The sequence below is a fragment of the Anopheles stephensi genome, chromosome X (assembly GCF_013141755.1).
Source record: "Anopheles stephensi strain Indian chromosome X, UCI_ANSTEP_V1.0, whole genome shotgun sequence".
Taxonomy (NCBI): Eukaryota; Metazoa; Arthropoda; class Insecta; order Diptera; family Culicidae; genus Anopheles; species Anopheles stephensi.
Genome location: NC_050201.1, coordinates 4,286,201 through 4,513,375, shown reverse-complemented (window position 1 = coordinate 4,513,375; position 227,175 = coordinate 4,286,201). Strand labels below are relative to the sequence as shown.

General features: G+C 48.1%; 18 protein-coding genes and 1 long non-coding RNA gene across 56 annotated transcripts; 11 read left to right on the top strand and 8 right to left on the bottom strand.

Annotated features, from left to right (window-relative positions):
* Positions 1-4,014: 4,014 nt before the first annotated feature.
* Positions 4,015-33,339, bottom strand: LOC118505432. 6 transcript variants are annotated; one of them, XM_036041233.1, is made up of 6 exons: positions 32,993-33,339; positions 20,221-21,519; positions 15,165-15,379; positions 14,431-15,081; positions 7,652-7,790; positions 4,015-7,076 (listed from the first exon to the last, which is right to left on the bottom strand). In XM_036041233.1, the coding sequence occupies exons 2-6, from the start codon at positions 20,276-20,278 to the stop codon at positions 6,814-6,816; spliced, it is 1,326 nt and encodes a 441-aa protein (XP_035897126.1). In that variant the 5' UTR covers positions 20,279-21,519; positions 32,993-33,339; the 3' UTR covers positions 4,015-6,813. The 6 variants fall into 6 exon arrangements, with proteins under 6 accessions (XP_035897126.1, XP_035897106.1, XP_035897116.1 ...); XM_036041213.1 differs by having other exon boundaries at positions 33,014-33,339; XM_036041223.1 differs by having other exon boundaries at positions 33,039-33,339.
* Positions 33,340-43,671: 10,332 nt separating this feature from the next.
* Positions 43,672-44,982, top strand: LOC118505405 (tubulin-folding cofactor B). 2 transcript variants are annotated; one of them, XR_004905421.1, is made up of 3 exons: positions 43,698-43,978; positions 44,087-44,762; positions 44,844-44,982. XR_004905421.1 is itself a non-coding variant. In XM_036041156.1 (2 exons), exons 1-2 carry the CDS (start codon positions 43,856-43,858, stop codon positions 44,687-44,689), a joined length of 726 nt encoding a protein of 241 aa, XP_035897049.1. In that variant the 5' UTR covers positions 43,672-43,855; the 3' UTR covers positions 44,690-44,982. The 2 variants fall into 2 exon arrangements, 1 of the variants encoding a protein (XP_035897049.1); XM_036041156.1 differs by having other exon boundaries at positions 43,672-43,978; positions 44,087-44,982.
* Positions 44,983-45,425: 443 nt separating this feature from the next.
* On the top strand, positions 45,426-47,557 carry LOC118505402 (Golgi to ER traffic protein 4 homolog). The gene is made up of 3 exons (XM_036041142.1): positions 45,426-45,576; positions 45,707-46,072; positions 46,142-47,557. The coding sequence occupies exons 1-3, from the start codon at positions 45,571-45,573 to the stop codon at positions 46,745-46,747; spliced, it is 978 nt and encodes a 325-aa protein (XP_035897035.1). The 5' UTR covers positions 45,426-45,570; the 3' UTR covers positions 46,748-47,557.
* A 349-nt stretch (positions 47,558-47,906) lies between these two features.
* On the top strand, positions 47,907-49,119 carry LOC118505416 (5-demethoxyubiquinone hydroxylase, mitochondrial). Of its 4 annotated transcripts, none has more exons than XM_036041190.1 (3): positions 47,907-48,134; positions 48,202-48,370; positions 48,491-49,119. In XM_036041190.1, the coding sequence occupies exons 2-3, from the start codon at positions 48,226-48,228 to the stop codon at positions 48,919-48,921; spliced, it is 576 nt and encodes a 191-aa protein (XP_035897083.1). In that variant the 5' UTR covers positions 47,907-48,134; positions 48,202-48,225; the 3' UTR covers positions 48,922-49,119. The 4 variants fall into 4 exon arrangements, with proteins under 4 accessions (XP_035897083.1, XP_035897093.1, XP_035897073.1 ...); XM_036041200.1 differs by having other exon boundaries at positions 48,188-48,370; XM_036041180.1 differs by having other exon boundaries at positions 47,908-48,129; positions 48,218-48,370.
* Positions 49,120-49,873: 754 nt separating this feature from the next.
* LOC118505395 (protein shifted) lies at positions 49,874-57,438 on the bottom strand. Of its 2 annotated transcripts, none has more exons than XM_036041129.1 (7): positions 56,177-57,438; positions 53,988-54,637; positions 53,738-53,881; positions 50,722-50,922; positions 50,561-50,656; positions 50,280-50,483; positions 49,874-50,202 (listed from the first exon to the last, which is right to left on the bottom strand). In XM_036041129.1, the coding sequence occupies exons 2-7, from the start codon at positions 54,403-54,405 to the stop codon at positions 50,132-50,134; spliced, it is 1,134 nt and encodes a 377-aa protein (XP_035897022.1). In that variant the 5' UTR covers positions 54,406-54,637; positions 56,177-57,438; the 3' UTR covers positions 49,874-50,131. The 2 variants fall into 2 exon arrangements, with proteins under 2 accessions (XP_035897022.1, XP_035897012.1); XM_036041119.1 differs by having other exon boundaries at positions 53,696-53,881; positions 56,177-57,437.
* A 1,397-nt stretch (positions 57,439-58,835) lies between these two features.
* LOC118505390 (rab11 family-interacting protein 5) lies at positions 58,836-66,282 on the top strand. Its single transcript, XM_036041104.1, has 4 exons — positions 58,836-59,830; positions 63,488-63,632; positions 63,725-65,284; positions 65,366-66,282. Exons 1-4 carry the CDS (start codon positions 59,800-59,802, stop codon positions 65,370-65,372), a joined length of 1,743 nt encoding a protein of 580 aa, XP_035896997.1. The 5' UTR covers positions 58,836-59,799; the 3' UTR covers positions 65,373-66,282.
* A 30,161-nt stretch (positions 66,283-96,443) lies between these two features.
* Positions 96,444-128,495, top strand: LOC118505219 (transcriptional regulator ovo). 6 transcript variants are annotated; one of them, XM_036040777.1, is made up of 5 exons: positions 96,444-96,533; positions 97,933-98,734; positions 118,628-121,833; positions 122,750-123,517; positions 123,616-128,495. In XM_036040777.1, exons 2-5 carry the CDS (start codon positions 98,530-98,532, stop codon positions 123,799-123,801), a joined length of 4,365 nt encoding a protein of 1,454 aa, XP_035896670.1. In that variant the 5' UTR covers positions 96,444-96,533; positions 97,933-98,529; the 3' UTR covers positions 123,802-128,495. The 6 variants fall into 6 exon arrangements, with proteins under 6 accessions (XP_035896670.1, XP_035896652.1, XP_035896681.1 ...); XM_036040759.1 differs by lacking the exon at positions 96,444-96,533 and adding an exon at positions 96,541-96,644; XM_036040788.1 differs by lacking the exon at positions 96,444-96,533 and adding an exon at positions 96,541-96,720 and having other exon boundaries at positions 122,753-123,517.
* LOC118505301 (RYamide receptor-like) lies at positions 112,845-115,525 on the bottom strand. Its single transcript, XM_036040922.1, has one exon. It carries the CDS (start codon positions 114,911-114,913, stop codon positions 113,729-113,731), a length of 1,185 nt encoding a protein of 394 aa, XP_035896815.1. The 5' UTR covers positions 114,914-115,525; the 3' UTR covers positions 112,845-113,728.
* Positions 128,496-129,946: 1,451 nt separating the features above from the next.
* On the bottom strand, positions 129,947-164,980 carry LOC118505287 (glutamine-dependent NAD(+) synthetase). Of its 2 annotated transcripts, none has more exons than XM_036040872.1 (3): positions 134,612-134,845; positions 134,271-134,437; positions 129,947-134,195 (listed from the first exon to the last, which is right to left on the bottom strand). In XM_036040872.1, the coding sequence occupies exons 1-3, from the start codon at positions 134,675-134,677 to the stop codon at positions 131,873-131,875; spliced, it is 2,556 nt and encodes an 851-aa protein (XP_035896765.1). In that variant the 5' UTR covers positions 134,678-134,845; the 3' UTR covers positions 129,947-131,872. The 2 variants fall into 2 exon arrangements, with proteins under 2 accessions (XP_035896765.1, XP_035896774.1); XM_036040881.1 differs by lacking the exon at positions 134,612-134,845 and adding an exon at positions 164,853-164,980 and having other exon boundaries at positions 130,432-134,195.
* On the top strand, positions 136,438-165,733 carry LOC118505244 (cytosolic carboxypeptidase Nna1-like). 6 transcript variants are annotated; one of them, XM_036040827.1, is made up of 17 exons: positions 146,310-146,451; positions 146,560-146,810; positions 149,203-149,384; positions 154,245-154,397; positions 155,757-155,989; positions 158,011-158,160; positions 158,270-158,576; positions 158,652-158,756; positions 158,825-159,000; positions 159,090-159,252; positions 159,328-159,486; positions 159,764-159,832; positions 162,772-163,005; positions 163,245-163,663; positions 164,131-164,319; positions 164,385-164,699; positions 164,807-165,733. In XM_036040827.1, exons 5-17 carry the CDS (start codon positions 155,919-155,921, stop codon positions 165,330-165,332), a joined length of 2,883 nt encoding a protein of 960 aa, XP_035896720.1. In that variant the 5' UTR covers positions 146,310-146,451; positions 146,560-146,810; positions 149,203-149,384; positions 154,245-154,397; positions 155,757-155,918; the 3' UTR covers positions 165,333-165,733. The 6 variants fall into 6 exon arrangements, with proteins under 6 accessions (XP_035896702.1, XP_035896693.1, XP_035896710.1 ...); XM_036040809.1 differs by lacking the exons at positions 146,310-146,451; positions 146,560-146,810 and adding an exon at positions 136,438-136,761; XM_036040800.1 differs by lacking the exons at positions 146,310-146,451; positions 146,560-146,810 and adding an exon at positions 141,484-141,893.
* A 779-nt stretch (positions 165,734-166,512) lies between these two features.
* Positions 166,513-169,196, top strand: LOC118505293 (digestive organ expansion factor homolog). Its single transcript, XM_036040893.1, has one exon. The coding sequence runs from the start codon at positions 166,644-166,646 to the stop codon at positions 169,089-169,091; it is 2,448 nt and encodes an 815-aa protein (XP_035896786.1). The 5' UTR covers positions 166,513-166,643; the 3' UTR covers positions 169,092-169,196.
* LOC118505360 (39S ribosomal protein L40, mitochondrial) lies at positions 169,179-170,199 on the bottom strand. The gene is made up of 3 exons (XM_036041044.1): positions 170,049-170,199; positions 169,728-169,979; positions 169,179-169,662 (listed from the first exon to the last, which is right to left on the bottom strand). Exons 1-3 carry the CDS (start codon positions 170,072-170,074, stop codon positions 169,350-169,352), a joined length of 591 nt encoding a protein of 196 aa, XP_035896937.1. The 5' UTR covers positions 170,075-170,199; the 3' UTR covers positions 169,179-169,349.
* A 285-nt stretch (positions 170,200-170,484) lies between these two features.
* LOC118505368 (cytochrome c oxidase subunit 7A, mitochondrial-like) lies at positions 170,485-171,631 on the top strand. The gene is made up of 3 exons (XM_036041073.1): positions 170,485-170,645; positions 170,800-170,916; positions 170,995-171,631. The coding sequence occupies exons 1-3, from the start codon at positions 170,634-170,636 to the stop codon at positions 171,136-171,138; spliced, it is 273 nt and encodes a 90-aa protein (XP_035896966.1). The 5' UTR covers positions 170,485-170,633; the 3' UTR covers positions 171,139-171,631.
* Positions 171,632-172,217: 586 nt separating this feature from the next.
* LOC118505378 lies at positions 172,218-192,114 on the bottom strand. 4 transcript variants are annotated; one of them, XR_004905418.1, is made up of 3 exons: positions 191,881-192,112; positions 177,476-187,754; positions 172,218-172,228 (listed from the first exon to the last, which is right to left on the bottom strand). It is a non-coding gene; the product is annotated as an uncharacterized LOC118505378 (long non-coding RNA). The 4 variants fall into 4 exon arrangements; XR_004905417.1 differs by lacking the exon at positions 172,218-172,228 and having other exon boundaries at positions 175,867-180,986; positions 181,130-187,754; positions 191,881-192,110; XR_004905415.1 differs by lacking the exon at positions 172,218-172,228 and having other exon boundaries at positions 175,891-187,754; positions 191,881-192,114.
* On the top strand, positions 172,479-173,638 carry LOC118505363. The gene is made up of 3 exons (XM_036041060.1): positions 172,479-172,838; positions 172,918-173,026; positions 173,112-173,638. Exons 1-3 carry the CDS (start codon positions 172,768-172,770, stop codon positions 173,337-173,339), a joined length of 408 nt encoding a protein of 135 aa, XP_035896953.1. The 5' UTR covers positions 172,479-172,767; the 3' UTR covers positions 173,340-173,638.
* A 1,141-nt stretch (positions 192,115-193,255) lies between the features above and the next one.
* Positions 193,256-201,855, bottom strand: LOC118505296 (ubiquinone biosynthesis monooxygenase COQ6, mitochondrial). The gene is made up of 6 exons (XM_036040907.1): positions 201,588-201,855; positions 201,078-201,508; positions 194,136-194,417; positions 193,873-194,066; positions 193,524-193,806; positions 193,256-193,453 (listed from the first exon to the last, which is right to left on the bottom strand). Exons 1-6 carry the CDS (start codon positions 201,787-201,789, stop codon positions 193,424-193,426), a joined length of 1,422 nt encoding a protein of 473 aa, XP_035896800.1. The 5' UTR covers positions 201,790-201,855; the 3' UTR covers positions 193,256-193,423.
* Positions 195,723-201,054, top strand: LOC118505276 (transient receptor potential channel pyrexia). Of its 2 annotated transcripts, none has more exons than XM_036040858.1 (7): positions 195,723-195,964; positions 197,838-197,935; positions 198,031-198,575; positions 198,641-199,847; positions 199,918-200,062; positions 200,146-200,639; positions 200,703-201,054. In XM_036040858.1, the coding sequence occupies exons 2-7, from the start codon at positions 197,927-197,929 to the stop codon at positions 201,045-201,047; spliced, it is 2,745 nt and encodes a 914-aa protein (XP_035896751.1). In that variant the 5' UTR covers positions 195,723-195,964; positions 197,838-197,926; the 3' UTR covers positions 201,048-201,054. The 2 variants fall into 2 exon arrangements, with proteins under 2 accessions (XP_035896751.1, XP_035896742.1); XM_036040849.1 differs by having other exon boundaries at positions 197,838-197,953.
* A 1,250-nt stretch (positions 201,856-203,105) lies between the features above and the next one.
* Positions 203,106-208,635, top strand: LOC118505305. Of its 12 annotated transcripts, none has more exons than XM_036041002.1 (3): positions 203,106-203,224; positions 207,332-207,584; positions 207,698-208,635. In XM_036041002.1, the coding sequence occupies exons 2-3, from the start codon at positions 207,371-207,373 to the stop codon at positions 208,138-208,140; spliced, it is 657 nt and encodes a 218-aa protein (XP_035896895.1). In that variant the 5' UTR covers positions 203,106-203,224; positions 207,332-207,370; the 3' UTR covers positions 208,141-208,635. The 12 variants fall into 12 exon arrangements, with proteins under 12 accessions (XP_035896895.1, XP_035896923.1, XP_035896869.1 ...); XM_036041030.1 differs by lacking the exon at positions 203,106-203,224 and adding an exon at positions 204,400-204,703; XM_036040976.1 differs by lacking the exon at positions 203,106-203,224 and adding an exon at positions 204,819-204,985.
* Positions 208,636-210,186: 1,551 nt separating this feature from the next.
* On the bottom strand, positions 210,187-213,854 carry LOC118505208 (probable Dol-P-Man:Man(7)GlcNAc(2)-PP-Dol alpha-1,6-mannosyltransferase). Of its 2 annotated transcripts, none has more exons than XM_036040719.1 (8): positions 213,649-213,854; positions 213,327-213,548; positions 212,771-213,082; positions 212,573-212,705; positions 211,716-212,415; positions 211,490-211,630; positions 211,310-211,414; positions 210,187-211,251 (listed from the first exon to the last, which is right to left on the bottom strand). In XM_036040719.1, the coding sequence occupies exons 3-8, from the start codon at positions 212,894-212,896 to the stop codon at positions 210,312-210,314; spliced, it is 2,145 nt and encodes a 714-aa protein (XP_035896612.1). In that variant the 5' UTR covers positions 212,897-213,082; positions 213,327-213,548; positions 213,649-213,854; the 3' UTR covers positions 210,187-210,311. The 2 variants fall into 2 exon arrangements, with proteins under 2 accessions (XP_035896612.1, XP_035896621.1); XM_036040728.1 differs by having other exon boundaries at positions 212,771-213,077; positions 213,649-213,842.
* Positions 213,855-227,175: the final 13,321 nt, after the last annotated feature.

Sequence of the window (227,175 nt, the reverse complement as noted above, 5' to 3'; positions counted from 1 at the left end):
GGAGTTTCCCGTCCGAGCGGAGGTGGTTTGAAAAAAAAGAAGAGAGGACGAAAGGTGGAAAAATCCTACCTTTCATTACCCGTGCGCAGCAAAACAAAGCGAAATATAATTCACCCTGTCTGGTGGCTACTCGGGCTCCAATAAAGCGGAACGTACTAAATAAATGAATTCTAGCCTTGCCATCTGTTTCCATCATCCTGGGCAGGATCTGGCGGGAGGCGAACGCAGGAAGCGCCACAATGATTGATGGACACGAGCGGCCGGATCGGTCGAGGGTGGACGGCATCACCGCGGAGCCCTCACTGATTAATTTCCAATCAGACTAATCTCTTCGGCAAAACGTAAGGAGCCGTTCCAGGCTCCAGGCGAAGTAAAAAGCTAGAACTACAGGCCCGAGGGCGTCCTCACGACAGCTAACCAAATTAATCTTTCCTTCACTTCACACGCCTGCTGCTTGGGGTGTAATTGTGCTACGGGCAAAGCACGAGTTGAGTGAAACCGCGCGATAATAGCTTGCCCGCCTCGCCCGCCCACTCGACTCGACCTCGATAATATACGCACCCCGTATTTAGAGTTTGTTTTTTTGCTTCTCGGGATGGTTAGCTATTTCTGGAGAATTAGTTTGTGGTGCTGCCAACTCTTACGAGGTGACGGAGCCCTACCACCATCTGCCATTAATCTGCCGTGTACTTCATCAAGACCAGTGGAAGAATTCGCATAACGCTAATGCGGGTTGCTGGCACTGCTCCGAAGCCATCGGCAACGTCTGGCGGGTCTATCCAACGAGGCAGATAGATTGTCCAGGATTAGTGAGATTATTGACTCTCTCTGCTAGGGAAGTCTGTGCGTTACGGTACAGTGAGCAGCATTGATTTTTAGCAGACGTTCAGACACGATAAAGGAAGCCAGGTAACGCATAGGAAGGTCTGCATACATTACCGGGCGCTTCAAACTCATCCCCGCCTAAAGTTATGCAACAGTCGTTACAAAGCGTCACTGTTTATTTGGACGAGCACCATTTATTTGAAGCGTTTTTGTTTGCTTTTGTCCCAAAAACAAAAACGTTTATTTACCCCCGCTTGTGGGTGTGAACGTGTGGCCTGGGGCTGGTAAATCCCAACGTTTTGGCATCGCAGCACAGGCACAGCTGCAGCTGCCAGCTTCCGGCCACAAGACCGCAATGAATTATATCCTGCCAAACCTGCTGCTGTTGACACACTGCTGACATGGTGTGCTCTCGTCAGCCGGCGTACCGCCATGATGATGATGATGATGCAGTTGCATCCAGCCAAGCTGCAATCACTGGTTTTGCTGTTGCCAGCCTGACAGCGCCATCTGGTGGCAGTTACTGGTTTTGCTGGTGATGTTGTTACTTTAAGGTTTTGCCGTAACCGTAATACCCATACCGTTCCTGCCCGATTAGCACCCAATCGATCTGAGCCGGATGTTTGCGAGCGTGTGTGTGTGTGTGCAGTGGACTGGAACCATCGATATGGCCTCGCCTGATTTCCGAGCCTTTCCGAGGCTAAATGGTGCGCAGCGAAACGAACCTCAAAAACTTCCTTCCAGCGGTAAGGTCCAAGAAAGCAGCCCAGGTATGTAGGTCCTGGGGATGATGATGAATATTCCAAAGACTTGGAGGGTTTTTTTTCACTGTCTATTCTTCACAACCAGCTTAGGCGTATGAGCTTGAGAAGGGTCGGCGCCAAGTCATTGTTCGGCTACTCGTCCACTATCCGTTAGGCCGTACGAGAGGATGAGCTACAGCTTTTCAGGAAAGGTGCCTGATGCTTTGCAGGGTACCGGGAGCATCTCAACACTAATCGACTTCACTCCAGAGTGCCTGCGGCTCCTATTTCCACATCCACATTCACCGTTGCCCCAAACTTCCGAGCCCCTCCAACAGCGGGTTTACGAATTGAGAAGTTGTTTCCTTTTTATACTTATCTCTTCGGGGGTTTTTTTTTTCTTCGCTGTCTTGCTTTGTTTTGTACCAGGAGAATGGAACGCTTCTTTCTTGCACTGCCGTTCGCCCGTGGTGAGACATCAGCAAAAGAACCTTTCCCATTCCGGAATGGTCCGATGGTAGATCTTCTGCTGGAAACCAATTTCGAGGATTAGTATCAGCATGCTCTGAATTGGAAATTTATCTGCCGAAAAAGGGATTCACGCCCTTCGCCGGCTCCCTGGGCGGACACATTCACACACCGGAGCTACCCTTTGGAACTCGACATTTCGGCACAAGATTGGGTTACCCTGCCCAACTTCAACCATCAACCCTAGTCTTTGCATATATATTCCCAATTTTCACTGAGCTTCACACATATCACCCGAAGCCGCTCAGGAACGTTGGCTAACATTCCGGGACCAAGCCTCCCTCGCCCGCTCTTGGACACTTGGGCGAACTGTCCCAAACTTTTCCCACCCGGCGCACGCAACGATACCAGGCAAACATCAAACTAGGTGGCGTTGATATGCCGTTTTTTAAAATGTCACCCCGTAAATTTGATTTAGAAAGTTTTCTGTTCACCCCAACTACCTACGGGGGCGGTACGAGTCGGGCGTGTCAGTTACTTCTCGGAATATCTCCGAATGACAATGGGACTGTTTTTTTTTTTTCGGGGAAAAGTTAAAAGGCAGCGTGCAACAGGCCACCATGGTCACCCTTGACCCGAAAAATAGAGTAACAAAAAAAAAGGCGACGACTCGAACTTGTGGACTTGTGGGCTACGGGATACGTAAGTTTCGAAACACCCTCGATCGCCACCAAACTTTAACTGCACGCCCCATCCCTGGCATGCTCATGCGCCTCTTCTTGGACTTCGTCTTGAACAGCTCTCTGTTGTTTGTTTGTCTAGCTATCGACGAGGTTCGACAGCAAGTTTGAGCAACATGCTGCATACGCTTCATCACGATTGCTTCGATGCAAAAAGATAAGAAAAAAAAACCCCGCAAAAGATGACATTTTGTGGCTTGACTGAGTGAAGTCGTTGCGGGCATGCCGGATCCCGCATCGGTCACGGTCACGGGATTCGGTAGCCAAGACTATGACATTTGGAGAATATGGAATAAATTTACGCTCGCCTGCCCGTTAATTCACCGCCCAAATCACGCCCGCGTGACGTCGGGTGTTGGTGACACGCTTCCGAGCAGCCTGAAGAAGCTGGACCCTTACATAAATTTGCTCACCAAAACCGATACATCTTCCAATCGAGCTCGAGAAGCAAAAAAAGAAAGGCATCCGAGGCACATCCTTCATCAATGTTGGGGTTTCGTCCAGTTGACGCCTTCGGTATGGTTCTTGTAGCGATTGTACGGTTGAGTAAATACGGCCCCCACACACACACATAGACACACTTCTGGGAACACTCTTTTACTGAAGAAGCGAAAAAATACACACACACACACACACGCAGGTTGTGAGAGCCCCGAAGGCGATTGGTGCAGATATTTTATTTCCAAAGACCTTCCGTACCCGATCGAAAGAAGCTGCTAAAACGAAGCATTGGACGGCAATACGGACAGTGCCATCCCATTCCCCCCCAACCAAGCTCGAAGTCAAGCTCAACCAGGCGGCAACAAACAGAAGAAAAACGGATTCGAACTTGAGCACATGGGTGGGAATTTCATTGATTTCGATATTGCCGGATGTCCATTTGCTGTCATCGGAATTCGTTTCCGTCCGAGCGACCGCGGTACGTACGAGACGTCCTGCAACCACCCGGCACGATTGGGCGAGATTTCATTCTCCAACTCACTCGGGCGCCGGCTTTCTCGATGTCGCTTGCTCGTCAGATGTTGCTCCAGCCGTTAAAATGCGCTTTTAATGTGCTCTGCTGGCGCGCCGAGATATTCCTGGACGTTGTCGTCGTCGAATTCACTTCAAAACTACATGCAAACAAGCTAGAAATGGAGCGATGCTATAGACTTACCCATCTCTTTCTTCGGCCACTGCCAGCTTCGATTTCATTTCGTTCCTTCCGCTCGAATAAATGCTCAACTTGGGTTGCTTTGTTTTTTAAAAAACATAATAGCCTTATCATGGCTTCGATTTTTATTTGTAGTTGTTTCTGGTTTCTCTTCGGATAACACTACCCGTCCCACACACACACACATAAACAATACACACACTCAAACGCGCGCTCACGTCCGTCTCGTAGACGTCGGATGACGGGGGAAGGAGCGGTGGTAAAGGAGTAGTGGCAGGATCTAATTCTTCTTAATGGATACGTGGGTGCTTTGTATGTGTGTGTGTGTGTGTGTGTGTGTGTGCGTTTTTAGGGTTTTTATTTTTACATGTAAATTTGTTTACCTTAATTTGCTTCTTCCATTTCTATATCTTTTCGTACCTTGCTCACTCCTACCTACTTGCTTACCGAATCCTTTGGATTGGGCCGATTGCTCTCTCTCTCTCTCTCTCTCTCACGCACACACACACTCTTGAAATAGACTATCTGCCGTCTACACCTCACTCACCGTTACTGTCGTTATTCTGTGTTGTTTTGGTTTTATTTTAAATTTAATCTTAACTTACTACCACCACTACCAACAGCGTGTGACACATACCCCAACCCGAATGCTTCAGCTTTTTTTGTTCTTTCTCTCACTCACGCGCGCTTTGGAAAAGCAAAAAAAAATTGCTTTGCAATATTTTTTTACTAAAGGAAAACGTCACCAAACTACGCCCAAAACAAGGTGTTTAACACAATTACAGCCTGAACGTATGCAATGCGCAACACATAATCTTCTGGAAGGTTTCGCTCTCTTCTCACTCGTCGGGGCTATCTTTGCTCATAAAAGACCTCTGAGCAGCTATATTGCATACTTTTAGGCGCACCGAAAGCATTGGATTGTTTTTGGTAAGCCTAAAGGTATGCAATTCACAAAACGCTTCCACCTTATTTAAGCTCTTTCGGCAAATGCAGTTTCCAACAGGGGCTATCTGTGGTGGGTATTTACCACATCTACAGGGTTTCCATCCATATAATGGAGTCGTTGAGTAACGAATCGGGAATGTTTCAGATGGATAGTGGAATTAGGGCTAGTCCCCCTGGTACGGGTATCTAATCCCATCCGAATCATCTCCCATGAAGTCAAGAAAGCTAGATATGGCAAAGAAGGAGCTCTCGAGGGTTTTATATCCAAAGAAGATTTGCAGCTCGGCTATGGAACTTTGGAATCAGTTTTTGGACAAATCCTGTCAAAACTGTCAAACCTACGAAATGTAATTCAATCATTTGTTTACATCACCACATAACATCATTGAAATTTTAAAGGGATGAACGCCAAAGTTAGTTTTCTTTCGCTTCCTTAAAGCAAAACTGATTGCCAAGCTCCACAGCAGTGTTGCAAATTTCTCCTTACGGTTTGCAAGATTCCATTATATGATTGCAAAGTTCTCCCTCAAAAAGTCTGCTCATCAATCCCATCATATAGATCGAAACCAAATATTTGTGATGAAGGAAAATGCAACAAAACCCAACCCCAAACTAACAAAACAGAACAGTTGGCTTAACGGATTGAAAGCTGGGTCGTTTTCCTCTTTATCTGTCACACACCGTACCTGGTTCTACAGCTCGCCCGATCTTCGTTGCTCATTTTACTTCGAGTTATTTGCTATATTTGGGGAGTGGGGGGGGCATGAGGGGGATGGAATTAGTGGGGGAAATAATGGTAGGAAAATCCGCTTTATACAATGCATCACCAAACCCTCCCACAGATTCGGTGAGAGAGTGAGAAGGGAGCGATTTAGTTGCATTTGCTAACGTTATTTAAATTACAACATGACCCAAACACGGGCACTCCATCTACTAACATGGGCACGTGCGTACCCTACCCACACACACACACACATATACAAATACACTCTCTGAATCACACAGCCACACAGTCACACATTTCCCAAGCACAACAAATCCAACCTACTCCGGCTCAGTCGTATTCGGGGAGAGAAGTTTGATGAGGAGGGGGGGGAGAGGAAGTTGAAAGGGGAAGGGGGCGGGCAATGTATGAATTTAATTTATTCGCTTCTTCGTGCTCGTGCCTTTTTCCTCCCACTATTGGGAAAGCGTCGGGGAAAGCTTTAGCTTTTGCCAGTTTTATCGCTCCATTTAATATTTTACCTTTTGGCGAACGTTTCACCGTGTTTCACGCTGGAAGGTGGAGTGACGTCGAGGTGGTGGGGGGGGAGGAAGGGGACTCGTGCTGAGGAGCTTTAGACGAAAAATCATCCCCGGTACCGGAACTAATTGCTTCGAGCGCGCATGAACGTCGAACACGGAACCACACAACCCTTAGCCGTCCGATAACGAGCAGTACACACTACAACAGACGTGTGCGAGCGTCTTTCCCGGGTTGAAGGTGCAGTGAGCGACGACTCACTTTCATCGTGCCACGGTGGGTGTCACATGGTGACATTGGGAATTGGTAACTATTTAACTAGCCGGGAGTTTGAGAATCACTTTACCCGTTTCGCTGCTCGGCTTGGTTTTGGTCATTTCTCCCGTCACTGGATAAGGGGGGCTGAGGGTGAATGAGGGTTTGGCAGACGGAGGAGAGTGCAGCCAAGGAGCTGTGTGGCACATCCTACTAGCTACACCTAGCAATTATACACTGTTGCACAACCAAGCGTTGGGTGCGAATAAATTCGTTTCAGCAAATTTCGTTGGCAAACTTTGGAATGATTCTGATGTGTACAGAGGAGATAAGGGGGCGGGGGGGGGAATGTGGGGTTATGGAGGAAGGGGTAAGCATAAACGTCTACACGGAGCGCGTACGGACGAGCCTGCTAACGTCCAAGGTGATGTCCAAGCCTTAAAAGAACCACCCAGTCAGCTGTGTCAGGCAACGGCCAACGGTGGCCGAAGTATAGCGCGCCACAATCGCACCAATTTTATCAGCACCGGTCGTCTGTCCAGTGTCCACAATCGCTATCGAATCTCCATCTCGGTCCACCTTCTCCAGATAGCGTGGAACGGTCGCAAACAACCAGCCACCGGCAGCATCGAACAGACGCACCAACGTCCCTGGATACAGGACTGCCAACACCGAACTGGACGCAGAGGCCGAAGATGACGCTGTCACGGGAGTGAGAAAGAGAGAGAGAGAGAGAGAGAGAGAGAGAAAACGGAAAGAGACCGTACCGGCCAGATATACAAAAATATTAGACATTAGAGTAGATATATTGATCCAACTTGGCAGCAGCAGCAGCAGCAGAACCACTTTCAATGCTAATGAGATAAACGGTGGACATTGATGAGCCGCCAACCGGCCAACCATCCTTCAGCCAAGGATGGCGGTTATTCTACACTGCACCTGATGCCGGACGAACCGGACCGGACCTCGGGTCCTCAACTTCCAGAAATTCCAGCACTCATCCACCCCAAAATCCCCATCCCAGCACCATCCATTGGTCTGCGCTATTTGGTAGCTTCCTTCCAGAATCCGGTGGGAATTTGTCAGCTGAGCAACACGACCCCGGTTGAGCTTCACCCCAAAAACCAATCGAATCGTGTGGCACAAGCCTCCAAAAAGCCTCTATGCCACTTATGCACACACAACCACACACACGGTGGCATGTTGTTACAGAGCGGTAAAGGATAATAATAACAAACCTCGATGATGGATGATGGGTACCCTCGCATCGGCTTACCTTCGTCCTTGTCGCTCATGAAGGAAAAGTGTACACCATTATCGCTGTTGGAGAGCACGCGCACCTGGGGATAGTTCTCGTCTGCCACAGCTACCGTCGAGTGCCGGTACAGGTCGAAGATGTGGGCAGCACACTCCACCTAGAATTATAGACAGGACCACACAAAGAGGGAGAGAAAGAGTGTGTTAGAGAGAAACAAAGGCATGTTAAGCTGAAGGGTGATATACACTTTAAACAACATCTTGAGGATGAGGCCGTCCCAGCCCGTTGCTCCAGGAACGCAAGGAAGGATACCATTTGGGCTCATGGTCGCTCGGGCAGCTTAGTTTGCGGGTTTTGCTGTAAGTACCTTCAATTATCGATACATCGATGGGCATATTGTTCTCCTGTGTGCACTTACACCCGGTGTACGGTCGGTGTTAGTGCACCGGCAGGCGTGATTAGCAATCGATCAAATCAATAATGTACACCCGGTAGACACACGCATCCGCACGCAGGGCCTGGCAATGCTGAAGGTGTTATAAACGTGTTGTAATGGTAGCAGAGTTGCTTCATCTAACCAGGGTAAGATAGCTGACTGTTTAGGATGGTTTGCTATAGTTTCAATATTTTTGCGCCTAAATGTATGCTGTAAGCGGATCAAATATACCTTGATAATTATTGGCCCTCATTTATACTTATTAGCATTTTGTACCTCTTTAGCTCTATAAAAATGGGAGTCATGGGTTTGCGATTTCTGATCTCTTAAATTAAACTTTCTCAATAGCTGGATAGTCACGCGGAACGAGATTCGATATCCGGTCTTGTATATTTAGGATCTTGCTTTTCCCCAACAACTCTTTGCCATTTTTTGCAGACTGATTTAGTTAGGTTTAAACTAAGCAAATTTAAAAGTAAAGTAAGGCTCCCCTTGATTTGAAGCATCCGGAACGCTAGAAATTTTATCATAGCCTAAAGTTATGCAACTAGCCATACATTCGATGATCTTTTGCCTCTCCATATCGGCTTTTATGGTAAAATTAGATATTAAATCATCCAGAAATTGTAATAGGAAAACGGTAGGATTTCTCCCGTACGATGCTGAAATCACGGTACCATACAAATCTCCTAAATGTAGGCAGTACGGATATGCATGGAGGCGTTGATATGCAATTTTACTAAGCCTAAATATAGACAAACGGTAACACAAAAGTATTTCCATTGTCTTTTAGTTAAATCCCAACGACTGAAATCAACCCAACCCCCACTTAGCGCCTAAATATATGCAATTCATAAAACAAAATGTATAGCATATGCTTACTTACTCACTATCTAAGCAGCTTTTGTAAACAGCATTTATTTACTATCAATTGCATATGCAGCGGTACCCTATAATCGCTTACCAGCAACGAATAGAACCCCTGCCAATGCGAGAACGTGTCCACCTGTTTCTACCACCAGCCATATGGCTGTAATAAATTGTGTCAGAATTTTGTTCCGTTTTTTTTTCCTTTTCGACAGAAAATCGAAACACTCAACCTTTCATCGACAGTGATGTGTTCGAAAATGGTTTGCCAAAACCGTTTTACATTTTCCCACCCTCTCATGCTCTCCTCCGTATTCGCCCGCTGCATCCTTGTAGTCGGAAGTGACTGGAAGAGCAAACCCGAGTGACGAGATGGTCCAACAGTCAGCACAAAGTAAGGCTGTGTGTGCGCTCAGGGTACCACCGGTGGCACGGGTTGGCTACCGGGAGTGTAAATGAAAGTCGCCGCAACTTCGCGTCCTCTGTCTGTGATACACAATTGACAGTAATTTCCGGTCGATGCTGGAAGGGTTCGTTTATGTTTTTTTGTAGCGATCCGCACTCCGCATCAACTACAAGCTTCGAAAAATTCAAATCTCTCACACCGCTCGTATCTCACTTTCGTCGCGGTGAAATTGAGAAACGACAAGGGTTTTCAGGGTTTTTTTCTTTTTTTTGGGTGATCGGTCGCTGTATCAATCTTCAACCCGTACCGTAAAACGGAAGCTTCCGTCCGGCGGGCATTATTATCAAAACGTCACTTGTGTGACGTTTCGCCCGCGATTCGTTCACCGGTGCTCGATTTTTTAGCGTCTCTCTCTCTCTCTCTCTCGTTCTTCGCTAGTGCACTTTTGTACTGCGGTGAACCTTCTTCCGTCCGTCCGTTTTGCTATGAGCGATTGCGGTGTGCATACATGCAGGCGGAAATGGGCAAAAAAAGCTTTTCCGTGTTCCCGACACCAACGTCCACGGTTTCCAATAACAAAAACCCACCGCGAATTGCGATGTGCCAGTGTGCCGGTGTGTGTGTGTGTGTTTGTATAGAAAAACGAATCGATCAAAATGTGTGACCTACAGCCCGTGCCACGTACATACACCCTTTAGCGCCTGCATCTCTGCAATGGCACCAGCGGGCAGGCTTCCGTTGTCGAGCACGGACTTGTTGATGGAAGCACTGTACTTGCTCAGCTCGACCCATCACATTCCACCTCCCTTCTTCTCCCCCCCTCCCCCCTCTCCTTCCCCTTGGGACGAAACGATGCAGCTATGCTTCGACATGCTTGTTTTTTGTCCGAAACCTCATTCTTCTTGTCCCGCGTGTACTTCATCCAGCGTGGAGAAGGAAAAAAATGTACGTGCACCTGCATAAAACCAGATCCCGTCGACAGCACACGATTCCCTGGTGTCCCCCGCACCACCCACCCTCCACGTCCTTCATTTATTGTTATTTTTGCCCTTTTGTTTGCCCTCCAGAGGTCTCGCCGTTCACCGCGCCCATCTGCCCTGTTTACTACTGCACAATTCCGGCGCTTCCCAAACAGCCGGGCTTAGGCCGAAGGCGAAAATCCCCAACCACCAAGCCAACCGTGGAACACCGGACGGAAACCAGGGCAAATCGGAACACTTTTATTCCGTACTTCACCAATCGTTGGGCGAAATCGAAAACTCGAAACAATTCTGATTGATCGATCCTGCCATTGCGATCGACCGTTCCGTTTCAATAGTATGCGCACGCGGATGAATCGGAAAGGAAGGAAAGATAAAAGGAGAAGGAAACAACAGCAGAAAAAACAACAACAACAACAACCTTTCCCAAACGCATTTTGCTGAATGATTTTCAAATAAAATTCCAATAATTCATTTCCTGTTGATCAACCACACGGCATAGGGGGGGGGGGGGGAGGGAGAGGAGGAGGAGGCAGGCAGGTGGAGTGTTTGGTGGAAATAGGGGAGATTCTTTCCATTGCCTTCCTTTTCTCCTGCCCGTGAATGGTGGGTTTTTGTTTCTTCCATCGACTTTCCCGTTTAAGCTTCCTTTTTTACAGTGATGGGCGATAGAATAAGATCACCGAAAATGGAATAAAATTTTAAAGTAAAGATAATAATAGATGCTATCACTGGAATTTATCCAAAGATGTAATCTGTTACGTCTAACCGTTACAGGATAATTATATAATTTTGACAGCTGTCAGGCAATTAGTCAGTAATGTCTGTAATGTAATGTGACAGCAATTAGCAAAAATTTCTGTCAATCGAGTATCCCAGCCTTTCTGGTCGGACGCATCAAACTCGATCCTCCCCAGATCAATCCTTGATCCGGCCTTTTACAGTGTCTCCGGTCGTCCGGTTGCCAGTTCTCATAACATGATCATCCCGTATGAGGAGCCTCGCGAGCCTTATGCATGATGGTGAGATTACTGTGAAGTTCTCTGAGCTTATCATTGAAGCAGCCTTTCCATTATCTTTTCTTATATTCGGGCCTCAAAAATCATTCCATGTGTCTTTCTCTCGAAATCGGATAAGAGGACATTCGTCAGCTTCGAATCGAGTCTATATCTCAGGGCGTAGCTTGTCCTGTTGGCAGCTAATACCTTGGCGCGTATTTCTGCATCACTTTGGTTTTCGCCTCCATCTTCTGCAACATAGGAGAAGCTTCAAATCAATAGCTTCTATGTTATCAGTGAATATGCCACTAGCCGATCCTTTAGTTGCCAGCTCTGAATCTTAGATGGTCCTCTCTAGGATACAGACAAGACCCAAGACTTAGAGCCTTGGTAGTACCTAAGCGATTTTTATTTACCTTCATCTGAAATATGAGGTCATGGTCAACTTTCTTCAAGGTTTTTAATTCTTCCAAAGTTTTTTTTTTTTTTTTATTCTAACAGTTCCACCAATTATAAATATCGGTAGTTGCAGATTCCCAAAAAAAAACACACCCGTAACTGAACGTGATCCTACTGTTACGTCCACCACTGTATCGTCTGCATCAGGTCAGTATCGGTTTGGCGGCCGCAGGATAAAACGGGCAAAACAGTAGAAACAGTTTTGCGAAAATGTTTGCAGCTCGGTTCGCTGCACATTTATAGAAATAAATTTTTCCCGTCTCTCGCTTTTCCTCCCTCGCCCTCCTCTTCCCAGGGAAAGGGGGAAAAAAAGCCTCCGGGAACAAGCGCGCGAAGAATGGAACAGAGAAGCAAAAAAAAGGGCAGCATTAACAACAGGAGAGTTAAAAAAAAAGACCCCCAACAACATGGGGGCGACCACGGGAAAACTAGCCACCAGAAAGCTTAGCTCAGGTGCTTTGCTACTGGAAGGAATTGTGTATGTGTGTGTGTGTGTGAAAAGTTCCTCCGCCGTTTTCCCCATCCTCCTCGCTTACCCCGGGCGGTCCATTTCACGCACACGGTTCTAACTTTATTCGCCCTTGTGTATGTTTGTGTGTGTGTGTGTGTGTGTGTGTGTGTGTGTGTGTGTGTGTGTTTGTGCACCGTGTATTTCCCCCTCCCATCTTCTAGTTCAAAAATTTCATTTCTACTTCCACCCCATGTTTTCTGCCTGGTTTTCCAATCAAAGAAAACATACTCTACCCAATCTCTCTCTCTCTCTCTCGCTCTGCCCCTGAAGTTAGGCAGGAAGGTGGCGCTTTCGGCTCATAAATCATTCATGCGTCCGATGTTGCTTGAGTGCGCTTATTCTTCTTCGCAATTCGCTATCGCCGGTAGCGAAATTTTCTTCCCGGTTCCGGGGTTTGTATGTGTGTGTGTGTATGTTTTTTTTCTAGCGGAACAAAGTATTATATTTTGTTCCCACCATTTTTCTTTATTTTGTGATTTAATTTACTTTAGGAGCAAAGCGGGACCGCCATTTTTTTTCACTCCCGCCAGCACACAATCACACAGTTTTAGAAACGTCACCCATGTGAGAGCCGGGTAAAAAATTTAAAAACAATACCGATTGACAGCATCCCGAATAAAGTAATTTTGTCAGCCGAATTGCATAACTACCGGCGCGATGTTCCCGTCGATCAGCGTTTCGCCTAGTTTTAAGTTTTTTGCTTAGGACGCAAAAACTTCATCAAACATACACATATGCCTAAAGTTATACAAATTGCGCTCGGTTCCGTCGCGGAAAAAAGTAAAAGAACGCACAACAGAACCGGCGCCACATTTTTTTGTGTGTTGCTTTATAACAGCTTGTCAACAGCTTGTTTATCACTGGTGTGCCCAGGTTTGCTGCCCACGTGCGCTGGAAACGTGCGCCCGGCATTAGCGCACCGCTGTCAGCTGGCCGTGGCCCGACACCGCGAAATCACGAACGTGCTAGACATGATAATTTTTTCCCCCGACGCAAACGGTGTCCCAAATCCGGCTTGACTTGACGCACCGGCGGCAGGTTACGGCGGGGCGGCGAAAAGTTAGTGATGAAATTAATGCATTTAATTTCGGGATAACAAGACATCAATCAGCCAGCGCCAGCAGGAGCAGCATCTCGTTGGCTGCTGATCAGCCGGCCAGCCCTAATCGTGGCCACGGATGGCCGGATCGCCTCGCGCCATGACGGGTAGGCAGTAAATAAGGCATTCGCTTTAATCAACGCGAAACACGCGAAGAAATGTTTAGTTTTTCGATGAAAAATATCCAATTAGTCGGATGCGAACAACATCCAATTAGAGCGAGCGAGAGATCAATCGAACGCCCCAACTTTACAAGAGGCCCATTTACAGATAGCATACATTCAGGCGCACAAGATGAACGGTGTTGCTTGAATGTTGTGTGCGTGTTTTTGTTATTCTTTCTTTTCTGCTACTTTACTGATTTCCCGATGGAAAGTTTTGCTCGTTCGCAACACTAATTCAAATTCAACAACGGCAACAACTACGCCAACGATCTCCTCTCGCTCCCCCAAAATGTCACCCGGAACCGAAGTTGTTGCCCAAGCTTGTTTATATTTTGTAAGCAGCTGTCTTTGCATTGCTGATGAGCAGCCACTCGAGGATGTGCTCGTGCCACAAAACAGTGAAAGAATATTTAAAACGCAAAAGGTGCCCACTTGTCTTTGAAATGGAAACGCCCCGGCTAACTTTACCTCGGCGGCCGAGGGTGTATCAATTACTTTCGGAAGCCTACTGCCTTTGCTGAAAACTATCTCGCTCGTCGCGACGCAAATTCTTGACCGATTCGCTTCGCTTGGTAGCTTACTTTAAGGCAACTCCTAAATCTTGTGTTCCGCTTGTACACAAGCATCCGCTTCCGTGCGAGCAACTCAGCAAGGCCAGAGACACGCTGGCCCGTGGGCGTGACAGAGAGAGAGCGCGCGCGCTCGCGCGAGTAAATAATGACGAACCCGCATTAAAGAGAAGGCGAAGGCAACGGAAGTCGCTTGGAAAAACTCTGCCATCCTGTCAGCACTGCCGCAGGCGCACGAAGGAAGAAAAAAACAAGCACAGAAAGAAAATGGTTTCCACTTCCGGGCGTGCCGGGACGCTTCCGCCTACCTTTAGCTTGCCGTTGTGGAAGTGTCCGTGCTCGAGCAGCAGCTTCAGTCGGGACACGGAAAGCTCGTACCGTCCGGCACCTTTCCGTTGCTCGCCGGATGTGCCGTTGCCGGTGGTTGGCGGTGGGTCCTGGGTCGTGGTGCTGCCGGCGACCCCGGCCAGTGGCCTGCCGGTGGTCGATGACGGGCCGCCACGGGCGGTGCCGTCCTCGAGATCGTTTTCGCGCGACTCCAGCTCACCGGTGGACGGCACCGTTGATGGCTGGTGCAAGGAAGACTTGGCTGATTGTTTTTTCCTACTACCGCTACTGCTAGGTTTGCTACTGCTGGTCGGCTGGGTCGCGAACTCCAACCGGGAAGGTGCTTGCAGCGGTTGCCGCACCGGCAGATCGTTCACGAACCACTCGAGCTTCGGTGCGGGCAACGATGGGCCGGCACGGCACTCAACCTCCAGGAATTCTTCCGCACCGTAGTAGGACTTCATGTCCACGATCTGCGGCTCGCCGGTGGGCAGATCGACCACGTTCATCGTGCGCGTGGCAATCTTCGTGTGGAACGAGGGTGCTGCCTCGGTGATTTCGCAGCTATACTTGCCACTGCTCTGTGGTTCCACGTTCACCAGCACCAGGTGGCTCGCGTTCGATAGGTTTACCTGCGTTGGGGGGGGGGAGGGTTTTTGGCGATATTGGAGATAAGTTGTCTAGCAGCTGGAAGTCGCTGAACGATGCTACTTACATTCACACTGATGCCCGCCTTGGGGAAGATTTTAATCGACGGTATCTCTTTGGAGGTGTAGCGAAAAAACTCGTGCTTGCCCTTGTACCACTTGACCGAGTAGAGATCCTCGTCCGGTAGGTCACACTCGCAGACCAGCGTCGCACTCGTACCGACCAGTACCGCTACCGGCACCTGTATGTGGACACTCTCCAGCCCGAGCACGCTGTGGGACACTGTGTGGAAGAGAGCGAGAGAGAGAGAGAGAGAGTGAGAGATTTAGTGAGCAAATTGATACGATTAGTATCCAAAAAAGCCTGCTCCTTGCCGGTACGCTGTCAAGCAGTTCGATTACGCTTTAACTGGGTTTTATCGGGCTTAAGCAAGGACTTTATTTGATTAGCATAAACAATGCGGTCCTCGTCCGCAGCCGGTTGGGGCAAAAATCCTCCAACACACACACTCGCCAAATCCCCGAGAACGAGAGTGCTGCGACTGGCTTCGAAATATTTGATCTCTGCCGTGTGCTCGGTGCCCGATGCCACAGTCCGACAAACATATCTTCCCAGCCTAGTCGCAAGCTAAGCGTAGCCTTCGTATGTCTTCATTGTTAAATATTAACCAGTGTCCCACACCAAAGTTGGGAACCTAGAATGACAAAGCGCTAGTGTCAGTGCGAGCGAGCAACCGAGAGTGTGTGTTTGCCAACCCTCCGAAAACCACTTCTGATAATCTAATTCTCCTAGGTCACCCCTGAAACACACACACGGTGGGTTGGAGGCCATTTTTAATCAATAACGAAACAGCTACCGTACGTTATCGCCAATGAGTTGCAATTTTCTGCCAACCCGGGCACTCGACCCGTCCGCTGATGTGCCCGGTTTAGGGGGGTGTGCTGGAAAGTGTTGGAGCCATCAGGCACACATTCCTGAGCCCTGATGACATTAAAACTTCATTAATGGTTTCATTAGTTCTGGCTGCCAGTTTGATATCCCTTTGTTTGTGACAGGTTCGACAACGTTTTGGTGCGAGGGACGAAACGTGTCGTCACTTATTGAATATATTTTAAAAGTTTGACCCTGTTATTGTGTGAGGACCTGTGAGAGGCTGTGTGTATCTGGTGATTTTTCGGGTCTAAGTAGAGGATTGTTGGACTTAAACTCCCGAATGACAACGAGACAAAAAGAAAATAGCTTACCCAACGCCTAAGCGCGGGGATATCCTGAACTTCAAGAAATTGTAACTACAACTCCGTGAATCATTAAAAGAATGATCGCCTTCCATACATACTTTCCAACAAACCCTCTATCACTCTGCACCAGCTCAACTAGCAGACACCATTTGACAGACGGCCCGAAGCGTAGCAAACCACCGCAAAAACGCACCGTGACTGGAAAGATTTCCCACCACGCCCGAAACACTGAAACAGAGGCCTCGGCCCAGCGACTGCAGCAAGGTATTCATTATCCCTCCACCGGCCGGAGCTGGGGCCGCCTAACCAAACACCTGAAGCGCCACGGGATGAAATGAGAAATAATTCTGACAAAATCAATCATTCCCACACCCAACGCTCCCCCGGAAAAGCCTCTAAACAACATGGAGGGCGGCTACGGACACGGACCGACGGACGGACGGATTCTGGGGTTCATTAAAACAAGTGTGCCCGGATCCGGTGAGCGTGTTGCGGTGTTGCAAAACTGTTACATCATCACGCGCACGTTGATTGTTAATTACGTTACAATTAATTTTAATATAAGCCTCCGGACACTCCGGGAATGGCGTTGGGCGTCGCGGGAATAGCCTAGCCTGTGGACCGTGCAGCCGATGTTGAAGACTTTCGGACGCAAGGTTCAACGCGCTCGCCGGGAAAAACGGACGGTGATGTTCCAGGACACTGGAGCCAGACATCGCCGCACACCTTCGGGGACCCGAATTGCCCTAATAAGCCTCATTAGCGTTCCACTCGCTCGCTCGGTGTGGTTTGCGGTGCACTTGCGAGGTAAATCGAGTACGGGTTCAAGTGCGCTAGTGCATGCTGCGGTGAAGTAGACCCCAGGAACTGTCCAGAATGTCGTGGAAGTTTCCGCCATTTTTTTTTTTGCTGCCACTGCACATTCGCCCATTGGAGGACCCTCTCCAAATGTGAAGATGCTCACATCAAGACTCAGAAAGCCACATCAGAAAGCCCCCGGGGTGAAAGCCCCTTCACAGTCGCAGTCGATGTACGACTTCCAGGAATCTGGTTCTGGTCGAAAAACCCATGGGCGTGCAGGCGAACCGGGGAACCGGGAGGACATTGCCGCTAACGACGTCGGTACGATGATGGGCATGTAACATTAACACCTCGCAGGGTGTAAAATGCGCGCGCGAACGTGTGCCGGTGTATACTGGGAAACGCTTCTTCTATACCGTGCGCTACCGGCGAACCACAACAACCCGCGACGCTCCACGTCAACTCTGCGACGTGGAGTCGGTGGGAAAATAATACTCTCAATGACAGCTTCTTGCCGGAAGCCACAAAGGCGCGCACGGATAACGAGCCTTCGTCCGACGTTGTTCCACGCGTCCAATCGTGCCGCGAACCGAGCGCGTTCGGTGCGGTGTTGTCTTTATCGGTGGGAGGAATCCTCGCACGGTACGGCTCAGAAATGTGGGAGGCATGCGAGAAACGTAGCATGTTAATTTGGTATATTATTACAATATTTTGCCTCCCGTTGCGTGCCAGTTTTGCCAGTACCAGTTCGTTCTTTTTTTCTTCTCCAGCTCAGCTGTATTTGTATACGCACACCCACACATCCACACCCACAGAGAAAGTCATATAGGTTCGTCTGTTCTGTCTGCATCACACTCGCCATACTCCGGACGCGGCTACAAGTCAGCAAACTGTCGAAATGGTATGAGCAAACGCAAACAAACACGGCCATACTCATTTATCCTACGCTTTTCCTCGCGCACTTCCACACCCGCACCAACTCTTCAACTTACGCCGAAGCACTCTTACAGCGAAGGTCGGCGAAGACTCTGCGCACAACTTTACCAGCCAGCCAGCGCTCAGCAGGCGGGATCCATTCTATCATCACTCTGCCGGCTCTGTTTGTGAAGCAAATACGATGGAAAACATGCTCCAGCAGCCAGCAATAACAGCAGTAGCAAGAGCCAAAACAAAGCAAAAAATCCCCTGCCTCACACACACACACACACGCGAGGATGTAGAACACGTACGGATGCCGGGTTACTGTGCCTACTGTGGCATGGTAGCGCGCGACGGTAAAGTGGGCGTCACGAGTCAAACTTTTTGTGTCCTCGTTTTTTTGCCCTCGGTGTGTTACATTACTATTAAAGGGTTGGGAAGGGTTGGCGATGTTATTCAGTTACGATCTAATTACAGCGTTTTTTAGGAGCATTCCCTACTGTGCGCTGCTACTGTGTGAAAGGAATCGAGGGGGAGGCTCGTTTAATGGCAACTGGATTACTTCTCCGTACTCAAAAATTGAAAAATTTTCTGGTACGGGAAGTTGCTTCCTTCAAGAAACTCTTACTCTTGAGACATTCTGATTTTCCGGTAATACTATTAAACAATCTACCAAGAATTTTAGACAGCTTTCACGGAGCGACTTGCTAACAACTCTTATTGACAGCTGTATATCTCAGGACAGGGGTGGTCCTGTGGCTGAGCTGACTGCGGAGTCGGTCTTCACACGGCAGGACCGGGGCTCAAATCCCATCCAGACCACCTCTCCCGTATACAGGGCTGACTATTTTGTTTCAGGTTTCCGGTAAATTCAAGTGACAGAAAGTCAGAAATGGCAGGCAGAGACCTTTCAAGGGTGTAGGGCCAAGGAAGAAGAAGGAAGATACCTCAGGACATGCCGTCTACTAAAAACCTCAGATGAGATTTCGTTCAGGTCTGTGTTGAGTTTAATCTGCAAGAGTTTGCTCTATATTCTAGGTTGAAATCCCCAAGCAATCCTAATATTTGCTCTCATTCCTCACAAACTAGTTCCCGAAGTGTCTAGACCAAGTATATCTATCTTCGTACATAGCAGCCTACACTCACCTACAGCTCAGTCAAGTCATCAGGAAACGCAAGAACATGGCAAAGCTCAACATCAATTATATCCAGAGCAATGCTCTCAACTTTGCTCTAAAACTTGAAGCATCTTCTAGTTCTGGAGATCTCTCTTGAGATATTCTAAGTGGTGCGTAACAATGTTAATCAATCTACCAAGAATTTTGGACAGCTCCCAGCGAGCTTTATTGTAACTTCTTAAAAACTTCTGCCTCTCCGCATTTTGTTTTTTTTCCCTTTAAGGTCCTGAGATAAGATTAAGTTATCTTTTATGAGGACTTTTCCCCCATTCGCTTCATGATGTTTTCATTCCAGGTATAGGGGAATATATTAATTTGTAGGATAAAATCTCCACGGATTCTCAGTATTGTCTTCCTTTCGTCACGAAACAGTTTTGAGTGTTCTGACTACATCCAGATCAAGTTTCTGTACATCCGTATGGATCAGGCGGTTAGACAATTCCAAAACTCAATCAACTCACCAGACAGATAAAACACGATACGAAAGCCCAAAATCAATCATATCCACCGTAATGAATATCCATTCCGGGGTGTATCATCCCAATAGGTGAGTGGATTGGTTCAGAACTTCCCAGTACTTTGTCCAACACTGAACATCGTATCATCCGTACATCCGGTAATGTACTCAAAGACATCTCGTTACCTTCACCGAAAGTCCTATGCGCCCTGTCCGACCTGAAGTGGAGACATTTAAATTCCGACAACTTCCCAACTCCCGCGCAACTTCCGACGAAGGAATCTGCATGCATTCGAAATCGAGAAGTGACACTACCGTGGACAGCCGAACGGTGGATGCTGTCGGTACAAAATCGGCACGGAAAACGATGGCTTAATAAATCGAAAACGATGTGCAATGTGCAATTGGGGGAATACATGGGGGGGGGGGAAGCTCTCATACACAGTCCGTCCGTCCGTCCTTCATATCCGTGAGGACCCAAGGACCGAAAACCTGGACCAACAGAAAAAAAAACCCGCCCGAGGTACCTACCTTTCATTGCCAGCAGCTGTATAAGGCAAAGGACGATTTTAAACTGAGCACATAACATTTTCACTTCTGCTCACGTCGCTGCTCCGTGTGTCCGTGTAATGTAGGGACCCCCCTTTTTTCCCGAAACCAACGGAAGAATGGTTCCCGGAGTTGGGGCGTTGGAAGCGGGATAGATGCCGTGGACGGGGGGGTATGGGGTGGGAAGTTCCCGTTCTGGTTTTTCTTTTTTTGCTTGTTCGTTTTCGTTTGCCCCGTTCGGAACGTTCGGTTGCTGCTCCAGCGTCCACGTGCCTTAGTTTCAATCACTTGCACACCAGAGTCCACCGACGGATACTACGAGACTCTAGAACCGTAACAGAGTCACAGCAGCACACCACTTAATGCATGTTCACTAATGCTGTGGGGTTGGGCCAGGGTGTTAGTTTTGCTTTTTGACTGTCCGTTGCGCTGCTTCGTGATCGACACTCTGACCCTTGCCGAGTCGCACTGGCCGGGCATGGTGAACGGGTGAGCTTGGCGGAGAGAGGTGGGGGCTGCAGAGAGGGAAGGGTGTTTCACTCATCCAGGGTGTAGAACGTACGTGCCGGTGCTGGAAAGCACGACCGTTTCGCAAACTGTTTCCGCTTTTGGTGCGAGATCCGGTGTGAACAGAACGCCCAAATTGCTGCAACCCGGCTCAGAACGTTTTCCAGGGTCTCTCGCTCTCTCACTCGCTCTCACAGTCTTCACGAGACACACACACACACACTAAAGCGCTCGAGGTCGCTGGCGAAGGGTAAATATTTGTTCTTGTCCTCTAGATGATAGAAACACTTTCACCAACCATCACCAACACCTTCACCGATGGTCCACACCGTCCGCACTCTTTCGGACGGGCCAACACTCCGTGCCGCGTGGAGTCGCTCATTGCCTCATCCGGTTGCACACATCTACACAGAGCACATCTACTCCGGGCTGGACACTGCTGGGCACCACGAGCAGCAACAAAATGGAGCCCCCTTCCTCCGGCAGCACCTGCTACAGAAACCAAGGCACAAGGCCTCAACGACTCAACAGTTTACCACCAATTTTCCGAACCCGAACATTTCGACCCTACACTGTACACATGTTTCGACGGTGGCAGAGAGTCTTGCTTTTCGTTTTTTTTTTTTTTTTTTTTGTTTCAACACTTCAGTTTGTCGTCCAATTTTCGAGCTGGCAAAAGGATCACTGCTGAGCCAGGACTCGCACGATCGGAGGTCATGACTGACGGCAAACCTTCCGCCAACGGGCTTAACTGCACCACCCTACGCTTTGATCCTGCAAAGAAGAAAGGGCAGAACACCGTACAGTGGTGTGAGAGGGTAAGTAACGTAGCTGTGGCACTCATCATGCACCGACACCTTCAAACACTGGTCTCTGGTTATGAATAAAATCAAAGGCTTTATAAATAATGAATCCCATGAATCACTCGCCGTATGCCTGCTCCGCCTTCGTGCAATACCACCTATACACACACTCACACACAAACACGACTTGAACACTTCCAGGGATTGTACATTGATGTGATTGTGAATATTGCGCCCTAAAACATATGGGCACCAGGAAACCCCCATCTTTTCCTGGTGAGTTCCTACTGCGGGGGAAAAATTAAAAGTTCGCTTCTAACATTACGTACACCAAGAATCCCTGGACTACTCATAATAAACTTCTTCCTCTCGGGCCTCTCTCCCTCCTGCCGCATCGCTGGTACCTACCACCGCCGGTAGGATCGGTGACCCGGATTTTAAGGCCATGCGTTAGCCCGGGGGTGGAAGATGGCCTCCTGCCGGTGCTTAACTTCGCACCGGACGAAAAAGAACGACGCCAGTGGCCAGTGTGTTTTGCAAGCAGTTGGCATGAATAATGAATTGCACATGAGTGGGCGAGAACAAAAACCAACTACACAAACACGCAGACACACTCGTATCCACACGATCCGGAGCAAACTGTAGAATCAAATGAAACTCTTGATAATTAATTTGATCTTAATTGAACTACGCTCGGTGGATGGATGGATGGATGCTGCACGAGGTCCCCGGGTCCCGGCACCGTATGCTGCCTTTTTTATTGGATTGAAGCCAACTGTCGGGGTTTTTGGCTTGGGCGGGTGCTGCCTGGTTCGGCAGCGATGGTAAATATTAATGTAATGTGAGTAAGTGGAGAATAAACATGTGCCCGGCAACAACCGAAAAGGAAAAAAAAAACGAATAATTGGCTAGCTGTTGAACAAAACAGCCCGATTTATTGTCCGTGTTCAGCCGTCACTCTGCTCGCTACTATCGCTAGTACTATGCACGCTGACGTTGATGGTTTGTGGTTTGATCTGATTTAAATTGAAGCTGATAGGCTGTTAATTTAAGAACCTCTCTTTTTGCTCTTTTATATCCGATATCCAAAACGGGTCGTTACAAGATTTAATTTCAATATTTTAATTACTATGAAACTCTCTGGGATGTCTGGCAATAGCTCCAGCAAGAGCGAGAGAGAGAGAACCAACAATACGCGTTGTTTCGGGATATCGCATTCCGTTGACAGTCGGCAGATAAAATTATCCCGAAGTTGACAGATGTCATTAATGTTCACCTCAGCAAGGTGAGATATTTCAAGTTGCTCTCGAACTTCACAGTCCAATACTGGACAATGCTCAGATGTGAACAGATGTCATTAATGCTCACCTCAGCATTAAGTTGAGATTTTCAGAATCTATTTACCGACTAGTCTAGTTGCTCTTGAACTTCACATTCCAATACTGGACCGCAGATAAAATTATCCCAAAGTTGTCAGATGTCATTAATCCTCATCTCAGCAGCTTGAGATTTTCAGAATCTTTACACAAGGCAAAGTTAAATAATTCAAGTTGCTCTCGAACTTCACATTACAATACTCGACCGTGGGTAAAATTATCCAAAAATTGACAGCTGTCATTTTTGTTCTGCACTGCAAGTTCTAGAGTTGCTCCAGAACTTTAAATTCCGACTATAGACCACGAATAGTAATATCCAGATCTCATTGTTGTCCTGTGCTCTGTGTTGTGAGTTTCAAAATCCTTTACTGTAGAGATCCAATAGCTCTAGTTGCTCTAGTACAACCAACCATTCCACTGATGGATTCCACAGTTGAAGATATGCAACAAATGACTGATGTCACTACTGTTGATTGACGTGTAACACGCACAGTAACTTTGGTACACAAGATAGCACTTTAGAAGTGCTCAATTGGTCTCTCTCTCTCTCCTTCTTTTAGCTCAGTGTAAACAGCACTTCATATGTTTGACAGATACACTAGACACCTCCCAGGAAGACAGAATTAGCTGGACGCCACCAGATTATTAGCCGCCCAAACTTTCCACCTGACGTGCCACACGTGCGCTGTTGCTAGACACGTAAACGCTCGGAACTCTTAAACTCGGAGCCAAACATCACAACAAATCACATTTCCCAGCAATTGCTTTATTGCTGCACAAGAGTGATACAAAACAAAGGGGGTAATAATAGCCAAGACGGCTTGTCGTTGTTCTTCAGCTCGCTGAGCTGTGCTGCATTTGGACCAAAGCTCCTTTTCCGCTGGTCCCACGGGGGAATAGAAAAAAGCAAAACAAGAAGAGTGTGCCGGAGCATGCACACCGGCAGCCGGACATCGCCTACGGTGGAAGGCGACACACGTGTGATGTGCTTTGTGCTGGGCGTACAGCAGCGATACGCCGATCTACGCCGACGAGAGGACACCGACGACGGCGGGAGAAATTACTCAGAATCCCTATTAGTGACCATCGTTAGGGTGGCCATCGCTACGGCACTGTCTTACGTGGCCATAAGCTATGCACACATTGAAGCGCTTCCGAGAAACATTTGTGTCGCATTCATTCGCTGTCCGTGTCCGCACCCGTGGCTCGCCCGAACCGCTGCTCGCCTGTGATGGCCCCCGGGAGTGATCCAATTAAGAGCTGCAAAGTCCCGCACAGCTTTCCATTAGCTCTAATTTAACAATTTGAGCAGTTTATGCGCTCGCTTAAGCGCAGGTTAAGTGGTGACCGAGTTCCGGTTCGCCGTCTACCGCTTTCGGGCGAACGATGGCGAATTATTTTTCTCTCTCTCTCTCTCTCTCTCTCTCTCTCTCTGCACTTCTTTTTGACGTCTCAATTTCGGCGGTTGAGTTTTTTCGGCGCGTCTCGGTGGTTGAAATTTAATTTGCCCTGCAGAACCGGGCCGAAGAACCAATTTTGGCCGGATACGAATGGTTGGATTTGTCTTTATTTTTATTCTAATGTCACCAAACTGGCAGTGGAGGTGATTTGCAATCGAATGACTTCGGGAAAAAACCGCCCCCGAATGCATACAGATGCGGTAGGTTCTCGGGTGTACCATACCCCGTCATGCATATGCGAGGCGGTCCGGAAGTGGGAAACAAAAATTACTTTTCGCTTTATTTACGCGACCGGGTATCCTTGGTGGGTGTGCCTGTCAGGGGGGTTTTGCGAATCGCTTCTCAATATATACGCTATTTGCATTACAACACCAAACCAACGGCGTCGTTACTCCACATCCTTCTCATCACTACTCCAGAAACAAACACAAAAAACCCATCCTCAACAGGGCAATATGACGCTTCATGCGGGAAAACAAAGTCCTCGCCGTCAGGAGCCGTGCGAGAAAGCTCGGCAAGCAAACACTCGGACTCCCGGCGAGACGCCCTGAGGGAGTAGACAACAGCAGTACCGCAGATGAATTTCCATCGGAATCGGTAACAGTGCATGCATACATCAGCAGTCCCAGTAGTAGCAGCAGCAGCAGGCAGGCAGGCATCTTCACGTCTAGGTAATCCGGGGGCGTGTGCTCGGGTTTCGGGTTTCGCTGTGCTCTTGTTCACCCCTCCGTCGCCTGGTTCTGCATATACTTCCCTGCGAGAACGCAGCGCAAAACTCGAAGCATCCGTAACGGTCGCAGACGTCGTCGTCCATTGAAACGGATGAATAAATAAAGGCGTGCAGGAGACAAAGCCGCCCCCGGACTGACAGAGGCAGCGATACAATTTGCCCCTAAGTGAATTATTGATGTGCCCGTACCCATCTGAAGTTCGTAAACATGTCGACAAGGGGTTCGGGCGTACCGTCTTACCGGGTAGGACTCGGGATTCTGCATACATCGGCCCGGGCTGCCGCCAGTGGTCGATTGTCCGAAGAAACGGAACACCGAAAAAACCGGCCATCCATCAAATGGACTCGTTTGACAGTTATTGAAATCATTTTGCACAAATCAACATCCCCGCTGGCTCAGTGACTTTCCCCGGCCCTTCCTCACAATCAACGGGCACGGGTACAAATAGAAAACTGGGGTCGCAGTGTTTTTGCCTTACTGCCATTTTCGATTTTGCTCGTTCGGCTTCATTTGACAAATGTAGGGCGATGGTTGGCCCACCAGCAGGGAGCAGACCCTTACGATCCTCCACCTGCAGGATGGGGCCGAAGGTTTTTACGACCAGTCTGGCCTACAAATCAATCATCCACAGACCATAGACTTTACTGGATAAGAGCCGTGTGTGGGTGAGCAGGTGAAAGAGATGCCAAAACTCGACCAGCGCAGCTCTTAATAGGCAAATCAATCAATGTTGCTGCCCTGAAACGGAAAGCAATCACGGGCGTGAAGTGAGATACGGGTACGCACCCCGGATGTTGGAACCTCGAATCGAATCTAACTCGATAGATAATCCGCTAACTAGCAGACATTTTTTTTTTTTTTTTGGTTGTTCCTTTCGGTCTGTTTGCTCACGTTTACTGACAGATCATTTTGTTTTGTGTCAGACACCTTGTCAAGGTGTACTTAATATCTGTTGCATGGACAACGGGGAGTTGCCTTTTTTTTGCTGTTAATCCCAGTAACGCGTAGCTTTAAGGTTAAGGTGTTGCATAACTTTAGGCGTTAGTGAAGTTGCTGACAGACACTGCAACAAAGACTGCATTTTGACGTCTTATGACGTTTTGATACATAGTGGACTGTGTGTCTCTGTCTTATTTTTCTTCTCTAGAGGTGACACTACAACCTCCTGCGGTTTTGTACCTGCTTATTCTAGCCTCCTTGACCTCATAAAACTCTGGACGCTGGATTGTGAGTCTTCGGTAGAAGGGGGAAGATCTGGATGAGATTACCCACCTCGTCTCTTTGTATACTCGCTATCAAATCCTTCAATTAAAGAATATTGCTTCTCCTTGAAGTGTGATTGGTATCTCAATAGTGTAACAGACCTGGAGATGTCATCTACACAAATCGATTTTCCACCATTTTCTTCTTCTTGGCTTAACGACATTCAAAGTCTTGCTGGAACATACCTATCAGACTTATTGATATCAAGTAGTTCGATGTCACTACGAGGTCCTGCCATGTGAAGAACGGCATCACTATCACTTCGGCCACCGGACCTCATCCAACTGATCTCCAATAATCCATCATATCCGGACTTCCAAAGCTTCCAAAAATTTGCATCCAGACATCAATTTCGACTCGACTCAAATCCTTCAACCGATTCTTGCTCTAACATTCAATTAACGCAAACATGTTCAACCCAGAGCATTGTGGAGTTCAGAGAGTTATTTAAATTCTACCTCTAACCAGACAGTCTCCAAATATCACACAAAAGTCGTCTAAGAGCCACTAAGCTACTGTGAAACATTTGCCTTTGCTCTCCCCCTCCGGGCTGGACACGTGTGCAAGGGCTAGTTAGGCCACGGATTGATGCTCCATTCCAACAACTTCAACCCCTTCCCTTTGCCCACTATCATCGATTTTCACCGCAAACCATCTCAAGGGACCAAGCAGAGTGCTCCTCTACTAAAACCCCATCTTCAGGCCCATCCTCGAAGTTACCTTTCCGTAGAGTTTCGACAGGTTAACCGACCCGGTATGTTGTCCTCACCGTTTCTTTTTGACAACGGTACAAGGCTACAAGGGTACAAGGGTAGTTCCCATAATTGGCGACGGGCTTGGTTTGGATGCCTTTTTTTGTGTGTGTGTGTGTGTGCCGGTCACAGTGTTTTTACGACCGTGTGTAATCGATAAATCGATCCACTGAGTAGCTTAGTAACATCTCCGAGATTGTCAGGGCCGAGGGTCGTCCGGACTGCGCCATAAACAGCCGGTTACATTCTCTTTCCCACAGTGTGTGTGTGTGTGTGTTTTTTTTCCTCCCTGTCCAGCTGGAATATCTGAACCGTTCCCGACCACTTGTTTGCCATTATCGCCGGTGAGCCCGCTCCCGGCCAAAAAATCGAGCCGCCCCAATAAAGCACATCCGGGACAATTAGGAACGTCGTCGTCGTCCTTCGGGCCAGGCTGGATCGAATATCCGGCCGTACTTTTACCTTTCTGCCCAATTGCTTTCGCGTTTTCGTTTTGCTTTTTGGTGTTTAGTTTCTTGCCGATTTTTTTTTGTTGCTTTCAGTTTAACGTCACGCCCGCTGGAGCGATTAGATCATGCCCTTCCATCTTCAAGATTTTATCGCTCTATCGAACTCTTGCTCTCTCTCTCTCTCTCTCTCTCTCTCTCTCTCTCTCTCTCTCTCTCTCTCTCTCTGTATGACTCTGGTACGTACGTGCTTTCATTCATTTGTATCGTTCTTCACTGCTACTGCTTGTATTTCACCAAGGGCCGTGGGGATTTCCCGAATTGCCCCGTCATTTCCCGACATTTTGACTTCCGGTTGGTGCCGCGTGCCACATCCGCGGGACACGCAATAAAACAGAAACGAAGCAGCGGAAGAACACACCGGGCAACAGCAACAAAAAAATCGCCTCCACCCGAAAAACCGATGCAATAAAGCAGCTCAGCCGAAGCTTACGGACGGATGGAGCGGATTTGGCTAAGCCGCCGTTGCGTCGCAAAGGTTATAGCTGCCCTTGCTACTGCGAAGCATTTAAAAAGGCCCAACCTCACCAAACCAATCCCGGCGGCGTTAGGATTCCGCTCACGCCGGTTTTTGCAGCTTTTCTCCTTGTTTGCACCGCCACAACCAACACCTGGATTGCGGTTTTGCTATTTGGCGGCGTTACTTCAAACGTACGCACAACGGCGAAATCTGCTCGCAATACTGCTGCTAATGGCCTGGCATTATTAATCCCATTTCTTTCCAGACATTAATCATTATCAATTCCGATTGGATCACGCTGAGCGGGAACAGCTGGTGGGGGGGGAGGAGTTGGAGGCTGGCATTTAATGCCTGTTGTTGCTGGTTTTTTGGCACGATTTGCACCTTTTTTTAAAGGTATTGGAAGGATATGGGAGGGTTGTAGATGGGCTGTAGTTGGGCTGTAAGAGGGTTGGAAGTGATGGGAAGGTATCTGAAATAGATTATCAAACGAAATCTCCGAGGTTGTGGTATTGTTTCATGATAAACTTGACGATCACCATGGAAGATAGACATAAACGTGGAAAGGCAAATTGCATACTTGTAGGGGTTTATTTAAACTGTCTGGCTTGCCGATTGCCTACATTTAGGCGTGGCAAGTCTCAAGACCAGCAAATCAGTCTCAGTCTCAGCGGTTTTTTAAATAGTTTAAAAAACTTTACTGTTTTATCCATCAAATGTAGTGTAATTTGTTAGCAAAACCAGTCAAAAAGCAAAACGGTTTCCGCCCACAAGCATCAGCATCCCACCGATCAGTAATCGCATTCATAGATTTGCCAAAAACCTCAACTCAACCATCTTCCACTTCCTTCGAAAGCTCGAATGCCTCCATTTTGTTTTTTTTTTCCCCTGTTTGTCTGCTCGTTTTTGTTTTTGAAAGACTTCGATTTTGTAGCTCGTAAAAAGAAAAACCACGACGAGAAGCAAAACCTCCGTTGATGATGATTAGTTTCCATTTGAATAAAAATTTAGGAGACTATAAAAGCATCAAAATGGAAGATTGATGACTGCCGCTCCGCTTGGGGTTTGTTCTTGCATCCTTGTGGGTGTGTATGTGTGGGGTTTTTCCCCATCAGACCGCTCTTGGGGGGGCTCGCCAATCGGGCAATCGAACATTTATGACGCTTTGGCGTGACGTTTTTGGGGTGCGTTCGGCAATCCCGTGCGCCCTGATTGCTGCAACGAGCAAATCAAATCAAGCCATCGTGCGGTTCGCTGGGAGGCCAGTTTTACTGATATGGTTCGACGCTTTGCCTCTTTTTTTACGGCATTTCACACAGTAAAACAAAACAAAGCAAGGGCCAACCATGTTTTCCGAAGGTTTCTGGTTTTGGGTTGGGTTTTTTTTCTGTTGCATTTGCACTGCCATAATCTAACAGTTCCATTGGTATAAAATATGTTTGGCGAGACTTACGACACCTTTTTTGTTCGCCCGTCATCCATCAAATCGACAAATTTCTGCCTGTTAACATGTATGATCCGTACCGGAATGGTGATTCGGTTTTGCATGCTGGTTTGGGGTGATAATTTGATGAAAATGATTTGCTATTACACAGTGGGAGATTTATAAAGGAACTTAAAAGAGTGTGAGAGAGATAGAAGGTTATTTGACAATCAATTTGTGGGAAATAAGTTTCTTTTAATGATTTGCCGCCTTCATCAATCGCAACGCTTTAGAAAAACAATTACAATATCGAACCACCATGTTTATAGCACTTTTCACTACCAATAAAGCAGGATACTTTTATAGCTCAATTCCGATGATTGAGAAGCGCACACACACACACAGCGATCATTACGGAACGTTATTTTGCTCATTAAAACACTGTCCCAGTTTTGCATTTTTATCTATCCGTCCGACCGTACGTTACAATCGACTACGGCCCGTCACGATGTGCTCGATCGATTATAGCACCCAACCGTGTGGGAAACGTATCGAAGTGGATCATTTTGCCTACCGGTGTGCAATTGCACAGCATTGCATATTAATATAATACTTCTAATAGTATGCAATTTGCGAGCCCATCATTATTTATCTCTATTTCCAGGGTCATGGCACACGCTAACTTGGGTGGGGGAGGGCAGCCATTTTTTTTTTTGCCTGTGCCATAAAAATGGGACGATTCCACTTTTAAATTGATTGATAGTAAAAAAAACACACAAACCGAACATGTGTTGCATGATGTGATGGGCCACATTTGTTGTGTCCTTCCTAAGCTGATGTGCGATGATGAATGTGCCGGAGGCCTTACCATATGCTCTGACGAAAGCTATTAGCATGAACCTTTCTCTCTCTCTCTCTCTCTCTCTCTCTCTCTCTATGTGTGTTTTACGTAGCACAAAAACGGGTTCTTAATTATGCAAACAATTCATAACAAAATTCTTCAAATTATACGCTACGATAAACGAGAGCTAGTTAAAAAGTTTCTCTTTTTGTTTACTTTTCTCCTGAGCTGCATTTTAACTTCCAAACGCCTAAATGTAGGCAACTATTCATTTTTAAGGAGCATTTCTGGTACTGGAAGACACTTTTTGACACTTCCAGGATTAGTTTAGAAATTGTCAATAAAACGTGTTATGACAGGCAATAATATTTAAAATATTATTTTTGCATACCTTTAGGCGCTGCGCACTATGGGTGAACTGTCCAAATTCAATGTATACATGTGGGAAAGATGTAATTATGAGAAAGCTTTTATAATTTCCAGGAAGAGCTTACACGCTTCGCCTGTTAGATCGAATTTGTTACGCGGATAGTATACTTTAGGGCGCATTTTTTAGGGCGCGGTACGTGTTTAGAATGTTTGACGGTTGAAATTCTGCTAGCTCTACATTCCAAAATTTGCAACCAAAATTGTATTATTAAAAGTTTATAGCAACTCCTGCATGTATGCAATGCTTCCAATAATATCGCTACCTTTTTAGCTTTCTTCGGGAAGAGCTTACCTGTTCTGGTTTAACTTCTCTACCGATTGCTAGAATTTAATATGAACCCTGCCTAATATATTTCAAATATTCTAGCTCATCAAAGACCCCTCACGTCTGTATCCTTTCATCAAAATTTTTCAAGTTAAAATATGCTTTTCATGATATGTTGCTCTAATAAAACCAGTTTTAGCTATCAAAGCATCATCCAACCATCATTACAGTCCCGTTCCCGTTTATATTCCAAGACCACGCAATCTACTGCCTCCGATACACCATCAGTGGTTCTCTCTGCCCTCTGCCAGCAAAATTGTTGCCCAAATGTAGCCTGTACGCTCATCATTCCCTTAACATAACCTCGTTTAGATTCGGCAATCCAGGACGGGGAAAAAAAACAACGACCACCCGCTCTGAGGGCTTCCCTTGGGAATCTTCGGCGCTTCTTGGCGTAACCTCTTTCTCTCTCTCTCTCTCTCTCTCTCTCTCTCTCTCGCCTAACCGCGAACATTCGGTTTGCTACGTTTTTGATTCATAATTAAAGTTGTCTGTGAAATTTCTGGCATTACGCCGTGAGGAACTCGTTCGTTCAATTAGTATGGCACGGCGGGAAGCGTCTGAGGTTAAATGTATGTGCATTAATATGAGTTGGAGAATGAAATGGAGATGTGGTGTATGTGTGTGTGTGTGTGTGTGGTACGGATATACTTCAAAACTCTCGAATGTAAACGGACGTGTGGGAAGCAGCGGATGGCTTAATTATGAATGAAGTTAAAACATGCTATAAAAATGTATTCTACGCCATAGATATGTCCGCCACTCGGAATGTCAAGTTATCCGAATGTCAGAATTTGGAAGAAGGCCTAGACATACTCGGTACGGTAAGTAAATATCGCAATAACTAATAATCGCTTATGGGGAATCCTTGGCGATTAAAGATTTACTGAGCTACCGGAGAAGGACCCCAGACCTTCGTGCAGTCCAACCCGTCCAGCTTGTGTTTGATGGTTAGAGCGGGCAAGTTGATACTCAGTATTAATCAGCCAGCTTACATCCGCCCCGTGTACACGATAACCTGCTCACAAGACGCAACCCTGTTACACGACCCCGAAGGCATCTTGGGTGCTGCACCAACCAACCAAGCCAACCGTTACGGTCCATTTGAAAGCGTCGTACGTGTGCGTGTGTCTGCTTTTTGGAAAACGCTTCGAAAGCGAAGGCGATGCAATCAAACTGGGTGCTGCCGAGAAGAGCTAAAAACTTCTTTTTTACACGCTACGGTACGGCGGACCGCGGGTAAAAAGGGGATTCACAGTTTACCACGGTTGATTGCAGGCTTGATTTGATTGATTGCGGAGCCGTGTAAGTCGTGTCCCGAACCGAACAATCCCTGTTTTCGACTAGCGCTTCGGATAGTGCGGTGCGTAGGATTCTACCGTTTGATGCTCCTGATTCTCCTGGAGACTGAGGAACGCTAGAGTGGAATGAAGGGCACGGGGGGTGGGCGAATGGCAAATATTCAATCAGATCCAGCTGGTGAGATATACATATAGTTCCTCGGTATGGCAGCACTATTGGGAGGATTTGCTAGACCAAGAAGTAATAGTTATCTTCCTGGTAGCTTAGAGTTGAAGTACTTTTCGTTTTTGTTACAGCACTTCTGTTGAACGGAGCGATCCGTTTTTTTGCTGGCAAGTAACTGTAGAACTTAGGCACACAAGAGCACACATCACCAGAATGGTTTCGTTTGGACGAGATGTCGATAAAACTATTGATTGTTGTAATACATCTCGCAAGACGACGTTCACAACGCTGTAGGATCTTTGGAAGCGTATCTTGAGGACGCCAAAGAGCGTGATCGACGTTTCGAAACTGTATATCACAGATCACCCCCTGAGATCATGATCTCAGCTTCACACTACACAGGATATTCACCCGCAACAGCATCACTCTTACGTTCTGAAGCACACGAAACACACACCTCCAACTGGAGACGAAGTCTCCAAGGACCCGCAGCCAGAAACACGAAGATGGTGAAGAGAACTCGACTGACGGTGGAAAACAAACACGCCACACGAACTCACACGCCACACGACGAACCAACCAAAACTGAACTTCAACCGCAGCTGTACCGTCGTTCGCAACCGTCCGCAATCGACTGACGACAGAAACCGCGTGAGCTTCGTGCCGTTACGCGCTTTTTTTCTTCAGTTGCTATTTCGTCTTCTAAATCGCTCGAGCGCTCTTCGCTAATCGGCAAACCGTACTGTTCGAGCAGTCGGAGAGCACTATTGCCTGGCTGGTGCAATAGACGCCGTACACTCCGGCATGCATTCGCCGGTGACGGTGGCGCATGCGCCCGGCAACGGTCCCGAACCAGCCAGCAGGGTCCATCCAAGAGGCAGCGCCGTGTTGCCGACAACGTTACGGCTTTTGGGCGGGAGAAACGCTCGAGACAGCATCCAACGTTGGCGCTCTGGAAGCCCCTTTCCGGTGTGTTGTTCTGTCGAGTGCAACTGTCTGGGGATGTCTGGCGAGTAGAGGGAATCGGTGGGGATATGCAGAAGATCTTGAGATATTCCCGATTCCTGACCTTGCCGCGTCGGAATCGGAAACTTGCTTTTTTTGTTACTCATCCACCAGATAAACGTGCGTTGCGATATGTTCTTTGAAGGATAAAGTATATTGAGATGCATCTCGCTTCACGTGCTATCAGTGCAGGCGTTCAAGCGTGCACTCGTGCCGGGTGACTCGAGATACTGTTCTGTCTGTGTGAAGTAAGCGGGGTAGCATCGAATCTAAATCATCCCAACTTTCTCCCGACGCCATTTGTTGCTCCAACATTTCGGAGACACTTGTAGAAAAGGCCTGCTAAATGGTGTTGTTGTGATTTATGAGTTAAAAGTTGTCTAAGAAGTCTAAAGGGTTCATGATTGGCTCAGTCACGCGAGTTATCATCCCAAGGAATGGGAAACAATATCCTGGCAAATCTGAGGACCCGTTCACCAAGAGTCCCAATTGTTTCATCAATCAAAGCTCATAACGCTTCTTAAAAAACTGTGGTGACTAGCTCGCATATAAACGTCAAACTAGCTCACGTCGTCCAGAAACACACACAGATCCTTGCAGGCAAGACAATTATACTTAGCATACCAATTCATGTTTGGTCAATCAAATCGACCAAGCTCCAAAGCACCCCGCCAACACTCCAACGCTAGGTCCGCCGTCGATATTTGCCGTGTGCAGTTATCCGAGCTGTAACTCCCGTTGCAGCACTGCTTTTTTTGTCATGTTCAAATCAATTTGATTTTACCTACTCCGTTGCTCTCCACTATCGCTCACAGTGGGGACTCGGGCTGAGCGTGCCAGAAACGCACGGCATGCTCCGGCTCACGCTCGTACAAGAAACGAGCAAAAAGGACAAACCAATTGCTTGGCCAACAACTAGTGTCCCGCTGTGTAGCCACTGGTCCGGCACCGAAATGGCCATCCTCAAGGAAGCATGGTAAGTGTATGGTGGAGTCTGGTGTGAGCTAGGGCGGGAAAATTGATTCCCGTCCCGTGTGTCCTGACGGCCGACTCGCCTTTCTAGCTTCACGCTGTTCACTGTAAAACCACACCACGGCATCCCCAAAACATGGTGCAAGCGTCTCCAATTGCAAGCGGAGCGTTGTTCTTTCATTTGCTTGTGTCCGTTCCTGCTTTCGCCCTTCCACGCTCCACGCTGTCAATTTGCCAATGATTCCCGCTGCACACCCCATTCTGTGAGCGGTGATGGTCCTGACCGTCACTAGCCGCTACTACTGCTACTGAAAGCTTGCATCAAAAGCCGAAGAACGCTTTTGCGGTCCCAATGTTCCAGACGCTGGTCGACACCGGCCCACCCGGGAGGATTATTGCCCCTCCAATACCCGGTGCTCCCGCATCTACCCCAAACCCGTCGAGAAGAAACCGATATCGAACCATTCCAGATTTGCTGATCCACAAATTTCGTCCGGCGTACGGTCGGCTGGGTCACCATTGTTTCGGGCACATGGCAGCTGGCCGGAATGGTGGGAATCGGGCTGTATGGTTAAACGACTTTGCTACACCCCACCCTCATTCCCAGCCGGTGCTCCAAGCACGATAAAAACCGGCAATAAAGGTTCTTGTGTGTCCATTTTGTCCCTTTTTTTTTGTTGGTTCATTAATGGTCCGAGCTTTGGGTGGGGAGGAGGGTTAGGGGGCTGCGGGCAGGACTTGTGGTTCCTGGCGAGCCCACCCAGGAGAATCCGAGCACTCCGGAAGTTGGAACACTCCAGCAAAACCTTTTGGGGGAACTGAAGCTGAGGATTAAAACCCGGTATCGCATGTACTTGCCTGGGTGAGAGTCAAGAATGCATTGATCTGCAAACTTCTGTCCCTCTGGGGGGGGCGTAGTCACGGGCGTAAGAGCACCAAGAGGCCGACTCCCTCCTGTCCCGAGTGTTACCAGCAAAGCATCAGGTTCGGGTCGTCCAGCTTATCTTACACCATCCACGTATGGTTACCATTTGCCCGGCGTACACTGCTGGACCAAGGATTAACAATTAAATCTGTGGAGAGACTGCGTGTGTGTGTGTGTCTGGGCGCGTCCCAAGGCATCACCGACCAAGCAGTGGTTTTCGATTCGGATTTATATTGTAGCAACCCCACAGCCAGCTGGCTGGAAATGGGAAGGAATTGGTTTCGTCGTAGAAAAATCGCAAGCGTAGCGCATTCCGTCCTCGGAAACTGTTTAATACACCGCATGTGTGCTAACAACAGGTCAGCTATATGGGGCAGACGCGCTCACAACAGAAGCAAGTGCAACCGGTGATGCTAACGAGTAACGAGCCACTAGCACGTCACGTATCGCCAGCACTCGAGAATAGAACGAGCGAGAGAAGCAAAAGGTGAACCCAACACACACACACAACGAACATAATAATAAGGCGTACGAACGAAGGTAGAGAAAGCGATAGCACTGACCTTAGCGCTTATCGGTGGCACTATCTCGGCAAGTGTGATGGTAACTACCTGTGTTAACAGTTATCGTCTTTTTCACCAATGTTCGGCAGTAACCAGGAGGACACACTCCACCAGAACATTTCGGTATGGCGGATGTAAAGCACCGAGTTTGACATTCGTGTCCAGGGCGATAACTTTGTCACGCTTTGTCAGGTTTTATCTCGCTCTATTACTCGCGACGATGTGGTGCGGTAGACTAGTCTCGGTGTAGGTAGAAACAGATGTCCAGAATGTCGGAATCGCGCTTCTTAAATCTCGCCCCGTGGCTGACCCAGTTCCTGCTGTAGTTCCTGATTCGGACATAACGATTCGCGGTACCGGACCGGACGGTGGGTCCTAGAAAGGGTACCGCTCACCATATCGATAACACCAGTATCGACAGTTTTGTTAGTTCTGGTTAGTCAGAACACTGGTATGCAATGTACCCGTGGGGAGAGGGGGGGGCATAAACTTAATAACGCACACACACACATACGCGCAGCAAAAAAACGGATCTCCCACACTCACGAGAATCACACAAATCCGCAAACGTCATCCGAGAGGCTTCAACCGCCATTACCAACACCCTGCTCGTACCTCCATCTTTATTTTACTTCCCGATTCGTTTTTTTTCCCTCTTCTCGTCTGTTTGAATACCTCTACACATGTGTGTGTGTGTGTGTGTTTAACCGACATTTGCCACCAAACAAGCCTCCGAACCGCCGGCGGGCGTAAATGGAACGTGAAAGTTTTTCAATTTCCCTTGATAGGAAAATAATATCCACACATAACCCACCGAAGAACGCCCGCCCGCCATTTTCGCCCATCCGCCATCATGCTGTCATGGTGGGGTTTTTTTTTTTTTTTTTTTTTTTTGGTGGCCCGGTTCTGTCGATATGTTTTTGCAATCGGTTCGATTGATGACCATACCTTGCGCCCGGCATCACCCCACCAAAATCCCAAACACCGCTCCCGTGACTTTCATTTCAAAGGCGGCCCGAAACGGCCAAAAATTGCCTCTACCGTGCGGCCGTTGCCCGCAGAAAAAAAAAACCAGCCCGGAACACCGGAAAGGGATCGAACTTTTCGTCCGTCCAACTGAACCGACAGCAACAACAACAAAAAATACGCCCTCGCGCCACCTTCCCGAGCGTCCCAGACGCTATTCGCACATTTCTGGTCAACAATATGGCCAACCATCTCCGCCATCTTTGCCCGAGAACCTGGCTACTATGTAGTGTGCTCGATGCTCGTATTTCAAACAAAAATGGCAATGGATTCTATCGCACTCCAATAAAAGTACTATTTTGGTGAGTGTGTGTGTGTGTGTGCGTTTTCTTTCGCTTCTTATTTTCATCTTTCGAAACGTGCGAACAATAAACTGCCTGCGGGAATTCCCAACATCTTCTCCAGTTCTTGTTGTTGGTTGGTGGACCTCAGCGCTTCAGAACTCTTTCCGTAGTTCTAATCATCAGCTGCAGACTGAAGCGGAAGCACGTCGAAGGAAGCAGTGTCAAAAATAGCCACACAAACATCATCGGCTGATGGCTGCGACTTCACCGGGGTAAGAAAAGGCGGATCCCAGCCCTCGGAGGTTCCAATTTCTGGCCAGCGGGGTTTGGTTCGTGTCCAACCAAGCCGGAATTGTGAGCATCGGCCGGCTGGCAATGGCCGGTGGTTTTGTTTGCTCTCTCTCACTCTCTTTCACTCTTTCTCCGTCGGGATAATATGATACGAGGTCAAACTCGAAGCAGTAGGGAGCCGGTAGACGTCACGGAAAAATCAAACATGCGGTTGGCAACAAAACCCTTTCCCCCCCCCCCCTCCCCCGTCTGATGCCCCGATTGGCATGGGAGGGATCGAACAACCTACGAAAACCGCAGCCAATTCCGTTGCTTGAGTGTAATTTCAAAAGTTAGTCTTGTACGGACGATGATCGAAAAACACCCGTGCCGTGTGTGTGGGCATGGATTTCGGTGTTGGCGAATTCTAAAGCGATCCCCCTTGTGTACCATACCGGTGCGAGCCATATTGATTGGTCGGAGTTCTCTAGCTACCTTCGCTCAATGATGCGTTCCGAGCGAATAAAACTAATAAGCGCCAGGGCTAAAATTTAACAGCTTGCAACGAGCTGCACAACCTATTGCGCTTTGATTTGGTAACGTTAGTTGGCGAAGAATTCCATTATTCCAGGACGAATTTGGAGCATCTCGTACGCGGCGGTGCATTACGGCGAAACTTGCCCGATTAGATACTTAATCAACTACTTAGCAACCACCACACACGGGTACATAGTATCGCCCGGAACTATCGGGAAGCTCAGACACGGATAATATTGATTTCGGACCAACGGCAATTAGTTGGCGTACATCTACGATGCCGGTTCGATACACCGCTACAGTTGCCCGTGCATCATTTCAAATTTTAACTCAATTCTGGAGTCTGGGCGGCTACACTAGATTCGAGTTTCGCTGCTGATTAAACACTGCAGCGGGCTAGATGCGTTGGAGTGTAATTGAAGTTGGATAAAACTCTCGTCTTACACGACGCAACACATCCTCCGAGGTTAGGATCTTGTATAAAGAGAGAAAGAGAGAGATAGCGAGGGAAAGCACGCGGAAGAAATACTTCCTGTTGCGTCCATTGCCATCAATGTTCATCCCAGTTCCATTTACTTCCATTAGCGGGAACTGACATCCTCGATGCCTCCCCGATGTGTGGTCCAAATCCGATATCCCTCGCTTTTCCTAATTAGTGTCCGGTCCAGGACGCCTCCTGCCAGATTCCACTAGCTGCGGGTGTCCGATGACGGAGACAGCAGCGTTCAGCTCAGTGTAATGGTACACTCGGGCGGTAGGTGACGCTGGTTGGCGTTGTTTTGTTCCACGTTCCTCCTCCATTCAACCAAGCTAATCTTACGAGCTACAAAATTAGCGGTAGAATCTGAGACTATGATATTTGGGACGGTTATTGTTTCCAGGTGATTGCGTCGAGAGGCTCTTGGGGACCGTCAATTGAGTTTACTCTTCAGGAAACCGGACGCTATGTAATTCCTTTTTGGCTGGAGCTCGTCTGAGCTTTCCCTGAACCCTCTGATCACCTCAGAGATGCCTCAGATATCCCTTTATTAGTAATGGAAGACATCTCAAATAAAAAAACAAACTACTTTACAACTGTTGGGCTAAGCAAATCTGAGATCTCCTCCAAACTCTTGGAATGGACCAGCTGTACTTGTGTCCTAGCAATTCGTGGTAGACCGAGGACGCCAAGAAGTTTAATGATTTTCGAGTATTGAAAAATTAACTCTTCAAGATATGATTGTGACTTCGCTAGGGTCAACCACTCTATTTATTCTCCTCTTTACGGGGACCTAATCCTCGCGAGAACACCTGCATGTGTGACACTTCGGGGGCTGGCTGAGGCAATTTTTCTCCCAGAGAGCTCTCACTCACGCAGTGCTTTAATCCAAACACTTAACAGGCTCCAGGCCGACCGCTGCTCATGAAGATGAGTTTCCAGAGATTGTAGATCTTAAGATCTGGTGCTTAGAATTCCGGAGTGGGGGAAGTCTGGCGATTTGGTTTCTGCACATCACGTGGTGTTTTTGCAGGGTAAGCGAGGCCCGCTACATCGTACGGCATTAAAAAGTTTGCCCAATCCTCGTTAAGCTGATTAAGATTCTTCACTTTGGGGGAAAGCTTTTTGCCTTATCCTAACCATTGACACATACAGAGAGAACGAGAGAGAAGGGGAGAGAGAGAGAGAGAGCGCGATACCTAATAACGTACGGATACGCAACGAGCTACTGTAGCTCCGGACGGCCATTAAGATCTCGGTGGTAGCGTGTGCAGAATTGACGAATCATTTCATCGGGTGTCGGGGATATGCATCAAACGAAAATGGGGCGTCAACGAGATCTTACGAAAGTGAGCACGTGGGTGGCGAGTGGTGACATTTTTTAGCGAAGTTAATTTATTTGATTTCTCTCGCAGTTTTTTTTTTGTTGTTGTTGTCGGTCTAGGAGCAAACACACGGCTAGCCATGTCCGAACGATGTCCGTTCCGATGGATGCCAAAAGCACATCGTATCCTGAGAGTGCTTTCATTTGAGTCACAGGGACGTGTGATCTAGCATTTTTTTCGTCCTCCGTCCGAAGTCCTCGTCCTTGGACGCCTTGAAACGTGACCAATGGATTTACCATTCTGTCTTTTGCAACCGGGGCCATAAAAATTGTAGACCTCGAGCACTTGAGCCCGACGGGACCGAGGAGTACCGAGTCCGGTGCGTGACGTCTGGGGCAGGAAGATGAAAGTCATTAACTGGCCACTGTGTGTGTGTGCCGGACGGAAACGTACCCGGGCGCTGAGATTCTTTTCTTGTTGAAGGACAATTCTAACGCCACTATGCAAACATACAAGGGCAGTAAAAGGCCACTCTTGCGCAGACCTTCAGATACAGGGTTTACACAGCCAATCAGTCATCGTAAAGCGGTTGAATGTTTTCACTACATTTCACATTGCCAGCGTGAAACTTTTATTATGGCTTCCTGAAGCTCAAATTGGCATAGCGAAGATTGAATCGTTCAAACAAAATAATTTGTCTAGCAGGTTTTTTTATAACTAGAAATGAGGACAAATGAGATAGAGAGAGAGTGAGAGAGAGAGAAAGAATATCGTAACAGAATCGAGAGGAAAATAAGAGAAAATTGAGAGAAAAAGGAGAAACAAATAGGAGTGAGTTTAGACAGAAATGAAACAAAAAATCAAGAGAAAAGTGAGAGAGTATCGAGAGAAAATCAAGGGAGAAATGTGAGAGAATCAAGAGATAATCGAGAGATAATCAAGAAAGAAATTAGAGAGAAATGGGAGAGAATTGAGAGAGAATCGAAAAAGAAATGAGAAAGAATCGAGAGAGAAATCAGATAAATGAGATTCTTTCCCAATTCTCTCATTTCTCTCTCGATTCTGTCTCATTTCTCTTTCGATTCTCTTTCAATTCTCTCACAATTCTCCCTCGTTTCTATCTAATTTATCTCTCATTTCTTTCTTATTTTTCTCTCGATTTACTCTCATTTCTCTTTCAATTCTCAATCTTCGTTATGCCAATTTGAGATTCAGGAAGCCATAAAAAAGGTTCACGCTGGAAATGTGAAATTTCGTGCAAACATTTAGGCGCTTTACCAGGACTGACTGGCTGTGTAAACCCTGTACTGATCAGCGAGAACACGTGAGTACGAGTTTAATATAGTAGTCGATATAGAACAAAATGGACGATCGGTGCACCTATCTCTCCATTGCTCAATAAAAACCATCCATACGCTAAAGTGAGCTTTTTCACTGATGAAATATTTTCAGAATTTATTGCACTCCATCTACCACCAGTACAGCGGAACCACCGTGTGCAAGGCAATTGATTGGAAATTAATGCTCGCTCCATGACTAGTTTGTTTGACGCGTTCAAGAACACTTCCCATGAGATTTTTTTTCCTGCTACTTCCAATTTCCCCCGTCACTTCGCACCAAATCGAACAGATAAAAGTTAGGCCAAAAGCTGACGGGCATGATTCGGCTCGGTCCTGGAATAGTAGTAACAATAAATACTTGTACGAAGCAGCAGAAGAAGACAAAAAGACAACCAACAAACCCAGCATATGGTTAGTCAAAGTTCGTTTGGCAGTTGGTGTGCCATGCAGGCCCGCAATAAATTTGCCGAGAAAAGTGAAGTGGAAAAACTTTAAAAAGCGGACAAGTGTTTTGCTGGTTAAATTTTCGCTTGGAGTGCCTCCGAGAAATGATGTGCCTCGTCATGGTTTCTGCCATGTTTGTACCTCTCCACTTCTTCGGTTTGCTCTATTCTAGGTAGCTGGTATTGCGGAACAGTAGATTAAATCAGAAACATATTGTGGATGTATACGCAACGCTTAGCAGCTTACAGCAGAGCGTTGCTGGTGGGTGTTCTGACAGTGAGCTTGCAAAAATTCTACCAAAATACGTGGAAAATCTTTCAATTTACATATTTAATCTAGGCAAACAAGGAACAGATAGATGGTGGTGTAATTGCAAACTACAGCATCCAGTGCGATAAGCATCGTTCGCTTAGCGTTGAACTTTTGAAGACTATCAGGCCTTGTTACCTGGCGAGGTATATTGTCGTGAGTGACTCAACACTCTCTAGAAGATATTAGGAATTCAATTTTTTGATGCCAACTGATGCCAGACTAAATTTATTATACTACCGCCTGAGGGAGTTTCTACCCTCAAAAGCTGTAGCTCTAGCTGGAGCGAGAGATATAGTTGGGACTGTATAGACAGTGGCATATCAAACGGAGTAAGCCGTTGCCCAGGTTCCTGACGGTTATCTCATATAAGTGGCCTTGTAGAAAGGGATATCAGCTTGAGGGCCTAATATCAGCATGCCTTCCGGTGATCACACGTTGAAAACACTCTATCGGGCCTCGGTGCTTACTAGGGCCCTTCACATCGCTGGTCCTCCCAATCACAGGATACAGCACTAGTCCTCTGAAAGTTCTCTACCCCGTGCATTCTCGAAATTCGAACTGAAAGGGGCCCCAAACTTCCTTTTCGCCTAAGCTCTCCAAGGAACTTGATCCGCCATTTTAAATAGAACGTTTATAGTGTTAAATCACTCCTAAAACGTGGACTCTGTTCTACACCTTCGAATTTCCCTTTTGGATATGTGGGAGGACAAAGATGAAGCCACTATAACTACGAGTTCTCTGCGCTATACGATGATGTCTTCATTAGGCCATCAGGGTCACGTCATGAGACTGCCACCAGAAGAACCAGCCCCCTGTAAAGTCCCTGTCCCCATAGAAAGAGAGGCGGATGGGGGAGGCTCTGTATTGGATTTGATTCCCGGTTCTGCCTCTGCCCCAGGACTCTACTCTAGTTTTCTTTTTATTATTTCTAGTTTCTTGGCTTAACTTCTCCTTCAAGGGTGGTCTGGTGGCGAGGCGACAACGGCGCCAGTCTTCATACGGCAGGACCGGGGTTCTAATCCCATCCGGACCGTTCTCCCGTAGTGAGGACTTACTATCCAACTACGTTGTATGATTAAGTCTAGTAAGCCAGAAATGGCAGGCATGAACCAAGAGGTCGTTAGGCCAAAGAAGAAGAAGAAGATGATAGTCAAGTTCTGCGTAACGACTACACATTCCTAATGATTCAACAACTTGCTGAAAGTTCGATTCTGATCCTACCGTGTGAAGACCGACAACGCTATCGCCTCGGACTGCGGACCCCGTAACACAGCTCTGCTTCCTATGAATAACACTATGGACTTGTGTCGCTTGACTCAACAAATGCTCACACAATTCCTGAACGGGACAACATGAAATCAAAATCTTCAACGCCATATTGACGATTGTTTAAGCATATTTTAGCGTCGTTTTAATTCAATTTTTTTGCAAAAAAATCAAAATTTAAAATATTTATCACCTTTTCCAGTCATAACTAACGAAAGTCCTCCAACACAAATACTAAAAAGTGGTGCACTTTTAGTGATGCCATTTTGACGCTAGTGAACATGTTGAGAGACCACTGTGCACCAATTGCGCACGAGCGGGCAAGTTGTAGGCGCTTTGTTTCGGTGTGTATTGCCCAGCGTTTGACAGCTGTCAAACGCGTTCGCTTGCAACAACAACAAAAACTGTGCATAGCTGTTCTGTGCGATCTAGTTCACCGTGTACTGCTGCTAGCATAATTCAGTTTTGCCGACTCGCGTCACACCAGATCTTACCGGGCAGGCCAACAACGAACAGCAGCACAAACCATGGCACCGACGAGCAGTTTCGAGCTTTCCGACATTGTCACAATCAACATTTCCAACTCACAGAACGATACCGTCTCGTTCGAGCGAAAATACAGCCGTGCGCTAAAGATTTTCGAGTTTAAGGTGAGTCATCGCATCTTCTCGCGTCTTCCCTTCTTCTTGTCTTCTCCTTCCGTTCGCTAAACACACCATCTGCTTACAAAACGGGTCGAAAATTGGTATTTATCACAGGCAAAGCTGGAACCCATCACCGGTGGAAATGCAGGCACGATGCGGCTAGAGCTGTACAGCGGCGACAAGCTGTTGGCGAAGCTGGACGATGACGGCCAACCGCTCGGCAGCTACCCGATCGAGGACGGTATGCGGGTGCACGTTGTCGATCAGTTCCAGTGCATACAGGAGAACGTGCCGAAGTTCGAGCTGTCGCAGGAAGAGTACGACAAGAAGGCGGACAGCCTGCGCAGTTTTCTGAAGAAGAACAAACTGGGCAAATACAACGCGGAGGAGATGGCCAAGCAGGAGGAGGACCGAAAGCGCCAGGAGGAGGAAGATCGCTGCAAGCTGGAAGCTACCACGATTGGGGCACGGTGCCGCGTCACGGCGAAGAACAATCCCGTCCGGCTCGGAACGGTCATGTACAAGGGTCCGGTCGATGGGAAGCCGGGCGTATTCATTGGCGTCAAGTTTGATGAACCGCTCGGTGTGAACGATGGCAGTGCGAACGGAAAGCGCTACTTCGACTGTGGACCGAAGTACGGTAGCTTCGTGACGCCGAAAGCGGTCGAAGTGGGTGATTTTCCACCGGAAGAGTTTTCCCTCGACGATGAGCTGTAAAGCTGATCGGGCGGTCCGGCTATTCTTTCTGGGCATTCCAATGGAGTATGCGTGCATCTGTGTGTGAGTGTGTGTGAGTCTGCTTATGCTATAGTAAAATTATGAGTAAACACAATAACCTTAGTAAAAGCAAAAAAACATTTTCCACCAACAGGGAAAATTGCGTTTCTCTTTGTAGCTAACCCATTATAGCAACAGTCGTATTCGATCTGGTAAGAAAACCCTCTTTCTCTCTCAACAATTTCGTTATGTAAAGCTAATGAGTTTTTCGAATAAAAGATTAACTAACTTAATGCTAGGAGAACGATTTTTCTTAAAGCAAACCGAAAGTTTTCCAACACCGTCCAGGGTTCGCTATTCATCTCTTGGTTTGTTTACATTCTAGTAACGGACGCCATATGTTGATAAAATACTCTCTTAACAAATTTATTTAGCGCTAAGATAGGTTTATAATAGTTATACCAGATCAGGAATATATAAAAATACAAGTTAAAGGTATTGAGAGAGAAATTTTGTGCTTTTTAGTTTTATTTTACTTGTGCGAATCGGCTGTAGTGTGTGTGGCCGACGACCGTACATCAACTGTGGTAATTTTTGCTTTTCCAATTTGGCATCCATTTGATGGTATTGGAAGCCCAAAAATGTTTGAAAATTATATTGAATATTTTGTGAAAAGTTTTGCGGCAGTAATTTACGTAAAAATTATTTTTTTACCGTAATTGTTACATCCGTGCTCGCTCCAGTTGACAGTTGTCAAACGAGCTGTCACCGTGCTGTCATGAACCAACCAGACCGCTGCCAAGTATTCTACGTGATTGTTGCCGCTTGTGGCTGCAGGATTCCCTTTTTTTCGTTGAAGCAATTTTTAGAGTGTAAATAAGATGGAGGTAATATTTGCTTGCCGCTTTTGCTGGTCCTTTTTCACGATGCGCTACTAATTCCCACGCTTTATTTACGCCCTTCCCCGATCCGATGTAAACATCACGCTCACAATCAAACCAACCACCACCTGTGCAGGTATCACAAGAATCATCGACCACGGCCAAACCGGGTTCGGCCCGGGGTGTGCAGCGGGTATTGGATAAACTGCGCACCTCGGTCGAATCGAAAAACTTCTACGAGGCACATCAGATGTACCGGACGCTGTACTTTCGCTACGTTGCCCAGAGAAAGTACGATGACGTGCTGGCACTGCTGTACGACGGTGCGCTGACGATGCTCGAGCACGAACAGTACAGCTCCGGTGCGGATCTCGGTCTGCTGATCATACAGACGCTCGATAAAGCGGGCGACGTGATCGAATGTCCGGAGCAGTGGATCAAGCGGCTAACAGAGCTGATCGGCAAAATTAAACCTACCGTCGTCGATCGGGAAACGCTGCTCGTGAGTGCCGGCTGGGTCGCTTACTAACGCCCGCTTGCTAATCATCCTACCTTGCGTCCCCAATTACAGGAAAAGGCAATGAAATGGAGCGGTTCGCTGGTGTCCTCCCCGACCGGTCATCCCCAGATGCACAAGCTGTACGCGCAGATACTGTACCGGGAGGGTAATCTGACGCATGCCCGCCAACACTTTGCCCAGGCAAAGGACGGGACGAGCTGTGGCTTTCTGCTGATCGAGATCAGCCGCACGAAGGGTTTCGCCAGCGAGATCGATCTGTTCGTTGCGCATACTGTGCTGCAGCAGCTGGCGATGAAGGAACCGGTGACTGCGGCGGATACGTTTACGACGTACTGCAAATTTCACGCCGGCATCGCCTGCACCGATCCGCCGTTCGCCTTCCCGCTGCTGAACTTTCTCTACTTTCTGCTGCAGCTGGTCGAGCAGCACAATCGCAAGTACGCCACGTTTAAGGCGCTGTGCGAGCTGTACAAACCGTCGCTCGATCGGGACCCGTCGTACGGGAAGTATCTGCAGCGGATTGGCGTAAAGTTTTTCGACGGCGGACGGTACGAGCAACGGAACATTATCTTCAGTGATTTGCTGCAGCAATTTTTTATCGACCTAGAGGAGGACGAACTGGACGAGGGTACGAGCGTGCACGGCGAGGTTGATTAATTGTGATCGGGTGGAGGGAGTAGGGGGTGAAGAGGGGGGGTGTGGAAGTTTAAGTTAATTAATTTGCTTTGTTTTTCAAGAAGGGAGCAGGTATGTAACGGCATAATCAGCGGAGTCAGAAATAGGACAGAACAGACAGCTGTTTTGCAATCGTACGTGTGTCGTCCACCGTACCGCCGGACGAGAAGGAGCTAATATAGGATCGATTATAATAGAATCAATTGAGAGGACGAACCATTATTCAGCACGTCCCGTTTCAGGTATTGCAATGAGGATTTTGCGAGCTATATGTATAGCTCCGAGCAATACGAACGACTCGAAAGGAAGCTATAGGATAATATCAGTTTGATCGAAAAACAACAAAATTAGCTATATACGTAAAAAAAACTGCGTACTCTGGTATCTACTATGGAATGGAAACTACAAAATTCTATCCTTTTGATTGCACATAAAAAACATATTAAAACATACGTTTTAGGGCTGACGCAATACAGGCGCACGGAACGATATAGCAAAACGGAAAACCATTTTAAGCAATGAACAACCACTCTCGTGACCAATTCTACACATTCTTCCCTAAATGACTCAACAACAACAAAAAAACGAAAGTGTGTTGAAACCCCCCCAAAGGGGAAGTAGATGGAAGGATATATAGTATTGTTTGTGATATAGCTATTATTTATTTGCGACCGTTCCAATGCCTGTACGATCACATATAAAGCTGACACATACATACATACACTCACAAAACACACTTTCGGATCAAATGATTGCAATAAAGTACGGTCGTGTAACGGTTTTGCTAAGGAATGGATTTGTTGGCTGGATTATGTTTATGCGGCGAAACCTTCCGATATATCTGAAAAAATTTGTTAATTTAATCATAAAAATATTTTTTAGATAATAAAACATTTGTTCCTAGTAGTTCGTTAGCACAGTGGCGGAAAAGTTAGGTTAAGAATAGTAATTTGCATACTTTCAGGCGTTGTGAACACAAGACACGCGAGGCAAGTTCACAACACATCATGGTGTCGGAAGGAAAAGGAAAAAACTTTCCAGAACGCTGCCTTGTATCGCATTTTATGGCAATTACACCAGCAGGTAGGAAAAACAGCTGACAATGCACACATGACAGCTGGTTTGACAGCCGATGACTATTTGTTGTTGTTATGAAATTCCGGTCGAAAACAGACTCTCAGCTAACCAGCGCGCTTCTACCGTGTTCCGGTGTGAGAAAAGCTTTTTTGTGCTCTTAAAAGCATTAAAATTATTCTTTAGCTTACTTCACCGCTTTAAAGGGCGATATATAGCGTGAAGCAAGCAAAGATTTGCTACCGATCCAGATCAGGCAGAGGCTGTACTTGAAAAGAACTCCTCAAAAGGTGAGGTGAGTGAACTTCCAGCTTTTGCACGATTTTTTTGTAATAATATATCAAACAGACGGGCTTACGTAGTAGTTTTTCGCTTTAGCTTCAGATATGCTACAATTCGCGAGAGGCGTACACACTGGGCGTGAGCTGATGGCCCAGCGCTGCTCGAAGCTGATCGACAGTGTTATCCGGGTGGACCATGCCGGGGAACTGGGCGCGAATCAAATCTACCGTGGACAGATGGCAGTTCTTGGTAAGGACCTTCGTTTTTACTTGAAAGCATTTAAAGCATAAGGCTTCCAACCGGCGCGAGTAGCCCAAATTCCGACCCAGAATGGGACACTACAATTTCGTTCTAACCTTCCGCCCTTAGGACATACCAAGGCCGGTAAAACCATCCAACACATGTGGGAGCAGGAAAAAGCGCACAAGGAAGAGTTCGACCGGCTGATCAACAAGTACCGGGTACGTCCGACCGCGCTGCTACCGTTCTGGAATGTGGCCGGTTTTGCACTCGGTGCCGGTACCGCGCTGCTAGGTGAAAAAGCAGCGATGGCATGCACGGTTGCGGTCGAATCGGTCATCGTCGAGCATTACAACGACCAGCTGCGGAAGCTGATGGATGATCCGTCCTTTACGGACAAGGAGCTGCTCGATACGATTCAGCGGTTCCGTGACGAGGAGCAGGAACATCACGACACGGGCATCGAGCATGGGGCGGAACAGGCCCCGTTCTATCGGGCGCTCACGGACGTCATCAAGTTCGGTTGCCGTACGGCGATCAAGATAGCGGAAAAGGTTTGAAAACGTGTGCGTGTGTTCCTGGAGATCCCTTAACCTAGCTTGTCGTGATAGTTTGATGCATTATTCACATCGCCATTTTCTGTCTTTTTTTTAATAAGCTTTTTGTTTGTAGTAAGAAAAAAAATCTATTGATAAAGACGAGGCTGGAAGTCCGACAACAGTTGCAATGTAGGATATTCCGGCAAATGTGAACCAACATGTAGTCGATCTTTATAATGTAGCTTATAATATTTATAACTTTACCGAAATTTCACCAAAATAATAGCAAATGAATATTCTTCTTCCTCGAAAGGTTACGGCCTACAATTTCCTGCTTGGCTGGGTCTTGGTTTTACCCGTAGCTGGATAGTCTAGAAGAGTCGGCCTGGATGGGGTTTGAACATCGGTCCTATCGTGTGAAGACTGGTGCCGCTATCGCCTATGCCATCGACCCGCAGGCTAACATTATACCTCCTAACTACCGGTCGAGCTTTCCAGGCTTGTACGAATGACAATTAGCACCCTCAAGGCTGTTTTGCTACGACCAAGGACCTACGCAAGGCAGATGGCCATGCCTGTCTTCTCTTCGATTTGGCGTTAGAGAGGGTCATCTGAAACACGGAGGTGGAATCTTCGGAGACTATCTCCTTCAAGTCAAAACCTCAAAATCTGGCATAATCTCGAAACAAAATACCTTTCGCGAGGGACGAAGCTGTATACAGCATTAAAGTCCCAGAGCTCTACATACGCCTCAAAGAAACGGGCTCTATCCAAAACTGACGAAACCCTCTTAGTCGCGTTCGGGAGGAACCTGTTCAGAAGGATTTTTAGCTACGTATGCGTGGAAGGACAATTGAGCAGCTCTACGAGCAGTACGGTGATCTCACCATTATGCAGCAAACTAGACTAGCAAGGCTCCGGTATGCTGCTCATGTCACAAGAATGACACCAGACGACGCAACAAAACACAGCGTTAATACTTCACCGAGATGCTCGATCCTCGGCACACATATACGACATGTGAAAAGACATTACTTTATTATATCACCGGGTGTTTTCTTTCTCTTTATCGACTTTATAACCTCCTAACACACTCACGCTTAATAATTCGCACGGTTGGCAAGATAATGGCGGGCAAGCGAGCGCTCGTTCGCTCGTTGGCTCATGGCATTGTTACTTTTTAACCGTTCCTCGTAACATCCAAAGGGTTAGCCTGGGCTCGCTGCCGTAGTTACGCCGATTTATTTGGAAGTCTCGCTGTCCCACCACCGTCTCCGCTGGTGTTGCGGCGCTTCTTCTCGCCTGTCAGGGGGGAGAAAAAAAACCAGGGGAATGGATGAGTGAACCCTTCTACCTTGCGGTGTTGCGGAAGTACGTACGCTGATTGCATAGCCGCCCGTACCATCCACTGTCGCACGCGCAGGTATGGTTCAGTTGGCAGACGCCATGTTTGCACGGTCTCTTGCAGGTCGACCGTTGCCGACGCCCGATCTGACAGTGATCACCGCTCAGTCCCGGCTTGCAGCGACACTTGTTCACGCCTCGACACTTGCCATCGTGCAGGCACGGTATAACACATTTCGCTGCAAAATACCCGAGCCCGATTAGATTGGTTAGAAAATGTGATCTGGATATATGACGAGGAGGAGTATGCTCTTACAGTACTCGCAGCGCAGTCCATAGTATCCCTTGGTACATTCGCACTTATCCTTCTGGATGCATTTGCCACCATTCAGGCACTTGTTCGCACAGATTCCTGCAACGATAGATGGAAAGGTTAAGTACCGCATTCCCGATGTCCAGGATACCGTTCCACATTACCTCCCTCGCAATGGCGTCCCTGGTAACCGTGCGGACAGGAACAGGTGCCCGGTGCGGTACAGTTCCCACCGTTCATGCACTGCGGATAGCAGAGTGCCGTCTGACAGTACTGTCCCATATAACCCTCCGGACACTGGCAGATCTTGTCCTCGTTGCAGACACCCTTGTTGGCACACTTCTTGTCACATTCCGGGTCGGGTCCTTTAGTAGTTCAGCGGATTGTTGTTGCAAGATGGCGGAACCGTTTCGTTTTCGGCAGTTGATGGAGTTTTTGATCGTTCGTTCGTTTTTTTTTTTTTTTCGTTGTTGTGATTTTTGTTTTTTCGTATCGAAGGAAGGGGACGTTTTTTGTGTGTGTATCGGTTTCATTTGAATATGGTTTAAAATTTTTGTTTTTTTGATTTCAGTGCAGTTTGGGTGTGGGAAGGATGTGTACCCGAAACGTGGGTGGACAAGGCATAAAGGGAATTAACGGGAGGACCAAAGGATGAGACGGTTGGTTGGTTCGTGGCAATTGAACACACGTACAATAGGTACACACACACACGCACACACACACATGCAATATACAAATAGCCAAAGTTCATAAAGTGACAGATATGGACGGTAGTTGCGAAACCGGAAACAATCCAGACAAATTGTGGCACATGGACCAGACAAAAAACAAAATGGCGAAAACGGTTTCGAAAAAGGTGGTGATTCCGAAAAAGAAGTGAAAAGAAATTAAGAAAGTATTTTTCAAGACCGTGCATGAAACAAAAGAACAAACATGAAAAACACATAAAACGTAACAAAAAACCAAACTATTTTAAAACAAAATGGCTGTTGATGTTATACGACTTGTTGAAGCGGAGGTTGGTGGCACAACCTCTCTCGATATCTCTCTGTCTCTCTCTCACTCCTACCCTTAACCACCATAAAACGTGCAACAGTAAGGAACGAAGGCAAAAGCGGTTCTTGCAACACTAGGAAAAGCGTTCCCTTCTCGAACTTTCCACAGACTGCTTTGTCTAATCAAATCTTGCTGTAAGTGTGTGGTGCAGTTGGTAAGCTAATCAATTTTGCGCCTCCCAGATCCGTTTGCCAAAAACAAAAGACTGAATCAATTTTTTTCCCCCCTCACTGACATATGGAAAGTCCGATCGGCCAAGATCTTCCAAACCGGATGCGATCAATGGGACAGAATGGGGCTCCCGATTTTGCAGCATTTCCACTCAGACACGCGTGCTGAGGGACATGATGGAGAGGAGCGGAGGAAGGGCGAGAAGACAGATTTTTTGTTGTTGCACATTCCAAATTTTGCACTCCGAAATAGCCTACAGACTCTGTGAAAGCCAAAAGAAAAACGAATCGAATTTGGTTTTGTTTTTTTGGGTGCGTTGGGCTCAGAAATGCTGCAAAGTCGCGAATGGAAGAAATGGCTGCTGGTAGATGCAAAGTGAAGTAGGGGAAGTAGAGAAGTAGATAGGGTGGCTAACATCAAGGGATGTTAGGGTAATTGGGTCAACAACAGCAAAATCAAACAGCGACTCAGCGCAATGCATGACGACGATGACGTCTGACGCCCTATTACTGACGAGCGTCACTAGCACTTAGGAATACAAAGTGATTATTGAGAGTGCCGCTCAAAACAAGGAGACTCTTGATGGCAAGATAGCTACATCATATCATATTTGGCGCTACAAGAACACATCCAACATCTAAGTTCAAGCCTGTACGTCTAAGGTCTCAACAAGAGTTTGAGTAGTTGGACAGTCCGGTAAGAATATCCAGACGTGATCTAGATCATCAACAAGTCTCAATATGTATTATTTAGAATGATCTCCAGATAAGCCAGATAATCTAATGTATTGTTGGATCTCGTCTAACTTTTGTGTTCTCCCGAAACACCGGAAACGGCTATCAAAACCAAAAACGGGCGGTAACCACTTTGTATTCATGAAGTGATGTTCACGCGATAAGTTGATGACTCAACATGAAGTTCGCAAGCGGAAGAAGTGACAAGCAGCAAGGGTGTGCTAAAGCGGTGTATCATGTCATGCACTAAGGTTCAAGGTAGAAGCGATTCAATTTACAACTATAACAAAGCAAAAGCAGCTTAGCAAAACACTTAGCGAAGGAGGATGGACCGGTACGGAAGAAGCAGGAGCGGGTATGTATTTTTTGGAGAGGGGGGGTAGGTTTTCACCGACACTGGTGTGATTGTGAGATGGACTCAATACAAAACTATCAATTTTTCAAACTCATATCTTCGAAACAAAAAATTTGGCCGAAGACCTCAAAGCCAGCTCGAGCTCTGATGTATGCAAAATGCTTAGATCTCAATTATCTATTGGTATAGAACGTCAGTAGTCAATATCCCAACAGATCCTACAGGTATCTTCAGAATTCTCCAGTCTCCGGAGATCTAGAATATTATGGACTCTCGTGTACAAAAAAAGCTGGCTTTAACTTCACACTGGGCTTAGTGTGATGTCATTATGCATGCATCAGCAACCATAAAACTCGCTTTACGATCGCGCGGAAGACATAAAACCATGGTTTATTCTTCTTTGCAAATCGTTTCCCGAGCAGCGACCAGATGGGTTTGCTCAGTCATAAAATGTTACGACTTTAACCACATGAACCGGGCAGTTTTAAGCGTGTCACTGTGGCACAGACCAACCAGAACCCAAGGCAGGTAGGATTTAGCGCGGGAATTTTCATGGGTCGGAGGTACGAAGCGTGGAAAGTGGGCAGGAAGCGCTTGCATAGTGTTAGAGCGGCGAAAAAAGGGAAACCAGGGAAAAAGGGTTAAATCGTAACAACATGTTAACAGGGGAGAGTAACAACAGCGGAAAACATACAAGCACAGAGGAGTGGGTCGGTATCCGGGGTAGGTGGGTGGAAGGGGTAATTGGAATCAGGTGGGAAACAAACATAACAGAATACATAATAGAAGTATAGGCAAATACAACAAAAAGGCATACGCTACCTTGCGAAGAAGATGTTAGAGTAGAAGATCTTTCATACACACCTCTATGTGCACATTCCTTACGCAGTTTGATGCGGAGAGGCGTCCCGGGGACCGGTTTGCCTTTCCGCGTTTGGATCAGGAGTCCAATGCTGAACATTGCAATGCCCGATACATTACCGGAGCATGGCAGGATCACACTGAACTCTGTGGGTGAGAGTGAACAACAGTAGAGGACGCGTTAGTGTAGATTCTGCACAGGACCGGATCGAGATGTCGGGATGATGTATGGCTGTGGCTAACTCCTACCTACCCTTGGCGTTCTTCGGTACGCGGCCGGACGTTTTGATCGAGATCGTCGGTGGCTTTAGGATGTTTTCGTCCACCGACATGAGCCGGTCGAAGTTGTAGTAGTACTTCTTCGAGCCCGCCTTCCACGTGAAGTTGACGCTGCTCACCTCGGACGGTATCACCGGCAGGTACTGGCTAAAGTTCGGATCCCGGATGTGGGGCGATACGCGCCCGTTGTCGATGGCGTAGATCTTCATCGCGACGCCACTAAAGATCTTTACCTGCTGCTCATTGATCCAGAGCGACAGGTCGTCGTCGTACGGGTCCTGGTAGGTGTAATAGTACTCCTGGCGCGACTGCACTACCGGCGGCAGTAGTGTGCAGGCGAGCGTTACCACCAACACCAGTGCCTGCAGCTGTCCGGTGGTCGTTTCAGTCATGCTTTTCTTTTTACTTTATTAACACAGCCACAAGTTTGTGATGCTCTCTTTCCCGCTGAGTCGCAATTTTTGTCTCGTTCGGTATAAGGTGCCACAACAGATCGATCAGTTTATCTTCTTTGATCGTTCATTAGCTCTTACCTTATCAGCATAGTTCTCTATCTTACTCGTCGTTTGGCACCTTCATCGTATACAAGGGATTATACAGATACAGAGCAGTAATGCATCCTTTCTACATATATCAAACGATGGCGGAGTGTATGACGTGTGAAGAAGTAAAAGAGGAGAGAGATAAAATATCATCAATAATTGAACTGGAATGTCAAACTGTATGTAAGTCGCACTACATCAAGCAATGAAGCAGATAGGATTAGATCCCCTAACTCCCTCTCTGATATCTCTTATCTATACCGGAGAGTCTCTTGAAGACCCTGTGTGGCGTTTCCTGAGTGATTTACAGTCGAGCACTTCAACGCTACTGTACAGCACCGATATCAAACGATCCTCTCTGTTGTGACCATTCATTATCGAGTAGTTGCGTTATTACCTCTGATATCTTCATTTGCATCCCGAGAGCATTCTTACGCATGGCGCGTGACGTTTATTGAGTGATTTTAATGTCTCTTTAATGGCGTTTTTAAAGATGCACATAAACACCCTCCCCAGTGCGCCTCGCAATTCCAAAACAACGACCAGCTTGTCTGAAACGGACCAGGCCAGGCCGGTTCCAAGTAATCGCACAAAACTGCACCAGTGCTAATCGCCCTGAATAGCTGATTCCGGTTGAGGTTGCAAACTGTTTCCAACCAAGAATAAGGAACTTGCCCCGCATTTTGTGGGTTTGTGGTGTGCGCCCGTTCGCCCATATACAACCGCATCCGTCGCATCCAGATGCCGGGTTTTTCGGACCGATCGTCCGATGGTCAACCACTTTTTATTGCCCCGTTTTTTTTTTGTTTCTTTGCAAACAGCTTTCGCCTTCAGTGTGTGCACAGTTCTACCGATCGTCGGGCTGCATTCGCTTGGCAGCGCACCAAGCGCATCGCTAGAGAGTGAATTTATTGCCTGCGAACCGCACTGGGATACTGGGTTTATTGTGATGAGGAACTGCATGCTGGGTGGTGCGCAGGGAGGTACGGTATGGGCCATTTGCTGCGGATGCCATTTGCAAACACCGGACACACCAGTGTCTCCGGACGTTTGGAGGTGCTGTTTGCCTATCGAATTCTCATGTACGGCGTCATGGCGAGTAGCAACGACGCTTTATTATCTTTACGACCGATAATAACTACGGTCGGTTACGATATATTATGCAAGGCGTCACGTCCTCCGTTATACAATGTTGCGGTATTTGTCGCTTAAAAAACCGTTGCCAATGGCGTTCGACAAATGCGGAGCAATGATGCAAGCGACGAACCCAGCAAAACTTTAACAGAGTATTGCTTCGTTAGAATCGCATCAGCGTGGTGGGACATCACTTGGAGATTATCAAAACTTCAAGAATTCTTGAAAAGATAATAACTTTAAGCATATCTGCGACAGAACTCTGGATCTCAAAAACAAAAAAAAAAGGTAAGGCAAAAGTGTGCCAGGTACCGATGAGGAACATAAAGAGCAGGAAGGCGTACGAAAGATGTACACCCGGGAGAAGGTAGGAAGATGACGATGGAAGGAGGCACAGAGGGGCACACAGAGAGCAGTGATGTGAAGAACCTAACCAATAAAGATAAAAACCCCGAAAATGGGCGGCGGCGCACTTCGGGATACTTACTGCTGCTGCTGCTGTTGCTGCTGCTGCAGGAGTTGCGAGGCCCCGTTTCAGGTATGCAGTGGGAGCCTTCGGTGAATTGGAGTTTTTGCAAAAACCTCCGGTTGTTAACTTCTCTCGTTTCGTTTATGTTGATTTTATTGCCCAGTTGGGTCCGTAAAATCACCACTGCCGAAGAAGCTGGACGTCGCCCGGACGTGGGTTCCGGGGTACCCGTAAAAGAAGGTGATCAGGGCACGGAAAAGCCAGCCAGCAGAAGGCAATAAAAAAGATCAACAAATCCGAATAAAGCCCACCAAAATCGGACACACATACACGCGCACACACACACTTATACACCTGGGGGCAGACGATCTCTTGTCGGTCCCCTTATACGGAACTTCTTTTTTTTTGCGCGTTCGCCAAGGTGTGATTTCCGTATCTCCCGGGATTTCTGGTGTCCGCACGAACTTCGGAATCCGCACAGGTTTCACGCTGCAGTTTGAGTTGCTGCACAACCACCAAACCTTCCACCGAGACCGATAGTCCCTATTCGCACACGAAATGATGTCGCTTTAGAGGGGTTAAGGGCAGGATGCTGTGGACTCCAGACCAACAAGAAACAAAACACACACGAAACACCTTTAAATTAGTTCCGCATCCTGGTTCGGTTGGTAGGTGAGTGAGTGAGTGAATGTTGCAGATCGGCAGGTAGGTGATCTGTTAACTTCATGCGCTCAGAGCACTAGCGCAAACGGGCGTTGGGCGGTTGGGCGACGGAGAAGATGCATTGCATTTTGTTGTCACTGCTCCAATTTATCTTGTCTACTTCGGACGATCCAAAAACACACACACATATTAAGAGACGCACACACAAATATCTACACATATAGGCACATGAACAACAACAACAACAACAAAAAGGCAGGGTATATATGTACAACGCACGATATGTGACAGAGTGGTCTGATATGAGGCTGAGCAGCGTGTGATGATGCGGATGTTGGATCGATCACGAACGCAGGCTATTGAAGATCGAAAATTGGGTGTGCGTGTATAGGTGTGTGCGGGTCGCGAGACCTGCAACTCTCGGTCTTGGGGCGCGTTCGTTGTAAAACTGACAAGAATGATGTCCGCTGGTTGAGTATTTATTCTCAATGGGCGCAACGCTGTCTTCTTTGCCCGTTTGCGGGGTTTTCTTGGTTCGTCCCGAGGGTTTCTGCAGGCGGCGATCTCACCTTCTGGAAGCCACCACCTTCTCTCGACGTTCGGCAGCAGGGACGCATCGGCGGAAAATGGGACCGGACCGAGGTCCCGGAGGCAGGTCCCAGACCATTGGCGAACGAGCGTGCACGATAGAGAGGGCGATTAAAAGAAAGAGAGAGAGAGAGCGAGAGAGTTGAAGAGACAGAGCGAGAGATAAATTCGTGTGGTTCGATTTGTCAAAAGAGGGACAAGAAGAAGGTTGACTTTGGACAGTGCGTTCATCAATTTGTGCGGCACCATTTTACGATACGCTAATGGCGGGTCCTGACCTTGCACCGGGGTGCGTTGCTTTGCGTTTCAAGCCCTGAGAGAGAAGCTTTTAAGAAATTGTGGCGTACAGCAAACAAAATGTCTTTAATTTCGTTTAACCAAATGACCCTAAAATAATGAAGTATTTAAGTTGATTACGAAACTTTGAATTTATAGTCGGAACAGGAAGCTTCTGTACACGTGGAGCGAGAGAGAGAGAGAGAGAGAGAGCGTCTTGAGAAGTATTAATACAGACAAAGAAAAGCATCAACAGGTTGCAGTCCCGACTACAGTAAGCGAAAGCTTCCCACTGCAGTGCTGCAATAATAGGCCCTTTGGAAAGCTTTTGGTTGGGCTTCTAGCCAGTGCAAAGGAGAGTTACTTAAGGAGCTAGTAAGGGAGTTATACACCAGTATGGTGTTTTGTTAGGTGTCCCGGTGAGCTAATTGGTAGCAGTGCCAACCTTGCTGTTATCCATCGAATCCCATTCGGACCGACTCTCTAGAATTGGATAGATTAAAGTCAAGGAAGTCCCAGGACTAGAAGTACTGGAGGTCTAGAGGTCGAAGAGCCAAAAGAAGAAATTAACTTTGTTCTCCATACCTTCAATACCCATTTTTATAATCCTGATCGGAGCTTCAACTGCCTGTAAATTTCCATACATATCACAAACCACAATTGAAAGTGTAAGCTTTTGAGCAGGAAACTTTTCGGTTGCTAATCCTATTTCGAAGCAAAAGCTCTCAGAAGGACGTAATCTTAACCTAAAACCGTTTACTTCGTATAGAGAATGTTGTAAAATAGGTTAAAACCCAATCCTTCATACCATAGTTTAGATTTTTGCTGAACAAGTTTTTTTTAAACAGTATCCAGACCCCTTTAAACCGTCTCGACATCCGTGTTTGAATTTGAATCTTATTTGAAGCCAGCTTGACAAAGCTCATTTACCATCAAAGCTAGTAAGTAATTAACAAAGGTAAGGATATCTGCGTTATTTATAAATTTCAAATTCAATTATATAAATTTACAATAAAAAACCCCCATCCCGCTGTCCTTTTGCTAGATAGAACGACGCCTTTATGTCCGCTTGTGGTCGAAACATCGCAGAACTGAATCTGCCCCTCATAAACGACCCCCATACGTGTGTTCCGGGGGCATTCGATTAACCGGGTCCCGTTTTGGATGATCCCGGATGAGCGAATGGTGCGACTGTGCTAGATATTTCCTGGAGTGCCTTTTTGTCTTACTTACGTAGAGAGAAATATTATTGTGCCTTTGCAACTAAAACCAGCGAACGTTTCGTGCCGTGTAGTGTGTAGTCCCGTGAAACGTGCGCCAAACTCGTGGCTCGTTGTTTGTTGTGTTTGTTCTGCGTATGTGCGTTTGTTTGTGTGTGATACCGTTGACTCATTTGTTTTGTTGATCAAAGGAGTCGTCGTCATCATCGTACGGTAGCGGATACGGCCAGTGTACCAGCGCGAACCAGGGAAAGAAGTAACGGACGGACGATCATCTGTGTAGCCCAGTGTGGTGGCGCCGTTAAGGGGACAGACGACAATCACCATCACCCAGCATATCAGCGCACCCACCCGCACACGGGGACACGCATACGTGCGCCTAATATACACACTGTGATAATAAGCGGTACATCGGGCAGGAAAAAGGCGAACGAAAGCAACAATCCTCTTTGTGCTACTGTTGAATGCGTACGAACCACACATATTTGCCTAGCTAGACACACACACACACCAGCACGGCTGAATGCTGTAGACGGGACGGATCGGGGGACGGGGCACCGGAGCCGGAGAGACGGAACGTGTGCGAAGCGAAGGGAAAGAAAGTGACCGTCTTCTTCGTCGTCGCCGTGGATCTTCATCTTTCGAGGCCGCATCGCACCGAGTAGTGGTCTTCAATTTGCGTGCCTCCTTTTCGCGGCTACGGCTTCCGCGTCCTCCGTGTGGACGGGCGAAATCCGAAAGCTCCGAAACAACATCACCCACCCACTCACCACCAATCAGCTGTTCCACGATCAGCATACAAACGCTTTTTTGTTTTTTGGCAAACGGTGTGCTAAAGACGCACGACGGTCAGTGAGTGATTTCGAACGCAAACCATTAATTCCGTGAACAAAAATGTGGAGTCCAACGCACATTCAAGTGACAGGTAAGTGAAGCGTAACGGGTTGCGGTGGTAAGGGAGGGAAGGGATGAACAAATAGAAGCGAAAACTACATTAATAAATGCAATAGTTTTGTAGCGAAGCGAAGGCGCGAGGTGTGTGCGCCGGATCAAATACCGGATTCGGCTGTTTGGAATGCGAAATAATGGGAATGGCAAATGAGGCAAGGGCAAGGCAGGCAGAGCGGGGGGAGGAAGAGGTGTGGGAGTACACAGCACAGCACACGCGTCGCAGCAAGCAGTTCTGTGTTGTGTCAGCTGGTGGAAAATAATGCTCTTTGCCTTGCGCCACGTGAAGCGCTCGGATGGTATGGGATGGGTTGGGTTGATGAATCATCCTTAACCGATGCGCTACAACACCACTCACAAGCACGTACGAACGCACGCACGAACAGCAGGTGCAAGGAGGCGGGTTTTGGGGTGTAACTGAATCATCTTTACTTACCCCTTTTACTAAAAGCCTCCCTTATCTTTTGGCAACCCCCATCGATGGTGCTTTATCGCTCGTCCATCGGCTTATTCAGAAATCGAGAAGAAAGAAAAAATAAATATGGGGGTGGCCAGGAATGTTCTGCTGTACTGCCCTACAAGCTCGCTGCGCTACAGGTGGTAGCTGAACACATCCAGGAGCCAGGTATCGAATCCCAACCTGACCGATCCTCCGTTGCGAGGACTGACTATCCAACTACGTGGTATCAATAAGTCTAGTAAGCCATTCAATGCCTCACATGCAACCTGGCAGATCGTTAAGCCAAAACAAGAGAGAACTCTTGATTAGAATATTTAGATTTGTTTTGCTATGATAGCTAAAAACAACAATTTCTTATCTTTTTTCGGTCTGCCTAGTTAGGTTGATTTTATCTTGCCTTGCTAGCTAATTATGATACAATCGTACGAATGAGGGTGACTTTGTGATAGGGCTTGGCGCAAAACAGTTAGATTGTACGAGACTGTTCTGTCCATTCAAATCATCCAACTGCTCCTCCAGGTTAGCGATCGTACAGAGTCAGTGATGACTTCATTCGCTGAGAGTAAAATTATACTCCCGTTTTTCTTGTGTAATTTATTACAAGCAATTAGCGACCCCTTCGGTAACCCACGAAGAAAAAGGGGGAAAAATGATTTTTAACTAAGTAAATTAGTCAAAGCGAAAATATTTTATCAGTGTCGGAAGAACTCGCTTAAAGCGTAAAGAAATAGTTACAGATTCGAAGAGAAAGATAGAGCGAGGGAGAGAGAGAGAAAAATCAAGTTCCGGGGTTGTTATACTCCGTGCTACAATTTTGCTTGCTCTGTAACAAGGTTTTCCATGCTCAGCTTGTATGTAAAGCAGGCTGGCAGGCAGTCAGGCAGGCAGGCAGGCGATCATGGGTTGATGATGGTTGATGTATCTTTCTCCTAGCCACGTTTTGCTTTATTTCTTTTCCACACTTTTACACATTCTAGTTGTTTGCTGTTTCTTCCCCATTTCAGTTACGTTTATTTGTAGCGCGGAGCGCGGAAAAGAAGATCAACGGAGAAGGGAAAGGAAGAGAGTAGGTGGAAGGCGATTACTAATTAATTTGGGTTATGATTTCCCGGCGCACACAAGCGACGAAACTGCTCGATTCGGAGGGAAATCTCTCACGAGCGGCATGCCGGAATTTGGTTCATTCCGTTTTTTTTTCCTGCAGCGAATTAAGTTAATCTGACAATGCGTATTGTGTTTGTAATTAAGATGGTTTAATCAAATTTTACCATTTTTGTGAGAACTTCATCACACACCTTTTTGCTCGGTAGAGAGGGGAAAAGCAGTTTGTAAACCATCGTAGAAAGAGTATAAAAATTCTATACCAGCCGTCACTTTTCTGTGCACCTAATAGCTCATTTTGTGGCTCGAAGCACACGAGTTCGTTCCACCGGTTCCCCGCTTTATGTTCGATCTGTGTTGCACGTTTCCGCCCGTGTGTTATCTGAGCCGGCAAAAATGGTTCAACACATTCAAATGTCGGGTTTCTTTGCCTTCGCTCCTATTTCCCTTTGCCAGCAAACCTGGTGGGACTGCCATTTTTGGCTTCCTAGGTGGAATGATGCTCGCTGCTGGATAGTCAGTCATGCGTACGGTGGAGCGAGATTTGATAGCCAGTCCTGCCGTGTGAAAGATCCGCTTGGCTATCGCTATACCACCTATCCATGATGTCACATAATAAACGACGGAAGTTGCGCAGACATAGCGAATAACGACACCTTCTGAATATGAACCAACAACGCCACTTCCTATTGTAGTCGGTCGTGTGTATCTGGATTTATTTCTAGAAGATAGTTCCCGAAGGATCCATCGCCGAGACGTGGATGGACCTCTCTAACACGCGAAGACTCTTGGTGATAGTTAAAGGCCCTGAGAGATCTCTACCCTCCTTCACCCGACATGTGATGTTGGTCTACATCATTCTTGAAAGCCAAGTCGCGGAGCAGAGGCGATAACGACGGTGGTTCAATTCCCATCAACAGTATTGCTTCTTTGCTACGGGTAAAATCAAGTCACAGAAAGCTAGAAATGGCAGGCCGAGACCTCTCGAGGTTGTAGTACCATGGAAGAAGAAGAGGAAGCCCAGTAGGAGTTGTCTTGATACCAAAAGAGCTCGTTTAGTCGGCTTTAGCTTCAATGAAGAGCATTCTCGACGAAGTCTCAGATAACCTCTCCAACGCTTTGTTGGACTTAATTCAATGAAGAGATCTTCCTCCTCTACATGGTGGAGATCCAAACTGAGTGCATGACATCTCGCTTCAGATTCCTCCTCCAAGCCTCGGATAACCCTAGCCAACATCTGGTAAAAGGGGAGAAATCCTAGCCCATCTTCCTGTTCAGGAAAACCCCTGAGATCCTCCTTCACCTAATATGTGATACCGGTCTTATGTGGCTTTCACATCCAAGAAGCGATAATCGAAGTGATGAAGTTTACCCTTCCATACCCTCCACGATTTGCCTCGTGGTGAACATCTGGGTTCGGAACACCTCTCCAATAGATCCTCACCATCTCCTCAACAAATGGAACATGTCGATCTTGCATTATCAGAGATAAAATCTTGTCGACAGTGTGCAACTCTTGCTTATCTCTCTTGTGACATAAAGGGGGGTAGATTGCAAGGCTCCAATAGCGATGAGAGGGATCGGTGTAAGTAAATATGATTTGATTATGTCCATGATAAAGAGCTAGCTTTCAAATCTGCTCGACTTGTACTCTGATTCAATCAATACAGGGAAAATTGTTGATTTCGATTTCAATCTAGAGATTTATGTGCAAAATCTGCGGTTTTAGACATGCCTTGACTTGGTAAACCATGCAAAAATCACGACCGCAGCTTTATTTCCCCTTTTTGAGATATTTATTTATTTTTCTTTCCCTTTTTTTCCTGCGTAAAGCTCATTAGCGATTCGTTTTTTACCTCCAAAGCCAACAGAGCTCGTGGTGATCGTTTTTCCCATAGCGAGATAGTCTCGCGCACGCGTACAACAATGGCAAATATAAATAATCCTATCCGAAAGGAGGGGGGAAAATCGCAAAAGAGGCTTAAAAAGATAATTTTTTTTGGGAGGTTTCGTTTTTTCTTCGCTAAACAGTTTCATGTTAATGTTTACCTTTTTTTTGTTGTTTCTTTGCAGTGCAACGCGCCAAAGGCCTGCTTATCAAGGGTAAGGGCGGCACAAACAACTGCTTCGTCATCATCGCGCTTGGCAAGGAGAAGTACCAAACGTCCATCAAACAGAAGGCCCCCGACTCGGTCATGTGGAATGAGGAATGTGAGCTGTAAGTGTATTCCCGGCCAACTGTCTCGTGTTTGATCAACCTTTCATTTGACTCTCGCTCGTCTCTTTCTCCTCTTGCTCGCACTAACACAGCCAAATCCCGACGCAAGGTAACCAGGCCCAGCTGGTGCTGACCGCGCTCCACCACAACAGCGTTGGGATGGACGAGTTTCTGGGGCGCGTCGTGCTGCCGCTGAACGAGATGGAGGTGTACGAACGGCCCCGCGCCCGCTGGTACAAGCTCGAGAGCAAGGATCGCGAAAAGAAGAAGGAGAAGGATCGGGGCGAGCTGGAGGTGCGCATCTCGTTCACGGTGAAGGCCGGCTCGCTGACCGATCTGAGCAAGAAGGAGAAAAGCAAAAGCTCGATCAGCAACCTTGCGTCGAGCGTGGGCGGATCGCTGCTCTCCATCGGGGCGATCGAAAAGCGCAAAGGGCTGAAAAAGATTGCGAAATCGATCGGTTCGAAGATGCACATATCCGGTATGGGCAAGAAGGAGCGTAAGGAGCGGGACGGTGCGGACGATTCGTCCATGTACAGTGGGAGCTACTCGAGCCTGGCCGGGACTGGTGGTGGAGGAAGTGCCACCCCGTCCACCGCCTCGCTGCACCCATCGTCCGGCGGGCGGCAGTCGAAGCAAACGTTTGGCGATGCGGACCCGGGCGTCATCAGCGAGGACGAGGACGAGTTCGTGCTGGACAATCTGTCGCACAAAAGCTCGAACGGTTCGCTTCACTTGCGTGCGGCGCAAACGAACGTTTCAGCGCCGCCGGTGGCCTCCACACCGCATGCCGCCACACCGATCGAGTGGACGGGCCGGGATAGCGTCACACCGGTCGCCGGCGAAAAGGTGGACGAATGGGAACAGAAGCTGTACGGGAAGCATCTCGACATTGGCAATACCGATTCGCTGAAGCGTCGCAGCTGGGAAAGTTCGCGCGTCATGCTGTCGGCACGGCGAGACGAAACGGAGCAGGAAGCGGAAGCGGGCGAACGGCAGGAGCAGGAGCGGGGCCGTTCCGTGACGGCACCTACCTCGCCCGAGCTGGAAGGTAAGGCGAACCACCACCCAAACACCGCCAAAGCACCGGCCCCGACCCCGAAACCATTGCCCCGTGCCGGTTCCCAGGACATCGCCACCGTTGGCCGCCAGTCACCGACCGTACCGGTACTGCCGGACGTCAAGCCGGAAAAGGAAAGCTTCACCAAGAAGCTGAAACACTTCGTGAAGGAGCACCGGGGCAGTGGCCATCGGGCCGATTCGCTCGAGAATCTTTCCTCGTCCACGGTGGGGGTGGCCGGTATGATGGCCGGCCACAAGAAGCACGGCACGAAGCAGCTCGGCACCGCCGACCAGCGCATCATCATTGGGGGTGAGAATGGGGAGCAGATAGCGGCGGCGGCCGCTGCAGCCGCTGCCTCCCAGCGCCAGTCCAAGCTGGCCCAGGTGTCGCCGGAAACGCTCGCCAAGTACGAGGGCAAGTCGCGCGAGGAGGTGATCAAGATAGCGAGCACGCTCGAGAACGAGGTGCACTACCAGAAGCAGAAGGTAAAGGAGCTGGAGGACTACCTCGACAGTCTGCTGCTCAAGGTGATGGAGTGTCATCCGAAGATACTGCAAAACCCTTACCAGAAGGCTGCGCCGACGAAAAGGTAAGGTTTGGTGGTCCAGTGCCCTCAGTGAGGGTCCCTCACACACGCTCCAATAACGCTTTTATGCTTCTATCCTTACAGTGGATGATTGATGTATACCCCGGCCGGAGGTAGTAATTTTTATAGAAACATATTTGTTTTTGAAAACGTTGATCAAAATTACGCAAATTACATCGTGATACCCCGGACGAGCGGAACGTACGGGAGCGATACACATAGATTAGATAGCACTGGGGGAACACCGATAGAGCAGCTAATAGGGGAAAACACAATTACTCATTAATGGTAAACAAACACACACACACACACCTCTCGATGAAACAATCATTTTTATATGTGTGTGTGTGCGTGCAAAAAAGGCAAAGATGCAACCAAACTGAGCAACACCGATGTGCGGGCAGCGAACAATTTATAAGTATAAGGACTCACATTTACAAAACCGTTCAATCAGTGAAAAACCAGCGCTAGCCGTCGACGTACATTGACTTCCTTCAATAGAGCGTGTAGGTGTGTGCGTGTGTATGAGAAGGCGAGGAAAAGCTGGTGAAAGGAAATCGCAATTACTCGCAGCATCTTTAGTGGGTTAGGTGAGGGGGTGCGTTGTGAAGGGGGAAGAGATTTTAGGTAGGCGAAAGGACATATTATACAAGTATGGGTGTGTGTGGGTGTGTGAGAGCGAACGTACTTTTTTAATCTTCCGGGACGAGATCCATCCATTCCAATTTTACAACAAAATTTATATGTGCATTTTTTGCGGCGTCGATAACAAAAAGAAAAAAAAAAACAAAACGTGTCCCGTCTGTTTTGCCTGTCACACACCACCCGGTCTCTTCACCACAACCCACCAATCACCACCAGCTGCGTGCATTTTCTTAGCGTGGCGTCGTGGCAATGTGACGTCGGCAGCATAATCACAGTTAATGATCTATTATATTATCTATTTGTTATTAATAATATTATTTTTTTTACTATTAAAGAACCAACGTGTAATACAGCTAGCTGCTGGTGCGTTTGGCCATCTGTATTAGTTCGGAAAGAAAGGCGCCATAGCTGGCTCCATTTTGACTGGATGCATCCATGCTCTTACTTCATCCCAAATTGGTCGGACAAAGCCTCCCCGGTCCGACAAAGCGAGGACGAACAGAGGATCCTACAAAGTCTAACTTCATCTGACTTTGGGCCCTACTAAGCCTATCCTCTGTCCAGGTGAACGATTCAAAAAGATTCCTCGCGATTTGGGCCTACCACGCTTACTCCTCTGTCCAAGTGGATGGCCTTACAGCACTGTATTGGGTCTGATCATCTGATGTCATGATATGACCTGCCCATCGGAGCTTGACGACTCTTATGTGCTGCACACTGGTGTAGTGATTGTCATTGTACAAGTCAGCTTGTGGAACTCGCCATCACGGCTCCAACAGCGTTCTTGGTCCCAGGAAAATCTAGCTGGTCTTGTGAATTACTTGTAGAACCTGGCCTCTGGAGCCAGGTTTATACTGACCCAAGAAAGATGATATTTTGGACGATTTAAAAGGTGCGTCTAGAGGACTTCACACGGTAGGACCGGATATCGATCACCATCATCAGCTCCGAAGCCTGGAGTAATGCTCTAGCTCCGGATAAACTCACGTCACAGAAGCCAGTAATGGCAGCCTAAAGAACTCTAGAAGTTCAAGAATAGATTAAATTTATTAAAGTTCTATTTGGATTTATTTTTTATATTTCTACGTTAAGCAATATTGTTCATATAGTGGGACAGGAAACCTTCCCAGTTATTCCCTCAATAGTACCGCTCTCTGGTGTCAAGTACCATAAGCTCCCGGTACAGCGCCATCTAGCGGTGACTAGCGAAGCTACTTCCACTGGAAAAAAAGGAATTTCTTCAAAACATTCTTAAACAACAATTTGCCTACAATGGAGGAAAAAAAACTTGTTCTTCCGCTTTTCTTTCTCTCTCTCTCTCTCTCTCTCTCTCTCTCTCTCTTTACCCAATACATGAAAGTTGCATCAACTTTGCTTCTACTTCCCTCTCTGTAGGGTGATTTGTCTCTTTTCAGAAGACGAACCGGACCCAAACCGGCGACACTCGTACGTGCGTGCCAGCTCGTAGCAAAATAAGGGCCCTCCAGTAAATATTCCCTCCCAACCCCACTTCCACCTCAGAGCCCCCCCCCCCCCCCTTCCTTCAACCACTAGCATCAAGTGCTACCGGCCAAACAACAACGTATTAAAACGCGCTAACGACCAATAACAACAATGTTTTGCCTGGACATTCATCCCGCCAACCCGAGCTGTTCGCTTTAGTATGCGTCAACAGCGGTAACGTAACGGTACATTGGCAACACGACCATCAGCAGCAACATCAATCCGTGCAAAATCTTCTGAGGGGGGGGGGGGTTTGTTGGCCTGGTTGGCTGTGGTGGTGCAGGTTGAGGGTTCTGTTGATCGTCTCGCACCACGCCAACCGTCGCCAGAGTGTATCGGTGGCTGAGGTCACTCATACACGCGAGTCCCGCGTCCAGGCAGTGGCGATGTGACATCAGAACCTCGGCAGATATTTGCGAGCAGTTGAGGTGGCGGTGCGCAAAACGGAACCGGAGATCCGAGTGTGATCCAATCGGCGTGAGCTCATATCGTGTGGAATTTCATAACTTTCTTCATGACACATGGCGTTGCAGGCGGCGTTGTAATGTGCGTCGTAACTGTAACGTGGACCGGACCACGTTGACGTATCTTAAGCACCGATCTAACGAGCCACAATTAATGTTGGTTGGTAGGGGAACTGATAGCTAGACAACCGAAGACTAAGTAGAGCTAGGTAGCTAGTCCTCAGAATTCCTTTCCAACGAAAAGTGAGGTTAGGACTTGCTGGTGCGTACCTTATCGTAACTTCCACATTGCGGTAAACGACCGGGTACTTTTTCCAGGGTTTAACCAGTGAACCTTACGAAATTAAGCAACACATGACGCCCATGACGCAATACCACCGTATTCCCTCCAGGGAATCCAGAAACCCTAGCATTCAGCAGTTGATTGACTTCGATCGAATCGAACAAAATCTACCCCAAAAATTGGGGTTGGATACCACCCAGCCCCCCACCTCCCCAATAACGTCTCGGCCACTCGGCCACCATTCAATCGCAGGTCATCGAACCTCGCCGTGGTGCTGTTTGCGTTCTCGTGTTCTTCAGTGCCGCGAGGTCCGGCACGGTTCGGTTGGTGCGATGTGGAAGTGTTATTTTTTGGCCTTAGACCGAGCTTCCCGCTCCGACCAATCTCTTCCCACCATCCCCGGATAGAGATGGACCAAAGAAAGTGTAATGCGCAAAACGCACTCTCGTCGATGGTCTCGGTACACCTTGGGAACTGCCGGTGGTAAAGAACAGTTAGCAGGCTCGAGAGTTCATGTTTTTTGAAGTTGGCTAGAAGAGCGTATTGCTTTGTTGATACAACAAACTGGAACATTGTAGGCAGTAACAGGTTTGTGTTGCTCCTCTTCAACGTCAGGAACACTGCGTTGGAACCTGTCCACATGTCAGCAGTTCCAGCAGTTGCTCTCCGGTAATATCTCGTGGAAACGTCCAATCCTGCCAGTCTCAGGATATCTCGTCATCACAACAACCAACCCCGGTTGCGAAGGTCGCATCCCGTACAATGGCGTCCTCTGCGTCCCACATACCCGGGACGCAATAACAGTGACGTTTGTAAAGGCGCTGGGCAGAAGAAATGGGCCAACCCAACGATGAGGAGCGCGAACCACGCGGCGAACATAGAAGACCGAAAAAGTAATCAAAATATAAAAACGCACACACACGCACGCGTTCTCAGATCTCAGTCAAAAATAACAAAACCCTCTTGTAAACCCACCTACCCCCTTGCGACTCTTGGGAGTGGGTTGCTCCAAACTCCCGATGCCTACCCAATCCCTTGGCGGGTTCTTTCGTAAGCAAATTATAAAGCTCACACCACACCTCCCTTCGCTCGCCCGGTGTCCGCCATGCCACCGCTTCCTCTGCTCGACGTAATGTAAACAAAAGCTGTAAAAAAAAAGAAAAGAGAACAGCAAGTAAGCAAAAGCATTTAAGAAACAGTGAGACAAAACGTGAAAATAGTAAACAACACTAAAGAAACGAAAGAAGAAGAAAAAAACACAACAACCTCCAATAACTGGTTAGCGAAGGAAGCGAAGAGAAAGGAAGAAGTGGAGACTAATTAAGGAAAGGAAAGTCAGAGGCAACGAAGAAAGCAGCGGCATTCGTTCTCTTCTGGGGGAGTTGTTTTTTTCGGGGGAAGAAAGAAGGAATATAACACAGTAACCGAACAGAACGGAAGTGTTTCCAGCTGTGTGGCAGGCAGAAGAATGAGGAAATGGTTGGCAAGCGAGCAAGTAAAGAGAGATAGAAAAAGCGAATGGAAAACTGGAAATAAAAACCAGAATCCAGCCAAAGCGAATGCCCCAATGCTTGTTGGAGGAGATCGTAAAACCTGGGGAGAAATGTACTCAACCTGAGCTCCACAATACGTGTCCCTATACACGCGGGTGTGTGTGTGTGTGTTAGAACATTCAAGAAATCGGCAGACGGGCAGAAAACTTGAGCTTCACAGCAACAAAAAACCCCGCTGAGGACACCGTAACCACGGCACAATAAAACTGGGTGGTAAATAAATAATTAATTTGATGCAAAAGCACCCGTACTCGGTGGAGGATGTCCACGGCAGGAGGACGCAGAACCATTAAAAGATGGAGCAGCAACAAAATGGCAGAGCACGGAGCTGTTGTTGTAGCGTTCTCTGCTTCAGTCGCTTGTGGGCGAAGGGGTAGGGAGGTGCAAGAGGGACCCTCGGGGAGGCGAAGAATCTTGATTGACAAGTTGGAGCTGCTCTTCGATTGTAACGGTATATGATTTCATTTTCAAACGAGAACGTCTGGTGGAGAGACTGGTTGGAAGAATGGTCGACAAACGCACACATCGATCGGTTGTGAAGCGTGTGTGTGTGTGTGATGCGAGCGCCAGATGGAGCGTGGAAGAAATGGTACAAAGTGTGTTCTTCCATTCTCGCCAGGTCCCTCTCGCTCTCTCTCTCTGTTATTCTCGTTCAAAAATTTAGGTTTCTTAACGGAGAGCTACTATTGTTTTGCTGTTTTGTTAATATGAGGTGAGTGATCTGTATGGAAGCTGAGACCGGAAAGTGGCACAACGTTTTGAGATGTTTGTGGCGTTGCTATCGTAAAAGTATGATTTATAGTTTTAATCTCGTTTAGGGTGCAGGTGATACAGGTCGGAGCGGTTGTCTGACTGGTCCAACTTACGAAGATGGCTACTGATGTGTGCGGCATACGTCGAGTGAGATAAATCCTGGAAAAAACAATGTAATAGAGGTATGATTATCTTACTATAAGCGCTAGATACAATCAAGACTAAACTAGACACAGAATTCCAGAATTCTCTTCATGTACATGCTCCCCAAAAGTTGTCTACGAGATGAGTTTTTATTTTGCTCGAAGATACAGAGTTACAGAGATGAACTAGTAACGTTCCAGATATTTCTAGAACTCTGCCCAAGCACTAGACACTAACGCAACTTTCCTGACGTTTCTCCGGGTTAAGTCCAAACAATCCGCGGAGCTCCAAACTTCGAGCTGACAGAGTTTCTGAGGCTGAGGCTAGTGATGAATCAACTATATCAAGGACTCTGCTCAAGAACTTCATGTATCTTAAGAGCATGTCCAGATAATCCCCAAAACTCTTCTTCAGAAAGACTTTTTGATCTGTTCAAAGATGGAGAGATTCTTGGGCGAGCCTAGTAATATTCCTGGACTCTGCTCCAGACTGATGCGAGAATTACCAGGACTCTTCAAAAGATGTCTCAGTTTCTCGACGTACCTTAAGATGTAGTCCAGACGTTATACTGATAGAATTAGACAGATATAGAACTTAGCTCTCTCTGTAAAGCTCTTCTCCGAAATGTATATTAATTTTGCTTGACAATACCCAGTTTCTGAGGCGAACCAGTAATGTTCCAGCTATTTTCAGAACTCTGCTTAAGATGATGCCGATAACTTGATAAACTACTGAACTAGTCTTAAGATGGCTCAAGATGTCTCAAGTAGAAGTCTAGACCACCCACAGGTAGAACTGGACATAAATATTTTAGTCCTGTCATTGGAGTGGTCCAGGGTTTTATTAAGTACGCAGGACAGAAGTTCACGAAACTAGAAATGATAGACCTAGAGATCTGGAGGTTGCTATTCCTCAGTAGATGAAATACCGTGAGCAGAGTCCTATCCAATGGCAAGAACCTTACTAGTTCCACAATTTCTTAAACCCTCCAACCTGATACAGATAACTGATGTTACCGACGATAGTCCAAATTTGAGGCCAAAAGATGAACCAACTAATTGAACGCATTCGTGGCAAAAAACCACTCCAAAACCACGCATCAGGCTTTAGTGGTTTTGGTCACATTTAGTAATACCCGGTCGCTCAGCAGAGAAGAACGCACGCATACCTTTACACCCGAACGCAACTTCCCCATGTCATGTTTGTGATGGCTTCGGAGGAACGCACACGCGAGCACACACACACACACACACTCAATTACAGGTTCTAGGCAGGTTCTGGAGATGATCCAGTGTGTTCGTGTGACGCACAGGAAGAAAATGAAGCAGCAAAAGAAGCAGCCGTTTGTCCGTACTGTGCTCCAACCGGGTTGTGGAGGTTCTCCCTTCCTCCCCCCCCCCCCCCCCCTTCCTTCCTCCCTCTCGCATGTGCTGTTACTGTATAACTGTAGTCTCGCTGCCTCTTCGGCACGTTCTTAGCCTTCCGTACCGTGCTCGTTCTCGCCGATACCTTGAGCAAGATTCCATTTTCGTTCCTTCCGCCCCAGGTTCTAGCTGGCACGGAGCACACCGAGGGCCGTACACAGTTGGAAAAGTCGTGTAGCTTCCCTACACCCCGCTACGTCGCGTTTCCAGCCTTTCACCCTCTTCTTTTTCCTCCCATCCGATTATCATCATCGCCATCATCATTGTGAGGAATCATTTTCTTTCCGTTTCCACACGTAAGCAAAGCACTTGTGCGTCGAGAAAACTCTACAGAAATAGCACCAGAAGTTGAAGATGGGAATGTGCTTGAGGTGTGTTGGTGTGGAAATCTGTGGGAGAGCGTACGCTTAGCGTAAAGGTAGAGAAGTAGAATCTAACCCCGTGGCGGTAGCAAACTTACCAATGCGAGACGAGAGTCTGGTAAATTCTTGGTCCTCCGCCCGGTTTCAGACACACCGCCAACACCAAACGTCACGCCCCGTCACACAGCATCATGGAGTGGGAGCAGGCACAAGAAGAGGGAGATTCCAACCAGTGACGCGCCAGTGTCCTGTGCCTCTAATTTCCTGTTTAGATTCTCTCAATCTGTTCAAGTCTCTTGAAGATATCTTCCCATTTCGTAGTCAAGTTCCAAAAATAAATGCCAAGAAACTTTGAGGAGATTGACCAAACACAGAAACAGAACCGTATTTTCTACTTTGATAATGCAGATTCTAAGCAATCATGCTATAAACCAACTTGAGCGACACCTTTCGCGTACCCTCGTAACAATTCGTAAGGGTTCGTCGCTTGTACCACCGTTCGAATTATTTGAATTACTCGGTCGAGCGTCATGCCGCCCTTCTCGGCCCAGAATGGGACTCTGCAAAGTGCCGAAAGAACAAGGGAAAGGCAATCGACCGCTTCTGGATAAGAAATTAGAAAGTTGACCACGTATTAGAGTTGGTCCATTCGACTGCCCGCTATAAAAGAAAGGATTAAAATGCGCCGCAAATAAAGTGGAAAGACATGACAGAGAGAGAGAGAGAGAGAGAGAGAGAATAAACGGCAGAAGAATACACATTCTCTACCCTCTTCTTTAATACATTCTCTACCCTGTTCTTTGAACGCTCCAGAATATCTCTTCCGCTCCTGCCAGAATACCTTTGACAGCGCTGATACACCACACACCGTGTCAGGAGGTTCGTCGCTGCCGTACGCATTCAAGCTTTTCGTTCACTCTGGAGCGATTCAGCAATGCGCAGCGCCGGTCAGCGTTGTCCCACTTTTTTCACCCACCCGGGCTTTCAAATAAGGGTGCGCGTGGATGGGTGGGAAAAGAGGAGGGGGGGGGGTGGATAGAAGGAACGTAGCGAGGGTGTTGATTAAAATTCTAAAAATAACGTCCGGCGGCACAGATCGGCCGGCCAGAACCAACGGGGACCGCGGACTCTAGCTGCCAGAAAGAAGGTTACGGCGTTCGTTTTCGCCCGAGGTAGAATGTGGCGACAGTGAAGCGCACCGTTCTGGGTTCTTGGATGGTTCGGACCACCGAAAACGAACGTAGAAGCGAACGAATGGCTTCACCGATTCGGTAACGCTGCCGTACCGGTAACCTGGTACACTAACTGTCCGTACGGCCGTACGTTTGACGATTCTACGCACGTCGCGTTCCATCTCGGCCCCGAAATGGGATTCCCCATATCCTACCCTTCACTCTCTCTCTCTCTCTCGCTCTTTCACACACACACACGGGGCCAAGAGTCCCTGTTTTTTCGGGGTGGGACCATGCGCATGTATTGCGCAACTACCGGTGTGGAAATCGCAGAAGCGACCGCACGCGGAACCACGGTCTTCCACAGTCATACGCATCATCATTATCATCATCAAAGTCGACGTGGCGTCGACGAAGCCGAACAGCATAATTACCACAAGAATGAAGGGATGGGGAATGGGGAGCAACGACATGTCCCTCCCATGGGAAGGCGAATCGCTGGATATTAACGATAGAGTGCCTCGGCAGGTTTGACAAATCGTGCGCCATCTCATCCAGAAAATTTGTGGGCAGTTACAGTTCAGAGACTTGGACTTTTTCTTGTAAGATCTCTCTGCCAGTCATCATAGCACACTTCAAACTATCAGCAACAGTATCTAGTTCCTATTCATTTTATTTTTTGATCACTTGTCAGAGGTCAGAGTGAAGTTCCTGAGGAATTGAGTCAAACCCCGCGATCTGAATAGCGTGGATGACGCTTCTGAATCTCCCCTTAGTCTGATTGGAGTCTTATGAACCTCTTGTAGGAGTCTACAGGATCTCTTTTGGGAATCTTGTAAGAATTTGCAGAGTCCCTTGTAGACGAGATTTCCTTGTTGGATCAGTCTCCCAATTCAATCCTGACAATTTAGCGTCTGATAATGTCTAGATCATACATGAAGTCACAGACGTGGTACATTTGCTAGATCAATTATTGATTTGCAGTCCTAGGATCTTAAGCTAGACTTTCAAACAACAGTCACCAGATTTTCTTGTGACCCAAGAGAAGCCTCTTGGCGAAGGCCCAACTTCAGGGAATTCACCCGAATGTTACGGACATCCATGAAGCTTGTCTTCAGGAGTATAAACCTCGACGTCAAACGATAACTACTTGGTTTGGGTATTCTTACGTTTTAGCTTCACGAGTCATCTCTTATTACTGTTGGAGAGTCTATGAGACTCCTCTATCCATTCAGAGGTGAACTATTGCCTGAGTTTCCGCTTACGAGACAATTCTGTCGCCTGTTGTGGGTAGTCTTGAGAACTCATCCCAGCAGTAACTTCCACAAAAATCTGGTCCATTCTTGGGCAAGGTCTCCTAATCATCTTCAAGAATCCTTGGAGAGTTCCTCGAGTTCCTAATCCAGTCCATCTTGATTGATTGTCCATTTCAAGTTTGATGTTTTATTCCTCAGATAGCCTTCTATTTTAGTGTCTACCTTACCTCCTTCTTCTAAGGCTGCCATGTCTAACTTCCTTAACTGAAGGTACCCGTAGCTGGCTGTACAATCCTAAGCTTCCAATTCTAACCTCGAAGAAATTGTGTGAGCATCCAATAGAATTGTAGAAGTTTTTTAAGCAAGTCCCCACAATAAATTCCCAACAAGCAAGCATAATTACGTTCTTCATTAATAATGAACCTTTAAAAAAACACCCCCCTGCTGCATAAAAAAGGGATAACCCGCTTCCCGAGAAAGCATCCCAATGTCCCATCGGGTAACCCGTTGTTGTTTTTTATAGATATATTTTTGCAAACCTACCTTCAACAATTCGCACACGAAATTGTACCCCGAAACAAGATTTTACCGAACGGCATTCCCCCTTTTAACCCTCGCCCAAACACATTCACAACATGTGCCGGGTGCTTTATGGCTCGGGTAAGGAATGTCGTGTTGCAAAAACAAATCGAAAATTCCACTGCCTGCCATTAATGCACCGAAAGGGATAACAGAAGGAAGGGACAACCCGACTGATTATCACCGTAATTCCCTCGCCCGAAAGGGGGTAAGTTTTCCCGCCGGTGGGTGTTTTGTTTTTCAATCTTTTTTTAGCAAGCTAAACACCGCCGCTGGATGGGTTTTTGGGTGATGGATTGTTTTATGGCCCGGCTCGCTTACCTCGAAACACTTTGAGCAGGCTTTGTGTGTGTTTCTTAATGGATGCTGCAAGCGCTTACAGGTAGCAGGTACCGGGGTGTTAACGGTGAAGGATAACGGAGACCTGTAAAAAGCGGTGCCTCGACATCTCAATGGTCTGAAAGACGTAGGATCTCTCGCCCGTAAAAAACAACTCGTTGGGGTACCAAAGGCAAAGGACTCCCTGAGCAGTCGGGCGGAATCCGTTTCCGAAGGGGCGGTTTGTTTTGAGCCGAGTAGCGAGCATGGGCGGTGTCCCCGTTATCGATTTACAACCTTACCGTTCGCTCACCGGGGAAACTATTTTTCTTTTTAAATGTTGTTCCTTCTTCAGGTTCCCTTCGGCAAGCTCGAAGCAGTTGTGTGAGATCCTTACGGAACCGGATGCGAAATTGAACCGGGTGGGGGGATGAAAACAAAAAACCCCTACCCAACCGGAAGCGCGCAATGTTTCGCTCAAGTTGCCACACATCCGGTGCGTTCCTCTTCCTCCAACAGTCAATTACTTCACCGCCCCCCCACCTCTGTTTCATCCCCCTTCCGCTCTTCTGTTCTACCCAAAGAAGCTCCCAGATGGTCTCTGTGTGTGTTTGCGTAGCGAATCTTTCCGTTCTGGAGCGTGATCTCTCTCTCTCTCTCTCTCTCTCTCGCTTCTCATCGATTCTGCGGTCTCATCATCGTCACGTTTCTTCATCCACATAGGAAGGGAGGAAGGGATGGGAGAGGGTGGGCTCCGAGAGGAAGAAAGAAAAATCAATCAAATCTTCCGTGGCTTTTTTTGCGTTTTCCGTTTTCCTTCCCCCTCGTAACGCAAGACAAAAATCGGGATGATAGCAAGTTTTTAGGGTGTTAGCCTTCTCCTTCTTCTTTTTATCCCGGGATAATTTTCCTCCCTTCCATTTTTTTGCCCTCCCATCCTTTTCTTTTCTCAATCATTTTGTTCCCAGCGAGTCGTGATCGGTTGCTAGAAGCTGCTACGTCACACCGGTTGAATCAAAAAGGTGCAAATTAATTTTATCCTCAAGAACCGAGACGCACACACATGCTACATGGGGAAAGCATCCCGCCACCCATCACACCCCATCGTTGGGTGGTTTGTGCAGAAGAAGGGGAAGAACCCACCAAAGAGGAGGTTGGGAATGGTTCATTTAAGCGTAAGGTTAGCTAATTGTTGCACAATGTTTATCATATTTTCCCACCATGTGCTTTTCACCCTCTATCAACCCTTTCACCACCCTCCCCTCCCCCCTCTCCATTCGTTTAGTACGAAAACAGATTCTTCCCCCAGTCACAAACACAAACTCGCCCCCCCCCCTGTTTAGCTTTAGAATCGAGTAGATGAAAAGGGGGTACAAAGGGGAAGAGGGAAGGGGGGTATGGGGTATGGCAAAAGAAAATTCTTAGCCCCCTTTTCTCACCAAGGGAGCTACAGCTTTCGTTCTACCTGACCGAGCTCGTTCTACGATGAGAGAGCGAGCGAGAGAGAGAGCACGGGCCACGAATTTCACACAACAACAGGATGGGTGGTAATAAAAGCGCGACGGTACCGTTAGGAAAAGCAACAGCAGTTCATTCCAAAGTCATCCGACGGCTCGAAGGAAAGTCTCGTTGGGGGGGGGGGGGGGAGAGCTGGAGAAGAAGCTGGGTGAAGAAAAAAGATGACGAGATGGTGTTTTGCTGTGTTTTGCTTCTGAAGCAACAAACTCAGCAATAAGCAGTCGAAGGAAAATTGAAGGAAAACGATTCGATTGAATGAAACTAAGATCTGGCAGCTGCTGTTTTCCACATTTTATTTTGATTTTAGATAAAAGATTTTTTTTTCTTGTTTTTAACTTCGATTTCAGTGTTGTTTACTAATGTCAAACGTCAAATTACATCTGTCAAAAATGGACAATCTACTGCAAAGCTTTATTGCTAGCTGTGCTATTACGCAGCAAAATGGCGTATTACAAAATGGTCGCGCTGCCCTCATCCTCTCACGCCCCGTATCCTCCCGAAAGGTGAAGCGTTTCCATTTGGTTGAAGACGCGATTTTTGGCGACGGTTATGAGCTGACGTGCAGTGCAGTACATTCGCTGCTTGACTTCCCTTTCCCAAGTAGAACGTTTCTCCATCCCCCCTTCGCATGTGGAAACGCGTGTGCAAAAGTTTGTTGCTCTGGATTTCCGCTATTTTCTCGCGCGACCGCGACAAATGGCTGACCGGCTGGGTGGCTGGCTGGCTGGCGGAACAGTAATGGCGCACGCATCCATTAAACCTCCTTAGTTCCCCCCCCCCCCCCCCGGTTCCCAAAAACCCCTTCTGTATCTCATTTCGTTTACCATCTTTCAGCCTCTTCACCATTGAGCATTTTCCATTAGGCAGTTGGGCAGGCCTGGCAGGGGAATATTGCAAAAAGGGGAGGGGGGGGGGGTTTATTCGGCGGAGTTTTTTTGTTGTTGCTGTTTATTTGTTTGCTTTGCCACCCCCCTTCCCCCTGAAATGAACCCGAAATTGGCCGCGCGCGAATGAAAAGTTCAACAAACTAAAGCACTGCACTGTGGTGTATAGTGCTAACGGATGTGAAGGGAAGAAGAACAAGAAGAAGAATCAGCATATAAATACAAACACACACGCGCTTTGATTGCTTCTTTTGTGTGCGTGTGTATATGTGTGCCGGGAGTTTTTTTTTGTGCGGTTGTTGAGCTTCCAAATTTTGTGGCTCCTTTTGTTTAATTTTCTGCGAACATCAGTGCCTGGACGAATTAATTTTATTGGCAGTAATCAGCAGGCTGCCACAGGTTTGCCGGTTCGCCGTAAAGTTCTTCGGCCCTGCGTGAACCGTACAGCGTACGGAGGGGAAAACAATAGAGTACGTAATAGGGCATGCAGCGCCGGGAAGAGATATGATTTTTGTAAGCACAGGCATTGCTTTAAATTCTAAGACGATGACGTTTAGATTTTGGAAACGAATTTTCGGTCTGAAGCTATTTAAATTTAAGTTTGACTTTTACTAATCCGTTACATATTAATCGGCTTGATTTTGCCCGCCCGTAACGCACTTACTTCGGTGGATTTAAACGAAAGACTTGTATGAGCGTCGTTAAGCTACGAACCCTAATTTGATTCTCTTGCCGGATAAATGTCGATCGAAAGGATGTCTCTTCGAAGAAAACCGAGAAAATTTCTTTTCGATTAAATTACTACACAAAGAGAGAAAAAAAGGCCAAGAAGAGTAAAAAAAAAATATTTTGTACAGAAAACATTGCTTGTCCCTGTCATGAATTTTAAGATGAGCGTAAAGACTTGCAAAAAATGGCGTTCGAAGCTATTTGAATCTTAATTCGATTATTATTAGTTCATTACAAATCAAGCCGCTTGATTCTGTTCCAAAATCCTACTTATTTAAGCTATTTTAAACGAAAGACTTTCTTGAGAGTCTTCAAGCGACGAACCCCAAATTTTGCTCTTTCGTAGGAAAAATTTCGATAGAAAGTTCCTATCGGTTGAAAAAGCAGAATTAAATTTTCAAACCAAACGATACACTGTAACGAATCTTAAAGAGCATATTGTTACAAAGTAATTGATTTAATAAGCGGTGAAATATGGTTTCATGGTAGCGTTGAAATTGGAATTTCTACCGTGTATGCATTCCGATAGAATCATAAATATTTAGTGAGGAAAGTATGTTTTCCACCACTAGCACCATTTAACCGTTTCTGGCCGGCTCCCGATCGGCACACTTGACTTGACGAGCCCGGAAGGAAAATAGGGGCTGCCCTTTAAAGTGGCTTTTCCACAAGTTTTTCATCCTCGCTACCAGCGCAGGCCAGTACCAGCTGGGCAGCCGCTGGCTTTCCGCTTCATTTCATCTCGCGGTCAAGCGCGCGCGCACATTCTTAGCCGAGTGCACGCTCGCGTTCGCAGGAAGTCCAGTGCCGGAGCCGCGTATTAGCAATGCCAGCTGACCGTACCCCGTGTGACGTGGCGTGAGACGTCGATTTCCTTTCGACTGTTGACTGCGTTGCACACAGCACAAACGAGAAAATAAATTGATACAAAAACACACACATACAGCACAGAAAGAACGTAACTAAAAGCAACAACAGCAAAAACACACATCCAACAATCGTTACAATCCAAGCTAGTGGAATCGAAACGGAACGCACGGAACGGAACCGTTTGTTGTTTTGGGGTGGTGGAATGGAAGAATGTGAAGAAAATGATAAAGGCGAGAATGGGGAGGAGGTATAAGAACCTTATGGAAGTGAGTCAACGAACTCGGAACGTACAGCGCTTGCCAGCGTTCGGCCCAATTTGCCCGCGGGAGAATGGCCGCGGATGCCCGCGAGGCCGGAACCACTTCGCCACGCCACGCCTGATGCGCAACAGATGTGCGGTACGGGCGGACCATCCTTTCGGTTGTCTTTAAGGCGCATCAGCCCCACTGCCACAGGTGGTGTGTCTTGGGAACGGTTCGAGGGAATTCTTTCCGGTGTAGCGCTGTTTTTTTTTGCGACTCTACATCCTTTCAAGGCTTTTTTGTAACAAAAATAATCCTTTACAATTAAACCAGCATCAAAATTACACTTTAAAACTCCATTTTTCGATTTTTTTTTAAATTTTGAATGTTTTGAAACAAAAGACTTCAACGACCACTTTTTCCCGTTTTGCCCTTATTACATACATCCTAGAATCAAGCAAGCACCGATAAGGGGTAAAAAGCGTTGCTAGAATTTCCATAAACGATTTCCCAATACTTTAGTCCACTTTCAACAAAGATTTTCCATCAGAAAAGCGAATGCATCCGAACACCTTAATATAAGCGACGAACCCTCGCAAAACAAAACTTTCGTATCCATCGCATTGCAAAAACAGTTTTTATTGCTGTTCATCGGTCCCGCTTATGGAACGTTTTGCACACTTTAACAATAAAACCAGAACCTGCACACCGATACAACCCATCATAAAAAAAAAAGCGAGACAGTACACCGGCCGGTCGAAACAGCTTTATGACACCGCTCGGATGACACCATATGCAAAAGACTCCATAGACCACCGGACAAATCTGCAACAACAACAAGAAAAAATGGTCGCTGTGCAGAGAGATAGAGAGAGACACACACACCGAAAAAAAAAGACACGGTTAACCCCTACCCTTGCTAACCCTTGCCCTCTTCTCCGATGGTGCCAGGCAATCAACCCAAACCCGACCTTCCATCCCGGTCGTATAAGAATGTTCGCTGCTATCGCTCTCGCCATAAGAGAATCACTGCACATGTGCGGCTGTGTGTGTGTGTGTGTGTGTGTGTGTGTGTGTGTGTGTGTGTGTTAATATTTTATTATAATTGCACTATGAAAATCCTTTTTCTCTGCCGCACGTTAACCTTTTCCCTTTACGACGGGCACTGCAATATGCAGTAACATCGGGGAAATTTTTGCAACAACAAAAATCGTACTGGATGTTCTACCCCCGCCGTTGGTGATGGGCCCTACTTGTTTTTTTTTTATTCGCGGCAAAAAAAAACGTGCATCGTAAAAAGGGTAAATGGGGGGTGCGGACTTGAGAGAGCTATTCGGTTTCAGCTAGGAGCAGCCTTTCCATTTTCTTTCCCTGTTTGGACCGTTATCGAGCCGTAAGAGCGCCGTGTAAAGCTGCTGCCGCGTTGTCCTGTTTGGCAAAGGATCACGTTACGGGGCTGGACAGCAGCCAATTTAGCAGCTGGCTAGCGTTTTCGGTGACAATATGGTTTGGGGATGAGCTGGAGTTTTTTTTCTCTAAATGCAACCTTGAGTCAGGTTCTTATGTTTGCACCACAGTCGAAGCAAGAAACGGGAGAGAAAACCAAGCAAACACAACCGACCATAGTAATCACAGTCGATGAAGGAAAGTTTTTCTTTTCCATCGTCTCAACACACAAATCGATAATGATAATCTAAGCAGAAATGGTGGATGGATTTGGGGAAAGGCAAGGTGAGAGACCCGATCGAAGAAGCGGTCAATGATTGCCACAACCGGGTGCTTCAAGCAATCACTGCGGCTTCTCAGTAGCCAGCAGCAGTAGTAGTTTTTCCACGTTCGTCATTTCCATCTGGTCTGGAGAGAGGAAAAGAAAAAAAAGGTTGAAAACCACCCAAAACGAAGCAAGCGATTGCAAAATAAAGCAAGCGAAAGAAAAGCGAAGCCAGAATACGTACAAGCTAGGTTCACGGGTTTTTCACGGCTCAGGTGCCTCCACGGTACAGTAAATTATTTTATTACGACTGCTTTTTCTCTCCTTCTGGCTCTACGGTCTCCCTCTCTTTTGGAGAGAAGCAATAAGCAAAAAAAAACAAGAACGGACGCGCCACAGAAGGCAAGATAATGATCTTGAGCGAACGAACTATTAGAACAACCAGCCCACCAAAGGTGGGTGGGTCTAGGAATGGGGCGAACAAAACCTAGCGGAAACGTTCTGATGTTGCCGAGTTGCGCACAATTGTTCTTCTGCTGCGGCCAACCGTCAGCGCCAGGAAGCAGGGTGAGAGAGTGGAAAACATTCTGCCAACAGAACCATGCTAACGGCGGCACCACCATCACCGGGTGAAACTTTCCACCGGATCGGCATGAAATTAACCGACCGCAGCCGCACAGTTAACCAGTTGCTTCTGTGACGGGGTTTGATGAGGTTTCGACCCGACTTTGGCAGGGAAATCCTATCGAACGCGTTTGACGGTGTCGCTGGTGGTTCATCCGTTCGGTTTCTTGAACTTTTGAACTGCGCTTTAGCAGTCGGCGAATGCATATTAGGTTAGTGGAGCTTTTCTCAAAAGCATTTTACACATTTTCTAGCTGCTCTTTCTTGGCCCAATGGCCTCTAAGGTTATGCCTGCCATTTCTGGCTTACAAGACTGATTTGTTACCGTATAGTTGGATGGTCAGCCCTCACTCTGGGGGGTACGGTCGAGATGGGATTTGACCTCCGGTCCTGCCGAGTGAAGACCGTGAAGATCATAATAATAATGTCAACTTCAATAAATCAATTAAATGCCTCTTTAATGCTATCAACACTTGTTATCCGAATGTTGAAGTTGGAGATATGTCCAGTCTAGTCGAATCTAGAAGTTGGGATGGCCTAATGGAAGGGATGGGAGGACCGGATATTCAATTCCGTCTAGTCCTATCTCGCTGTACTCTGGACTGATCAAATCGAGCTGCGGGCAAACTCAAGCCAAGAAGGCCAAAAATGGTGATTCAAGATTCCTTGAGCTTTTCCAAGTCTCCATGTCTTAAAATTATTCTAGTTTCTGTTGACTCTAACAGGGAGACACCAGATGAAACAAAACTTCTCTCACAACTATCATGGACTAAGCTAAAGATATTATGAGCATCCATGGAAGTATCCAGTCGACCGGCTACGACAATGTCTGGGGACCTAAGATGGCGACCAGGATAGGCTGGATAGTATGGACAAATGTCCCTCCAAAGTGAGCTTTCGTTGAATACCAGCGTGCTCAAGGACATTAAGGAACAAAACAGAGCCGCGAAGTTCCTTAGTTATCCGAAGTATTAAACTCAACATTTGGTTTACGCTAACACTTACTAATGTGGGACTTGAACTAAGACGGCTATTGAGTTGAATACCCAGTCTTCTGAAGTCGTCTATTTTCTAGGCGAGTTCGCAAGAGAATCTCAGAGGTGAAAGAGATACTGCAAGACAGGTTGTTATTTAACTTTAGTAGAGTCCCAACTAGCCAAGTTTCTCCGGGAGTCAAGTCTTCAGAAATTCAGAACTCTGTTGCTAGCACGAAGGAATCGGTATCAATCCCATCCAGAATACGGATATGGTGAATGCAAGGAAGCCAAAAATTTTATACCACGAACTCTCAAGTTTTTTAGATCTGAAGGCCTTCCCCTCCTCTAGCTCTGTAACCTTGAGAGTCCTTGGCATACTATTGCCGGCTATATCCTTCCGTCAGAATTGAACCAGTATTCTGGAATCAAATTCACAATCTTTTAGAATTCCTCTACTCTGGCTTCGGTCACTGAGATGCGTCTTACGGAATGAAGCGCCTGTAATTATGCAATAACTATATTTTCAAATGATTCCATGATTCAGTAGATTCATTTTGACATTTCTCAGTACTCTACTAATCCATCTAATAATCCTTCCAAAACGCACAAAACTCAGATATTATTTTATGAATAGAGTGCTGCCATAATTTTATAGCAATAATAAAAGCTCTAGAATGTTTGCAGAAGCAAGCAACTTTTCACACACTTTTGCTTGGTGCGTGTTTTGCTCACGTTCCTCGCCCGGCATCGCACGCATCAAGCAGCGTAAGTGATTTTATATTCTTTCTTAAGTTTTCCTACACACACACACGCATACATAACCGAGCTGGAAAAACACTCTCCATCCAGCGCTACGCTAGAGCGAAAAGGGCAACGGCAAGTCAACACTTAATTAGAAGCGTAATTAAAGCGAGTCCAAATAGCGACTGTTCGCCACCGGTGCGACCAGAGCCTTTTTCCAAACCGAGAGATTCGCGTAAAACACGCACACACACACACACACTAACGGCGCTTCTGTTGCCCCTCGAAAGCACGGCTCCGGAAGAACCGTGCGCTGGGTGGTTGGGAGCGAAGTCTAGAACGCGGCATGACGCTTCACGCTCCGCCTGACAGCCGCCATCATATTCATCATCGGCACCGCGAATCATCGGCCGGCACTGATGATTAAGCTGGCGGCCGTGTGGTCGCCGTGGTAATGAACTGTGCGCCAAACCACTATACCCAGACGCGAGCGAGACCAACCGGATCCGGACGCTTCCCTACAAAACTCCCTGCCGACTCCCAAGAGCCAACACTCGGTGGTGGAAGAGGGCGGAAGAGATGATAGAGGGATGGGCGAGGGGTTGCGCAATAGTGCACCCCGGCGAACCAGCTCCCAGAGGAAGCCCCAGCAAAGGAAGGTAACGGGATTTAATTGTTTTGTGCAGCCCCAGCAAGACGAGAACGGCTCCGCGAAACAGCTCCAGAACACCAGAAGCTCACTCCACTCGGTGTGTTTGTGTGTGTGTGTGTGTCTGGAGGCAATGTTTCTAGATGCTTCTTGCTAGGCTTTCGCGGTTAATCTTTCAGCTGGAACGGGCCATCTTGGCGAGGCTCAGCTACATTGCAGCACATCCCAAGTCGAAGCTGGGCGCTAAGAGGCGCTCAAGTCCGGGGCGAGGGTTTGAATTGAAGAAGTTCCTTCACCGCATCACGTTATCCTTTATCGGTGCTTCCTGCCCAGGTAGGCCGACTGTAGGGATTTTTGCGACTGAGACTCTCCCACGCAAAGCAAAACATACATTGACAAGGGTCAACGGATGTCAGGCTTCGGAGAATGGGATACCGAAAGAAAAAAAAGGAAGATGTAGGAAGGATCGCGCCAGGATAACGCACACAACCCAACAACAAAGATCCAGGATTCTAGAATTATTCGTGCCGTTCCTTTTTTTTCCCCTCTATCGAATATCCTAACTTGCCACTCCCGAGGTTCGTTTGCTCCGGAGGTACAGCTACCGAAGGTACGAGATATCTGTGCGTGGTGAGCTCAGCAAACCGAAACAGACGATCGCAGTCAGAGATCGGCAGACGAAGCAAACAAAAAAGCCAGCAAATCCCTTTTTTGTTGCCTGTTGTTGTTGTTCGCACCAAAGGAACGGTCGCGAGCATCAGGACCCAAGGACCACACCTGTTTCCAAGTTCCCACGCCGAACGAGGCACCGAAAGAGGAACCGGCGCAAAAACGGGGGCGCATCCTACGGTGGGATGGGTGAGAAATAGAAGATCGACCGGTCGGTCTGGCAGCGGCTGACAGACGGCTGGCGAAACCTGATGTCCTGGTAAGAATAACAACAGCATCCAAGGTTGGCGACGTCCCCGAGAAGGATATCGCGTGAGCAAATTTTGTCCTGTTGGGTCCTCCCGATGCGAAGTTGGTTTAGGACATTACTCCAAGGATTCGTTTGCTTTTTGAAGCTAGCAGAGCGGTTTCAAGTTGCACATTTGTTTACCTAGCCATTTCTTCACCAGCGTTTGAGAACTCCCGGGAACCTAGTGTCCCACTATGCTCCGAGCGTTGCAACGAGCGTTGTTGGAAGTTGGTTTTCTTGAAGTTGGGAAGACTTAAGATAATTCTACCTCACCGTGATGCGTGAGCACCATACGGTCAAGCGCAACTTGAGCGCGCAATTAAGCCGAAGCCTCGCGGGGCGAACCAAGTACCGTTTGCCGGGTTTCTTCGGGAATCGATCAAATGGCTGGTGAGGCGTACTGGGGAGGAGGGAGCCATGCTCCCCAACGCACATCGCCATCACCAACAGAGGTTCAATTGTTTAGCCGGCCGTTTGGGAGCGTTGAGAATTTGGCAGGCTCTGTTGCAAGTACCGATCAAATACCACCTCGCAGCCGAAGGTCATCGATGCGGTACGGTGTTGAGCTCCCAGCCGGTCGGGTTCACATCATGGCTCTAATGGTGTTGCCAATGCAAAATAAAAAAATGGCCAGAAAATAATAATGAACCTAAGCTGGGGAGCGAAATAGCGCAAATAAAACACACCATCCACCAGAGGTAAAATAATAACACAAGAGGAGACCTCGAGCTGGAGCTTCTGGAGCTATGATGCTACTCCTATTCCTCATCCTCCTAAGCTACATCGCCCGTTCTGTTCTCTATGTTTCTTCGGGGGGGGGGGGGGGGGAGTTTTGTTTTTTTCGGTGTTTCGTTACTTGTTTTCTTTTTTTTTTGCGCGATCTTCGGTCGAATTTCCCGTTTTTTTTTCGGGTTTTTGTTCTTTCACCTATCCTTCCTTGCAGAGGCTTCTTCGGCTGCCAAACCTCGCCAAGCAAAACTCTCCACGATCCGCGAGAACAAAGGAAGAAAAAGGGTTTTTGTTTTGCGTTGCGCTTCCTTCACCTTTTTTTTTTACTGCGCATCGTGCCACAGCAAAAGTGCCGCGACGACGGGACCACTTCTGAAGCAGCAGCAGCCCGATAGAGCGTACGGCATCAGCAAAGCGGCCTAGTGTGCAACCTAAAACAACTTAAGAAAAAAAAATAAAAAAAGTAAAGCAATATGAAACATAACAAAAAAAACTCTTTAATACCGCCACACACATAAGTGGAAAGTGAGAAGAAAAGAAGAAGAAGAAGAAGGAAGGAAGGAAAAAGTTCCACAACACACAAGTGAAAAAAGAAAGAAAGAACATGAAAGGAACACGAAAAGCATAAAAAAAAACATCTGCTCAAGCATGGAGCATGATGATGATCATAACATAATATCATCTCTTGAAAATCGCTACTCTTCTTCTCCAACCCCCTATTCCTACCCCTCCCCCGACCGCTCTTTTCCTCGCTGTTTTTGCTACTTCTTACTGTTGGCCTCTCCAATTTCGAACAACAATAATCCTTCCCGGCCATTTCGGGGGAGCGAAAAGAATAAAAAAAATATGGCGATTAGAGATGGGCATCCCGATGGGTAAGATGGGGCTATTACCTATCTTTCGCCCCATTAGGTGCCCAGGGAAACCCAAGGAGAGGCAAACAGGGTTGTTAGAGGCGCCCGAAAATAAGGAAGAGCGTACCAAAAAAAAAAACCTACCCCCGCCGGGCCTTTTCAATTCCGAAAATGGCGCAACAACAAAACATGAACACGTAGTAGAAAAGTACACACACACCGGCACACACGCACAAGTACCGTAAGTATTTTCATTACTCGAATTATCATCGCGCTGCTGGCGTTTCGGGCCAGAATCGATGGGTTGAGGCAGTATGTGGTGGGGAGGTGGTTTGGGCGAAAGGTGAACGACAGAGGACTGGAAGAACTTCCAGTGTGTGAAGTGAAACGGCTCGCAAGGAGTTCCCGCGGGACGGCCGCGCAAGGGTTTTGAAAGGTTTGACTAATGATGGATCGAAAGAAGAGGCCACCAGCGTGGGGAGGGGTGAGCGGGGAGGGAGATGGGGAGGTAGAACAGAAGAATAGAAAGAGCACGGCGGCGAACAGGGGGTAACATATGGCCGATAGCCAAATGTTGTGCCTTCTATTATCGAGACGGCGCAACTGGTAGACTGAAAGATGCTGCTGCTGCTGCTGCTGGAAGATGGTGGAAAACATATATTTTTCTCGCACTGCTTGCTCCCAGCTCTTCCCCGGGGTTGTAAGCCAGCGCCGTGGATCACAAGGTTCGCCGAGGTTCCGCAAGAAGCCGAACGACCAGGGAAAGGGAGAGGGTGTGTGGGAGACGTGGATTCTGAAAAAGGCTTAACGTGTGCTGGGCAGTGGGGTTTGCCTGTTAGTGTCAGTAAACCAACGACCTCTACTAATCTTTCAAGCTCATAAACTTATTTATGACGCGTACGCGAGCCATTAGGAATTATGTGCGGTGATTACAAATGTGATTTGCGGTATCGGCGCGGTGGGATATGAAAAGCGCGGTTAGCGTTTGCTAACGAAGATAAGATTTTTGTTAAATCGAGCAGTTTTGAGCAGCTTTCGAGCACTTTCGAGTAGTTTTTTATTACTAATTTAAGGTACTTATCAAAGCTAGATAACAATTCTATAGGACGATTTGCACTTAACAAGACAGAAAGCATTAAAAAACTGCTCGAAAAGCGTTTGGCAAGGCGGCAGAACCAGTGGACCTTCGAGAAAGACCAACTCGCATCACCGAACTGTCGCAGACACGATGTTTCTCTGAATTCCGAAGGCCACCGTCTGCCACAGGACCAATTATCTCTCTCTCTCCTCTGTGCGTGTGCTGCCCGAGAAGATCCAGAGCAGCAAAAAGGATCGTCCCCCGGGATGGCTTGACCGTAAAATGGTGGGTCGTTGCGTCGTCGTTCGTTATCTAATCACCGTCCGCAAACGCAAACGAAATATTGCCCATAATTCTATGCCCGTCCATCACCTACCCGCGGGGACGAGGGGGAGAGGGGATGCACCCTAGGGGAAGCGGAAGGCGTCCCTAATAACTCTCATTCAACCCTCCGCTGCAGAACGCTGTCGGGCTGTTGCACAACAGTGCTCGAAATTCAAACCATCGTCGGACCATCGTACGCTACGGAGCTAATTATGATAATGAAGCACGCTCTTTGGGGCCCGCCGGCCAACACAAGACTCCGGGACTTTGCCCGTCGACGTCGTCGTCGGGTCCTTGAACTTCTAGCGAGCGGTGTGCAAAGGGAAGTGTCGTTCTCGGTCGGGCCGGGACGTGGATCACCAACACTAACGAACCGGGCAGCTTGGACGCTGTTCTCCCGGAACGGTAAGGCACTTGTCGTGCGGTTCTTGCTGATTTAATCCAAACCCCCCTTAGGGCCTGAGGGATTCGGCAAGATGAAATCTTCGGCAATACTATGATGGTGTTAGAGGTATACCTATAAAATAAAATTCTTCAACTACTCCGGGAGAGTCCAGCAGGCACACAAAGACACGCCAGAGATGATGTTGTGATCAATTTTCTAAACATCATCATTACCAGAGCAAACTGCAGTGAAGATGATCCAGGTACGGTAGGAAAACACAAAACGGGAGATAATGAAAAACTTGTTCCTAACACAACGTGGAACAAACCCCGAAGCGTCTGGCCGAATGGTGGTAATGGTGGACTCCCGGATGGCTCTGGCCGATCATTTCGATGTTGTTTCCCCACGGCTGCTAATCGATCTTACATCGTTACAGCCACCGCCATCAGCGGCCATCGGTACCGGCTCCGCGTGTATGAGGTAATTTTCATCGAAATCGAAATGTACCGTTTACCCGGTAGGTTGCTGCTTCCCGTTCTTTGTCCGCCTATGCGTATTTCGCCATCTTCTGTACTGACCGTACACCCGTGGCACCGTGGACGCTGTCGGAGTGGAGCCGAAAAATCAACCGACCGGTTCCTTCCCAAAAACCGGTCCTCCACTAGGTACCAGTTCGGTCAGAATGCAACGGCCGGTTTGGTTTTGGGCGGACGAACACTGACGGAACGTGGACGAGTTGAAGGGGGCCTGTGCGCCACAATTTAGCCATGTTATTTATGCACCTTAATTAACTCGGGTCTCTTCCAACCTAAGGCTCTAATCACCACGATCCAATGGTTGCTGCTGCCATCTTCGACTACACACACACACCTCCACATGTGAGGCTAGAATTGAGGGAACATTGGAGATAAAGTTGAGGGGCAGTTGACCGAGCAAGCGATAGTGTAGGCCGGTAGGAAGAATTCGGCGAACCAGAACTAATTGTACCGAAGACCGGCTAAATCTCGGTCTCGGTCACTTTCTCAAGTTCGCCACGGTACGACGGTTGGGCGAATGACCTATTGCGCGATATCACACACGTTGCACCATCGGAACGGGTGTTCTACAAGAACTTCGTCCGCTAGTTGCTTCGGACCACTCGGTGTACTCGTCCTGTGTGGCTGTCCGCAAAGAAAGCTGCCACAACGACGCCTCCACAACATTAAACCGTGGCAGGTCAATCTGGACGCCATTCGCTCCTCCGTATCGCGTTGCTCGTTTCATTTTTTATTACATCTTGCCCGTCTCTTGCCCACATCAGGACAGACGAGAGCCTGTTCTTGGAGCCTGTTTGTACGCGGGGCAGTAAATTATATCCCAACCGACAAAAGCGATATCAGGGAAGGGAACTCGTTTGACAACCGTCGATGGGTGTCATCTCTTTCGCTCCGGGCGTAACCCTTATGCCTCCACATGACAGCAAACACTTAACCCTCCCCCCCTCGAGTCAGCGTTGGCACACGCGGTAAAGTTTAACATCCCACCCGTTTGGTTGGTAGAATGCATCTTCTGCCTTCCAACAGTTCGCAGCCTCAGCGTACCTGTGAGTCGGGGAATGGATTCACCAGGAAACGGGACTGCCACCCGAAACCGGAACTGCACAGCGCAGAACTTTATCGGCCGATCGGATTTCGTTTCCCAGGACTCGGGTGCGACGAGATGCGACGTGAGCATTGTGTTTCTTCCAGTGTTCTACCAGATCCCAGATTCTAGGCGGAAATGCGAATATAAGAGCAAATATTAATACAGCGCGAAGAGTAGGAGAGCAAAAATGGATGGAAGCAGGAATTCTTCCCACCCATGCTCCTTGCACGCACGCACGTACACCCAGCATTAATCGCATTGAACAGCAAAGTGAGGTTAAACAAGATAATCCACCAGAAGTTCAGAAGCAAACGCAGGTAGGCGCAGACAAACATTGACCTTTTTTTTTTTTTTGGTTGGTCTAATTTCCTCAATGCACTATTCTAGGTGGATAGGAAATCGGAAGATTTTTGGGACCCAGAACCCGTATCCCAGAAAGGCCGATCGAATCGATTCCACGCGGACGGTGCTGCGGTTGGTGAGAACATTAACGCATCCCTACACCTCTACCAACTCCGTACGCGGTCTGCCATCTTTTCGCCCTCAACCTTCTCGATCGTAAACGAAGGATCAAAGTCTGGTTTTGGGTCCATTAGGCTTTGCACAACACAACGGAACGGAAGCGAGCGAACGTACCGTTGTTGGTAGCTGGGTCCAATCCTAGAGGCATCGTAAAAGGATGAACTCAAAGCAGAATCAGGGGTTCTAGGAGACGTCGTTAAATCTTAGTGCTGCTCTATCTTGCCTACTTTTGGGCGTTTAGTTGGTCGCCCTGAGCTCTCATCGGTCCATCTAATATATACTTTAGCTCTAGTGATCTTGATGTGATCTGCTTCTAAATCTATACTCATAGGTCTCTTAAACAAATTTTCGTCTAACTAACCAAGACCCCTCGCTCTCCGTACATTTTAACTGTCAGTTGAAGTCCTCAATTTAAGCATTTCTTTATGTTGAGTCAAGTAACTAAAAAACCGGTTTACCGATGGCAGGTGCACCAGTTTATTTGCTTTCCACTGTTTCGCGTACCGCATCCTTGCGAAACTTCCTCACGCTCAAACTACCCGCTTTAAATGGCATATAATGGGACGCGAACGGTTGGACAGGAAACGAAACATCCTGGATCCTTTGATCTGCTTGTTCGTCGGGTCGCTTCTTCGTCATCCTCAGTTTCTTATTCCGGGTGCCGAAAGCATGCGCGCGATGAGCTTGCAGTTCAAGGATCTATGGGGATAGTCGATAGTGTCCCGCCCGTGACATTTCTTCTCCGCTCAGGAATATCCCTTCCAGGGATTCTCGAATGACAGGAGAAATTTAAGGACTCCTTCGAGAGCAAAGGATGGGATGGGAAGAAGCGGAAGAGTTATTGGGTTTTTTTTTCGGTTGCGGTACAAATTAAGGTACCGTGGAACTAGATACATGCCCGATATAGCCCAGCTGTGATCTGATTGCCACGCCTGTTATTAGACATCAATGTTCCAATAAAAAAAAGCACTGTCCTACTGGGAACAATAATGCGTTTAATGAATTATGCTCAGATTTTTAGGGCTCCCGAGTCCTCTGGGCTGGGAAACGATAGGCGGATCGGAACTTCTACCGATCTGGAAGGGCTAGGCGATTCCCACACCTGAAACATGAATTCGCCGTACGGTGGATGCACGCGCACAGCCACCAAATGACGGCCTTTTGCTCATTAGAACCGAACAGTTACGGCAGTTCGGTGCTTACTTTTACGACCATTTTGTCTCCTATTGATGCCGCCGTTCGGTGCTTTTACGGTGCCATTCCACCACGGACTCGCACCGTCGTCGTGTTGATTAAAATGGCGGCGAAAGCAAACAACAAGTGCGCCCGAGGCGCCAATGCAAATGGGCGCCCAATAGTGAACCCATGTCTCCTTGGTCGGCAACGATCGGGAATATGGCTCTTCCGATTGAATAAAAATCAATCAAACGCTCGTAAACGAATAATCATAAACCGGGCAAATTGCACCAGCCGTTTACACTTCCCCCGTCCCGGGAGGCTAATATAATGCTGATTCGATTTAATTAAAGCCTAACAATAATGCGCTACAAATTAGGAACGCAATAGCTAGCTGTGGTGTGTGACTTTTTTTTTTGGGACGAGGAGACCCTCGCTGTGTGCTTTTAATTATGATTAAATCTAGCTCACTCCAGGCCATCTTCCTTCCGATCTGTTGGTTCCTTGGTGCCTAACGGGTTTTGTGTCCCATCCAGTGCAGTAGAGTCCAGCAAACCGGGTCTCGATGTACCGGTCCTCGGCCATTGCCAGCGTCACATTAATTCAGCCTTGAATAGCAGCTCGTTAAATCCTTACCGATCCGGTAGGGAGGTGACAGATGGTTTCATTTACGGGACAGGACCGGGGCGTTAATGGTGGCCTGAGACGATGTAAACAAGCCGTAGTTCCGAAAGTTGAGAGAGATTTTAATTGAGCTAGACTCAAACTCGGTGAGCTGGTTTCTGTGCTAAGCACCACGGAGATCGGCTAGCAGTTTATCTAGCTTAGTTGGTGCAACCGATGTGAGTGCCATCACTTAGCAATGGTCTTTGGTGTGTTGGATCGCGCTCTAACCATCACCCGGTAGACGTGCGATGCAGATTAGTTTTTGCCACTCCACTTCAAGGATAGCATCTCCCCAGAGGCAGCCTTGACAGTGTGGTACGTCTTCGCGTGGTGGACACTAGAGCTGATTACCTTCTTCCTCTGCCTATATACTTAAGCTGTGCTTGTCATGGTGATGTGGTCAGATCCGCAGCTGGTAGCAATTCCCCGTGGGATGACTTGATGCGTTCTCCGGTTTTGTTCTACAGCGAGACTTCCCCGTGCCGATTACAGCAACATTGCATGATAACGGTGATGGATCTGTACAGTCGGTAAATTCTTGCTCCCTCTTGTACCTGCAGGTGCAGTTCAACTCTTTCCTCCGGGAAGGTTGGGAAGGATGGATGGAACTCATCAGGGCAGAATTTGTTGCCAAGGATACTTGTCTGCATCTGCTGTTGGGGAATGTTCGACTGGAAGACGGGAAGAAAAGTCTTGCTGCAGTTTATCTCGCTTTTTGCACTCCTGCAGATGTGCGTTGTCTTGCTAAGGTCTCGTGCCATCACCTGGCATAACATGGAGTCGTTTTTTTCGAGGGAGGTTTGCTCCAAAATTGTTTGACAGTAGTCGAAGTGTTCGCAATACCACGTGCAGACAGCGTACCGGCGTACGGCACCCGGTATAAGCCGATGCGGTGGGGTACGAGCCTCCAACGTGATTTGATCCACCGTTTGCCTTGTCTGCCACGGACGAAGGTTAGGCTGTGTAAGTGCGCGTGACACTGAAAAATCTGCACACCCGCGCGCTCACACACTCACGACGGTGAAGAGTAGGCAAGCCAGGCATACGGGGCCTGCCCCCAATGTCAACCGGTGGCATCGTGACGCTGGTGCAGAAACATAAAACCTGTTCCGCCTGTTCACAATGCACGCGCACACATACCCCCACACACAAAGCACACGACAGCGTCCAGCTAGGCGAGGCACAAACTGTACGCAATGGCAAGCAACACCGTGCCGCGTATATACGAGGCCCCACTTAGCCTTAGCCTTCAAACCTGCAAAAGGCCACCATCGTGGACTGCGCTCTTGGTGTACTAGCGAAGCGTGCTGTGTGTGTGCGTAGAGACCGTATATGTCTCTACCACCAGCATACACTGTGCCTGCTCACGCTGCACAACGGGAAAGGAATCGATCGCGAGCGCACGGACAGGAGGGAGACTGGGGATCCGTGTGTGGTGCGAAGCGCGACGATCAACAAAACGGTTCGGTCATACGAGAGTGGACATTGAAATGGGCAGCACACACATATCTGTAGTTGCACGAGAGAATGGAGAACACCGCTTGCTGTACGCTCTGGATGAAAACGTCAGCTTTTGCGTACACCTGTACACGCGTACGGGTTCTGTCGGTCTCGCTCTCCTACTCGCCAGTCTCCCCTCCAAGGAAACCTTCGGCTCATGCCCCCAGCTCGCAGTAGCCAGGCATTAACCGAAGTCGTGAACCAAACTCCCCACGTATGCAAGCGACTCGGGAACCTGTAACCGGAACGATGTCCATGCCCTTGTGTCCTGTGACTACGTCCGAAAACTGGGTTCCATTGGGCCTCAAACTGCCCAATCTCTGCCCCGGATAATCATGTTCGATGGAACCTCACAAGAAAAAAGACACATTCCGACAGTCGGTATCCTGGCAGGTACAGGCGGTAGGTATCGAATGGGTCCACTCCTAAACCTGAACCTGAATGAGCATCGGTTCATCTAATAATTAGGGGTTTTTCTTGCATTTTGTTTTCAGCTGCATCAACCAAAACCATTAAAAAACGCCCAGGTACAATATCACAGACCGAGAGAGAGAAAGAGAGAGAGATGTATCTTGTACCCGGCCAGCACCGGGACCTAACCCAGCGGCAAGAACGCAAGAATGCATTAGTTATGCTGAATGGATATGCGCTGTTTATGATGCGCGAACTGCCTACATAAAAGGGTGGGAAGTAAAACAAAAACAAAAGGGTGTTGAAGAAGAGTGGCACCGCAACTGTCATGGCGCACTGGGTAGCAGCACACTGCGTTTGTTGTGCCTATTTTGCTGAATTGAACATTTTCGTCTTCTTCGTCGTTACCGTCGTCCACGTGTGCTGGGTACCTTTGCTCAGGAGATACAGCGCAAAGCAATGTTCTAAAATTTCACACCTCACTGGCACCTCTTGCATCAACTTCCCGCCGCGAAGGTGTTCCGTCCGAGCAAATAGGAAACGGGAATATGATATCGGGATATAGAAATGACCCAAGTGTTCTTTTTGAGGCCTTGATCTTGAATCTCTTGACGTTTTGGAGACATCAAACTTTGTGAGGATGCTATTGTCCGCCACCAAGTTGTGGATTTTAAAGTAACGGTTCGACGGGCAGAGTATTTGGACGGTTGGCTATTGTCTCAAAACCCCCCCACCGCTAATTTAAACGTCCCGATATTCCGCTAGGATCTTCCTGGTACGGTGCATCGCAGAACAATGCAAAACAGGAACGATGTACAAGAAAGAAAGGCTACCACGTCCGAACGTCATTCATCCACAAAAAAGCGCTTGATTCTTGGTGGGCGCTTAATGGTGGACGATCCCGAGAGGTGTGTGAAGGAGGCTAGGTGAAGATCGTCAGCGAGTGTGAGGAAAACAGGAAACGGGCATGATATGGTCGGGAAGACCACGTAAAGGGATTCCTCCAGAATATTGGACACGTCCGCGTGTGTGTGTGGTTTCTTACAAGAATTGCTTGGGAAGATGTGCGTCGCAGGTTGGTCAGAAAAGTAGTAGAATAGAAGTAAAATAAAAATCCACACACACACACACACATCCCGATGGATGGACTCGCGGTGCGTTTAATACGGAAAGCCACTCATGCGTGTATCGCTCTATACACGGTACGCGGGCGATCAAAAAGGCGGTAAGAACGAGTGAGAAAGAGAGAACGAGTGAGCTAAAACGAGTGCGAGAATGTGCGAGCCCGTTCTAGGAGGGGCGTGAGTGAGACACCTGAACCATCCGTTCGTCCAGTGCACAGGAATGTGTCGTCGTGCATGTAGCGCGAGCGAGAGAGAGCGAGGGCGCGCTCACGAGTGAGCGAACTCGCCAGAAGGAGAAGGAGAGCAAAACGGGGCAAAAAAACCTGTATGGTGAAGCGGCGCGCAAGCTCACCGGGCTTAGCGTGGCCTCAGGTTCAGATGTGCGAGAGTGAGCAAGCGTCAACCTGCTGCCGGTACTGCTCCGGCACGGTACCAGCAGCGCGTCCGACCCGGGGCTAGGCTTGGCGAGTGTAGCGTTCGTTCGGTGTGCTTCAGTTGAAGGTAGAACGTTGTAAAGAATTAACGCATCACTCATCCTCTCCTGTCCGGTGCGGGAGCCGTTGCGGTGGCGGACAGAAACGAAGGGGGGAGAAAAGAAAAACGCGTTCATATGTATGTTTGTGTGTATGTGGCTTTGTGAGTGCGCGCACCAGTTTTCCTTATCCTCGGGATCCATACCGGGCAGCAGGTACATATGGAGCAAAAGCATTCCTGTGGATTGATTGTATGCGGCGAAACACACTACCAACATACTCTCATCAAGCAACAAACGTTCATCAGCAACCCGGTGCCCTCGCTGTGTGTGCGTGCGTGAGTGTGTGTGTACGCACTTGACACGGTGCACGGGCCGTCGTGTCACACTAAGCCGCGCTTGTTGTTCTAGCGATCACTCCCGAAGTGACGTTTGTGCGGGCTTGTGCATTGTTTTGATGTGCTGCTAGTGGTGTGCAATTGTGTGCAACAACCCACACACAGATGTAAGAGTGCGTGCGTGAAGCAACACCGAAAGGACTCATTTGGACCAGCCAATGTGTAGGAAGCTTTTCAGCAGGAAAAGTGAAGGTGTGGGAAAACATTTTCCGCCGCGTGTTTTTCATACACACACACACGGCCCCGTGCAGTTGTGTTGTGTCGTAATCGTGTGGATAGCATGATGTGTGATATTGTGCTGTGCCGTACTAGCGCAAAACCAAACAGAACAAAACACAACAAAACGTAACAAAAAATATGACCTGGAAACAGCAAAAAGTAAACACAAAATAAAGTTTTCCAATGAAAAGAAAAAAACCCCGACGATCGCTTGTGTGTGCGTGCGCGTGTTTTTGTTGAAAAGTAACAGCAACCGTGTGTGTGTGTGATTTTTCTTAGTAAAAAAAGAAAAGTTTAGTAATTTTCCCCCACTCCCAGAGAAGGACCAGTAAGGGAGAGTGGAAAGGGGGGGTGGAAAAACACACACGAACTCACACACACACACTTCCGGAAATCGAATCCTTTTTTTTGAGTGTCTGTGTGTGTGTGTGTGTGTGTGAAATTGTCCGATTATAAAACTTCACCACAATCAACCTACACCGTATAAAAGAGGAGCCGGGTTTGGAGTGAAATTTTCCAACCCATTTTCATCATCATTACCCCACAATCAACATCCAGTGGACACAGGACAACCGTTGTTCGATTTCCGGTTCCGGATTGTGTGCGATTTTCCTTCTCCAAAAACCTCCCACCCTCCCCATCCCAGTTTTCCCAACCCCCAACGTTTTGGCAATGCTGGCAATCCTCTATTTTCATCATCATCTATCAACCCGAACAAGCACGCGCGCGCGCACCCTCGTGTTTTAGTGACTTAGTGAGCCGCCATATTAAGTTTCTCCTTCCGTTCTTCTTCTTCTTCTTCCTCGTTTAGCGCCAGGTCCAGTTAAGAAAAGTGATAAAAAAAGAGAAGGCAAAGGGTTTTTGTTCTTGTGGACCGAATGTGAGTTAGTAGTGCATGCGTGTTCGTATGTGTGTATGTGTATGTGAAAATTGCTTCTAATCACCATCCAACCCCGGGGAAAAGTTCATCAAAAAAAAAAGAAAGATAATAATTGTTTGTGTAACAAAAGAAAAAGTGCTCGCCTAAAGGGTATGTGTTAATGTGCGGCACGCAACAGGTGCTTGCGTGTGTGTGTGTGTAGGAATGCATGTATATATGCGAGTTTGCGAGACGGCAAGTTAATACTGGCAGGACACCAGTTTTTTTTTTTTTCCTTTCTGCCCGGGATTCTAAAGAAGATACAATTTGTTCCAACGCATCGACGCGTCCCCGTCTTATTAGCTCTCGTGCGAGCGATTGAGCTGTGTGTGTGTGTGTGCGCACCCGCAACACAAAGGACGAGCTCTGGCGCGACGACGGGTTGTGTGTGTCGCGTACCCAAGTGGTGGTGCCCTAGCACACACACGTACCGTAGTGGAGTAGTAGCGGGTTAGCCAAGCGAGGCGAAAGCGAAGAAGCAGCAGCAGCATGCCGAAGATCTTCCTGATCAAGAACCGGCTCCATCAGCAGCAGCTGCGGTTGGTGGAGGAGGCCCAGAAAAATAGCCACGTCGGACCGGGCGGTGGCGGTGGTAGCAGTGTGGTCGACGATGGGGTCGGCAGCGCCAGTGAGGTGGGAAGCAATGAGCCACTGTCCCTCGTGTCCCGCAAGCGCGAGCATGATGATTCGTCCGGTAAGTGTTTGGTTGTTTCATTTTTACCCAAATGCCTTCACTCACTAGACTAAGAATGAATGATGGGAAGAGTTCGACGAAAGTAACGGTGATACCTCAACGTTGACCAAGACAATCACACACCTTCACTGGTTCACTGTTCTGCGTTCTTAGAATTTTAAATCCCGTTACCGATCCTACTAGAATTGCTACGGGATATCTCTTGGTGGTTGGCCAACACCGGTAACGATTACGTCATAGGCGCTTATCAAATTTACTTTGGTGGTGTTCGTAGCCAAAAAAAAAGGGCGTTAATCAGATCGGCGCAAATATGGGTGAGAAGTTTCCAGACGTTGGTGTTGGTGTTGGTTCTTGGATCAGCTCCACGATAGAGTGTGGACATATTACGCGATGAGGAGAAATCTGCTCCTCGTCTCCTGGAGGATCTTTATATGGATGTAAAAACTTGAAGTCTCCTTGTTGATCCTTGAGATTCTCTGAAGATTGCAAGGCATATTTGAGCATCCATTATGCTTGGACCTAGTGGGCATAGTGGTCCTCAGACCTCATCTAAAGATTGTTCCTCTGCACACAGGCTAATTAAGTCACAACATGGCGGAAATGTCACATCAAGACTTCCTGAAGTTGTAATGGCCGAGACACTCTAATTAACTGATACATGTAAAAGAATGGGTAATATTTCCATGCAAACAACCTGTTGTCTTTGTTGACCTGGATATCTCGGAATCATGTGAGTCCTGCGTGAATCATCCCAGTCTCCGACTGCATGGCTGAGTATCTGCGGGTAATTGAAGTCAATGCATGCCAGAAATGGTAGGACCTCTCGAAGTTGTGTAGCATTTCATCAACATTATTGGAACGGCTGCGAAAGGAAACCCCCCGGTTGAAGTTCTAGATCTTCTACTGCCGCTACCGTTTCTTCCGACCTCAATCGGTACCTGTGGTGTGCTCCGGGTTGCAACTGTTTTGTCGATCGTTTTTTTTTTTTTGTCGTTGTTTTCGCTCGTTGGCATTAGTATTCATCATACAGCTTCAACTCCTTCTCGCGCTTTGCTCCTCTTTATTTTGCGTACATCCTAAAGAGCCACAACACCACCGGCAGCCACATCAACAACACATGCAGGGCGAGGGTAGCAGGAGCTCTGTCCTCCCAGGTTCTCAACCTCCTGAACTGAACCACAAAAGCACCGTTCGTTCGCGATGAATTCGTTTTCAAACTGCGCACACAACCAGCCCAACCTCTGGGTGGCGGGCGTCCCTTCGCGTACTGTTGCGCGCGCGGTCTGTCGTCTCTGCCGGTGTTATGAAATTGTGCCCCGAGGAACTAGATAGATGGATCCGGGATAAACAGGACCCAATCATGGTGAGGAGGTGGTGGCTGGTGCTCTAGAATTTTATGTAGTCGCTTGCCCCATTCCTCGCTCCAGCCCCGCGCTATGTTCGAGAAGAATTGATCCGTCCACTGTAGAGTGTGGAGCATTAAAATGCAATGAAGGCGCCGAACGCTTTAAGTTTTTTTGGTGGTAAGGAACGAGAAAGTGGAAATCGCGCACACCCAGGGATGGAACGCGAGGGAAACGGGTGAAAGAGTACGCTCGAGAGGGGCGGGCATGCATTTAGCATAATCTGAATACACGTGGTTCAGTGTCCTCGAGCACTTCTCGAGCTTCTCGAATGCCGGACGAGAGAGTGCCTGCCGAGATTGCGATGTGCGCCACCGCGCCCTGCCCGACGACTTTTGCTCTCGTTGCGCTTAATTTCAGCGGAGGAAGGAAGAGAACGTGTGTGTGTGTGTGTGTGGATAGTAACCGTGGTCGTTACGGAGATGCTGCTTTAGCATATTTTTTGTTGTTGTATTTTTGCACACTCGTTTCCTTTTCAGGTCGCATCATGTAACCACTGCCGGTGCTGTTGTAACGATGTCTCGGTGCAGTGATTCGATTTCGGTCCACTCGTGCACTTCTGAAGAAGATCTTGAAGAGCTAAGCCGCTTCGGAACTATATCGAAGAACTTTTGAGGTTAGAAGTACCCAACAAGACTCTAGCTGGACATCAAGTTTTATAGCTGTTTACGTCCTCTTTTCCCTTTATGTCCCACCTCGGTGTTATGTCTTGATTAAAATGATGCTAGAAAACATCCCTTCCTGTGTCCTGTCGGTCGATGTTGGGATATTCAAGTTGCGACTTGCTGATAGGTTAGAAAACAGGTGGAAAATTGTGGATAAAGAGCTCCGACAAATTTTTGCTACCAGTGACCCCCCTCACACCCCTCCCCGCTAGAGACCCAGAACATCCCGCTAAGATCCCACCTGCCCACGGTGACTCCTTGTGTGTGTCCTCTATTCTGGACTCATTCGCAATGCACTTTAGCACTCGGATACACACACCAACTGTGGAGTAGCATATGCACATGCACCCAGCTTGGTTCATTGTGCGATTGCACAATCCGTTTCGTCCCTGCTCGTTCTTCCGCTATCGAAACGAAGTCTGCATATACCCTCTGTCACAGATATATGCCAATCATCTCGTCGTTCGTGTTTTATGCAATTTAGCTTGTGTGTTTTCCTACTCACTCTTCAAAGGGTATGGGGTTGGGAATATTTGTTTGCTCGCAACGAAAAATTTCCATTTCAAATCGATTTCGGTGCTCCGTTTTGCCTTCCTTACAACACCAACCATGTGAAATAGGTGCATCTTCCTTATCCGCTTCGCTACCTCGCCGTCGGGCTAATGGGATGCACTCACATGGAATGCACTTTTCCCTGCCTGCTGTGCCGCCCAACACCGGCACCCGGGACGAGAGCTTCAAGCGGGAGCAAAAGTAAAAAAAAAAACGAAACCGAGGAGAAGACCCCGTTACAAAAGCGCCGCCGCGCACAACCTCCGGGGGATGAATGCAAAATTGATTTGACTGCGTTTGGTCGCGTTAGATAATCCGTTTCGCCGCGACAGTTTCAATCAATTCGGTGCTCTCATGTTAAAGTTGGCTGGGGGACCGGAGTGGAAGACATTGATATGCAGGCGAAGCAGGAGCCGCAAAAAAAAAACAGCAGCCAAGAGTCTCGATATCTAGCGAGATATATCCGTTTCAATTGAAAACAGTGTGTGCTGCAATCATCGTGTGAGTCCTCAAGTTCCAGTGCAAACCTCCCCGGAGAACTCCCGCAAGAGCCCAGGGTGTATTTATTTAATTTTCCTTCAATTAAAACAAAGTCATCGTTACGAAAGCAAAGGCTAAACGAGACTGAAGGTGTGGAGGACACTCACACACACACGCAAACGATAAGAAGAACAACAAGAGCGTGAAGGAGGGGGGGGGGGGGGGGGGGTTAGCAGTGTGACGACATCCTGGTGGATTTTAAGGTTTGCTATTCAAACAAATGGTTTCCATTTTCGTCGCCAATTGTTTCAAATTTCCATTGCTGTGTGCGAGCGCGGGAGCGAAGGAGAGAGAGTGCGCGCACGCGTGTGTGTGTGTGTAGGCAAAATTTCACCAAACGCCAGCAAATAATTGCACACGACGGTGCATCTTCCGCGCCTGCCACCGTACTGCTCCACCCCGCTCGTTCCACCGTCCGAAGAACAACCAAAGAAGTTTTTTCTTCCATTTAGGCAAGAACACCTCACCTCACATGCGCACGCGTTTCAAATTCGTCGCCAACTTGTCGTTGATGGGTTATTTGATTTTTATTTTCCACCTGCCCCATTTTTAACACCCTTCCCCCCGGGCCTTATGCCAAACGCGATGGTTCCTTTAATGATTTTAGGGCCTCGCTAGCGGCCCTATAGCCGTTGTTGTTGGTGCTGTTTGATGTGTCAGCGGAAAAATTGGCGGCTTTTTGACGACAGTGCTAGATAGAATTTATTGTGGTGCTGTTGCTCCCGTTTTTGGGCTCTTTTTTTTTTGGACTTCTTTGGTGCGTTGGAGAAGGGTCGTCATACGCATGTCAGAGGGAGGAACGAAGCTCCAAAAACGCTATCCACATACATACCCGCTGATCGGGTTTGAAGTTGAACTGAGTTGAGTTAGCCAAACTTGAAGAGGAACAGGTTCATCAGGTATGAGTTCAAGTTGGTTCGAAAGCTCTCGAAGTCTTCCACGTTCTAGCACCTTCGTCTGCCAACGTCCGGAATATCTCGGCTTCGATGATGAACTTCGTTGAGTTATTAACTTGTTGTGGATCAATAGGTCCATCAGGAAAGTGTACTTTTTTTAGTGTATTTAGTTAGTTTTTATATGTCATGGCTAGCTGAAGAATTCCTGGATGGTACCCAAGGTCTAGCGCCGTAGTCTGGTTATCCATTACCTCAGATATTCTGGAGGATCAATTTTGATGTTGACTTTAGCTGAGTTGTGACCTACGGCAGAATATTTCAATATCGCTTGAAGCCTATAACCGTCGTCTAATACTTTAATACACAGACCATCCTTGAGGACCCATCAACACCATCATTTCAATTTAGGACTCCTCTGTTCGGTGCCCAGTTCTCAGGACACATTACTAGCCCACCGGAGCCGGACCGAGTCTAGCTCTATTTCTCTTCTTACAAAAACAAGAGGTAGATAATGCCATCTAATTGAGCCTAATCTCATCAGAACCCGCAGCTCCAATTATATTTCTGCTTTGGGTGAGCCTCCTTAAACCTGTTAGAATATTGTTCTGATCTACTTTCTCACCCACATGATACCAACACACTCCTTGTAATGCATAATGGCGGCGGCGGGCAAAGAGACTAGCAATTTATATGCATCGTCGCCGTCGTCGTTAGTCGCCGCGCGCCGTCACCGTCTCAGGGTCTCTCTTCGCCGACGCGCACGCTATTTTCGCTTTTTCGTGGTCGAGGTGAACCCCTTCTACTGCTGCCGCTGGCTGGTGTGTGAATGTTTTTTTTTTGTTCGCTCGATGCGATGCAAAAGCGCCAAACACGCACAGCATCATCAGCTCCTTCCACTGCCCTAGACACAATGCACGGTGTGCCCCTCACGCTTCCAGCCCACCTCTAGCCACCACCACCACCACCAAAACACTCCAAAAGATGAAACGTTTTGCGTGCTCGACTCGCCTCACACTCCGCTGATCTTGATCGTTTCGACTGGTTGAGGGTTATTATATCATTTCCCCTCCGAACACACACAAACACACACAGGTGCACAGAGAGCACCGGTTGAGAACTACCTTTTACCCCTGATCCCCATCCCCCACCCCGCTTTGATTCCTCACCGCCGAACAGCTCAGGTTCGGCATTGCACGTTCGTCGCTTACGGTGCGATTGAAGTCTTTCGTTTAACGCCCAGACACGTCTCGTCTCCTCCAGTCTATCTTTGCGGTTCTGTTAGCGTTTTATGGGAAGGCTCCGGTTTGAGCTTTTTTTTTTTTTTTTGTTTGTTCGTCTTGTCGTCAACTGTCGAGGGTCGCCAACTGTCACCAGCGGTGGCAGCGAGAGCGAGCGAGCGAGACCGCAAATCGGAAAGAGAGCAGAAAGGCCTTGGTCTTGGCATAGATTCTGATTCCGTCGCGGTTTTGTGCGTGTGTGTGTCTGTTTGACGGGCAGAAAAAAAAATACAGTCTTTATGGATTTCAGCCCGAATCGTGGCATGATGGAAGGCAGAGAGGAGGACCCCGCGCGTGTGGTGCGTGCTGAGATGTGGGCTTGTTTATTTATTCGTTAACTGTTTTTTGGGGTTTTTTTTCTCGACGGTACGGGTGGGATATTTCGCGAATGCTGTATGTACACAGTCGAACTGTTCTTTCCAGTTTTGCTCTATGTCTTTCGAGGGTCGTTTATGATGATGTTCCATTGCTTGGTGAGCTTACTATACCTTCCATTCTGGTTGAGATAGGTCTCTAGAACTTCCAACCAGTAAGCCTGGTTAGTTCGCATCTAAAACATGGAGTCCTCAAACCTTGTAGTATAATGGGATATTAGATAGAGAACCTCAAAGTCCTTGAAGTATAATGGGATATTCCCCAAAGTCACGTTATCCTCTCGGCAGTGTCCTAGACACAGGGAGACACACACGCACACTTCTTGATTCAATCGATTCTAGTCAATGCAAACCCCCCCCCCCCCCCCTCGTACCACACCGGCCACCAGCAGCAGCAGCAACTCCCCAGAGGTATATAGTTGTCCGTGGTGTAGTGTCGAGCGGTTGCAGCACTTTTAGGTCAGGGTTAACGACTCTCTGTTGCTTTTTAGCGTATCCATGTGTGTGTGTGTGTGTGTCTATGTGACTACTTGAGGACCAGCTTCCGATCTGAGCGACGACGTCGACTTTGCTGTGTTAATCCGTAACTTCTCCTCTTTCCCACGAACTCCTCACTTCGCGAGTCACCTCGGGTGTAGGCTCATTTCCAGGAGGTAGTCGACAAGTGGTCTTTGGAGGAGAGCTATAAAGCAATAGAGTGAGAGAGAGAGAAAATTTGCGTGAGCTTGCCTTGGCTGGATGGACTCCCTCTTCTTTTCACCTTATCCCCTCTACTTCCGCCCTCGAAACGTTAACTTCCTCACAGGTTGTCCTTCCATCGCATACTCGAATCGGAAACAAAACGGTACAAAATCTGCATAATCTCATAACCGAATAACCGGAGCAATCAAGTAGGTGTTTGCTTTTTTTTTCGATATAGACATACACAGAAAATTGAATAGCTGAGGAGGGTGTAAGCTCAAACCGTTGTTCCTCGCGAGATTCAACACCAATAAAACGCGATTCAGGGAGAAAAGAGAGATGCTTCGGGATGGTGTGCCCCGAAGTGTCCTCCCGATTGATTTGCATAATATATGATGTGTGTATACGTGTGTGTGTGTGTGGGACATTATAACACATCCATTACATTGAACTGTTCGTAATAAAAAAAACTAAAGCTATGCAAATCTTTCTTCTCGCTTACATTATTACGCACGCGCGAGGAAGGGACCGGTTTGAATGGAGCTGTGTGTGTGTGTGCGCCGTCGCCGTACAAACAGCACACAAAAATCTAGGTCAAGTTTGGTGTCCTCGCCTACGCGCGCGCGCTCGCCGCACAGATCGCGGATTTTGTGGCGCGACGACCGTCAACCAAACGCGCGCTGCTATATAGCGGCACGCGTTGCCAAGATCTTCTGGTGTGCATATGAGGGACATGAGGGAGGAGGTGGTGGAGGATAGGGAGGGATGAGGGAGAAGGGTGGGTGAAAGGGTTTACTCCCTCCCATCCTCTCCTCCCCCCCCCCCGCATTCCTCCGGTTAATGTTTGTCACCTTCCAAGCGTTTGTGCACCAGAAAGGAATATTGAAACAACCTCTGCCTGCCTGCCTGCCCGGAAAGCGGGAGCGAGGAAAAGGCCTCCCCCCCCGGGAGGGGGTGGGGTGGGACCGAGAGGTCAGAGTGGGGTGTGTGTGTCATCAGGGTTAACCAGTTGGTGCGTGATGCTCTTGGGCGCGTGCTCGCGGGCACACACACACATCAACAAAAGGTGTGCAAAAACAAAAGCAACGCTTATTGCTATCCCGAAAAGAGGAAACAGCAAAACAGTTTTATAAAAACAAGACAACAAAACCCTTCCCGAGCATACATATTCAAACACGTTTAGTGGTGAAACTTAGTGGGAAATATTTAATTTAATAAGCTCTTCCTTTACTGCACAGTGGGATTTGCAAGGAACCCCCCTGGCTGTTTGCAAAAATCCATTATATGATTGCAAAGCTGAGAGCTCCTTATAACTTCAACGTTCAACTCCTATTTTATGTGCTTATATTATTTGGCCCAACACTGTATCGTGTAAAAGGCGCTCATCCAGATGTTTTTTCCCATTTACACAGTTATTAAAATCGCCAAGTGCTGCATTTATGATGCAATAAAGTGCCATCAACGCCTCACTAAACACCTTCGTCGTGGCTGCCAAAGTATTGAAAAAGCCCCAGTAAAAAAGGATACAGTTGTTTGTACATTTGGTGCCTGTTGGCGTGCTCACCCCCTTTTGCTGAATCCTGCCTGATAGAATTGTGTTGTTTCCCTTGTGAACCGTAACGAGCTGTTGGAGTGTTAATATTTAGTTGTGCTTCAAGCTAATACCCCCCCACTAAACTGGATGCCGCCTAATTTGCTTCCCTTTCCTTATGCACCTTCTAGCGGTTAAGGCAAGGTGGGGGGGTAGGGATGGAAGTGCGCGTCTTTAGGTCAAGGATATGCGCGCGCATTTTAAACGCAGCGCGCGCGGCTCTCCTTACGGTGCGCTTGTATGTGCGACCGTGAATGGTACGAGAGAGGAACATTTTATGACTGTGGTCAATTTTACTGTTGCCGGCTTCCTTTTTTTGTGGTTTGCCGATGCACTGCTTGCACTTGTTAGAGATTGCGCCACCCGTTTTTCCTGTGAAGTATAGACGGGAAGAGATTTAACAACGCTTCTTGCGCGATAATTCATTCGCGATGGGCGTGCTCGGCATCACTTGCTGTTCGGGTGCAACTGAATTGTTGCAACATTATGTGGTGTTTAATGGTCTGTTTATTAGTCGACAGTTAATTGCAGCTGTGCCGGGATTATTCTGGTTGAAAGCCTTATTCTCTTGCAGTTGTCTTTAAAGCTCCTTTTAATTAGGCCATCGAAGAATTAACTACCAAATATTATCCACACGACCCAGTTTTGTGATGAATTCTCCCTTAATGGTTGCGATGCTGGATTAGGATTGGATGTACGTGGCAGTTTTATTATTGGGGATGATTGGGGTGATAAACGTAAGCCTTTATTTTCACCGTTTGATGATTCGCGCACATCGGAAGACTCGGATGGAAATTTTGAAAATATTTACACCCCCCACAGAAGAAAAAGGAGCCTTTAAGCTTATAAATATTTTATTGGTAAATAAGATTTGCTTGTTTTTTTCTGCGTATCTCTGTCGGTCTGCAACAGAGCCATCGCTTCACCACAAGAACTCCGATCATCATCCTCGGCGAAAGAAAAAAACAAAAATCGCGGAACACTACTTCACCTTCGCAAACGAGTTTTGCATTTTCTTCTCTTTGGCCTTTCTTCTTCTTCTCTCTTTCCCTCTCTCTCTCTGCAGATCCTTTTTATTTCATGTTAATGGGGGAGGAGGTCTTTTTTTATTGCGTCTTTTGCCCCAATACCGCTTCGAATGTATGTTCCGTAACGGAAACGGTTTCAGCACACGATGACGGATGGTGGCGGGCATCGGGTTCGGTGGAGGTATTATGTCGCCGGCCATAAAAAAAAACGCGCGACCCTCACCTTCAACCCACGGTCCTTCCACCCCCCCTTCCCCCCCACACCTTCTTTTTTTCCTTCACGAAATCGCGTTATTTATTCATGGTTGTGTGGAACTCGCACTGAAGACGAGAAACAAATACCAAACATCGTGAAGAGGAAACGAAAGGAAGCACAAAATTAAAGCACAAATGAAGAGGAAATGAAAGGAGAGAGAGAGAAGCGCAACAGAGGAAAGGGAGACATGGAGAAGAAAAAAAAAACCGCGCGCAACCGCGCGAACGCCGGCCCGCTGCTCCGGTACAAACGGTACAACCCGTCTCGAACCTCATCCACCCCCACCAAGACACCAAGTTCTCCTCCTCCTCACCATCATCTTCTGCGTGTTGAGCGGTGTGCGCTTGCTTGTGTGTGTGTTTGTGTCTCTTTAGTAAGGCCCGCAACACTCCCGCCCGCAAGGTCAATATCTTCTAAAAGTTTGACCTTGATAAAACCTGATTTTGCTCTCATCTCACAGTTTGGGATGAAGGGGAGGGGGGAGGGAGGGTTCACGGGTGGTACGAGGAAGGTAACAGAGACCGGCATTGTTGTAATGCTGCAATGCTTGTTTCCCGCTTCTCACCACCACCGCCAATTTGATCGGTGCGCGACGTCTTTTTTCGCGTAACATCAGCATCGCGCGCGGAGACCGTGTGCCCTGGCGGAAGGAAATGCTTTGTTTGGTGGTGTTTCTCTGCTCGAACAAGGAAAAAAACTGCGTGTGAGGCACCGTGTTGTGCTTTTTCTTCATTTCTGGTACGCCTTTCGTTGGGTTTGTTGAGAGTTTTTTGTTTTATTTTAATAAAAAATGATAAAAAATCTAGATGCGCTTCAGTTTTTTTGTTGGCATTTGTGGTGTGGAGATAAAGAAAACTGTTAAAAATATCTTACAGAGACAAAAAAAACTTATGAGCAATTGTAATTAGGAAATTTCGCTTTTATTTCGTCGTTCGGAACGTTCATTGAATAATAAAAACACCAAACGAAACAGTTAATAGAGCAATCGGGAACTGCAAAAAAAAAGCGGACGTGGAAGCATAAAAGTAATGGCAAATATTTACAGGCACACAAAACCCTCGTAAAAGCACCCCCGAGATGGGCGAGAGACAAAAACATAAATTCTATATATGATGCGCCGTTCGTCGCTTGGTCGGCGGTTGAAGTCTTCTGTTATTTTCACATCACGAAACAACAAAAAAGCAACGGCAGAAGCAGGCTCCGTTTTATTCCCCGTTCGCTCTTTGTTATGTCCTCCGATGCACACACACACACGCATACACATAAAACCTTCTTCGGGCCTCTTCCCACCGCTTGTTTCTATCCCCGCTCCCGTTCAGTTCTTTTCATCCCCTTTGGCGATCGACCCAAGAGCTGGAAAATTCTCAAACGGAAGGAAAGAAGCAACAAAATGTGCTCTCCTTCGCTCTGTCTCTGTCTCGTTCTCGCGATGTGTCTGTTTTGCTGGACAAACACATCTTCCAAGTTATGCATTCCGCCGCCGCATCCTCTCTACTCCGCTTCTCACTGATTTCTCATCCCTCTTATGCCTTTCCGTGTATGTGCGCTCTCACACACACACGCGGGATTTATGCTGGTTCGGTTCGAATATGTAGCGAAAACGGAAAAAAGAAGAAGAGGAAGAAGAGCACACAGAGAGAGAGGAAAACATAGTGGCTAAGAAAAGCGAAGCCAAGAAGGTAACACAGGCAAAACCACACACACGGTCAAGAATCAAGAAAAATCAGTTCTGCTCAGATTGTTTCCAGCGAGCGAGCCGAGCCGAGCTTCAATCTTCTGGTGGGATTGCGTGTTCGTGCGTTCTGCTCTATTGTCTACCGGTCTGCCTTCTTTTCCCGTTCGCCAGAGACATACGCTTGTGAGGAAAAAAAAAGCTACAGAAAAGCCCAAGAATCCCTCTCGTCCGGTCTCGTGTCTCGCTAGCCTTTCCAGCCACGACACGACAACACGGGTTACTTTTGCCAGAATTAATGGGCCATGTTTCTACTTCTACTTCACCGTGCGCCAGTCCCCTCGCTTCTTTCCCTTGCTTCCTTGCTTGTGGGAAGAGTCTGTTGTGATGGTTGTTCTTCTTCGGTGCTTCAGGAGGATTTCCTCCCTGAACTCTCTAGAATCAGAAATGGAAAGGGAGGGGGGGGGGAGGTTGTTTTTTACTAGTTCGCCGCCCCGTACTCGGGCGGAGATGCTCCAGAGCTTGTTTTCCGAGAAAAGAACAGCAAAAAAAAGTTGATGAAGAGAAGGGATGTGTGCAATAATGCTGAAAATTATGACGAAGATTTCTTTACTATATCCCCCTGTAGGCAGAGAATACCCAGACGCGGATAGAGACAAAGAGGGGGGAAAACACACACACACACAGATACACAGAAAGAAGGAAGCGAAAAGAACGGAAGAGGCATCACTACTAAACAACCTTCTCGCCACTCTTCGGGATATCGGTGTGTATTGTGCACGGTCCGGTGGGAATGTAATGTTATATTTTCCACCATTTTCTTCACCACTATGTGTGTGTGTGTGTGTATGTGTGGTGGAAGCTTAACAAGCTCACTAGACTAGAAAATGTGTAGTAGAAACCTTTTATTTCTGTTCTAATCCACTCCCACACTCCACACTGTTCCCAGCGCCGTCTCTGCCTCTCTCTCTCTCTATCACTCCCCACGATTGGTTCTGGTCTGTTGGTTCAGGCGTTCTTTAGATTGTCTGAGAAAAGCTTATACTATTTTAATCTTTAATAGCTTTCTGTGTGCTGCGAAGGTTGAACCCACTAAACGAGGTGGAAAATTCTTCCAACCGAGCGAGCTTTCTCAGGTGGAAACATTCTTTTCACAAATGAATTGTTTCTTCTATTGTTTTTGTTGGCTATTTCAAGCTTGTTAAAATCCTCTTAAGGGTAAAGATATTTTTCTTTCAGTAGAAAAAATCAAATGGAAATGGCTGACTTCTCTAAAGGGTTTCGGACGCGAAAGAAAATATTTTAAACATCCATTTTTGTGGCCAATTGGAAATATTAGAGGTACATTTCCAGTCCTTCGCTCTTAATACCCTTACACAACAAAAAAACCTTTTGCTCATTTGAAGCTCATTTCCCCAAACAGCACCGGAAAGCGGGGCTGCGCGAAGGAACGGGCAGAGGTTTTTTTTTTTGGTAGAGCCAAAATCATCATTTGTTGAAATTCTTTTTATAGCACCACACGACGCATCAGGAAATCGAAGGTTCGAAAAACTGCTCCCAAGACTGTTCGCTTCCTCGAGAAATCGCGCATAATGAGCAAAAGAAGTAGCAGCAGTAGGCAGACAGGCAGCTGAATTCCACTGAACAGCACACAAAAGCATACACATAAAACCTCCTCTTCCCCATGGGTGGGGATAGAAAGAATGAGAGGAAAGAAGGGAGGGGGGGGGGATCAGAAGCTAACCAGGCACCAGTTCCGCGATCTTCTTTATGTGCTAAGGCAAGCGGCATAAAACAAGTCCTTCGAACGGTTCTTCTACGGGTTATGGCGCACACGTCCATCGCGCGGCGGGTTCGTCGCTTGGGGCCGGTCGGTGTCTATCGTTCCGAAGCGAAGAAGCGCTGTTCGTGGCTAGAATGATGAAAAGCTCGCTGTCCATCTGAGGGAGACGGTAGAAGAAGAATTCTTCTTTGTGTGCAGGTAAAATGAAGAGTAAATGAGGGAAAGAGAGAGAGATTGCGATTGGGTTTTGATATGAAAGGAAAGAAATGAAGCAAAGGAAGGAAGGACGGAGATGATGGGGGTAGTGTTGATTGCCTTTCTTGATGCAGGTTTTCTATCTTTTACCTTCCCTTTATAGCAGCCATACACTGTACCAAACGATCATCATGATCACACACACACACACACGACGAGGGGAGGGCAAAAAATAGAAGAAGAACGCGATCACGCGATCAAGCGCAGTTTGTCTGTTGATTTCTTTTTCCTTACCCTTCCTGCTTGGAGGGTGCGTGGAAGGGGTGAGAGAGTGAAGGGGGGGGGGAGACAAAGAACGTTTCGAACGAAGGAAGGAACGGTGGGCGGGGGTGAAAAATTGAAGCGAAACCGAGCGAGACTTTTCAACGCGCAACGAAAGACTTCAACTCTCATCAGGCGACGAACCCGTGTTTTTCGAGCTGTGTGTGTGTGTTTTTTGTGTTCGTTCGTTTGGTTCCTTCTTTCTTCACTCAGAACGAAGCGGAAGAGACGCAGAATGAAAGAGAGAGAATGAGAGAGAGAGAGAGAGGCAGAGATCGAGACGAACGGATCTCGCGTGGATACAGTTAGTCCGAATCGTGCGGTGCGTTTGACGGCGGGCGGGCGCGCGCTCGCGAACGCTCGAGTACCGGTTCTCTTTTTCTCATCCCTCCGCACGGCTGTTGTGACTGTTGCTAGCCCTCTTTTTCCCCACCCCCCGCCATCCTACACTTTTTACCACAATAATCCGCGGATGGTGCTGCCTCCCATATACACGGCGTGTCGTCGACAATATGCAGCACGGAAATCGGGAAAAGAAGAAGAGAGTGTGTGAGAGCGGGAAGAGAGCTTCGTTCTCGTAGTTGGGCGGGGATGGGGTTGAGCTGGACAAAATGGGGGGGGGTGGCAAGCCAAGGTGGTGGTAACCTGTACCTTGAGCCACGGTGTAATGAGCATTCTCTCCGGCTGCCTCATCGCTGCTGCTGTTGGTAGCAGCGGAACAAAAATAACAACTACAACGCACCAAAGAACATTTGTAGTACATTCTACAAGCAAGCAAAACATGGATTGGTTGGTGGGGTTGAGAGTGCAGGGGGGGAGGAGGGCTCTCGCACATCGCGCCTTTTAGTGTCTCATCGCTCGCTTCTCGTTGCGTTTATGGCAGGCAGGAAAATTCTTCTCGACTCTAATTCCGGGTTGGTAGAAGAAAGCAGGCGGGTATTGCGGGGGATAATAATCTAAGCAATTTCACTTGGCCACCGCCTGCCTGCCTGCCGCCCTGGTGCGTTGAAAAAGCTAGCGAGCGAAGAAGACAGAACGAGAAGCCAAGAAAGACACGTCCAATGCAAAAACGATAGGAAGAACTGGACTTTTCTTGGTGGGGTTTTTGGTTCGTTCTTGGCTTTTTTTATGTTGCTTCCTTCTTGCCGCTGTGCCGGATATGACGGCAGCAGCAGGAGAGGCTCATCATCATCATCTGCTGTTGCTGCTAGCTCTCAAGTCAGGAAAGGCAATTCGAAAGGGTTGTAATGAGCCGTGTAAGAAAAGGTGTACTTCGATGGCAGAGGGAACAGGAAGAGAGGGAGGGAGAGAGAGAGAAGGAAAAAACAACACCAAGTGCGAGAAAGGTTGTTGATCTTTTCCCTTTATTAAGAAGGGATGGAAAAACGGGCGGAGGAAGGGAAACGGTCAAGGGAGGGGGCCGAAAGAAAGGTCTGCTGTGGCTGCACTTGACCATCGGACTTTCTTATGCAATAAAAGTTGTGCTTTTGTCTTGTTCGGTAATCATTGCTTTATTGCCTTATTTTTCAAGCTGTGGGGGCCTGGGCCTGCAGAGGCTTTACAACACGATTCTTCAAGTTTTTTACACTTAAGCTATGTTTACACGACACCAACACTGTGCGTGATGAACGTCCGTTGAGTTTAACATATCTAATCTATTAAAGGAACTGTGGTCAAACTGTAACTTTGAAATAAACGGATTGGTTCCTTCAAGCGAGAGACACTTCTCTCGGACACCTTCACCGTTCTTCCGCATTCGATCAATCTTCCTCCGGACAAATGGCGCCATCGAATAGGGGCAACGGTTTCGGCCTTGTCTGAGCTGTAAGTTCGACCTCAGTACTCCCCACGGGCAGCCGCTCGCTGCTGGTGGTGGCTATTGTCCGAGGATGACGCCACCGTTGATAGCGGCACGGTCGCCAAAGCCGCACGAACGGTTGCAGCAGCAGTGCCCGAAAGCCGGCGCGAAACTTCGCATTCATGTAGCAGTAGATGAGCGGATTCAGGCAGCAGTGTGACATGGCGAGCCAGTGAAAGGCAAACCACAGGTACGGCAACGGTGCCCAGGTCGGATCGTCGAGCGGTGCCAGCAGCAGTGCGTTGAACGGTAACCAGCAGACGACGAACGCCGCGACGACCGCTAGCGTCATCTGGACGGTGCGTCTTCTAGCGCGTCGGAACTGGCGCACCGAGGACGACGGGAAGCTTGCGTTAGTGCTCCGCACCCATACGCGCCACCCAATGCAGCTGTACGTGTAGACGAGCGTGGCCAGGGGAAGTGCGAACTGGGCGAGCGTCAGCGTGAGCGAGTAGGCCCGATCAGCGGCCGCGTCTGGCCACACCTCAGTGCAAACGGCCTGGTCACAGTGCGCATGCCAAGCACTCGGTTGCACCAGCTCCGAGTGAAGCGGGATGGGTAGCGCTGTTGCAGCCGCACCGGCCCACACGACTCCAATCAGCAGCAGTGCCACCGGACGGCGCGGTGGTCGACGGCGAGATCTCAGCGGCCACATAATCGCCCGGTACCGATCCGCACTGAGCGCCACCAGCGTGTAGGCGGACACCAGAACCGACACCGCCTGAAAGTAGTTGACCGCCTGACACAGTGCCGCCCCGAACGGCCAGTACTGCAGCACGAACAGCGACACAGACGAGAACGGTACGCAGAACAGCGTCATCAGCAGATCACCGAGCGCCAGGTTGGCCAGAAACAGATTCGTGACGGTACGCATCCTTGGCTGGCTCGCGACGATCGCCAGCACCGAACAGTTGCCCACGACCGACGCAGCCAACGTCGACGTATAGGCCGCCCACACCAGCACCTGAAACCTGGCACTCGCGATACCTTCCGGAATGGTTGATGCACCATCGCACAGCAGTATCTCGCTGCCGTTGATCCCTTCCGTTGGCGTGCCGTTGGCGGGAGCCAAGCTGGACTGGTTCATACTGCGTCGCGTCACCACCGACTTCCGGCACTCGGACCAATGTCACGACTGCAACTGGCGGACAAAAAAACAAGACCCTGGTGCAAACGGCAGCAAACATGGTCATCTAACTCGAGCCAACGGCTTTGCACGTGCGACCAGCAGCACTTGCTCACCTTATCAACTGTGTTTTATCGCCTTGGCACCGGCGGGCTAATTGTTCCGTTCTTGAACGTGCTAGATGCGAGTGGGACAACACCTTCCCTCACTGATGTCTCAGCCATTTGGTCGCACTTACGAACAGTCTAAGCGCGAAATTCTTGTTGTCTTTACGATTTGCATACTTCAGGGCTTGCTGTTTCAAGTAAACGCCTAAAAGTATGCAATTGCACGTCAAAATTAGCTTGATGGATTCATTTGGAATGCGGTTTGCATACTTTTGATCAATATCGAGAGAACTCTAAATGAGGATCCTCTTCAATACTTCAAACGCATACTCGGGTGGTAAAAAAGTGCACACACACACACACACAAAATGGCATCACCATACAATGCAATGACCAGCGGGACCAGCAGCGAGGTGAGCACCTGTATTGTTGCGTGCTGATTTGAGCTGATTATATGACGCCATGTTCCCTCGCCTATCCACTGGCACCAAACCTCTTCAGCTCTCGTCTCTAATTTACGGGTGCAACGAACTGTAAATAGGGTGATGATGTGTGAGTATTATTTCACATGAATGAAGTGAACCTCACAGAAGCAAGATAGGGGACGAGTGGGTCTTCAATGGAACGCGACACGTAGTGTCCAGCGGTATTATATACTGGTGAGAGGGCGTATGATAATCTCTGTTCTTTTATAGTTATGTTAATTATTCGCTTAAAATTCCAGTGTATGCGTTTGTGACTTCATAATCATACAGGAACATCATGGGAGAAAGCTTAACTGTCGACGCAGAGGGAGTCAACAGGGCCAGATGAAGAGATATTGCATAATTGACAAGTACGATAGACAAGTGCGATAAAAAAAGAACATCATTCTAGATTCTAGAGGTTGGTTTATTAGCCTAGAGAGGCATAGAGTCTTTCGACTACATTCGCCTCTTTGCAGTCTAGCTAGAGTCCTCAATATCTCCAATATTTGCTGACCAACCACATGACACTCACACACACACATGTTAGGTAACCTCATTGAGCCAAAGCGATTGTCTAGGGAGCGGGGAGGCATTGTTTCATTGATGAGTTGTGTTGGCTTTATTGCCCGAGAACCCGAACGCTGTGACTCTTTAGCTATTCTATGCACATTGATGCTTTCCTGGCTGTGTCTGTACCCCTGTATTGTGTGCCGCCAGTCAGTGCTGTCCGATTAGAATATGAATGGATCTTTTGGTGGGTGGTGCCTGGTCCCTCCCATACCATATTCTGCCCAAACGTCAAATACTTCCTTCTTCCGTTTTTAGTGTGACACTTTTTTTTGGGGTTGATATGCGTATGTGTGTGTGTGAGGTTTTTGTCTGTCAAATGAATAATTAATCTGTTCCCATCAGAGGCACGGAAACCCGAACCTGTAGGGGAAAGCGAGAAGAGTTCGGTAGTGTTGTATGTCATCATTGTGTCACCTGCTGTGTGTGTGCATGCGCGCGGGTGGTGTGGTCACAGAATCTGAAGCTGATTGCGTATGCAAGTCACACATCACCAGCAAGTAGTCCGAAGCCGCACAATCCAAAGGGTTCGAAAAATTGCCACCGGAAGTGGGGCGTATATAGATGGGGCGACCGTTAAAACAGTCGGTCTTCGCAAGAGAATGAGGTAACGGCTGGTGAAAGACGACTTCAACCTAACGAAGTTAGTGACGTAAGTGCGAACCAGACAGGTGAAGTCTTCTTTAATAATGTGAAGGAATCTGAACTCTGAGGAAGCTCTGGACATCAATATCTCTACTTATCCTAACCATGTTCGTTTATAAAGATGAGCTCCAGTGGATGAGGGTCCAGCTCCAAGAAGACATAAGACACGTGGCAGATATTCTTAGTCCGCTTGACATGTTAGGAGCTCCTGAGCTTTAATCTCTACCCATCCTCACCATAATCAGTCATTACGACGAACTCTGCAGATGATGTTCCAGCTCCAAGAAGTCACAAGACACGTGGCAGAAATGCAAAGTCCACGCACCAAACAACTTCACCGTATACCGGGCACGCACCCAATTAATTCATGCGATATTCGCTCCGCCCGAAAGACGATGACATACCCGAAGGACATTCGATGTAAATTCGGAAATTGATTCGCGGAGGCCTGTCTGCCGATGATGGTGGTGATCTCTCGACATAACCAAGCCTCTTGAAGCTTGGAACTTGAATCACGTTTCTGCGTCCGGTCGGAAGGAGAAAAAAAAAACCCCCCCGCGGGAAGATCCTCCGAATATCCCAGCTTCCCATCGACGTAAGGCACTGAAACAACGGATCAAAAGGGAGAGCGACAAACAAGCGAAAATCACATTCCGGGCAGAGAATTAAGAGTATTGAAATTTGCGTTATTCAGCATATTCCTCGTTCGGTTCGGATATTGTGTGTTATTTCTCGGTATCTCGGCTGTCGTCCTGTTGCAGAGGACCGCAACACGTGAGTCACGCGCCTATCCGTGCACATACGCGCGCGTATCATCAGCCCCCGCAATTATAATGCGTACATCATCATGGACTCGCTCTCCTTCGCTATTTCGCTCGCGCGTCAACATAACATTACGAATGCAATTTTATTCCGCCGGAATTAATTCTTCGTGGGGGGGGGGGGGGAGGGTTTCTTTTTTTGGGAAGGGTGGCGCATAATCACACACAAAGTTGTTTGGTTGGAGTGGATGCGTCAATACTCGATGTTTTCCGATGTTCCGATGTTTCGGGCAGGTTCCAGAAAGTGAAGTCGTGTGTCGTTTGTTTTTTCGTTTTGGAAGGTGTAGGAGGTCATTCACGGGAATGTGAAGGTCACATGATATGGGTGGTGGCCCCGAGTTTTGCAGTTGGCATGCGATCACGGACCCTGCCACGGGACCTTGTGCTAACGCACGAATTAGGCTGTTGGTGAAATAGGAGCGTCGGTAGGGAAGGATGGGAAAGGTGCGTAAGCCACAAAACAACACCAGAAAAGTAAGAAACATACAACATCTACACGGCACGACATGGTCGAAACATTGTTTTGCATTGTTGAGCGACGCATGCACACAAAAAAAAAAAGAATGTGTGTGAGTGTTGTCGGTGTCCATCAGAAATTGTTTTTGGACTAAAATTTCCCCACAAACACGACCTGCTATTGTTTCGTCTAGCTTGTCTACGTTTACACTTACTTAAGCGAAGTGTTTTGCACATATTTTGATAACAAGACTCTTCCCAAAATGGCGCTTTATGACTTCTGATCGGTTAGCCCTCGTCAATGATAACGGATCTCTTCATAAAATGATCTTTGCGCCTGAAGATATGCAACCAGCCCAACAAAAAAGGCTTTAAAAGGAAAATCTGTATTTATTTTACGACTATTTGGTTGATGGTCTCTGTCCGACATCTGACCAGAACTGACCGAAATGATTGTTACCCCTGAAGATATGCATTCCCCCTAGCGAGTGAGCTATTTGAAGGCATTTTTTTTATTAAAACAGCACGTAATACAATCTAGCATTAACGATACAAATACTCCCAATACTAATAACGTGTGTTTGACTCTCGTCCCTACCTTCCCACCCGCAGAGCGCGATATATTCAGCGAAGAAAATCGCTTGAGCCCACCGTGTCGGAAGCGGGCAGCATCGCCATCGTTGTCGATCTTTGCCACACCGTCCACCGTAGAGCGGGATGCCGTTGGACACGAGGTCAATCCCACCTCCACCACCAGCACGGAGCACGGCAGCAAACCGGTGGTCCCAGCGGCAGCGTCAACCGCCGCATCGTACAGCACCGTGGGCGGTAGCAGCTTTGTCGCTTACCACCGAAATACAGCGCTCTGCCTATGGAACAGCGGTGTCACTGCCAAAGAATCGTCCACCTCATCGCTGATTGCCTCCGCTCACCAACATCCGCATCCTCATCATCAGCAGCGATTGTTTCTGGGAGGTGCCGCTCGCCGTACACAGCTGCAGCAGCTGCCGGCACAGCATGCGGTGGTCGAGAAGAGTGCACCCGAAGCGGCGAGGGTGGAGGAAGAGGTGGAGAAGGAGCAAGCGGAGAGCAGCAACGATGAGACGGTGAAGGATGTTGCAGTAACACAACGGCCGGTTCCGCTGGTCAGCCGTAAACCGGCCGCACAGCAGCAAGAGCCACCATCGCCGGCGGCATCCCCGGTGGCACCATCCTCACCACCGACACCACCAACTCCGCCACCACCAACACCGCCGCAAGGGTCCGGGGCGGCAGAACAGAAGGAGCCACCGTCGGTTCCCATCTCCAAGTACGACAAGCGGCGACCAACGATCGTGAGCTCGTGTCTGCGAGTTACCGAAGGCGCATCGCCCTACATTGGACCACGCGGGCACGTGCTTACCAACGCGGAACGGAAGGTTTACCCACCAACACCACCTCCCCTACCGCCGACGGTTCCGACAGACCAACCGGTCACCAGTCACGAATCGACCGAGGAGGACGAGGACGACGACGACGACGACAGAGACGATAACAACCACCCGGCACGTAGCAAGGACACGCGCAAGGAGTCGGCTGTAGTAGTGGCCACTAGCGGCGGCAGCGGCAAACTAATCGTACGCGAGGAACCGCCCGTTCCGGGCAGCGAATCGTACCAGCGTCGGCTGCGACTACCCTCACCAACGCCACCACCGCCCAAAGACCGTGTACCGTCACCGGCGGTCCCGTTCGGTGCGGTGGTACGCTGCTCCGTCATCCAGCGAACACCAGCGGTACGGAAGACGGCACAGGATGAACTACCACCACCAGCACCACCAGCACCGCAACACAGCACGACACAACCGAAACATCTCGACGATAGTCCACGGGCGGTCGATCTGAAGGTGCGCCCGATGGTGGTGCTAACGGTTGAGCCGGAGCAGGATCAACCGATCGATTACCACATTCCCAAGCGTCCGGCGGCGTCATCGAATGGGGAACCGTCCGGCGACAGCAAGGACGAAAGCGAAGAACGGCAGTTGGGGCGCCGTGAACGACAGGCCGCCATTTTGCACAACCATCTGCCACCGTACCATCATCGGGGTGGGTCATCGGCGGCCAGGGCGGCGGCGGCAGCCGCAGCCGTCATAACCGGCATCATGCAGGGAGCTGCCGGGCACGGTCGCTCCTCGAACAGTGGAGGAGGTGGCGGTGGACAGAGCGGCAGTGGCGGCGGTTCCAATGGTGGTTCAGCCGGCTCGGGTAATGGCGGTGGAGGAGGTATCAACTTTTCCGCCGGTGGAGGTGGCGGTGGCGGCGGTGGTGGTGCATTGGGAGCGGGCGGTGCAGGTGGTGGTATGGGTGGCCGGGATGGGCGATCCAACTACGGTCCGAACAGTCCACCGACCGGTTCGTTGCCACCGTTCTACGAAAGCTTGAAGGGTGGCGGTGCTAGCGGAGGCCTGAACGGGTACAATGCAAATGGCGGCTTCCTGACGAACAGTGCGGCCAGCTACCAGCAGCTGCTGAGCTCGCTCGAGTGTGACGCACAGGACCTGGGTGGAGCGGGCGGTGGTGCGGCAGGACTCGGCAGTGGAGTCATACTCGGGCTCGGCACGGGCTTCACGTACGGCAGTGCGACGGATGGCAGTGGTGGCGGTGGAGCGGGAGGGAACGGTCAGCAGGGCAACAATGGGACGTCGGCGGCGGCAGCTGCAGCAGCGGCAGCAGCCGTCATGGGAAAACACTGCTCGCTGATGCTGCACAATCATTTCGGGCTGGCGCTGAAGGATGAGGTTGATCTCGGGTACGACACGAAGGTGGACCCGACCCTGCACGGACTGTACGCGAGCGCCACCGGCGACAGTGTGGGTGGCAATGGGGCGGGCGGTGCCGGTGGAGGCGGATCGGGCGGTGGCTACGATGTGGCCGACTCGATGATGGATATGGGCGATTCGATGCAGCTGACGGCCACCCTCACGACGTACCCATCGTCCGCTGGCGGTAGTCCGAACGGCCTTCTGGACGGCTGCTTGAGCGATGCGGAGTTTTCGCTCTACTCACGCGGCATGCACGACGAACAGTCGAGCAACTGTAACGATCTCGAACTCACCTCGACGCCCTCGCTGACGCCTGATTCGGTGAGTGCCTCGCTGCATCAAATCGACACCGTGCACGATCCGCTCGCGGACGCGTACCCATCGTCCGGAACCGGGGCCGACCAGCAGCAAGGCCCGGGTAATGGTGGTGGTGCAGGCGCCGGTGGCAACTCACACACCGCCCATCTCGTGCTGCCCCGCGAATACACCAACATGGCGGCCGCCACCTTCGGCGCACAGCACGGACTCGGCGGCCATCAGCACACGACGCTCCATTCGCTCGCGAGCAAGTACCACGGTGGCGCCGCACAGGACGGCAATCAGCCGCCAAGCTATCTGCAGACCGCTGCCAACGGATCGTACGGTTCGTTCCAGCCACTGCTGCGCTACGACCAGCTCGACAGCAATCTGTCGCTACCGTCACCCGGTGGCGGCTCATCGCTTGACTTCGATCTCCACCAGAGCCTGCAACCGTTGCAGGGTCCGTTCGCGATGAATCTACAGCTGGCCGGTGGCCAGAACGCGCATCTGCAGCAACAGCAGCAGCAGCAGCAGCAGCAACCCGCGTCCCACCAACGGTCGACCGGTGGGGTACGATCGCCCGGCGGTAACTCCACCTCATCCGTCTCGTCGTCCGCATCGTCTGCAGCGGCGGCCGTCGCAGCGGTCGCCAGCCTGAGCGCACACAACGTACCGGTGGCTGGTCCACCGCCAGCCGTACTCGCAACCACGATACAGAATGTAAGTTTAAAGAATCGTGAACTGCAATCGAAACCTGCAGTATCATTAGACTTAAGCATCAGGGTCTCAAGCAGGTCCGGATTTGGGAGTTCTACTCTTATTTAGACATATTGAGAAAATCAGAGATCGCTTTCAAGACTTCTGATAGATCTAGCTATCTGATCAGGTGTTGATCTGATGGTGTTTCTGACCAAAAGATATCTCTTCTTGCCCTCTAGGGCATTGCATCTATTAGAGTCTCTGGTCTCTTTAATGTTGGCTTGACTAGGTGCCCCAAGCACTTGGATGCTACAGTCTCTCCTTAACTATCAGCCTGATCGCAGTCGAATCGAATGGAGACGTCGAATCGGACGGCAGAAAATTTGGTATCCTCTAACATATTCGAATCGACGAATGTCACATCGATTTTTTGAGATTTTTTGGTTGTCAAGCTGGCTTCTGAGCTGTCAAACCGGACCCAAAATATAAACAATCCTGCATTACCATTTGGTTTACAGCGAGCGATAAAGTACAAATAAAGTACAGGAAAAGAAAAACTATCGTCAAATTAAAATGAAAACGATTTCAGCGAGTAAACGCTGTAAACAAAAATGATTTCAGCATATTTTATGTCAAGCATTCGTCGAATGAAAGCTCCGGTTATTACTCGAACGGCAGCTCGAACACTGCTATGATACTGATTGAGCTTTTTGAGGAAGCTTTTTTGCCGTTCGACGTTCATGATCAGGCTGTATTACAATACATCCACGGTATTTAGTACTTCTTCTCCTTAGGACTACTTCCACACCTCAAACCTCCTCTCTTTGCTCAGTAAACATAAATCTAATCGGCATTATCCTTTGTCCCGTTTCGTTTGCTCGATTCTTTCACGACCCACCCATCCCTTCCTGTTGCGGGTACGTTGCAATTCTCCAAGCAGTTGGGACTTCCGGCCGACTCGGAGCTGCAGTTTGTGAACGGTGGCCACGGCATCAAGAACCCGCTCGCGATAGAAAATGTACCGCTCCGGATGCGTTCGGACGAGCGGCACGGTGGCAAACATCTGTCCGGTTCGGCCGGCACGAAACAGCGCAATCACCACCATCAGCAGCAGCAGCAGCACCACCATCAACAGCAGCAACAGCAGCAGCAGCAGCAGCAGCACCACCATCAACAGCAACATCAGCAACAGATGCATCAGCAGCAGCAGCAGCAACATCTTCCGCACCACCTCGAGAACGGTCCGAACCCGTCACCCTCATCCTCCTCCTCCTCGTCCTCCTCGTCCTCGTCCTCCTCCGTTTCGTCCGTTTCGTCCTCCTCGTCCGCGTCGTCACCGAACGGTTGCGGTTCGCCCGGTTCGGCCGCCACCAACGGTACGAACGGGCCGTCCGCGACCAACACCGACGACGACCAGAACCGCTTCGTCTGCCGCATCTGCTCGAAAACGTTCAGCCTGCAGCGGCTGCTGAACCGGCACATGAAGTGCCACTCGGACGTGAAGCGCTACCTGTGTACGTTCTGCGCGAAGGGCTTCAACGACACGTTCGACCTGAAGCGCCACACGCGCACCCACACCGGCGTCCGGCCGTACAAGTGCAATCTGTGCGAAAAGTCCTTCACGCAGCGCTGTTCGCTCGAGTCGCACTGTCTGAAGGTGCACGGTGTGCAGCACCAGTACGCGTACAAGGAGCGTCGAACGAAGGTAAGCGATTTGGTGGAGAACACTCCCATACACATGGATACTAATGGTGCTTTCTTTTCATCCCTTCCCAAAAAAAAAAAAAAACTATTCCCCCGTAGATGTACGTTTGTGAGGAATGTGGACACACAACCAACGAGCCGGAAGTACACTATATGCACCTGAAGGAAAAGCATCCGTACTCGCCGGCCCTGCTCAAGTTCTACGACAAGCGGCACTTTAAGTTCAACAATGCCGCGTTCGCGAACAATCTGCTCGGCTCGCTACCGATGCCGGTGCATAACTGAGCGTGTGCCCGGATGCGATCGAATCGGAATAGCGGACGAAGGCAGCTCCTAGAGTGTGTAGGAAGAAAGGACACACACACGCACGCACGTGGAAGCAGAACACCGGAAGTAGAAGGGAGGGAGTCCTTTTAAGGCTGATGTGGTGGTGGGAAAGGCGCAAGGGCAGCGAGTAACCAACTATTTATTTCTTGATGCAATATATCGGTTAAAGAGAAAAGCTTATTATAGCACTATTATAGCAAGTTATATAGCTAAGCATATTGCGCCTACGTACACTAGCTTGTAGCTCGATAGATTTTGTCATACACACACACACCTACACACAGAACAATTACACGGAACACGCTCAACAATCTGCACACTGAAATTAGAGTTTAAGCATTCCGTTTTTCTTTCCCCCATTTTTTTTTTTGTTTCGTTGCTTATTTAGCGTGTGTCACAATTAATTAAGGTTAGTTGTTTGTTTGTTTTTTCTCTTCTTTTTGCAACATGTGCGCGGGTTCTTCTGTACCTCAACAACATATAATGTGAATTTATTCTATTTCGCCAACGATTGGTTAAATAATTGCCGTGCGGCGCGGCATTTCTCTCTTGCATATGTGCGCGTGTGTGGGTGTGCAAGCCTTTTTTCCGACTTTTTTTCTCTCACACTAATTAAGTTCAGAGCTAATTGTTTTTTGTTCTTTAACTGATTTTTTTTTTTGGTTGTGGTGGGAGTAGGACTGTTCTTTTCTTATTCTCTGAAGCAAAACAAGGAAGAAGAAGAAAGAAAGAAGAAAAAGCAACATATATGAATATTCCTAGTGAGTGTTATCGAACTAGAGAGCACTCATATGAACGAAATGTAAATAGAATAATTCGATACAAAGGGAAATAATTATTTGTTTAAATTAAAAAAAATCTTTTCGCTGCTTTAGTGTACGGGATTCAGAATTAATTTGCATTTTTTCATACGTTAGAGATAGGGGAAAAATTGAGCGAGCGGAGATTGCAAATGGAAAAAAGGTGTAAAGATTTCGAAAATGGATTGAATGGGATTAATGGTTTCTGTGTGGGTGTACGAGTTGTGGAAAACTCCACTACAAAGGAATCTCATATTTATGTACAGTGAAGAAGATACGCGCAGAATTCAGAACTTACACTCACACGCGCGCGCACATACCCCATTACGCATTATTTATACCAGAGCAGGGAATGGAGAAGAATATTTGCATTTACAAACACACACACACACACGCGCGCACACATAGGTTTTGTTTTGTTTGTTTATTCGCCCCCCCCCCCCTCCGCCCTGTTGTACTACATCTTCTTTTTTTTTGTGTGTTAAGTAACAATCTAGTAAGCCGCGTCGCCACGCGATAAACAGAGAGATAGAAGTGGGAAGAAAACTAGAGGAGAGAAAAAAGTCTTGATATATAAAATGCAATTAAATCGACACACATACACACAAACACACAAATACACTTAAACACACACACACACATTATAAAATGATTATGATAAATAGGGTTATTATAATGTAAAGAGCGGAATGATGCATTTATTTGAATTTGGAAGTATGAACGTAAACACACAGACAGCATTTAGAGCGAGAGTGAGGGGAAAACGAAGGTGAAGAAGAAGAAGAAGAGGATTTGAAGAGAAAGATTTGATCTTGGTTGGGCGGCTTGGCAAGCCCACGCGCAACCAGGAACCGCCTAGACCTGTAAGTGCGTAAGAGATTAGTATGTGTGTATGTGCATGCTTTTTCCTTTTTTTCTCTCTTTTTTACTATAAGTTTCAACAGTACTTCTCGCTCTCGGACTCGAATCATTGCTATATACATATATTTCAGGGGAACAACAACAACAAAAAATACTTTCAACAGCTTCCTGCACAAAAAAAGGCGAGCAAAATCAAAAATCTCTCCCTCTGTTTGTTTGTTCTTTTTTTTCCCCATTTCCCCCTTTGTCCTTCTTGTTTTGTTTCTCTTTTTTTTACGCAAAATTAATATTATATTATATTAATTAAAATATTCTTTAGCTGTAGTGAACACACACTTATACATAGAATCAATGCGAGGATATGTGTTATTGGAGCGGATAAGGCAAGCGAAAGGACGAGATGGACGGGAATGTGTGTGTGTGTGTGCGGGATGATTGATTGATAGACTGTCTGTGTTTGTGTGCAAGTCTCGTACAGAGAAGCGTATGGATGAAGGTTCTAGCGTACAGGGGTAGCGAGCGTGAATGGGAGAAGTGGGTGGAACGGAGATAAGGGGTGGAGTAGAAGAGGCAAATCTGATCCTGATAACAAAAAAAAAAACAAAAACATTGAAAGGACGTGGCAATATTAGCAAAGCAAAGGCCTGATATGCGTTAATGCGTTACTTTGCTTTGCTCTCCTTGGTACACCACCACACACAAACAGACGCCGTGTAGCCGTGTGCGCGCACGCGCGCCTAAGTGTGTGCGGTGGGCATCAAGGAGCTTAAGTTAAACTCATAGTGATGTAAGGCTAATTAAAGGAAAACGAAATGTGTGGAGGAAACGGTATGCAAAGTAAGGCTAGTAGGAGCAGTGTGTGTGTGTGTTGTGAACCAGTAGGAAAAGGCAAGGCTCCCGCGGTGCGCTCGTTCGCATGTGTGTGTGTGTATGTGGGTGCGGGAATACGAGAGATGCCTACTTTACGTTTCGTTACTGTTCCTTATCAAAAATCACGATATTTTAGGATAAACTGTTTTCTTTCTCTCTTGTGTCTCACAATCCTGTCGAAACTACCAAAAAGGATATTAACCGGACTTACGTGTGGTAGTGTGTAGGAATACTGTTTGAGACAATAGCAAGAGGTGGAAAGCGTTATTTTAAACTAATTATTCAACTTTTTTTTTCTTAATTTTCGTACACATACAAACGACTCGCGTTTACTCACTCATATACACATACTTAACGTGTGTGTGGGTGTGTACACTTTTTTAAATTTTGCTTTGTTTTTTCTAGTGTACACACACACACACACATATCGAGCCGTGCCGAGTGGAAGTGGAAAACGGGAAGCAAGAGAGAGAGAGAGAGAGTGGGAGAATGGGAGTAAAGCAACAGCAACTACTAGGAAAACATGAGTATAATCGGGGTTTTTCGTGCAATCAACATTATTTTTCGTCGGTGTTGGATTAATTTAGTGTATAGTTTGAAAGCAACGGATAAGAAGAAACATTAAGCATGATTTAAGAAGAAGAAGAAAAAAACGCAACAACAACAAAAAAAAAGAAGCAAGATCGAAACAGCACTGCTGTGTTAATATCATTGTACTTTAATTAAGCCGATTTATTAAGCGACAAAACAATATCGGGGGGAGAGAGCGCGCGAGAGAGAGAGAGCGAGAGCGTGAGAGAGGATGTGTGAGGAGAGAGGAAAGCGGCTGGGCTGGTGCAATTGTAGCAGCAGCTGCACTCACCTTAACCGTACAGCACTCACCAGCAGAACTCACTCGAGATACACATACTCACACAGTTATGGCGATGAGTGTCCGCTCAACCGCTCAAAATGAGTGAAGAAAGGGGAAAACAAAACAACCCGGAAATGCATTTATTCTCTCCCTTTTTCTTCCAATTGCTGTGTGTGTGTGTGTGTGGGTGTTTGTTATGCCACTCACATATGCCACTCACGCATCCTCTCACACTCTTTAACGCAGACACACACACACACGCGCGTGCATGCTCACATACATTCAACACAATCACACGTGCAACACTGAATCGTTCGTGTCTGTGTGTGTGCGTGTGAGTGCATTTCAATTGTGTGTGTGTGTGTCTGTGTGGTTGTGTTTGTGTGAATGAAAACACGACGAACATCCTATCTTTTAAGACGTAAACTATATGATGGAGTACCTTTTTTATCTAGTTTTGTAAGGCAAATTGATGAAACTTACGTTAGGACACACACACACACACAAACACTACTTAACTCGGATTCCCTCCCCCCCCCCAATACCTCTGATACACACCTTCAAACCCTTCCTTTACCAGCTCATTAAGCGAAGAGAATACTACAGAAACAGAGCAAGAAACACATACCACTAACAACACACCAAGACATCCTTTCTTACCTTTCTGTCCTGGAGTAAGCGACCGGCTCAGCCTGAAAGTAGGCAGCGAGTAGAACGTTCGCGAGAAGATAGTAGAGTGGATTGCATACTTACAGGTTGCTTACCGCCCTCTACCGGATAATTCCACACACACACACACACTTACACTTTTTCGCCACACACACACACACATCAGTATGAAGGAAGTTTGTCCGGCTTTTCCTGCTATTTTGTTTGCCAATTAATGGTTGCATTTATGTAGAAAAGTTATGTAGCAAAAAGCAAAAAGAAACCCAGGCAGGGAAAACCACAAACACACACACATACACATACGCAAAAATACCTGATGAAATGAAAGGAAGGAAGAGGAAGAAAACACAAAGTCGAGGGGAGGTACTTACACACACACGCATACATACATACGTCCGCCGGGGAAGAAAAAGGTTCAAAAGAATAGAACAAAAGGAAGAAAACAGATGTCGAAGTGTGTGTGTGTGTGTGTCTCTCCCGATAAGTCTACCACAAAACCGCTCAAAACGAAAAGCCTCAACTCCTCCAGTCCCCCCCTGCTATCAGCAATAGAACTATGAACAATGAAATAAACAATGAATTATGTGTTAAAAATCTTACTTAGATGGTTGTCGTGCTTATTTATAAAAATCTTTCGCGATTCCGAACGATGTGTAATGTCTGCAGCAAGGACTTCGCATAATCTAATAGTCACACCGGTTCTGATTCCTACCCTCAGGTATCATGATGCTTGCGGTGCAAATATCCTGATGATTGCCAGAGCCGGAAGAATACGAATACTAGGGCACGTTATGCAGGGTTTATACAACCAATCAGTCATCGCAAAGTGCCTGCCATGTTTTCACCAAAATTCGCATTACCATCGAGATAGAAATGAACAAATGCAATGAGAGAGAAACTAAAGAGAAATTAGAAAAACTTAAAAGATAAATGAGTGAGAATCCAAAGAGAAATGGGAGAGAATCGAGAGAAAAATCAGAGAGATTCGAGGGAGAGAACCGAAAAAAAATTGAGAGAGGTTTGAATGAAAATCGACAGAAGATTGACATAGTAATGATAGAGAAATGAGAGAAAAGCAGGAGAGAATCGAGAGAAAAAAAGAGAATTGAAATATAAGCAAGAGATAATACAGAGTGAATTGAGAAAGCAATGATGGAGAAATGAAACAAAATTGAAAGAGAAATGAGAGAGAATTGAAAGATAAGCAAGAGAGAAACGAGAGGAATGAGAAATAATTCAGAGAGAATTAAGAAAGAGAGAAAAGAGAGATCGAGAGCAAGAGAGAGAATCGAAAGAGAATCTAGAAAAAATGAGAGAGAATCAAGAGAGAAATAAGAAAGAATCGAATGAGAAATGAGAGAGAATCGAAAAAGAAATGAGAATAAATAAGAGAGAGAAAAGAAAGAGAATCGGGAGATAAATGAGAGCGGAATGAGATAGAATCTTTCACATGTAGCTGTCGCTTCTTTCTCATTCTCCCTTTTTTATCTCTCGATTCTCTCTCAATTCTCTCTCGACTTTCTCTCAGTTTTCTCTTTCATTTCTCTCTCAATTCTCTCTCATTTCTCTCTCGTTACTCTCTCATATCCTTCTCGGTTCTTTCTCATTAATCTCTCATTTCTTTCTTGATTCTCTCTCGATTATTCTTTCGATTCTCTCTCAGTTCTCTTTCGAATCTCTCTCATTTCTCTCTCTAGTCACTCTCGATTCTCTCTCATTTTTCTCATGATTTTCTCTCTATTGTCTTTCATTTTTCTCTCGATTCTCTCACATTTTTCTCTCCATTCTCCTTCATTTCTCTCTCGATTATCTCTCATTACTCTATTGATTCTCTCTCTCTCTCTTGTTTTTTTTTCTCTATCTCTCGAGGGCAATGTGAAATTAAGAGAAAACATTCAGGCACTTTACTAATGACTGATCGGATGAGTTTTTCAGGACTATGACTATGAGGACTCAAAAGCCACCGGGAAGCCGACCGCCGGCAATCGAACCTCCAAAGGGCGCAAAACGGGCGGATGTGCAATGTAAAGTGAGTAAATGAATACATCAATTTAAATTTTCGCTTTCGATTCGATTTTATTTAGGTTTTTGGTTTGTTAACAAAATTGCATTTTGAACTACTACGGTATAATTGTTGTGTTGTTGTTCTTTTATTGTTAGGTAAGTGACTTGGGTGTGGTGGTGAGTGGTTTTGGTTGCTGCTTCTCGTACCCATACTAGAAAGGTTTATAAAGCCCAAAAAGTGTGTGTGCGTGTGTGAGTGCGTACGAATGTTATCTACCTTTTTTGGATGCTATCATTTATTTAAACTCTCCTACGTTGTATGAGTGGTTTTCGCACCACAACACACACACACACATATTAACGCCAAAATGGTTTCTCCTCCCGTACAGTAAAATTACGTTTTTAACGACTTAGAATTACTATTTGTTCCCGCAAGTTATGAAAGATGTGAGTGTGTGTGTTTTCGTGAGTAGTAGTGTTAGTGTTTTGCACACACTATTAAAAAACGTAGCGAAAGGAGTAAAAAACGCGTTCCGTAATAACATGCGCTTTATTTTGCGTATTTTAGTAGAGTTTTGTATGTGTTGGTGCTGCGCCTATAATAGTGTGGTTGTTGTTGTGTTGTGTGTTTTGGTAGTTGTCGTACCGATTTAGTCTTATTTGCTAAAAGATACTCTCTTGCTCGTCTCAAAACGTTACAGCCCCGTGTTAGCTAAAAAGGTTTAGTTATCTAAAGCGGTTAAGAACATGTCGTAGGAAACGAGCTTCCCATCCATCGGGAATGGGCAGCGCAAAACGGATCAACGCTCACACATACAAACAAACTGAAAAACAACCCAAGCACACACCCGCACACATCACCCCGGTCGCGTTCAGGATGTGTGCGGGTGTCCGTGAAGGAATGGAAAGGAAGAACGGAAGAAGATTGCAACATACTTCCTCCTCCTCCTCCCTTCTCCTCCGTTCCCTTCTTCTCCGCGCCCGAAATAACCGAGAGAAGCATACAAACGCGTCCGTGTACTCGTGAACTATTCATGACGGTCATATATGCCCCACACACAACTACTCCTCTACTACTCGCTACTACTACTTGTTTACTATGAGGTTCTCGCGTGTTTGTGGGTGTGTGTGTGTGTTTTTGTTCATCTAATTTCGGAACGGGCACTTTCCCCGGGCACTAGCACTTATTCTATCGTCCTACGAAAGTGTAGCCTACATTGTACTACCTGAGCTACCACAACGGGTTTACAGCCTCCGATCGAGGTGCTCCGAATGCCGAACGGAGATCGTCAATTCCTGTTTGTTGTTTTTCTCTCTCTCTCTCTCTTCTTTCTTTTCTCCTCAAAAGAATCTCTTTCTTCCTTTCGGAGCTTTTTTTTTTTAATTTACGTTTGCCTATAAGTAAATCGTTTAAGAAGCCCACCTACACGACATACTACGCCCAGAGTACCGATAACTGGTTTGTTTCGTAGACGCGGAATTCTACGCGGTTTCGAGTGTGCTTTTGCGTGATATGTTTCGATCGTACGCTGCTGATGAATAACCACGACCAAAGAAGAAAAAAACAAAAACTCGTTGGAAGAAAGCTTACTACTTAGCTGCTAATAATGCGTTATCGAGGAGCCACGATTCACGATCACGGTTAGGAACTACTACTTGGGAAGCAGTCGTTCCCGGCTGTCCACAAAGCTGTCCAATTCATTATTGTTATGGAGAGAGGCACCCTTGGTAATATGGGGGTGTTATGTATGTGTGTGTTTGTGTCTGTGTGTTTGGTGTTAGACTATGCTTTTAGAAGACTCAACGGTACACACGCCGTTTGACAGCCGTCAGTATGTAAACACGTTTGACCCTCGTGAGCTGTCGCTATCGTCTAGAAGCATCTCCTTGCCTTGTGTTGGTGTGTGCTGAGGCAGTTCGGAACGTAGGAAGCGGCGTGTAGTGTCGTTGTGCAGATGAATTTCCCCTTTGCTTACACCGGTACACCGGTACGGTCCTTGATTTTGCCCAGCACACTGGAATGCATGCGACTGTAGCCGCCGCTGCTGTGGGATTTGGTCAACCCGACGGTCAGCTGTCCGGTGCCGTCACTAACACCACCACCACCACTAACGCCTGTCAGATATAGTCCGCTCGATTGACGCACTAGCTGATGTGCACTGGCCGCACTGCTCATACCAACTCCTCCTCCTCCTCCACCACCACCACCGCCACCACTTCCCCCGGAGAAGAAGAGAAGATCGTTACCGGCATATCCGGAACCAGCGTTACTGCTGTTCGCTTGTTGTTGCTGTTGTTGTTGTTGTTGGGCAGCCGCCTCCTCGGTGCGTGCCTGATGCTTCGTGAGCAGCTCCAGCTCAGCATCGATCGCCCGGAACTGCCAGGTCCAGTTCGCCCGGTACAGGAACGGCCGATGGTCGAACCGGTTATCGTCCGGGCTGTACGATTCCGCATGGTACGACGGTGTCAGCACCGTCATCTTGTGCCGGTTGATCGCGTAACAGCGAAAGAAGTGTTTGACCCGGTCGGCCACCTCCTTCGGATCGCGGTTCCCATCGGCAACGGCAGCCGCCGCTAGCTTGCAGAACATACTGAACGGACCACAGAACGCTTGTTTGCGTAGGCGTCCAAACTCGCTCAGCTCCTGGTAGGTGAGTCCCATGTCCTCCTCGTCGGTTTGTGCGATCGCACCGTCAACCAGTGGTTCCAGTTCGGCTGTCGGGGGTGCGGCCACGATTTCCGTCACCACCGGCAGCCCATACTCGATCTGGGCGTACGCGAGGAACCGTCGCAGATCCACCTTCGAAATGCCACCGATCGGATTCACGTCCGCCGACGAACAGTCGTACTTGGTCATGTAGCCGCGCAGTGCTTCGTCCACGTTGGCGGAACCGAGCACGAGCAAACCGCCGGGCCGTTGCCGTACCCAGAGCATTAGCTGCGCGAACAGATACGACAGGACCATGCGCGTACGGGCCTGTATGTTTTGTAGGGCCAGGTTCTGCCGTGGGCAACCGCCGGCCGCCCGGAACCGGGGTCGCAACCCGGTCGCCGTCTGGAAGATGGCCAGCAGCGCACTAACCGCCCCATCGATACCAATGTCCAGATGGGAGCTACCGATCTGGCCGGCCAGCGTGGCGGCCCGTTGACGCGTTTCGCGGCTAGAATTTTCCGTCCCCATGTAGCAGGTAAACAGCAAACGGCCGCACAGCTCCGACGCGCTCGTTGGCACGTACTCCGGATCGGCCAGTATCTTCCGGCAGTCGTCCCGCACCTGCCGATCGCCCTGCTCAACCGCTTCCACCACCAACCGGCACATCGAGTACACGATGATGGCGGTACTGCTCGAATCGACGCCACCGCTCAGCGGCAGAAAGAATCCACCCTGCCCGGAACGGCGCAAATAGTCCCACAGCCAGCAGGCGGGCCCCAGAGCAATCTCCTCCTCCGGCCGATGATATACCCACTCCCCGAGCGGACTGCTTGCCGGCGTACCCGGATGGTCCCGGTCGGACGAGGCTAGCTCGAGCTGCAGCTGTATGCGCGGATAGGTCGGTGCCGAAGCAGCGAGCGAGCTGCGCGATCTCAACGCACCACGGTACGCCCGAATGTCTTGCAGATCGAACGAAGCGACCGTAACGTCTACCTCGCTAAGCGCAAACTGACGACCGCGGGCAATGATCGACCCGTTCAGTGCGACTGCCGAGCAACCGTTGAAGTACACCCGCTGTCCATCGCAACCGCGCAGATTGCTGAACAGATACGCACCGCCCGCTTTGTAGCTTGCGTTCCGGATCAAATCCGTCGTGATGTGTGCCTTCCGGAGCTGCATGTAGCTGCCCGACCCGTTCACAATAATCTCCACCCCGGCGAGCGACATGTCGATGTGTTTGCTGCGCGGATTCCACAGCTCTTCGCAGATTTCGTACCCCAGGCAGGTGTCGAGCGTAGCGATCACTGCGTCCCCGATCGGGACCGTTTCCTGCCCGAGCGCAAGCGCCACAAACCGGGGCAACTGATAGTCCTCCGTCTGGCGTTCCTTCGTCCACGGGGAAAACCAGCGCGTTTCGCGATAGTTACCATCGTCGCACATGATCATCTTCGGTCGGATCAGCACGATGCGGCCGTTGTAGAACGCGACGCGACAGTTGTACGCGACGTTACGATGCTGCACCGGCATACCGACGTCGATCAGCATGCCTTGCGTGATCGGTGCCTGGACCAGCTCGACCACTGCCTCCCAGCAGTGCAGATACGTGTCCGGTTCGTGGAAGTGATCCTCACAGCTGTATCCACTAAAAGAGAACCGAGGGGAGTTAGTATTGCTTGAGCGTCTTCCGTAGTGGTGTGGGTAGCGCGATGTTACTTACCTAACCTCAAGTTCGGGTCCGGTCCGGTAGGTGGCACCGTTCGCCGCGGCAATATTGATCGATAGCAGGATGCGCTCGAGATTGCCCTGGAAGTCCATCGCCCACTGGTTGAGTGTGGCGACCGCCACCTGCACATTGTGTCCCATCGTACGGCGTGCCTTCTTCGTCTGCTTCCAGATGGTACGGGCGTGAGCACCAACAGCATCAGATGAAATGAAAAACAGATTAGAGGACAGACATTAGAGGCTGAGATATACGCACGGATATCGCTTCTTCGCCTAGCGAGAGAGATGACCGAAACAGAGGCACATTACTATAGCCCGTGAGGGATGAACAATTACCTGCGCATTAGTGCGAATACCACCACCACTACTACTACTACCACCAGGTTCGCCCCGATGCTCCATTGAGACCTTGAGATTGGGAAGCGTGCCCACGATACAGTGCGAGTCCCACTGCCACCGAATTAATATAATGCTTCGTGCACGATTTGACAACCAACCGCACACACATACACGGGAGCGCGCGCGCGTGCCTCAGTACTATTTACTACACGTTTTTTGGGGCTTTTTTTCTCCCCCCCTATTCTCTCTGCTGCCTCTACTGCTCCTCTAGGGTAGGAAAAAAGAGAATCACAGTAAAGGAGGACCTCACTCGAAGGACTCTCGGAACGGTTTGGTACCCAACGGTAGTCCGCATCAACAACGCGACCCCAAAAGCCGAATGTTCTCCAAACCCCAACATGGAAGTTGGGGAGAATCACGTTTTTGGGGCAGGTTGTGGCTTAGCGGCGGGAAGCAAAGGGCAGTTTTATCGATCAAGCGAAGAAACTATTCCACACTGAAACGGGTGGGGGGGATACATCCATTTGCCTTTCTCTTTGTGCGCCATTTTGGGCCGTCTGAAAAAAGGATTCGCCCGAGACTGCACGAGAGGAGAGGACGTGCACGAATCTAGAATATTTATAGCCCATGCTCAAACAACTCTACCGAGCGCATTCTTCTTGTAGTTCGAGTTCTGCGGAGTTCGTTCACCTGCCTGTAAGCCCTACAGCGACGTGACCTACCTTCGAGACTTTAAAGAAAAAAAACAGGGGCGATGCCCAGTCACAAAGACCACACCGAGTCCTTGAAGTGACTAGATGAGAAAAAGCGATCGCCATCTTAGTGGACTAAGGATGCAGACAAGCAGATCCTAACTCGGACGAGGTTCGCTTGCTTGCGTGACGTGACCTCTTTCAGCTTGGTGACGTGAGGATGACAGCACGCAAAACTTGTCTCTCGTCGCGTGTGCTCGAAAGACGCTACGACCCTGGCCAGCACTTTGACACACCGCGTCGACGACCCACCAAACACATACGTCATGTCATACCCGCTGCGACCCACACATGGCAGGAAACGTCGACACCGTATCCGACCGAGTGTGTGTGTGTGTGTCCTGTTTTCGTTCCGGTTCGCAAAAACTGTCGCAAGACACCAAGCACCAGCCAGCCCCTCTGTCTCGCTCTCTTCTGCTCGCTCTGAAGCGGCCCACAGACAATGGGCAAACCACACCAGGCGGACGAGCGTGTCTAAGCCTCCAAGTCGCATGTCGTCCTACCTTCGTCCAACCACCTGTCCATGCATGTGTATCTATAACCTGCCGTGATTGTGCACAGAGACCCCGCACACACACACACAGGTTGAATGGCGCTTGTAAAGAAGCAAGCAAGCAAGCAAAAAAGAAAACCCCATAACTAAATAAAAAAGTTGGCAAAGATTGGCCCGCACGGGAAAGAGAGAATGCACGAGAGATAGAACGAGAGCGACACAGCACCACAGCTGGTCTCGCGGCACGCAGCCACGTAGCAGGCAGCTCTACTCGAAAAGCATTTCCGAACCACACTGCAGAACCGCAGAACGCGCAAGGTTCGGCTCGAGACGGTGGTTCGTGGGACAACGCCGGGGGCGGCACAGCAGCTTGAGCGGTAGATGCCTCCACAGTGGTGGTAGCTGGTGCGAAGCAACACCGTACCGCAGAGGGCCAGTGAGTGTGTCCTGTCCCGCAGGCAGTGCTGGAAGCAGAGACTACTGCACGTCCTGGCACACTGGCAGTACCACGGTAGCCATCCCAGCGTGCGGAGACGTTGCTGCGTCCCACATCGAGTCATCTTCGGGATCACGCGTGTGCCGTGTGCCAGTGTGTGTGTGTGGGTGATCGGTGTTCTAACGTGTGAGTGTGGGGTGTAGCTATCCACGATCAACCTCGTCTCGGGTGGAGTCTGCGAGTCAAAACGAGGATATAGCCAGTGTGCCTCTTGCACGCGAAAGCATGACCGGATGCGGTACAGACTGGTGGGTGTCCCGTGCGTCGACAACGCTCAGCAGCAGCAGCAGCAGCAGCAGTAGGTAGAAGGAGGAGGAGGAAGCATCAGAAGCAGGACGAACACCGAGCAAGCCTTACCATCACACGCGAGACACGATGATGGACGCACCCTTGAACCTCAACGAAGGTAAGTCACAGACTCCTTTCCCTCTGCAGATCACAACTCTAGTCTAGACAATAAGGTCTCGCAACCTCTACTCCTGACTCATTAGTAGTCTTCCCAAAATGTCCCGGTTCCTGTCAAAAATTGACAAACACAAAAAACATGGTGGACACAAAGAAAGGGACCAACCGAAATGGGCCGCCCGTTTTTGTGTTAGTAGGACAGTCCACCAGAGCATGGGCGTGGAGGTGGAGAGATAAGCCCGAAGTTAGTGTTCGCCATAAATCAGAATGCTTAAGCGAGCAACTCCTCCTTCTTCTATCCTTTCCACTATAACCTCAACAAAAAATCCGTCCCCCCTTTGCTCGAAAGGACTAAAACGGATGCGGTTAAAACGGGTTTGCTTCGATTCGTTTCACTTGTTCCCATTTCCCCCCCAACCTCCACATTTACTTGTGTGACCTCCTTCGATCCTGCGGATGACATTTGTAACTGCCACGTGGCAACTGGCGACCGAGCCTCGGTCGGAGCCCAAAACAATTGGCGTAAGGGCCAACCGGTTTGCGTGTAAAGCACGAGCTCGGGTACGGAACGCTCCGGGGGGGATTCGTGTGATTCGCGTGATGTATTTATTTATTTGTTGTAACAAATAGAAACAATATAAATCAAACGTTTTGCGCCATATTGCTCCTGCTTCTCCGGGCCGTTCTTCCAATCACCTTCCCTTTACAACCAACAAATGTCACGTGCGAGTTTGGCGGGTGACTCTGGACGGATTGAGAAGTTCTTGAGACGGGCTTATCTGTTGGGGAGAATTGTCATCGTCACAGAGACTTCCTGCAACAAGTACGTTTGACAGCTGTCACATTTTTGAAACAAGCTAATTCTTTGAATATCCTTAGATTCAGATCCTCCGTGATTACTTCATTAGCTATTCTGGGACTAATTTTCTTTTCGGAAGAACTCTCCCCTCCCAAATCACACATACCTATCAATCCGTGCGATTAGTCTGCCGCGAAAGCGGACCCTTCTTCCTCATCTTCTTCTTCTCACTCCGCGTACCCAAAAATGTACAATGTAGTTTTGGAGTGGGGTGACGTTAGCATGCTTTCCATCCAATTCGGGACATGCCGACACGCTCATCCTCGTGCTTTCATTCGCCATGTAAATTAGACCAACGGTAAACCACACACACACACGCATGGCTAGCAGCAAGCAAGGCAGTTGTGTTATACATGCCCCAATCGGGTGAGCTTTGCAGAATCTAAGCAAGTTCATTTACCTCCTATCCACTATCAACCGCGGAAAAACGAGCGCTTCCGGGTGTGGTCAGAGCCGGAAGAGGCAGTGCATGCTTTTCTATAGCATGCGTATGCTGGTGTAGAATAATTGAATATGCTTGCCACAAGCGATAGAAGCGAGGAAGCGAAGAAATGAGAACTGGGTTAGGTTCACGCAAAAGTTTTGCACTAATTTTGGGATACGTTTGCTTACTTATGGCATGAGCCATTTTCGGGCCTTTGGATGGCTTATTCAAACATTGAAAGAATGTAAGAGAACGAAGATTTCTACATGAGTATTCTACATGAGTGTCTACTGTAAGACAGACTTTGATCACTGTTTGAACTGTAACTCTACGTAGCCCATTCCACGGCTTTTAAAGTGGATCATTACAGAATAGCTATAATAGCAGCTGAAGATGGATAGGTAAAGTGATCCTGAAGAATAGTGGATATGGGTGACCTATTTTGACAGCTGAGCGAGAAATATCAGAAGCTCTTTGGCCATGAATGGACGACTTCTTCTTCTTTCTTCTTTCTGGGCCTAACGACCTCTTAGGTCATGCCTGCCATTTCTAGCTTACTAGACTTAATGAGACTTGAACCCCGGTTCTGCCGTATGAAGACCAGCGCCTCTGGTGCCACCGGGCCGGCCTGGATAAATGGACGACTTATAGCTACCAAATACCAAAATCCATATGGAAAAAACGGACCACGTCATCAGGACTTTCTCTTAGACCTCATTCGTCTCTTTCAACTAGCAGCATTACATCCGCTAAACATCAAAAGACATGCAGAAAAAATAGGTGGCTTATCATAGATCCCACCAATGGAATGAATAGCGATTCGGTGCTTAGAAATTCTAAATTACCCTTCTTTCTGACATTCTTTTTCTTTTATATGGAAAGGATATGATCAAAAAAAGGGAGACAATCAAGAAATTTATCGTTTTAATTTTTTTTTTTGAAGAGAACCTCACAAATGTTCCCTGGTCAGAGGCGTCCAAAACGTATTAAAGGATAAGCGTGAACCTTCCATTTAAAAAACTTATCCATTGAAAACAAAAATTAATTTACTAATCCAAGAGCATTGGCGCGAAACTTATTGACGCACCCAACAAATGTCAATACCCGTGGTAGTGTTCCCGGGCTAATGGTTCCCACGCTCGCACCGGGTCTCGGATCAGCTTATGACCGGACCCGGTTAATGCACTATCCATCCTTTCATCCACGTTGTGCACCTTCTCTAATCCGCGCAACATGAAAGTCTCGCTCGTGTGCGTGTGTGTGTGTTTTCCCGAGTTAAACCCGCAGGAGACGACGACATGACACTTCACCCGTAAAATGCCTCTCCACTGGAATGTTTGTTCAATACACTTCCTTCGCAACAACCACCATCCACACCACCACCACATACACACACACACACCCTCGCTCTGCTGGGGATCTTCAAAGGGTCTTTCGTTCTGAATAGGGGGAAGAGAGTTCCCACTGGAACGAATTTGTGGGAATGGTGGTCTAGCGATAGAGAGTGAGAGAGAGAGAGAGCGAGAGTGAGAGACATGGTGATGGAATGTGGAGAAGAAATCTTTTTACAGTAACCTCTCTCTCTACGTATGTGTTAGTCCTTTCGTACAGGATCGCGTGCAATATTCGTTTACTACGGCGTGGTAAGTTTGTTTAGCTAGCGTTCCTTAGGCACGAGAGAGAGGGAGAGAGAGTGAGTGAGCGAGACAGAAATAAAATTCAAAAAAACGGTTAACGACTAACTTCTGCTGCTAGGGTTACACACGGGTGAACCTCTTTAACTCGCTCCCCCCTCTCTCTCTCTCTCTACTGCCCTTTTCAACGTCAAAAGGGCTAATTTCATTTCGCACACAGGAAAAGGATATTCAGTGCAAGGACAGGAAAAGGGTCGCAAGAGCAAAGCGGAACGACAAAAACACCAACAGCGCAAAGAATTGAGGCCGGTTCCAAAGAAATGTCTTCCTCCATTTTTTTTCTTGAAGATGTCCAAGTAACGCTATAGTCATAATTGTGTTGGGCGAAATGACACAATACAACTGTAAGCCATATTAATGGCATTTCGCTGACAGTAGATTATTTGCTGGCCTGCTAACTGCTCCATTCGATGGATGTGGCACGAGTCGTCTAGGTTAGCCGAGTACCTCATTAGGTCACGGTCTGGGCAGAAGACAGGAAAAATAACTCTTGCCGAACATAACTTCCATCCAATGATTTCTTACCTAATTCAAACACACTCATACCTATTCAGCCCTAAACACACACACACACACTCAAAAGAAGTTTCAATTTCTTATCGACGGGAAATCGATGGCTTTGAGAAATCTTGGTTGCTTGTTTGTCTGCCGCTGGCAGGTTCGTTCGTATCTCTCGTTCCACATCGATACCTTCCGGAGTCCGGGCCCACCTCCAAGAAATCAATTTCCCAACGCTGGCGTATGAAAAGCAAGCAAAAATGGCCGCAGGTCACCATACGCTGCTGGAGCAAGGGCCGAGGGCGAAGCATGGACGAGCGACAAGGAATGCTCTGGTTTATTACTCAGCATTCTGCGCATAGCACGTCTTCCCACTTTTCCCTCCCTCGCTCGCCTTTAGCTCCACTAACTCCTCAGGATATCTGGTTCATGCAGACCAGACACCGGCAAACCGGCCACCAATGACAGTCGGTACGGTGTACGCCACCATCAACTGACATCCTTTCTTTTTTTTGTTGTTGTGTGGAAGAATAGAAAAAGAATCATTCCGTTGCCCGCTCTATCTCTCCCGGACAATCTATCTCCTTCTCACCCACACACACACATACACGGTGAAAAAGAAAGGGAGATAGCAGAACCAGCATAACAGTTCGTTCGGAATGTTTTGCTGCCCTGGTTACCTGATTTTGGAGAAGGTTCGCCGAGGCTGTTTTGTTGGTTTTGTTTGGAGCCCTTTGCTGAGTGAGGGAATTATAAAGGCGGTGGGGTCAGACCTCAACATCAGACAAAACCTGGATCCACTCACACTCACCTCAAGTAGGAAAAAAAAAACAACAGTCGACCCAGACATCGCTTCACTCACCGAAGGGCAAGCGCAGCATGAGAAGGAGGGGGGGGGTCCTTGGGGCAGGACGCCCGGCCAAACGGTAGTTAGCAAACGCGCGGGAAAAGCGGGGCTCGCTGTGGTTTGGATGAAAGAGAAAGGAAGCTCAGGAACTTCAACCAGGGCGTGAGAGAGGTCGACCGACGGACATCCACGAAACGGCGGCAGGGTCCATGACGATGGTCCTGAGGACCTGCGGAGTAGCCGAACCTTGGACTGAATAATATACCGCAGCGGTGGTGGCGGCGGCGGCGGCAGGATGTGGTGAGAAACGGTGGGTGACTACCGGTGACGCGCAAGCGGGAAACGAACGCTCGCTGTACAACGGTGTATACACAGGGTGCAGCTGCAGCCCAGAGCCACGCCGACCATTATCCCGTGCTGTCCTGTGCGAGGTGATTTTGCCAGTGGTGCTCGCGTTCTGGTGCGTTGGCTGTCCTGGACGAGTGGCCATTTTGGTGGTGCATTTCTTCACCAGTTACTAACCTTCGGAGAAAGATCTCAACAGTATCCAGTGTGTTCAGAGTGTTTGAGTGTGTGTTAGAGTGCGTGCGTGTGTGTGTGTCCTTGCGGCTCGCGGTTCGGTTAACGCGCGCGAGTGCGTAAGGACATGTACACCGGCCGGGTGGACACCAACCACGAGGAGGAGGAGGACGAGGAGGACGACCCAGACCATCAGCAAGCGCCATCATGAACTGGAGCCTAGCGGCTGGCGATCGGGTCCGGTGTCTCCAGACCCAGCTATTCCCCGTCTGTGCCACACTCGCGGCCAAAGGTTAGATCCTCAAACATCTCCCACGCTTTCCAGGATCTTGGACGCGAATCTCCAATATCCCAAAAATCCCTTAAAGCTATCCTCAAAGACAATAGAACATGACTCACCACATGAACTCTCCGTCCAACTCGTCGATGGTAGACACCAACAACAACAACAACAACAACAGTAGTGTAAGAAGGAGAAGGGGCCGTGAAAATAATTTTCACCCGTCACTCAACATTCCACAGCAGACAACCGGGTGCCATCTTGCTGTACGATGGCGGACGGCGGCACAGCAGTTCCTACACTCACTCCAACTGAGATAGCAAGTGTATGTGTACCAAGCAAATACACCCACATCGACAATGGGGGTTGAAAAAAAAAAATGTGTCCGAAAATGAGTCAACAAATGGAAAACCAATGCCTAGGTAGCGAACGACGGTGGCAGGAAGAAGCGGTAACTTCTGCCTTGAAATAGGACCTGCCCCCTAAGTCTGCACGGCTACTGTGTGTGTGTGTTTGTGTATGTGTGTGGTGTTGTTTTGCTTGAATACCGGTGGTACACACCCGTTAGTGACGAGTTGTTTTAGCAATTGAGTCGAGAGTGCTAGCACAAACATGGGTTCGACAAGAATGGTGGAATGTACCGAACTGTGGTCGTCGTGCATATTGACGTCCTGGATGCTATGCAGGTTGCTTCAAATTGGATCTTCCATTCGTCCAAATGTAGGCTCAATCACTAGCTCCAAGGATTTCCTTCGAATGTCCTAAGATATTCACTTCTTGGAGTTCTGATGACTGATGTTAACAGACGAAGTTCTAGAATTTCTTGATAGTTCAGAATTCTGGACACCGCACACTTGGTACTTCCAAATATTCAGTTTTTTGTTAAGGATAGGTTCCCGATGTCTTCAGAGTTAAGAGAGCATTATGTAGAGTTGGTTGAGCTGTTCACCACGACTCAGAATTCTTGAAGTCCTCAACTTTTCAATCAACCGATAGACGAGCATCAAAGAATCATCACGAGAAAATCCTCATACAAATCAACCAACGTTCCTGAGATCATTCTTGTTCCCGCTCTATTATAAGAACCCTTTCCCAAGTCAAGTGATTCTGCATATCTTGTCACTGTATCACCTAATCATCTGACAGCGAATCCTCAGCAATACTACACAGTAGTTCACCGTATCGAAAGTATTTAAAGCACACTCATCGATTGTCATCACCGTGTTTGATGTAATCTCAGCTCTGCTGTGACCAGGCTTTGACCTCCGCCGCTCTACCGAACAGCTGATCCTCGCCGTCGATCGACCTTCAAACAACCACACCACCGTACATGTGCGTACTACGTGAGAGCGTCATCACTCTCACCAAACCACCCCGGAATTTCACTGATGTTCGTACGTCATTCCGCGCCCCGACACAAACTCGCGACTGCCGCGTTGGCCTTTGTCTAGTGTCGATCGGAATGAAGGAACGTGCCATCGGAGGACTTTCGAGTTAGCGGCTGCTGCTGTTGCGTCACGACGCCGCGCTGCTAGTGATCACATTCTTCTCGCTGCTGATGCGATGATGGGTATTCGAAGATTTGGCATCCGATTGCCGTTGGCGGGCAGCTGGGCAGCCCAAACAGAGCCACAACTTTGGCTTTGGCGAATGGCCAAAGCGAACTGCACTTTACCGGCTATCGCGAAGTGCTGCTGCTGATCACGTGCAGGAAGACTAAATAGCTGCACAGACAAAGAACGTATTGTCTAACGTAATGCTCCGCTGTCACTATTGTCCTGTTGCGTCTTGCTATTAATATGATCCGCAAGTCTCCCCCCCCCCAACAACGTCCGACTGGCGGAGGTGATTATAAGAGCTCGTACATCACCAACCACTACCCACCACGGACACACAAATAATAACTTGGAGTTATAATGTCAGGACCGCCAATGGATGCAAATCAATCACCAGCTTAAAGATCGCACGCCTCTGACAGGTGGTTGCCCGACACACGACGCACGATCAACGTTTGGTCGGTCCGAGCACGGACCTCCTCGGAGATATGTCCGCGAGACAGCGCGAAAAATCGCTACACGGAAAACCACATCTGCCCATCATTGCGCAGTACTTGGTAGCTGGTTTCGGTTGGGTGAAAGGAAGGAGATGATGGAGATGCTGATGAAAATGCTGAAGAGTGTTTGGCCCATCCCGGACGAAGAGTTCCGGATGGGTATATTTAAAAACGCACACGCGTACATTCTTCTTCTCGCGAGTCATCAGCTATTGCTGTATGTGACGTTTTTGTGAGGTTAGATGTTATGCTCTGGAACACCCCCCCTTCCGCACGTGCCTTTGATGTTGGATGTCCAAATAATTAATTAAGCAAGTGACACTGTGAATACAGCCTGGGAGGGATGTTCCAAAATGGCCGCCCATCAGTGTGACATTGTCCAGTTGTTGGAGGCTGGAGGACACGCCAGGTCCGATTGCTTCTCGCCTGTAACACACTACACGGAAACGCCATTTTCCAGTCTCCAAGGACTGTTGACAGTATGAATGCACCAACAAAAACAATATGGAAACACTTTGAGATTTTTTTGTGACAGAGGCAGATTTTAACAGCTCAAAAACAAATAAAAATGGGTCGGTGTGAGTGTGTGTCCGAAACATCAAACGATGCGTAGGATGAAAGACAGTTGGAGAGTTGCACGACCCTTTGCACATTGGGACCGGAGCTGCCGCACACCACCAACATTCTCTTTCGGTGCCACAAACAACCTGTTAGAACTTGTCAACAAACCAGCAAGTAGGAAGCGGGAAGTGAAGCAAAGCAACCAAAAAACAAAAAGAAAAACCGTACGGAGAAAAACAAAATCGGCCCCAGCTGTCATTTGACATTTGTTTTCCAACCCATCCGACACTACCACCAGGCACACTGTGACCGGGCGGGTGTTACGGTTTGGACCGATGATGGAATCGGTTGATGGACGACATGTGTGCTTGCCGCACTACCACCCTCCATCCGTCGTCCTGCTATAAACACGAAGACATCCATCTTGTTTCTCACGCCTACGTATCGGCGTGCGTGCTCAGATCAACACCCGGAGTATCGTATATCATACGCCAATTGCTTGTCCCATTCGGGATGCTCTATTGCTGTTTGGCTGCCGCTGGCGCTTTCCCCAGGCTGACTTTCCTCGTCCTTTGTTTGCCTCAAATTTGCAACCGAGCGCGAGAGAGAATGCGTTGGAAGCGAAATGACACAGTGGGTTAGTTTGGTGGACAAAATTATGCTTACGCAATTTTTCTCTACTCGAATTTTGGGTTTTAAGTTCTTTAAAGATTATAGTTAGCTAATTAACGAGGCTTGCTTTCAATATATTATAAAATATTAAATAACAATATTTTATACTGGTGTACGGATGAATGCATGGACCTTGCTTTTAATGACACCCCAATGATTTAGCGACTTCAGTAGCCGCATTTTCTCCAGTAGTAAGCAAATTGTGCCGCAGGGGTGATCTTGACACAAAACAGATCTTTTTTTATTTGACGTTTAATATCCACTACTGTTAATATTCACTTGACTTCTGTTTGTAAAATCTCAATGCTTCAGACTGTTGTTACAGCTAGTCATATTTGTCCCGAACATTATAAGCTTAAAGCTTTGAAAAACGGAGTGTACTTCTTCAAGCTTTTAATACATTTTTGAACGTTTCATCTGCTTTACGATTTACCCTCAAATGGCTAAACAAATAACATTATTATTTTTTTTTTGACTTCGCCCCTTGATTTGCCCCCATATCGGCAAGTTAAAGTCTGTTAAATTGTATTTTATTCATTTCGAACGGTCTGGCCTATCGTGTGAAAGATCGGCGACGTGTTCAAATATTTAGGTCAATATGCAAAACTAAAGTTTTCAAGATGATTTTAACAAATCACGTCCATTTCCAGTCGCGCTTTTATCAAAATTTTCACACTAATATCCTTAAGCACTGCATTTCAAAAGGGGTTTCAAAGTAATTAAAGCAAACAATACATTCACTGATATTTATCTCACTTCACTAAACTCGATAAAATAGAAAAAAGTTCAACAAAATGATTAGCGACTATGTCCACCGACTTTTCCCACTGTGCCTCGCGACCGTGTGTTATGGTTTTGCGTGGAGCGTACAACACTCTCAAAGCATCGCACTATTAGCTGCACCGAGTAGCAGACTCCCGTTCCCATTCACACACGAGCGTCGGTCGATCGCTCGCTCTCTCTCTCTCTCTCTCTTTCCTTCTCTCGCTCTTGATGGGTGCGAGTCGTACCGATGACATCGCACGGAAAATGGGTGCGCACACGAGAGAAAGACAGCGCGTGTGTGTGAGAGAGCGAGAGAGTGAAACACGACGAAGGATCTTGATGGAGGTAGCTTTTGCAATGGGTAGCGCGCGTACATTCCCATACAGTCCGGAGACCGACCAGACCAAGCGGGCCAACCGTTCAACGTTGCGCTTTTAGTTGCTCGGTGAAGACGCTCGTCGGTGGACGTGCAACAACAACAACAACAACAATCACAACAAGCTCACGACGACGCTCGGGGTTAGTAGTGCGGGCAAATAAACAGGCGCACACACACACATCCAACAGCCGTATCAGTAGTAGGGTCGGTGTGTGATTTTGCCCTCTTTTTGGTGTCCTCTTTGCTAGCTTTAAAACCATCCGTGTTCCATCCGCGCACTTCCGTGTGTGTGCGTGTGTGGTGTTATCAGTGCCTTTCGACTCGATCGTGTCCAGTGTCGCCGGGAGTGCGAATGCGTGTGTGTGTGTGCAAAGTGTCATGTTGGAGTGTCCCTTGCCGTAACTGAGTAACAGCAGAAGTAGTCAACAATCAAACACCAGCCCTGGTTTAACGTGCGACAACTGATCTGCAATCATTCCTTACATCACCACTAGCACCGGTACGCAACAATGTGTGTGAGAGAGACAGATCGGGGAGGGAACGATCCAAAACAGCATCTCCCAAAAAAAGAAGAGCGAAAAAAAAGGAAAAACGGCCCTTTTCGCAGCCCGTCGTTTGCTATTATTTACAAAATAAATACGCGCGACAATAAAGTTCACACACGACGCCGCGCTCGAACCAAAACAAACACGCACAAACACAAACGCACACCGAAAAAAAACAATCGCGCACCGAACCGTCGCGGGAAAGTGCATCTCGACGAACAGGCTGAGGAGCATCACAAAGGAAAAGCGCGAAAAATACAAACTACACAAAACACCCGATCTCGCGACGATCGTACGGTGCGCGTCCATCGCCAAAAACCAGCTGATCGTTCACAGTTGTTCGCAGTCGGGTGGGATCCACCTTTATTTTTTCCCCGCACCAAGAGAAACGAAGCAGCAAACGGGACAAAACAAAACCTCTGCCAATCGGGGCGCGATCTGCCTTTGGCGCTCGGCGATCCGAAACTGTGCGAAATATGGCGCAAGAAACATGGCGGCGGCGGCACCACGATGGCTTGTGTTTTCGTGTTTGTCTTTCACCCCATTTCTACCACCAACTTCCCTTTCGCTCTCCTCCCACCAGGATAAAGAGCACATTCGGTTTGATATTTGGTGGACGCGCTCAGGTGCGCCATGTTTGTGTTTTCTTAATTCGCGCCGGTCTCCTTGAGCGAAAGTTGTTTTAAGGTGCTCGGTACGCTGGAAAAGCACGCGAGAAAACCCCCTCCATCCCGTTTGAAGTTGACCGTTTGATCTTGGCTAGCCGCAGATCGGTAGCATTAAATTTCTTTGCAAGCGCCGTAAGATGTAGCATGATCATCCTTCAAATGGTGCTTTAATATGACTTTTTCTTTTCTTTAGTTGGGACATCAAAAGAAAAGTCCATCGATAATGATGGACGGACCTTTTTCCCAATCGAGTATTATTTTTCTGACACAAAAAAGGAAAGGTTCCGGATCAAAAGGATGAATGAGCGTTCCTTTATACATCTTAACCGCAGAAAACACAAAACCCTACTATTCTTATTCCGCCGCTTCTTGCCCACAACAACGTTACGCAGAAGAAATACTCCCAGAAAATGAAATTCTAACCAGCTTATGATTAATATACCGAATACCACTGAGTCACATTCTGGTGATGAAAAAAAAAAAACGTAAGAAAAGGAACATTTCTCGCTTCTCTCGCTCGGGCTCATTGAAAGCTACCAGGCGTCTCCATCGTGCACAAACCACCGGGCGTCTCCATCGGTTGTGCGAGCAAAATGCGAAATACCGCAAATCTCAAGGAAACGAGCTTTTTCCTTCCTTCCCCGCTAATCTTACCCTCGCGCATCCGCTTCGTATGGTGGCCACACAAATCCAGCTCACATCTTTTGCTTTTCACAACAACCTCCCCCGACTCCTAAATCCCACGCAAAATAAGTCCTTACGCGTCACTTGGCTGGGAAAAAGAGGGCATTGGAGGGGGAGAAGGAAGGTTGGGGGGGAGGAGGAAGATGCAATGAAGCGAGTGTGGTAACAAAATAATAATAATAATCGTAGCGTGGGCCAACAACAGCAGCAGTAAAAAAAATCCGCAAGCTCATTAGGGCTTATGAATGTTTAATCAACCACGGGCAGCGCAACTTGAAGCCGCTGCTGATTGCTCCGGTTGCCTACTACGCCCGGCGCTGCTGACATACACTTTCGGCGACGAGTGGCAGCGGGCAACCTCATCAACCGGTCTTCCGGTGCTCCACGGCACTCGAGTGTGCCCTTGCTGGGCGCGCGTTTCCTTGGGATTGGGCACGTTTCCGTCTATCGATGAGATTTCGCGCGCTCATTTCATCAAGCAGTGGGAGGAGGTGGGCCGAGACGGAAAGAGACGGGTTTACGCGAGCCCGGCCATCTTGCACTACCAGCACCACGACCGCGAAAGCCTTCTATGTGTATCGGCCCCTTTTTTAAGTGATGACGAGGAGCAAAACTAAAAGCGAAACAAGAAAGCTTATGAAAGAGAATCGCATCAGTGGGTGGGATACAAAACAGACGATGGGAAGATTTATTTTTAACCACTTCCACCCACTATACCAATGCAGTTGGGGGGGTTTGGGTTGGCAAGGGGGGAGGGAAACGGTTCACGTGCTTCTTTGTGGTCGCCGTTGGGTACAATCTGCACAATATTCTTGCCCGAAAGAAGAGACGTCCAATTTATACCCGGTCGAAATTCACCGATCGGTGCAATAAAACGAACCGGCAAAAATGCCTTTTCGAGGGAAAATGGTGAAAATTTTTAACAAAAAAAAAAAAGGAGAAGCGAAATAAATCTAATCATCAAACTTTCACGGTTTCTTTCTCACCACATTAGCCGGCTATTTGGGCAGCTTTCTGTCGAACAGCCTCAAAACGCATCAGCTCGAGGTGAACACCGACTCGAAAACGCTCCGCCCGATTGCACGCCTGAAGGAGCCGCGGGAACTGTTCGCACTGCCGAAGGAACGAGACTATGATTGCCCCCAGCAGGCCCCCCGATGGCCCATCGAATGTCAGGTATGTCTGGTTTCTTTCTAAGTGCTTTGGTAAAGAAATTCCCTTAACAATATAGTAAAATTAGAGCAGAGAAAAGAAGTGAAGTAAAAAGCTGCGGGGCGCGAAGGAAAGAAGGGACTATCCGGAGGTCAGGGATGCCTAACGCCCGGTTTTTTTTAAGGCGAGCCTTCTGCATCTCATGTTTAAATGTTATTTTAGTTGTTGTGGCATATTTAAAGCCACTTGGATAGTGGAGTATTTGAATCAAGTTGTGGAACTTTGCAAGCATATAAGGGATTCTTGCATATCAGCTGTGGCTTTTCCGTCCGAACGGGTCCATCTAAGTGATTCAAACTCTTCATATAATTAATCGAAACACTACAACAATTTTGTTGCATTTTGACAACCCTGACTCCTCCCCTAACAACAACACCGGCGACTGTGACGGTAATTTGCGTTGGAGTAGAGTGAACAAAAAAACAGCGGTTTGGGCGAAAAGGTGTGTCACTTCACTTCGCAACAGCGAGTGATACACGATAGCACATTGACCCTCTTCCCTTCCTTCCAGACCCTTCCCTTCTACCTCTCCCCCGGCTGGTGTTTTTTTTTTTTCGTCCGACACCTCAACAACTATCGACGGCAGGGCACAGATTTGTGTTTGTATTGGCACGCGAACAAAATCAGCCTTCCCCTGGCAAAAAAAAAACACTCACAGAAATCAACATCAAACACACACGTACGTGATGAGTGGCGAAGCGTTTCCACTTGTGCAGAAAAAAAAGCAACCTCGAACAAAACTTCACTAAACTCGATGGAGGCGCCTAGTTGTTTTTGATTTTTTTCCTTTTTTTTGTTTTGCTCCTTGCTCAAGAGGGAGTTTTGCTGGGGAAATATAAAGCAAAAAAACGAAATTTTCTTGCTAAACAGCATCGTTTGTAGGAGTGTTTAAAATAATTTATATTAAAAAATATATTGCAAAAATTTTAGTCATCCGCCATATTTGCACCAGAAGATTATTAAATCGTCTATATAACTTTTTTAAAATTCACACACTCACATCCATATGCTAAGAAAAAGTGGTACAGCAGGAAAATTTCAATTTGTAATTAAATTTTTGGCCCAGGCCTTTCCAACCCCTTAATGAACGCAAAACCACCCCTTAGCATTCTACGGCGAAGAAGAGCAAATTAGGCAGCAGGTGATGTTTGCTCGTTCGTTCGTGTGTATATGTGTGTTTTTTTCTTCTTTCTTCTATTTGCCGTTAATTACCATTCATCGAAAATGATATTCAAACCCCCGAAAAAAAAATCAAAGCCGCCCAACGTTGCCAACCACCAAGGCGGGAGTGGAACGCTTGTACGGCAAAAGGCAATTAGCTTACATTTTCAATCACCTTCCATTTATCTTTCCCTCCACACACACCCTTCACGATAATTTCGACGACGCTTTTTGGAAAGCAATACACACACACACACGGTCACACCAATAGCTCTGGCTAGACACTAAATTTAGCCGGTCGTCGTCGTCGTCCTCGTCCTTTTGCCTTCTTTTTATTATTAAGGCCCGCAGCCGTGTTTCACTTCCGGTAAACCAAACCCACCCCCCGCTCTCTCTCCTCCCCCCTTTTCAACTACAAAAATGGAGCAGAAGTTTTCAGGGTTTTTATTCCCCCCACCAACCCCCTCCTGATCACACCACCCTTCACTTTATGCCTCCCGCCCCGTATCGGTTCCTGGTCACGGCACCAACGACGCACCAATGTTAATTGTGTGTTGGATTTAAACAAAAATCGCTCCCGGTGTGCAACTCGCCCGGAAAATTTATATTAAGCGTGCCAGCGTAAACCCACCAAATGTGCTCGGGGAGGGGTGCGGGGCCCGGATATTTGATGACAGGGAAAGTTTGGCGCAAAACTTTCGGTCCTCGGTACAGAGCCTTGAAAGTTTAGAATTTTTTCAAAGTGTTTCCTTCATTTTTGCTGTTGGAATTGGGTACGCTCTTGTCATGATTCGGACGAGAAAAAGGTTCAGCGCAGTTGACATACAAGTGCTTGCTTGTACCGTGTGTGTGTGGGTTTGGCGAAGAAGTTAGAGAAATTGCCAAGATCAAAGGGTACCGAGGGAAAGCAAGGCCTTAGACAGGCAGGAGGACGGAGTGGCGGAAGGCAGGCGAGACGAACGCGGGGTTGGATGTCAGACGTACCGAGATCCTTGTTCGAGCCGGTTCGTCTGGCAGTGAAGTGAAATTAATTTCCCCCTCCGTACCCCCCCCCCTCCCCTCGCTACTTTTTCCACAAGACGGACCCCCCCTCCCCCACAACCGTTCCGAATAGTGCTTGTATGTGTGTGCGTGCTTTTAACATATCATTTGTTCTCTTGTCATGTCGGTTTTTTTTTTGTTGGTGCTACACCAGAGCATTAGTTGGGTTGGGAGCAGCAAACCAATCAAACAAAACCATCAGGATACTAGACTGTCTTTTTTTGGGGGAGGGGGGCTCTGGTTTTTTTTGTTCTAGTCGCCTTAAACTCGCCTTAAACTTGCCCAAAAAAAACAATAGTTGGAGCTTCCCTGTCTGGCTGTTGGCGCCAACCAACCTATTCGCTCGTTACGTCACTCGGGCTCATTCAAATGAAGTCCTCAGGAATCATTACTCCACCCAAAAAAAAAAAAACCTCCCGGGCTGACTGTATGTGTCTCTGTGCCCGTTTGTGTATTATAACAAAACTTCCATCATCGATAACCTACTCGTCGTCCTACGTTAAAGCACCCTTCACCACCACCATCATTCCCGAGGTTCGCGCCGACCATATGCTGATGAAGCCATTTTAGCTTTCGTGCGCGCCCTGAACCGATCGAAGCGCGCAATGAATTTTCAGCACACCCTCAACCCCGTTTTCCCCGCTTCCAGCCATTTCCATTTATCAGACAGTGGCAGTTAGTGTTTTGGGGGGAGGGAGAAAAGAAAGTCGTACATGTTTCGAACCAACATGAAGGAAGGTGATTGTTGTTTTGTTTGGATTCCCCCGATCTCAGCAAAAAAAAAAAACAAAAAAAACCAAATCTAGGGTGACTTCCAATTTTTCCAACCCGCAAGGTACAATGACTCCTGCTTTGTTATTCCGATTCTCCATAACGTGCCCAAGCGGGCACATCCCTTTACCGTCGTCACCACCAAGTACGGGAGGAGCACACTAGGTCTCTCCTAAATTTAGAGCTTCGTCTCACGTTTCCCCCCCCCCCCCCCTCCCTCCCTCCTGCTGTGGATCCCCAGAAGCGGGATCCCCCAAGTGTTCGATCGATTTTCTCCTGGACCCGTCGCCGCTGGGCCACACACAAGGATGTAGCAGCACGGTGATGAATAAACATCCATAAACTAAGCTCAGCCGGCGGCGGCAGGTCGCTGGCATTGATTAACCTTTTTCCAGGGTAAAATCTCGCCGGCCAAAAACGCGTCGTAAAATTAATATTCCTCTCGGTGGGTGCTGCTGCGCGTCACACTGGCGACGACACACGCACACACAGCTGTTGCGCTGTGCGCGTCACATCTTCAAATACGGGTCGTTGCAGGGTGAAGTGTGAGGGGTAAGGAAGCAAAAGGAGGAAAGACTTCTACGACGTTAATTGCTCGCTCACGTTCACTGATATGGTTCCCAACCGAGCAAGAAGTCAACGGGCATAAGAAAAAAACACCCAAATCACACCTACATTGCAATTAAGCGTTTGAGGTGGCGATGGCGATTAATGATGGCGCCCTAATGAATGGTATTGATTTTTCCAACTAAAAAGAGAAAACAATTGGAAATTCTAATCAAGCAACATTTGGTCAAGAAAATCTTAAGACGACATTTGCCCTTTTGCGTCTTCTGGGCGATTAATTCGAGGAGTTTGGTTAAGGTTGATCCATAGTAATAGAGGGGTTTAGACGATGACGGCTTCAGTTAGAGAACCATACCATGAATACTTCGATAGTGACATTCGAGTGGATTAAGTTTTTCTGGAGCATCTAGAGCATCATCTGGAACATTGCCAGGTCGTACAAATCCATCAGGCCAAATAGGGGGCACCGGTATCATGATGACGGTCTGGGGTTGTCATAAACGATTAATAAATCTAATGTCAGTCCACCGACATTAACTGTCGTGCTCTGCTAAACTTCAAAGGGTCTTCACACTAGGGTGAAATGTGATGCAAGTTCTGAAATTGAATAATTCAACGATTTGTGTTTCGGGCCTCAGATCTCTGGACCAAAAGTTCTCCATCTCCAGTTGTTGGGTTCAATTTAACATAACTCCTATTGGACAGCCTTTTGATCTTACGAGCAGTTGACCATCCACAAGAGAAGCGTTTAGATTTCAAAATTCTGATATATAGACAATATCTTCAAACCAACTAGATGCCTTCAAGCCAAATTTCACAACATCAGCTTCGACTGTCATCGTGTACTTGATTTTCAACGTAAACTTCACCTTCCCGGAAGCATCCTCAACTTTTTTGTCGTGGCTTCCAGTCCAACGTGGCCTGATACCATCCTCAAGTTTGTCTGATGCGATCTGAACCAATCGATACTGAACAGACTTTCGTCGGAATTAGAATTTGTTCCTTCAAGCAATTTCTTCGAACGAATAACTTTAACCGTTCTGTAATCAAGTCACGCTGGTTCTCGTGAAACTCTTCTTCGATGATAGAACTTTCCGAGAAATTCGTTTCTTGATGCTACTGACAGCTTCTTCAAGGTTTTTGTCTCTTAGACCCATGGACGGGCTCCGGTTAGGCAACCATCGACAGTTAGACCTTTACAGAATGCAGTGAACGAAGTTTTTAAAATCCTCTCTTTCTCTCTCTTTCTCTTTCTCTCTCTCTCTCTTTTCTCGCGCAAATTAGGTACTTGAGGAGCGCGTGTACCATCTGGACGACGCACCGGAAACACCGGAACCGTACTATCAGCCGACCGGCAAGGAACTGCAGCCACGACCGGTAGGCGAAGAGAATGGCATCATCGTGTACAACTACAACCCCACCAGCGCTGTTCACTACGTAAGTAGCACATCTTCCATTGTCTCGGGATGCCCTCGAGTGTCGTCCCCGACAGCGTCCTTGTGTGCCGCCGCCGCCGCCATTGCGCTTTTGTGCCTGTGTACCTGTGCCGTATATGCTTGTATGTGTGCCGTTGTTGTTGGTGTTGTTGTGGTTGTTGTGATCGACCAGGCTTATCTCGCTCGCTGTCGCAAAAAGCGAAACACACTCACACACACGAAGAAAGGATGCCTAAGCTCCACCGACATTCGAATAGCTGGATTTGACGAATGTGCTGATGTGTGCATGTGTATGTATGCGTGTATGTCATTTCGTCGTCTGATGACACTGGAAGCTGCTGTCCCTAGGCGCTAATCTCATCTCCGTGTGCGTGTAGTACCTTCAACCTTCAACTACTTGCTATGGATGACGCCTGCTGACGCATAACTACTCTACTTACTGCAACTCCCCTCCCGTGTCAGTTTCCACCCTGAATCCTTCCAGTCCTACCACTCTCATTCAAGTAGTCCAAAAGGCTTGTTCCCGCTTGTTGCGCCATTCCGTGTTAACGAGTTGCCGCAACCTAACTGGAGCAACGTTTCTCTGTGTATCTTTCATTTCATTTTATATTGTTTTCTTTACCATCCCGACCCTTTTTGACCTGCTCCCTCCTCCTATCCTGACTCCCTTTTTCCCTTATATCCACACACACACACACACGTAAACTGATATCATGTGATCAAAATTGTGAACTCTTGGGCTGGACCAACAACAACGCAGACAGAGGATGAGTTACGGGTAACGCCCGACTCTGATCCGGAGCCGTCGGCATGTACCAAGAGTGAGACGGTGTTTCGCCACCTGCGACAGCTCCGTCGACGACTCCAGCGCACGCTACTACACTGGGAGCAAAGCGAGTACGTCGATCGTGACTATTCCTACGAGGAAATGAACGATGCAAGAGAGATCCTGCCGTTTGATGAGGAAAACTTGACCATCCACCCGGTGGAGGAGTCTCCAACACCGGAGCGAGAGATTGTACGGCTCGCTGGTAGTCGACTTCAGCAAGAATCTTCCCCTGCAGGTGTTGAAGATGAGGACACCTCAGCAGCTGAAGATCTCACCAACTCGGCCGCATCCCCATCTCTGGAGGATGATGAGCGTGACGAGGGTACTGCCACACCAGTGGATAGGGATGATGCAAGCTGCAGTCCGGACAGTGATCCAGCCAACAGTACCACCAACAACAACCACAACAACAACAACAGTGATGAGGCCGAAAACGACGAGTCGGATGATTCCGAGGGCGAACAGACCGGATCGTCCGGTGCGTCGCCCAACATCGCAACTAATCGTGCTCCCGATCTCTGTTGTCCGCAGTTTAGCCGCTCGACGGTGGGCGGCTCAAAGGCGCAACCGGCCGCCCATCCGACACCGCTCGATCCGGACGATCTCGTGTTCGAGTCCCGGTTCGAGAGCGGAAACCTCGGGCGTGCGATCAAGATAACGCCGACCTACTACGAGCTCTACCTACGCCCGGACATGTACACCAACCGGCACACGCAGTGGTTCTACTTTCAGGTGAAGAACACCAAGGCGAAGGTAGTGTACAGGTGAGTATTGTTACGCGATTAGCTGGTAGAAACGACTCGTTAATGGGGCTCGCTGTGGTACGAACGTACCGTGTGCACAAGCAGCATGCTGTCGGATGTTACGACCGCACGCTCTCATTTTTGACATCCCACGCGCCTGTACCGGGGGGAGGGTACAGGCTTGTACATCAGCCCCCCCTCTAATGGGCCCAGGACAGAGCGCACCGAAGCGACGCAACCAGTGCGGATGATTTCGATTACCGTTTGGTTGGTGGTGTGACCCGATCGCGTTTCCATATCTTGTTCTTCTTCCGGAGCATGTCCGACACACGCTCCGTTTGCGCCCATTAATTACTGACCGCCACGCTCGCCGTGTGTATAAATATACGCCGAGTTTTCCAATTTTGACTGGCGCTTCGTGTTGTTGCAGAGCGTCGCGATCCTTTGCTCCAACCGAGATCGTCCAAAAACCCAACCGAGAAACGGCGCGAAATGATCCGATTATTATGCTTAACGGCCGTGGTTTGCGTATTTTAGGTCCGGCATCTTGATCGTGCTGTGTCCGCGAGACCTTACACAGCGAAACAACAGCGTGGCCGTTTTGTTATTGCCCACCGCCGCGATGTGTATCCCCCCCCCCCCCCCCCGCTGCGTGCGGAATCGGAAATTGCAAATCCCAAAATCCCGAATTAACCGGCCGGTGCTCTCCATGGTGAGGCGAACAGTTTGCCAAGAATAGTTCCGCCATCGGAGAGCAAAAGACAAGATGCAACCGAAAACTGCGTGCGTGTGTGGGTAGCGCTTATGGTGGCGATAAACGATGTCGACGGTTGTTGTTTTCGGAGAAGCGATATTGTTTGTGCGCGGGTTGGAAGCCAACATTTTATTGTTTTTGTGTCCCACGAGATATCGGGGCATGGTTAGACTAGAGGAAAGTTAATGGTTCCTAGAACTTCTCCTCCTAGGTTGGACCAATATCTTAGGTTCCAATATTCTTGGTGTCCATGGTTGAAATTATAAATCTACTTCTTCTTGGCTTAATGACCTACTAGGTCTTCTTCTGCTTCTTTATTGGTCTACGACCTCTTAGGTCATGCCTGCTATTTCTGGCTTACTAGACTTACTGATAACCATAGTCAGTTGAATAGTCCTCACTATGGGGGAAACGGCCCAGATGAGACTTGAGCCTCGGTCCTGCCGTGTGAAGACCGGCGCCGCTGTCACATCAAGCATATCGTAGCCAGATAGTCAGTCCTTTCTAATTGCGAACCTATCAGAGCTCAAACTTCAATTTTGAGTATAAACCACAGTCCCAACTATTAACCTCAAATTAACGTTCCCAGAGGATCTCCCCAGCAGACCTAAGCGTGTTATGATTTTCAACAAAAGTGAGACCTTCATTTAAACAAATGTCACTGAATGTCACCCATAAAAAAACACCAAGATGGCATGTTAGACCATCTTGATACAAGCAGCACGCACACACCAATTGCTGCCCCCTGCATGCATCTTCCAGCTGGGACGAAACAGCTGACACACAGCTTCAGCACCGGAGCACCTATTTTCGCCACTCCAAGGTGGTCCCTGCTGGTCGGATCGCGATCCCAAGCACACCCGCGAGCCGCGCGCAAATTTTTGGGACAGTTTTAGACACGAGGAAATATGAAAGATGAAATACAACCGCACGCCACCGGTGGCCAATTAACTCGACACAGCTGTTTCGTTGAACGTTGGAGGGTTTTCGCAGTTTGCCGCTCTGCCGTCAGCCCGTCGGCACTTGGTCCGTTGCGGGATCGGTATTAAAAATAATCTTCCGACAGGCAAGCTCTGCCTTTTCGCGCGCCTGTGTGTTGCAACTTCGGTCGCACCGTTGCACATGCCCCCGGGGCAAGAACAAACCAAAACAAAAAAAAGGCAAACAACAACACGGGTCAAGGAACGCCAACCGTGTGTGTGTATGTGTGTCGGTGTTGTATAGTGTGCCAGTTAGTTGGTGGCAGCAGCGTCTAGTTTAACCCTATCGCTATCCGATCCACCATCAGATTCTCCATCATCAATCTAACGAAACCGGACAGCCTGTACAAGGAGGGCATGCGGCCGTTAATGTACTCGACGATGGATGCGGAATGCAATCAGGTCGGCTGGAGACGGTGCGGCGACAACATTGCCTACTTCCGAAACGAGGACAACAGGTATGACAACGATTGTCAACTGACAAGTCACTCTATCTCTCTCTCGCTCGCTCTATCTCACGATTGAACGTCCTCTTCTGTGTGTCTGATAACCCCGTCCGTGCACCAGCAATGGATACAATTACAGCCACTACCATCACCGGCCGGTCGATGACGACGAGGACGAGTACATCGGTACCAGCTCGTTCACACTGTCGTTCAACATCGAGTTCAAGTACGATGGCGACACGGTCTACTTTGCCCACAGCTACCCGTACACCTACTCCGACCTGCAGGACTATCTGATGTGCATCCAGCGCAACCCGGTCAAGTCGAAGTTCTGCAAGCTGCGGCTGCTCTGCCGTTCGCTGGCCGGCAACAACGTCTACTATCTCACCGTCACCGCGCCGACAACGCACGAAGACGACAATCAAAAGGTAGGTCAACACAACTGCTGCAGCACTCTTGAGCACTCGAACACTCGAACTATTGCGTGTCGTTTCCATCGTCAGAAAAAGAAAGCAGTCATTATCACCGCACGTGTTCATCCGGGTGAGAGCCCATCCTCTTGGATGATGAAGGGTCTGATGGACTTCATTACTGGTGATTCGTACGTGGTAAGTGACACCGGCGCACTGCAACATCCCGAACCTTCTCTAAGCTCAATATTTGCTCACCGGCCCAGGCGAAGAAGCTGCGACACAAGTTCATCTTCAAGCTGGTGCCCATGCTCAACCCGGACGGTGTTATCGTGGGCAACACCCGCAGCTCACTGACGGGGCGTGATCTCAATCGCCAGTATCGCACGGTGATACGCGAAACCTATCCCTCGATCTGGAACACGAAGGCAATGATAAGAAGGTAGGCCGCTCGCATGCCCTACCAGGCCGCCCCAAATCGACCTTAACACACACACACACACACACGAAATGTCTTCCTCTCGCCCACAGACTGATGGAGGATTGCGGTGTCGCAATGTACTGCGATATGCATGCACACTCCCGCAAGCACAACGTGTTCATTTACGGGTGCGAAAACCTGAAGCGGCACCCGGACCGCCGTCTGCTGGAGCAAGTCTTCCCGCTAATGCTGCACAAGAACGTGGCCGATAAGGTAATCCAGGGCGTACTGTGCTTCACAGGTCCAGTGCTGAGATTTCTTTTTTTTTCTGGTTCCCCTTCATTCTAGTTTTCCTTCGAGAACTGCAAGTTCAAGGTACAGAAAAACAAGGAAGGAACCGGCCGGATCGTCGTGTGGGTGCTGGGCGTCACCAACAGCTACACGCTGGAGGCATCCTTCGGTGGTAGCACGATGGGTGGCCGCGCCGGTACACATTTTTCCACGGCGGTAAGTCATCTCCCAGGGGTGGTCCGGTGGTCGATGCGATACCGGCGTCGGCCTTCACACGGCAAGACCCGGGGTTCAAATCCCATCCAGACCACCTTCCCTGATTACTTTACTACGGGCAAAAGCAAGTCACAGAAAGCCAGTAATGGCAGGCCGAGACCTCTCGAGAGGTTGTAGTGCCAAGGAAGAAGAAGAAGTCGCCTCCCACACGTATCCTTCCATCCTCCAGTATATCTGACTAACATCCGGGGGGTTTTTGTTTTTGTTCCATCAACAGGACTATGAGCACATCGGGCGGGCGTACTGCGAGACGCTGATGGACTATTACGACGATAATCCAATCAAAGTAAATTATTACCTAAGACGCATTAAGAAAATACGCAAGAGGGAGAAAAGGCTACGGAAAGCGCTGCGCGTACAGCAGCAGGAAAGCTTCTGGTGGCTAAATGAAAGCTGAACGCAGGCCAGAAAACGCAACACTCGAACAGACAAATGCTATCGCACACTAACCTCTCGACAGCGCTCGCTACCTGTCATTCCACCCGCACAAGGTTGGATGAGTGTGCGATTGTGGCAGGCCTCACTATCCATCCTCTCGAGGGCAAATCCAGTGCCTCCAGCGCCTTTCCCAAGCTTTCTCTCCGCTCTCTGTCACTCTCTCTATCTCTCTCTCTTGTTACTATCTCTCACACACATAACTACACATACCAATAAGCACTATTTATCTACCCAGTATACCGCAACTAGTAGTAATTCACTTAGTAATAACCGAACCGCCTTACATCACACTCTTTCACCTGGAATGGCACCGCGTTGACATATCTAACAACAACACCGTCAGCGTCCTGCACACTACCAATACCACAGTAATCCACAACTGGTCTCTCTGGATGGGTAAATTTGCTATCTGTTAGTGTAGTGGGCAAGCGTCGGGTTCAGTAGACTAAAATGGTGATGGATATTTCTATCACGCCTAACGTTCATATATCGTGTCCAGACAGCAGACACAAGCAGAAGGATGGTAGTTTAGCGTCAAGGATGCGTAGTTACGCGCTTTTTTATCTTGTATTCACATGTGTCCTTGACTGTCATTTCGCGTATGTCGTAGTATATATGTGCTCCGCGTGTGCCTTGTATGCGGTTCGGTATCGGTGTGGCAGGCCACCCGTACGAACGCATCCACAGCTGTCTTTCATCAAGCATCGTACGTTGTTTTGTTTAAGTATTAGTATCCAAAAACCCATTATGTGGCTAAGTAAAAGGTTTCTATATATCCTAGAGGTTTAGTTCTTGTTCGTTCTTATTTTCGATGAAAATGTCGTATCATTCCATACGTTGTTCCTTGTCTCTAACGTTGTGCGTCTGATCTGTGTGGATAACACCACATCTGTTTGTGAGTATGTGTACCGTCTTATGGATGGAGTATACTCGGTACCTTGGTAAACTCCACACTCAACACCACCTTTTCTATCTTGAACCTCTAATTCTCTAATGGCGGCCGGAAAAAACCAACCACACACACGGACCTAAACAATCGCAATACTTCAAAACCCCAAACACCACACACCACAATGGATGGTACGCCGGTGGCGTAGCGTGGTTACCGGCAGCTCGTCCGGAAGTATCTCTGGTACATACTGAACCTCCACAATCCGGACGGTTCACCACCGTCCGAGGGTGCGATCACGATGAAGCTACGCCAGTTTACGCGCATCCCGGTGCCGCGCACTGCCGACGAGATGGAGGCCCAGCGGGAAGAACGTCGGCAGGAGGAGCAGGAACGGTTGGAGAAGCGACGCAAGCTGAGCGTCGCCCGGCCATACACTTACTATCCGCTGAAGGAGAAGACGGAGAAGCCATTCCTGTTCAACTGGCGCCATTGGTTTTGGCCGTGACTAGCCGTCTGTCTGATCGTGTCTTGCCTGTCCACGTGAGCGTCCGCGAATGTTTCGTGTCAGTTGGTGTTTGTCCAGCGATAGACTGTCCAGTAGATCTTACATTAACGTCTTGCATATATACTATACAGTAGAGGTTGATTAGATAGTGATGTGACAGCTGTCACTGTTGTTTGTAATGTCGTTTGAGGGATAACGTAAAACGAAGACAGAGGTTAAGGGTAAGCCGCACGGCTACACTCTCCAATCGATACACGCGTCCGCCGGCCGGTTCCATTCCGCACAAACCTCACAAACACACCTGGCACAAGAATCCAACAGTCAACGTCAGGACCACACACGGGGTGCAGGTTAACAGAATCTCCCCACTTTCTTGAGCTGGCTCGTGATACTAACGTTTTTCTTGATGTTGTGTCCACCACAAACACAAACGATCCACATCCGCCATATACACTCATCCCCACCCCTCGTTTCGGACGCCTCTCGCCCCGGGCAAATCTGCAGCGTGTGTACCGGCGCAAAGTGCGCCAGTGTCTCTGGTTTGTGCTGAACCTTTACCACCCGAACGGACCACCGCCCTGTGACGAAGCGATCCAGCGCCGGTTTAAGCACTTTCTCTCCATACCGATCCCCCGCACGCCGGAAGAGCTGGAAGACCAGCAGCGAAGAATGGCAGCTAAGCAGCCGTCGACCAGCACCAAACCGAAGCGCATCGTCAAGCGCAAGGTGGTGGTGGTGGTGAAGAAGCGGCGCGAATCATCGAACGGAAAGGAGGAGGAGCGTACCATCTGACTTCTTAAAGCGTTTTCCCCCCTGGCATTGTAGAGTGATCCTTAATGCGTTTGAATAATAATGTCTGCTTGCAGCAAACGACCATACACCCGTAGAAGTAGTAGTTTTGGTTTTTGGTTTGGTTTTCCGTTCCCAAAAGCACCTTTTGAGTGGTTTTCCGTTTTTGCAAATGTTTCTTGGTATGAGTAGAACTTCGCCCTTGTGGCATAAAAACTTCGCGACATCTTCCTTTGACTTGATCGGATATCAGAAGTCTTCGGATACAGATCTCTTCCTCAACTGACTAGACTGAGTGATCAAGAGATTACGTATGGCAGTGGTATCGAGTGCTCCAACTATCCTCGAGAAATTCCGATCGGAGTCAGTTGAAGCGTTACTTCACTTCGCCACACTACAGCGCACCAGCACCCTTAGCCTAGCACATCAAACTGTAGTCGTTCGCAGGCACTAAGCCTGTCAGGTCGTGTGCGGCCAACAATTCTGTCCGAAACGGTTTGGACTGTTCTGTTATCTGCATTCTGTCTTCCAATCCAAACCACCGAACTTTACGCTCCATCAATCAATCCCGCCCGTTCAACCTGGTGAACCGAACGCGCAGGAGAAGCTGCGCATGAAAATACTGACGCGCCTTTCGAAGGAGGGCTCGAGTGCGGAAGAACCGCTCAACATACCGCTGTCGGATTACTCGAGCGATGAGGGCGACACGAGCAGCAGCAGCTCCGAGGACGAAGGGAAGGACAGTATGGCGGAGCTGGAGGGACCGTGCTGCTCGACGCTGAAGGTGCCACCGTCATCGCCGGTGCTGCCACAGAAGCTGAAGGGCAACAAGAAGGTAATTCGATGTGCGCTGTGGAACCACGGACAGAATCCCTGAATGTGTCTAACATTTTTGCCTCATTCTTAAACCGAAATTGGACCCGTTCGGTTGTATATACTACTGTCGTACTGTGTGTTTGATGTACAATCCTTTTGATGTACAATAGTTGTACAGTGTAGCAAGCGATAGGATGAGACGACGCCCCATTTACAGTGGATATTCATCGCTCACCCTTCTTTTTCCCGATATTACAGAGCAAAAAGCAAGGTGTACCACTGGCCCGGCCACCGGCCTACCGACGCAAATCGCACAGCGTCCAACGTATCGTGCTGGACATTCCGACCACCGAGCCGGCAAGCGATTTCTTCGAGTACACGTCCGAGGACGAGCTGCTGCTACCGCCGGCCGCTGCCTCCGACACGGAGAACACTGTGAAGCGAACATTCCGCCGGCGGAATCGGCCACGCCGCACGGATAACATACGCAAGCTGACGTTGCTTGGCTGCGAAACGCAATACCTCATGCCGCCCGAGCTGATCGTACGGTCCGCGGCGAACCGCTACCAGTCAGAGGATGAGGACGAGCAGAGCAAGATGGTGATGAGCATCATCAAGGAGTTCCCGCCAGTGATCGGAAAGGAGCGGGTCTGGCAGCGATCCAGTGGTAGCGAGAGGTAAGTTCTAGCACTCGCTCTGTCTTCAAACGACGCTTTCAGACCAATCGAAGTTAGTTCAGTAGTTTAAGTTGGCTTGTTGAATCTAGATTCAGATAATCAAGCACTTCAGGAATAATTTCGAAATTTCGACTATCGGATCTATTCAGGTCCTATAAGGAATGTTCGGGTTGGGCCGCAGGTAGAGACAATAACGGTATCGGTCTTCATACGGCAGGACCGGTGTTCAAATCTCATCCGGACCGCGTCCCCCTGTAGTGAGGACTGACTTCCATCCAAATTTTATCATTAAGTCTAGTTAGCCAGAACTGGCAGGCAGGACCTTAAGAGGTAGTTAAGCCAAAGAAAAAGATTAGGACAGAGGACCTTTCCAACATTCAATTAAAACTTCGTGCCCGCATTCGATAAACTTCTTCTTGCGACATTACTTATATTGCAATCGTGTCATCTTGAATGTTCATTTCCAGAACGGTAGATGTAATGAAATCGGCCAGCCCGGATCACTGCCAGGTGCGCTTCTCGCTCAAACGCTCCATCTGGACCGGCACGCACTCGGACGGTTACGTGAACGATTGCTACAATCCGCGCCCAATCTCCTGGGGCGCTCCACCAACCCTCGTCAAGTCTAGCCACTACGACAACGAGGCACTGCTCACGTAAGTTCCCAACCAACGTAATGGTCTGGTTCACTTAGAAAGATTCTCTCACTCTCCCGCAATAGCGCCTGTTCGCAGAAGCTGGCCGCCTGGAAGGACGAGAAGCGCAGCATGAAGGAAAAGCACCACAAAAGTCTGCTGAAGCACCATTCGCACGTGCTCGGCACGCAGAAGGATAAGGAAAATCGTAGCGTGCGGGTGAAGATAACGGTCGGCTCGGAACAGTTTGCTGCCGTGGCGGCCAAACACAAGCTGACCGGAACCGGAAGCGATAAGAAATCGACGGACCAATCCGGACTGGATGGTGGTACTGGGGGCGGTGGTGGTGGTGGTGGTGGCGGTGGAACTAGCAGCATTTCGCGCGTCAAACGAAAAACACGGTACGTGGTTTCCGATTTAATGCTTTTCCTTTTTCCGTGATTCGCTAATAGGAGTTTTGTTTTTTTTGGTTTTTTCTGTTTCAAACTTCCGGTCACCTGCTTCCCAGCTCGACGTTGAGCAAGATCGTGGAGAAGGCGGAAATCATCACTCACCTGTCGCGTAGTGCACGGGTCGGGCAGTCGCGCCGTCTGCTCGCCACCAGCTCCCTTTCGACGGCCGGTTCCCCCCGGAAGGCACTGCTGAGCGTCCCGTCCACGACCACCGCTCCACTGTCCGCAGGCGGGCCGAACAGCGGCAATGCACCACCACCGAACGGGGTGAACGGGGCGGGAAGTGGAACCGGCCCTACCGCGACCGTACCGTCGCCGGGCGTCAAAACCGGTAGCAAGTTCCGGACCGGCGGTATCGTGGTGACCGCTGCCCAGCCGCTGCCCAAGATGCGCAAATCGTATGCCGGCACGCGGGGCAAAAGTACCGCCTCACCGATCAAATTGCCGACGACCAGTATCGATATACAGCTGACCACTCTCTGCTCCGAGACGGAATCTGAAAGAAACGTAAAGGTGGTTACTGGCAAGAAGCACAAGAAGAAACGTACCGCCAAGGAGAAGAAGGACAAGCTGCCGTGTTAATCGGGCGGAAGCAGTAAGCAGCCTTACCGGAACCGGATGTACATAGCGGTTTGTTAAACTTTCCGGTAAAGGGGAATTTCGTTCTTGTGTTCGTTGGAAATTTAGTAAAAGAAGGCAGACTTCTTTTTGTCATGAAACACCGCACATAATACAAGTTGTATATGTGTGTGTGTATGTGTGTGGAATCGAGTAAAAGATCCACAGAGCGGATGAAAGGAAAGCATTTAAACGAGAGTTTTGAGAGTTTTGTAAGCTAAGAAAAAAGGGCAAATGGAAGATTACAAGCAATCTGCTGCATTCTAGAACGATAAGAACACGTAGTGATGAATAAATGAAGTAAAACAAAAGAAAAGAAAAGAAAAACAGCTTCCTGCGGAAATGTGTCCTTTCGGAGGAGGGTACATATCGGTTGGTTTGTTTCGATTTGGCCTCTAAAGGCTCTAGAGGCCGGTGCAATCGACAGCGCTCGTGATAAGCTCCAGCCAAACAAGCTCGGTGTGTGGTGGGATGCAGTGAGTTTACATTACGTAAAGCTTACCAGCGCAAAACGGACAGGTGGTCTGACGGGTGGGCAGCAGCAACAATCAGCAGCAGCAGGTTTTTGGGAGTGTTGATTGTAGGCAGTGCGACGCAAAAATCCGCTCTTATCTGTATCCGGAAAACACGCGCACACACACCGTACACTCGAACACAGCGAACATGAGCGATGGGATGGTGAACTAAATCGTTCGATGAGGATGCGAAACGGTGCCAACGGAAAACCCAAACAACACACCACTATTTTTATGCTCGACGCGTCGAAATGTATGCTGTCCTTCCTCCTCCGGCTAGAGCAAGGATGGCGAGCGATGGTGCGGTGTGAGCAAGTGAAGAGAAAAAAAAACAATACACACACACGCGCGCACACAACAGCGTAACCTTCAGCATGACATTTACCGAAACGTCACCGCGTATGTCAACAAATCCTGTTCGAGCAGCTAGCAGTTCGGTATAATTTTCAATTAAAAAGGCCGAAAAAAAGTTACTTTAGAAAGTGAAAAAATATTGGAATTATTTTGAAACAACTTCAATATAAAAATGATACGAGTTGGTGCTATTTAAGCAAATTATATCATCGCGATTGAAATCAACGGTCGTTTTGAACCGATTTGTAACCGCCGGCGAACGAGCGACAGTTTTCGAGCAGTACACGTGCTTGTGGCAAAATGTAAACAAACGGCACACGGCGCGCGTGAACCAATCTGTGTAGTGTTTGGAATGTTTTTGGTGCGCTGTTTTCCAGTTTCCAGCTTTGTTCCACCGTAAAAAATCATGGCAAACCGACGGGCACCGTTCAAGCAAGGCCGCAAAGGTGGCAAAAAGCAACCGTACATGAGCAAAGACATGAAGAAGAAGCTAAAAAAGGAGCTAGCGAACCGGCCACCGAAGACAAAGTACCAGCGAAGCCTGAAACACATCGAGCGGGGCCAGGAAGCGATCCAGGCACAGAAGCGGCAGATCGAGGCGGAACGAAAGTATCGCCAGACAGCGAACAGTAGCACGATCGGGTACGCGTCCAGCGATTCAGACGAGTCGGATGGTGATGGTGCGGAAGCGAAGGGCACGTTTGAAGATTTGGCGGCAGAATTCAACGACCAGATTGGGCAGGTGATTGATAGTGAGAGTGATGAGAGCGATGAATCAGCCATGGATTCTGAGGCGGAAGAGATGGTGGACGAGGAAGAGCTAGAAGGGGACGAGCTAGAGGAGCCGGAAGAGCTGGAACAGATGGAAGAAAGTGATGGTGGGCCGGAGGCATCAAACTCGGAAGATGACGATGCGGAAGAAGCGGAAACGGCTGATGAGGAGAGCGATGAGGATGAGGCACTGTTACCGGATGAGGAAGACCTATCGTCCGACGAGGATGAGGAAACATCGAACGATCCGTACCTGCTGCACACCGCACACAATCTAAGTCCCGCGATGGTGGAAGCGCTCGCAGCGGAACCACCACGCATCGAATCGTCCACCATGTCGTTTGGCAGTTTGGGCAACGTGTACGTCGAGCTGCCGAAATGTCGCAACACAGGATCGAACCGGTCGTCCGATGCGAAGGGAATCTTTGCGAAGGAACGGTACGCTAAGCCGGGCACACTGCCCACCGTACCGGAAGTGTCCGATGAGGATACGATCGATTGGACCGAGCTGCACGTAAAGGATCGGATTGTGCGCAACATGACCGAGGAGATGGATGCGCTGCAGCGGGACACGTTTGCGATACTGAACGGGTATCAGGATTTGCACTATCCGCAGAGAAGCTTCGAGAATGCGGATCGGTTGCGGTACGTTTACTGTCTGCACGCGCTTAATCACGTGCTGAAGGCGGTAAGCAAGATACAGCATCATACGATCAAGCTGACGACCAACAAAGCGGCTGGCAAGAAGAAACCCGCCGAAGATCAGTTCCGCCGACGGTTGAAGGAAAAGAAGCAGGTGAAGGTGGGTGAGGAACCGGCGGTTGGGGATGAGTTCAGGGATCAGGGATTCGTCCGCCCGAAGGTGCTGATCGTCGTGCCGTTCCGGGAGTCAGCGCTGCAGTGTGTCACGATACTGAAGCGATTGTTTGCTGGTGAGCAGGAGAAAAGCGTCATGAACTGGAAACGTTTCACCGAGGAGTATGGTGGCGGATCGTCGTTACATTTTCCCCGCCGGAATCCGAAGCCCGCAGATTATGAGCGCACGTTCGCAGGCAACATTGACGACAACTTCCGGCTCGGTATCGCGTTTAACCGGTCGACGATGAAGCTGTACGCGAAATACTACTCGTCGGACGTGATCATCGCCTCGCCGCTCGGTCTCCGGATGGCAATCGGAGCGAAGGGTGAGAAGCACCGAGATTACGATTTTCTCGCCAGCATCGAGCTGCTCATCATCGACCAGGCGGAGGTGTGCTACGCCCAGAACTGGGACCACGTGCTGCACGTGATGGAACATCTCCACCATCAACCCAAAAGTACCGAATACACGGAGTTTTCGCGTGTACGCGAATGGTGTCTGAATGGATGGTCCAAATTCTACCGTCAGACGGTACTTCTGTCCGCGTTCGAGCTACCCGAGTTCCGGTGGCTGTTCAACAAACATTTCCACAACTACCGTGGCAAGGTGCGCTCCTGCAAACGCACACTAACCGGCACAATCAAGCATGTGGTGGTGCGCGTTCCACAAAACTTCCAGCGCGTCGAAACGACCACCCTAGACGGTGCCGGGGCAGCTCGCTTTTCCCACTTCCTGAACGTGGTGCTACCCCAAGCCCGGACCGTCTCGATGGCACGCTGTATGATCTACGTACCGAGCTACTTCGACTTTATCCGGTTGCGGAATCACTTCAAGAAGGAAGAGCTTAGCTTCACGCAAATCTGCGAGTACACAACGGATGCGAAGATCGCTCGCGCCCGGGATATGTTCTACCACGGCAGCAAACACTTTCTGCTGTACTCCGAACGGGCACACTACTTCCGGCGCCACCGGATACGAGGCGTTCGGCATCTGATCCTGTACGCACCACCCGTCTTTCCACACTTTTACCCCGAGCTGGTGAACCTGATGATGAAAGAGCATCAGAACCCACACGACGGGGTGGACGATGAGTCGATGACGGTCACGGTACTGTACACCGCGTACGATACGTACCAGCTGGCCGAAATGGTCGGTGCACCGCGAGCGAAGGCGATGATCAAAGCACCCCGTTCGGTACATCGCTTTACGACCGACCAGAAGTAAAGGACGATTACGCTTTGTAACTCAACCAAAAAGTGTGACCAGCTAGCTAATAAAATGAAGTTGTGAAGCTAAAGACTTTGTTTTCGGCTAGCCTTACAAAAGGGATCGTGATGAACATTCCCATGTTTATTATGAAACGGCTGATGCGTTTCGTTACTTAAAGGAGAAAACAACTCGCACTAATTTAAAGTAAAACAAAGCTCGCAGCTAATGTGCTTACAGATGGCCTGCTCAAGCTTCTCGGCTTCACAAGCGGAACTATTCCCACTTCCGGGAAACGTCGATATACTCCCCGTCCGGTTGTTCGTAGCCTTTGATTGGTGGGGTAGCAACGGGACCTTGTGCCCGGAACGGTACCAGTGCCGGATCGGGCTGTACCGCCTGCTGGTACAAATCTTCCGATTCCAGCTTCAGCTCGTTCAGCGCTTTCGTCTGTGCTGCCACAATCCGATCGAACAGTTGATAGTCGGCGAGCGTTTCCTGCATCCGGTATTTGGCCCACTGCTTCTCCAGCAGGGCACGGCTTTCGAGTAGCTCCGTCGTTGGTTTCGGTACGTTGCGTTTCCGCTTGCTGAAAGAGAAAACACTCGATTGGTTGATCGGATTCGCAAGTAGGGTATAGCCGGTTACACGTACGCTTGCTCGTCGATCAGCTCCATCGGCACTTCCAGCTCTTCGATCGGTTTCAGCTGACGGGCATTTTTCTCTAGCCGACGAATTTGCTTTTCCAACCGCTTCCGTTTGCGCTCCTCGCGCTGTTTTACCACCTGCGGATCGAGCTTTTTCTTCTTTTTAAGGGGCTCGGCACACAGAACCGGTGTGCTGCGGAACAGTAGCCCGGCACTGCTGTGGACGGAACGGGCTGTGTGTCCTACGAGCGGGACAATCCTGCGCAAAAAAAAAAACACAAAAGCAATTAGAATGCTACTGCACGATGGAAAATTCGGGAAACCTTACCGACTAAGGATGGGAAATTGCAACATATTTCCGTCGTCGTTGGTGGAAAAACTTATCCCCCTCCCGTACTGAATTTTACGTAAACAGAGCGCACAGCGCCGGATGACAGCATGCCAGTTTCATAACATCGACTGACAGCTGTTCGTGCAGTCTGCTTGAACCCAAACTGACTGCTACTCGAAACTGCTCGAATAGTTTGCATAACCGCGAATGGAATGTGAATATGAAAGAAAAATTCATAATTTATTCCATCCCAAACACGAGTGATTAAGAAAAATCAAGAAAAATCGCATCTTTTTGGCACAATACACGATGTTTTCCAATGCAAAAAAAAAGAAAAATATTAATATTTCCATAAACTTATGCAGCCAATGGAAACGCCATAAATATTTGACAGCGCTGGTCATTGTAGGTGTGTGTGAACAGCAGCTGAAAATAGCAGCCAAAGGGTGAAATGTCATTTCTCCATCCCTTTTTGCACCGCACACATTTCGTATTTTTGTGAATCGAATTCAGACGCAAGAAGTTACGCAAGTAGCGCTACCGCTCAAAGGTTTCCCAAAAACGCGTCGATTCCCAAAAACCATGAGCTACAAGGTACGTAATCGGTATACGGGATTCGTTTTGCTGGAGAAAATCGGGTCGGAAACTGCCTACCAATCGCCGCCGTGATGGATGGTGCAGGGTGCACCCAACAAAACTTACGTAATTTTTTGAACGCTGGTTTATTTTGTCTTCCCCAATCCGACAGACCATTGCACGGCTGGTTCTGCAGCAGAACCGCCAGTTCTCGCGCACCGCAACCGCTTCGTCCGGTGAGGTTGCCGAGGGCTACAAGCAGCTCAGGCACATCCAGGAGAAGTTCCAGGTAGGTGATGATGGTTTGGGATGTGTTCAACTCAATCCTGACACTGTCACTAACTATTTCTTTGTTACCGTTTTGCAGAAGCCGGACGGTAAGCCCGTGTTCCTGAAGGGTGGCCCGATGGATAATGTGCTGTTCTCCTTGACGATGGTTCTCAGCCTGGTTGGGCTGGCCGGTATCGGCAAGCTGTTCTACGACCTGAGCTACCCGAAGAAGGACGATTAAAGAGGCCTGGCAGCAAAAAAAAACCCACGACACGCTGAAGCCGTGCCGAGTATTTGCCATGTTAGGAAGTGTGTGTGTGTGTGATTACCGAACATCCTACTTTCCCACACTAGGCATCTCACCTTCTATAGCAGGCAGCAGCTGTAGTTCAAAATTCGATTGTCAAAACGATATTTATCTGCCGAACGAAATGATTAGGAGTAGAGCGTTTGTTGCGGTTGTCTTCGCTGCGTAGTGTTGCAAGGCGGACTGCTCCCCTTAGATCTCTCCCAGGGCAGTCCCCTTCCCGAAAATCTAACATCCCTTTGTATCGAATGTGTGTGTGTGTGTGATTAACTTCCTATCTATGTACTCTATGTTATACGCTAGGTACACACGGGATGCAAACAGATTCGAAACCGAACGATTCCATTACGTACGACCGGTACACACATTTACTCTTGCATTTATCTGCAAATAAATATATGTTTTGAGCAATACAAAAAAAACAAAACGCACCGGAAGTAATCTATCTTGTGAAAGGAAAGAACGATTCTGATTGGTTGGTTGCAGCAGTTGTGATTGATTGTTGTGTCCTCTTTGATGCCGTTAATAGTAAATCTTCACCAAAAAAAAAAAAAAAATCCTCGTCCTTTTCTACAGATTTCCGACCAGCAAAGCAATCCGCCTGCTAAGCATCCTCTACTCTAATACCCTGCTGCGTTGCGATGATCCGAAACCGACTAACCTCACCGTCGCGTCGATTCGTGCATTTTAAGTATCTCTCCTCCACACAAAGGAAGCGGCCGCTCTAATTATGCAACACACAATTGATGCTAAAATTACAATTAAAATAAAACATTTATTCCTCCCGCTGCAACGGATGTGAATGATTTCCGCTTGACCGCTGCGAACTGTCAATTTCGATTAGTTGCATCAACCAGCATGGACGCGGGATCGGTCCATTCTAGCGCGATGGCCACCACAGGGAAAAGATGCTAATGAGCGAGGACCCTACTGTAGACTGTAGCCGTCGCCATCTTGCTGCTTTCTAGGTGAATCCTCAACAACAAAAAAACCCGCCATCAATGTCTGGCTGGGTGTTCTCTTCCTCCCGGACACACGCGAGAAGATGTCCACGCGCGTCACAAGAATCGCTCGACCTCTAATGGGTGGTTCCGGGGACAGCTCTCCTGAATGATGTCCTTTACAGGAACAAGATGATGCTAATGAATGTTGGCCATTCGACGGAATCAACGAACAGCGGGGTGGGATGCTGATGAGGGCGAAGCGAGACGCTCGACAAGGACTCGCACACCGGCGGACGGCATCTTCGCCTGCCAGTATAAAAGGCTACGGGCAGATCCTTGAAGTCAGACAGACACATCCGGCGCACCGTACTGAGCAGTGCAGTATCCACTCCGCTTCCGGAGCAGCTGTTTTGTAATTATAAGTGTAGATAGGTAGATTTCGCTTTCAAACGCACCGGATGTGGTAGTGAGGCTGCTGGGGGCCGAATTCTAACCGTGTTTTTCACGTGTTTGTTGTGTGTGTGTGTCTCTCTCGCCTCTTCAATCGAGCCAGTTTCTTGTCGCTCGGTTTGCCTTACTGTGTTTGTGCTTGTGTGAGCAATAGTTTCCAAATTTCAAAATGTCCTCCGGAAGTGTGCTGCTGGTAACGGTCCTGCTGATGGGATATCTCTACTGGAGTTTAGCCCAACCGTTAGTAACTCGCTGCGCTGACCGTGCCCATCGGCTGCATACTCTAGTTTGGCCTCGTTTCTATCCCTCCAACCTACAGGACCAATCTAATAGAGATCCGCTGTAAGGTGATGGTGCCGAAAAAGGACCCAAGCGAGTGTGCTCACGGAGCGTTTATCAACACCTGCAGCAAGTTGGACTGCTGGCAGGTAAGCTATCCACCTCCGATCGCCCTCAGCCAGGCTGCTGATAACTAACTTCGGCCTCCATCCTCCTTATCATCCTCAAATTCAGGGTCCTGGTCAAGAGTGCGGTGAAAACGTCGCTGGTTACATCCGGTACGGTCAGTGTGCTCCCGGGCTGCGATGCTGCAACGGGCGGTGCAAGGGATGTCTCAACGGTAACTGCTTCCGGGAATCGTGCCACCCAACCCATGCCTTCCAGCTACGCTCCGACCCATACATGCCCGAACGCCACATGGACCCACTGTACCGGCTGTTCGACTACTACAACAACGAGTAATTGTTCTCAACGATCTCAAACCCCCAGCATCAGACTCCCACACCGCACCAATAACCCCCAGCGAAAGGAATAAGAGTAACTGCTTGTCAAAGTTAAACGAGTTGCAATGGTAGCCACTTCAAACGAGTGTTTGCTGACACACTCTCTTCACACGAGCTCACGCCTACTGTCGGAAACCAGTATTTGCCAGACCACAGGTGTACATTTGCTGCATTTCACCAACTAGCCCCAGTTGCTTTCGCTAAACTTAGTATAGAAATATAGCCTTCAATAAAGTAACATCTACACAGCCCAGTGAACAGTGGTCTCGTTGACAATTTTTTGTCGTTTATCTTGAGAAAAGTGTCCCACAGGGAGTTGACAACCACCTAGCAGTTGCAGGATCGGATCCTGAAGTTCAGGTCTTCACCAGAAGTGTGTGCGGATCAAACCCCTTCGAGACCCCTAACACTTCCAATCCAATGACTCGGCTCGGAGTCAGAGGCTAAGAAGAGATATTCTATGAGACCTCTTATGAAGAAATTCCCAAGTCCCCACCACCAGCTGACAAGAAGATACCCCCTGAAAAGCTCGAAGGACGAGCCGAAACCCCATGAGTCTAGTCTGAAGATAGAACCTTAGACATCGACAACAATCTTGCTGTAAGGATAAGCGCAAGGGTTCTATTGTAAGTGAATTTAGCAATTCGAAGCCTCTCTTAAGATAGCCTAGGCTCCATACTCAATACCGTCCACGATGTCTCTCCTAGAATCTGAACTTGTCCCATTCTACGGGACCTTAAACGCCTAGAATCTGTAGGCCGCTAGCGACGATACAACTTCTTCATACAAAATACATCTCGCGATGGAGCCTTGAGACGAGGACACAGGAAGATAGAACTTTTTATTCTGTTGCTCAGATCTTGTTCTGCAGGCTTGCTCCCCTTGCTACGGATTTCGACGGAAGCTTCCGGAAGCTGGGATTGTTGGAGGAAAACATGCTGTCGGAGTCGTTCGAAACTCACAGGGGTCTGAGGCAAGGGGATGGACTCTCCTGTCTACTGCTCAGTATAGCCTTGGAAGTTGTCATACGAGGCGCGTGGCTAGACAACGACATCCGTGGCACGATTCTCTATCGGTCTCTCCAGTTTCTTGGCTTCGCGGACGACATAGACATCGTTGGCAAGACGACAGCGAAGGTGTGTGAGGCGTACACCCGACTGAAACGTGAAGCAGCAAGAATTGGACTGATGAACAATGCGACGAAGACGAAATACTTGCTCTGATCGTGATAGAGCCCGAGTGGGAAGCAGCGTGTTGGTCGACGGCGACAACCTCGAGGTGGTAGAGGAGTTCTGCTATCCTGGGACTGTCGTTACTTCGGATAACGATGTCAGCAGCGAAATCTGGAGACACATTGTGCTGGGGAATCGTGCCTACTACGGCCTTCACCGTCGGCTGAGATCCAGAAGACTTCGAGACCGCACGAAATGTGAGATCTATCGCACGAAGACCGGCAGGATACGATGGCTGGGGCATGTTATGAGGATGCCGGACTCATGCCCCGCCAAGAAGGTATTCGTCAGCGACCCTCAGTTCGGCACGAGCCGTCGGGGAGCACAGCGAGTTCGTTTGCTGGATCAAGTGAAGGGAGACCTGTCGGAGATCGGATGCCTACACGGATGGAAAGCTGCAGCCAGGGATCGAGTTTCCTGGAAATCTAATGTTGACCGGGCCATGTCACGACGACGTGCTCGTTAAAAGAGTTAACTTCATAACCCCTTAAGAGTACTCGCAGTGATCGAAAGCTGTACTGAGAAGGTGGGACACTGGGCCCAAAACTGACCTATTTCTGTAAGCCTTGTTAGACAGTCAAGTCAAAACAGGGTAGAGGGCAAATCTCAGCCAATGACATCGGCCCCAGTGAAGTCTTTCTGAACAATCCACATAGATAGAGGAGTCGTGATAGACCCAAATTGAGTGACGTCGTTGATGGATCCGGGAAAAGGTTAGTCCTACATCCAGAAGAATCTACAAAGAGCGTATTCTAGTCCTTGTACCGGTAGTAGAGGCGACAGCGGATTCAAATCCTCTCAGGAGCGTTCCCCCGTAGTAAGGACTGACTACCAAACTACGTGGTATCATGAAGTCTAGTTAGCCAGAAATGGCAGGCATGACCTAAGAGTAAGAGGACGTTACCCCATAGAAGAAGAGACCTTGTACGTTGGCTAGGAGTTCTTGCCACTACTTTTGTTTGCTAACAAACACCAGAAAAAAGAACGTTCTAGTCCACGTTCACGTAGTAGCATTGGAGTTGGGGTTGAAGTCTTCTGACGTACATCGGATAGCGCGCCTTGTATACGATTCTACAACCTGAGACCTCTGAAGTTTCGGAGAGACAGAAGGAGATGATCTGCACTGCAGTTCCAAAATACCTCAAGATCATCCTGCAGATATCAGCCCCTGTTGCGCACACTCCTCACCAAAAAAGGCAGGGTTTTATGTCATCATGAAATTGAAACGAAATTTAAAGAAAAACACTTTTTTGATACTTTTTCCTATTTTTGCTTACGCGTAAACAAAAGCAAACATTTATTAACCATATTAACGTGTCGAGAAGCGCGATCGCTAATAGTAGTTGCAATATTATTATTTGTTTGTTTTTAGCCCGCCCTCGTCCCACATGTCCTTTAATTTAGTGTTTTCTTTATTTATGAGTGAGCGAATCCGGCTGTTCGCTTCCGCGCGGGTTTGTTTCTTTATCGGGTTGCTTTGCTTTATCGGGTATATAGTTTAAAGGGGTTTTTGTTTGTTTGTTTGTTTCTTTGAGTATTTTCTTTAGTTTCTCTCGCTTCTTTCATGGTTCATCAATGATATATTATCGCGCGCGTTCTCTGTGTGTTTTGTTCCCGCGGGTTGAAGTTGGAGTTGATATTTCGTATTTTCCTTTCCGTGATTTTCGCGCGCTCTGTTCGGCAGTTTCGAATTTTTGTTTCGTTCTATTCGGTTTTCCGTTTTCCCGGTACTAATCGCATCGTGGTTCAGGATGGTGTGATCGCTTTTTGGAGTGTAGAAGAAGGCGCCCGACAGACAATCAGGGAAGTCCGAAAAAGTTGCTCCACTAAGCTCCATATTAATACTACTTCAGGTAAAGATGAAAGATGGCGGAAGGATACGCTGGGGAGGTGGAATGGAAGGACGTCAAACCTCCGCCGCAACTTCACACACCTGGCAGAGCATCCCAACAACTAGACGGTGGCCGTATGTCGTCCCGCCCAGACTTACCAAGTGTGCGCCTACTCCCGTACCCAGATCATGGTGGGAAACCAACAACAAAAAAAGTGTACGAGGCAGCAGCGAATATAGTAAACGCGTGCGGCACGGGTACGTACGACTGGCTGATGTTGACACGTCGGTCGGTTTTTGTGGCCGTGCATGGTGGGCAGGGGCAGGTGCAGCAGCGGGAAGCGCGTCGTTGTCTTTTAGCGATCTTGATCGAGAGAGAGTCCGTACCGTCGAACCCTGCCCACCCCGGGTGGCCGCGTAAACCGTTTGTAACGGATGCTGGACAGCAGGATGCGCGCGCAGAGAAGGGAGAATAGGAGTCGCGTGTGTGTGTTGCGCGCGTGCGCGCGCGCGGTCACCGAACACTTACACATACACACACACACACACATGCACCAACCCGCAGAAAGAGGGCGGATGTGCGGATGTATGCGGTGTGGTAAAATAAGAAACAGTGAACTTAAAAGTAAAACAAAAACAGGTTTGATCCTTCACTGGTAGCGGGAGGGTGTGGACGATAATCTGGCGGACGGCAGACGACACTCCCGCGCGAAGTTCGCAAGTGCTCCGGATTATCCGAGATGTGAGAGAGATGGACGGTGAGGCGAGACGCTGCTTGTGAGTAGAGGGAGTAGGATTATACTACAACGATTCCAGGGACTCATCCCATCGGCGACAGCAAATGCAAAGCAAAACAAAATGGCTTCCCGTACAGAATTCTTCCCCGATCGACACAATCCGATGCGGCCGTCACACAGGACCGCAGACGTGCAGTGCAGTTGCGGAAGGCTGCGGGGGACGTTGTAAAGGTATACGCCCGCCGGTAAAACCTCCTGGCAAACTACCGACACCGGGAACAGTCGCCGGCCGTACCGATCGCCTTTAAATGCACGTGGCCAAAAAAAAAGAAGATGAAACCGAAAGTTGTAGTTTGTTTTTTTTGGTTTGGCTGGCTCGTTCTTAACAACTACGACGGATAGAGAGGAAGGTGGTAAACGACGTTGATGGCGGTTTTTTTGACGGACGGCAGCAGCAGCAGCTTATGATTACGATATGTACGCAGGATTTATAGGATTAGAGAGAGCTTAAAGATAGAGTGAGTAAAAGAGTGGTCCATGTATGGCGCGTGTTTTTCGTATCCTGTGCGTAATATGGTCAATATATCACACCAGCAAAGAAAAAATGGCGTCCGCGAATCCGCAGTGCGGATTCCATCACATTTGGAGCAGGAGGTAATAGAGAGAGTTAAGTTTGTTTTTGTTGGTTTTGTTTTTTTTTTTTGCTGTTTTGTTTTAGAGTATTAACACTTAAGGATCCTGGAACCGGGTTAGGAACTGCGGGATGGCGCGGGTGCAACAGGGTGTTGGTGGATGGAGTTGCGGGGAGACCGCCCCTGCAGACACACACACACGTCGACCACCCACACACCTCCCGATGGGGTCCTGATCCGTCTCCTCGGTGTTTCAGAGGGTGATCCTTCGCTTCCCACAGACATCACTGCGCGACGGTAGGATCTCAGACGCGACCGAGCCCCGGCGCGCCGGTAGTGCCACCATCTTGCGACGCGCGCAAAACAACCGCCATCGGAATTGTGCATCGATCAGAAGAATCCCGTGTGGTGCATTCGAGTCCCGGGATGAACGCGAGAGGGAGAATAAAGGGAGATGCCTACCACAACTGCCTGCCCAGTCACATCCCGTCCCGAACACGTCGCTACCGTTCTGCCGTGGTGCCGTGACCAGGAAGACCGGTAGTAGGGGTCTATATGCTCGTGTGTTGAGTGTGTGTGTTGTGCAGATGCTGCCCCTCGATCGAAAGCGCCGTACACCAACAGCCGGAGCGCTTGCACCGAATCAGCAGCGGGACTCAAATCTCGGACTCTTTATGGTTTTGTTGGTAAAATAAAGATTGGTTGTGTCACGGTGACACACACCGGCGGCGTATCGTTATAACCGGGGGGGCCGTTGTTCGTTGTGAGCGTTAGGTGCAGGTCTTTTCTTTTTTTTTTTGTTGGTTACTGATCAGACTAATCGTAGAGTGTGTGTTGTGGTGGCCTCTCCCCGCTCCAATATAGACTCTACTCGGAAACACACTAAGATCCTGCTCCTGTCAACGCTCTCGTTTGTTGATTGTGGATGGGAGGGGGGGAGGGGGGAGGCGGATGGTGGTTTTCGTTTTTGGCGTAACTGTTCTCTGCTCGGTCGTCGTGATGGTATATTCATTATTGCTCGTTCTCGCTATACTAGGCACACTGTATAGATCCGACTGAGGGCGGCATGACTGTGCAAAGGTGTTCAGACCACGGCAGCTGATCACGTCCGCGGACAATACTCACGGTGTGCATCCGAACATGGGGGGAAGGGGGCAAGCCTGTGGAGGTGAATCACAACACACGCCAAGCACATGTCACAAGCGGCACGTCCACCGAGCAACCCCCATCCCCCTTGTTGCGTATCTCGGCCACACACGGTGAGGTCACGCGAGCACGGATAGCCAGCCGGCACCACACAACCACGCGGCGCAAGCGAACGCCCTGTCTCTCACGTTGCCACGCTTGGGGTAGGCGGCAGGCATATGACAGACGGGATCTATTCGTAAATTCTTAGTCTATATGAAGCTATATACTCGTACCGCTACTACTGCGCATAGGAGCGTTTCACGTCACCGGAGATTCCGAGGTGCAATGGATGAACGCTACGGGTCGGCTCTGAGGCAGGGACAGTGCCCACACAACACACTACTACACCCACACGGCTTTTTTTACTCTGCATCCAGACGGTGATGACAGCCGGGCAGCTGTCAGGAAATAGTGCGCTATTACCCTAGGAGTCAATCACCACACCACACAAAAGCGTAATCCACTAACACACACACACACATACACAGCAAAACACCAGAACACCTGCAAAAGACGCACTCTGCTGAGGTAACCGTCGACCGTCGAACGCGGCCATCTTCTCCATTACGCACCAAACACGCACCCAACCGGGGGTGTACAGCTGCATTGCCAAAGCGGACTTGCTAGGTAGCTATGTGTATGTGTTGTTGTTTCCGTTGCACAGAACGTTGCTTTGAGCAGAGAGAGAGAGAGAGCTTGACACACTGAGCACACGATACTACTGTCTATGATGCGGATGACCCGATGGTGATGGTGTTGTACTTATGGTATGAAGTAATAGCGGAAAGCTGTATTTACTGAAGCGTATCCTTTAGCACAAACATACACACGCACACAGTCACACATCACACGCACATTGCACAACCTTTGGGGTGTGTGGTGTTGCAGCACCAACCGCACGCTTGGTGATGGCTGAAATACTTGAGAGAGAAAGAAAGTAAACGCTACTTCCGGTCGGTGTGTCTGGCGGTGCGTTCCAGGTAACTACTACAGCTGTTCGGCCCGGATCGACACGGCAACCATTGCGAGGTAGGAGTGCAACTGCCACTTCGAATGGTTACGCGTCCCCAATCCGGACTCGCACGCAGATAGTGCCTCAGATAACAGACCGCAGACACAGACCTCCTAGGATGGGGAGAGGGAAGTAGTAGTAGCAAAACAGTTGAAAAGGAGTAGTGGAGTATGGAGGTTTCACAAAACGAAAAGACAAAGGTAAGCGGTGGTGTTATCACGGGAGGATAGACACACCGCCGTACACCTGGTGTGTCACATGCAGGTGGTGGAGTACGGAGACGATGGATCGTGTTCCACGGCGGTAGGGGATGTGTAGAGTGTGTGGTTAGAAGGGAGGTTCTAGCTTGTCGGTATGAAGTTGGTGTGTTACGCTCTGGTGGGTCTTGTGGATCTTGTGGAGATGTTATACGCGAAAGAGGAGAGTTTGAGGAACTTGCCTACTTCTTTAACAGGAGATATCGACTCGTGGAGCAACTTATCTGACGTCTGCGAGCCTCTCTATACACACCAACAAAAATCACGATTGTTCCTGCTCGCGTATTAGTAGCACATGTTTTCTTCTCTTGGGTTTTTTACCGACCGTGGTATTCCTCTCCGTACATCCTTTTTCGTTCGATAGATTTAAAGGAGTGATCCTTGATCCGACTCTCTAGTGTTCGCCACCAGATATATTCGCGTCTTGCTAGGGAAGTTTTCACGCAACTCACTGCTTACTGATCTATCTCGAGCTTTAGGATCTCCAGTTTTAGGAAGGAGAGTAGTCAATGGACGCGATTTACCGGGGGGGAAAGGGTAGAGAGGTTTGTGGGGGAGTGTGGGTCCCCGTGAGCGGGGTTGCTCTTCTTGTGTCCGCGAAACGTGTTCTATACACATCTTCGATCTCTGTCTGTCTAGTTTGCTCTGTCCGCAGGCTCTAAGTTAACATTAGCCATTATCGTAAATATACTACGCACATACTACGCGCGGCCGATACTAAAATCGAAAAAAAACAGAATTGATAGAGGGGAGAAGGTGGTGTAAGCATTGCGCTCTAAAGGCATATGGATGGATATATATATATAGGGTGGTATAAGTGATGTTGTCTGTAGCTAGACAAACGTACTCACAAACGTTACCTGAGCTTCTTCTGGCACCTGAGCTGGTGGGCCCATGTAGGTATAGCCAGTTCTCTGTTCCTGTGTCTCTTGTGTTGTACCCAATCCTCGGTTCGTCTTCGTTTTTTTTTTTACTGTCGTCACAGCTATGGCCTCACCACACACACACACATCAGTAGTGTGGGGCTGGTTTGAGGTATTACACGTAAGAAGGGTTACAGGCACTAGGTAGGTAGACCGGTCTCTCATTCACCCTCGCGTGGCAAGATCTTTCATCACTTCCTTCGCTTTCGGTTTAGGGCTGTGACCCTGCACAGTCTTATGTATAGACGAGAGGCTTATTGCATGTCGTCTGCACGTATAAAGCACCTTGGTCCGTGCTCCAGTAACTGCCGAGATCAAGGTTCACCATGGCTCCAAGCGCCAACACGGAATATCTGGTAGACCTGTGTATGTTGATAGGTTTGTGGCTCTTGATTGGAGCGTATCGGATGTAAAAAACAAAATTCGAGGCACCGGTGCAACAACAAGAGAGAGAGAGAGAGAAAAAAAAAACACGAAAAACACAGTATGATGGACGAAAATGGCTACCGCATATTGCGCGATGGTGGTGTGTGTACTTGGCAGGTAGCGCATATATAGCACATGTCGAGACAAAATGTTCCACGCTAGAGTTCGCCAGCCAGTTCATTCTCTTGTTTTCGACAAAGGAAGCAATCCACTGCTCAAGTGTACAACAACGACAAAAAAGTTCTATAATACGATCACAGTACACTCTTCTACTAGAATTCCAATCGCTACACGTTTTGCGGGCAAACAAAAAAGAACGATTTCGTTTAAAAATGGAAATATGCATTTTTTATTAAAGTCTTTTGGTGTGTTTTTTTTTTTTGGTTTTCAACTGTTTTCACTGTATCCTCCCCACTTTACATACACCCCCGGGTGTGGTAACTTGTACCGTCCACACGTCCGAGTCCGGACATCCCCTTTGGTGGAGAAGTCCGGGGTGGGAACGGAATGGGAGGATATGGTAGCAACAACAACAACAACAACAAAACAATCTTCACAAGAGAGGAAGCACAGAACATAGGAAACTTCTGAAACAAAACACTGCACTGGGGAGAGCGTTTTCTTTAACTGTGTAGCCATTTTTTTTTCGTTTTGCTTTTGTAGTGTCCTGGTTACAATCCAACACTAGGCTCACGCAAGGTGCGCCATCTTGCCTCGCACATCCCTCTGTCGTGTGAGGGAGAGATGTGTGTGTGTGTGTGTGTGGAGGGGGAATACATCCAAAGCGATTTGCAATTTCACTTGCTTCAACATCATCAGTATCTTGTACGGTCCTCTCCTAAGAGTGCTATGAGCGATTTTGGGCATCAAGTAGTTACACTGACACTTGGTTGTGCCTTGACTAACTCCAAACGAGTTGCTTCAACAATATGCTGCTAGCAGTATGAGATTCTTCTCTCTGTTTCTTACTAATTCACTGTTTTTTTTTCTTAGGCCCACCCACATTCCCACAAAGTCCTGCCGTAGTTTTCTTCTATACTTTGCTTGTTTGTTCTTCGAGTGAAATAGCTAAAGATGATCAAAGGTTCAGGCAGTTGTAATGCTTGTTTCAAAAATATTTCGATCCGAGTTACGATTACGCTGCTCTCGTTTTAGTGTTGGTGTTCGCAGCCATTCTGTTTCAATTCTTCCACAAACGATTAACCGGCAAAGTGTCTTCAAATGCGGTTTTGTAGTGCGTACTTTTCCGAAACCATTTTCTTCTACTAGCGGTTGTCGTTTACGTTTGGCGGGTACGTAAGCGTGGCGCGTTCTTCGCTAACAAAAGTACAGTTTGCGCAGTAAGGGGGGTTAAAGCAAGCCCCAACAACCAAAATCAACGTCTTCCTAGATATCTCTCACGTACTTTTCCTTTCTTTGGATGGATTCGTATGATTGCTCTTGTTCATTAAAAAGTAGCAGCAAACTACTCCTGGTAGCGTAGTGTGTCCTGATTAGACTCGCGTTTTCTCGCCGTTCGTACGCAAACTACTTCTTGCGCTTAAGAAGGTCCTTTATAACATCTGCTCGTTTCGCCAGAATTGGTAACAACAGGCAACAAGGTATTGAGGATGAGTTTATAGTAGACTATGCTAGTTCGTATTCTTTGGCGCCGAATATTTGTTGACTAGTAGATGGTGATGTCGATGTTTCGATATTACAAAAGGACGGGTAGAGGATCGTACATTCTTCGTATCTTCAGATATCTCGAGTAGTAGCAGTAGTATAATTAGTATGCATCTTTGATGTAACATTGCAGGGGTTTGTGACAATTCGCCGCTTTCATCAGTTCGCGGTCCGCGCTTAGAAACGTAATGATTCTTCAAAAGCTTTACATCTAACCGCAAACTAGCACAGGCTTACTTTGGCTAATCAGAAATGTCACATTCAAATCATTTCTGGCCATTCGGCGCACTGATGCGCCAAAGCATTCGTCCCCCCAAAACAAGGGTAATCCACATCTCAGTGGCTGTAAAACATCTCGCCGATCATCGCCCGAAAACTCCGCCTGGAAAACGTCGTTGGGTGTTTGCTCTCTTCTCGCATGGCCACCTGCTCTGACACCGTCCGTGTACAGGAGGTTCTTCTCGCTTGCCGAGCAAAACCATCTCCTCCAGCACCGCCCGCCGCCTCACCTCCACCAGGAACCCGCCTTCCCGCTGCCCAAAATCCGGAACCAAAACCCAAACCATCGATGAGAGCCCATCTTCTCGCGACTATCAGCATCCTCTTCACGCTTGCTAGGGCTTTTCCGAGCGAAACTTCCTTCCAAAGCAATCCGACCAAAGCGTCGGGACGACGACGCCACACAACCGAAACGCACCAACACATCACAGGGTGGGGAAAAGAAAACCTTTACTCAGGGGGTAGTAGACCGTTTCCACATGACGAACACGCTGATTCAATGTACGCCATTCTGCGAACCAACGTCCGAGTCGGGGTATCCAATTGTGCTCCGAATCCAGTATGGGAGCCGATCTTATGAAACTCTTTTCAGCGAAACAGGTGAAGAAGAGTGACATTTATCAGGACTCGTCTGACAGCAGCCTTGCCGTGAGACTTCCGTGTGTCTCCGCGTATCAGCCGAGACGGTTACATCAGTGGGAACCTCTCTGTTGCCTTTGCTGATTTTCCCCGTTGTGGTTCATGAGATCGATTGGCCGCCAGATTGTGTAAAACAATCCATGTTCCATCAAGAAGCAACGGCGGCACGCAGACTACAGGGTTACTGTAACGAGCTTCTCTAGCATAAGCTCGGAAGGAAATGAATAGCCATGTTGATTCTAAGAGTGGATGAGCCAGCCATCAGCAACATCACACGTTAGGTACGCCTAAGCGTAGGTTAAGCTGCTCTGGGTCGAAGTCTGGTGTGATTCATCAGTAGCGACCGGTTTCTTCATTCAGACCACTTCAGATTTCCAGGTACGCATGCCATATGCATTAGTCAGGGGTACGGCCGTCAACTAGTAGAAGACTCGCCTAACAATGGATTGAACATCGATGAGTTGTCATGGAAGTTGCAGATGAATATTTGTGCATAGCAACGATTCTTGCTGAATGACTGCTGTTCTCAGAATTTTCTGGCGGTGAAGCAAACATCCCCGTGCGCGCACTGAAGCAGATACGGTGTGTAGATAACCCATTCGTCATGTTTGATGTAGTGAAATGCCTATCTCTCTCTCTATTGTATCAGGATGGATTACTAACTGCGACGTGTAACAGGTCTTCGTGGAACAACTTTCTTGAAGCACTAGTTCGGCGAAGAAACCTCTGATCAGGGAAGGGCTATGAAGCGTCGTTTGTTCAAGTGTAGCATTTGTGTTTCTGCAACTGTGTTCGGCAAGTGTGCGCTGGTTGGTATCAACCAAATCAGCAGGCCCGTTTTATCGCAAACGTTTTGCTAAAAATTGTAACTTCTCCGTAGATAATGCAGTCGACTTCACAAGATGTTTCGTTCGATAGATTGGTGGTCAATAATCGTCGCTCATCAAATCTTCATCTTCATCTTCAATCTCGTTGTCCGGGAAATCTCAGCTCGTGCAGGGGGGTTAAACGCAAAGGTGCGTCGAATCATGCATTGTCCATCTTCTGGCCAAGATTCTCAGAAATGTCACATAAAAATCACTTCTGATTATTCGGGATACGTTGTTGCATTAGCAAATTCGCCCCCAAAAAAAAGGTTGATCTACATCACCGATCTTTAAACCATGATTGAAAACGTAAAACATCTCGCCGATCATCTCCCGAAAACTCCGCCTGGAAAACGTCGTTGGGTGTTTGCTCTCTTCTCGCATGGCCACCTGCTCCGACACCGTCCGTGTACAGGAGGTTCTTCTCGCTTGCCGAGCAAAACCATCTCCTCCAGCACCGCCCGCCGCCTCGCCTCCACCAGGAACCCGCCTTCCCGCTGCCCAAAATCCGGAACCAAAACCCAAACCATCGATGAGAGCCCATCTTCTCGCGACTATCAGCATCCTCTTCACGCTTGCTTGGGCTTTTCCGAGCGAACCTTCCTTCAAAATCCTCCGCCAACCATCAACACTGACCGTAAAACAGGGTAGGGAAGCTAGACACATAACCGACACGCACTCATTGTGCCGCGGACATCATCAGGTGAAGACCGATCGCAGGGAAGAGGTGAGCAGATATGAAAGATGTGTGCGTACCGTCGTCTTCCTTACACGACGAGGGGATGAAATTCGCGATAATTCGCTCCATTATTGCGCTCCGTCGTCCACAGTTTGTAAAAATCCTATCTCCGGAGCGTTCCTCCGGTATCGAGGATTGACTGACTGATCGGGGCCGGCCTCCGGGATATCAAGTCAAAGAAGCCAGCAAATGACGGGCCAACGCCTCTCGAAGTTGTAGTGCCAAAGAAAAGGCAGCAGATCCGTCGATTCCCCCAAAAACAGGTAGAGTGAGATAAAGCAGACAGCAGCAGCAAGCTGCAACCAGTGTGTTGATTTAACGATTGCCGCCATGGTTGCTCACGTGCTCAAAAATGGTCGTCGACTAACGACAGACGCAATTCCGTTGCGTCCGGTCGATTGCCTGTATTTCCTGACATCAGTACATCACGCGCATTCTGGACGCAATCACGATGACGTAATGCATCGTAAAAATCGTTGCACAGCGTGCGTCAGCTCTGGTGGCACACAGTTCCGTTCCATTCGATCGTCGGTACGCCTAAGCGCTTGCGCCAGAAGTGTGGTCCATGTCGGTGCATTCCTTTCAGGCAGAAGACATTCAGCGCGCTGCTTAGCCGCACACGTGTGACTGAGTAACAAATCCCTTCTTCTCGACGAAGCAGTATCATTCTAGAGGGGTCGGCCGCACCACGATCCCGGTTCGAGTCCCACACGTCCTCCTTCCCAACTGCGCGCGAGCAATCGAAGCGGCCAGGGTAGTCGGGCTAACCACGGGATGCCGTACGCACGAATCCAAAAACACGACCGCTGCCGCAGTTTCCGCCTCTGGTCGGTACAAAAATCTCGTCCTCACAGGCAGAGATGTGCACGCCGACGGACGCCCTTCAAGTCTAGCCGAGAAACTCATACGTGTATGCCCCTGACGCACACACAGCCCAACAATACCATTTCGACGACCGCATCTATAAAAAGGTAGCTAAACGCTTATCGTGCATTAAGCGAGTCATGTGACTCGTATATGATTTCACAAAACTACTTCTGAGTCGTTTACAGAAAAACGACACTATAAAAAAATAATAATCCTTCACTCGGTGAGATGTGAGAAACGAAGGTGAAGAAAAAAGGGTTACGTATTTCGGGGTTTTTTTTCTTGCTTGCACACGTAGGCGCGCAGCTAATGTGGATGCGAAAATGCGATCACACATAATCATATTTCAAACACTCCTAAGTTGGAGAGTGAAAATACGTGTCTTTCTTCGTACAAAGTAGGTGACTCACTTCTCACCGAGCATTGCCAAAACTCACACTTGGAGATTGAGTAGTGATACTTAGGGTGCGTTGAATAGGAGGCGTCATATCTACGAAGGTCAGGGTGGTGGGGGCCCAAGTGAAAGTTCGCCTCCAGTTGGGAATGTTCCGCGTAATGCTTTACAAGCGCGCAGCTGCCCTCCACACAACCACAACAGAGTCTAGCAGCTAGAGTGTGGTGCCATATACAGAGTTGCAGTGCTGGGCCGGTTCACGGTCACACAGGGAAGGGGGCGGACACAGTAGAGAAGGAGTAGGTTTGGCTGTCAAAGAAAGCAAAAATCCCTTTTGCCACGAACAAACATGTGCGTAATTAATAATCCCCATGGTATACCCGCCTTGCAAACAACTTGGCAGATGGTGATGGTGTGTTTTTTCCCATCTCATCGCGCTCCTCGCCTCCCATGTCGTTTGTCGCCAATTTGTACGCCCCATTATGGTAAAGTTCTCCGGTAAAGCTCTCGCTCTCTTGACTCGCTGTCAGGTCGAGAAGGATGTGCATCGTTGGCAACCCGGCAAATTAGTATATGTGTATCCGAAAAGCCGTCTAGAAATGCAATTGTCTCAGGTCCCGTAAAGATTTCTACCGTGGAAGAGCAGAGTTAGGATGCAGAAAAGATGCATAGCTGTCTCAACTGGTGCTGTAAGTAGAAATGAAAAAAAAATACACACTGATGAATAAAAAACGGTTACAAGTTCGATAAAAAAAGCGTGATTCCCTCGATACTATTATATGAACTCCAAAATTCTATGTACGTTATATTAAGATTTAATTTTTCACAGTTACTTGAACGAATCAATGATTCCCATTTAAACGAAAAGCACAATTTCACAGCACTAAAATCACTCTAGAGGAGCCTCTTGGCTCGTTTGCTTTCCCAGCTGCGTATGCAACACAAACTCTAAAAATAAAATCCGCCTACTTTCACTTTATGCCGTCACGATCTCGCAGTTGCTACAGTCAAGAGACCCCCTATCCAGCCCTGTTGTGGTAGGCGGCTTACCAACATAGGCAAGCTTCCTTCACTCCCCGTTGGTCAGTCTGGGGGGGGGAGGGCACTGGAGCTAAATCTGCACTCCAGTGGTGGGGAGTCTTAAGGTAAGGTTATTGGCCCTGGACCAATCCAAACGTCAGTAGGAACATTGTGCAGTAGAAAAAAAAAACTCAGTTTTGCTACCACAAAACTGTAATGAAGCCAGTCAGTCAACCAGCACTATATTTAGACCGAAAAGCTAATGGTAGTAGGAGTTCCTAACAATAAGGCCTACTTTATGATTGAAAAAAAAAACCCTTTAACGTGGAGTTTCACTCGTTTTACTAATTTTATAGGAAAAACTCGCTATGCGGGAGGTAGGTTCCTTTCTATATTTGTTATATGATAGCAGTGAGACTCCCCAGCAGTGAGACGATTGGGTTTGATCGTTTGACAGAGAGCACAACATTGCATAGTTGCGCAGCAGTAATTCCAAAATTTAGATTCCCGACCCCCTCTTACTACTTCACACATTCACAGTGCGTAAGGCATGTACGGAAAAAGAGGTAGGGGATGAAGAGGGGGACAGAGGTAGTAGAGGTGGGGAGATGTCTATCGCTGCAATGACGCAATATCGCAGAACAACAATCGTCATTACGCCACCACGACGATGCGCACAATAAGCATCTGTGGCTCAGAGGAGGAATTGACACATGAGGGCGTCTCTCGATATTATTACATGAGGTGCTTTGGATGGTACGATAGTGTATAGTGACTCTAAGTCTTCCTCATTTGAGGCTCTACAACCCCAGGTAGGTTTTGGCCTGACATCACTGGCTTTCTGTGACTTCATTATAGCCGTAGCTGAATAGTTCGTTCGTGCTCCATATGGGGAGACGATTCATACGAGATTCGATACTGGATCCCGTCGTTTGGAGGCCACCAAACCACCCCTGCTGAGAGAGTGACTCTGAGTCACTCAACTTCATTCGGGTGCATTCCAATACGTTGATTCATCAACAAGCATGGAATATTTAGGACATTTCTCTTGATCCTAACAAATCTACTACTGCGCTTAGTAACCATGGGTGCCTCTCTAGACATTAAGCTTATCCTTTTTCATTTTCTAACCTACGTACAACTTAATAAAAAAAAGACTGTGAAAGACTACTTTAAATTGATGTCATATTTCCCTTTTCAACCTCGCTCGTTTTGAACCTCTAGAGACGAGCGGTACGACCGCATATGGAAATCAATCACCGATTCCTTCTAGATGGTGCGCGATGGAACCGTGAACGTACGAGAACCACCTCCATCCGCCATGCCCCACCGGATTGGATTTATGACGGGGGTTTAAAGGGTGTGGGAGACTGTGGAAAACCACGTTGGTCTCTCTTTCAGTCTATTTTAAGCCAGTCGCACAACACAACTGAATTTAAAAAAATAAAATCGACGTCGATAAGCAACCGCTGGCAATGTGATTTGGTAAAGCAAACACAACTTGATAAACAAGACAACAGATTTAACCTGCAGTCTCGTATAGTTGTGTCTCTTTCTAACCTTAAATACCTAATACGAGGTTGGCAATATGCCATGTCTCGTTCTATCGTTCGGTCTGTCTCGCTCTCTCTCGCTATAGCTTTCTAATATGGCGCAGAGTCTATTGTTTCCTGCTTGAAGGTAGCAACAGGCTCAATGAGGGCATGCTTCGGTCTCGTGGATGACCTTATTCCTTCACAACCCAGTAGGTTTCCCTAGGCCTTCAAAGAATGTGAACTGTTCGTCATTTACACCACAGTCATACAAAAGGAAAAAAAAAACGCAAACACACCTAACGACGTCATTCGCTATTGCGTCTTTGTTATAACCTGTTTTCTATCCTGGCCCATACTACCTCCTTAATGCCTTATGGTTAGGAATGCTAGACAATTTTTTTTTGTGTCCTAGAGTAAAGATTAGCTGAATATCCTTTATACCACACACACACACACACACACACCTGATTTTCCTTGCATCGTGTATGCGGTTGGCTACACTTTAATGAAAAAGTAAAACCACACTAATTCGTAATGCACACACACACACGCGCGCACACTTATTCACGATTGGTCACGTACACACACAACGCCACTACAGCGTTCAAGGGAGGCAAGATAAAGTCAGCACCAGTCTCGTCGACGGTTTGCACCTTTCTGAACGGTTCCGTTCGTCGACTGCCACAGGCAAACCTCGAAACCTCTACTACGTCTCCGTTCAACGGTGTGCGTGGGACAGTAGAGCTTTGTACGCGCAGCATGATGTACTGCACACAGTGCAACGGGTCCAATGTAACTGTGTGCGACGCGTGTATATAGCATAGATGCAGCTCTCCAACTGCACCAACAAAAACCCTTGCCCGTAGCATTTTTCGCCATTATTTCACGCCATTGTGTATGTGAATGCTAAACGCAATTTTACTTGGGATAAATTAGATTTTCTACTGTAACTGTACCAGTTTTCGGCACGTCAGTGCAGCTGACCAAAAATAAAAATATTAACCTTATAATTTTGATTGAAGATGATATTATTTTGGTTGTAAAACTATCAAAGAATGTTTCAGCATTCATGATTTGTTGATTAAACCCAGTTTTGTAAAAGTATTTGTAACAATGCAAACATTGGTTTTGCTCCTACTTTGGGCAGAATGCTCCTATTTTGGGCAGGCTGTGTTCCTATTTTCGGCATCACGAATAGACGATTTGAAACACTCGAAAAGGTGTAATTAGTTAAAGCAAAATGTTTTAAACAATGTTTTACTCTTACTTTGCTTCAATTCTTGATAGAAAGTAGTTAAATAATTAATTTTATGTTGCCCATTTTGGATATCAAACTGTCAGATTTTGTCGTCTCTCGAAAATCTGCTCTGAAATTGCACTGGATTGGGCTGTCAAAAATCAACATTGACCATGTGTACCTATATTCGCCAGCCTTTAAAGTGAAAAAATAATCATTTATTGGATTTTTAAATTCCCAATGAGCTTTGAATAAATTTTAAACTAATTTTATTGCTCAGAAAAATCGAAACCTTAATTTTTTAATCTCTAGTTTGCTAAATCTCAGAACTGCCGAACTATCGGCACAAAGCAAATCGGACGAGTTGTTTTGAGCTCGGCACAAATATTTCGATATTTCGGTAAATATCGATCTTAATGCGTCAAAACTTCGTATTTAAAGAATAAACAATGGTGTATTCCTTTAAAAGAATTTGAAAAATCATCAGCAGTTACCCTATATAAAATTATTAACCCACAGTGAGTTGCTCGATACGTCACACACAACCCGTCCGGACGGGGTTGATTGCAACACACAACACAACAAGGCCATGTGGAAACTGGTGTGCTGGTATAGGTTTATCAGCTGGCCTTCACCAATAACCGCAGAGATGGCGACTGCCATAAAACACGCAGGCACGTACACACACATCCATTCCGAACTCGGAAGCGACTCGAATGGACGTGCTTGTTCGAGGAGGTATTTTTGTCTGGATGAATCGTGTTTCGCCAACTTTGGAAGACGATATGCGCTCTATCGAAACATAATTTATCAAGGTACTTTTATCTTTCTTGGGTATTGCGTCTTTAGTTGCGACCACATCCTTACAACGCCATTCCCTGGCAAGTGGAGCGAGCGCGAGAGAGGGAAGGGTTTGATTGTAAGAAGATGGAAAAGGTCATCGAAAGAAGCCCTCTAGTTTTTCCCCATTGACTCATCGCCTAGATGCTACTAGAAAAACAGCAATTTTCCGATTACATACCTGGTTTTCCATGCATCGTGGTAAGCACTTTCTGCACGTTATGAAAGGGAACAATAGTAACCCTCACTACGCACAAACACACACACTCACACTCGTACACACACACACACAGCACAACGGGGGCTAGCGGGAGTGGTAGAGTCTCGAGCCACACGAAGGGTTCGGGGCGAAGCGGAAAAACAACACCAGTCTCGTCGACGGCTAGCACCTTTCTGCGAGCCAACGTCACACGGTACGACGTCTTCAACGGGCCTTTATGCGGTGCATCTGTGTATGTGTGTGCAGGTTACAGCTGCGATGTAGGCGCGCACACCAATCGCAACGCAACGGTTGGCGCATGTATGGGTGAATGTTGATGAACGTGGCACAACACACCAGCGCAAAATTTTCCGTTCGATTTCGTTCCAAAGCAACCCTGGACACTTGCCATAAACAATGCGCATTAGGGTACACGAAAGTTCGATAAGATGTTTGGAAAAATATTTTCATTCTGTACGGGTTTTTCCTTTTTTTTGCGCGTGGTTGATCCCCAGAAACAGCAACTGCTGCTGCTAACAACAAGCGCACGTAGTTGAGCAGTGTTTGCTTTGGTACAGCAATTAGAGATGTTTACCTTATACACGCACCTGTGGCTACTGCTGCACAAAGCACGGTTCGGGAGCTGATCTAATTTGCACTTAAAAAAAGCTACTCCTGATTTGATTCACAATTCAGAAGTAGTGCTCAACCTTGGGTTGGGTTTTACCTTGGGACTTGGGAGGCGCTATAACTGCTCCGGTGGAATTGACCTGTTGGAGAAGTCCTCGATACCAACCATTCCGGATCACTGGTTGGGGATCCCTCTCGTTATCCCAATATTGGTCTAGAACACCATCTCTTCCCAAGAATGTCCTCTGAGTGACACGGCCACAGTTTGGCAAGTCTGTTTCTCTCTCGAAAGCCATCAGAGCTCATCAAAATCCCTCAGGGCACCTCTCGGACGTAGCTATGAGGAGTTATTCAGTACTACTAGACTGGTGGTACTAGACTTATTGAAACCACGTAATTGGACAGCCAGTCCTCACTCAGAGGGAGTCGGGTTTGTTGGTCAACATTGAAGTCATTATCGTACGAGATAATCAAAGATCCCTTTACACATCTACCTCCGGAACGCAGTTAAGAAGATTTGGGCAGAGGTTCTACATCCCACAAGCCTTTGTCCATCACGATAGCTCGTTTTGAGTCCCGAACGAAGAATAGCCAGGAACCTTGTACGTATTGTAACATCCAGGAGTATGATCTAGGTAATATCATCTTATCTAAAGAACTAAAAATCTACTAGCTGGCAGAAGTAAGCAAACGGGTGTTCATCTTAAAATAAAATAAAAAAATAATATCCTCGACCATATCACCATCGCTCATTCATATTCAGTTCATTATTAACTATACACTATTAATTTCGATTTGTTTTCCCCCAAACGCATCGGTTTGGGAATACAATGTTCACACCAATGACTTCTCCCTTTGCTCTCTTTGGCTGGACTCTCTGCCGCAGGATTTGTCTCTAGGACATGGCGTAATTCATTAGGAATTTCTGTAACAAAAAACATTAAAACAAAATAGTTAACCTATATCTATTGACTATGCCCGGTCGCATCACGTACCTTCACCGGCGGAAACGCATTGGTCAGCGTGAGCCCAATGCTTCGCAGAGCAACCGTGGGGACAAAGTCGGTCGAGTAAAGCCGCTGGAGGCTGTGCGTCGTTAGGAGTACCGGTACGTTGTGCTTCAACCGTGCCTGTTCGTATTTGAGCAGTTCGCTAAGGTTGCTAATGCCTAGCCCGGCGTAGTTTGCATCGGCCAGCACATCCACCAGTGTCTGTACGTCACCAAACCCTAGGTTAACGCCCTGCCCGGCAAGCGGATGTACGCGGTGTGCTGAGTCTCTGTAAGGGGAGGGTGAAACTGCGTCAGTTGGGGCCAGTCGGTTACGCGGTTTTAAAATCACTCACCCGATCAAGCAGACACCCTGCCCGACGTAGGTGCCAGTATGGCCGAGCCCGAGCGGGAACGCAGCACGGGATTTGTCCACCTCCGTCTCAACGACCGGGGCCGCTTCAAGCCTCTGGCCGGTCGTTTGCTTGACGAGCGTATTGACACCCTTCATCACATCGTCCACCAGCGAGTTCCGGGGCATCGGTTTGTGCTGTCAATGGGAGATTTTAAGAAACGCTGACTGATTCATCGCTCCCATGCAGGATAACGCATAACTTACGAAGGCGGCATTAACGGCAGCGACGAACGAGTCACCGTCGAGCTGCAGCAAGCGTTTCGCTTCAGCCACACCGGTCGACCACACGAGGGAGCTGGTGTCATCGCTCAGGGGCAGCAGTGCGATCGGACCGGTCGGCAGGAAACGCTGCCAGGCGGTAACGTTGTCGGTCGGACCATTGGCTAGCCGTAGCGTGGCCACTACACCCATCTGATTGTAGGCGAGTGCGAAGTTTTGGACACCCATCTGCCGGCGCACCAAGGAGTTGTAGCCGTCCGCACCAACCTGCCGGAAAAAGAGAGAGAGAGAGAGAACGAACGCAACAGAACGGGACACGGTTAGTCATGTTTGACCACACAGCGGACGACATCACACATCGGATCGGGGCAGGAATGGAACGTGTCTTAATTATAACAGCTTGACACAACATGTGATGTTCCTTTCCACGCCTGCCCACCCGACCCCTCTCAGCAGCGGGGATGTACGGAGCTGTACCGGATGTACGGTTGTTGTCGCGCATTGCGCAGCGGAAACCAATCAACATAGGCTCGTTAGAATCCGCTGGGAGTCGCTAGTCCCGGCCAAAAAAAAAAGAAGGACAAGAAAAAAAGGAAAACGAAAAGCGATGAGTGCTAATTAACAAACGCTACACACCTAACGCACATGTGCCCGGTTCCACCAACTTGTGTGAGACTTGCCCTACACCCGGGCACGATTTTGGAGCACAAATCCCGCAGGAGGGGTCGCTGCGGCTCTAGAGTGTCTGCATTCAATTTCATTCATCCTAACCTCACCAACCATAGCGAGCGTGGAACACTCCACATCCACGCCCTGTTCTCCTACTTCCGCGAATATCCCAGGCGCTGCTTCTAGCGAGCTAATGGCGGGCGACGAGTTTCCATTTCAATTTCACCACTTTACCATTTGGCCCCGACTGGTGTCAGAGATTTACCCATCCGAATTCGATTTCCCGCACCTCGACATCTCTCGCTCACGCGCGTGTTGGCATGCTCTGTATCTTCTAATTGGACAAGATGATGGGGGGATGGCACACTCCATTTGGAGATCTCATTTTCCCCGTACCGCTCAATCGGTAATGTTGGCAGGAGTGTGGCTGGTGCCGGCGATGGGAGAGCACACGAGAAACAACAACAGCACGAAGTAAAACAGCAGACCCTGTCTGTCCCTGGCATGCTTGTTCGCACCTTGCTGAGATTCGCGCGCCGAAGAGATGTTTCAGCATTGCCCGTCTTTATCCCGATCATGTGCATCCCCGTCCCTGCTGGTTGTGATCCGTAAGTAAGATCTCTCTCTCTCTCTCTCTCTCTCTCTCTGTTGCTCTCTTACATCGCGCAGTACATCTTGGACTTTTCTCGCCATTTCCATCCCAGCACAACGGGGGACCGGGGAGATACGTGGCTTAGAAAATGGGAAACGATCATCGCGCGTTCCGTAAAGTATCACGCCGTGGCAGGGCACGAGGTAGAGAGTGGTAGCTGGGGCCCGGGGATCGGGTCGTCCTTGGATGTCGGGTGGGTTTCACCGGCGTCCGCACACGAAGCCGACGTTCAGTCGGCGCGTAGTGTTTCAACGGTTCGGAAGAGGCGTCACCTTCCAAAAAAAAAAAAGAAAAAATTCGGTCTTTTCCGCGGCGCTGTTGTGTACCTGGAAACTGAAGACATTGTGTAGACTGTAGATGCTGTGGCAGCCCTTGTGAACTTGTGGGTGCTTGTTGATCGGTGTGCAATTTTTGTTTTGCGATTCAGTATGATAGACGTGATAGACGACACCTCAGAACCTTAAGGCTTTTGGTCAGCTGCATCCTGCTTCAGGTGACGCTTCAAGATATTTTGTGTCTCCAATAACTCTTCAACGATCAACCAGAGTTAGTTAAACAACAACGTATCCCTCGTTTTTGAGCTCTTAGAAATTAGACACTTCGGAAGTTCAGCAATGTAAGAATTGGCCCATCCTTCAATCTACCAGAGAAAAGGGGGATCTCCGCCAGTGTCCCCTAAAACGCCAAGAAGGAAATCATCCATTTTCAACTGTGACATACGCCACCGTTTCTACGAGAGCCAGGGGAGACACGCCACACATGCTTCCAGCGCGAGCAAATGTTACTTTCCTCCCTCCCCTATCCCGACACCTTTGTGTACCGATTTCATATCATATTTGGAAAGTCGTATCCACGTAGCCGGGAGGATATCGGTTACGAGATTTATGGGCGCCAACACGCCACTCCCTTCGCCATTATCGGACACCATAAATATTGCTAATTAAAATTTTGCATCACAAGTCGAGTTGGAGGACGTGTATAGCCAACCGACCGGACTATGGCTGAGAACACGGCCACTAAAATCCCATTTGCCGAAAATGAATGTTTTGTTTACAAATTCCAAACCACCGGCGGTACGCTTTGCCACCACAATTCAGCTCCTCAGGGGGCCATCTTCTTCCAGCACACACCACTTATTGGATTAGATTAGATGCGGGACTGTAGGAGTTGAAGTGTCTTGCATGTGAGTGGTGATACCGGTGCGATTGGGATTTAAGAATCCAGATCAGCTCATCAGATCTTCTTGCTAAGTGAGCCTACCTACAAGTACATGCGAGATCCCAAGATGGTGGAGCTAATGGCCATGCGTTCGGGGGGAGTGGAACGTGCGGATTATACCCTAACCTGCGGTGAAATTGGTTAGAAGCGTGATACACTAAACAAATCACTCGTTGCCTGCTTAAATAACGCCCGCCCACGCAAATCTTGCTCCCTGGGTGTTGTGATCAACCGCGCCGCTGCTGTATCTACATGAGTGTGGATACAATCGTTGGTGCGTCGACTGATCGCAGCAAGTAGAGAGACGCGAGGACTATTCTCACGGGACATGTGATGCAGATTGTGCGCTTCCAAGAACCTTCCTTTGAGAGAATCACATTACACGCAATTATTGTTGGTGTTGTTTTGCATCATGAATCTCGCCAACGTGTAGCACGCCCGTACACCGAAGGATGATGCTGTTTGGTGGGACCAGGTTTACATAAACATTCATCCCCACCCTGAGAAACAAATCCAGTCCAGGAGAGGCATTTGGCGAGGGTTTAATCTTGCCCCTCCACCATCTGCCGGTCAGAAGGCCAGAAGGCGAAAGAATTTTTTGGAGGTAAAGTACACCCATGGGTTACCACCCCGCCGTAACCTGCAGAATGTGCAGGCTGACGCGTGCTCTGAGGATCTCCTCTAGTGAAATCTCTCTCTCTCTCTCTCACTTGCTCTGCGTGTGCGGTTTATTTGCTAACAGTTGGAGGAACACTCGCCTCGCAACGATGGCGTTGCTGTTGTGGTTAATTTTTGGCCACTTACGTTCTACGGTTTCGCCACCATATGTCCTCCTGCCCTGTGTGCATGGTGCGCACGCCATTTCCGCTCACTTATTTTTATGTTTTCCACTCAAACAGCCGGTTGTTTACTTAAGCGGCATTTGGTCAGTTTCGACACCGGTTCGGTTGCAGCGGACAAGCGCTGCCAGCAGAGAGGGGCAAAGTAGTTCTGAGGTTATTCACTGAGATTCAACGAAGCTGACGTCGAGAGCTCCAGTGCGTCACGTCATCCTCTTTTTGAGGGTTTTTCTTTTAATTTTCCGTCCCGAATACATCTCATCGTGACATCCTCGTTGCAACTGATGGTTATTCTCGTTCTCGTTCCAGCCAAATTCAGTTAATTGGTAGCTGCTTGATGGTATACATTTAGGCGTTAGTGGGACAGCTTCAACGTCTCGGATGTACCGAAGTACAGGATGGATACGGTGCGCTTTTCAATCATTGTACGACACCCTTCAAACTGCACCCTCTCAAACCTATTCACGTAACCGCGCCATCGCACTCTTATTACATTCGGCAGGAAAATGAGATGCGCTGGGAGGATGAGTATCGTATGTACTACCAGGAAGCGGACGATGGTAGCGAACCGACGGACAGTGTCGGGCGCTTTCGGCTAAGCATCTCGAGCGAAAGTGATGTTGGTGGGGTAGAAATTTCGTCCCCAAATCAACCGCATGACTTCGGCACAGGGCGCGAGAGCCAGGAAGAGATCTGGGCGTATGCCGATATTGAGAGCGGGTTGAAGGAGCTGCCTGGTGGTGAGCGGTTGGCGGAGCTGTTGGTGTGCAGTTTGGTACCGGCCAGTGACATCCTGCAGGACACCAGCGAACAGAAGGATACGGTACTGCTGCTGGCGGTTTGGTACAGCAAGCACGATCTGCTGCGAAAAGTTCTCGCGGTAGAGGGCGCTAATGCGAACGTCTGTGATATGGCGGGTCGGACAGCACTCCATCTTGCGTGCTACATCGGTGACTACAAGGCGACGGAGCTGTTGCTTCAGCACGGTGCAAAGGCACAGTGCTGGGACCGGGAGAAGACGGCCACACCGCTGCACTGTGCTGCCAGGTAGGTTGGATTATCCGGTCACGAATCCAACATCAGGTTAGATCTGATTCTACTTCCACTTCTAGCTGCGGTAGTCTGGAGTGTGTCACGTTGCTGCTCGCCCAGAATGTCGACATTAACGCCGGCATCGAGAAACACTCGGCACTGCACTACGCAGTCATGCGCAACAGCAAGCGGTGTGTCGAGTATCTGCTCAAGCATGGGGCCAATCCAAACACGCCGCAGGTGTACACGCAAACGCCACTGCATGTGGCGGCCGCCCTCGGGTACAGTGAGTGTATGGAGCTACTGATCGCGCACGGTGCCGACGCACGTTCCCAGTACGGTCAGAAGAAAATCACTGCGCTGCATCTGGCCGCGTCGGAAAACTATCTCGACTGTGTGCGATTGCTGGTGGCGGCTGGTGCTAACATTGATGCACGCAACCGCGATCAGCAGACGCCGCTGCACCTGGCCTGCCTATCCCAGTGTCACGAAACGGTCACGTTCCTGATCGCCCACCGGGCCGATGTCCATGCGGTGTATCGCGATGGCCGAACGGCGCTGCACGCCTCCATCGTGAAGGAGTCCCGGTTCTGGGACTGTACGCTGAGCTTGCTCAAGGCAAAGGTGGACGTTAACCGGGCGGATAACTTTGGCTACACGCCGCTACACATTGCGGCACTGAACGAGTTCAGCACGTGCGTGTACATGCTGATTGAGTACGGTGCGGACATAACGGCACGGACAAACGGTGGCGTATCGGCCCTATCGTTCATCATACGCCGTACGCCCGAAATTATACCGCGCTACGTCGACAAGCTGGATGCAGCGATTAGCGTTAACAGCATACACGAGATCGGTGATGTGGACTGCGAGATACGGCTAGACTTTCGGCTACTCGTGCCGAACAATGATCGGGGTGAGACGGAGCTGCTGCTCGCGTTCATCGAGGTCGGCCAGAAGCGCATCCTGAAGCATCCACTGTGCGAAACATTTCTGCTGTTAAAATGGCGCCGGATAAGAAAGTTTTTCATCTTTAGTCTGTTCTACCACGGGCTGTTTGTGTTGCTGTTCACCGCGTACGTGCTGGGGGTGTACGTGCAGGACTGTAGGGCGGATCACTGCACGATACCACCGTACATACCGGCCATCGGGTATATTATCATTCTCTTCAATCTGATACTGCTTACGAAGGAAATTTTCCAAATGATGCATGGGTTCGTCAGCTACGTCCGGTATTGGGAGAACTGGTTGCAGTGGAGCATCGTGATCGGCATCTTTCTCTGCACGGTGAGTGTAGCACGAACCCGAGGAAGCAGCAAGGAGCACTAATGGTTCGATACCGCCTGTTTTCCCCCAGCACAACACGCTGAACGAATCGAACGCGATCATGAACTGGCAGCATCATGTCGCGGCGGTTGTTATATTCCTGGCCTGGCTCGAGCTGATGATGCTGGTTGGCCGATTCCCTATCTTTGGGCTGTATGTGCAAATGTTTACTACCGGTAGGAAATGGGGTTTGGTAGAGTTACTGTAGGTCTGCCCAGAAGCCAAGGCTATATATTGCTTCCTTTCACTCCACTTTCAGTTGCGGTCAACTTTTCCAAATTTCTGATGGCCTACTGCTGCCTGCTGGTCGCGTTCGGGCTTAGCTTCTGCGTCCTCTTCCCAAACTATATCGCCTTCAAGGAGATACCCCGGTCGCTGCTCAAAACCATCGTCATGATGGCGGGCGAGCTCGAGTTTGAGGACATCTTCTATGGGGAAAATCTAAAAATCGAGTACCCAGCCACCGCCCACGGCATGTTTCTGGCGTTCGTGCTGCTGGTAACCGTCATCCTGACCAACCTGCTGGTCGGTTTGGCCGTCAGCGATATCCAGGGCCTGCAGCAATCGGCCGGGCTCGATCGGTTATCGCGCCAGGCCGAACTTATCTCGCGCCTCGAGAGTCTCATGTTTTCGCGCCTACTCCGCAAAGCGCCGATAAGAATATGGGCCATCTTTCAGAAGATAGCGCTGCTCAAAACGTCCCGCTGTCGGTTACACTTCCGCGTTAAGCCGAACGATCCGCGTGAGAAACGGGTAAGCGAGGGTTTTGCGAAAGCTCGTCGAAAAGAAATTCAACCTCTCATGTGCATATTGCAGATCCCACGGGAGCTTATTACCTCCATCTACAAGCTAGTCGCGGAACGGCGCGAACGCAATCAATCGATCCGACGGAGGCGAACCTACCGCAACATGCAAACGTTCAACAACTTCCTGCTGGACGAGGTCGACTCGACCGTCACGCTGCGCCGCAAGCAGTACAAAACGGTCAACAAGGCGCGTGGGATGCGTCCCGACACCATGCCACCGGTAGTGCCGGGCCGTCCGTCCTCCCACGGTGCAACGCTAAAAACGCTCGAGGATAACCAAAAAACCATCCTCAAACGGTTGGAGGAGTTGAGCAAAGAACTCGACATTGTGAAAAGTAGAATAAAAAAGGTCTAAACAATAACGTTTAAAGGGGGCTTTACTTACCAGTAGATCACACTTGAGTGTTTCACCGTCCGCCAGGCGTACGGTGCTTTTGTCCGCACCGTCCCGTATCAGCTCGCAGGAAGCTATTTTGGACGAGTAGCGTACGCGTACGTTCGGGACGGTTTCGAGCTGCCGGTAGATGCTTGCCAGCAGCACATCGTTCTCCACGATCCAGGAGATGTTTTCGGAGAAATCGTCATAGTTGAAGGTTATGAGGGCGTCCGAGCAGGCGTCCCATACCTGCATCTTCAGGACCGGTTTGACGCGTGTCCGTTCAATCTCATCCCAGGCACCGATCGTCTGCATCAGCCGGTGCGTGCCCTTGCTGATGGCTGACACCCGGTTGCTGTACTGTTCGGTGGACGGTTGCTTAAAGCCGGCCGCTGCCTCTAACAGCAGGATGTTTTTATTCTGCAGCCGGGTGTTTTTACCTATAGTTTACAGCAACAAAAGGGTGGTTAGAAGGCGGGGGTTTCTTGGTATCGTGTGGAATCGTACGGGCTGCTTTACCTAGAGCGCAAGCTAGTGCTGTACCGACCATTCCACCACCGGCGATGATGATGTCGTAGTGCTGGCTCTCCCGGCTGGTTTCCGATTCTGCTTGACGGTTGCATCCGGACACCGAGAAGGCACGCCACAGCAAGGGCCCGTTCGCTTTAATTCCATTCCGTTCGGAATATTTCACCAGAGTTGTACATAACAGCCGGTTCATCTTCGATTCGTGTATACAATAACAAAACACACAGCACCAGTTTGACAGCTCGGAGCGCGTTTGACAACTCTGAGCGCGTTTGACAGTTGGGCGATGTAGCAGCTGTTGACAGCGCTGCGGCTTGCAGGCAGTGTGGCGCACACATAATACCCCAACACAGAATCTTGCTCGAGGATGCGCTGGGGTTTTGAATTTGAAACTGCTCCAACTGCTGTTTGGGAAACGAGACTGTAAACTGCCAAGAGTGTCTTTGAGCAGGAAATGTTATGGAGGTGATATCCTGACAAAGCACCTTAACACCACAGCTCAGGGATGCCCAACCGCGGGTAAGTTATACAATTTGAGACCAACAATCCTTAGCTGACAAGAGGACGCCTCTGGATGTGTGACGTGACGTTCAGTAATGCCCTTCGAAACACTCACTCACTCCAGCGATACGCTTTAGTTAAACCAATAAAGGCAAATTCCGACCCTATGCGCTGGAATGATTGCCAAAGCCGGGTGTATGACGCACGGTTACTTGCGATGTAGGGTTTAAGCCTAAAGGGGGGGGTTCCTTGTGTGGTGGTTGGCAGTTTGCCCTTACCTGTCACCAACTTCGGCATATCGGTATGGCGTAACGTTTAAAGCCGATTAAATCCATAACCACATAGTGCCAGGAGCAGTAGTGCCGCGTGGTTCCGGCACGAAGCGTCCATAATTGATTGACGGTCGCTACTAGACGACAGCTCGCCAATAGAAAAGAAAAGGACACCCAAACCAGCTCCGCGCGAGAATACCGGCACACAAAAACGCAAATACACGCTAGGCCCTACAGGCCGCTACTGGGAGGGCGGGGGGGCAGTTACGACACGTTCAGCGAGACAACGGTGGCGTAACGGTCGTTCGTACGCTTTAGAACATCACTTTCACTAGGGAGTTGCAGTACGAAGCTGTGGTAGTCGTTGGCCACGTTAGTTAGCTGACGATCCACAACAGAACCGCGGACTGGCTTAGTCAAGCGAAAGCCGTCCACCAGGGAACACACATCCTCCTCTCTGGCAAGTAGTACAAGTAAAGCTACCAAGTAGTAAACTGTCCTGCGAGTAACCGATCAACGATGGACAATGGTGACAATAGGGCGGCCGAACCGTTGTACGCCCGGGACGCGGAAACGGCCGACGGTGGTGTGTTTGCGAAGAAAAAGGAAGAACCCAAATGGGTCCGGGTGATCGTGGTGTGCATCTATCTGTTCACGGTATCGTTTGCGGCGCTGCTCCTATCGCTGTACTACATCTTCTTCTGGAACCCAAAGATTGAACCGTACGAGGATGATAGTCCCGAACGGTTAACGGGGTGCGATCAGGGCGATTAGTGGCGATCGGTGCCATCAGCAGCAGCTGCAGCTCCAGCAATCAATCCATCCAAATGTGTAATGGCAGTTATTAGTTTTAAGGTGAGTTTTGAGGACCCCGGTTCGGGTGTTGTGGGAAAGGCCGTATTATGCAACTACAACGTCCAACGGTCCAGGTCCCTGAAGGTATTCCTGATACCGACCAACCAACCGTAATAGGATTAACAGCGTAACGTTACATAAAAACACATAAAACATAAAACTCTGGTGTGTGTGTGTGTGTGCTCACCACCGTCTTCATGGTACGACGGGACATTACGTTCAAAATATATTACTAACCGAGTAACTAATACGATGCTCAAGCCGCACGCTATTCCGTAATGTAGATTATTGGAAATTGGTCCGCAAACATCGTTCAGCCGGGTTGAAATGGCTGATCAAGGCTTTATTATCGCGCGAGTTCCCCGTTTTTTTCTACAAGTCCATCGAGGAGAGGTTAGTGCGTCTTCACTAAAGGAACTGCGAACCTGACGGGATCAAGTCTATCACAGAGGAATTGAAGGACTCACCGGCTCTTACGCTACCAACAATTATTTCGATCATACAGAGCTGGGGGAAGGAGACAAGATCTTCAAGGACTTTGGCTTAATTTAGCTGAAAAGCTCTGAAGGACTTGGACATCTTCTTCAAAACTTCAACCTCTAGTGGATTTTGCTTGCCATTTTTGGCAATCTGCAAGCGAGTCATGCTTAATGGGGGGATACAATTTGATCTCCAAGGACACAATTTCCTAATTAAATGGCGGTCTCTTGGCTTGGCTCCTTTGGCTTAATTTAACTGTACAGCTCTGAAGTTAATCACCTGGTTATCAAGAGGACTGTAATTAGTCTCGGAGGACTTCTTCTTGGCTGAACGACTTGCCAGGTCATACCGGGCGTTTAATCGCTTACTAGACTTAGTAAGTCCGTCCTCACTATAGAGGAACGGTCAGGATGGGATTCGATCTCCAAGGGCACAATCATGGAGATCTTTCATGTTTGGGTTTGTTGTCTTGATTTAGCCCTGAGCACTGCCATCTCCGAGGAACTTTAATGTACTGATTCTCTTTGTTAGACAACATCAAACCCAAGAAATTATTCCTTCAAAATTCAAGAAGCTTAAAATATTATATTGTCTAGAATCTATACAAAAATTAGATACTTCTGAATGCTTCACTAACATCAAGGCTTTCCAATCGCGAGCACACTACTCTGGAAGGGCGCACTACCCGAGCTAGATTGGTCGCTGCAACGAGATTTTCATTGCGTTGTTTTTCCTCTCTCAATTTTCCGAACCATGCTCACGCTCTCCGTCGTACCGCTGTACTCGCTCTCGCGTACAGTATGAAACGAAATTCGGAACAGCGGCAAAGAAAAACAAACCGTCCCACAGTTTTCCAACATCGACATTGTGTGCATTGATTGCGGGAGCGCGTTTCTATTCTGTTATTGCTTTGTGTCGTTTACTTTACGCCGAGCGTAAGAAAAGAAGAGCGCGAGCAAAAATGCTCCCAGAGCGCCGGCGAACTTGGCGTACTGAGGGGTGGGTGGAAAATCTGGAGCACATTTTCCCGGACAAAGTATGCGGTGGGGGTGAAGTAGGGGGTTGGGGTGAAACCTCTTTTACGGACTATTGACTAGAAGAAAGTCAGGGCATACCTCCACACACACACACACACAAGGACCTGGTCCGTTGTTGATCTGTTGTGATTTTGTCCGTCCAGAGCAATATTGTCCGACTTTTTTTTTCCGGGGAACGCTCAATCAAACAGAGCGAGAGTGTGTGGCAGAGATTTTAATGTGAGCTGCCAAACAGGCAGACATTGTGAGTTGAGCGTGTGTGGTTGTACAGTAACAAAACATCCTGCAACGATGTAAAACGTCCGCCCGACGGGACTTTCTCGGTGGTAAAGTGACTTCACGCGGCGACGTTCAAAACTCTTCCATCAAACCATCGGTGTTGTGTCCGAACGTTGGGGGCTACAAAAGGGCTAGAAAAAACGGGGGTCCACCCTCACCCCTTCCCTCCTTCCCACCAAACCAACTGGGGGGGTCTTTATCCGGGGGTAAAGAACCATATGCTCATTAGACGGTTGCAAACGGCGCAAAACGTAAAATGTAAATTTATTACCAACGAGAACAAACATTAAACAGATAGATCAGAGCGGATTCCGGCCGCTTACTGCTTCCATGGGGAGGAGGGGGAGGGCCTTCCATGGGGAGTGTGTGTGTGTGGGTGCATGAGCGGGCATGTGTGTGTGTTTGTTTTCCATATTGTTGTATGTAAAGCAGCGAGCTCGTAAATTGTGGTGCGTGCCCCGGGATGTAGCGCGAGCCAGCAGCAAATGCATTTTCCGGTTCGATCAAAGCGCGCGCCATTAATCCGCCCGTAAGAGTGTGGTGCAAAATTCCTCCACAGCCTTTTAAGTAATAAATCCAAGTGTTTTCCCGACGTCAGGGAATATGAGTGAGTGGTAATAAAGTTGGCCCATCTCGATGGGAAGAGTGGCGAACCGATGACAGACAGGAAGTTGGAAAATTATTAGCGTGCTTTCATCGCGGACCTTACAACAAAAAAAACCTGAAGCGAAATATGTGGTGTAACCTAGTTTCCTCGCGCGCTTGCCGCAGTCCCGAGGACTCGAGGGTACTGCGATGACGTTTCTTTCGCGGTCAGCACAGCTCACTGACCTACGGCATATATGGAAAGGACTATTGTGTGTGGCTGTTTGTGTATGTGTGTGTGTTCTTAATTGAAGTAATCCATTACGCGAACGGGGGAATCAGATTAGCGTTATCAATCGGGAGGTTTTTTGTTTTCTATTACAAACACATGGACTAGATAAGGAGGTTAGGAGAAACCTTCTGAGTGTGTGTGAGAAAGCGTGAGAGAGTAATGGATGCCCACTTATCTCGCATCAAGGACAAACGCTAGGGAAGAAACAAAAAAAAACTCGAAAAACACAAACAAATAGCAATCCCCTAGCAGCATCCATGCTCTAATAGTTGGTGGTAAAGTAGAAGGACTCAATGAAAATGTCCTTGATATCTACGCTCTCAATCAACGTACGGCCAACATTGATGGATGGGAAAAATCGATAGCCATTTCCCTCGTGTGTTCATAATTAAAAGCGTACGAGAAAAAAAAGGACTTGATTTTAGATGGTCGTGCCTTGTGTTGGTTCTTGGGCTCTTGGACATCCTTGACGTTATTATGCGTCGGTAGATAGTCAGAAAATCATGTGAAAGTTACACATGAAAGTACATGGTGGAAACGGGTCCGGATGGGGTTTTAATACCTGGAGTCATTTGTCTGCTCCATTGGCACTACAACTCCGAGAGGTCTTGGCGTCCCATTTCTTGATAGATCCGGATGGGATTCAATATTTGGTTCTACCGTATGACGATTGGCGCCAGAGTCCTGATCAGCGTCTCTATCACTATGCCATCAGGCCTATTCTCTATCAAGTAGAGATATCCTTACACAATGGAGCCCTGCTTACGTGGTGGAACGTGCCCAGATGGGGTTTTGATATCCAGAATCCTTCTTCTGCTCGATTGGACCTTCAGACATCCAACGCTGAGAAGACTTGGCGTATCATTTCTGGCTTCCTTATTTGATCCGGATGTGATTCGATATCCAGTTCTACCGTATGACGATCGGCGCCAGAGTTCTGCCAGTTGGAAAGATCGGCGCCTCCATCACTATGCCACCAGGCCTCTTGTCGATCACGCAGAGATGAAGCCTTGAATGAAGCTCCCTTAGGGATGAGATTTACTTTGTGTTTCTGGTCGTAAATTCCAAGTAGTCCACGGCCTATTATCGTTGTCTCGAGCCGCGGATTATTGTTCCATACAGGGAAACCTCATGCACGATACGCACGACATGAGTTACACCGACTTGTTTTCCTTCTCCTCGTTGAAGTATGGAGCTACGAAGCTGAGGTTGCAAAAATAACTCCTCCACTAGCTTCGCAACAAGACCCAGTAACACAGCTGTGCTTGGAGTGTTTACATTGACTGTCACGTATGGAAATCTAGACATGAGCTAGATATTCACCCGGAATGCATTTGCTCGGCAACTTGGAAAATCACACACACACACACACACCCACCTAAAAATAAAGAAAACACAATTAGAGTTTCGTGTTGTGTCGTTTCGTGCGTACAGCTCTCGATGCGTTAGAGGACGGTATAGACAAGACACACCATGAGCTATACGGCGGAAGAGAAAATTAAGCTCGCGGGCGAAGACTCCAAGGATCGGTTGTACGAGGCAAAGCAGAACCAGAAGGCGATACGCATCCTGACGGTGGCGGCATACGTGCTGTGCGTTTCGCTCGTCGCCATTATGCTGTCGCTGTACTACATCTTCTTCTGGGATCCAAGCACAAACCCGATGCAGCAGAAAACTCAAACGATCGGTTGGTCTCGTTCTTCTGTCTTGAGATGGGGAGGGAACAGCTTTGTGGTGGACCATCAATTAAATCCCTCTCTTTCTCTCTCTTCGATTTGCTTTTCTTCCCCCCACCTACAGATACCCTTATCATACCGGATCACCTGGCAATACGGTTGGCGAATCGGAGCGAGGTGCCAGCGAACCGCTTTTTCCACAGCTTCTACCAGCATCTGGTGCAGGATCGTGTCGTGAAGATTAGAAAGGAGGTGCAGATCTCGGAATCATCCAACCTGACCCGACTCATCGAGCTGTACCATCAGCAACAGCAGCAGCAGCGACACCGACGTCCGGAAAAGCTGTCCTCCAGCCGGAAGCATACACTGCTCGGTGAAGCGGACGATGGTCAGCTGTCCTACCAGGTGCAGTCGGCTGAACAGCAAGGCTCGGTTAGTGATGGTCCGCCACGGTTGAACACGGACGAGGACGACGGTAGCGATGATTACGAGCAGAGCGGTAACTACGAGCTGTACTCCAACCACACCACCATACAGCTCGATGCGGACGAAACCGAACAACAGTGAGGACAACGGCAGACACCCGGAAACCATACAGGATTAGCCCCAAAACCACACACAAAACACACACACAGAAGCGAACACGTATACAGGAATTGCGCACACGTTTTCATACGATTTTAATGCACCACCACCACAAACACACACACACACACACTGCTAGTAGCAAGGCACCGCCAGGCAACGGGTAAAACGGAACAGATGTATAGTGGAAGGATTAGTTGAATAGTAATTAAGCGAAACGGACTGTTTGGTTGATCCTGTGCACGGTTTTTGCTGCACGCGCTTCCCAACGAATTAGCTCTGCGTGCGCACTACTAGTTGAGTCCACACGGCGCACCTGGTAGTGGTGCTGGTGGTGGTTAGGATGAAGCGGTAGGAATAAAACCCCCACCCTCCCCGGTTGAAGTTAGTAACTTTGTGGCCTAAACGATTAAACGTGTGTAAACTCACTACTCACTCTAACCAAATATAGTACGGTTACACCATCACCCTCCTTTACGACTTCAGCCCTATCTTTTGTCTACTAATTTCGTGGTTGGTGCAGGTGGGAGACGATAGCTGTCGGAGATCAGATAGAGGAGTCCCGACGACCGAGTTTCCTGGAAGGGACCTCTACGAAGTGCTCAGCATATCACGCTATTTCAATTTAGGTCTACCATGCCATCTCTGTACATGTGGCAAAGAGTTTTTCGTTAGTTATGGACAGCGTCCATATCTCCTGAACGGTAAGTGAGTCCGTCTTTCGTGATATCTGCTATGACTTCGTGACTGGCAATCTCAAAGAGGCGGATCTTTACATCTTGCCTGATCAGTAAATCGTTACTTACTTACTTATCAGGCGCTACAACAATCCTCGATACCGCTCACGGTTTAGCACCGTCGTCTGCCAATCCGTTATCTCAGCCGTTCCGGCAGGACGCATCAACGCCATCACGCCATCTCAATTTGGGGCTACCACGCCTCCTCTATCCGTGTGGACGGCCCTAGAAGGACTTTACGGGCTGGGTCGTCCGGTGTCTAATCTGACGAGTCTAATTCGCTGCACGATGGTGAGATCATCATAAAGCTCGTAAAACTCGTCATTGTAGCGGCTCTGCCATTGTTCTCCTCTCAAACGCGGCTAAGAGGGCTTCGTCAGTTTTGGACAGAGTCCATGTCTCAGAGGCGTATGTGAGTACTGGGACTATAAATGTTCTGTACAGTCCGCAGCTTTGTCAGTCGCGACAGGTATTTAGGGTGGAGCAGTTTCCGCAGGCTGTAGTATGACCGGACCGGCCGCCAGCACCCTTGCGCGTCACTCAACATCAATGTTGTTATTGGTGCTGACTTTTGACCAATCAGTAAATCGAGGTATCGCTAAACTGTTGTGGCTTTCTGTAGTCAGTTATTTACTTGAGGCCGGGTGACTGGCCCTGTGCTCAAGCCCTCAACTACTTCTGGAGGGCCTCGTGGCATCTGTAAGCCTTGCTACACCATCCGCCCAACGGGTTAGGACTAGGCAAGTAACCACTCTGCACGACTAGGACCTGACGGTATAGGAATTGGGTAGGAGAGCCTGTGCCATTCACAGTGCCTTTACATCACAACTGAGCAAATAAGTTATTCTGAGGTGTTTGCCTCTGCTTGATCCTTCTTCTGCTATATAGGAAAGGCTAGTGGTGTCTATATTACCAGCATAAGCCAAGATCTCCGAAGGTTCCTCTTACGATTTTAGCATGGTCCTCTCTCTCTCTATCTCTAGAATGAAAAGAGACTTGGTTCTTGTTGATAGAAAACTTCACCTCTTATCGTCAACAACTGTCAATCGAAGAAATCTGATAATAGAGCTACATCGCGTCGCATATCTTTACCTCCATACGCTGTTCAGTCCTCCTCAGACTCCTCCAACTCCTCCAAGAGATCGTGGGAATAAAGCTGCTTCCTAGCCATCATCTGCAGCATTTGGGGTGGTTGACTCTCCGTCATTCGGATGCGAAGATCGGCGCCTTCAAGAGACTTTTGATTGATGAGGTCGTTCCATTTTTTTCCGTCAGCACCAACACACACACACACACACATACCACACGTTGAGTTGTATTTCTATACATATTCTATATACAAATACATGTGTATCGTTGATCACACTCCACAACAGCAGCCAGTGGGCAGATAAACCCCCTTCAATGCATCTCCATCTAGTCGTCCGCATCGTCCAGCTCGTCCGCAAGCGTACCACTGTCGTCGATCAGCTTCTTTAAACACTCCTTCATCGACATCCGGTCCAGATTGCATACCTCGCTGAAGCTGGCCTTCGTCAGCTTGCTCGCCATCCGGCGCATCTTTTCCTCCTTGATGAGCTTCCGGGCCTCCTTTAACCGGCCGCCGGCAGCTTTGCTCGACTGTGGCTGGAAGGCAGTAAGCTTCGATCGGCCCTCCTCGGACGTCTCGTTATCCTCTTCCACCTCTTCATCGTCTTCGTCGTCTTTTGCTGTGCTTGGTTGATGGTCGACCTGGTTCGGGGTTTCCGCTTGCTTTACACGCCGAAACTTTGGTGTAGCGGGTGCGAAACTTCTAGAATTCAACCGAATCGATGAGCTTTTCGTGAAAAGGCTTCGTTTCCGCCTTTCCGGTCGCTTTTCTTCTTCCTTCACCGTATCAACGAAACCTTCTTCTTCCTTGTCTTCTTCCTCGATAGGAACTTCTTTCTCTCTCTGTTCGTCCGCTGGTTCGTCCTGCTCGTCCTCTTCCTCACGTTCCTCCAGCTCTTCCTCTTCATCCTCCTCTTCGTCTGCTTCTTTACGGTCCGTATAAGGCATAGTAGTGCTGACGAATGCGTCCTTAGCCGCATCTTTTCCGCTTCCTTCCATCACGGAAGGCCACCGCACCCGTTCCTTATCCCCCGCATCGTACCGGCGACGCATGATGAAGATGCACGGTTTCGTTTTAATCTTCACCGGCAGCACCGACCGGTACTGCAGTCCGATGCTGTTAAAGCATTCGACAAACTCGACGATCTCGTGCGTCTGCGACAGCAGCCGCATCTTGTCGGAGTATTTGTCCTGTGCCTCCGTCAGCAAATAATCGAACCGGTGCAACATTTCGTCGTCGGGTCGCAGATTTTCCAGCTTGCTGTAACTGTAACAGGCGAAAGGTTGGTGCTGTTGATGGAGCTTACGCGATTAACGCTACTTACGTCCAGTCGGAATTGATCTGAGCGAACCGTGACACTCCGCTCTGGGCGGACAGGTTATCGATGTGGACGGATACGTTGGTTTCACCGGCTGCGAGGCGATGGAATCTGGAAGAAAGCGGGAGGAGAATCGTAAGCGGCTAGAACGGACACGTACCCAAGCGAACGCCATCGATATACTACCTCGAGATGGCAACTCCACCGGGATAGTTGGTACCGGCCACCAGCAGCAGAAACATCGTCAGCAGTGTGTTCCCGAACAGATGTCCGATGCATACGAACGAAAGAAATTTGTTCCACAGGTTTTTCCCTCGGTTGAGCCACCTATACACATACAGCAGGAAAGAAAGCGAAAAGCTCATTAATGCATATCCCGTATTACGTTCGAGCAGTGTCGCCTGAACCTTACAGTCGATTGCACGCACACGCCGCGGCCACATTAAACAGTGGAAACACGTAGATGATAAACCGTAGCTCTTTGTGCGGCAGGCAGGAAAACAGCAGCACAAACACAACGGCCGGTACCACCAGCGACCGGATGCGCGTCTCCAGATACAGTCCCAACGGGACGAACACGATCGAAAGACCCATCGCCCGGGGTAGCGCGGAGTAAACGTACCACAGGAACGGTGAGGTGCCCCATTCGGAGCTTTTGTTCTGCACGGTGTTAAACCAAAAGACTTCCGCTTCCGGCCATAGTAACCGGCGCCAGAAGAAGCTATCGACGGTGATGGTCAGTGCGACCAGCAGCACACCGGCCGGTATGGCGGTACGCAGAAGGTCCGGAACCGAGATCCGCTTGTAGTAGATATCGTACAGCAGGTACAGCCCGAGCAGCATCGCTAGCTCGGCCCGGAAAATGATGATCGCCGCACCGGAGCACACGATGAAACGTTTGACGCACCGGTTTAGCCAGTAGTCGATCGCGAGCAGCACGAGCGGTAGGGCCATTATGTTCGGCAGTGGGCGGCTCATGTAAAACATGAAATGGAACTGGGTGGCGGTGATGAGCATAAACCATACGCCGACCGTTACACCGAACTTGTGCAGGATGGTCACTTTGAGACGGTTCCAGGCAAACACGACCGTGGCGGCGAGCGTAAATCGAACTGCAATTTAGGCAAGAAGGGATTTAGGATGCTTTGCGTAATATCATTAAGTTTTAGCAGTCCAAAGTTGGCAGGCAAGACCTATAAGAGGTCGTTAGGCCAAAACAGAAGAAGGTGTTTTGTAACTAATTGTGTGTGCGTGTGTTTGTGTGCATACCTGCATACTGCACCCAAAATTTGTTGATCTCGAACATTTCGAGCAGCGTTGCGATCGGCGTCACCAGGAACGTGATGAACAGTGGGCCGAGAAAGGTGCGTGGCACCACACCGGGAAACTCATGATGATCATACTGTGGAAAAGAAAAATTCACAATCAAAAGAAAATTCCTTTCGGCCGGAAATTGGTAACGCTTACCTCGGTAAGGTTGGTCCGGTGGTAGAGCAGATCGTGAATTGCTTGCAGATTGAAGCTTTCCTCGACCTTCGTAAAAGGCGTGTAAACGCAGTGGGCGGCTGCGATCAGAAACACCACCAACGACATCGTCTTCCTACGGTGTTGTTGTTGCTGCTGCTGCTACTGCTACCGGATCACGTACATAGAAAGGGTCCTGGGCCTGCTCTGCTTAGGGAATGTTTGCCTCTGGTTGGACTTTGTTGGTGTACACTCTCGCTCACCTGTTTGTATGTATTGGAGTGCTAATGCTCGCCTGCAGATGCTCCCGCTGTACTGGGTGTGTAGGAGAAGAAGAAGAAGAAAAAAAGCGGCGTTCAAATGTGTCGTACCGATGCTATTTTTAATAGCCAGAACACGTCTAAAATAAGCTGCGACAGGCGCGCATCCACGCATAGGGGCACTTGCCGCGAAGGGCAATCAGTAAGGGGGGAGGCTTGACCGACACCAGATGGTGAGCACCCAGGTGGACCGGGGAAACGAACAAATAAAAAAAGGGGACAAGCAAAACTTTACTTACATTATTCAGCCAAAATACGTCATTCTCTTCCGTGAATCCTTTTTTTACTGTGGTTGAGGTCTTCTACTATTTGCAAACGATCTTATGTGTCTTTGGTGCAGCAAACCTGTTGCACCGGATTGATACGGAACGAGTTGATGGAAGTGTGTTGCTATAGCACGGAGCTGACCGCGGATTGCAAAGGTCCCGAGCGTGTCCTCAATAATCACCCGCTAGTTTTGTCTGAAAGAAGCGCACACAAACATGCACCACGGCATGCCAGTCGTGTGCATTATAAATATTCTTGCGGAAGGGGATTGGAACAACATAAAGGGCTACTCACCTGGCGTACCGGGACCGAACCGGACCGTGTATGTATGTGTGAACCGTGTGTGTGTTCAGCAGCGGAAAAAACACTGTTCTAACTGAGCAAAAAGCCTAAAATAAACATAACAACAACAAAAAGTACCGGACCGGTTGATTCTGCTGGCCGCAGGACCAGCTGCCATCCGTATGGAAACGTCAACACATCAGCTGCTGGCGTCGACAAAGATGACGTCTCTTGTCGTTTTGTTTATATCCGTATATCGACGGACAGTGGTCGGGGTCAGCGGACATCAACTGCATTTTTAATAAAATTTTATTTGTTTATCAAAATATTTGTAAAATTAAAATTCAAAAGATGAGCTTATTCCACAAACAGGAATAAATGTTGTATTAAATACGAAAATCAAACATTCCTTAGAACCGCTTCACCTCTTGCGTGACGAGCACGTAGGGTTGTGTGCAACTTGTTCGATCACCAGAATTTATAGCACTCCCATCAAGCTTGCTATAAAAATCATCCGTAAAAGGAATTGAATTTTATCAAGGTTCTATTTCATTAAAACGGTCAAATGCAAACCTGATTCATTGCTTGCGCCACAGCATTACAAATAAACAAAATTCTCACATTCCATCCGGCACATCTCATCGCCATCCTGGCACTAAGAAAACCCAGGTTCCACAGTTTAGCCTGTTCGGCACGTAGATAATAATTTATGTCCACGGTCGTTCCTGACACGCCATCGTTCAACGCGACCCCGAGACACCTACGGAAAAGGGAATGTAATTTTAAAACGCCAACTGCATTTGTCTGTATGCATCAGTGGCCGGGGGATGTGCGGAATGAATTATTGCCGTAGAATGCGCACACAGCTCACAGATTCGCATCCGTTGCTGAAGGCAGCACAGTTCCCGGAAACTCACCACCAACCCCTCTGGCTTGTCTCTCTCCCTCGATCGTGTCCTTGCCCCGCTCATGGTCCAGGTTTCAATCACACGCCGGATAAAAAAGCGCAGCCGGTAATTGAAAAATTCAAATTTTCTAATACTTCCGGCCCAGTGCACGTGTGCGTGTGCCGACGAGAGAGTTGACACCGGAAATGGGTAGAAAAAGAGTGATAAAACCAAAGCGGCGAGGGTGATTCACTGTGCCGCCATTCCTCCCGGAATGAAATTGTAATTTCCTGTTCTTCTCTCCGGATCGGTGTTCCGAGTGTCCGAGAGCTTGAGAGACGCAATGGCGGCACTCTGCACTCCAACACGCACCTGCCACGTGGGAGAAGGAAGCGGGCGATAGAATCTTTCACCCTCAAAGCCGTTACCATCACTAGCGGACCGCTTGCTAACGATATCCGTAGCTCCCCAGTCAAGGTTATCTTAAAGTTTGACAAATTTCTTCTTTTCCACATGGCCGGTTCGGTTCGGAAGAAGGGAAGGAAGAAGGGAAAATGAAATGAAAATCTTCACTTCTTCGTTTTCGGTTCTGCTCTGGAAAAATAGGTGAAGAAAAAGTACCTCCTCCGAAGAACGGAAAGCGGTCCTTACTTAAACTTCGTTTTTTTTCTCTCGTCGGCAATCATATCAGCGTGTGTCCTCACTATTAGATTTTGGGAATTGGGAGATGAAGTCTGTACGGGGTAGGGAAGAAGGAGAGGGTAGTATAATAAAATTTCCACCCCTGCCTTTCCTTCCTTCTCCCAGCTACTACTCCCACCTACCTACCCTTGGTACTAGGAACCAAGAGAAAATGTCACCCTTGTTGTAACTCATTTTTTATCAGCAAACCATTCCAGACTGCTGCTGATGCTGCTACTGCTCTGGCTGATACGATGTTTCCCAGCTTCCTCTTCTTTGGAATGATACACCAACGTGTGTGAGTAGCTATAAAATGTTCCTTTCCAGCACACCCCAACATCCCCACCATCTCCCCTACTACCTTTACTTGGCTGTCTTGGCTGTCATCGTAGGCAATTTCTGGTGGTTTCGTGGACACCAGGAAAAAGGAAGGTAAGGATATTTCATTTTCTACAAACTCGTAGAAGTTTTCCCGCTCTGCCAATGCGTTACGTTAAGTATGAGGTAATACATGTAGAGCGCACACACACACGCACGCACACAGATGGCAGTCAAGCGTAATGATCACTGGAGAGGACATAATCTCTTTCAGCTGCGCTACAAAACGTTTTTGCGGGGGAGGGTGGGGGGGTGGGTGGGTTTCTTGTCCCCGGTACGTTTTGATGGAGAGCGAGAGACTAGCTATAAAGAAATGGCTGGCAAGTGGATGGATCTGGCGAGATGGGCGAAGGTGAGGATGGGATCGAGGGAGGATGGCGGGGAAAGGGCAATGCATCCTTTCATGCCTGCAAATTGACACGTGCGTGCGTGCGTGCGTGTAGTATACCAACCACCCTCCCCCTTTCCTATGTGTGTGGGCCCCGAAATGTTCTTCCATTTTTTACCAAGCAACTGCTGCAAAATTGCTTTTGATTCTCTGCTTTACAGGGATGTCCTCCGTTGTGCTGTGTTTTACCAAGAAAAAGAGATTCTACTGCTCGTTAGTAGCATCGCTATCCTTGCGCCTCCTCCATCCAACGGGTAAGAAAAGGAGCGACTGTTCCTCAAAGAGAAGAGAGAGTGAGAGAGAGAGAGAGAGCGACATAGGAAGAGGTTTCAGTGTTCTCGAGACTCTAGCAGGGAAATGAAAGGATTGCTTTAGGAAAGGGGCTATTCGTTCACGAGAAGAACTGACATAAAAAGAACAGACCCTGCTTCGCTTTAATGTCGGCAAGTCTTCAACAATATCAGGTAGAAAGGCACCAGAAACAAACACAACGCAGCAGTGGATGGTAATTTACAAATGGTTTGATGTCCTGCACCTTATTCTACGTTAAACGAGGTAGACCAACTTGCTGAAGAGAGCAAAAAAAACAGGAAATGTGTCTTACGAGTTGCATAACTTTAGGCGCGTTTTTGAAACCTTAATATCAAGGCGATGTCTGGGGTTTAATGCTATTCACTGGAAGAGCAGTAGGCAAGCAGGGAGTGCTCTGGTGGGGAGGTTAACTGATTAGTGATCGGATGTAGATCTGGGCAAAGACTCCTGGTTAAAGGATTGCTGACCTTTCCGTGTCCCACCGACACACTCACCTATAAGCAGACAGAGAAAGAAGACGAGTTCTACGGGGTAGGGTCCTTCTCGTCGTCCAGAGAGGTAACTTCCTTTAGTGATTCGGTTTTGATCGAACATTTGAAGACGTTGGGCAGCGAAAAAGACTCGCTAGACTTCGTGCAGGTGGGCTTACTCATGGCATGTAACTGGCACCGGACAACCCAGCCCGTAAAGTTTTGCTAGGTCGTCTACATGACCAGAGGAGGCTTGGTAGGCCTAAGTTGAGATGCGACAACGGCTTTAATGCATCCTCCCGAATGTTCGAGATATTGGAAGTAAGAAGATGGTGATCTTACTGATGATTAGCTGAAATGAAGTTATCGCTGAATACAGCCAGAAATCCCCGCAAAACCTCACTATCTTAAGCAAAGGCCTGGCTGTTCCTCAGAGAATCAAAATAAAACTGTTGGTCCATTAAATAGTTGGTGATCTAGACGCGTAATTTAATAAATAGCTCTTCGTGTCTCTTATTTACTTTAACTAGAAGCAACAAAGCGCCGTAAATTATGCAATCTGTTTAACAAGAAAACCTTAAATAGAATTATATCGGGTTGGTTGAGTGGTTTAAACATGTAGATATTGCACCTGGCCGTGTTTTGTTTCTTCTACCCTTCTGCCCTTCTACCAACCTCTCCCCTCACCCCCCCCCCCCCTACCCTCCTGGTTGCTCTTTTAAACACCTTCTCATCCTCCTCCTTCTCTTATTCTCTTATCACACTTCAAACGGTTTTTAGCAAAATCACAAACGCACCGTCGTCATCGTCGTCTTTGTTACATCATATTTCCAGCCTTGGCAAGGGGCTCGACACTCGTGTCACTAATAATATCCCTTGTACGTTCTTTTTCCCCTCTCTACTCGGAAGGGTTGAACCGAACGAAAGGGATAGAAAGAGTCAAAGGAACATCGTCTCCCACGCACGCATGTTCCGACTGCAGCAGTGTAAGGTAGGTGTGGATTGGTGGATATACAATTTTGCATGCTAAATTATGTAGGGAAGCGTAAAATGTTTCACTCTTCAAAAAACGCAAAAAACCAACCGTAACCACGTTTGAAACGAAACGTAGCGGCGGCCCGCAACCTTTTTCTCGGCCTCGTCGACTGGACTGTGGTGGTCTCCGTTGGCGATCCACCGACGTGCAGCAGCAAAAACATAACGAGGGAGCCGATGTTCAGAGTTTCTGCAGAGCACACAAAGTGTACACACCCGTAGTAGCTCTCTCTATCTGCAGGTACACTTTTTGTTACGCACGATATCATTTTAAGGCATTGCAGCATTTCGGGGGCTCAAAACGAAAGGGGGTTTCGCCATCATTTTTTTTTCTCCTAGGCGGGGGTTTGTTGTTACAAGTTTCCTTTGATGCGCGCGCGTTGCCCTTAAAGATCTTACACACACACACACACCGAACGATTGGGTGGTCCACCTTTCCAATTTGGCCAGACCGTGTGGTCGCTTCTTCTGGTGGCGACCGAGCTGCTTCTAGACCGAGCCACTACTATCCCGATGCATCGTAGGATGAAATGATTTGATTATTATGCATCCATGACGCTCCACACATATGCTCCAACACACACACACACACACTTACGGACGGGTGTCGCACATTCGTGAATTAATTATCTCCCAGGTCCTCACACGTCTCATACTCCACACGTCAGAACTCTGAAACCCGGCTGAATTGATAAGTTTCTGTTGCATGCTTTTGTGTGTATGTGTGTGTGTCTGTTTGTACGTTTCCGCTCAATTTCAGCGGATGGGTGTCTTCTACTTCTTTTTTTTTTTGCAAATCGAAACCATCACGAGCGCTCGAACGGTACCACTAATGGGGCATATTATATTTATCTTTTGCAACAAGTTGACAGCGTACCATCAACTGTCATCAGGATCGTTTTGTGTACCGCACAAGCGCGCCTAGCTCACACACCTTCTGGTTTTTTTGTGGCCGTTGGAGTCTCGGGGAGGACTGGCTCTGGACAAGAGAGGAGCGAGCGAAGGACACAGGGAGGACACGTACAGGCGCGATGATGATCTAGTCGTTTGGGTCGAGACGAGATTAAAATAACCGTAATGGCATAGCCAATGCAAACAACATTCGGACATTTGAGCGGGGTCTCTGGCAGGGTAAGGCCGGGGGTTGGGGTCTTCAAAGTGGGGACCAATACCTTAAAAAACGTAGACAAGGGTACCTGATGCTCTCTTGTACATCCACAAAACACGCCACAGAACATCGTCTACTATTTAAGTCACTTTTTAAGACTACGGCAAGTCTTTCGTTTTTCCTTTTTTTGTTTGTGACTTAAAGTACGTATATACTGCAGGGGTTTGACGGTTCTTTTATGAGGATATTTGACGTGAATGATTCTACGTCTCTGTCTGATTTATTGGCTTCTTGAGACGTTTCGATGACCTGTGACAGTAACGACCCCGGTCTTTCACTTGACAGGACCTGTCATCGAATCCCGTCTAGATCGCCCTCAGATTCGCAGGAACCAAAGAATTGTCCATGATGTCCAGGGCCTCAGGAGAAGTAATTCTTGGCTCCCAGATGTGGCTAACTTCGAGATCTTCATTGTGGTCAAAATAGACGCACCTGGTTCCGCTGGGCTGATGTCATGAGAAAGTCACCGTAAGACCCAGAAGACCCTGAGGGAGATACTTTTGAATGCCTCCCACATGGGCAGAGAAACAGGCGTGGTAGGACAAAGTTGAGATGGAGTGATGGTGATGAAACCAAGACCGAGAGTGACACTGAAGAGTTCTCTGAACAAGCGTCTGAGACATAGACTTCGTCCAAAACTGACCAATTCCTTCAAGCCCCGTTCCGGACGAAAAGTGCAGAACTCTTCTTGATGAGCTCTTGTACTAATATAACTCATCAGGCTTCGATTGGCTGGGTATCAAGGTCTTTAAGGATCTTTCACATGAACAGAGAAGCCTTGGTAGACCCCAGCAGAGATGGTGTTACGACGATGATGATAGTCTACCAGAAAGACCAGGATATTGGATTGGCAGACAACTACGCTACGCTCAGAGCGGCATCTAGGACTTCTTCAGCAAGGAAAGACCCCGATGCTGCAATGAGATCCTAACGTAAGCAAGCTGCTAAACCAATTGCATCTCTTTGACTGAATCTCAGATTCCCTGGCTCGTCAACTAACATCACAAGAAGGCTTCACGGTAATATTTACAATGTTTAACTATAAGGTTTGCACATAGGCGAGCATCCTGAAAATGTCAGTAGGCAGCCAAAAAGCTAGCCAAAAAACCCTGCATTCTAAACTCGCTCGCGTTATCCCGCATTGGGTCTTCCACTTGCTTGGGCATCCGCGGCTGGGCCCACACCACTGAGAGGGTCGGCAACCTGACGCAGACCCGTGCGGCACGGAACAAGTCCCAACCAACCCTGGAAAGTGCACAGCACAAAGTGGGGTTGGGTTTTTGTTTCGGCGGTGGAAAATCCGAAGTTAATGAGCCGCAAGAGCTAAGGCGAGCACGGACGCGTTACAACATCCAATTGCGCCGCCCGAGCTGCACCAGTTGCACACAAGAGATCGCAGAGACCTGAGAATGTGCAGCAGCAGCAGCATCAACACAAACCACTTTTTTTGATGCTTCCCTCGCTTTCCTTCAGCTGTTTGCACCCACCCCGCCCATCCGCCCACAGGGTGGGCGAGCATTCGGGTGAGCCGAAGCGCAACCGGTAAGCCAGCGTGCGGCCACCGGCATCGTTTTCCTGCCACGAGACGACACGTTTGTTGCGAAGAAAACTCCCCACCGGCAGGAGGCAACATTTTCCCTGTTGCAAGGGGCGGAGAGGCGGAGAGGAAACCCGCAAATCGATCGTCGAACCGCGAATAACGTCTTCATTCGCGTTTTCCGCTCGAACGGCGAAACGGCTTTCCACTCGCTTTAATGGCACCCACCACGACACCGGGGTGGCCCCGGGAGACGAGCTAATCGAGAGTGCGCTCCGGCGGTTCTTCATTTTCAGCCAGACTCAACCTCACAGGGAGAAACGAAATGGGGGGAACGGGGCAGGTGAGGCAGCAGGGACCAGAGAACAACCAAAACACATCACACCGGGTCGGGCCAGGGCAGGGAAACGGGTAGACGAATGTGGAATGTAATTTTCCGTTTGATCTGCACTGAAAATGGAGCCTCCGCTATTGGTGATGGTTTTTGTGGACGAGTTTTCCCTGGACACGGGGTTGCGCTCGGTTGGCAGAGCAAGGTAAGCGTAGGACACACAAATCGCCCACGTCGCCGTTTTGCGTTGGGTTGGGTTAGACATTGGATCGAAAAGACTCGGGACTCAACTTAAAAAACGATCGCATTCTTGATGTGTGTTGTCAATGTACTTCAACTCCTAGATTGATCCTTCAGAACAAAAAAGGAAGGAGGAACATTCTTTGGCTTTCAAGTTTTGTTTTCTTGAAGGAAGTTTTTGGTTAAAAAGAAAACTTACCTGTTCAATATACACGCTGAGAGGTATGTTGAACGCCACAACCAACGATACCGTTCCAAGTCTCCAGGTGACGATGCTTCTTCCTGAAGTTTTTGTAGTCCCTGCACAATCTCTACTTTCAAATTCGTTACTTCAATTGATGATATCACACTACTTTCAATAGTTCAAACGTATCTAGAACTTATGTCTGCAACGGTTGGTCCTAATCTCACACACCTCTTCAATATCTTGATCCTCTATCTGTCATTTGTGTAGATCATGGTGGCAGTTATTGACGAGAAGCAGGATGCAACGATTATTATCAACACACATCGAGGCATCTTGCTTATCGCAATACCTACCACATACACAGATATCTCATACACTGCACTACACTACACGTCGTTTTCGTTCTCCACACACACTCATACTCATAATCACAGTAGGCGTAGACATCTTGTACTGACTGAGTTTAAAGTCTTGCTAGTCCACCACACTACCAGCCATATTTGCTGCACTTCAGGTATGTACTCTATTAGTTCTTTAAACACGATGTATAGGACCTCCTGAACTCCTGACAATATTCTTCAGATGAGTTAACCAAAACAATTACTTACACTATAAACATCAGCCACGATTGGGAAACAATTACGTCATTGATGTTTAAAGTGCGAATAATGATTTTGCAAGCGATAAAATGTCCCACAACTAGCTTCACCTATGCCCGATCTGAACTTACGCCACAGTTTTGATGTTTGGACAAAACAGTTAGCAACTGATCACCCTCCTTTAACGAGAATAAAATAATATCGTGCAAGTCGGGTGAACGGTTATTAGCTATTTTGCATACTGTCAATCGTTCGTGCGCTACTGGCAAAACCATAAGATTCTGAGCGCTCAACTGCCAGAAGAGAATATTTTCACACCGAAACCCATATACTTATTTCCACTACTGTACACTGGCTTCACTCACTGAACAGGCCCTTCTGATAGCTGATCCTTTACTATTTAGAACTATTTTAAGCTGAGTGTTTTCACTACACAAATAATTTTTTAAGTAATAATTAACGTGCATTGCTACTAACCTTATTGCTGTGTGGTGCGGAGACATTTCCTTCTCCCACCAATTATGATGCACCTTATCCCGGGTGAACTCGGTCAACGATCAATTATTTTGTAAGAAATTAACCTCCAATTTTTCACATTGTTTCTGATGTTTTCACCACTATTACATTAATTTGCTGGACTTTCAGAACGACCCAGAAAGACAAGAAAATTTAATAACGTAAGGATTTAATTACGCAAGAAATAAAGCATTACTTCACAGTGGCTAAAATAATTTTAAACACGAACGCAAGTCGCACACAACAATCATACTATTATTCACAACATAATTATTTCCACAACTGTATGGTATGGAGGCTTGATTTTCAGAACGAATTTTACACTTCATCTTAAATTTCTGGTATTCCCTCATTTGGCACTGTTTGAAGATGATTTTGTAAAATAATTAGTTTCACTCTCATGATCTCCAACATTCAAGAATGAAACATGTTACAGATAATGAGAGTGAGATTAATTAGTTTGTCAGCAATGACATGACCGTTGAATATTTGGACCTATTCTCGTTCCATATTCGTGATTGTTGTTGACCAAAGCAACCGATAACACTTTAGTCGTACTGGTCGTTTACAAAATACACCGAGCGAGCTGAATAAAGTGTTGTCGGTCGTTTTGTAATTAATAAAACATCCGTTCACTAATACTTTCGATGGAGATCGATCATTTCGATGGAGAGAATACTTTTTTAAAATCACTCACTCATAACTATTTCCACACCCGTACGACTGGACGAGCTGTCACATTCACGTTAATATTCAGTTCAGCATTCACGGATATTTTTAGTTGAATGAAGAAAACAATTATTTGTACCGTGGGCATACAGAACGACAGAAAAAATAAAATAACGTTCAATATGCGCACCGGACAAAAAAGTGTTTCTCAAGCAATAAATTAAGCACGACTATCTCGCCACCACGCTTGGATTTTTCTAACCGAATAGTTTCACCTGTCATGCACATAATTATTTCCACTACTGTACCCACCGCAGAAGCTGGATTGATGTTTTTAAACAATTCTTATAATTCTGCTTCCGGATTGTCTTGATGACTTATACCAAAACAAATAATCACCCAGAGTATCTCGCAATGGTAGTACAATGATTCACATTGAGGAGACATTCTCGGCGACTAATTAGTTTGTGATACTGGTTAGAAGCTTACTCTTTGCAGCTGACCTTATTGGGTGGATGTTGAAGTCTTTTAAGTAAAGAGTTCGCTTGAGTGCTTGATTCAAATTACTTTCAATCGATCATCTAAACAATTACTGGTACGGTGGGAAGTTTTAAATTAAAATCTAACGTTCAGATTCGATTTGATCCAATCCATTACACCTGGTCCTAGGGACACAATCTGTAATTTCAAATTCGCTACTTCACATAACACAACTCTCTTGATGGACAATTGATGATATCATACTACTTTCAATAGTTCAAACGTATCTAGAACTTATGTCTGCAACGGTTGGTCCTAATCTCACACACCTCTTCAATATCTTGATCCTCCATCTGTCATTTGTGTAGATCATGGTGGCAGTTATTGACGAGAAGCAGGATGCAACGATTATTATCAACACACATCGAGGCATCTTGCTTATCGCAATACCTACCACATACACAGATATCTCATACACTGCACTACACTACACGTCGTTTGCGTTCTCCACACACACTCATACTCATAATCACAGTAGGCGTAGACATCTTGTACTGACTGAGTTAAAAGTCCTGCTAGTCCACCACACTACCAGCCATATTTGCTGCACTTCAGGTATGTACTCTATTAGTTCTTTAAACACGATGTATAGGACCTCCTGAACTCCTGACAATATTCTTCAGAAGAGTTAACCAAAACAATTACTTACACTATAAACATCAGCCACGATTGGGAAACAATTACGTCATGGTTGTTTAAAGTACGAATTATGATTTTGCAAGCGATAAAATGTCCGACAACTAGCTTCCCCTATGCCCGATCTGAACTTACGCCACAGTTTTGATGTTTGGACAAAACAGTTAGCAACTGATCACCCTCCTTTAACGAGAATAAAATAATATCGTGCAAGTCGGGTGAACGGTTATTAGCTATTTTGCATACTGTCAATCGTTCGTGCGCTACTGGCAAAACCATAAGATTCTGTGCGCTCAACTGCCAGAAGAGAATATTTTCACACCGAAACCCATATACTTATTTCCACTACTGTACACTGGCTTCACTCACTGAACAGGCCCTTCTGATAGCTGATCCTTTACTATTTAGAACTATTTTAAGCTGAGTGTTTTCACTACACAAATAATTTTTTAAGTAATAATTAACGTGCATTGCTACTAACCTTATTGCTGGGTGGTGCGGAGACATTTCCTTCTCCCACCAATTATGATGCACCTTATCCCGGGTGAACTCGGTCAACGATCAATTATTTTGTAAGAAATTAACCTCCAATTTTTCGCATTGTTTCTGATGTTTTCACCACTATTACACTAATTTGCTGGACTTTCAGAACGACCCAGAAAGACAAGAAAATTTAATAACGTAAGGTTACTACGCAAGAAACAAAGCATTACTTCACAGTGGCTAAAATAATTTTAAACACGAACGCTAGACGCACACAACGATCATACTATTATTCACAATCCACCTTGCGTTTGAATTTCATCAACCGATTAATTGAACCAGGTACGCACATAATTATTTCCTCAACTGTATCTTAAGGAGACTTGATTTTCTGAACGAATTTTACACTTCATCTTAAATTTCTGGTATTCCCTCATTTGACACTATTTGAAGATGATTTTGTAAAATAATTAGTTTCACTCTCATGATCTCCAACATTCAAGAATGAAACATGTTACAGATAATGAGAGTGAGATTAATTAGTTTGTCAGCAATAACGTGACCGTTGAATATTTGGACCTATTCTCGTTCCATATTCGTGATAACTATTTCCACACCCGTACGACTGGACGAGCTGTCACATTCACGTTAATATTCAGTTCAGTATTCAAGGATATTTTCAGTTGAATGAAGAAAACAATTATTCGTACCGTGGGCATACAGAACGACAGGAAAAAATAAAATAACGTTCAATATGCGCACCGGACAAAAAAGTGTTTCTCAAGCAATAAATTAAGCACGACCATCTCGTCACCACGCTTGGATTTTTCTAACCGAATAGTTTCACCTGTCATGCACATAATTATTTCCACTACTGTACCCACCGCAGAAGCTGGATTGATGTTTAGAAACAATTCTTATAATTCTGCTTCCGGATTGTCTTGATGACTTATACCAAAACAAATAATCACCCAGAGTATCTCGCAATGGTAGTACAATGATTCACATTGAGGAGACATTCTCGGCGACTAATTAGTTTGTGACACTAGTTAGAAGCTTACTCTTTGCAGCTGACCTTATTGGGTGAATGTTGAAGTCTTTTAGTAAAGAGTTCGCTTGAGTGCTTGATTCAAATTATTTTCAATCGATCATCTAAACAATTACTGGTACGGTGGGAAGTTTTAAATTAAAATCTAACGTTCAGATTCGATTTGATCCAGTCCATTACACCTGGTCCTAGGGAAACAATCTGTAATTTCAAATTCGCTACTTCACATAACACAACTCTCTTGATGGACAATTGATGATATCACACTACTTTCAATAGTTCAAACGTATCTAGAACTTATGTCTGCAACGGTTGGTCCTCACACACCTCTTCAATATCTTGATCCTCCATCTGTCATTTGTGTAGATCATGGTGGCAGTTATTGACGAGAAGCAGGATGCAACGATTATTATCAACACACATCGAGGCATCTTGCTTATCGCAATACCTACCACATACACAGATATCTCATACACTGCACTACACTACACGTCGTTTTCGTTCTCCACACACACAAACTTGGCGATGAGTACTTGATGTCTGGAACTCATAATCACAGTAGGCGTAGACATCTTGTACTGACTGAGTTAATAGTCCTGCTAGTCCACCACACTACCAGCCATATTTGCTGCACTTCAGGTATGTACTCTATTAGTTCTTTAAACACGATGTATAGGACCTCCTGAACTCCTGACAATATTCTTCAGATGAGTTAACCAAAACAATTACTTACACTATAAACATCAGCCACGATTGGGAAACAATTACGTCATTGATGTTTAAAGTGCGAATAATGATTTTGCAAGCGATAAAATGTCCGACAACTAGCTTCCCCTATGTCCGATCTGAACTTACGCCACAGTTTTGATGTTTGGACAAAACAGTTAGCAACTGATCACCCTCCTTTAACGAGAATAAATAATATCGTGCAAGTCGGGTGAACGGTTATTAGCTACTTTGCATAATGTCAATCGTTCGTGCGCTACTGGCAAAACCATAAGATTCTGTGCGCTCAACTGCCAGAAGAGAATATTTTCACACCGAAACCCATATACTTATTTCCACTACTGTACACTGGCTTCACTCACTGAACAGGCCCTTCTGATAGCTGATCCTTTACTATTTAGAACTATTTTAAGCTGAGTGTTTTCACTACACAAATATTTTTTTAAGTAATAATTAACGTGCATTGCTACTAACCTTATTGCTGGGTGGTGCGGAGACATTTCCTTCTCCCACCAATTATGATGCACCTTATCCCGGGTGAACTCGGTCAACGATCAATTATTTTGTAAGAAATTAACCTCCAATTTTTCGCATTGTTTCTGATGTTTTCACCACTATTACACTAATTTGCTGGACTTCCAGAACGACCCAGAAAAACAATAAAATTTAATAACGTAAGGTTATTACGCAAGAAATAAAGCATTAGTT

Excerpts from the sequence above, each read along its gene's own strand:
- LOC118505432 (XM_036041233.1), bottom strand. The coding sequence starts at position 20,278 with ATGTTATGTGCTCAGTTTAAAATCGTCCTTTGCCTTATACAGCTGCTG. Across the intron at positions 15,380-20,220 it reads ACAGCTGCTGGCAATGAAAG|TGTCCCACAGCGTGCTCGGG; the intron begins GTAGGTACCTCG and ends TCTTCCACACAG. Across the intron at positions 7,077-7,651 it reads CATGAGCGACAAGGACGAAG|CGTCATCTTCGGCCTCTGCG; the intron begins GTAAGCCGATGC and ends CTCCCGTGACAG.
- LOC118505405 (XM_036041156.1), top strand. The coding sequence starts at position 43,856 with ATGGCACCGACGAGCAGTTTCGAGCTTTCCGACATTGTCACAATCAAC. Across the intron at positions 43,979-44,086 it reads TAAAGATTTTCGAGTTTAAG|GCAAAGCTGGAACCCATCAC; the intron begins GTGAGTCATCGC and ends TATTTATCACAG.
- LOC118505402 (XM_036041142.1), top strand. Across the intron at positions 46,073-46,141 it reads TCGATCGGGAAACGCTGCTC|GAAAAGGCAATGAAATGGAG; the intron begins GTGAGTGCCGGC and ends CCCCAATTACAG.
- LOC118505416 (XM_036041190.1), top strand. The coding sequence starts at position 48,226 with ATGCTACAATTCGCGAGAGGCGTACACACTGGGCGTGAGCTGATGGCC. Across the intron at positions 48,371-48,490 it reads TGGACAGATGGCAGTTCTTG|GACATACCAAGGCCGGTAAA; the intron begins GTAAGGACCTTC and ends TTCCGCCCTTAG.
- LOC118505395 (XM_036041119.1), bottom strand. The coding sequence starts at position 54,405 with ATGACTGAAACGACCACCGGACAGCTGCAGGCACTGGTGTTGGTGGTA. Across the intron at positions 53,882-53,987 it reads CGTACCGAAGAACGCCAAGG|AGTTCAGTGTGATCCTGCCA; the intron begins GTAGGTAGGAGT and ends TCTCACCCACAG. Across the intron at positions 50,484-50,560 it reads TGGACTGCGCTGCGAGTACT|CGAAATGTGTTATACCGTGC; the intron begins GTAAGAGCATAC and ends GGTATTTTGCAG.
- LOC118505390 (XM_036041104.1), top strand. The coding sequence starts at position 59,800 with ATGTGGAGTCCAACGCACATTCAAGTGACAG. Across the intron at positions 59,831-63,487 it reads AACGCACATTCAAGTGACAG|TGCAACGCGCCAAAGGCCTG; the intron begins GTAAGTGAAGCG and ends GTTTCTTTGCAG. Across the intron at positions 63,633-63,724 it reads TGGAATGAGGAATGTGAGCT|CCAAATCCCGACGCAAGGTA; the intron begins GTAAGTGTATTC and ends GCACTAACACAG.
- LOC118505219 (XM_036040777.1), top strand. The coding sequence starts at position 98,530 with ATGCCGAAGATCTTCCTGATCAAGAACCGGCTCCATCAGCAGCAGCTG. Across the intron at positions 98,735-118,627 it reads CGAGCATGATGATTCGTCCG|AGCGCGATATATTCAGCGAA; the intron begins GTAAGTGTTTGG and ends TCCCACCCGCAG. Across the intron at positions 121,834-122,749 it reads TCGCAACCACGATACAGAAT|CAGTTGGGACTTCCGGCCGA; the intron begins GTAAGTTTAAAG and ends CAATTCTCCAAG.
- LOC118505301 (XM_036040922.1), bottom strand. The coding sequence starts at position 114,913 with ATGAACCAGTCCAGCTTGGCTCCCGCCAACGGCACGCCAACGGAAGGG.
- LOC118505287 (XM_036040872.1), bottom strand. The coding sequence starts at position 134,677 with ATGGAGCATCGGGGCGAACCTGGTGGTAGTAGTAGTAGTGGTGGTGGT. Across the intron at positions 134,438-134,611 it reads GTATTCGCACTAATGCGCAG|ACGAAGAAGGCACGCCGTAC; the intron begins GTAATTGTTCAT and ends ATCTGGAAGCAG. Across the intron at positions 134,196-134,270 it reads GGACCCGAACTTGAGGTTAG|TGGATACAGCTGTGAGGATC; the intron begins GTAAGTAACATC and ends GTTCTCTTTTAG.
- LOC118505244 (XM_036040800.1), top strand. The coding sequence starts at position 141,809 with ATGAACTGGAGCCTAGCGGCTGGCGATCGGGTCCGGTGTCTCCAGACC. Across the intron at positions 159,487-159,763 it reads GTACACATTTTTCCACGGCG|GACTATGAGCACATCGGGCG; the intron begins GTAAGTCATCTC and ends TTCCATCAACAG. Across the intron at positions 163,664-164,130 it reads CGATCCAGTGGTAGCGAGAG|AACGGTAGATGTAATGAAAT; the intron begins GTAAGTTCTAGC and ends GTTCATTTCCAG.
- LOC118505293 (XM_036040893.1), top strand. The coding sequence starts at position 166,644 with ATGGCAAACCGACGGGCACCGTTCAAGCAAGGCCGCAAAGGTGGCAAA.
- LOC118505360 (XM_036041044.1), bottom strand. The coding sequence starts at position 170,074 with ATGTTGCAATTTCCCATCCTTAGTCG. Across the intron at positions 169,980-170,048 it reads CAATTTCCCATCCTTAGTCG|GATTGTCCCGCTCGTAGGAC; the intron begins GTAAGGTTTCCC and ends TTTTTTGCGCAG. Across the intron at positions 169,663-169,727 it reads GAGCTGATCGACGAGCAAGC|CAAGCGGAAACGCAACGTAC; the intron begins GTACGTGTAACC and ends TTTCTCTTTCAG.
- LOC118505368 (XM_036041073.1), top strand. Across the intron at positions 170,917-170,994 it reads ACATCCAGGAGAAGTTCCAG|AAGCCGGACGGTAAGCCCGT; the intron begins GTAGGTGATGAT and ends ACCGTTTTGCAG.
- LOC118505363 (XM_036041060.1), top strand. The coding sequence starts at position 172,768 with ATGTCCTCCGGAAGTGTGCTGCTGGTAACGGTCCTGCTGATGGGATAT. Across the intron at positions 172,839-172,917 it reads TACTGGAGTTTAGCCCAACC|GACCAATCTAATAGAGATCC; the intron begins GTTAGTAACTCG and ends TCCAACCTACAG. Across the intron at positions 173,027-173,111 it reads GCAAGTTGGACTGCTGGCAG|GGTCCTGGTCAAGAGTGCGG; the intron begins GTAAGCTATCCA and ends CCTCAAATTCAG.
- LOC118505276 (XM_036040849.1), top strand. The coding sequence starts at position 197,927 with ATGGATACGGTGCGCTTTTCAATCATT. Across the intron at positions 197,954-198,030 it reads CGGTGCGCTTTTCAATCATT|GAAAATGAGATGCGCTGGGA; the intron begins GTACGACACCCT and ends TACATTCGGCAG. Across the intron at positions 200,063-200,145 it reads TGTGCAAATGTTTACTACCG|TTGCGGTCAACTTTTCCAAA; the intron begins GTAGGAAATGGG and ends CTCCACTTTCAG.
- LOC118505296 (XM_036040907.1), bottom strand. The coding sequence starts at position 201,789 with ATGAACCGGCTGTTATGTACAACTCTGGTGAAATATTCCGAACGGAAT. Across the intron at positions 201,509-201,587 it reads AGCACTAGCTTGCGCTCTAG|GTAAAAACACCCGGCTGCAG; the intron begins GTAAAGCAGCCC and ends TGTAAACTATAG. Across the intron at positions 193,454-193,523 it reads ATGCGTTTCCGCCGGTGAAG|AAATTCCTAATGAATTACGC; the intron begins GTACGTGATGCG and ends TTTTTGTTACAG.
- LOC118505305 (XM_036041002.1), top strand. The coding sequence starts at position 207,371 with ATGAGCTATACGGCGGAAGAGAAAATTAAGCTCGCGGGCGAAGACTCC. Across the intron at positions 207,585-207,697 it reads GCAGAAAACTCAAACGATCG|ATACCCTTATCATACCGGAT; the intron begins GTTGGTCTCGTT and ends CCCCACCTACAG.
- LOC118505208 (XM_036040719.1), bottom strand. The coding sequence starts at position 212,896 with ATGTCGTTGGTGGTGTTTCTGATCGCAGCCGCCCACTGCGTTTACACG. Across the intron at positions 212,706-212,770 it reads ACCGGACCAACCTTACCGAG|TATGATCATCATGAGTTTCC; the intron begins GTAAGCGTTACC and ends TCTTTTCCACAG. Across the intron at positions 212,416-212,572 it reads ATTTTGGGTGCAGTATGCAG|TTCGATTTACGCTCGCCGCC; the intron begins GTATGCACACAA and ends CCTAAATTGCAG.